Raw genomic sequence first — 288,358 nt, 5'->3', positions numbered from 1 at the left:
TTGAATCCTCCATCTGCTACTCACTGTCCGCAGGACTCTGAATAAGTCACAAAATCTCTCCACACTTCCCTAATGATACACAGTTCTTCAGGCTATTGAGAGGAACAAAAAAGATAGTGCCCATGAGACACTCACTGCAGCACCCGGAGCATATTAAATGCTTCTTAAATATTAGCTATTGTGTCTGTACCCACTAGTTATTTGGTGACTATTATGTGACAGGCGCTGTCTTCATTAATCCTCTCTGTGCTCTGCAAGGCCAGTGTTATTATCCCCATGTTGCAGGTGGGAAAACTAGTGAAAAGAAGTTAAGTCCCTAGTATGTTTCATAACTAGGTTTGGAACCCATGTCTGTCCATCTCCAGTGCCTCAGATCTAATCAATATACCAGTGCATGCAAGAGCCTGAACCCACATTCTGAGAGAGTGTGTCTTCTGTTTGGAAGGCATTGGAATCTGTGCCATAAATATCTTGTCATTTCTTATGTTTGAGTCTGTTGTGGCAACCCGTGGGTGTTCTTGAACCCCTTCTCAGTCAATGAGGGGACGGAGCTGTCTTTCTGGGTTTCCCTTTGCCTGGGGCAGTAGTAGAGGCTCTTCCAAGTGGGAACTGTTCATTAGTGATTAAATTAATGAGAAACCTGGTGCTGGCTTCTAGGAGAAGTACTCTCGGATCTTGGGTGATTTATAATTCTAGAGGCAGGAGAGGAGCAATTAACAGCAGAAGGCCCATACTCTGACATTGATATGAATGATTGCATATAAGAGAAAAGTAGGGCAAAAAAATACCGTCAGGGTCAACTTTAGTCATACAGCTAAATTTTGCTTTTTCATGATTTAAGCTGAGCTTCAGAAAATGTGGTAGGTATTTAAAATGATTTAAACATCCATTTCCTTAAAAGGTTGGCTTTCTGAGTCAAAAAGTTAACCTAGCTTTGATTTCTATCCTTGAATAAATCATTACGGATGAGATCACTTTACAAAATTTGAAATGTGCGCAAATGAACATCAAGTCATTTTGAATAGAGGGGACATCTGGCAGCGTTTGAATTTAGAGCATTCCTCTTGAAATATCTCTGACTTAATGACTCATCATTTGAAAGCAATGCAGTTGGGTCAGATGGATTTTTAGCAGCTTTATGAGCAACTGATTCTCTCTAATTTATAGGAAGTGAAAAGTGAAAGAAAAGGGGAAGAGAAAATGGGAGGAAGAGTTGGGAGAGGCTACTATAATTATCTCTTTTAATTCTCCCTTATTCTGCAAGCATCCCTTTAAGCCACTGCACTGATCCCAGCAATATCATACCCTGTTCTGTCCTTGTTCCTCTACTCAGGCTCGTCTTTGGAGCATGTCTTGCCACATGGATTTGATGTATGTGATTGTCTTCCCAGCTGTACAAATGGCTCTCTCAGATTGTCCAATGCTCCCTTCTCTCATCTCATATCCCATTCCTGATTTCACCTGCCTCCCTCCCCTTCTGTACCCCAGCCAGGTCTACCTCTACTAACCAGGAGCTTTCCTGCAGGTCCCATTGCTACCTGCTCTTTCTCAGCCTTGAAAATGACTGGGATGACACCTGTACAGCTCAGTGAGAAAAGTGAAGCTCAGAGAAGTTAAAAAAAAAAAAAAAAAAAGCCGCTCAAATATAAAAATAGCTAGTTTTGGAGTCATAATCTGAATCTCGAATTCACATGTTCTACTAGTTCACTACTTAACTAATGTATAAACACAAGCCTTTCTGGTTCCAGAATTCATGCTTTTAAAACTGTACTCCACAAAGCACAGAAAACATGTACAGGCTGAATCTTTCCTCTATGCTAATTCTGGCCCAAGATTTCCATTTCATCAACTGGAAAAAGCAGCTCCCGTGAATGTAATCGTAACAATGGTGGTATGAGCCACAGTTTAAGGGAGAAAACACTTCTATTGGCTAACATAGACCAAAATATACCAACAATGAATAGGGAAAAAATCTTTCAATTATCTTTAAATTAAAAATCTACGCAGTTGAATATCTGAAGAGAAACATTCTCTTTGTCCATAATTCTTATTTCCCCACCCCTTAAACCCACATTTCCATTTTCAAGTTAGTAATATAGGCCCTTACATTGAGACAATTCTCTTGATACTTTTATTCAGCCAGCTGTTCCTCCTGAAAAATGGGAGGAATCGTGGTGGTATTTGTGCAGTCAGTGAATGTTGGATAACTGTCTGTGTAGTGTCGGGGGGGGGGTGGGTTGGAGGGGTGAGGATTTTTCAAAGGGCTGGCCCGTGCCATTGCGTGATGTCCTGTCATTTAGGCTTCTCTGTCACCTACTCTTCAGAGCCAGCCTTCCCACCTGGGTACCCCAGAAGGGGAGTATGTGGTCAGGGGGCTACTACTGCTCTTCATGGCTGGCAGCTTCTGTGCTCAGAAATATCCTGAGCTTTGCCATCAAGGAGACACAAGGTCATCTGGCAGGCAATCCCTTTTACTAGCTGTGTGGCCTTGAGTGAATTACTAAACCTCATTCAGTCTTTGTCTCTTCAAGTGTAAAAATGCAGATAATACCTCCCATGGTTCTGGGGAGAATTCAGTAAAAAAAAAAGCTTGTAAAAACTCCCCGCTTTCACAACAGACAAAGAGGACTTATTTGATTTTTAACATGTTCGCTTCTTTCTCTCCTTCTTTTAAATCTAACGTAGCAAAAGAGACAAGTGTTTCCTAATGTCAAAATAAAAACACATGCTCAAAAAATCACAGCCCCATCCCACAGCATCATGCAGATATGAACATAATACCACGTAGTGGCTAGCCCGGTGTCTGTTGATAATGTATTTTAAGCTGAACTCAGCAAGGGAGCTGTGGGGAGTGGGTCGATTTCTCTTTTGACGCTCTTACCAAAGGAGTTCATGGTAAATAGGTCAATAGATTTTCCCTAGTGTAACCAGAATGTGAAAACAAAACTCAACTGGTACGAAGCAGAGAAAGAACTAAAAACAACCAGATTCCTACCTGCTGGATTGAGGATTTTAAACTTTATTAACCAAACCATTTTCTTCATTGCTTACATTTTTAGAGAACTATGAGAGTTATTTATAAAACACCTACAAATTTTTTAATATTGCATGGATAAGCTTGTAACATGCCAGCCCGTGTGCATGTTTTCACGTGATCCATTGGTTCTGCTGTTCAAACACAAATATCTGTGGCTCTCTCCATGTGTTTCCCTCATGGAGAGCCGCTGCTCTCTCTTTGTTTATGCTAATGTCATAAACTGTCCCTAGGGAGTTCTGGCTAAACATAATATTAAATAGTCAGCAACGTAATTAATTATTTTACCAGCAGGAATGGCTTGTGTACTTAATCTCTCTTTTAAAAAACAGTCATTTCTAGAGAGGCATTTAATACCTTACTTATTTTGACAGCATCAGGAAACTCCATTGTTAATCAGAAGCATGTTAAATCAAACAGACATACAAAAAGACAACAGGCAGGATCTGTCAGCTGGATTGACTTTTACAGCGTAAAGCTGTAAAAACATTTTATAGGAAGGAAAACCATACAGCAGCCCTGGAAGCATGCGCTGTGCGAAAAAGCTCGACCCAGATGAATCCAAAGGCAGAAGCACACATTAAACACCCAATTTTATTTTAATATCTTATTTTTATAGGACAAGAGTACTTAGAAATTAAACTCTAATGATGAGAAAGAGTATTAGGAATTAATGAATGTATAGAAAAGATAAAAAGTCACAGATTCTGAGTCACTAAATGTATTGGTTGATTTATTTTGACAGGTGCAATTTACTTTTAATGATTTCAAATAACACTTCATAGTAGAATACTAAAAATCCTGCTGTGTGTAGATCTGTGTATGGTAATAAAATCTTGGCAATATGAATTTCACTATAAGTCTTAGTGGCTACATCTCCATTAACAATAAGTTATTCTTCAGGATTGTATATCAGCAAAGTAAAACTAAACAGGTTTCCTCTACTCGATTATTTGATTTTTTGGTTATCATTACTTATCTCCATTTCAGAATATAATTCCTTTCTGAAGAGAACACTGAGAGTTTTATCTGCTGGATAATAATTCAAGCTCTGGTGTCAATTTTTACCTTTTTTGCCTCAGTTTCCCAAGGAGACGAATTTCCTGGTGAGAGAATTAATTAACATCTGTAAAGAACTTTAAGATCTCTTTATGAAAGAACAGGGAAAATTTTATGCCCTGTGAGATAAAAGAGCAAAGACTGGAGATTTCAAACACTGTGGAAGTTACTGAAGAATAAAAAAAATCAGAGGGATATAATTATCTTTAGAAAGACAGATATCACCAGACAGACGATAATGCAGTGATAGATTAAAAAGGAGTTCAATGAGCCTTAAGGGATTTGGGTCCCCTGTCTTTAGCAACACTATGGAGACTCATATTATAAAAACTCTAAATCAAATATGATCCAGAAGATTGAATGAAATGAGATCAGAGAAGCAGTAACCTGAAATGTGAGACTTCTAGGAATCTCCCCAAACCTTTTCATGGCTCGTGACTTTCTTCCTGCCTCTGTGGCCCCTTCTATATACCATCATTGATGCTTAATTATTGATTCAAACAACTCTTCTCCACCTTTCCTATGGATTGGAACAGTCAGATAATTGATATGTCGAATCTCTCTCTCCATCACTCTTGCCCGCTTTGGTAGTAGAGGAATTATGTCATGTGTGGCCGTCTACATAACTTTGGTTGAAATGAACTGTTTCTTCACTCCGCTTTGGGCTTGGTAACTCTCGCTCACAAAATGGCTTGGCAGTTTTATCAATATACAGCCCACTTTGTGCAGAAAGCATCAAACGTTCACAAAGCATTGGTCAATATCATGTTTCATGCTGTCAAGGAACAAGTAACTAGAGCCAGAGGGTTCTTTCTGAAGAGCGCTCTGAGAGTTGCACTCCTGGGTGATCATGCCGGCGTGGAAGCTAACTTCCTCCATGGCAACGAAACCATCTCCTCTGCGTAAAGACTTGCAGGGTGACTGACCCACAATTGAGGCTTGGGTTCGGGTGGGTCCGTGTGGTCCTGGAAATTCCTCAGGTTTTGCATTTTTTCTGGTAGTGCTGATGATTTTTTTTTAGCCATAGGAAATTAGGAATTCTCAAAGAATAAGTCATTTGAGCAAGAAAAAAAAAAATTCTTTTGAATAAATCCAGGATGACAATCATTGATTTTAGAAACTTGAAACTCATGGCCAATTTAAGAGGTAGACGCTGATTGAACAGGGAATGTGATAATGGAGGTGGAAGCACTAGGTACAGAGCAAGAGCTCAGAAAATACCAGCTGAGTCTTGTGCAGAAAGAAGTATATTGAGAACGAGGGACCCATACATACTGTTAGGCAATACGAGCAAATCCAACAAGATTCTCTTAATCCGGACATGAATTCAGCCTACCAGAGTTGGATATCAACCACAATGGTTTTTTATTCAGCCTTGACACGAACCTTCAGGCCAACTATTGTACATCATTACTATCTCTAAGTGTTCAGGGAACTATTTCCATTTCCAATCTGCTTCTCAATACTAATTAATTAATAAGCCCCCCTAAGACATTAGAATTGAGGCCAACCATATTTAAATAATCTATAATTGCTTTATCTCTCCCATGGATGGAAATATAAATGCTTCTTTTTCCAAAAGGAAAGGAAAAAATAAATTATTCTAATAAATACCTAGCTGATTTGAAACTGCTTGGAAAATCAATTGAGAAATTGAAGTGATGGATAATCATACTGTACAGCAAAGACGTTGCATTTAACACTTATATTTTTAGAAAGGGATTACATTTTTAATATGGCAGTAATTATCACACCATCGAGAAGACAGCCTAAAAAATTTTTTTCTTGCTGTTGCACCTGAGGACCGGGGGGAAAAACTAATGTTAAGAAAATTACCCTCACTAAGGAAATACATTTTATCCAAAAAATAGTAAGAGTTTGTAGGGATAAGGGATAAGGGTAGCTAGGGGTATATTAATTAGAAAGTCCAACAAGTGACCTAGAAACTGAAGTAACTCCATTTCAGCATCATCTGTAACTCCTATTTATAGCCACAAAAATTACTATTATTATTATTTTTAATTTAATTTTTATTTTTTTAAAAATTTTATTTTGTCGATATACAATGTGGTTGATTATTGTGGCCCATCACCGAAACCTCCCTCCCTCGTCCCTCTCCTCCCTCCCACCCAACAATGTCCTTTCTGTTTGCTTGTCGTATCAACTTCAAGGAATTGTAGTTGTTATGTCGTCTTTCCCCCCGCCTGTTTGTGTGTGTGTGTGTGTGTGTGTGTGTGTGTGTGTGTGTGTGTGTGTGTGTGAATTTATTTATTTATAGCTACAAAAATTATTAACACTTAGGGGTCAGCATGCAACCCAATATGTACAACAATTTTATATTAGTTCCTTTATAGTCTCCCATTTGGATTTTTGTTGTTGTTTTTCTCTTTTGGTGGTTGGCCAGTGCCGGGATCTGAACACTTGGCCTTAGTGTTGTAACACCAAGCTCTAACTAACTGAGCTAACCAGCCAGCCCCATTTGGATTTTCAACTTGTCTGTATCAAGAATCAAGCATGTGAGTCTGGCTTCTCAGCACTTAGTTTTTTCACCTGTAAAATAAGGGGATTAAATTAGATTTGTGTTGGGCCGGCCCGTGGCTCACTCGGGAGAGTGCGGTGCTGATAACACCAAGGCCCCGGGTTTGGATCCCATATACGGATGGCCGGTTCGCTCACTGGCTGAGTGTGGTGCTGCCAACACCAAGTCAAGGGTTAAGATCCCCTTACCGGTCATCTTTTAAAAAAAAAAAAATAAATAAAAATAAATAAATAAATAAATAAATAAACAAATTAGATTTGTGTTTCTCTATCTTTAATGTACATCTGAACCATCTGGGGATCTTGTTGAAAGGTGAGCTTGAATTCAGGAGGTCTCTGGGTGGGGCCTGGGAGTGTGAGTTTCTACCCAGCTCCATGTTTTGGGTCATAGTGATCCTTCACACGTTTCCTTTCATCTCTATTGGGCATTTCTTTACATGTCCCTAGGATTCCTGCTTTCATCATCACCACGATGCTTGAATTGTTCATGGGGTTTAGATCAATCACTATGTTGTATCTTGCCTTCTGGCTTCACCCTGAAAAAGTCCCAGCTTAGGTTTTACTTTAAATTGTTTATGGAGTCTCTCTGGAATCTCTATCAAGATGCTGGGCCTAGTCAAATTTTAATAAGAACCACAAGCTCGGCAAAGAATAAATTCAACTCACCCAAGCTGAAGACTACAGACCCGGCATTTATATACAATCACTTCACTCTCTGGTTACATTCCCTGTGACCCCTTTTTATGTTCTTTGAAGACTCAATTAACACCTCATGAAATGACAAATATTCACTGTATTTCCTTTCAATTTCTTGGGCTGTATTTTGTCACCTGCAAATGAGGCAACTCTACAGGTTTTCAGGTGAGGGAGTGTGGTCTAGATGGTCTGGGAAAGAGCTGAGATTCGAGCTCTCAGTGTAGTGATGTTAAGATAATTATCTTAGGCACTACAGTGACAGTAACAGCAGCAGCAACCGTGTTAAGTGCCTTATTAAGGCTCTGGGTTTATTTTACTTTTCAGCTATAAAATACTTTAAGATGCTTGGTTGAAAAGCACTGGCTTACTCATCTGTGGAGCTGGGCTGCCTGGGTGTGGAGCCTCGCTTAGCCCTCGCAAGTTACTCATTCTTTCTGTGTCTTGGTTTCTTTATTTGTAAAACAGGGACAATTTCTCAAAGGACTGTTAAAAAGATTAAGTAAGTTAATTTCTGTCAAGTACTGAGAAGAATACTTGGCACACAGTGAGTAAAATATAAGTATTTGCTAACATTACTGCCAAAGATCCAACTACTGTTAGATCTCATTTGAGACCGTGTTCATTTATTTATCTATGAAGCAAATATATATTTCCTTCTTGCTGTATACGAACAGTTATGATAGTCCCTGGGATGAATACAACCTTACAATATATAAAATCTTCATAAGTTATAAATATTAGAAATTAAAATATTATTTGAATTAATTTATTTTATTACATGTAGGTACCGTGGAAACACAAAATCATGTGGCACCATATTTTGTTTTTTGGTGAGGCACCAAAACCTCAAAAAATGCACTGTCTTATGGGGGAGAAAAAACATGTACTTAAATAAATGTAAGATAATAAAGAATGACTATTATCACAGAGTTGGGTAATTTTTTTGATACCTCCTATCCACAGCTCTACAACAATACAAAGAAGAAAACCCAAGAAGATATATTACTGCTTCAGCAACTTCATTTTATTTAACTCCTAAAGACTTAATTTTAATCCGTCTGAAATTATCTTTTTCAAAGCAGAACTAGTATTATTGTTTTTCGGATTATAAAAGCAATATATGGACAAGCACAGACTATCTCAGGAAGATTAGGGAAGACAAAAGTCACAGTAATTACCTTCTCAATGGGAACATGGGAGGAGGGGGCCTTAATTATTACTGTTTACTCTTTTGTAGCCTTTAAATTTTGTACCATGCACAAGTATTATCTATTAAAATAAATATTTTTCTAAATTAACAGACATGTTTGTCATATACATCACATAGTACAGAAAGCTGTAAAATAGAAAGTGAAATTACTCATGATACTACCATGTGCTTAACATTTTTGTATCTGTGTTTCCAGATTCTATCAAAATCTCTCATTCCAGACCCATGTGAGGGGTCTTTTAAAAGTTCCTGGGAAGATTTGTATTATCTTTTAATTCTATTTTCCACGAAATTTTTGAAATATCCTCATATAAATGTATTTTTTTTACGAAAATGAGATCATAGTATATGCAATGTTTCAAAAATGCTTTTCATATCAAAATATATAAATCTAAAACCTAATTTTTAATGTCTGTATTACATTCAATTGTATGCATATACCTTAGTTGATTTAATCAACCCCCTATAGATGAGTATTTTCAACAGTTCTGTGATGAACACTTCAATACGTGCATCTTTACGTAATTGTCTTATTTCTGTAGACTACTTCTAGAAGTTGGAAGTATACTTTGCCTGTTATACTTTTAGGCAAAAGACATCAAGTGAAGTCGCAATTTAAGATTATAGAATCAATAAAGAAATGAGCCATTTCCCCTAATTCTCCCTCTATGGGAGAGAAGTGCCTTGTGGTTTATATGTAGGAGCAAAAGGGATAAAATCACTCTTGCCTCCCCATGCCTGGAAGGGTAGGTGTTTATCCCAATACCATCTTTAGTGTGCGAGGTAGGCAAATGGTGGAAGGGATGAGATTGGGTCTTGGCCATGAATTATGACTGACATTCCTGATTGGGTTTTATTTTTATTCCTCTGTACTCCAAAAGGAAATTCCTTGCTTCATCTGTGAAGCAGCTCTAGGGTTATTTCTGCTATGGACTCATAAGTAGTGAATGTTAACGTTGTAGCTAATAGTTTCCTTAATGGCAAAGGGTAGAATTTGAAGGGGATCAGAATAGCTGCGTAGATCTCTAAGCCTAGATGACTCCTTGCACCTAAGTAGAGGAGAGAAATGGAAAATACAGTATTAGATTTATAAGGCCTAATGGCCATCTTTTCTCTTTCTCTCTCTCTCTCTTTGAACATGAAAAAACTTAGACTGAAAGATGTTAAATCACTCACATAGCTGGTGAAGTGCTGGACGGGAAGTGGAATGTAAACTGAAATTGTGGTTCAGTGTTACTTGCTTTACACCATGCAAGCCCCATTATGATCGCACAGAATTACTAAATACTAGACATTAGCAGAGGAGTATACATTATTACATTTTACTCATCTATTCAGTAGTTACCTACAAAATAAGGGAAGGAACGTGGCTTGCACTGGCATAATATTGAGATGTGTATTGAGATATTTACATCTGAATTGAATGGGAAGCTGATTTCTTGCTGTCTAAGTTTGAAAGTTTTTCATTTAGGATCTTGCTTTACTGAATGGTACAACAAGATACGTGTCTCCTACTCCTGAGCTGTGGCTTTTTAACAGAGCACAGTCACTGGGAAGACTTGAGCTAACCCCAGCAGCCGCCCTTACTTCTGCCAACCTGCTGCATACGTCAGTCCTAACAGAACCCACTCTCTACAAGTATTTGTGTGTAAATGTGGCATTATAATCAGAGAGGACTATTAAGGTAACTAATGAGATAAGGCTTGGAAAATGCCTGCAATCCACTTGGAAATCTGTAAAAAAAATTTTTTAAGTTTGTGAGGAAAAAGCATTTTAAACTTTTTATTTTATTTTTTTATCTTGGAAGTGTGGAAGCTTCAAGGGAAAAAGGAAGGCAATTTGCAGCTCTGGCCTCCTTTTTGGAACCACGGCAAGGATCAAACAAATGGATGTGTTTTTTCCATAAGGCAAAGTGGTCAATTGCAAGGAATCTCTTAGTTTCTCACACACTCATGAGCAAGAGCCTTCCTAAACTACAAGAAACCTCCTCCTGTTCTCACTCAAGGGTCCAGAAGGTCCAGAGGGTTTATTGCACATGAATACATTCCTGCTATATGTACAAGGGCAGATTACATGAAATCTATCATTTATGTAAAACTACTCATTCAGCCTTACTCAAGGATAGACTTTGCATTTATGGCATTTATTTCATCTTTTATTCAACAAATATTTATTAAGCTCCTACTGTGTGCCAGGCTGTGCTCTAGAAGTCAGGGATACAGCTATAAATAAGACAAAATCCCCACTTTCCCTGCTGTAGTGGGAGAGAGAGACAATAAGCTCATAAGGAAATGATAGTATGATACAGATAGTGAAGAAAAACCCAGCAGGGTAAAGGGCTCTGGGGCATAGAGAGTTCTAAAATATAGTGTGGTCAGAGAAGCAGAAACCTGAAGAAAATAATGGAACATATATACCAATATCTTCAGCAAGAGTGCTCCAGGCAGAGAAGATGGCAGGTGCAAAGGCCCTGAGGCAGGGCGTGTGCTCAGCCTGTCTCAGGAGCAGCAACAGACCAGAGTGGCCCAGCAGAGTGAGAAGGGAGCTCAGCAGACAGAGCAGCCAGAGAGGAAGGCAAGTGGGAACCCCATGGGTTGGGCTGAGGACTTCAGCTGTAACTGAGTCAGATGGACAACGACTGGAGAGTTTTGAGCTGGGAATGGTGTGATCTGATTTACTTTTTAAGAACTCACATTCCCATGTCTGTGTGGTGAACCAACAGTAGGGTATAAGAGTAGAATCAGGGAGCCCAGTTAGGAGGTGATGGTCATGCTCACCTAGAGTCCAAGCGTGTTTGGTGGCTCGGTCCAGGCAGCAGCAATGGTCAAGGGGTTGAACTTTCAGGGCATATTTTGAAAGTAGAGCCAAAAGCACCCTGCAGCTTCTACCAAATAAGACACTGTTATTTACCAAAACAAGAGAAAAGGTATTATGTAAAATAGGAAATTGTCAGAAATTGCTATTAAACTATAGTTGTCATCAATGTGGCAGTTTATAAATATGCTGATCAACTTTTTAAAAGCTATCCCTGTCTTTAGTGATTGATAATGAAATAATATAGTGTGATAATATCACATGAAGAAATATCAGAGCAGAAAACAGGAATCATGTGGACCATAGACCCTACCAGCGGCTCACCCCTTAAGGGGAGATCACCAATCAATCAAGGCCAGCCACGGTTGCTTGAACAAACTAAAACAGAAGCTGGAAGAATTTGGTAAAGCAGCTGGATTCTGCAAAACCACCAAGTAACTGATTATCAGGCGGTTGAATTCACCTAGTTGCTTTTACATAAGTCAGACTGAGTCTGCATTCGGAGGCCAAAGTAATCAGGCTGGAAAAGCCACCACTGCTTAAATATTTTTTATTTTTCTGGTCTGGCCTATTAGGGTGGTCCTATATTCGGTCTGTATTAGGGTGGTTTGACATATTAGGTGCCCCAGAAGAGTCTACATCAATTCTTGGCCAAGGAACAGCCAGTCGTGGTAGTGGTGACGCGAGGCCCATGGCACTGAATCTGGCTTGTTTCAGCTTCTCCTGATTCCCTCTCAGTTCCCAGTGTACCTTCTGTGGTGAAGGAGGAACAAGCTTGAGAGTGTGGGTCTGGAACAGGTGCACAGAAATGGGAGTAGGGGACTGTCCATCGCCACAAAGGAACTCGAAGGCAGTGACATTTTTAAAGTATCTCTCGTAACCACCTTGTTGGTCAGGGTTCTCTGGGAGAAATGGAACGAACAGCGGGTGTTTATGTGTGTTTTAAGAAATTGGCACATGTGATTATGGAGGTTTGGTAAGTCCAAAATCTACAGAGTAGGTTGGCAGGCTGGAGACCCAGGCAGTAGCGCAAGTCCCAAAGCCTATGCTAGCAAAATTCCTTCTTACTGGCGACGGGTCAGTTTCTGGTTCTATTAAAGCCTCCAGCTGATTGGATAAAGCCTATCACTTTAGGGAGAGCAATCTGCTTTACTCCTTTACTCAGAGTCCACCAATTTAAATGTTAATCTTGGGGGCTAGTGGGTTAAATCAGGTGGTTAGAGCATAGTCTTGTAACACCGAAGGTCATAGGTTTGGATCCCTATGCCAGGCACCAAAAAACAAACAAACAAACAAAAAAAAAAAACGTTAATCTTATCCAAAAAACACCTTCACAGAAATATGCAGAATAATGTTTGATTACGTATCTGGGCACTGAGGCCCAGTCAAGCTGACACATGAAATTAACCTCATTGCATTCACATTTTGCAGCAGAGAGAAGAAAGAGAGCAGTTTGGGCACAATGCTGGTGCCGTTTACCTACTCCTTGATGGTACCCCCAAGCTGGTGGTCTAAGGATGTACCATTTTTTAATGAAAAAAATTTTTATTCAAAATGTGCGTACTTCTTCCATGATAAATTATAAAGTCCATCTTTCCTCTTGCTCCCCACCGTGACTGCATATGACCTTTCTGCCATTAAAATCCTTGGCCTGGGGCTATTACATTAAATGTCAGGTGAAAGTTAAAGAATTCCACAAAGGTAAATATGAAAAAAATGAAAGGTAACTCCTCATCACCTGTTCTAGGGAAAATGCAATGACACGTGTTATGTTTTTAATGGAGTGGAAGGCCCACGCCTCTGAACTCTGTGCTCCTGTGAAGTGTGCCAGTCAAAATGGACACCTTACTTTTTAAGGCAGCATAATCAGAATTGCTTTGGGACAAAGCTGCCAGTGCACTAGCAACTTCCCTCACAACAAGATCCTGGGATGGAGGCTCAAGATAGACTGACAACAATATTGAGAATAGTTCAAATTTGAATCGTTCTTTGAAGCCAGCAAAGTGCTGCTGCGGGTTTGGTCATGAGAAAGACTTTGCAGTCTTTATGTTCATAACTGGGTTCTCTAGCTTGAGAGTCACACTGCAGGCCTCAGCAACCCCCAGATTATGCCACTAAAATTCAATTTATAAAAATGGCTTTCTTCTTAAAAGCATCAGCAGCCCATTGTGGTGGTTTCTACCTAGCTGGATGTCTTCTTCCTGTTCCAGAATGACAAAATACAAAGTAAGTAAACCCAAGGAGTGCAGACAATGAGTTTGTGGAGCACATCAGTCACTCAGAAGCTATGTAAACAACATTTGCTTTTAAAAAATAAAATATGTATTCTCCCTTTTCTTCCAAGAAGCTAAAAATGTGATAAAAGTGTAGTGACTTTCCTAAAATCTTTCCAAAAGTGTACACATGATAATATCTCACTCATTCACAGAAGGAGAGAGAGAGGCACTATCACTGCATAGTTTACGTTCAGGTCAATGCCATAGCCAGGACCTAATTCCACAAACATTCAATGATCTCCTACATACAAATTAATGGGATAAGTATCAGATTCAGGTTCTGACTTTCAGACATGTATCTTTTCGGTACTCAAAAATTGGCTAAACATTTTTCCCTTAATTGACAGTGAGAATAAAGAAAAAACTGGCATTTTTTTAAACTTGAAAATATTGGCTCATTCAACATAATTTGTGCTACTTAGAGTTGAGGAAAAAAGATGGAGATATTTCTGTCTCAAAGAATTCCCCAGTTTTACAAATTTTCCCTCCCTCTACTTCTCCTTCTTTGCACTTAAAGGCACATCAACAAGACTTGAAAGAAATGCTAGTCATACTTTAAATTACTGTACTGTGTTCTTTCTAAGAGCCCAAAGCAGTCTGAAACAAGAGTACACATATGAAAGCAGATGGTGCCTGCACAATGGCTAGAATAAAGCAGACAATAATCTACAATGACATGGACTGTAGCATTGCCTTGCAATGTCTGAGGTATGGAGAAACGAAGGCAACCATCTTTATCAGTGTCACTTTGCCCAGGGACTATCTTAGAAGAAAATAGATTAAATTGTTTATCCAAATTCATATGAATCAAGATTAAATTTGGGTCTTGGGATTTTCATTAGACTCTTCATTTCTGAATTCCAGGTTAGCCTGTTTTTATGGTTTTCTTTGATTCTGGTTTGTGCTAGCATCGGAAACTTAGTATTAAACAAAAAAGGGTAAAGAAAGAGTAAAGGAAATGTGTTTAGCGCACAAGTCAAAGCTCTATACTAGTCACTGGGCATATTGTGTCTCCCTCATACCTCTCAATCTTCTAAAGTAAGAAGTTATCATGTTCATTTCACAAATGGTAAATATGAGGCTCCAAGAAATGCATTGACTTGTAAATAACCTATTTAAGGGCACCACTGGGATTTGAGTCCAAGTCTTTCATTCCTTCTTCCTTTTTTCACTCCTCCAGGCTGCAGTGTGATTCTATAACTACCCATTTCCTGTGAATTCAAAACAATTTGTTTAGGAACATGCTATTGGTGCTATTGTCTACTTTTCAAATTGGGCATTAAAATTAGTTATATATGTAGGGATTGACAAAGATTAAGTTTTACAGAAGTAATATAGCATTGGTCTACATGAAGGCTTTGTTTTCAATGAGTAGAATATAATTTAAGTCCTTTTAATATCCTATGAATCAGTTGCTAGCCACATTCTTGTTATGGAATATTTTATTTGCATTTTCAAGAAAATAAAACTATTGAGTAATAAAACAAGGAAAGAGATCATAGGAGAAGATAGTAAGAAAAGAAGAAAGCTGAAATAGGAATCACATAGGGTAGAAGATCTTAGCAATGTAGAAAACAAATCTAGGATACAATCTAATTCAATCATTCAACATATAATTATTAAATATAAATTCAAAAATACTATAAGCTTGTACTAAAACCTCATGAAGGGTGTGTATTATGAACAGGTGGCAGGTGAGTCGATGGGGGGAGATGGAGTAGGTAATATTTCTCAAGCCTCTGTTTTGCACCAGTCTCTCTATCTCTCTGAAAGAGAAATTTAATCTTCATAATAACTTAGAGGGCAGAGGAAGGTCTTTTTAGTCCTATTTTTACCTAGAAGAAACGATGAGGGAGGAAGTGGGGAGGAAGAGAGAGAAGGAGACTAACAGCGGCAGAGCTGGGATTTAAGCAGAAGTCCTTCTGGCTCCCAAGGGCGGGTTCTTTCCATTCTAACACACTGCTTCGTGGGGCAGATGTGTTTTCAACAGAACCAGGGGGTTTGCTGAAGGCCTCCGATGCATTTGGCAAAAAGATTACCACTAGGTTTTAGTAGTAGTGCCTTAGTGTAGCCCAAACTTCAATCGCTGCAAACTATTTCAGCTCTTAACATGAATGTTAGAATATATGTGTGCTGTATAGTGTAATGGCTCTGCCACTTACTAGCTGGCTGTCTTAAGCAATTAAGTTCTCCAGGTCATAGTTTCCTTACTTCATCTGTGAAATGAATATAATGATCATAATTACCTCATAGGACTTTATCAGGACTAATGAAGACAAATGCATATCAAAAACCCAGCACAGAGCCTGGCATGTAATACACAGGCAGGAAACTAGTTTTTCATTGTTGTTGCTATTGCCACATTCCAAATATCCTTATCATGTTTTATTCTCAAATCTACTTTTATTAAGACTACAGTCACAATTCTGTCTCTTTTCAAACCATTTTTAAAAAAATTAACATTGATGTTGCTTATGAACTTGTCCCTGGCCCTCCTTTTCATTTTAGCCTTTTTTTTTCTATTGCTTAATTACCCAGATTCCTTCAATCTTTCATTCCGTACATTACACTCAGTCTCTGGGATGTCTAGTCATAAACAATGGGAGGTCGTTTAGGGATGAAGAGCCAGACCCTGGAACCAGACTGCCTGAGTTTAGCTTCTGGCTCCGACCCTTGCTAGCTATGCATCCATGAGTAGGTTGCTTACTCTCACTTTGGGCCCCTCAGTTTCTTCATCTATAAAGTGGGGATAATAAGAATACCCACCACATAGGCTCACTGTGGGATTAGATGAGTTAATGTATGTAAAACCCTTGGAAGAGGGCTTGGCGTGGAGTACAAGCTCAATAAATGTTAACTGCTGTTATTAATTCTCTACCCTAAGAAAGTTTGCCTTTGCAGTGTACTATTTTGTTTACTCAGACGCCTTTGTAACGGCATTTTCCATATTTTTTCATTTATGCTATCCCTGAGCAATTGATTTCTGACTCAGCATAAGTACAAACTAAGAAGGAAAGTTAAGTAAGAATGCTTAAACACTGAGGTCTTTCAGTTGAGTGAATGACTCCATTTCCATTGGTTTAAAGGCTTTGAGAAACTACAGTTCCGCTGCTTTGAGAACAAGACTCAGAAGCCATGCTGTACTTAAGCAGTTTTTATGCAGATGAGATCTGAGTGATGAATTATGACAGATGGATTCATTCCCAGATACGGCACTCACTGCAAGTCCACTCAAGAGTCAGCTCCAAGGCCACAGGTCCTCGAACATATGAAAAATTCCTGGACTTTTATGTGAGGCTCCTGCTCACAGAGGCCACCTACCAGTGGCACTGCCATGCAAGTCGTCCAAACACTAGAGAACAAAGAAATGGTTTCAGTTCAGTATAAGCACACATTTGCTAGCAGAACAGTCCAGAGATGGAATGAGCTATCTCTGGAGGGAGTGGGGAGTGAAGCATTCAAACACAGATTGGATGACCATTTGGTAGAGATAACACAGGAAGGAGTTGGCCATGGGAGAAATGGTAGACCAGATGACCTTTATGGTTCATTCAAATTAAGCATCTGATTAAATTTAGGAGAGCTGGGTTTGATCCCTTGGGAACACATGGATTTGGTTTAAGTATTTGAACTGATCATTTTATTGTGGTTTCCCATCTGGGAGTATTATTACTACTTGCTTAATTTAGAAATTACAAGTTAACAGTTTATGCCTAAGCTGTTATATATCATCAAACTTTTATATAATTTATTCTCCATTTTAAATGGAGCCAAGACAACCTCAGGGCCTCTGTACTTACTGTTTTCTTTACCTGGAGCACTCTGTTCAAATGTCATTTCCCTGACCCCTTACCATATAAAATGTCACACCCTGTTTCTCATTGTCACTTTCTATACCATCCCCTGCTTTACTCTTTTCCATTGTACTAACCTCCACATGACACATTACATATTCATCTGTTTATTGTCGATCTCTCTTTGATGAAATTTAAGTGCTCTGGAGGGGCTTTGTCTGTTTTGTTTGGTGTATTTCAGATCCCAGAACAGGGCTTGGCACATACGTCTTCAGTAAATATTTGTCGAAATGAGTAAATGTAAGCAGGGGGTTTTTAAAAGTTTTTCATTAGGTAATTTTCTTCTATATCTAATTTTAAAACCTTTACGTCTTCAAGAAATTGATTTGGGAAAACTTGAAAAATCTTTGAGTCCTCCCCACCCTCCACCAAGGTACAAAACTAAAATCTCCAATAATTTGTCAACTGTATCCATTTCAGAGGCACTTACAAGTGTAAAAAAATCAATCTCTAAAGGCATAAGAAAAAAAATCATAGTAATCTATTAAAAGCTAGTTTAAATGACTCATTTCAAAAAATGAAGGTGATTTTACTTTTTAAAGAAACATGTAAGTACTTGGTATGTCTAACATTCACAGGATAAATGAGTTGATATGAATATATTTCTGTTTATTTATAACTAGAGCTTCCAAGTCATCATCTGTCATCAAATATAGTGAGAACTTAATTCTTTCCTTACCACTGACATCTGTATTCCCAGCACTCTTTCCATTAAAAACAAGCAAACAACAAAAAACAATCTAAAAAACCTGAAAGCAAGTCAGTGTTTATATCCAGTAGATGGCACTGCAAATCAAATCTTTATAGATTTATAACTATCACTTCTTTAATCATGATAATAATTATTTATTCTGTAGATCATCTAAAGCAATTTATACAGTGAAAATGAATAGTTTGGAGATTTAGAAGCTACAGTACAGCTGGTCTGAACAGTGCTGCCCCAACACTGATATCTCTTCTCTATATTCGTGTATTGTATTTGGGCCTTTATTAAAGTAGTGGCTACATATAACATAAATTGCTCACTGTGTTTATATGTGAAACCACTTTTTGATGTGGAATTTTGGTTGCTTGTTTTAATTTGTTTAGTCTATTTTATGTTATAAGTCCTATGGATCTCTTTATTCTTTTGCATTGCCAAATTCAACCTCATTCAGGCCAATTAAGGCCCACAGAGGAAATACGTACTGTCCTAGGGCTACAGACCACATCCCTGACCTGTGCTGTTTTTTCTTTTGGGGTGTATGTGTGCGTGTGTGCATGTGTGTGTGCGTTTTTGCCAACAGATATCCTTGGTCAAAGGGGGATGGATTAGAGAACGTAAATGGTTCCAGACAACTCCAGCTCCACAACAAAAAAAACATGACTTCACAGATGTTCTGCTGACAGTGGATCAGAAGTCAGCTTTATGTGTAAAGGAATCTGTGTTTAAAACATATTTTCAAGCCATTTAAAAGAGATATCACACACAGACTAGAAATTATTAAATACTGTCATATATGTAAAAATACCTAGCAGAGTGTCTGGCACAAATTAAGTGCTGAAGAAATCCTCCCTCCCCTTTCTCCTGTCTTTAATAGCGAGGAGGAATGACAGGCAAGTACCCGGAGCCAGCCCCTGCCCTGCTCCATTCAGAGAGACCTCTGCCGTTTCACCTCTCGACTCCAGCTCTCAAGGGCGTTGGAAGGGAGGCTGCAAGATCTAAAATATTATGCCAAATATAAAGTAAGATCTGCAAGTGAAATGTGTGATACCATACACCCAAACGTACAAGCCAGTAGCTGCAGAAGTTGGGGGTGATTTTTGTCAGGAGGTTCTTCCTTAGTGGAGAGAGAAGCCATTAGTCAAAACCAGCACATCCACAAGTGAACCATCTTGGCTCTTTCAATAAATGTTCCGGCAGAGTTGAGACATCATGCATTTTTTTTTTTTTTTTTTTACTGCCCTGTACACTGTTATTTTTTTCTCCTGTCATCAAGGAAGCCTGAAACACCTTCAAATGGTACACGAAGCAATAGCAATGGTGAATTTCTGAAATTTCTAGAAATTTATGAGAAAGTGCCTCTTCAAGGTGGTGATATTTTTTTGTGGATCAATACAAATCACTCATGGGGAACTCTAACTATTCCAGTGAGCCATCTCTATTACCCCAGGCTTTTCTCACAATGGCTTTTATAGGTACTCTCACTGAACCCCAACGTTTTATGCGCAATCCAAAACCCATAGGGTAAATACAAAAAAAACACAACAGTAATCTAAATGAAGCAGAAATATGACCTGAACAATACCTTCGCTGCAGGGCAGTAGGACGAAGAAGGCCCTAACACCCTTCCTTTACAGATCTGTTTACTTGATTTTTCCCTTCTCTGTGACCCCAGAGTTGGCAGTTTTGCTATGTCAAATTGGCAGAGATCATGTTAGGATATTATAGAAAGCCATTTGTGGTTTTGGGGGTGGGGTAGATTGCTAATCACTCTTTAGAGTCTGAAAGGAAGGACTTTACAAAACATTTAGTCCAATCCCCTCATTTTACCCACAAGGAAAGAATGGATCAGAGAGGTCACTGGACTTACAGAGGTCACACAGATAATTAGTGGTGAAGAAGTGACTGAGGTCATGCGACTCCCAGTACATTAGCCAAGTGCTTTAATCAAGGATAGGAATAAGGAAAAAGGAACACGTGAGAGGAAGTGTGTTTAGATTTATTCTTAGTGACCCTAAGAGGTTGATGGAAATATACTATCTTTTGCAACCTAAGAGATGAGTTTTGGTTTAAAGCCTCCAGTAAAGAAGATTGCACAAATTTTTCAAATATTTGATTCTGACCTATTTGATTCCCCCTCCTGCTTTTGTGCTAAACTAGTATGTCTAGTATCTCATTAGAGTCTCTATATGGAGAAAGCATAATGGCTCATCTTTAGGACATTTCCATTTCTCAGTGGGACGTGACAACTTAACCATACAATAAGCATGAGTGATTCGAACATTTTTCTTGGTATGAAGACAAATGCAACAAGACTTAAGTAATCACATGTCTTTCATATATAAAAAATAAATAGCATGCATATGCTGTCATTTTCAACTTGTCTGCCATACTTTTTGAAGTAATACTTAGGAATACACAGAATATGAGAGAAAAACTTTTCAACGGCTATTTTAGATTCCTAATTTGTGCTGTATGATGAAACAAATGGAATACTTCTAAATATTTTACAATTAACAAATACAATTTTAATATTTTGTATAATTTATCCTCACCTACATTAAAGAATTCCGAAGCCCCTTTGAAGGCATAACTTAGATCTGTAACTGCATTTTGACAGTGATGAAATTCATGCTGTAACCATAGTTTAGGAATGAAATCACATCCACAGTCAAGGGGTGTGATTGAAGGCTTATTTTTGCCAAGATTTTTAGTAAGTGTTAACAATACGTAGAGATATCTTGTGTTAATCTCGAGATTTACATGGCCAACTTTCTCTGAGTTGGAGTGCATATGCCTACTTTATTTTGAATAAGCATTCACAGTTTTTACCAGTGCTTTATCCTTGGCGGGCTATGCTGGAGTTTTTTTTTTGTTGTTGTTGTTGTTCCATATTTAATTGATTTAGGGTGGCTCCTCTATCTGGATATCTGTATCCCTAAAGTGTCTGTTTTTGAAATAAAAATGAAAGTTGGAAGGTATTGGAGTGGGATGAAGGGGCCACTTTAATTGCCTCAGGGAATCTCCTAACCAATTTTCATTTGCCTCATTGGTGTCCTTGGATGAAAGGAGAAGGGAGGAAGGTCACACACACACAAAAAAAGCCAAGAAACGATCAAAAAGTCACGTGCAAAAACCAATACAAAAGTAAAAGGGCTCTGAACTTCCAGAAATTTCACAATAGACAACGTTGAGATTTTTTATAACAATGCAACCATTGTATACTGTGGCTTCATGATTTTATTTCTTAATCACGAAAAAAAAAAATCTAACTCCTCCACACCATTTTCTAGACCTGTGGACAAAGTTATACAGGGGTCTGAGTACCAAATATAAAGACTCAGCCACGCTGGAGCAATCAAGTAGGATAATGCATACACGGTGGCCGAGTTAGGGATCAGGTGTTCTTTTGCATTTGTTTTTACTGGATGAAATAACGTTCTGTGCATAATAATGACTTAAAGCTGGTAAACAAGCCTGGAGACGGCACAATGGCTGTCTGCAGCTCACACTGCCACAGCTCGTGGAGAGGGAGGACGCGTTCTTCCTCCAAACGGGAGCGGCCCGGAAGTCCTGCGCTGGGCCGGGAGCGAGCGGCCGTCGGCTCCCCCGCGCCGAGAGTGACCGCGCGGGCCAGGACGCACGTGGGAGGGCTCAGCCGCCGGCGTCCTGCCGGGCCACGGCCACGGCGGTGGGCACATCTCGGCTCGCGAGCGGGAGGCGCCCGGTAGTCGGGGGAGGGGACCCGGGGCCAATCCTGCCGCGGCTCGCCCTGAGCTTTGGCAATGCACAAGGCGGTGACCCCGTCGAGGAGAAGGGCGCGCGGGCTGGGTGTCCCACGCTGTAAGCCCTGAAGGAATGGGGCCATCCCTCGCGTCCTCTCTCCCCCCGGGCCCCACCGTATGTCGAAGTAGCAAGAAAAGGTGACTCGGGTGTTTGAGACCTGCGGCCAGAGCCGAGAAGTGTTTGGAGGCCATACTATGGGTACCTCCAGCTGCAGTCTGTCAATCAGGCTTCATCGGGAGCCTTCCAGGGATTCAAAAGGAGGCGGTTCGGGGGTGCAGGTGGAAGGGTTAATGTACAGGGACGGGGCACCGTTGGTTTGAGGAGTCTCTGCCTTCATCGACCTTCAGGGAAAAGAGCTCTCTCCAAAAGTTGGGGACTGGGGAGCTGGAGGGGTTTGCAGACTCGGCAGGAGTTTAAATTGTGCTACGCGGCGAGTAGCCTTAACCCTGAGTCACTTGTCCATTCTGGCTCCTGTGTCAAATGGAGGAGGGACGGGCCCGGGGGAAGGCACTTTAGATCTCGCAAAGCGTTCTCCAAAGTGTAAAGAAATAGGATTTCCCCGGACTGGCCGTGCGCGGGGTCTCGTGGCTGCCAACGCCCGCCCTAGATCTCCGAGCTCGGCCGACCGTTTCGGGGATCTCGGCGTGGCGAGAGTCGTTTCCGGTCACGTCTCTCCATGGTTCTTCTAGATCAGCTCGCGGCTGCCGTCGGGGAAAGGACCCGCCTGAGGAGGACCCCCGCATACCCCGCGCGCGGTCGGCACCCTCGCTCCAACAGCGGTCCCCAGCCTTTCGGAGCATCTACCTCTCCCCGGAGGGTCCCGCTTGGGGATGGCGCTGGGGTTTAGGGCGAGGGAGGGTGGGAGGAGCTGCAAACCCGCGGGAGCCTCGGGAACCGCGTGGCCCCTGCCTTGGGGTGGATCCTGTTGGGAGGTGTTCAAGGAAAGGGATGCACACGGAATTGGGAGACTGGGGGATTTTACCCCCGGTGTTAACAAAGCAAAAACTCCGAGCAAACGTGTCCGTTCTCTCTTTCCTAGGGAAACACAATCCAGCCCCACGTCAGCATGTCCCGCTCTGTTCCCCAGTAAAGACGACGGAAGCCTTCTTCGGAAGCTCTTGGTCTTGCCTGCCTGGGCGTCGCCAGCTTTCCCGCACTGGGAACATTTCGTTCGGGCTTTGCCCAGGCATTTCGCGTAAGGCCCGGGGAGCTACTACGCGTCCTCCCCCAGGCCTTGGACTAAGTGCCCGAGGGCCCACCATTCGGCCAGCCCGCCGATGCACTCCAACAGATCGCCAAGGGCCACGTTTTCTCGGGCTCGGGCAAGGACTCCTTTCCGGCCCTTTGATGAAACGGGTCCCGGCCAGGTGACCCACGAGACACCGTGGCTAGCATGGTTCCTTGCGCCCGGCCCCGCACGGCAGATCGCAGCTGGCAGCTCGCACGAGCAGCCCCCACTTAATTTCCTCGTGGGGCACGTTCCCCAGGAAAACCTCTCCCCGACTTTTCCCACCCTCCCCAAAGGGCCAGGAAAGGTTCGAATCTCCATAGAAAGGCTCAATTTAAGTGCAGGGTGGGGCGGAACGGGCGGGGGCGGGGTTGCTTTTAGGACTGAAATACTCTCCGCTCCTAACCATCGCGGGCAGATAAGGCGCAAGTTCGTGCACTTGGGCGACAGAGGGATTGCCAACCGAGAAAACCAACATCGGCCAGGGGAACGCGGAGTTTGTCCTGCTGTCCCCGCAGACGGGTGTGCGGAAAAGCCTGCGATGTGAACTTTCTGCAGATCGTGTACGGAGGGGGCTGAGGGAAAGGAGGGAGGGGAGCGGGCCGAGGAGGGGGCTCCGTGGGCGTGGACTGTGCGGGGCTGGGGGGGGTTTGTGTGCCCAGGCGCGGGGGGCGTCGCGGCGTGGGCAGAGGAAGTAGTCGACCACGTACTGCGGGCTAATTGGCTTAAGAATTTTGCAAGCGCTGGAAAAGGTCGTTGATGGAGTTCGCTGCGTACGAGAAAAAAAAAAAAAAAAATCTCAAAAAAAAAAAGAGTGCCGGGCATGCGCACAGGGAGGATGCCATATTGGAATGAGGCTGTAGTGGGAGCCGGAGGACCCGAGCGGCGCGCGAGGGAGGCGGAGGGCAGGGAGCGGGCGAGGGCCGGCGAGCGGGGCGGGCGGGCGAGCGAGGCCGGCGGCCTCCCGGAGCGCCCGGGGCCAGGGTCCAAGCCGAGGGCAGCACAAACTTCACCAGGTAGGACGCCGCGCCGCCCGCTGTCCCCAGCGCCCAGCCCGGCCCGCGAGCAGACCTCCGGCCCGCAGGTTGAGTGCGCCGGTCAGTAGTGTCTTTCCTCCAGCTTAGGAAAAAAACGGAAGTCCGAGCAAGCCGTAGTGGGGGAGGGTTGGGGAGGGTTTGGAGGAGGTGGGGGAGGGAGGGGGAGTGGAGCCGAGGAGAAGAAAGCGACAGCACTTGAGCGAAGCCCCAAACTCCTTTCTGCGCTCCGGGTTGTCATTTTTGCCTCTACTGTTCCCTTCCCCTGCGTCCCTGGCTCTGAAGAGCCCTGCCGTGCGGGAGTCCGTCCGGAGTTGCAAAGTGTCCTCCTCCTCCGGGTGCAGCTTGTCCCCTCGCGCCGCCCACCTTCCTCGTTCATGCACTCATTTGAGGGACGCAGCCGCCCCTGCTCCCTACCCCGCGCTCCCGCGTCTCCTTGGCGCTGGGGTCTCTCTCTTTTGGTGTGCGTGGGGTTGCTGGGGGCAAAAGACGGTGGGGAGGGGGGCTGGAGACCAGCAAGGGGGTCAGAAATCATACAGACATTCGGAATCTTCCTCCTTGGAAACATCTGCCTGTACAGCTGAAATGAAATTGTCAGTAGTAGTTTCGGAGCGTGCTCCAGCAACGTTGATCTTTTTGTTCGTTTTTTCTTTCTCTTAAGTAGTATCCTGTCACTTGGGGCTTTTCTGTTGTCTACTCTCATCCAACCTCCTTTCAAAATTACTAACCTGATCTGGCTCTGGAGTTTATTTTTAATGTGCGTGTGTGTACGTCTTGCTGAAATCCGCCGAAGAGCAACTGTAGGAACTGCTATTTGCTTTTATTGATTTGGACCCGGGGCGGCGGGAGGGGATCAGCCGGGGAAGGGGAGCCTTCGGGGTGAGAAGCGGTTGTTTTCGCGGTGGCCGGACGCAAGTCCTGAGCCCGGTGCGTACTTGTGTTTTCTTGGAAGCCCTACAACTGCGAGGAAGGAGTCTTTAGGAAACCCTGCCAGCTTCAATATGGCGGGCTAAGGTGGCTTTTAAAAACTGAAAATAAAGGTTTTGAGGTGGGAAAAAACCTAACCGGAGTTACCACTCCTTAGTTTCGACTCTCTTTGGCTACCCCAGGAGCCGCTTTAGCGAATTAAGTGGGAAAAAAGAGAGGCAATGAGCTGCCCCAGTTTTTTCCGTGGTTAGAGTGTGTGTCAAGTCCATTGCTAGAGGGGAGTGGGGTGAAGGGGTGTCGCTGGCCCGGACTAGGGCATCCGAGCGCAACTGCTGTGTGGGTCTGTAAGTCAGTGTGCGCGCTTGTGGGTACAGTTGCGGGGGATAAGGGGTGTCAAGGAGATCCGCCCCGAATGTGTGGTGTGCGTTTTAGAACCAGACCCTGCCATGATTTGACGTGACAAACTGCTGACACGTGACACAGAATACATGAGGGCAGAGGAAATGATTTATTTCGGCTTTCTAGGAGGCGAGCTCGCTCTCTCCCTCTGTGTGCTGGATCCTGTGCGAGTGAAGCTCCGAGTAGGTGGAGCGAGGAGGTGCTCATTAAAAGGACTAGCTGTTCGGGGTATTGGGTGCAGTCGGGCTGCAGAAGCCAGTGGGATTTTGTGTGTGCAGGGGGCGCGCTGCACTTAGTGGTGGGCTCCTGCTTACCTTTACGCCGCGCTCGGGTGGGAGGTGAGGGTTCGCGGTCCAGGCGTGGGGAGGACGAAAGTGGAAGGGGCAGAAAAGCGGGGGTATGCGGACTTCGGCTGAAAAGCGTGTGGAGTCGAGGCGAGGAATTGGCCCCGTTACTTTCGGGTTAAGCTCTCTAGGGAAGGTGGAGGATAGGGAAAGCGTTCTGGGAAGGAGGTGTGCGTTGCTCACACTGGGCGCCCGCAATGCTGCGTCGGACAAGGAAGTCCTCGGGCGAGGCTGGCGCTGGGACTGGGCTGTAGCCTTGGGGTGTGAGTGGGCGGCGAGGTGCTCGGGAAAGGCCGGCATCCAGGGCTGGGGAGGGTCTGGAAGTGGAGCTTAGAGACAAAATCGGAGCCAGTAAGGGGAGCCCGAGGGAAAGCAAGCAAACCCCAGCCCGGAGAAGAGCCACCCGGAATGCGGGAACGTAGCTTAGCTGCGAACCAGGGTCCCCGACAGGGGTCGCCCGTGGCCAGGAGGCAGCCACCGAGCGGCGGTCGCGCGGCAGTGCCAGCTGGAGGGGCCCTGGGGGCGGGGGCCGCGCGGCCGCCGCGCGCAGTCCTGGGATCCCGGCGAGGTTAGGTCAGGTTGGGGCCCGCGAACCTGACCGCGCAGCAGCCAAGTGCCCGGAGACGTTTTTTAAATGATTAGGGTTAAAAAGATAATATTGACCATGTGTGTAGTTAAGAAGCAACGTGATCTGTGGGCATTTGCAGGGACCAGAGGGGGGCTCGATAGGGTCACTTAGACGGACGCCGCGCTGTCGAAGGGGTCCGTCCCTTCGTGGTGTCCGGTGGGTGGGGGCTAGGGGCAGGCAGCTGATTGGAGCCCCCGCGGCAGGTTTTCCCTCCCACCTGGGCGGCGAGGCTGAGCGATTGGCGACGTTGGGGCCGGGACGCGTTTCGTCCCCCGGGGCCGAGCGCGTGGCGCGTCCCCGGCCCTGCCAGCCTGCGCTCCGGCGCGTCCTCCCGGGGACAGCTAGCCCGTGGGCTCGGCTGGGTGGAGACCAGCCTAAAATGGCTCTGTACTGGTAAACTGCAGTTTCAGCCGCGAACCCCTCCCCTTGCCCTCCTGACGTTGCTGCTGACAAGGCGCACCGTTCACTCCAGTGCCCGAAACCCGCGATTTTACACCAGGCTGTGCGGTGGAAGCGAATGTATAGTCGATTACAAAGAACATTCCACAGGATTCTCGCTGGGCCCAAGTTTTCCTTTCTTGTGGGGAGGAGAGACGGGGCAGGAGCCCGGCCGACCACCGCCTCGGCACCGAGGCGTCGGGCGCACCAGCGGCTGGGGGCTGGGAACCTTCATGCGTGAAACACCGAGGGAGATCCCCGGGGGTGCGGATGGTGGTCATGTGGAGCGCTGGCCACTGCCCCCGGTGCTCGGCCTTGATGGCGTTTGTGGTGTCCGGGAGTCCTGAGTCGACGCCGGGAAGCCTGAGAGACGGTTCCCGAACTTCTGGAGACCTGCTCGCAGTTTCGCTTTCGGAATTTTCGGCATCTTTGGGTTTCTAGAGTTGGGTGGGATTCCGGGAAGGGCTAGGCGACTCTCGTTCCCCGGTCCTTCGCTGTTTCCACTTCTCTGCCACCCCGGCGTCTCGCTGCCTTGCCTCCCTGGACCTCTCCGCGCGCTGCGGAGTTTGGGGCTTCTGAGCCCCGCGCGCCGCCCCCGCGCCGGGAACTGAGGGCTCCGCGGCGCAGCCGAGGCTGATCCCGAGCAGATTGGTGGTAAGTCGCTTTCGAAGAGCGCCGACCCCGCTGAAATCTGGATCCATCGCCGCTGCGCACCTCTCTCTCTCACCCTTCCACCTTTGCACCATAGCCAGGGGACCTGGGGGACCGATTGGCATGTCTCCACCAAGCGAATGGATCCAAGTTCTACCAGGTTGGAGAAAAAGCGAAAACAGGCTTATATTCGGCCTCATTTCTTGGGAGGCTGTTGGGGGTAAGGAGGGAGATTGAGCGGGTAAAGGGGGTGGGGGAGGGGAAAGCCTTGGCGATCAGAAGGAATTGTTGGCTAGGCTCTCCTGTGAGATAGGAGATCTGCTACTTTCCCCCTACTAAGCATTAAATTTGCACACTGCTTCCACCCTTCCATGGATAAATATCGTTTCAGATCTTTATCTTAGCTTTTGCAGGGATCAAGCCGCTTGCGTGCAAGGGGGCGGGAGATATCCTTGCACACCGGAAAGCCTCCAGGAACCCTCTCCCCGCCCCCAAAGGTTTTAGTGTGCGCAGGACTCATTCCCTGGCTAGTGTAAAACTCTGCCCAGTGGCAGAGGTTCTCGGTAGCCCCACCCTAGAGAAAAGAGTGATCAACCACCCTGTTTTGATGTGTGTTGCTCTAGAAGTGCCAGCTGAGACCTGCTGAGGTGAGAACTGAGTATTTACCATTTCCCATGAGGGTACTGGCACCTTGAACCTCAAACAGGCCATGCCGCTGGGAGATGCTTTTCACTAATGATGTCAGTAATCAGAGAGTTTTTCCTCTTCATGTGTTCTTGTGGAAATTATGTACTAATTTTTTTTAAACTTGCTAGGTATAAATGACTAGCTTCATGGTTCTTGACTTAAAAAAGCCAGAGTAGGTTCTTGGCTCTTCCCTGTTCTCTTTTTATCTTAAGCCTTTCCTGGGAGTCTTAAACATTTGTCAAATCCCATTTCCGCCCACTCAAGCTGAGGTGGCATTTTTCACCAGTGCCCCTAAAGAACTTTCCAGATCCAAGAAGGAATACTGAGTAATGGAAGCCGTGCTGTGAGCATAAGTTAAGTGAGACTCCATTTAACTGATACAGCATGCTTTTAGGATCTAAGAAGTCCATACAATGAGCTGCACAGTCTCCAGGGCCTCCGTTTAAGCTGAAAAGTTTTTGTCAGGCTATCAGAATAAAATAGGTTTTAAAAAAAATTTTTAAATAATTCAAATAAAAATGGTCCACTGTGGAATTTGAATGATCTTCAGTTCTAGAATACTAGATTTGGACAACATTTCTGTTTGTATTTCACTGTTCAGAACTTTTAGAGTTCATGTAACAGTGTAGTGGTTGTAAGGAATTTTTACCCTGCTCTAAAATAAGAATTCATAAAGGTTTTTGTACGAAAATGATATTGGGATCTGTCATTTGAGACACATTTTGCAGCTTTTTTAGACTATTCTTACATTTACATTGTTTCAGTAGCAACCTATTTTCCCCATTCTACAAATTTTTTATTTAAAAAATAAAAAAACATTAAAGGAAGTTATAACTCACAACAAACCAGAAAGTCAACCTGTGCATTCAGTTTGTGATCCAGGATCTATCAACTCTAACTTGTAAGGGTGATTCCTGACAGAGAAGGAGAGTGGGAAGAATCAGAGTTCCTGACCTGTAGTTTCAGACTTTGATCCGTATAGCTCTGGGTCCTGGGAATTTGTCATCTTTCTGAACCTCAGCTTCCTTATCTACAAAGTAAGGGCACTGAACTGGAATCTCACTTAAAGACCTCCCTGCTTCTCTCTGGGGGGGAAAATTTGGGATTCAGTACATCTGTGCAGATAGGTCGAAGTGACTCATCTTGCAGACTCATGTCTCCACAGTGTAGTGAAAATACTACTGGCCTCAGGTGACGATTGTGCGAGATGACGTCTGTGGAAGCAGCTGGTGAGTTGTAGTTTACTGTGCAGAAGTAAAGGGCTGTTGTTAAGTAATGTAAGCTCCACATGGGGTCATGTTTTCATTTGTGCTCTGGAAGAGGTGTAGGGTAGAGAAAATTGAGGCCTTTATGTACATAGGCAGCCTTAGCAAATAACCCCATCACCTATGCTCTGGGTTAGATCAGGGTGTCTTTGAATGCAAGCTATGAAGAAATGCCTGACTTAATTTTGCTCTAGTAATTCTAGGACAAGAAGGGACCATTCCAAATAGCACTCTGTACCTCACCATCCCAGATGGGGGTGTTGGGCCTCATTGGCTAATGTTCCTGATGTGATGTAGGACAGTAGCCTTCTGGGAACCAGTGATTGAAAGAATCCACTCAGAAGCCCAAGGTTTTCCATTCCCAGTCTTTAGGTTTGGCTACAGGGTAGTACTTCCTCTCTTTGTAAGACTGAAAAGTTCCTGGGACAATTCATTAAAAAAAAAAAAAAAAAAAAAGAAGATCTTGTTGGCTACACTAAGTGTTGGTTGTGTTTAAGTGTTTGTAAACAAGATGTTTTATAGGCCGGACTGGGTGTTGTAAACAGAGAAGACACTCTGCTTAGGACTTTAAGTACCTATAACAAAGAATGTTCATATAAGGTTACCAAATAAAATTCTTGAGATTGGTTTTGTGTGATCAGTTCAGCAGTGTTCTGATGAAAAGATACCTCTGTAATACTTCCTATCTGGTTGGCCTATAGTGAATTTTATTGTATTTTATTATTTATTTATTTATTTATTTATGTTGAAGATCATTTCTTTTTTTCTTTTTTCTTCCAAATTTTATTTTATTTTATTTTGTCAATATACAATGTGGTTGATTATTCTGGCCCATTACCGAAACCTCCCTCCTTCCTCCCTCTCCCCCTCCCTCCCAACAATGTCCTTTCTGTTCGCTTGTCGTATCAACTTCAAGGAATTGTAATTGTTGTGTCTTCTTCCCTCCCCCCCATTTTTTTGTGTATTTATTTATTTTTAGCTCCCACAAATGAGAACATGTGATATTTCTCTTTCTGTGCCTGACTTGTTTCACTTAATATAGTTCTCTCTAGGTCCATCCATGTTGTTGCAAATGGCAGTATTTCATTCTTTTTTATAGCTGAATAGTATTCCATTGTGTAGATGTACCACATTTTCCGTATCCACTCATCTGATGATGGACATTTGGGCTGGTTCTAACTCTTAGCTATTTTAAAGAGTGCTGCAATGAACACTGGGGAACAGATATACCTTTGACTTGATGATTTCCATTCCTGTGGGTATATTCCCAGCAGTGGGATAGCTGGATCATATGGTAGATCTATCTGCAATTGTTTGAGGAACCTCCATACCATTTTCCATAGAGTCTGCACCATTTTTGCAGTCCCACCAACAATGTATGAGAGTTCCTTTTATTCTGCAACCTTGCCAGCATTTATCATTCACAGTCTTTTGGATATTAGCCATCCTAACTGGGGTGAGATGGTATCTCAGTGTGGTTTTGATTTGCACTTCCCGAATGCTGAGTGATGTTGAGCATTTTTTCATATGTCTGTTGGCCATTCGTATATCTTCTTTAGAGAAATGCCTATTTAGCTCTTTTGCTCATTTTTTAATTGGGTTGCTTGTTTTTTTCTTGTAAAGTTGTTTGATTTCCTTATATATTCTGGATATTAATCCTTTGTCAGATATATATTTTGCAAATATTTTCTCCCACTCTGTTGGTTGTCTTTTAACTCTGTTAATTGTTTCTTTTGCTGTGCAGAAGCTTTTTAGTTTGATATAACCCCATTTGTTTATTTTTCCTTTGGTTGCCCATGCTTTTGGGGTCGTATTCATGAAGTCTGTGTCCAGTCCTACTTCCTGAAGTGTTTCTCCTATGTTTTCTTTGAGAAGTTTTATTGTTTCAGGGTATATATTTAATTCTTTAATCCATTTTGAGTTGATTTTAGTATATGGTGAAAGGTATGGGTCTAGTTTCATTCTCCTGCATATTCTATAGTGAATTTTAAAAAGTGATAATACTTCACAGTACATCGATGGTTAGGCCTAGTTCTTCGTGTTACCCATGAGACGGCACCAATAGATTTCCATTGGTGGTAAGAGAGATGTCTTTGAATGCTGATTGAAGAAAGAACCTATTGTGCTTTTCTGTTTCTCAACTTTCTGATTTTCTGAAAAACCACAATGACACATTTTGGTAGATAGGGTGTTTGTTGTCAAAGCATTTGGTGAATTCTGCAAAGTAGGGCAGATAATGTTGTGATTAGACAAGAGGCGTGTGGAGCTAATGGGACAGATTCTTATCCTTCGAGTTTTTCCCTGAAGTTTTATTGGCTGAGAAAAATGATATCTTATGAGAAGATATTAAAGTGTATCTTTTCTGCTTTCTGCTAAAGTTGGCAACTTGTTTTCTTTTTTCCCATTTCAGTGAAGACTAATATATGAACTGGATAAGGGTGTAATACAAGAGTCTGGAATCCCAAGGGCAAGTTCCTACAAAGGCTCCTTTTAAATGTACTTTAAATGAGCACCTACAAAGTGCTCATTTTAAAACAGGACATTTGGAAGTGTGGGTCTAAAGATTAATGATGAAAGTACTGTGGATTAATCTGATTGGAAATGATTTGTGTATGACAAATGGTTTTAAAAATAAAAATAATAGCTATTAAGTTAAACATCTGCTATTTGCCAGCCACTCTTCTTTCTTATTGCTTTATATTTATATTTCATTAATTTTATGAGAGTTTCTATCAACCCCATTTTACAGAGGAAGCGACAGGCTATAGAGCTTGAGTAGCACACACAGCCAGCAAGAGAGAGCATTAGGATTTGAATCCGAGTCTTGTATGGCCTTGAGATTGTAATTACCATCTGTTCACTATTTACTGTGTGAGATGCTGTGCTTAGCTCTTTAAATGCATCCATTTATTTAATCTTTATAGATGTCTGATTTATTTTATTGATAAGGAAATTGAGTCTTTGGAGAGGTTATATAGGATCATACAAATATGGTTTGTTTTTAGTATTTAATTTTGAAGTGGAGTAAGACAGAGCATGTTCTTTTTGCATTTAGTTCAGATGATCATGGGCTTTTAAATGAAGCTAAAATGCTCAGTGTCCTTGGGTTAGAGTAGAATGTTGTTTACTGTCATATGGATTGACCATTATAGATTTGAAAAGTGTTGATTTTCTGCAATTTCATCTTGATTAGAAAATAATTGGTTTTAATATAAATCAATTTCCTTCCCCTCTACTGTAGGGGAGAGTAACTTTTAAAAGTCCTCAAGTCTGGGGAAAAGTGGAGAGTAGAAATCAAAAAGACACTATTGAAAGCCAGGGAAAGAAGGCTAGAAGTTTCTCTTCTAAACAGTGTTGGCCACTGATAAGGACAGTCTTAGATTCAACCTCAGTTTTAAGTCTTTGTTGGATTATTTTCTTCTCATGTAGAAAACTGAAGACGAAAAACACAAGCTGCTCATTATGTGAGCCCCTTGTGGACATAGTCTTGTGTCTCCTCTGAGATCTCATCAGCTGGTTGTAGATCTCTTGGTTGGGGCGCTTGGAGAATCAAGTGAGTGAGGGGAAAGTAACTTTACCTCTTTTAAAACACCAGAGAAAAAGAGAAATTTTGCCCAATAGAAGTGGCTGAATTTTCATAGAAATTGGCTTTAGGTGTTATTTTTACAAAGTGCGCTAAATATGGGGTGAATAAACTATAGTCAGATGGTTAGAGTGAACCAAGTCTTGGGAATTCAGAAATGCTATTTGTGGTTCAGAGCTTTTTCTTTGACCTGGCTAAGTCACTTTAATCTTAAACCTCCCCTGTTTTCAATTTCTCCTATGATGAATGGCAGTATAGAATTTTTGCTAGGTACAACTATATTTTTAAAACCTGCTTTAAAATGTAAAAGACATGTTACACTTAATGGCTTTGTGACAAATACAGTGTCTTTCTATTACAGAAAAATCTGTGAGTCTTTAACAAGATACCCACTTAACAATTGCAGAGGAAGCATTTGTGTTTGGAGTCATTTTTCTTTTTTGCCCTCTCCAGGTTGGAAAGGCTGTTGCCCAAAAAAAAAAGGTGGGCTTTTCTTATTTTTATTTTTTTTTAAATGTAGCGTACTCAGTAGTAGTCATCTTGCCTAAATGCAAAATAGAGCCACTCCCTGGTCATGCAACAGAAAAGATCTATCATTAGATATAAATGGTGCCAATTGGTGCATGGCTTAGGTTAGAGTTCTTCAATTAAAAAAGACAGACCTTTGTAGGAGACTGTTCTGAACAGCCTGCCACTGGGTACTCCGTTGGAAAGAGATGCATTGTTTATGTGGAGATATTGGAGAAATATCCCTGTTAATGGAGTGCTGGTGGAGATAGTGACAGGAAAAGTCAGTGGGGATAGAGCAAAAAGCACACTGCCTACCTTTAGGTTGTGTTAGGGTGGTGTTTGCATCCATTTCTGCAGGGAAGAAACTGGGTTTGCCTTTTTAAGGGCAGAGAAGTGGGGAAGAGGAGTTTTAGGAAGGAGGAATTGGGGAGGAAAGCAGGGTCAATGCTGAGATGGCCACCCTGCAGCTGTGGGAAGTGGAGGACGGAGGTCATGAGTATTCATGAGAATAAGAAATCCAAAGGCAACTGTTTACTTTTCCAGGCAGCTTATTATTATTATTTTTTAATTAGTTAATGTCATTGCTGGTATTAACTCCCTGTGTTACACTTCATCTGCTTACAGTCAGGCTTTAATCAGTTTCTCTCTCTCTCCTTTTTTTTTTTAAAAAAAAAAGATGACTGGTAAGGGGATCTTAACCCTTGACTTGGTGTTGTCAGCACCACGCTCTCCCAAGTGAGCTAACCGGCCATCCCTATATGGGATCCGAACCCGTGGCCTTGGTATTATCAGCACCACAATCTCCCAAGTGAGCCATGAGCCGGCCCCTCAGTTTTTTTCTGGTAATGCACATTTGACTGATAAACATGCAGTAGATGTAAAAGCACTCCTCCAGCTCTAGCTGTATGTTGCAAGCTGTAGGTTGGATCAGATAGTGCTCATTTCGCCTGGGTTTATTTGTTCAGGTTCACACTGGCAGTTCAGCGTGAATTTAGTGGTCAGCAGGTGTCCTCTTCATCCTGCATGGCTCATCTTTGCTCATCTTGCTTGCCATCCTCGGCCTAAATTTTCCAGTTGGCGCAATGAAGAAGAGGCTGGTCAAGTTCCAAATGTGTAAGGAGGTGTGCGTTTGAGAAACTTTCCTTTCGGATGTGTGTGATGTTTCAGATACATCCTGTGGTAGGGGAGATTCCTTAGGAATGGGCGTTTTCCTTCAGGTCTTTCTGAGGAGGAGGCTTTTCTAGGGAGCAGAGGAGGCAGCAGGGAAGACTCTGAGCCAGGCTGGCTCTTCTGGGAAACGTCCTTGTCCTGTGCTTGTATTAAAGAAGTTGAGCCTAGTGCAGCTGGCGGTGGTTTCCTATCGAAGCTAACAGCTTCCAAGAGCCTTCCAGGCTGTGTGCCCTGGTGTATGAATCCCTGCCAAGCGTGCTTCCCCGATGACAGGTTGGGGGGGTGCCACCAGGTGGATGCCGTCCTTTGCACGAGAGCTGGTGGCTGGGCAGCAGCTTCGTGTCTTTCTCCTGGTCTCATCCCTGATCTGCTCTTTGTAGCTCTGTTTCTGAGAAACAGCCACTCCGGGATGAAATGGGCCAGTCGTGATGCTCCACGCTGATCCCTGGAGGAGAATGGCTCTGTGTAGAGTGACACGGTGTTTATGGGGAGCCTTGGGATTTGGTCCTTGCCATGTGTTGTCTCTAAAACTAACTTCACTGCTTAACTGTGCTGTATCCTTCCCAGTTAGCTGTGGAATGCGGGACAGCCTTGTCCCCCTTTCATCCGTCCCTCTTCCACTATAAACCCTGGAGGCTTTGTATGGTCTGTCAGGTTTTCTGCATAGCCAGCCAGGCATTTAGGGCTGCGTGTCATTGGGCCACCTCTTATTCATCAGGTGTCTCCTGGCCATTTTCAAATTCAGGCTATAGGACCAGAGAGGCTGACCCCCACCCTTCATCTCCCTGGCCAGCCTGGGCTCTTCACTGAAGGACTCCCCACTGCTCCTGCCCATTCCAGCCTTGCATTTTCTCTAAGCCCAGCTTAGACCCACGCGTCATGACAGCTTTCACAGTCCAGCTCAGACCATGGGAAATACTCCCTTTTTGAGTCTCTCCTGCATTGTAGTGGATGTTGTATTCCTCCCTCCTTCCATGCACACTTAGTTTTAACAAGGGCGGGGAGGTGGAATGAGAACACACAGTCTCTGGCATGTTTGAGTGGGAGGTGAGACGTGAGGAGGCTTCTAGAATAGTTCCTCCGTTCTGCAGCTGAGAACAGTGTTGCCCGAGGTGGTTAAAAGGCCAGCGGTGCATTCTGGTCAGTGATGAGTGCTATTTCCATGTAAACCCAGGTCTTCCGCTGCCCCCTGTGGAGTTCTGTGCAATTCCTAAGTTCCTTACTCACCAGAGCAAATGGGCTGCTTTTCTTTACTTTGCATAATGATTTTCAGTCAGACTCCAGTGAAGAGGAAACTTCCTTCGTGCATTTAAATGATATAATTTATAAAATTCGATGTATGCCTGAGTTTAGGGAGATATCTATGGCTTAAGATAGACACCTGAAATACCCTCCAGCTATGTGCAGATCCGTGCTGGATTGCAGAGCTCTTCAGGCAAGAGTGGGTGCTGGGCCTTGTCATCTTCATTGTTGGTGTTTTGGTTGATTGCACGAGGGGATGATTTTTTAGGCATTCCCTATGTTGTGGCATCTCTTGAGCATTATTGCTGTGTGTCTGTCTGGCTTGAAGTAATCAATTCATAAAATCCACCTGGAAAACTAGGCACTGATTATTAGATATGATCTATGCATAGCCCCTTTCGGAAGGCTTCCTTGTAAGTTTCTTTACTTTTTTCACGTTCTCATGACTTTATATGTGAAAACACATGGTCTGGTTTACCTAAAATGACTTATATGCATATGTGTGTAAAGTGAGAGAAATCTATTTTGGAATATGAAGTTTATTTAGCTTTGTTACAAATTTGGCTTGATGCTGTAATTAATTCCTTTTCATATTTGTAGATGATGGGGAAATCCTATGTTGGGAGTTTGTTCAGGATGTCAGAACTAAATGTGGCTATGTCTTTGCTAATTCTGAAACTCATGCTTATCTTTGATCAGGCTCTTCTCTGTGATCAAACTCAGTCTATTTAAGGATGGTGTTTACCTTTGTGGCTTGGATGTAAATGCAGTTTAAAAATGGTACACAACTGGTTGCCACTTTGAGTTTTTTCTTCTTTTGAGCAAGCCTGGGAGTCTCCCATTTTTCTCATTTTGTACATGCCCGTTTTGAACAACTGATTTAACTCGCCTCACATGCTCATGTAGTATGTGCTGTTTGATTTGGAGGTGACATGGTGACTGTGAAAACCATGAATTAGATACAGAATCTTGTGGGAATAGTAGGCTCCTTCCAGCCCTGGTATTACTCTTTGAGAGCCTATTATCCCCCACATATCTTATTTCCTAGTACTGAGGTATAAATCTGATTGTAAGAAATTAGCATTTCTTATGCGGGGGCAGAAGTTTGTGTCACATTTCAATTTGTTTTCAGAGAAAACCAGTGAAGCCTTGTTGAACATTACCTTGTGCTAATCAAGGTAAGTCAAGCTCGGAGCCTATGGTGGACAGCAAAATCCCATGGACCTTCTGCCCTAAACAATCAAGTTATTTCACTTGATGATGGAAAGAGGCAGAGCCTGTGTCTCTTCCTGGGAAGCTGGGAGTTGGCTGGTGAAAGAGGAGGAGATGTACTTAGGCATTATTAGCAGACTGATCTGGGCTACAGGGTGACTGTAAATAGAAGGCAGCATTATAATAGTGCTTGGCACTTAACACTGATTTTCATCTTCAGAGTCATTTACACTGATGTGGTTTTTCCAGATACTCTTGTGATTCCAGGCTGTTTGCATGTGGGTTCTTGGGAAGCAGAGATTGAGTTTTTATCAGAAATTGGGTTGTGCATCCTTCAGGATCCTTTGAGATTTTCCATTCTGACTGAGACATTTTGAAAGGTCTTAGCTTAGATTAGGTTTCCTTTGCTCATTTGGAAGTTCCTGGAGTGTGAAATGAGGCAGTTTTCTCTGTGATTTAGACACGCTAGATTTCCAAGGGCAGCAAGAGCATGTCTGGAATTTCACAAGCTTTTAGATTAGACCTTCACATTTTATTTTCAATCTGGAGAATATTATCTTTTTGGAGATATGGGAAAAACAAACAAATGCAAACTTTTCCCATGGCAGGGTAGCAAGCCTGAAATTATGGATTTGTTATTAGTTAGTTAAAATGTGAGTTTCTTGGACTCCGTTAAGGACATATCAGTTTGGAAGGTCTCAATAACCGGTGGCTTTAGCTCTAGTAGTAAGCCTTTGGGAGCCTGCCTTGATCAGCGGAGACAAGAAAGATTCCTAATGCTGAGGTAGCTTTGTAATTACAGTATAAAGTTTCACATTTTCACCTGTGTTTGGGTAATTCCAGTTGCATAATGATAGTTTAACATTTATTGTGTACCATAAGACAAAATCAAAATGAAAAAGTGGTATATTAGAACTAGCTTAAAGGAAGAACAGAATTTATTGACTCTTATAACTAGACATCTGAAATTGGAGCTGGACACATCTTTATTGCCTTAGACTTAAGAGGGAGATCTTCTAGCCTACATTTGCCTAATTCAGGGGAAGGAACTGATTGTGTCTGTCTGGGGTGCTCGATTCTAAACCAGTGACAGTAAGCAGAGACCCTGAGCCCTTTTATGTTGGAATATGGTAGAATCCTTTGCTGTGTAATGTGAAGACTTAAAGTCACTAACAGTAGGGTTTCCTTTCTGGATGACTGACTATGTCTCTGTAGAGTGATTCCCATAATCAACAACCTCCACTGTGTGCTCAGAGATAACAATCAGCCTTTTAATTCCCCACTCTGAAAACTGGGCAAAAACCAAAGTATTACTAGACTGCTGAGGCAAGCAGCTAATATGAAAAGTAGAGACCAAAACTCACAAAGAGAGGAAAATAACTTCTATGAAGGAGAGAAGAAAATCTTAAAAAAAAAAAAAAAAAATCATTCGCACCCTCGGGTGTAATAGAAGATTTTGCATTCGTGTAACAACAGGATAGAATGAAGAAAGGAAATATTATGAGAATTAAAAAGAGCTTTCAAAAATTAAAGTGTGAAACTCAATAGAAGAGCTAGAGAGAAAGCTGAGGAAATATCCCAGATGGTAGAATAGAAAGATAAAGTGATAGAAAATAAAAGGGAAACATTAAGGAGTCCAGAATTTGAATGACTGTTGGAATGAAAGAGAAAATAGAGATGAGGGATTAATCAAATAATTCAAGAAAATATCCTAGAACTGAAGAGCATGAATTTCAGTCTTGAAAGAAGTCACTCAGTGTCCCCAAGCCTACAAGTAGACTACCGCGAGACACATCATTTTGAGATTTCAGGACATTAGAAGATCCAGAAATTAGGATGGTGTCAGACTTCTCAGCCATGGAAGCTAGAAGGCCGTGGAAGGCAGTCCTCCGAATTCCGAGGCAGGATGTTTTTCCGACTTAGCAGTCTTTACCGCTGGTTAAAATATGACAGTAGGCTGAAGACATTTTCAGCCATACAAGTTTTCCACATAAATCCTTTCCTTTGGAGCTATGGGACAATGTGCTGCATGAACAGGAGGAAGAAAACCCAGAGGTAAGGAAACAGGAGATGCTGTAAAGGCGGGTGGGGAGGCGAGCTCTCAGGATCACACCTCTGCCTCGGGCTTGGCGGCAGCTAGTCTCAGAGAAATCAGTAAAGTCCCCGTGTAGCTCAGTTTATAGAGAGGAGCTTTAGACAGTGAATGGAAAATTTGGATTTGAGTTAGGGATACAAATGTGGAAATCGAAGGACCTCGTAAAAGCAAGACCATTGTGAACTCCAGGGAAAAGTTGTGTAAGAAAGGAAAAGTAATCATAGTAGATATGCTACCTGGCTCAGCGTAGCAGGTTCATGGGGCTGTGACAGTGCAGTCACATCTGTGAGGAGGGGAAGGGTGTCAGGAAGTTGGTGGGAGGAGGAGGTCCTGTGACCAGCAGGGCATCACCAGATAGTGACAGAAACTGGAGAATTAAGAAGTAGCATGTAATTCAGAGATGTGGAGATGAATGCCAACACAGCCAGAAACTTGAGTTGTTGCCCTAGGGAGTAGGAAGAGTGGGCAGGAGAAAAGGGCAGGAAGTCGCTGGGGTTTTTTTGTGGTGTGTGTGGGGTGTCTGTGTATAAACCTTATAGAATTATTTGGCTTTTAAAATTATATGTAGACATGACTGATGAATGAGGGGCATAATAAGAAGTATTCCTAGAGATCATATAATCCATTCTCCTCTTTCATATTTGAGACAGCTGAGGCCTGGAATAATAATTTGTCCAGATACTTAGATCCATTATGAGAATGGCTAAGCCACGAATAATGGACATGATAAATTCTTAACACTGTCATGTATTGAACTTGTATGGAGAACCAGGGTGCCTGACTTGAGGAAGATGGTCTAGCCATGCTTGACTTTGTCAACAGTTGACTTGAGGTTATTGGCATTCTGTAAGGAATCTTTCCTTTGAAAAACTATTTCTAAAAAAACCAACCCTCCTCTCCCACGTTTAAATGAATCTGTAGAAATATCATGTTTTCTAGTGCACCTACGATAGATACCTTTTGATGAAGAATGACTTTTATGTTTCTAAACCACCCGGACATAATCTCTGTTGCATGAAGCAGTGGTTCTCACAAGGTCCTCCCCGGACCAGCAGCATCAGCATCACCTGGGAGCATGTTAGAAATTACACATGATCCGGCATCACCCTGTTCTGCTGAGCCGGAAACCCTGGGGGAGGGGCCCAGCAATATGGAAAAGTTTGAAAAGTACTGAAATCTGATGAAATATCATCTTTAGAGGTTAGGCTCACACTGTGTCTACCACAATGGGGGGTTCCTGTTTTATTTCCCTACAGGTTTAATCATGTTGGTCAACATTCATGCGAACTGTGACTTTTTAAAAAAGCAAACCAATGACAGCATTTTGCACTATGGACAGTCTTCTTGATGAATACTTGTAGCACATACTCAGTATAGCAGTAACAGTATAAGCACCCTAAGTACAAGATTATTGACCAGGAGCACAATACTTTTAGGGTGTATTTGTTCGGGTCTGGGGTTGGCTCTGTAGCACTGACCCAAAGTACTGTCAAGAGAGAAGCTAATTTTCCTCGGCTGTAGAAGTTTGGAGTGACAGAGCAGTCTCCTAATGTCTTCCTTTGTCTTCTGACAAACTTCCCACTGGCTAGAACTTAGTGACTTGATCACATCCAGCTACAAGGAAAGCCAGGAGATGTTTATTTTGGTTAGCCTGTTACTCTCTGCTGTAGACAAAGGAGAAAACGGATATGGGGGTGGGGAGAGTGAACATTCCCAGATGCACAGTGATTTCTACCTGCGTGAACTCTCTGATATATTCTGTTCGTAGGAGAGTGCATTGTGATGGTAAGTTAGAGGCTGGGTTCCAAGGCCATGTGAAAGTCATTGTTGTCCTTCTAGAAGCCTCCCTTAAATGACCCAAGTTCAATTATTCCTTAACGAAGAGGCATTTGCAAACAGTAGTCAATAGTTCCTGTTTCTCTGACTTTTCTCATAATTAAATGAATTGCGTGCACTGAAACATTGCCCTGGATGTTTAAGAATGTAATATGTGATAAGGACAGGATATGAACATCTAGTGGGACAGGCATGGATTATTAATGGGGGTTGGGGGAGGGGATAGTGAGCTCAGAGGTGCAACTCACAAAATAGTAGAGCATAAATTCCCCAGTTAAAGAGTTAAATGCAAAACCTGAAATCCCAAAGCATTTAGTATGTAAGGGTGGTGAAGGACTTTTTAAGAATACAAGTTTTTGAAGAAATAAAGAGAATTGATAGATTTGACTAAGTTGAAAAAGTTAACATTCTGTGTGTCAAAAGAAACCATTAAAAGGCAAATTGGGGAAAATATTTGCAATGGTTTTGTGAGATAAAATATCTAGAGCTCTTAAAAATCTGTAACAAATTCCACCAGAGTTAAAATGTGGGAAGGGTTGGGAAGGTATTATATAAGGATTGCAAATTATGATGGCAGGATACTGTTCTTTGAATATCAGATTGTAAAAGGTGGAAGGAAGCAGTATTCATGGCTGGGGGTAAAAGTTGTTTTAGACATCTCTCCTACAATGTTAGTCAAAGTGTAAAAGAGGACAGAAGTCTGGATGGCATTTTAACAGGATGTAGCATGAGCCTTAACTATGTCCCCCTATTTTGATCCCATAATCTAACTTTGGGATTCTACGTTAAGGAAATGTCAGAGTTGTAGGATTTATGTCTGCGGATGATGACCACAGCACTGTTTATAATGGTGGAAACAAAACAAAACAAAACAACTTAATGGTCAGCAGTAGAGTCATGATAAATAAATCACCTTTATTTATATTATAATAAAAACTAGGCAACCATTTCAAGTCATGTTTTCAAAGAATTTTAATGACATTGGGAAATGCTGTCTATGTAATGTTAGATGAAAAATGGCTTAGAATTTTAAATTCTGTATTAACTAAAAAATATGCAGAGAAACTATCAGGAAGAGATACTATAAACAAAAAATATTATCCTGGGATGTTAGAATTACAAGTGATTTTAATTTAATCCTTTATGTAATTTTATTTTCCAAGATTTCTACCAAGAGTGCGTCTGTCTTTTATAAGAAAGAAAAAAAGTAAACATTGTTGAAAAAGTCAAAGTGTGAGACATTCCACTTGCCAAAATAAATGCATTTTGCAGCCAATAAAGCCTCCAAGTGGAATTACCACTTCTCCTTACAGAATAAGGTGAGATTTAACTCTGCCACTCATTCAGGTGGTGTTCTTTTTGGTGTTTATATTTATATTGTCACCTTTAAGTTCTATTTAAAATGATTGATTTGGTGCATTTAAATCAATGTCTTATTTTATAGTTCCAGATTACCTTTCTGTGTGTCTGGTTAGAGTCAAATGGATAAAGAGTTGAATCACTGAGTAGTCATAAATATTATAGCAAACTTTTTTCCCCTTTAGTAAGTGTCACATGAGCCACTGATACTTACCTGATTTATTAATAGTTACACTCATGGACATTTTTTTTTTCCTTTACAGAAAAACTTTCTGTCTGATTACATTATTGAGGTGGAATAATTTTCTTGAATTTATAAATGAACGGGAAAAGGAAATAATCTTAGTATGACATACATAACTTAGCTTCTAAGATTGCTTCTCCTGTGAAATTGTATTGATAGAAAAATGCAGTGCATTCAATAAAAACCTGGTACATTGGGAAGTTTGCCATGAATCATTCGTGGAATATTAGGGGGGGAAACAGTTAAGTCTCCTTTGAAGTTTCTTAAGTTTTCAAATTCCCGTCTGTGTTCTCTTTTTATTAGCTTGACATTATTAAATTAAAACTTCTAAGAGAGCCAAGAATTGATGATTGTTTAGGACATGTTCCAAACTCTCAAATATGGTCAATGCAGTGGTAATACGGCAGCCACTAGCCACATATGGCTCTTTAAATTTAAATTCATTAAAATTAAAATTCACATCCTCAATTGTACTAGCTTCATTTCGAGTACTCAGTAGCCACGTGGGACTAGTGGTTACTGCATAGGACCATGCAGGTATATATAGAAAGTTGCATCGGACAGTGCTGGTCTATAGACACTCAAAATAAATAATAAACCCCCAATAATTTCTGATTAGTTTTAGAATAATATCTAATGCATATTCTTTCTCAGTCATTTCCTCTCTAAAAGGCTTTGCTTAGCCCATGCTGAAATTAGTTATATTCTTTGAACATATTACATCCTAAAGGAAAGGAGGAGGCAGGATAAGTTTAAGAGGGGAAGATGCTTATTGTATTAAATTCAGTTCAGATAAATGGGTAATCTGAATGCAGAAAATAACAATTCATACTAAAAACACCTGGTAGATTGATAGAATTTTAGATGTGAGAAGAGCCATCGATTGCACCTAATGAAGCTTTCTCATTCAACTAATGAGAAATTTGAGGAACAGAGAGGTTAAGTAATTTATGTCACACAGCTTGATAGCAGGCTTGTTACTCCGTACTCTCCAAGTTCACTGTGCTTTTCACGGGGCCAAGGCAAATTTCGTAAGAAGTTCCAGTGCTATAATAGTGCTTTAGAGTTGCTTTAGAGATAACAGGAGCCAGTTATAGTGAATTAACTCTACACAATATCACAAAGTCTATTGTACAAAACAGGAAATTTCCCTTCAAAAGCCCAGTCTCTGAACCTTCTTTATAAATGTCTTTAAAAATACTGCTTTAATTAATAGATATTTTTATCTTTGTTCTTGAAATTACATGTCTTTTAAGAATTAAAAGGAAATATGCTTCCTTTTAAAAATAGCCTTTTTTTTTTGGGTTAGGGTGTTGTAGTTAGGAAACGGACTTTCTTTTCAAAATATCTTATTTTTATTTTGTAAAGCTTATGATGGATCTATTGTCACCAGTTAGATTTGCCTCCCTGCCCAAATCCCATTGAAAGTAAATAGAAATTTCTGTGAAATGGTTTGTCATTCTCCTGTTTAATATATTCCTCACTGAATGATCTATTCCCACAGTCACTGCGTAGGTCCCATTAGTTGCTGAGAGGTAGCTGTGGAAAGTGAAGTCATTTGTTCTGGGATCTGTGACTACAGGCTTTAGAAAGACTGCATTTGGTTCAGATCATTTCCACTGTGTTCTACAGATCGCACCTTCCAAATACTTCTTGTTTCCTTCGTTTCTTCTGCACGGTCTCAGTTCAGACCCTTGCCTGCGCTTTCTTGTTTTCCGTCTGGTTCTATCCAGTCTTGCCTCCTTCATCCTTCTTGCATAGGGCGACCTAAGCAATTCTTCTAGATCTGGTCACTTCACTTCCTGGAATGACATCCTGTAGTGTCCACTCCTGCCCGTGGAATGATACTTGGGGTTCTGGGCCTTATCTTGGCAAACTATTCTCTGCTCCTTTGGGCTCAGCTTGCTGTTCTCACCCCCAAGTCCTTGTCCAAATATTATCTCCTAAGCTCTTTCCTGAGGCATCTGGATAATGATCACCCCTGTCCCTTGCTCACCTAATCTTTCCTGCTGTGTGTACTCCATAGCACTCGCCACTTTCTAACACACTATATAATTTCCTTTTTTTTTAATGGCCCTTTCCCATAATTAAGATGTCATCTCTGTTAGGGCAGGATTTTTTGTTTGTTTGTTTCAAATGTCCTCTGGTGCCTAGAATGGTGCCTGACAGTTAATGGAGGAATCAGTGAATACTTGGGAAAGAAAGGGAATGTACCACTTGTCCACACAGTCCTGTCTTCTCCCCTCTGCATTGAGGCACCGTAGAATTTTTCCGTGGGCCCTGTGTGCTCTTGGTCCCTCCTGGAACCTCCCCGGGCACCGCCTTCTCTTAAGCCTGTGCTCTCATTTGACCTCTCGGTTTCCTCTTATCCTCGGCGCCTATGGGCATTCCCCTGAACATCTCCTGGTTTTCTGTCCCGCTTCTGCATGTCCTTGCCACCCATGCTCCTCTCTGTTGCGACTTGGGGTCCGTCCTGGACTTCTGAACTAGACTGTTGTTGCTTTATAGCAGCCACTGTGTTTGTAAGTCCATCTCCAGGGCCGTCTAGTGTCTGGCGTGTCTAAATCAGTGGCTCCATGAATAGTAAGAAACAAAATCTCATGTTATGCACACTTGCCTGTCCAGAGTTAAAGATTACATGTGTTTTAGAATTTGCTAAGAAAAGTCTAACGTAAATCCGTAAGGGAACCTTTTCAGGAGGAATTAATGTGGGGTCCCTGCCCCTCCATATTTTACTATTATTTCTTTTCACTGCCCCTTCCCCATAATAGGTGCTCACTTATTAAAAAGTGATAAGTTAAAAATGTACGAAAGTCATAACTGCATGGTAGAAAATCTGGAAAATGTGGAAAGGGGTATGTAATTGAATGGTTAAAGGCATGGATTCTGGAACTGAGTTAAGCTCATTAAATGATTCACAAGGGCTAGGAGATAACTTTATTTTTTGCCTTATTAAGAAAGATAAGCCTAGTTCCTATTTAGGTTCAAGTCATTTCTGTATATACCATATTTTCTTAAACCATCTCTTAGATATATTAAAAAAAAAAAAAAACAGTGTCTAGAGGGATGAGATGAAGACAGTTTTAACTTTATTATGTTCTGCACAATGCAACATTGAGCATGTGTAAATGGATCTTTGGGCATGGCATTTCCTATGCTTTATGATTTTTAAACTGAAGAAATCATTTTGTACCTAGTACTTGCCTTTCATGTATAGATCTCAGGTTTTCTGACACAGCCAGCCCTGATTTAAATGATTTGTGTCGTTGGTGTTGACTTCTTCTCAGACCAGTGCACTTATTTTTGCTTCAGTAAATACAATAATCCCCTGTGCTTACGGTGTTAAATGAATGAAAGATAATCTGGTAACTTACAGGTGCCTTGTGCATTTGATTGTCATTCTGTTTGCATACTCATGAATTTTGAAGTAGCAAGATGCTGAGATTGCTGTTTAATGAACCAGTCTAGATATTTTGAGTCCCTATTCTAAACTACGTGTTTTCTTTTTGTGTGTTTTGATTGAGAAATAGGTTTGTATCCTCCCCAGCATGTCTGGGGTAATGCTTTATATACAACAGGTGGATAATTAAATGAGTGTTGAATTAAACTCCAGTGCCGTGTGCCTGGTTCATTTCCAGTCTCTTCCAGGCTGTTTCTGGCTGCAGCAGTTTTAAGCTTTTTCCTCGCAATTGCACAATGATTAACACACTCTTTTATGAATCTTCAATTTTGACAAAACCTTAAAATATTTCTCAGGAAAGTAAACCAAATAGCATCAAGGGAGGGTGTGTTTTCAGAAGAGGGTGGTGTTCTTAAAAGACATTCTGCCAGTATGTGAGTCAAAAAATATTCCATCAATAGGTGATAGATGCAGTCACTCCTTTCTTCATCCATCTTTGTCCCTTTGGTGATTTAAAATTTTATCTACACGTGAAATACAAGAGAACAGAATGAAAGATTTAAAAATACCACGTGGCTGTGTCTAGCCATCTGAACCGTGAGTGGCTGCTTGTTAGTGATGACTGTTCCTGGGGTCTTGTGGGCTCTGACATAAACACAGTAGATTGTAGGATTTGGTGAGAACTGTCTGGGATTTTACCTCTTTTCCACCAGTCATATCAGCGTGCGAGTGAGGCCTAGCAGTGCTGTTACAGGGAGAGTCTTGTCTCCATTTCATATTTGTAAAAAAAACCACGTTATTGCAAACGTTGTACTTTAACTGACTTTGGTCACAGATCACTTGTGACACATGAGGACTTCTTACTGTGTCCTGTGTAAACCTGAGTGTGGGGTGCTGAGGTGGAGGTGGGTTTGCATGCAGGGGGACAGTGGAGTGCCCACTGTTACCATGGTGCATTGGGGATTGAAACGTAGTTCTGTTTGTTAGTGAAAAATGTGTTCATCTTCGTGGTGATAATGACCTATAGACAATTGATGGTTTTGCTGTGCTGTGACCTTCATTGTTGACCTTGTGTAGAGATGATGCTTTAGTCTTTATTCCTGGAATTTTCTATTATCAAGATGACATCGCATCCTAAATGTTATAATGAAATAGCAGCAACACTGATAGGATCATGTTATTTTTGGAGAGTTTAAAAATAAGTTAATATAATTCATATAATTAAAGTGCTCTGATTTTTTTTTTTTTTGATTGCCGTTAGGTAATTCTTCCTGAAGGATGAATTGAGAGAGGAAGACACTTACTCATTGGGAATGGAGAACAGTTTGCCAGTTTCCAGTATGCAAGACCCTTCGTCTGCACCCTTGGAAAAGCATCTCAGCTCAGCTAATGGAAATGGAGATCTTGATTCAGGTAGGCTTTTGTTTTCTGTATCCATCTGTTGTTTTGATTTATTGACCAGTATTTTTCAGAAAATGTTTAGGAAACAGTGGGGCAACATTTCTAGATCTCAGGATAGTCTGTCCTATTTCTAAAGATATAGCAGCTTTAAAGTTATACAGAGTTTAGGTTAAAATTAATATTACTGTAAGATAGAGCGGGTGAGGTTGTAGTGGGTGAGCTGATTGGTCACTTCAGAATCTCAGTGGCTTAACCTAGTCCATGTGTGTAAATCATCACACTGTCTGGTCCACTGAGCCATCCCACGGTGCTGCCACCGCGTCATGGTGCCCGTGGTTTGTCATAGCCATAAAAAGAATGGGAGGGTCTTGAACCAGCAATTAAATGCCCTAGTTTAGAAGAGACAAATGCTGTTTTTGCTAAAAACGCCTTGACTAGAGTTAGTCCCATGTTTCCACCACTGCGAGGGAGGCAGAGAAATAGAATTCTCTGTTCTGTGCCGGGGACACAGGAGAACCGGCTCTGCCTAAGCATTAGGTGCTGGGGACCCAAGACATTCCCCAAAATGTTGAGCACGTCTTCACAAGAGTACAGAATGCGAAAGAAACTTAGGTCATGTGAATTTGTGGTAAAGTGATTCTCCCTTCAAGAAATCTAAAAAAAACCCAAAACAAAACAAAACCAAAACAACAATACACAGCCTTTGAATTTTAATATTTAACTAATGAATTTATGAATGCATCTTTTTTTGAGTACTTATAAAATAAAGGGTTTATTTAAAAAGGATTTTTTTTTTTTTAAAAAAGGAGTTATATTATTTATACAACAGCAAATTAAGTAAGGGCAATTTAGCTCTCCGGATCATAGATATTTGCTATGGTGAATTCATGGGAAAAATGTTGCTCATTAACTCTTGGGAGACTTGACCATCGTCTAAAGGAGTTTCGTGGTTTATCTTCATATTTTGATGAGGCCAGTCAGTGAGAGAATTACAGATTGTTTTGTATTGCATTTATTAGATTAAATCTCTCAAATTATACCTTTATCTGGAAGAAATCTGGGAAACTCTAAAATAAATGAGTGCCTATTAACATCTTGAAAAGTATTAGTACCTGTTTCAGAATTAGCTCAGTGTCTCCCTTTCAGTTTTTCTGTAGATAAAGTAGGAGGGAGAAAACTTTTGCAAGTAGAGCTGAATCACTGTCCTCTGGTGGAAATAGGGAAATTCTTTTCTGAGAGGGTGTAGTCCCGTAGGCTCAAGGTTCATCCTAATTATTCTGCTTTTATTGAAGTACAGACATGCTTTTTTTTAAAAAAACAAATCTTACATTTGCTGAGTGACGTATTTTTTCCACTTCTGGGACTCCCGAGCTCCTGTCGTATCTTGCAGGCATATCATCTCTGCACACACTGGAAGTCTGTTAGTGTGTCATTTTCAATAGTATGTTTTCAAAACTTTTAAAAAGCCAACTGTGTATTGGCTTTTCATTTTCATGCAGCTGCAATATATCTCTCTCACTTAAGTAGATTCTGAAACTCATTAATGATAATCTGGTGTCAAGAAGATTATTTGTAGTGACATTTCCTTGAGGATGATTTCATTTGTGGGAAGTCTGAGAGTGAGAATCATTATACATTGGCTGGGGGATTGTAGTGCATTGAATTACATCCCCCCCAAAACTCCTTGAAGCTTGAATTGTGTCCCCCAAATTTTATGTATTAGAAACTTAGCCCCCACTGTGACTCTTAAGAGGGTGGGAAATCCTATTATGGTAACTGAAAGAGAGGATTGGATTGTAGGACTGTTTAGTAGTGAATGAATTAAAAATGGTGGCCAGGGGCGTGGTTCTGAGGGCTTTAAAAGGAGAGAGAGTAGAGTCTGTCTCTGCTCTCTCGCTTCCACCATCTTGCAGTATGAGACCCCTGGTCACTGTTGCCACCACCAGATGGACTTTGGACTTCCCATCCTCAGGAACTGTAAGCAATAAATTTCATTTTTCTTTATAAATCACTCAGTCTCAGGTATTTTGTTATAAGCAACAGAAATGGACTATTACAGGGATTCCATGCCGAAAGCTCGTCATGTTCTCACTTTATTATCAGTTCCTTGCTCTTGTATGGTGGATGGTCCAAATCATACAGGATGTTCAGATCTTTAATAGAAATACTATTTTTAAATAGCTTTACATTATCTTTGTATTTTTCAGATATTGGCCCAGACCTTTTTTTCCACCCCTCTGTGACTATTCTGGCCTTTCCTCTTAGAATTTCCATATGTACTTGTGTGGTGGTGAGACTTCTAGATTGCGCTACGATGAAAGACTCTTTCATAGAGGAAACAAATTTAAAGTAGAGTCTAAAAACTTTGTAGAGTGCAGAGGCTGACTTTATTCTAGAAACTCAAATCTAGTTTTGAATATTTAAACTATTAATAGCAGTCAAGTATGATTCTTCAAGTAGTTTATTTTTTATCAACCTGTTAATAACATAAGACATTTTCAGTTCTGGAACCTTGTAGAGATATTTGGTTCAGGAAACAGCTGGGACGTGCTTAGGGCTGAACACAGTTTTAGTGTGGGGAGGTCTTTTCACGGTAAGAGCTTTCAGAGGAGATTTACGTATCAGATGCACAGAGAAGGCAAATGACCATTCCACAGCTGGTTCTAAATTGATTTGCAAATGATGGGCAATAGGCACATGAGCCTGAGTTCAAACTCTGTGTCAGACACTCAAAATTGTAAGTCACGCATTACCTCACTTAATTCAGCAACTCTGTGAAGTAGCTGCTTTTATCATTGTATAGCTGTGCGACTATGCCACTTGTCGGGTTAGGGCTTATTGCTATGCCAACTGTATGGCTAGGCAATTCATAACTAAAGCCAAATGTTTCATTATTTTGGTTATGCTAAGTTTTTCATTTGTATTGTCCAGGCTAAGGCTCAGACCCTTCAAACCCATTGTACAGACTGGGTCACCAGACCCCTCACATGCCAGGCTGGATCACTAGAACTCTCACACGCAGGTCAACGCTAAGTAATTGGGAAAGATCACGGGAGTCATTAGCAGATGACATGAGCTCAGTCCTCAGCAGCAGCAGTAGCAGCAGAAGCAGCAGCAGTGGTGGCCTCTCTGGGCATCCTGGGGGCACTGGCAGGAAAAGCTTGCAGCAGTCACCTCCAGCAACCATAGCAACCACCCTGTGGCACCCACGGTGGCATCCCACGTGCAGGGAGCCCCATGGATCAGAGCCACTCGTCCTTTATACTTAAGTCATAACCCAGGACACTTGGGTGCACATACACAATTATATTAGTCAATAGCCAAGGAACACCTGGGCGCACGTGCATATTTACATCAAATGCTTGGCAAGATTCTGAACATCTGAGTGGCCCTGACCATTTTCCTATATTTTCCCAACAATCGTCCCCATTTTATAGATGAGGAAACTGGATGACAAGACGAAGTCACTCTGGTGTTGTGTTGGAAGCAGGGTTTAATCTCAGGCATCCTGAGGCTCTGGAGCTGGTGCTCTGAAACATGGGGGGGACCTGCTCCTTCAGTGCAGGGACACGTCACCAGGAAATGCTCACACACGCACACACTTTATGGGAAACAACTCAGATCCTTTCTTATTCTTTCTTCCACTTTTCTCTGGTCCCCTTTCCCCATGTGTTACGTGACACTTTACTTTATCTCCCTAACAAGTGACTACTCATTAAGTGATGACTGCTCTTCTCTGAGAAAACTACGGGGTCAAAGAAGAAAATATAGCCTGGTTGCTCCGGGTATTCTCTTGTGGTGGTTGGTTCTGCTGCTGTGAGTTCTTGTAGTGAGGATCCCTCCGAAAAGAAAACTTCAGCTGAAAACAGTAGACTTTGGGCCGGTCCGTGGCTCACTCGGGAGAGTGCGGTGTTGATAACACCAAGGCCACGGGTTCGGAACCCATATAGGGATGGCCGGTTAGCTCACTGGGTGAGTGTGGTGCTGACAACACCAAGTCAAGGGTTAAGATCCCCTTACCGGTCATAAAAAAAAAATAAAAAAAAGAAAAGAAAGAAAACAGTAGACTTTGAGTCTCATTATGAGTTTTTTTTTTTGGGGGGGGTGGGTCTCATTTTCAAAGGAAAGCTCAAATCATAGTTGGGATCAATAACTGACACTGAAGTCTTCTAAATGAAATAGACACAATGTAAAATTCCTCCTCCTCCCAGGAACACAGACTATGTAACTGACAGGAATAAATAAGCACAGGCAGGTGCAATAGACCAGGAACCGCAGGCTCCCCAGCATATGGAAGGAACAGCGTGGCACGGAGAAGGGAGTGCATCAAAATTCGATGGCTGGAATTTCCAGGCATCTTCAGTTGCTGAGATAAAAGCAAGCAGAACAATATGCGGACACTGTGATAAATAGACTCCTTGACTTTACTTTTATAGGCCTGTTGGATGTAATTTCCTGATGAAGTCTAGCTAAGGTGGTGGTGTACGTTTCGACTGGGCATGCCTCTGTGTAGAAAGAAGTTGAAAATGTAGGCTTGATTCTTATTTTTGGTGTTAGGAATATATTAACTGGAGAACCACAGGCTCTTCTATTTGGGAAGGAAAGGAATCAACATTTTTCTTAGAGAAATTCATATCTTCCTCTTTATGCTGGGAACTAATTCTGTGTGGACTCAACACTATTACTTTTTTCTAACCCTCTTTTGAATAGTTGCTGCTTCCCCTGGCGACGTGATTTTTAAGTATTTTTTCTTTTTTTCTTCCTACAGAATTTTCTGGCTGTCTGGGTAATCAGGATGGGACTTTGTGTTACGATACCTGTCCCTGCCTGTGGCCTGCGGCTAGCTGTGGGCTCCGATCTAGGTTCGGCAGTTGGTCATGGTTCTTTTCTGAGTTGTTTACACTGTTGCCTCTGTTTAATATTGTCACAATTGAACTATTTCCTAAGCCTTATGATAGTATGAAGTGACTGTCAGTATTTAAAATAAGAGTCATTTAAAGTCTTCCTTTCTCTTTCCACATTTTAAAACATATCTAGCACGTAAGAAAGTGTTTGTGCTGACTCTGTTAATTCTTGGTTCCTTTATTGGGTAGTGGTTTTGGGCTTTAATATTCAGCCTTGCGAAGTTAGCCTCCTTTCAGCTTGTAAAATTGTACAAACCCAAGATTTTATTACTTAAAAAATAAAAAAGATGTATGAGCTATTTGTTTATGTTTCACTCTGAAGTCATGTGAAATTAACTTTTAGTAAAGTATTCTTTTTAGGTTTATTATGAAATATTCTGGTCCCACAAATAGGTTTCTGTTTTCTAAAACTGGATGGCTGCTAATGAGCATGCCTGTTTTCTTTTAAACTGTGACATTTTCTTAGCAGCTTTTCATAGTTGGTGTTCATGACATCATGCGGAAATGCCTCCCGCTGGTTCATTTACAGTGGAGGGAGGTTGTCAGAGTTGCCTTGATAAAATGTTTATGGGCTTAAGAGGTTTATGAATCAGCTGTAAATATTTGCTCTGGGTTTATGAGACCTCTCCTCATAAACATTGTGTATGTTTATCTATTGCTCATTGAAATGTCTTTAGAGAATCAACTGCTGGGGGGCACATAGGCCTGTGGAAGGGTGGCATGTGGCAGATTTTAAAAGTCTGTGTTGTGAGGAACCCTAAATTTTGTATGCGACTTTGTTAAAACAGCACGGTGAAAGTCCTCAGTGCTAGGCGTAAAGGTTTTTATTTGTTCAGTCCCATGCTAGGTGTGACTTGGGGTACTTTGTAAAGTGTTTTCTTTAGACTAGCAGAGAGTGGCAAAACTGTTCTTACCAACTCCCACCAGAGCACACAGTGGTCCCCTCTGACCTCATGGTTAACCTGAGTTAGTGAGTGCACCCCAAAGAATGCAGAGCCTATTATATTGCCAGAAGAGACTGAAAGTGTAGTTTGGAATGAATCAAAAATTGGTGGAAACAGAATTTTTGGTGAAACACTAATAGCATAGATTAGAATTGTATGGAGAACAAAGAGCTGCAGCAAATGGTTTCAAGGTCGCAGCTGAGAAACGTGGGCTCTGGTCATCCCTGATTTGAGAGGAAGAATGATGGGACCTTACTGGGTAATGGAGCTGAGGTTCATCAGGGCCGCTCAGCCCAGGTACTGGCTGTTCCTGACGGCTCAGCCTCAATTTGAGTGTTTCTCCTGAGGAGGAACTAATCTTTCAAGGAGAGAACCTGTTCCATCTTCCACAGCTGTCATTGTCAGACGACTTCCACCCAGGAGCCCTACCTGGACCTGTTCCTTCCGTAGGCCGGACTGAGTTTCAGGCTGACGTCTTCTGCCCATTCTCTCTGTCCTCCTCACCAGTTCCGTCCTCTCTGTCCTCTCCAGGGGTGGCTGCTGCTCCCACCTGGCCCCGTCCCCTGTGTCTTCCTTTGCCTGATTTCAGCTGTGGAATGTCCCAGTGTTCACCAGCACAGAGAGGCAGCTGAGTCAGTCCTGTAAGCTCTCTTGGCTCCTGCAGGTGGAGAAGCACGTGGGGGTGGAGATGGGGAATCTGATGCATGACACAGGCAGGGAATCGGGTGGAAGGTGCTTCACATGAGCGCCAGCTGTGGAGTCTGGCAGCTTGCGTTGATTCCTGACTCGGGTCCCGCATGGCTGTAACTCTGGGTGACTCCCTAATCTTTCTGAGCTCCCGTGATCTCGTCTGTGTGTATCCATCTATCCGGGGATGCTGAAGGGCTAGGAGGTGACTCATGTAAAGCACTTTGTGGACAGCTGATCTGCCCACTCTTAGGACGCTGCAGGAGGGTGTGCGGTTGCTTTGCGGAGCTGGAAGTATCCCCACCAGCTCGAGCAGGTAGGGCGTGCTTCCAGCCAAGGCCAGACAGGAGGGTGGATCACTCCAGCAGGTTCGCTATTGTCAGACACTGTCTACACCAGGGCACTTCAGCAGATGACTAGGGCTGGATTGACGCCTCTGGCGAGTGGATGGCAAAGCAAGTTTGGTAACAGATGCCCAGTGCTGTTTGGGGGGAAGTAGCGCGGGCAGGGCATCTGTGCCACCCTGCGGAGTTTTCTGCAGTATGGCTGCTTTCTCTTTGGGGTTGCTTCACTGTCTTTGCAGCTCTAACCCTCCTGACATCGTCCCTCCTTAGCTGGGGCTGCAGGACCTTGACGTTTTTCGGGGAGCACGTTTCTGCTTGAAGGACATAATGCCCTGGGTGGAGCAGAATGTTGGGAGAGATACAAAGGAAAGGCTTTCTTTTCAGATGGCTTTTTCTTTTTTTCTTGGGCATTTAATTGTAAGTCACCTTAGAGTAAAATTTGAGGAGGCAGTTCTGAGCCCCTTTGACTTAGAAGGCATCATTCAAGGCTACCACCTTTCTGTTTGGCGTCTTCTGACTTTACAAAAATTATCCTCTTCTAACTGTTTCTGAGACTGTATGGAGTATTATGAGAATTACTTTTCCTTCCTAAATTAAAAAATATCTACTAGAAGAAAGTTAGTGATAGCACCCAAAATAAGGCTTGCTTTCTTAGGGCCTCGTGGCCCTAATTCCCCAGGCCCTCCTGATACGATATATACCACGTCCACGTTAATCACATGGTTTGAAGCAGTATTTTACTCGTGGCCAGGAAATAGGCTCTTGCTTGTAGAATATGGGTGGGTTGAAGGTCTATTGAGCATTACTGCAAGAGAGGAGAACCTAAACTTTTGAAGCTCATATTTGCATATTTGGACAGCTCTTCCTGGTATGAGTTCTTTCCTTATGATAGCCTTGCAAATAAGTTAAAATAATGTTTGCAGCTTATTAGTTCTTTCCATTTGAAACCATGACATGACATTTATGCTATCTATACTAAAAATGTGTTATTTGGTGCTTTTCAAATACACAAATTATTTCTCATGAATGGCCATGTTTTGGGAATTGCTTGATTTCCTTCAGAGCCTGGGTGTGTGGGTGTGTGCATAAAATAGTCATGCTTTCAAGATCTGTGTCATGCCTTTGGTGGATTTCTCCTTGCTCCTTGTGATTGGAAAAGCACACGTTCTGTTGGATTCTGGGGGTGCATCTTGCCCTGAGTGCTCTATCCTGGCAGGAGTTGGACTGGGTGGGCATTGGGTTATTGTCTGGCAGCTGGTCTCTTCCTGTCACTGACTTGCTGGTAGCCTCAGATATTTGAGCAATCCTTCTGGGCCTCAATTTTTTTTTTTTCTTCCTTAATATGACTTATGGAGTCAGTGCTATCTGAAGACCCTTATGGCACTGTAAGGAAAGTAAAAGTGAATGTAAGGAAAGTGAAAGTAAATGGTGAGGTTCCCTCGGTTGTTAGGAATCTTGCCAAGCATTTGATGTTAACTGTGCATGTGTGCCCAAGTGTTCTTGGTTATTGTCTGATGTAGATGTGTGTGGGCACTCAGGTGTTCCTGGGATGTCTGATTCGCACCCAGGTGTTCCTGGGTTATTGGACTTAAGTATAAGGGATGAACGGCTGTAATCTACAGCCCCCTTTGCCCCTGGGGCGGGGGGCCGCTACTGCTGCTGGAGGTTGCTGCTGCAAGCTGTTGCTGCCGGGGCCCCCAGGATGCCCTGGAAGGACACTGCTGCTGCTGAGAAAGCTGAGGGCTGAACTGGCATCAGAATGAAGCAAGTCAGCTCTGCCACTGGCTGCCAGGATCTTTGTCCAGTTACCTAGCTTGTGACCTGTACGTAAGGGGTCTGTGACCCAGCCAGCACAGGAGGGGCCTGGTGACCCAACCTGGCACATGAGGGGTCTGTGACCCAGTCTGTACAATGGGTTTGAAGGGTCTGAGCTCTAGCCCGATAGGCACTAATAATTTAGGATGCTATTTCATAATCTCTGGCTGCAGTAAGTAGCCAATGTACAGATAGTGCCGGTGCTCTGTGGCTAGCACAGCGCTTAGTGTTCAGTGTTTTCCTCTACCTGGTCCTCCAACCTCCCCAAGGGCTGTGGTGTCTGCTGTGGCTGATTTAAAACTAATGCACTACCATGTAGCAAAATAAGCCTTTGAAACAAGTCTCATTTCACTTGGGGTGGACAAATTAGAACTTCTCCACGGTTTCCTGTCTTTTAGTCAATGTCTCTAAAATGGGCAATCTGAAGCCCTGTAAAGAATTCAGCAGCCTCTTCCTAACCATTGAATTAGGTTGTCTGTTGCATTAGGATTGTTGATCTCAGTGGAGGCCAGCACCTTTCCGTTCTTCACTCTGATACTGATGTTCTTCTGTTCTTTTGTTTTTGACAGATGAAGGCTCGAGCTTGGAGGAGATTGGCTTTAACTGGGGAGAGTATTTGGAAGAAACAGGTGCGAGTGCAGCCCCTCACACATCATTCAAACATGTACGTAAAACATTTTTCTCCTCTGACCTGCATGTAGAGAGTGGGAGGGGAAGGGAATGTACAGGGAGAAGCCAAGGAACCAATTGGAAGAAAAGGACTGGTAAGAAAAGAGGGAGAAGAACCAGGATTTCTTAGGAATAAAGAGGAGACGTGGAAGTTAGTTTGGTTTCCCCCGAGAGCTGCAGGTAAGATGGACCCACAGGTGAGGTCAATTCAGACTAGTAAAAAGCCAGAAAACTAGGCAAGCAGGTGTAATGTGTAATGTCTTCTTAGCAAGTGCAATGGCTATATACTTTTATTTTGAATTGATATTTTGATTTTGAAAGGACTCAAAAGTTCTACAACCCTTTGTAGGTAGATAAGTCAAATTAGAGGAGATAACTATAACTATTTTGACAACATTTGGATCCAACCAAATAACCGTTCTTACCAATAATATTTCTTTGAATAATGCATATAGCATGTCCACCAGAGGGCAAATCCCAGAAAATAAAAAACTGAGTTTTTTATCAGATTTTTGCTTAGGTATGAGATATCAGTAATATATCACTGGCAAAGAAAAAACTAAATTACTGGGACCCTAGTTCTTAGGTATTACTGTTGTTTTAATGGAAATGGAAATTTAACTCTGAGAAACACTTTTTCACTGGGCTACCCAAGGCAAAGATCCAGCCTGAGTATCGTAAGCAAATTGGGACACTTTCTTAACCTGTTCTTCCTTTGGGTTCTTGGTTGAATGAGGAAGCCAGGACCATGATTCTTTATTTTAATATGACATTTTATTGTTGTTAGAGATGAAGTGTTCTTTGGAAAATGAACTTAAGACTTTATTATATATGTGTGACCTTGTAAGGTAGATCACATTCCCACTTCTAATACTCGTCATGTTATAACTACTAGTTTATTATGAATGTGACTGTGGTTATTTAGTAAAACCAAAGGCTAAATATTATAAACACAGCATAATCAAAGCTTTCCTGGCATACTGCATGGATATGGTCCTGCAAAAGCCACTCTAACATTTACATCTAAAGATGCTGGGGAGAGGGCCGGCCCGTGGCTCACTCGGAAGAGTGGGGTGCTTATAACACCAAGGCCACGGATTCCGATTCCTATATAGGGGATGGCTGGTTTGCTCACCTGGGAGAGCGTGGTGCTGACAACACCAAGTCAAGGGTTAAGATTCCCTTACCGGTCATCTTTTAAAAAAAAAAAAAAAAAAAAAAAAAAAAAAAAAAACTGGGGAGATTTGGTAGTTTCCTTAAGCAGTTTAGGAAAGAGATATTGTTGGAAACCTTTTCCCTCCTTTCTGTACCAAGAAGTAATCGATTTCTCTCTGTATGGAGTCTCTCCCACTCTCTCTGATTCAATCAATTCTCCCACCTCCCTTTCAGTCAAAATGGTATCCTGGAGTCTGTCCTTTAGGATGCAGAAGTTCCCCCAGGCCTCTGTCCAGGTTTAAAGGAAAAGTAGTATCAGACCCATGGACTGATAATTTATAATTCCATAAGCAACTGCTCATGGACAGCTTTTGGAGTAGTATGACCCATCAGGCTGGAAAACTTTCTTTGGGCGGAGGGTGGTACTGGTAAATACCAATAGATTGTAACTCTTAAAAAAAAAAGATAAAAAAAAAAAATCCATTCTCTAGGGCTGTGCTGGTTCATGCAGTAGCCGCTAGCCATGTGAAACTCTTGAGCCCTTGAAAGTGTGTGTAGCCCAAATTGAGACATGCTTCACGTGTAGAATACACACAGGTTTCTGAGGCTTCTTTCAAAAGGCACCATGTAGGATATCTCATTCATGTTTTTTATGTTAGTTACATGTTGAAATGATAATTTGGATATATAGGGTGAAATGAAATAAATTGCTAAAACTCATTTTATCTGTTTTATTTTTTTTAAAATGTGGCTTCTAGAAAATTTAACATGACATTTGTGGCTCCCCTTTTTTTCCTCTGGACAGTGCAGTATGGTTCTTGGGCCACAGAAATACTGTTTTTGAGTGCTTTTTTTTTTTTTTTTTTTTTTTTTTTTTTTGAGGAGTTCGTGTCATCTGCTGGAAGTGTGTGTCTAAGATAATAATGGCTTTTCTATGTTTCCGATTCCTTAAGGTTGAAATCAGCATTCAGAGTAACTTCCAGCCGGGAATGAAGTTGGAAGTGGCAAACAAGAACAACCCAGACACGTACTGGGTGGCCACCATCATTACCACTTGCGGCCAGCTGCTGCTTCTGCGCTACTGTGGCTACGGGGAGGACCGCAGGGCCGACTTCTGGTGTGACGTGGTCATAGCGGACCTGCACCCTGTGGGGTGGTGCACACAGAACAACAAGGTGTTGATGCCCCCGGATGGTGAGCCACATTTCGGAAGCTTTGATTTCCAAGCCGTCATCCTTCTTGATGCCCGTAGGCATGCAGGGGCAGAGAGAAGCTTATAGAGAAGCCCTCCTGGCTTTGGGGCAGAGGTCCCTCAGCTCTTTCAAGATTGCTTCTTGGCTTCATTAGCGGGAGGGCGCCGGGGTTGGGGCCGTGGGTGCATTTTCACATGTCAGAGCTGCCTCTGATGGTGGGGCCAGCCGAGGCCTTCAGGAGAGGAAAGCGTCTGAGCCTTATCCTCAGATTGCTTTTGGAGGGTAGGAAGAAGGCAGAGGGGTGCCAGGAATCGTGGTCTTGTTTTCTCTTTGGTGATTGATTATGTTGCTTTTCTTCTGCTTTAGAGAGTTGACATTTTGAGTAGTGCTATAGAGCGTCTTAAACAGGCTTCTCTAATAAGTTCTAATCTGTCTTGTTGTGGGGAAACTGTCAGTGCATGAAGCATTTAGAAAACCAAACGGATGAGAAGTGACACACTCTCAAGGGAAAGGGCAAAGCTCGTATAGAGAAGATCAGTTTTGTTGCTACAAAGCAGTGGTTCTCCACTGGGGCAGTTTCACCCCCAGGCGACATCTGGCAATGTCTGGATGCATTTTTGGTTGGGTGTTAGGGAGAGGGAGTTGCGACTGACATTTAGCGGGTAGAGGCCGGGATGCTGTTAAACCTCCTCCTACAGTGCACAGGACAGCCCCACAACTAAGAATGATCAGGCTCAAGCTGCTAATAGTGCTGAGGTCATGAGGTCCTGCTGTAAAAGAATGGGCTCTGATCACAGAGGCATTAAAGGAACTCATCTGATCCTGTAAGTGAGAAAATGGAGCTCAGCCACATAATGTGAATCAAAACCCCTTTTCTCTGTATATTTCTATATGAACATACGTATGTTTTATGATATGATAATGGCAGCAGCGAACTTGGAAGGCTTTTGGTTGTACTTTTCAAGTGTGTGGAATGTCCTCTTCCTAGCTGCCTATTATTTTGAAATGACATGTAAAGTATTAGAGTTAAAATCCTGAGGTTCATTTTGTCCATGATATTCGCAAGTGCCTTAGCCTTTTACAGTATCTGAAATTTGCCATTCTTTTTAGGTTATATATTGTTCTGATTGGTGGGCGTGGTCTGTGTTTTTTTTAATACCCTTTGTCATGCATAATTGTTAGCCTGTTAAGGAGGAGGTCATACAAATGGCAGTTTGAGTGGCATTTGTCAGGATTGAACCCATTGCCTTGGCTGTGGCTGACATCTTGACCCTTTATTGTCTCAGAAGAAAGAGAAGGGCCTTCTTTCTTTCCTTCTTGCTGCAGGTCTATGCATCTGCGCTCTCCTGTGCTGAGAACCACTTTCTCCCTCCTCCTCCTCCTCCTCTTCCTGTGGCTGTGAGCATATCCATCTCTTCCTCTGGCACCGAGGTTGGCCCTGTCTCTGCTCACACAGCTGCGTGAACCCTCAGTATTGATCACGGTTGCAACTGTGCCTTTTTTTTTTGAGATGTAATTCACATACCAGAAAATTCACCCCGTAACGTTCAGTGACTTTTAGTATATTCGTAAGGTTGTGCATCCGTGATCATCATCTAATTCCAGAACATTTTTGCCACCTTTGTAGTAGTTCGTTTCTGTTGCTTATAAGAGAATACCTGAAACTGGGTAATTTATAAAGAAATGAAATTTATTTTTTTACTGTTTTGGAGGCTGGGAAGTCTAAGATCCAGGGAGCACATGTGGTGAGGGGCTTGTTCTTGGTGGTGAACCCTCCGCAGCAGCTCAGGGAGTCACATGGTGAGAATGGGCTGAGCAAGAGAGAGTTAATCTGCTCACTTGCTCTCTTTTTAAAGCCATCAGAACCACATCCATGACCACCCATTAAACCATCAACTCTTACTCCATGAATGGATCAATCCATTCACTGGGTCCTTATCCTTACGACCCAATCACATTTTAAAGACCCCACCTTTCAATTACTATAATTGTATTTTCTCACCCTCTTAACACTGTTACAGTGGGGTTAGGTTTCTGATATAAGAACTTTTGGGGGGACATATTTGACCTATAGCAACCCCCAAAGTCCCTCCGCATTCTCCCCTTCTCTCTAACCCTTGACAATCACTGGTGTACTTTCTTTTTCTGTGGCCGTGCCTACTCCTTTTGTGTTTGGCTTATTTCACTTAGCATAATGTTCTCAGGGATCATTCACGTTGTAGCACATGTCAGCAATTCCTTCCTTTTTAAGGCCGAGTAATATATCACTGTATGGATCCACCACATTTTGTTTCTCCATTTACCGGTTGGTGGACATTTAGATGTGACTGTACTTCTAATTGTGTGGTGCTTTGACTAGAGTATGCTTTACCTTCCTGGATGGTGAGCCCTGCAGCTGGAGCCCAAATGCTGCCTGTGCTGGCGCAGGTCTCATAAAGATTCATTCAGTAATTGAGTGATCTACTGAAGAAGGTTAGAGTGCTGCTTATGTGGCAGTCCAAAGGAATCAATGCTGCTGTCAGGGGAGGGAGTGCTTAAGCTTTCCCCAAATGCTGTCTTGTATTTTGAATTAGTACTTTCTGTGGCTCTCTATCTAGATGTGTGAGCCTTTATTTCTGACCTCTGTAGGGAGGGGTGCTTTGCAGGTGAGCACTGGAGAATGGTTGTTAAGGGGCCAGGCTTTATTTTTAACTCCCGTTCCAGTTCCGCATAAGCAAATCATAGGGTAAAAAGATACATTTTGGGCTAAAGAGTACACTATAGTACTTCTGATGGTACCTGCGTCACTCAGCCCCAGCCCCAACTGGTCCTAAGTGATGTTTGTAGGTCTGGTTTTAAATTAAAACTGCCACTGAGGTGAGGAGACATGATGTCACATTCGATTATTTAATTTTCTTATGATTTCTGGCCTGTCATAATATAAATGTCCTGATGGATGAATTGTATTGATGGAGTATTCAGACAATATCAGTTCTAGATAGAGAATGAGACTCCTCCACCCCCAGCTCTGCACGTATGTAGATATGACCCCGCGTACTCAGGAGGGGTAGATGTGTGCTCATTACATGAGGTGTATACACACTTGGGGGGACCAAGAGTTAGGCCCTGACTCCTGGCTGTGGCCCTGGCATATTGCTGTCCTTGTTGCTCATGTTTTCATGATCGTATTTATGACTCACTCTTAAAGTTTGTCACTTGAGCAGCTAAATGCCCTTGGAAAGGATGCAAGATGGTCTCACTTTATAATAGCTTGTCTAGAGAATAGTTTTAGAGAGAGAAGTTCCAGGGGACTGCATTTTAACATTCTGAGAGCTAATGGGTTCATTTGGTAGAAATCCATTCTGTTGCTTGAGAAAAGAGGGCATAGTTTATTAATCAATTCTTCTTTCTCACTTGGAAGAAAAATGTGGCAGCAGTTACAGCTTCAGAAACACCATCAAATTTGTATCCTACTGGCTTTGCGCTATTAGGCAAGACACAGACACACTTAAAATGACAAGTTCCAAATGAAAAACGGGAAGACCCTGGAAAAAAGGAAACCATTAATGTGACTGAAAGATCTGAAGTCTGTTCACACAGTAACAAGTTATGCTAATTTGAACGTTTCTTCAGTGCCCTTTTTAAAGAACTTTTAAAAAAATGTAGTAGGTAATCAATATGACTTGGAAATCTTTAGTACAGAGAACAAAGTCAGGAAATAGCAGGTTCACAGGGCAAGAGGTTTTATTGATTGCTGTAGGACAGGATAATTATTGCTTTGTAACCAGAGGTGGCAGTTGTTCCAGAGGGAATAGTGGAATCTATTTTTTAAACAAGGATTCTTGTTTGTGTGGTTTTCTGTCTTAGAGAGCTAATATCATTGTAAATTCTGCAACAGTACATGGTTGATCTTTGTTGTGGTTAGACTTGAAAGACATCGCAGAGTATTAACACGAGTTACGGCAGTCGATGACATGTAGTGTTTCTGTTAGGGAGGCTCTGTTGGTGATAGAGAGATTTTCATACCAATCCCAGGAATCAGGGTGGTATAAAAGGAGGGGCACTGGTTGGAATCCAGGATCTGAGTTCTTATCTTGCCTCTGCTACTAACTTAGCTCCTTGAGTGAGTCTCCTCCCAATATTTTCATCCTTGAAATGAGGGGCTTGTAGTGTATAGTATAGAATGGCTAGAGAGCCTTCTAGTCTGAAATTCCTGGGTTTGTGTTCCTCATGAAGAGAGAAAAGTAGGTTGCTGTGGATGCTGGTTTTCCTGTTTTATGTATGAGGAATGGAGATCGTTTTGGAATTAGGATTTATGAAAATCTAGCCCCGGAATTTGTCCTAAGCACAGAAGTAAAGTTTCTAAATTATTGTTGGGGATAGTGATGAAGTTTTAATGGATTGGGGAACAAATTAACTAGGTTAGGAAATTATTGTGCATGCCTGGATACAGTTTTCCTCACTAAAGAGTTATAGGCTCCAATTCTCTGTTGGAACCCAGAGAACTAAGTTCTTAGTTCTTAGTCCCTGACTGATCTGTGCAAGCTGAGTTGGTCAGTATGTGGTGACAGCCTGGGAGTGATTGGGGATTTTGCCCATTGTGTTTCCTGGGAGAAAGGAGAGGACACCTTGCCTTGTCAGACTGAGCTTGCAGAGCTCAGGATCTTAAAGGACGTTTTGGGATTGTCTGAAGTAGTCTTCTACATGCTGAAGTCATTGCATTGAAAGAGTAACTTTATTTTAGATGATAGTTTTACAACGCACATAGAACTCTTTACAGTACCATATATTCCGGCCTTGCTATTTTAAGTTAATTTCAGCTTTAAATTAATGCAGGTCATCGTCATTATGTTAAATGTTACGAATAAGGAGAAACAGCATGGCAGCAGCTCCTGTATATGTCATTACGATGTGATTCTGGTGGGCAGGCAGAGAAGCCCATTAATAAGGATCTGTTTAGAGAGAACTGGGTTCAGCAGCCAATTGGCCTTTCAGAGAGCAGCGTTTCTGCTTGTGAGCTAATCAGTCCTAATCTTTCATATTAAAAGTACTAAGGAACGTACTCCATTAAAGCATCACTAAGTGCAGCAGAGGATTATGGCTCTTATTAGTGGAGCAAAATGTAAAACGTTTTGGCTTAGTAAATCAATGAGGCTTGATTTATTCATAAGCACATGGAAAGCTTGCAAAGGGCAGCTGCCAAATAATTATTGTTTATGGTGGTAATGTACGGAGATCATTTAATCCAGTGACTGTTTGTTACTTATTGAGAAGTAGTGACCTTACCTCTTAACGTCTGGGGCTAGGGGACTTTGAGGTTCTAACTGGTGCCTACCTTGTCCCTCAGAGGGTGCACCTATACGATTGCAGGTGAATGTGTGTGATGATGAATATCCAAACAGAACCTGTCAGCTTCTAAATTGAGAAGCATTTATGTGTGCTTCCTAGTGGTGCAGTAAAAGTACTGGAATTACAGTGCCTTAGGAATCATGCTGCTGATTTTTATTTTTCCCATTATTAATTTTTTTTGTAATTTGAATTGCAAACCCTGCAGTCTTGCCAGAATGACTCTATCTACCAAAGTTGAATCAAAATTACTGCAGTTAGCTAATCTATAACTTATTTGAATAAAGGAATGTTTATTCATGAGGCGTTAGGAGAAAGTGTGAAGATGGCCTTATGTTATGTGGGTAGATCCTGCCAAGTGCTAAAGCCTTGTCGTAGGATGGTTTTTGGGAATTGCTGCTTTTACTGTAGTTGATTGTAAAGGAAGAGATGCCAGCAGGCGGTGCCTGGGCCTGTGAAGTGATCCGACAACAGGGCTTGTCAGTTCATGACCATTGTTTAACTGTAGACTCTGGGAAGTGGAATTTGATTGTTTTATGAGATTCAATTTAGACAATTTGTTTTATAATTTAAATGACATGTAAATAATACTAATGGAATGTAAACAATCACATTGTTTTCTTTGGTCTTAAATTGTAACTGGAATTTCATCTGTTTATTAATGAGAAAATTCGGCAAATATGCTAAAAACTCAGAGAGCAAAATTAATCTTAACTGGCCACTCAGAGTTGAGGGAAGCAGAGAGACTCATTAAATATTAGATAATTTGATGGACAGGAAAAAACACATTGGTATAAGGAAGGATAGTATAAGGGTTGAATTGTGTCCAAGTTTTATGTATTAGAAGTTTGATCCCCACTGTGACTGTTAAGAGGGTGGGAAATCCTATTATGGAATTGAAAGGTGGGGCCTTGAAGAGGTGATTAGATTCTGAGGACCATGGCCTAGTGAATGGATTAATAATGGTGGTCATGCACACAGTTCTGAGGGCTTTCAAAGGAGAGCATGTGAGAGTCTCTCTCTCTCTCTGCTCTGCCATTTCTGCCATATGAGATCCCTGGGTCACTGTTGTCACCAATAAGGGCTTTGCCAGATGTGTTCCCTGGACTTTGGACATCCCAGTCTCTGAAACTGTAAGGAGTAAATTTTGTTTTCTTTATAAATCACCCAGTTTCAGGTATTTATGTTATAAGGAACAGAAACGGACTAATACAGGTATGATGTATTTGACACGTATGATAGTAAATAAACTAGAAGTCACAGTTATACATTTTAAAAGTGAATTAGTGTCCTATTGTCAAAAGGCCATTTTTGATAATATTGTGTTAAGAAGGACTGTTCAGGTAGGAAATAAGTAATGCTTTTTCTGTAGGCACTGAATGGACCTTTTAAAACAATCCACATGGTTTTAAATCCTATCTGATCAGGTGGAGAGCCTGTGTAGACATTCACCATGGTATAGACCAGGGAAGGCTTGGTTTGTAGATGTGTGAGAGCACGCATACGTGTGTATTTGTATGTTTCGATCTAAACAGTATTTTGAAATAATTGCAGTATGTACCATTTATAGATCTCATTATTTAAAATTTGAATCATAGGCACCTTTTGAAAAATGGAAAGATGCAGGCAGTTTGATCTACATTCCCGTGGCAGCCTGTTCCAGAGCAGCTGCCTCTTTAGGATGGTCATTTCTTTTCGGGTCTCCTTCTATGCTTGGTCTTTTTTTTCTGCTTGGGCTCTGTGCCCCGGTGGCCAGGGACTAGGAGAGTTATAGATGTCCTTGTATAGTTGGGAACGTGAGACCTTAGGGTTCATCAAACCAGATGCCCCGTCATACAACACACCAAGTTGGCCCAGTGATCACCAAGGTCTGTGTTGGCTCAGAGATGTTCTAAATATAAGAATTCAACAAAGAGCAATGAATGAGATCTATGAAAGGGCTCTGAGAGAAATAGGCTCTGAGAACAGGAGGCTAAGACTGGTTTTTTAGCCTGTGAAAGGAAGAACAGAACAAAGACCAAAAACGTGAAGGCAGACTTAAAGGTTTTTGATTTATGAGGACTGTTATATAGGTACTGGTGAATAACTGCTTATGAGTGAAAAAACGCTTTTTGGTGTTTGTAGTTGTCCTTTGACACTTGCTTTATACCACATACTTCCTCTGTCATTATTTTGCACAGTGAATGAATGACAGATTTTATCACACTTGTTTTGTAGATCTCCAATTAAAAACAGTTTCTCTCCCCATATATATATATTTATTTAAAAAAAAATATATGTATATATATATTTGGCGCTGGCTGGTACTGGGAACCAAACCCTTGACCTTAGTGTTGTAAGGCTGCACTCTAACCAACTGAGCTAACCGGCCAGCCCCTCTCCCCCACGTATTTTTATTGTGCACCTACTATATGGTACCAGGTAGCTGTATTTAATCCTATCCTCAGAACAACCTTGTAAAGGGGCCAGGATTATTCTTATTTTTCATTTAAAGAAAATGTGGCTATTCCCAGATCAGGCAGCTAGAAGTAAATTCTAAACTAAAAGGGATTCTTCCCAGTTCTGAAATCACTGCTTAAAAAATAGGGGGTCAGTAAATATTTGTTTATTGATTAAATTATATCAGTAAGGCCTTAGATTAGAATGGTCGGACTTGAAATATTAGAAATGTATCTCAGAGAAAAGTTGTAGAATTAGATTCTTGTGATTTTAAGAATAGGGTAGAAAGCTCCTTGTCCAGAATGTTTTCCATCTTGTCTTTTTTGGCGGCAAATAAATGGAAGAGATGCAGTCTGGAATTTATTTGCTGAATGGTAATCATGAGATTATGTAAAGTTATGTAAATTGTATCAGATGCTATTTGGGTTTTTCTGTGCTTCGTGAAAAACTGTAAGTACAAAGCAGTGACTAGAAGGTTTTCCTTTTTAGTGCTAGTCATAAATGAATTTATTTTTTCTTGCTTTTCAGTCCAGCAACATATGTAATTTAAATCAAGCATGTGTTTGATTTTGGGTAGAATAGGAGGGTGAGTTTGTGCTGTGTGTTTCCTTGGCCTCTTGTCTGCATCTTTTCCTCACTGTTAACTCTTCTATCTCCTGTACTTTCAGAGCCCCAGTCTCCTCTGTCCCTCTACCCTTGGTCCCCCACACCCTCCATCTAGAGATTCTGGCCCTGGCTGGGTGACAGTGGCCCCCTGTGTGGGGAGGGCTCAGCTCCTGGCTGGCCCCAGTTCTGCTCTGGGTGGATGCTTGAATTTTCTGGATGATCCTTGAGAACAGCCTGCATGGGAAGCTTCACGTCACCTTTGAAAAGACAGGTTGCTCTGGTGCAGCCTGCCTTCTGGGGTATCCGACTGTTCCAGCCCTGGCCCTGCCTTGTTGACCTCCTTGGTTATCTCCCACTCTGAGCCTGGCACCCCAGTGCCATCTGTCTACTCTCAGGCTGGTGACCACTCTCTAGTCTGTTGGATGGTGAGCTTCTCCCACTGCCTTTCCTGCTCTGGCCACCTCAGCAAGCCTCTGGCTCTCTTGTTGCCTCTTGTTAAGTCTTCCCATCGTGGCTCAGTGTTCCAGGGCCATGCTGACATTCCAGGGCCGTTCTCTTGTTCCAGGCCAGGCTGACATTCCTTGCCATGCTGACTTTCCAGGGCTGTTCCAATGCTCTAGGCCATGCTGATGGTCCTGGGCTGTGCTGGCCTTCCAGGGCCATGCCAACCTTCCAGGGTATGCTCACATTCCAGGCGATGCCTGCTCTCCAGGGCCATTCACTCCGATTTGAGTCCTTCAGTTCTGCAGGTGCTCAGGGAGAGTCTGCCTTTTTGGCCCTAGCTCTAAGGGAATGATTGGTTCGTGCATGGATTGCCTCCTGAGCCTAGAATCATGTTAAAGCTTGGTAAGTGTAGTGGTTGGAATTATGTCCCCCCCAAAACTCACTGAGGCTTGAATTATTCCCAAGTTTAATGTATTAGAAACTTAGCTCTCACTGTGACTGTTAAGAGAGTGGGAAATCCTATTATGGTAATTGAAAGGTGGAGCCTTGAAGAGGTGGTTGGACCGTAGGACCGTGCAGTAATGAACGGATTAAAAATGGTGGTCAGGGGCATGGGTCTGAGGGCTTCAAAAGAAGAGGAGAGTCTTTCTCTCTGCTACTCTTTCTGCTTCCACCATCTTGCAGTGTGAGACCCCTGGGTCACTGTTGCCACCATCAGATGGACTTTGGGCTTCCCAGCCTCAGAAACTGTAAGAAATAAATTTCATTTTCTTTATAAATTACCCCATTCCAAGTATTGTGTTATAACCAGCATAAACGGACTAATACAGTAAGTATGACTTTGACTTCAAGTCCTGGGAGCTTAGATGGTGTGATTCAGAGGTGAATTCAGTACTGTAATAGTCAGGGTTCTCCAGAGAAACAGAACTGATACATGTGCATATATAGAAAGAGGTTTGTTTTCTGGAATTGGCTTACGTGATTGTGGAGGTGTGGCAAGTCTAAATCTGGGGAAGATCGGTAGCCTGGAGACTCAGGAGAGAGTTGTAGTTTGAGCCTGAAGGCCGTTTGCTGCAGAAGCAGGAAGAACCCATGCTGCAGATGGAGTCTGAAGGCCTTTGCTGGAGAATTCCCTCTTGCTCAGGGGAGGTCAGACTTTGCTCTGTTCAGGCCTTTGACTGCTTGGCCGAGGCCCACCCACATTAGGGAGGGCCATCTGCTTCACTCCTGGTCCACTGATTTAAATGTAACTCTCATCCAAAAACACCCCCACAGAAGCATCCCAAGTAATGTGGATGACCAAATTACCAAATATTTGGGCACTGTGGCCCAGCCAAGTTGATACACAAAATTAACCATCACAAGTGTGGATTCAGAGTTCCAGCTGAGTCAACAGGCTTACTCTCCTCTGGTATCATCTCAAGAGGAGGAAAGTTTTGTGTACACTTGTAATCACTATACTAGTTTAAATACTATGCTAGTTTTATTATCTGCCTTAACAGGTAATATTCAGTTAATATTCCAGAATATAAATGCTTTTAACAGAAAGCTGTAGTAGAAATCTGAGAGATTGTGGAATCAGTGGGTGGGTTATATTTGAATTCTATGAAAGTATAAATGCCAGGGTGATGGTCAGAGGTTCTCTTGAAAACCTATAGGAAATGGGTTGGAAGAAGAGGCAGAGACATTCAGTTTACTTTTTAGGCCCACTGCCTGCTCAGTGGGACCATCATCTGTCTGAGAGGTTGATGGGACCCGCCTGAGTTCCATGTTGATTTCCATAGCTCCCTGCTGCTCTCTGAGAGTGCGTGCCCCCTGGGGTTACTTACAAGGGATTTTTCTGATGGGATGTGCTTCCGCATACAGGGTTGTGTGGCATGCTTTTAAAAAGGTGGTAGCTACTGTTCCTTCATCAGGGGCCTCCTGATGAAGGAGGGCACACAGCCTGTCCTCAGTGCTGAGAAGTGGCAAATGTGTACGTGGTCTTTGACATGAGCATTACACTTACACCAGGACTGGGGCCCCCAGCCTGGGCTCTGCCTTTTAGAGAAGGCGGTGAGTCACGAGTCCAGACAGCTCCGTGTGTTAGGGCCCTGCGCACCTCATCACCAAGCACCCTCTCGGGATTGATGCTGTCCAGGCTCATGGGACATGGTGCTCTGCATCTCTCGTGCCCTCAGGACAAAGGCATGTGTGTGTGAATGCTGTGAATTTGTGGCATTGCTGTTGTCAGAGTAAAAGATAAGGTAGTGGTCAAATCGCTTGCGTCAGAGAGCACAAATATAATAGATTTTTTACTTAACGAAGTATCACTTTGCAGTAGTGCTGAAGTGTCTCTTCTTTTCCTTTTTTTTGGTGTGTTCCAGCTTGTGATTCCGGAGGTACTTAGTAATTAGTGCAGAATTTGCAACCACTGTAAACATTGGTTGTGGAATACTTTACAGTATTAAGCACAAGTTAATTTTGTCTTACAGAATATTTTATAATACAAATGCACACTACTCACACACCTGTATATTTAGCACCAGACGTGACAAAGTTGAAGAGTAATGCTGATATTGTACGTTGGCAACTAGATGGATTTGTGGATAGTTTTATTTTATAAACACATTTAATAAAATTAAACTCTGAAAAAACTAGATATTTAAGTATTTTAGATTAAAAATGTTGATATTTGGTAATTATAATTTGAATTTTACCTATTAATTTTAGTAGGTAATTTAGAATATTAGAATAGAATATTTGGAATAATAGGATATTTAGAAGAAAATAGCTTTCTGAGAGCAGAATGATTTGAAATTTTGATATTTGTGTGTTCTTCAATTCATGATTTTTTGATTAATATTAAAGTGATATAGACTAGATATAATATTTTGTCTTAATTCTTTAGGTGATCTCTGTGACTAGAACATGAATTATGTGAGAATCTTGATTTTTAAACTAGTTAATGGTTTCGTGAAGGCAAGGGAAATAAATTTCATACAGTAAAGATATAATCATCTGTGAATTATGTAAGTCTTCATTACTCACCTAAATCCTGCTGGCCTGTCAACAGAACACCCAGACACATGTCATAGTAATTAAATTTAGTCATCTTTGGCATTTTGCCAACTTTCCATCATATGTGAGCTATAGCTTTTTATGTACTCTCTGATTGGCATTATGAAGATGTATTTATCAATGTAGGAGAACAGAACATACTATACCTGACAGCCTGTGCTCTTGATTAATAACTTTACAATCATTAGACTTGTGCTACGTGACCCTGTACTTGTACTCTGGTCTTAGGCCCTGCATGTGGTGTTGGTGGGCCTGTGTAAGGTTTCCAAAGGGAGCCCCTGTGAACTTGAAGACTTAAGGGTTACTTGGGTATAGGTAGATTTAGGGAGTCAGTTTACACATCCTCAAGTTCTGTCTCTTCCATGAAATTGGTCTGCCTGAGAATGCACCAGTGGTGTCCTTTCCTGCATCCTGAATCCCAGTCTTTTCTCGACCATTTTGAGAAAAATGTCACCAAGATGTATTGCCCGAGGTGGAAACACCTTTGCATCCCTGGACACAAAATAGCAGCGTTTTAAGTGAAGCCTCCTTTACTCAAGACATCATACCTACCGTCCCATCCGTAGCATGAAGATAGAGCAGTTTACCTCTTTATGTCTAATCATCACACTTCGTTATGTCATTTATGTTGTTTTGATCAGGACTAATGATAATTTTAATAATCTAAGCTAAAAGAAAATTTTTATTGTATAGTTAAATAAATTTTTAAAAAAGTTTTAATATATACTTTTTTTTCTTTGCAGAGAAGCAGGATAAAATGAGCAATAAAAGATGATTGAGTATAAAAAGATAATACATTGAGATAAGACTCTGGGGGATGTGGAATGGTTCTGTAATTTCAAGGATAAAAAGGAACTCTATACAGACTGATAAAGTAGCTCTTACTTGTGTATTTTAAAATGCTGATGTAGGGTATCAGATCATTCTATTGAGTATATTTATGGGAGTGACATAGCAGTTTTATTCAAACTTTCATATTTGCATATACGGGAAATTACATCCTTTGTAACTATTGAAACGAATAAAAGATTTTTGAATGCCAAATTGAAAATGCATGGGGTGAGGGCATTAGTTATTCAAAATTCTCGTAAGGAGGTATGTGAGCAAGGAAGTTTCAGGACCAGTTTTCTCAGATGGTGCCAACCACAGCCCTTCTTGTTATCCATTAAGGTTTTTTTTCTTATAGTTACAACGTTTAGAAATTCTCAGGGCTTTGAAAAGGTTTATCATAATTGAGCTTTAGCCAAGTTTCTACATAAGTCTTTGGGTTCCTTTGGTAACAAGTTTGCAAATCCTTCTCTAAGTTCTTTGCTAATAGGAAAACTGGAGCTGGCAGAAAGGAGATCTTGAGCTGATGGGTAAAATTCTCTTGGGGCTACCAGCAGCTGTTTTGGTCCACAACTATATTACTGTTGCCATAGAAATGAAAATGTTTGTATCAATTTATGAAGAATTATTTATTGAGGTTCAACTCTGTGCCTGATGTTTTCTGGGTGGGAATCAACAATATGGTTATTATTAAGCATTCTATATTGAAGCACATTTGTAATATAATCAACTTTTGACTGATGGTGTGTACTCACATGACGCACTTATTTTTGGAAGTGGATGTTTTATGTGGTGGCTCCTAGTACACTGATTTATTTGCTGGTCTTTCCTATTACGGCTCTTGATGGTCTCCCTCTCTGTCTTGCCAGGGGACATCAGAAGTAATTTGAAACTCCGATCTCTGGAAACATGGGGAAGATCTCTCTTCTTGGTGGGAACTTCTCTGAGACAGCACTTCTTTTTGTTTGAGTTTTAAAAGATCACTTTCTTTATGCTGAGACATTTTTAAAGGCCTGCTTGCCTGTCGTGGATATTTACAAGAGCTGGAGGCTGCCCTGACCCTGGAACTCCAAGCCCTAATTTCCGTGGTGACTTGCCAGCAGCTAAATGGAAAGGTCTCTGGACTGTACTCTGCTGGTATTTAAACAAAACATTGTCATCTCTAGGACCGAGTTCTGCACAGTCAGAACTCTTCCGGCCAGTAGGGAGGAGTGGGGGAAGTAATGGTGTGAGCAGGTGGCTTGGAGTAGTGGCATAGCTCTGCAAGTCACTAGAGAACCTCGGGAAGAAGTCACCCACCTCTTTGCATCCCACTCTCCCCATCTTTGCAGTGGCTAGTTGATGTGTGGCTGTGCTCTTTTGGTGGCAGTGTTAGCCTCAACTGCTGGCAGGTGCAGCGCTCTCTGTAACCTGTACAAGCACCGTCAAGCAGGAAGGACCCTCATCATCACTTTCTTCCTTTTCTTTTTCTACCAGCCTTCCCTGAACGGGCCTTGACAGTGGGGGTGAGTGAGCAGGGGCCTGTGCTCTGGAATGGGGCCGAGAAGCACAGCCACTTTGCACAGCTCTGGCTCTGCAGCAGAAGGTCCTCACTCAGCAGTGGCCACTGTCCACAGTACTGACAAAGAATTGCTCCCCTCTTTTTTTTCTTCTTGTGATCTCAGAGAATTTGGTCATACCTCCTTTAAACTAGTTACTTTTGTGTTATAATTGTTTATGGATGCATGATCTCACCCATTTGTTTATGAGAGTAAGGCTTCGTGAGTATTTTGCCATCAGAAATGTACATTTTGGATCTTAATACTACTTAAAGTATGAACTTGGACTGGGAACTTCATTTCTAAGCGCTGTGACCTTCAGTATTCCCATGTCTAAACTGGGGATCTTGAGGGTGGCCAAAGAGGATTGTTCTGTGCATTAGATGGGATTTTTATAAACTCCTTAGAGCAGTGCAGTGAGAAATGCAGTTTTTTCCATCCTTCGTCTTTCTTGTTAAGGATTGTGTTTTACTCACCTTTTTACTTCTCATATGCCTTGAACATAGTTAAAGCTCACTAGCTGTTGAGTGGATAAAGACCAATGTCTCTGAGCTAAAATAGCAACAACCACCACAAAACACGAAACTGTTTAGTACTATTGTGTTATTTATTGATGCATTTTTTAATCTTACCATACTCGTATATAACAATCACATTGTTTGATTTTGAAGCCTTGTGCATTGGAAGCAGCAGATTAGACACTGGGGAAGACAGCTGTTAGTGATACATATGCTTGTATTGCAAATAAATGGTAACTGACAGCCTTATGGCAAGGGAGGATGTATTAATCCCTTTCTGTTGCTGATAACGGAATACCTGAAACTGGGTAACCTATAAAGAAATAGAAGTTATTTCTTTCAGTTTTGGAGCTTGGGAAGTCCAAAGTCCAGAGAACACATGTGATGAGGGCCTTCTTAGAGGTGGCTGTCTGTATGTAGCAAGATGGGGTGTCACAGGGTGAGAATGGCTTAAGCAAGGGAGAGCTCTTCTCACTTGCTGTCCTTATAAAGCCATCAGAAGCACACCCATCATTCCATGAGTGGATTAATCTGTTCATTAGGGCACAGCCCTCAAATCTAATCACCTCTCAAAGGCCACACTTTTCAGTTACTATAATTGGATTTCCCATCCTCTTAACACTATTACAATGGGGGTCAAGTTTCCAGTACATGAACATTTGGGGGACACATTTGACCCATAACAGAGGATCTGGAAACACTGGGAAGATGGCCATCTAGTGCCATTTCCTGCAGGAGCAAACAGCCCCTCAGCAGATCTGGAGTATGAGATTATAATAGTAAAGCAGGATAATTGATTTGCGTGACTCTCAATCCTCAAAAATGCCCTAAATCTGTTTTGAATCTACGAAGTCAGTGATGACAGCAAAGGCTAACCTCTGGGGGGTCTGGTGTGGAGAAAAAAGATTATAAAGAACCACTGCTCTTTGAAAGATAAGTCCTCTGTGAGTTGAAGTGTATGTTGGGATAGTTACAGTAGAACTCTCCATGGTACCCAGGCTTACAGAGTGTGAAGCTGTCTTTATTCTGGCTCTGCAGATGTGGCGAAGCCCTTGGCCAATACAGGGAACCTGGAGGTGTTGATGTGGCCCATGGGTACTTAAAGGTGTTTGTCTTTTGAGATGTAGTGAGCGATGTTGGTCAGCTCACAGCCACTTGGGAAGGCCTTTCGCTGATGAGGAGCCAGGATGGTCCTTAGCATGTGGTGGGGGATGGGTCACGGTTGTAGAATATGGCTGGCCTGGCTGGGTGGGGCCAAAGTTGAGGAAAAACTCCAGGCTGGTTTAGGGATCTATGGGGTTTGATTTTCTAGGATGCAGTGTTATGGTCCCCTCAGGTAGATGGTGCCTCCAGATGGAGAATCCACGTCTGGAGAATCCCCAGGCCTGGGGATCAGGACTGACCAGGGCAGATAAGACCCCGAGCAGCAGAATGGGCCCCATGGAAAAAAAGTTTAGAACCTGGAGAAGGACTGGGCACTAGGCTGGGGAACTTCTTAGAAAGGATCGAGGCATGGCCTGACCTTGGCCACATGGGGTAGAATTAAGTGGGAGGGGAGGGCTTTGTGGTGGGGTTGTGGGGGATACTTCCCAGGGCCCTGAACTAGTCACCTGAGTGATGCAGGCTTGGAGAGGGAGCAGGTGTGTGTGGCCCTGGACTCCCGGGTCCTGGGTCTGAGTGGCTCATTTAATTTCAGGAGGCACCCCTGAGGTGGCCTTGTCTCTGTGAGCAGTGGCTTCCATATGGGGACATCCTAGCACCTGGGAGAGTTTTGCTTTGGCAGCACAGTCCCTAAAATGTAGGCCAGGATATACAGTGTCCTGGACTGGTGGTTGGCAGGAGGTGGACATCAGTGGACTGAGGGTCTCAGGAATGAAGGTAAGGGGGGTCTGATCAGCATCCTCTTGGGCCGGTGTGTTGTTCTGTCTACTTCAAAGGTGAGGCAGTGGTTGTGGAACTAAACCTGGGACCGTTTGGGGATTAAACCCTGGAGCTCATGGAGTTACAGGGTCAGTTGAGGAGATGGTGCTGGGCACTTCATCATGCTGGCCATTCCGTACCACCTGATATTTCCAAATGACATTATTTCCAGCAACAGCTTTTATTGATGTGAGTCGTTCTGTTATAGATCATTTTCATGTTTGTGATCTCTAGGGGTAAGGAGGGGGTCTTTGATTCTCTGTGTTGTGATTTCATGAGAGGGAATTTAAAGTGGATAGGCAGGGCTGGCCAGTTAGCTCAGTTGGTTAGAGCGCGGTGTTGTACCACCAAGGTCAAGGGTTCAGATCCCTGTACTGGCCAGCCGCCAAAAAAAATATATAAAAATAAAAATGTTTGTAATGCAGATTCTTGAGACTTCAGAGTCAGAGGGAAAGCTGAGGTCAGAGAGGTGGAAACGGGGGCTGGTGACTGTCCTCTACGCAGGATTGCAGTGTCCTGGACTCCTTTCATTTCCTGTCGCTGCTTCTTTTGTGGGTGTCTTATCCTCATGGGGGTAAGATGCTGTATTGACCACTTCTAAGCACCTGAAGACCCTGAGGTCTAGAGGCTGCAGAAATGATCATGTCCAGTGTCCTGCCGGTCACGAGAACTTGGATGTACCAGAGAGCTCACATTCAGACAAGGCTGGCTGGCCTTAGTACTGGAGAAGCTGCCTTTTCCTCAAAAAGGATCGATGTTGAGCATTTATTAAAACTCTGCTTGTTTTCCAAAAATTAGCACACATCTAGTTACATCCAACAGCTTTGAAGATGGAATGATTAAACAGAATAAGGCCCAGCTGTTGGTCTTTTAAAATGTTCTTCGGGTATGCGGCAAGAAATTACAGTGGCCAAACAGTGTTTCTAGAGATTTAATCAGAGGAAGCGCTGAAGAACTGAAGAGAAATATGATTTTGTGGGCTTTCATAATTTTCTCATTCTCTTATCAACTGGCAGACCTGTTAAGCATAATCAATTAAACAATGTAAATTCAAAAATAAATCCCATAATGACATAAAAATCAATGGTTACTTAGAGCCCCCCAAGCCTGACATGGATAATAGGAATAACTTATAGCCATTGAAGTAACCTGTAGTTTTTTTTTTTTGTTTGTTTGTTTGTTTGTTTGTTTTTTACAATAGATAATTATGTCAAGCTATTAGGTTCTTTCTGTTCAGCCCATTTCTTAGTATATTATGTGGTGGAAACCGTTTGAGACTGTCAAAGCAAAAAGTCTCCTCAGTCTGTACTGACTCCCCCCCCCCCCCGCCACACACACACACAAGAAAACAAAACTCTTTGAAAATCTCCAAAGAAAATAAGATGTATTTAAAACCTTTCTTTTCATGTTTAAATGTTTGGTGGTCCTGTAGTGATCAGGGGGTGACTTATATGCCTTGTTTAGTGTGATTTGGAGTAATATTTAATCAGATTTGTGTTGTGAAATGAATAAAGCTGCACTCTGTTTTCTTCTTGTGCATGTCTAATGTGTAATTTGTGAGCCCGTCAAAATTAATTTTAGATCCCTAATGTACATGGATCTTTAGTTTTATAAATGCGGTTAATGGTTCTTGTCAGTTAAGTGTATGTATTTATGGGCCCTTTTTGGGTGTATTTCTGTGAAAGATTATGCAGGAAGGATGTTACTATAAGTAACCAACCAGCAAATGTCAATTAAAAATTCTATTAACATAGCTGACAGCTGTATCCTTTAGCATTTAAATATGGTATGTTCAGATCAAATTTAATTTTTTTGAGATGCCTGCCAGCTTGGGTTTCCAGTTTAATCTCCTTTCTACTGCAAGAAGAGACTGTTTTACATTTAGAGGAGTATGGATTTACTCTGCATACGTATGAATACCATTTATGTGTTAGAATATATAGATTTTTAAGAGGTTTTTTAAAACAAAGTGATTTGGTCATTTTTGAATTTCTTTTCATTTTAATTTTTTTTTTATTGAAACAATTGATTATACATATTTGTGGGATACATAGTTGATTATCAATGCTGTGTCCAATATGTGATGTTCAAATCAGGGTAATCAGCATATCCATCATTACAAAACATAATCATTGTTTGTGTCCATTAACCAATTTCTTGCGAACCCCTGATCCCCTTTTTCCACCTCTTGTAACCACAGTCCTGTTTTCTGCTCCTGAAAGTTCAACACGTTATTGTAATTTTTGTTTGTTTGCTTCTTTCTTTCTTTCATTCTCTCTCTTTTTCTATCTTTCATTTATTTTTTAGCTCCCTCTTATGAGTTAGGACATGTGATATTTCTCTTTTTGTGTCTGGCTTATTTCACTTAATATAACTTTCTCCAGGCTCATCCATGTTGCAAATGGCAGAATTTTATTTTTTTTATGGCTGAGTAGTATTCCACTGTGTATATATACCACATTGGCCTTATCCAGTCATCTGTCAATGGGCATTTAGGTTGGTTCCAACTCTTGGCTATTGTAAATACAGCTGTGATAAATGTGAGAGTGCAGGTGTCCCTCCAGTATGATGATTTCCATTCCTTTATGTATATACCCAGAAGTGGGATTGCTGGATCATATGGCAGTTCTATCTGTAGTTGTTTGAGGAACCTCCTTACTCTTTTCCATAGTGGCTGGACTAATTTATAGTTCCATCAACAGTGTAGAAGTGTTCCCCTTTCTCCGCATCTTTGCCAGTGATTGTTATTCTCTGTCTTTTTGATAGTAGCCATTCTAACTGGGGTGAGATGATTTTGCAGTTTGGTTTTGATTTACATTTCCCTTATTAGTGATGTTGAGCATTTTTTCATGTACCTGTTTGGCCATTTGTATGTCTTCTTTTGACAAATGTCTATTCAGCTCCTTTGCCCATTTTTTAATTGGGATATTTGTTTTTCTACTGTGCAGTTGTTTGAGTTCCTTGTATATTCTAGGTATTAATCCCTTGTCAGATGTGTAGTTTGCACATATTTTCTCCCATTTTGTAGGTTGTCTTTCTGCTTTGTTGATTGTTTCCTTTGCTGTGCCGGAAGCTTTTTAGTTTGATATAATTCTATTTTAGTTTTTCTTTTGTTGCCTGTACTTTTCAGGTCTTATTCATAAAGTCTTTGCCCAGTCCTTCATTCTGAAGTATTTTCGTTATGTTTTCTTCTAGGAGTTTTATAGTTTCAGGTCTTACATTTAAGCCTTTAATCCATTTTGAGTTGACTTTTGTATATGGCAAGAGGTATGGGTCTAGTTTCATTCTTCTACACATGGATATCTAATTTTCCCAGAACCATTTGCTGATGGTACCTTTTTCTTTTTCTTCCTGGATCCTCTATTTCTCAAAGTTTCCCTTTTCCTGAGGGTTTTTCACTTACAGCTGTTTTGAGGGCTTTGGTTGCATGGCTTGTGTATTAGGACACAACTATTTCAAAAAGGCCCTAACATACTAGGGCTCCAGTTAATTTAGGAGTTTATTGCTCCTTCCTGCACCTTCCATATATGCAGGGTAGAAGCTTATTTCTCCCTCACATGCTGCAGCAAGAGAGAAGAGAGAACGTGGGGCCAGCTGCTTTCCTTCCATTGACAGAACTCAGTCACCTGCTGTACCTAGTTACAAAGGAGACAGGGAAGTATACTCCCTAGTTCTAGAGCCCTTTGTAGCCAAACTGTAATATAGTTTTTGGAGTTTTCCTTATATTAGTACCAATTTGTTGATATTGGGATTGTTTCACTTGGAGACATTGGGTCCTTTCACATGGTAAATTCTTTCTTTTTCTTTCTTCTTTTTGGAGGCTGGTTGGTACAGGGATCAAACCCTGGACCTTGGTGTTATCAGCACCCTGCTCTAACCACCTGAGCTAATCAGCCAGCCTGGTAAATTCTTTTTAATGAGGCAGTGAGCTGTGGACTAAATAGTAGTTGGAAGAAGAAAAGAACTGATGACAAGTCTTCCGTTTCTCTACTCTACATTGGCACTTTCAACTAAAAACTGGAGCTCTGATAGGTACTTGTTGGGGTTTGCAGCTTTCTTTTTTCTTAATGGAAAACTGCGTGCTCCCATTCTGCTTTGGAAATTTTTTTTATCATGGGAAATTCAGATATAGCCAATAGTAGAACGTAGAGTGAAACTCAGATGCTCATTTCCTAACTTCAACCATTCTCAGTTCAAAGTCAACCTTGTCTCATCAATATTCTAGTTTCCCCATGGGCCGGCCCGTGGCTCACTCGGGAGAGTGTGGTGCTGATAATACCAAGGCCACGGGTTCGGGTTCCATGTAGGGATGGCTGGTTAGGTCACTGGGAGAGTGTGGCGCTGACAACACCAAGTCAAGGGTTAAGATCCCCTTACCGGTCATCAGTTAAAAAAAAAAAAAAAATTCTAGTTTCCCCAACCTGTATTATTTAGAGGCAAATCCTGGATGTCCTATCATTTCATCTATAACTATTCTCATGTGTATCTCTAAAAGATAATTCTCTGCATTCACGTATGGAATAACTGAGAAGCTGGGATATTTAAAGGGAAACTTTTTTTTCCCTTACAACATGGTTTTTAAAAAGTGGAACCAAAAAATTATTTAAAAAATATTATTCTTGTGGAAGTTAAATGCAGTGTATCTCCTTCCACCTTCTCAAAATTTGTTGAATAAATAAAAACTAAAATTAGATCTATACCCTCTCCCCAACAAAACAAAACAAGAAGAAAAGGAAATGCTCTTCTTTTTGTATTTGTAGTGATGATTTAGGAACTGTATTTACATTTTTCTTCCCTTGGTGTAGACCAAGAATGAAGATGAGATTTAAATTAGTAGGTTTGGGTTTAACTGTTGTGGTGAAATGGGCTTTGTATTACCGAGCAGCTGTAGAGGTCCCATGTTTTGCATTTTCAAACACCCAGTAAAGTTAGAAGGAATCCTTAGTGTGTACAACAGCAGTATTCTGGCTCTGATCCTGGAGTGAGCTGGGGTGGCCTTGAGCCCTGAGGAAGTTCATTCATTGCCTTGGGAGAATTGATTAGATGCTGATATTGGGGTTACTATTTTTCATTGCTTTCCTTTAGAGACATTTTTAGGAGTAGAAAGCATGGCACTGCCCTGTTTAGAAGTGAGCTTCACAGAAAAGATGAGCTTATTCTCACAGAGGTTTTGAAAGTGGTGTTTGGTTATGTGGAGTTCTGGTTATCTGCCTGAGCTTTGTTTTTCTGCTAGAGCTATCGTTAAAGCAAGTCATACCCTTCTGCAGCACATGCCTGTAGTTTCCATGTGTCTCAAAGAATCCCTGCAGCTCTGTCCCAGTTACATTAACTTTTTCTCTTTTTGAAAGTAACTGACTGTTGGGACCCTGTGCTGTGTTGGCAGGATGGTCTCATCTGCTGTTCCTGAAGTGGAGGCCACAGTTAGGCCTATAGGGACATGAATGACACTTAATGTTTTGATTACCTGGAAACTATCACTTTGCAATTATCTTTTTTTTTAAGTTATTTTTTTTTTTTGAAAGTGACAGATTTAAGACTTTCCGCCTTTTGACTTTTGCCTTGTTGCTTATGTTGTTGAATGATCCCCACCTGCCATGGCCATGTCAGCACACACTCTGCTTTTGTCTGTACCTTTGAACCATGTCAGGTGCCACGTAAACCACAGGGTGTCCTGCACGTAATCTTTAGTGTCAAGGTCCTAAGCTGTCATCTGAGTAATGAGATGCTCTAACTTAGAAATGAGCTTATCCTGCCACAGGGCCTTTCTGGGTCAGTATGTCATACCTGCACATGATGCCTTTGCTGTTGGTCAAATGTGTCCCCCAAAAGTTCATGTATTGGAAACTTGACCCCAACTATAACAGTGCTAAGAGGGTGGGAAATCCAATTATGGTATTTGAAAGGTGGGGCCTTGAAGAGGTGATTAGATTGTGAGGACTGTGCCCTTGTGAATGGATTGATCCACTCATGGAGTCATGGACATGGTTCTGATAGCTTCATAAGGAGAGTTGAGTGAGCAGGTCAGCTCTCTCTTGCCCAGCCCATTCTTGCCATGTGACATCCTGGTTGCCACAGGACCCTGAATGAAGAGTTCCCACTAAGAAGAAGGTCATCACCAGATGCGTCTCCTGGACTGTGGACTTCCCAGCCTCCAAACTGTAGGAAATACATTTTTTTTCATATAAATTACCCAGTTTGGGGTATTCTGTTGTAAGCAACAGAAATGGACTACTACAGCCCTATTCTTGAGAAATGTGAGCTAAAAACCAAGCCATTATCATGAGCCAGCACAGAGGATGCTCGAAGGCTTACTTCTTGCTGCCAAAAGCTGTGATGTGTGTTACATTGATAGAAGTCAGAGGAGGTTTATTCAGTGCTCATTTTGAATGACAAAGTTTACCTGCCCAAAGGCAACTCGGATGCCATGGTGTGCAGTTCCCTAAGTGACATCAGTTCCCGTGAAATATTTTCTGGTGACTTTTAAGGACTCAGTCTAATTCGCGGAGTGTGAGAGACAAGGGACAAGGGAGGATGAGCATCACAACTCTAAATTAAAGCAGGTTTTAGCGCTGTTACACAGAATATCATCCACTGCATCGATCAAAAAATAAATTTATGGTTGAAAGAAATTTTATTCCAAACTCAAATCATGGTTGCTTTAAAATAGAAGGAAAATAAGAATTTTGAACTTATTTTTTTTCTGAATTTAAGAACATACCCATTTCTTGATTTTTCCCTAGAGAAAATTAACAAAAGATCCAACTCTTCTGTGTGGAGTTGATTTGAGTAAATATGACACAAAAAAATCCCCAATTCAGTCATTACAGAAGATTTAAAATTATGCAAGCATCCCTGTGCTTGAACAGAATCTATGAAAAGTACCCTGAAGAGTCTGTGGGTTGTAGCACCTAGAGACCCAGTAGCCGGTGGAGAACAGGTGTTAGAATGATGGAGCAAGGTTGTGTCGGTTGGGGGAAGGGATTGGAGCTGGCAGAGTGTTGGCAGATGTGAAAAAGTCCTAAAGTAGTTCCAGTGATATTCATGCACATCACGGTTAGTTTTTGAAGTATTGCAAAGATGATTCTCTCGAGGTAGATGTGGTCTTTGTGACATGAATTAATGTTCCCACTTGGCGGATTTCCTCACTGGTTAGCACAGAGCAGGATGAGCCAGTTTACTGTTATTTTCTCCTCTCGCTGTTGTTATCGTGGGAGATAGCGGGGAGAAATTGGGTTGGTGTTGGGTGTGTGTAGGACTGGATTAGCACGGATATGGAAATATGAAAGTATTACAAACTATGGAAAACTCTGAGTCAGGGGATGGGTGGGGCAGTTTGCTGTGGTCTTACATCTTTGTAGTTCCAGGCTGGTGAGGATTTCTATTCCAGAAAGCATTTCAAGGTGTAACTTGAACTGAAAATATGAGTGATTGTGATCTCAGGTGTTAAAGACCAAAACTTGCTGTCTTCTCAAGTGTTCCCAGGACAGGTACAAAGGACTTGATAGAAGGTTGAACTGGGCAGTGGGACTGTGGTGGTCCTGGAGGCCAGACCTCAGAACAGAATAAAATGATGCCCAGCAGAGAAAACCTGTCCTTGGGAAGGGGACAGCTTACTTTTATGCCTTTGAGCCTGAAATAGTAGTTTTGAGCAGATATTCATATAGTTAGGACGTTTGAGTAACATGTCTTTTTGCATATTCACAAGCTTTCATATAAACTGCAATTTTAATTAGGAATAGAGAAGCCAGCTCTATAAATCACTGTACACATATCACATCTATGTACATGTTAAGTCATGGGTCATGTTATCAGTGAAAAGAAATGGACCATTTTATCCTTTTCATTGGGTTAAGTCTGATTGGATACAGAAAGTACTCCAGCAATTAATTTTGTAAATCATTGGATCTAATGGTATATTGTCTGTCTTGGTTCCTTGAGTTTTTCTCCTCAAATACACTCTGTCTGTCCCCCTTTCTTCTTCACTCACTTTTCTCTTAAAGCTCAATTTTCTGTTCATTGTTGTGCTAAAATTACACTCTCGGGTCACTAGCAGCTCTCAGTGCCAAGTTCAAGGGTCTCTTTCTGTTAACCTTCTCATAAATCTGTTGCACCGGTCATTTGTTGGCCCTTGGTTCCCCCAACTGTCTTCCTTCAGTTCTCTGGTCCTGTACCATCTTGATAGCACTTTATATCCGATTTCCAGCTCTCTCTTGCTTTTCTGCCTGATGGCACCACATCTGCTAATGTGACCCAAGATAACATAAAACAGTCTCTAAAAGTAGCTTTGAAGTGTGATGATATGGTTCTTCCGTGAAGACCCCATGAGCATGTATTTTCTTTCTCCTCTACCCAGTGCCAGCCAGGCTAGAAATGTTTGTGCCCAGCCGTGGACTTTTACTGTGGCACAACTCTGTGTCCAGAAAGAACTGCAGCTAATCCTGGTGTAAAGAAATCAGCGAGGAGAAAAGTAAAACATAATTATGCAGGAAAATAGGCTTTTATGACTCAATTAACATATTTTACACTTTTACTATTTCAACACAGTATTGAATTTACAAATAATTTAGGATCTTTGAAACTGTTGGAACTGAGTTAAGATGGGCTAAGTTATTGAGTATTTGTTAAACAGATGTTTGTCCTCCCTGCGAGATATTTTTATTTTTTTCTTTTTAGCGACTGAGTGTCTATTGGAAAGACTGGCTATGCATCATGCTATAAGGCATTAGAAGCAGAAATGTTTTGAGGGTAGAGATTGTAACTAGAACAGTCAGGTTAGAGGGTTGTATATCAGAATCCTTGGCCAGTTGCCTTCAGGTTTAATCCTTCGTTACTTCATAGTACAGAGAATGTACCTGTAGTATCTTTTGCCTGACATGCAAGAAGTACCATTTCTGATTTGGATTGGATTTTAGCTCATTTATAGGACACCACAGGTTCTACATGATAGAGTAGGATGGATTCCTTTTTGAAGTTAATTGAAATGTTCTGCGTGGTTTATTTATATATGTATACTTCATGTGGAAAAATGGAACTAAAAGATAGTACGAATCTTTCCATGAACTTCTTGAAGTCCCCTTGTATACGTTCCTGAATGTGCTTTTGAGGCTGTTACTTTTTTGAGAAAGAGGATACATTTATTTGAAGTTTTAATTGTGGTGGTCTGCAGATTCTCCATAGCAACCAGGGATGCATGCTTATTGCAGAAGCATGTGGCAGTTGGGGGTCACTGAGTAATGCTGTTCTGGAGATTATACCGCTGAGCTGTGTCTATATTTTGTGCCCTCTAAGACAGTATGACATAGTTAGATTGTGAGACATTGGGTCATTCTTTTTTCCTGATTTCTTTATATTGTAAAATATACATAATGTAAAATTACCATTTTGACCGTTTTTCAGTGTGGCTTTGAGTAAGTATATTCATGTTGTTGTACCACCATCCCCACAACTTCTTCATCTTCATCTTCCCAACTGAATCCCTTTACCCATTGAGCACTAACTTCCCCTTCCTCCCCCCACCCACTATTCTGCTTCTGTTTCTATGAACTCGACTACTCTAGGTAAGGATCACTTTCTCCTAAACTTTGCGTAAATTCCTACATAGCTGCAACAAAGTGTGCTTCCACACAAAAACTCAGCAGCCTATTGGTAACGAGAATCAATACAAGTAGCCTCTGTAGGTGACCAGCATCCATAGCTAAGGTAGGTGGCAGGTGACAGGTAGTTCCCTGAAGAGTTGTAAGTATTCTCCTTTCTTTTTACTCAAGAATGCACACAGGATCCCATGTGAATCGGAAGCCATGCTTCGCTGGGTCTCGGTTACTTCATCTGTGAAATGGAAGGATTGCCCTGGACCATAAGTTCCGTGATGGCCACAGAATGGGGGTGTAGGAGTGGATGAATGGTCTTTTAATGAGACACCCTTGAAATTTACATAAAAGCAAAATGGGTGAGGTAGAAGTGGGTGGGTGTTCTGAGAAAGCTCTCCATGTGGGGAATGTGTGGTGTTCTCTCGTCCCCTCCTGGGAGATGCCTGGATTTCATGAACTGAAATGACTTTTCTGCTCTGACATTCTGTATTTATAGGTAAAGACCATTAGATTCAGGAGTGTAATTGGATACATATGTTTAAAGGCTGTTTTTCGAGGTTATTTTACTGATCACAAGTTTCATCTGGTTTTCCTGTCCAAGCAGATAGTGAGCATTATTTCCCTATTGGGAAATAACCCTTTGGCAGACTCATGGTTAGACAGTGCGCTGAGAGTGAATTGTGTGTGCTATAGACGGGCGGCAGAGAGGGTCTGAGCACATGGGAGATTTATCAGATACGGCTCACACTGTGATTTTTGCTTGTGTGTAACAGCACGATTTATAATGAGGGTTTGATGGACTGGAGAACTTGTATCAGAAGTCACTGGAGGAAGTAACTGAGAAGGTTTTAAGAAAGAAGAAAATACTTGCCCTCGAGCTGTGCGGGTGTGGTGACAGGGACTGATGCATGGGGACCCAAGGCCTGCTGACCTGGAAGATGGACTGGAGCTGGCTTTGGAGATGGCCTCGGTCCACTGCCAGTCACTCTCCCTGGAGGACTCTTTGGCAAAACAACTCTGATAGAGGAAAAGGCAAGAGAAAGAAGGCAGAGGTGAGGGACCTTGTCTTTGTTCCTCTTTTTCCTGACAGCAAAAGAGGTTTTGGTCAGAGATTGGCTCTGTGGATGCAGTAAAAGTTAAATGAGCACATCTGAACAGGGAAGGAGTATGTTGTAGTGAAATAGGAGGGTGGGGGCAGAGACAGAGAGAGAGAGACACAGAGACAGAAAGAAGGACAGAGACAGAGGAAGAGAGAGACAGAGATGCATAGAGACATGGAGGAAGAGAGAGATATATAGACAGAGAAAGAGGAGGAAAGAGAGGGAGGAATACACACACACACACACACACACACACACACACACACACACACACACACACACACACACACACACACACACACACACACACACACACACACAGAGAGAGAGAGAGAGAGAGAGACATAGGCATAGGCAGAGGGAGAGAGCGAGCGTGCTCTGGAACTGCTTTAGCTAAAGTGGCTTGATGGGGTTTTCCTTGCTTATGTAGTCATGGTGATTATCAGTTACCATGTTGTCCTTCCAGAGTGATGCAACTACATCCTTCCGGGATCCTGTGTTGAGGTTGCAGGCTGGACCTATAACAAGACAGTGATGTATGTCCCTAAGGCCACCGGGTTCTGGTTTACTCAGCTTACATGATTCTGCCGTGTGGGACCAAAGCCATGAATTAGCAGTCGGTCACAGGAAGTCAGGCAGTGTGGTTTAATTCAGTAACGGGGTCAACTGAAGTAAGGGCGACTTTACTGAGATGGCTTTAATGGGAATCTCAAAATAGCAGCCTTGGAACTCGCTGGACTAGTTAGTTTTAAAAATAATGAAAAATGTTATAAAGTTAGCTGAAAGTATTATTGATTTATCTTTCAGGCTGTTCAAAGGCCCAACCTTGAGGAATAGGCCACGCTACAGATGTGAGGGGGTAATATAAAGAGAGCTCCCCTCACTGAAGACCTGCACAAAGGATTCTTTGGGTAGAATGAGAAGAGACTTCTAGCAGCCACGCTGATCCTTGGGGCCACAGATTGTCATAGGGAGTCTCCATCAGTTCCTGGAAACCCTGAAACAGGTTTCTCCAGGGGCTTCTCAGACCCATAACAGCTGGCAGCTATGGTGGTGGTAGAATATTGGTTTAGAATTCTTTGACATTTCTTCCTCTGAGGGGTGGGGTCTGTGTCCCATCTCTTTGAATCTGGGTGGTTTTAGGACTGTGTTAGGACCAGGAGAATACAGCCTAAGTGACCACGTGTGGATTCAAGGTAGAAGCTGTGTAATAGCAGGCGACACAGCTACCATCACACAAGGGCACCTCGAGCCATCTCTGAGCAAGTGTGGCGCCATGCTGTGAGGATGCCAGGCCCCATGAGAGGCCATGTGCAGGTGCTTTGGTCAGCAGCCCTAAGTCTTCCAGTTGGACCAGGGAGCAAGTGAGCCTTCAGGTGACCCCAGCCCTGGCCAGCCATGAGGTCACCTGGGCCTCAGAGTCCTCCCAGCCAAGGCCGTGGGTGTTGTGGAGCAGACATGCCAGCCTTGCTGCCTGTCAGAACTTCTGATGGAGGAATTGTGAGCATCAGCAGATGCGTTTCAGGCCCCTGACTGTTGGGGCGACTTGTTACACAGCAGAAGTACCTGAGACAGCTCACTGCTGCCTCTCCCTGGGGCTCTCCAGTTGTGCTCCTTAGGGCCTTGTTGAGTACGTTTCTTTAGTGCCCTCACCCCCCTCTTGTTTGTGGGAGGTCCTCAGAATGTGTCCTGTGCTGTAGCCAGTGGTTCCCAGGACCAGGCTGCCAGCACACATGCACAGCTCCTGAGAACTGCCAGGCAGGAAGGACACCTAGTCAGATGGAGCTCCTCCTGCGTGCACACCTGGGTAGACACAGGCCGGGCATCGTCAGCACTGTCCAGAGTTGGTCTTTTACCTGTCCACTGATGTTTAATCTCAACCATTATATTTGTTAGTCTGCAAATACTGCTGGATTGTACTAAAATTTGAGGTAATTTTTTGGACTTTATTAATCCCGTTATATCTGGCACATGCACAACCAGTAAGAATTTTGAATGTGCTGATAAAGAGACCCATATGATCATACAATAGCAGCAAGTTTTCGATGCCAGTCAGCCTAACAAATTCAGGAGCCGACTGGGAGTCTGGGGGAGAAATGAAGGGCTAGAGAGGCGCTCGGGTTTTCCCAGGCTCATTGGTCTATGTGGATTTCACATGGCAAATATGTATTATGGTAGAGCCACTTCAGAGATCCTTGAGGGAGTGCTTGGCCTGCCATTGCTGCTTTAGAAAGCAGTTGCTTGATAGAAAGATTATAAATCGATAAAGAGAAGTTAGGCATGGGTTTACATTATTGGAGAAGACAGCCTTATTCTTGTATGTAGTTGAATGGACAGGAGGCTTGAGGGGTGCAGGCTTAAACTTTTCTTGGTTACCTTGTTCTTACATTTTTTTAATTTTTTGGTACAAATGTTTTTGTACATAGAGAAGCTTTTGAGTTTTAAGCATATAAGAAAGGATAACCTCAGAAAGTGAGTTCCTTCTGGTGATTAGGATTTCATTACTTACTTTATCAAAGGGGAAGCCATTTTATTCAAAATCCTACAATGGAATGGCTGTATACAAAAAATTGAAAGTGGATGTAAACCTCACACATTATGCAAATATTAACTCAAAATGAATCAAAGGTCTAAACATAAAACATAAAACATAAAATATAAAACTTTTATAAGACAATGAGAGAAAAGCTTTGTGAACTAGGGTTAGACAAAGTGTAGACATGGGACCAAAAAACAAATTGAAGAATTGAACTTCACCAGAACTAAAAACTTCTGCTGTGTAAAAGACATTGTTACAAAATGAAAAGACAAGCTACAGACTGAGAGAAAATTTTTGTAAGTCACATGCCTGACAAAGGACTTGTCATATCCAGAATAAAAAGGACACTCAAAACTTAACAGGGAGAAAACAACCCAATTAGACAAGGAGCAAAAGATGTAAAAATCCCCTTCACCAAGAAGACATACAAATGGTAAAGAAGCACTTGCAAAGATGTTGTGTCATTAGCTGTGAGAGCCGCGCAAATTAAAGCCACAGTGAGATATTATGACACACCTATTAGAATTACTAGAATAAAAAGCTACTGATGATGCCAAGTGTTGGCAAAGGATGTGGAGCGACTGGAATGCCCATGCGTTGCTGGTGGGAACACAAAACAGAAAAGCCATTCTGGAAAACAGTTTGGCAGTTTCTTCTAAACTTTAAACATATGCTTTCCATATGACCCAGCAATCGTACTCCTGGAGATTTACCCTGGAGAGATGAAAACGTAGGTTCACATAAAATCTATGTACGGTTATTTATAGTAGCTCTATTCCTAGTTGTCCCAAGTTGGAAGCAACCCAGATGTCTTTCAGCAGGTGAATGGATAAACAAACTGGGTTACATCCATGTAATGCAATGCTCAGCAAAAAAATTAAATGAACTACTGATACGTGCAACAATATGGGAGAATCTTAAAGCCATTGTGCGGGGTAAAAAAAAAAAAACACTCGAAAGGTTGCATACTGTTTGATTCCATTTATGTGGCATTCTTTAAAAAGCAAAATTATAGGTCACTGGTTGTCAGGAATTTGGGCAGAGGGACGGGGGAGGGTATGAGTATGAGAGATATTTGCAGGAGCTTCTTTGGGGGATGATGGAACTGTTGTGTATCCTGATTGTGGTGGTGGTAACAGGAACTATACATGTGTTAAAACTCATAGAACCGTATACACCAAATGTCAATTTTATTGTGTAGTAGGAAAAAAAAGAAATTACAGAAAGAATCCTGGCAGTTTCTTTTGTGGATGCGAGACAGGCATGGGGAGAATGTTTCCTTGCAAGGAAATCCTGGTTTCCCCCTGGCAGCTCATGGCCCAGTGTGAATGAAGTGAAGGAAAGCCCTGGTCAGCAAAAGTCCCTCACGTGAAGGACACAGGGAGGGGATGCTTCCTTTTCATGGTAGTCGCCAGGGCACAGTGACATCCCCAAGCTCGTCCTCTTTTCACAGTTAACCTTCTTAAATTATTAGCAAAGGAATTGCATGGAAAAGTTAGAATGCAACCCCTTTTCCAATGGGGAGAAGTATGTTATGGATGGAATGTTTGTGTCCCCTCACCTCCAAGTTCCTGTGTTGAAGCTCTAACCTCCAGTGTGGCTGTATTTGGAGGTGGGACCTCTGAGGAAGTATTTAAGGTTGAATGAGGACATAGTGAGTCCCAGATCCCATAGGATTACTGTCCTTATAAGAGAAGACACCAGACAGCACGTATGTGCTACTCCCAACCCATAGCTCACAAATAAGAGGTCATGTGGACACAGCCAGATGGTGGCCACCCACAAACCAGGAGAGGAGGCCTCAGAATGGAACCTGCCCTGCTGGCACCTTGACCTTGGGCTTCCCAGCCTCCAGATCTGTGGGCGATAAATTTCTGTTGCTTAAGCCACCCGGTCTGTAATATTTTGTTGTAGGAGTCCAAGCGAACTTATGCACTATAGGTTTCTTTTAGCTGGTGAAAATAACTATCTCCATGGGACATTAGTGAGTATGGCTGTATCTGCCTTTGAGTAAACTCGGCATTGACTATGAGAAGGAACTCAGGAACCAAGACTGGAGCTCAGCTCACAGGATCCTCCATTGAGGCTGGAGCTCAGCCTCTGGGTTTCAGGAGCTCCTCTGGCCTGGTCCCTGTTCTTCATTAATTGTCACTCTTGGCTGTCTTTGCCCTACAGTCACCTCTTCCTGTTTTTATTCCTTTATTTTTCACCAGTGCATTGTTACTGAACCACAGTGTTTAGCAAACTTTTATTTTCTAATTAACTGAATATGCTGTAGAGAGAACTTTTTCCCACAAACACAAAAAGAGATATATATTTCTTTGTGTGGTTATAATAATGATTCATACTTACTATAAAACATTTAATTGATTCAGGAAAGGAAAAAAGAAAAGTAAAATGTTTGTGAAATATCACTATATACAGATAGCCACTATTAGCATTTTGGGATTCTTTCCAGACAGCTATGTATGGATAGACACCCCCCCTCCACACTCTCTCTCTCTCTCTCTCTCTCTCACTCTCTCTCTCACACACACACACACACACACACACACACACACACACACACACACACGCATACAATTTTACATTCATGGAGTCTCCTATGTCTACTGCTCAGGAAAATGCTTTGTAACAGTTTTTCAATAGATGGAAGTATAGCATTTTAAGTAGCTGCGTAAAGTTCCATTGTGTCATAGAACTACATTGTACGTAGGTATGTACGGTGGTGGATGTACCTAGTTTCTACTTGATGAACTTTTGGAACGTGTGTATATCTCTCAAATATGTAATAGAATATATACACATGTTTTGCTAGAAAGAAACTTCATTCTATGCAGTTTTTTATGCATTTTGATTATCTGTAAAATACATTGTTTCAAAGAACTTTTCATCAATTTATACTTTCTCTTCTTAAAAAACTTTTTTTTGGACATACCAAATGTGAAGGAAAAGTACAGAGGTTAAAATAAAAAGGTATTGGTACAGCCCGTGTAGAGCTCTATCAAATTCTAACATCTTGACATACTTCAGATTGAAAAAAGTAATATATTTGAAACCCCCTGTGTATCTGATCACTTTTCAGCATCCTTCTTGTTCATTGGTAACCGCTATCCTGAGTCTGGTATCAAGTTTCCCACACATGTTAAGCACAAAAAGCAAATTTAAAGAATTATTTGTATTGATACAAATAATTTAAAAATTTAAAGAATCTGTTCTTAAACAAAAATTTTTATTTATTTATTTTTTTAAATTTTACTTCTCAAAATATATTGTAGTTGATTTTCATGCCCCTTTACCCATCTCCCCGCCCCACCCATTGTATCTGTTCACTTGATTTAAATAGTTCAAGGAATTTTTGTGGTTATTCTGTCTTCTTTCCCCCACCCACCCTTTATTTGTTGGTGTCTTTATTTATTTTTAGCTCCCACAAATAAGTGAAAACGTGGTATTTCTCTTTCTGTGCCTGACTTGTTTCACTGAATATAATTTTCTCTAAGTCCATCCATGTTGCTGTGAATGGTAGTATTTCATTCTTTTTTATAGCAGAGTAGTATTCCATTGTGCAGATGTACCACAGTTTCCTTATCCACTCATCAGGTGATGGACATTTGGGCTGGTTCCAGCTCTTGGCTATTGTAAATAGTGCTGCAGTAAACATGGGAGTACAGGTATCCCTTTGGCATGATGATTTCCATTCCTCTGGGTATATTCCCAGCAGTGGAATCGCTGGGTCATATGGTAGATCTATCTGTAATTGTTTGAGGAAACTCCATATCATTTTCCATAAAGGCTGCACCATTTTGCAGCCCCACCAACAGTGCATGAGAGTTCCTTTTTCTCCACAACCTCTTGAGCACTTATCATTCTCAGTCTTTTGGATGTTAGCCATCCTAACTGGAGTGAGATGGTATCTCAGTGTGGTTTTGATTTGCATTTCCCAGATGCTGAGTGATGTCGAGCATTTTTCCATGTGTCCGTTGTCCATTCGGATATCTTCCTTTGAGAAATGCCTATTCAGCTCCTTTGCCCAGTTTTTAATTGGCTTATTTGGTTTTTTGCTGTAAAGTTGTTTGAGTTCCTTGTATATTCATTCTGAATATTAATCCTTTGTCAGATGTATATTTTGCAAATATTTTCTCCCACTCTGTTGGTTGTTTTTTTTTTTTACTCTGATTCTTTTGCTGTGCAGAAGCTTTTTACTTTGATATCCTGTTTGTTTATTTTACCTTTAGTTGCTTGTTCTTTTATGTCCTATTCATGAATTCTGTACCCACTCCTACTTCCTGGAGTGTTTCCCCTACGTTTTCTTTAAGGAGTTTTGTTGTTTCAGGATGTATATGTAATTCTTTAATCCATTTTGAATTGATTTTGGTATATGGTGAAAGGTACTGGTCTAGTTTCACTCTCCGACTTATGAGTAATCCAGTTTTCCCAGCACCACTTGTTGAAAAGGCAGTCTCTTCGCTAGTATGTAGATTTGCTGCCTTTCTCAAAGATCAGATGGCTGCAGGCGTATGGATTGATTTCTGGGTTCTCTATTCTATTCCATTGATCCGTGTGTCTATTTTTATGCCAGTATCATGCTGTTTTGGTTATTATAGCTTTGTAATATAAAGTCAGGTAGTGTTATGCCTCCAGTTTTTTTTTTTTTTTTTTGCTCAGGATTGCTTTGGCTATGCGTGGTCTTTTATTGTTCCGTGTAAATATCTGGATAGCTTTTTCCATCTCGGAGAAAAATGTCATTGGAATTTTGATGGGGATTGCATTGAATCAGTAGATCAATGATCATGTGAGTAATATGGTCATTTTCACAATGTTAATTCTTCCAATCCAGGAACATGGGATATCTTTCCATCTTCTTGTGTCCTCTTTAATTTCTCTCAACAGTGGTTTGTAGTTCTCTTCGTAGAGATTTTTCCACATCCTTGGTCAGCTTTATTCCTAAGTATTTTATTTTTTTGGTGGCTATTGTAAATGGGCTAGCTTTCTTGATTTCTTTTTCTGCATGTTCACTGTTGGAGAATAGAAATGCTACTGATTTTTGTGTGTTGACTTTGTATCCTGCAACTTTGCCGAAATCATTTATCAACTCTAAGAGTTTTTTAATAGAAGCTTTAGGCTGTTTGTTATATAGGATCATATCATCTGCAAACAGGGACAGTTTGACTTCATCTTTTCCAACCTGGATGTTCTTTATTTCCTTCTCTTTGCTCTGGCTAGTACTTCCAACACTATGTTGAATAGGAGTGGTGAGAGTGGGCATCCTTGTCTAGTTCCTGTTTTTAAGGGAAAAGCTTTCAGCTTTTCCCCATTCAGGATGATATTGGCAGTGGGCTTATATCATATATGGCTTTAATTATGTTGAGATACTTTCCGTCTATGCCTAACTTGTAGAGAGTCTTTATCATGAAAGGATGTTGAATTTTGTCAAATGCTTTTTCAGCGTCAGTAGAGATGATCATGTGGTTTTTGTCTTTGCTTTTATTAACGTGGTATATCATATTTATTGACTTGCGTATGTTGAACCAACCTTGCATCCCTGGGATGAATCTCACTTGATCATGGTGTATAATTTTGTGTATGTGTTACTGTATTCTGTTAGCTAGTATTTTATTGAGGATTTTTGCATCTATATTCATCAAGGATATTGGCCTGTAGTTTTCTATTTTTGATGCATCTTTGTCTGGTTTTGGTATCAGGGTGATGTTTGCCTCATAGAATGAGTTTGGGAGAATGGCCTCTGTTTCAGTCTTTTGGAACGGTTTGTAGAGAATTGGTATCAGTTCCTCTTTGAATACCTGGTAGAACTCTGCAGTAAACCTGTCCAGTCCTGGGCTTTTCTTTGTTGGTAGCCTTCTGATAACAGCTTCAATCTCTTTTATTGCTATTGGTCTGTTCAGATATTCTGTATCTTCTTGGCTCAGTTTTGGTAATTCGTATGTATCCAGAAATTTATTCTTTTCCTTCAGATTTTCAAGTTTGTTGGTATATAGATGTTTATAGTAGTCTCTAATGATTCCTTTTATTTCTGAGGTTTCATTTGTAACATCACCTTTTCCATTTCTAATTTTTGTTATTTAGGTCTTCTCTCTTCTTTGCTTAGTTAATCTTGCTAAAGGTTTCTCGATTTTATTTATCAAAAAACCAACTTTTTGTTTCATTGATATTTTGTATTGTGTTTTGTGTTTCTATTTCATTTAGTTCTGCTCTGATCTTAATTATTTCTTTCCATCTCCTAACTTTAGGTTTGGATTGTTCTTGCTTTCCTAGATCTTTAAAGTGAAGTGTTAGGTTATTTATTTTCCATCTTTCCATTCTTCAGTAATCATTTAATGTAATAAATTTCCCCCTTAATAGTGCTTTTGCAGTATTCTGCAGGTTTGGGTATGATGTGTCATTATTTTCATTAGTTTCAAGAAATTTTTTGATTCCCTGTTTAATTTCTTCTTGGACCCACATGTCATTAAGTAGAATGTTTAATTTCCATGTGTTCGTATAGTTTTCAGAGCTTCATTTATTATTGATTTCTAATTTTAATACATTGTGATTGGAAAAAATACATGGAATAATTTCAGTTTTTTTGAATTTGTGAAGACTTGCTTTGTGACCTAACGTGTGGTCTATCTTGGAGAATGTTCTATGTGCTGATGAGAAGAATGAATATTCTGAGGCTGTTGGATGGAATGTTCTGTAGATATCTGCCAAATCCAATTGCTCTAAAGTATTGTTTAGATCTTAAGTTTCATTGTTGATTTTTTGCCTAGATGGTCTGTCCAGTGATCAGAGTGGGGTGTTCAGGTCTCCCACTACTATCGTGTTAGTGTCTATCTCTTTCTTGAGATCTAAGAGTGTTTGCTTTGTAAATCTGGCTGCTCCGACATTAGATGCGTATATATTTATGATTGTTATTTTTTCTTGATGGATAGATCCTTTTATCATTATAAAGAGGCCTTTATCTCTTTTTATGGTTTTTGCTTTAAAGTCTATTTTATCTGATATAAGAATAGCTACTTCAGCTCATTTTTCATTTCTGTTTGCATGATATACCTTTCACTCTTAGTCTATGTGTGTCTTTACAGGTCAAGTGAGTCTCTTGAAGACAGCACATTTTGGGTCCATCCTTTTAATCCAGTTAGTCAATCTGTGTCTTTTGAATGGGGAATTTAATCCCTTTACATTTAGAGTTATTATTGAAAGGTGTTGATTTACTCCTAGCATTTTACTGATTTTTGTTTAGATGTCTTAAGTATCTTTTTTTCTGATTTTGTTTGTCTTCTGTATTTGTTGGTTTCTTGGAGTGATAGATAAACTATTTTTTTTCTCTTTTGTTAGCATTTTTGTTTTGCTGGTAGGTATTGTTCTTTCTTGCGTATTCATGGCAGTGATGGTTGTTTTTGTGGTATCAAACTCAGTACTTCCTTGAGAATTTCTTGTAGGGTTGGTCATGTGGTAGTGAACTCCTGCAGTTTTTGTCTGTCTGAGAAATATACTATTTGTCCTTCATTTTGGAAGGATAGCCTTGCTGGGTAAAGTATTCTTGGCTGGCAATTTTTGTCCTTTAGTGTTTTGAATATATCATCCCATTCTTTTCTGGCTTTTAGGGTTTCTGATGAAAATTCTGATGTTATTCTGATTGGGGCTCCCTTATCGGTGGCTTGCTGCTTCTTTCTTGCAGCTTTTAAGATTCTCTGTTTGTCTTTGAGTTTTGTCAGTTTGATTATAACGTCTCGGAGAGGACCTTTTCGGGTTGAATGTGTTTGGTGATCTTCAGACTTCCTGAATCTGGAGATCTGTGACTTTCCCTATATCTGGGAAATTTTCTGCTATTATTTCATTGAATATGTTTTCAGTGCCATTTCCTTTCTCCTCCCCTTCTGGAATACCAGTGACTCAGATATTTGAGCGCTTAAGGTTGTCAGTTGTCTCTCTTAGATTTTCTTTGATTTTTTTGAATCTTTTTTCTTTTTTTCTGGTCTGCTTGTGTTAATTCAAACAGCCTGTCTTCAAGGTCAGAAATTCTCTCTTCTGCTTGTTCAAGTCTGCTGGTTAAACACTTCATTGAATGAATCCTTCAGCTCCACAAGCTCAGCTAGATTCTTTTTCAAGGCATTGATTTCTTTGTACATTTCTTCTTTCAGATCCATTATATTTTTTCTCATTTCATTGTGTTGTCTAACTGAGTCTTCTTGTATCTCATTTAATTTCCTTAGAATAGTTACTCTAAATTCCTTGTCTGTCATTTCAAAGACTTCCTGTTCTGTAGGATCTAGTGCTTGAGAGTTATTAAATTCCTTTGGTGTCAATGTTCTTTCTTGATGTTTCATATTTCTGGTGTCCTTCCTTTGGTGTTTTGTCATTGTGGCCAGGTGTTTCACAGTCTACTTGTCTTACCCTGATGTCTGGCTTGGATCCTGAAGGGATTGCTGCTTCTGGGCAGCAGAAACTAGCCTGGGCTGGAAGTCCCACCCTGCCTGCCTTCTCCAGCATGGCTGGCTTGGGTTGTGGGGTCCCTGCACCTCTTAGGACTCTCCTGGTGGTGGGGACAGCCTGGGCCAGAAGTCCCGCCTCACCTGCCTTCTCTGGCTCAGCTGGTTTGGGATGTGGGAGCCCCAAAGCTGTTAGGTCTCTCCCTGTGGCCAACTGGCCCAGCCAGAATTCCCTTCCCATCTGCTTTCTCCGGCCCGGCAGGCTTGGGGTATGTGGGCCTAGAAGCTGTAAAGTCTCTCTGCAGAATGGGGAACAACCTGAACTGGGGTCCCGTGGCAGGTGGCTCCCGTCTATTCCAGCGCAGATCTCGGGTCCTCCCTTGTTCCTCCTCAGTTGCAAATTGGTCGCTCTGTGGGAGAGAGCAACACTGGGAACTGAATACTCCACCATCTTGACCAGAACTCTTTAAACAAAAAATTTAAAGAATCATTTGTATTGATACAAACACTCCTTTAAGTTTGCTTTTTGTGCTTATACCACAACTTAATCAGTTTTCTTCGTGGTGGACATTTAAATTTTTCCAAATTTTCATTATTATAAACAGTGCTACAAAGAACCCTCTTGGGTAAGCATTCTGGTTTACATGTGAGAGAATTTCTCTTATGATAATGAAAAAATTGCGTTCCTTAGTGGTTATGCTCTGACCAGTATTGTGCAGAAGTTTACATTTTTCCCATGCCCTTGTCAATGCTTAATTTTTGCCCACAGGGTAGATGTGAAGTGCTGTCTTTCTGTGGTTTTTATCTGTTTTCCCTGATTACTGGTATGGTTTCATGTGTCTTCACAGGTTTGTTGACCACTATGGTCTCCTTTCCCCTTCTCTTTGTCACTGTGTCCTCCTTCTCTATTTCACCATTGTCTGTTTTATTAGATATTTCCTTTGCGTTGATGCTTTTTGTGTGTGTGTCTTCTATAGGCGTTCTTTCTGTATTCCTAGTTTATAAAATTTTCTTCTATATTCCTTCTAGAATTTCTAAAATACTACCATGTGAGCACAAATGTAACCATTTTCTCTGTGTGCCATGATGTGAAAAAGTTTGGGAAGTACTGGTCTTAAATATTTATAGTTCTTTGACATTCCACATAAATTTAGATGTCAAATATGACATTCCACATAAATTTAGTGGTCAAAGTTTCCAGCTTTACTGGAATTGTGCTTGCCGTTTCATAGAACTTATTAATTGGGGAATTAAAATTATCATATTGAGTTTAGTTTGTGTTTCTTAAATAATGCATTACAAATGTGAGCAGTCTTTGGAGTGGACAAGATGGAGTGACAGAATATTGGCAAAAGGACATTATGAGCATGCTAAGAATATACAGACATTTGTGTTAAAGAATTTAAAAGAAGAGGAGGACTATATCCTGCATTTCAGTTTACTTCATGATTGGTCAGATATTTCCATTTTGTACCCTAAGACTGGACATTTTATCCCTGACGTTGTTTTACCCTGATTCACTGTCCTGACGCTTGTAAACCCTTCAGTGAAACGTCGGGTTTCCCTCTCCTTTTAAAAGGAGTTTCCGTTCTCTTCCCTCCCAGAAAGCTTTGTTAATTTGTTTTATATATGCGGACTCCTGTAATAAAATTTGTCATATTATTAATTAAAAAGAACACATGTTGGCTTCTGAAAGAACTCAGATATGGAGAACAGTCAGTGAAATTTTGAAAAAGAGTGTTTTTTAGGCAACTTAATTCTCTTTATTGTTCCAACTAGTAGAGGACCTGGGTGTTTGGCAGGTCTGTTATGCTGTCACATGGGAATTGCTGACTCTAATAACAGGGCGGCTTGCAGTTACAGAATCAGTGGTTTTAATCTCCCAATAAAGAATGGTATTTGGAATTGGCATGGGATCATAGAGAATGTGGGCTTGGGGATCAGAAAGACACAAGTGTTTGAATCTCTGTTTCAGTCTCCAAAAACTGAGGTTAGACTTGTTAAGCTTCCCTTTGTCGTCTGGAAAGTGGAGTAATATTATTTAATGTTTCATAATGGTAAGAATGAAAGGAAATTCCATATATTGTAAAGGACCTGGTGACCAGCAAGTATGACTTCTGTTTTTCTCTGCAATTATTTGTCTTACTTCCTACAGTGACATAGTTCCTTTGATCAGGAAATACTTGAGTGATGCTCCAGGAAAAAAAATCAAAGGAAAGAAGGTTTCAAAGTATAAGCTCATTTCTTCCTATCATTGAAAGCAGCATTTCTGCCTGGGTTCTCTCAATTTATTGTCTCAATTGGGGGACAAGTGGCTGTCACTCTCTGACCCACCTGTTTTCTTCATTTATTTTGTGGGGCAGGATATTAGAAAATACTTCATAAAATGATTTCAAGTCCTTTGTGGAAGAGCTAGATAACAGCGAGTCCTTAATTAATTGTTAAGAGTCAACAGCTGCCCACTCAAGCATCGAGTTTGATAGGAAAGGAAAACAAGTTCAATGAATTTAAATCTCCTTGCGTGTATGACAGCACATTAAATAATGAGGGCAATTCATCTTGCCAATGTGGGGTTGTCATGCTTTGATTTCTGAAGCGTACTCTCGCTCATTCTCTCTCTCTCTCTCTCTCTGCTGGCAACACCTAGTTTAATTCCTATTGTTTATATACTGCAAAGAGATAAAACAACAGCAAACAAAACAAAATTTCATGATGTACCATAACCAGATACCTGTGACTCTTGGGATTTCTTATGATAACCAGAAACAAGTTTACCTTCATGGAGAGTGTTTTTCCCCCCAAGGTGTAGGTTAGATAAAGAATAGACCTGCATCCCATACAGTTTGAGATAGGCTGGGTGGTTCTCCAGTTCTGAGGGACCTTGCATTTGCAGCATTGTGACGGTATGCCGTTTTAAACTTCAGCTTTATTCATCCGAAGAGGAAAGAATAAGGCTTTTGCAGACACAGAGGAGATAATTGCTGCTAGAATTTGAAGAAAGGGCAGCTTGCACGGTTTCTAGCTCTGTATTCTTACCCTAGGACTACTAGGAGCTTAACGTTTTTGGTTTAGGAACTTCTGTACAAGCAGTTATATTTTTTGTTTGCATGTTTATTGATTTGCCTCAAAATTCAGAGGTACATAGTTTAAAAATGTCTTTTTGTGCACATGGTTAATGAATCCACCCATATATACTCTGTGTCCACATCTGTGACTTTGTCTCATCTTTGTGACTCTGCATTGATTGATTTGGTCTCCTTCCCATTCTGCAGGCACACCAAATTCATGTACAACTCAGGTCCTTTGCACGGGCTGTACCTTCTGCCTGGAACACGCTTCCTCCACATAATTGCGCAGCTTACTTTCACTTTCTTTAAGTCTCTGCGAAAAGGTCAGTTTTCCAGTAAGGAATTGTCAAATTAGGTACAAGTACATAGGGCAGATTTATTTATCTTTCTAGCATTTATCATGGTCTGACATACAACACATTGCCAACTGACTGTTCCTCTCCCCCAGCCCAGAACACAAAGCCACAGAGACAAGAACTTTCACGGTTTCCCCCACTGCAGTGTCCTCAAATCCAGGCTGTATATTTCCTGAAAGGAAGATTGAGTAGATATTCTTGGATTGATATATCATATCGTAGCTCAAGTCATAGTTAACCGGGTCGACTGAGTTAAACTCCTGCTAATGAAACATAAATTTTAACTCATTCAAGTTGTGAAATTCATGACTGGGCTTGGGTGCCTGCTTAACTATGTGTACTTGGCCATTAGCTGTCCTGGGATTCAGGCCGTGCATTTCTTTTTTTTTTTTTTTTTTTTTTGTCTTTTTGTGACCGGCCATACTGCACTCAGCCAGTGAGTGCACCGGCCATCCCCATATAGGATCCGAACCCGCGGCGGGAGCACCGCTGCGCTCCCAGCGCCGCACTCTCCCGAGTGCGCCATGGGGTCGGCCCCAGGCCGTGCATTTCTAAGTGGAGAGCAATATCACCCCCCAAAGAGATGAAACAATCATTGTTTTTAAATGTGTCAAGCACAGATGTACAATACAGTCCATAAAGAGAGCAGTGGTTTTAAATTTCATGAGGGAGTGATTAGGAAAAAAAATATCTAAAAAGGGGGTGACAATGGGGGGAAAAAGGATGAGAAATCCTGTTCTCTGGGCAGAGATGATCAGTGAGAGCAGGGAGGAACGTTCTGGCGACTGCCTCCTGCATCCCCATGCTCCTAATGGGATTCTTGTCCTGGCGTTAGCTAGAATTTGAAAGACCTACATGCAACTGGACCGATAATACTTACATGTGGAAGTGATTCTTACCTACTCAGTATTCATCATGATTGTCAGGAAAAACCTCTTAAGATGGTGCATGTCTTTGAGATATTGTGCTGCCATTTTGGATTATCTTCCAATTGTGATTAAGATAATACTGCATTGTGATGTTCTTTGACGTACTTGTTGATCCTCAGTAATTTATAACAGAATCAAATATCTTTTTCATCCAGAGATACACGTTTGTTCACAACGTCAATCTCACTGGGAGTCTTCCTGAATTTTCTTGTTAATTTGATAGAATCTGAAACCTCATATTTGATGTCACTTTGATGTACAGATTAGTATTTTTCTTAAGCAGGCTTCCACAGGGCTGTGACTCTAATCTTTTACATTCTGCTCTGTTGAAAAGGTCAGTGTGGCCAAGAAATTTTGATATTGTTGATATGTACATTTTTATGTTAGTGTCTAATGATGGGGGTCTCATGACTGTATAAATAAACTCTTGTTTGTTTAAACAGTCACTTCATATGATTTGTTGCTAGTCTGCTCTAAGACTGTCTGATGCCCTCAGCCAAAACCCCTTATGGTTCTGCTATGTAGGTTCTTAAATTTGTATTTCCAGATCATTGGGTAGTGAATGCTCCTTTCTCCGCTTTCCACTGTGGGGCTGCATTTTGGTGAAAAAGCTTCCATTATGTTATATTTTTTCATATCCAAATTCTCATTTCTTTTGTTTTTCAGATGTTTAACTTTTTGAAGAGTAGCATCTGTGTTCATAAGGGTTGGCAGCACTCTGCTACACGGTCAATATCAATGATAAAGATTTACGTGCTACATATTCTTAGCTGCAGGTTTCAAGGAAAGGATGAGAGAGTGTTGCTATGGGTTGAATATGCCCCACCCCAAAGTTCATGTGTTGGAAACATTATGATAGTGTTAAGAGGTTGGGAAATACAGTGAAGGTATTTGGAAGGTGGGGCCTTTGAGAGGTGATTGGATCATGAGGACTGTGCGCTCATGAATAGATTAATCTATTAATGGTTTAATGGGTGGTCATGGGTGTGGTTCTGATGGCTTTATACGGAGAGCAAGTGAGCAGGCTTAACTCTGTCTTGCTCAGACCATTTGCCGTATGACCCTAGGTTGATCCCACCAAGAAGAAAGGCCCTCACCAGATGTGTTCCCTGGACTTTGGACTTCTCAGTCTCCAAACTGTAATAAATTTCATTTCTTGATGAATTACCCAGTTTCAGGTATTCTGTTATAAGCAACAGAAATGAACTAATACAGACAATTGGTACCAAGATGTGGGGTGTTGCTCATAATGAATACCTGAAAATGTGGAAGCAGCTCTGGAACTGGGTGAGGGCAGAGGCTGGAAGAATTTCGAGAAGCAGACTAAAGAAAGCCTAGATTCTGGTGAGGGCTTAGAAGACAAGAAGATCAGGGAAAGTTTGGAAGGTCTTAGAGACTGGTTAAGTGGTGGTAACCAGAATGTTGATAGAAATATGGACAGTAAAGGCCATTCTGAGGCAGTCTCAGATAGAAATGAGGAAGAGCTTATTGGAAACTAGAGCAAGAGTCACCCTTGTTATAGAGTTGTAAAGAACTTGGCTGCATTGTGTCTATGCTTGAGGGCTTTATGGAATGTGGAACTTAAAAGTGATGAACCAAGGTATTTGGAGAAAGAAATTTCTAAGTAGCAAAGCATTCATGCAGCTGCATTGATACTTCTAACAGCCTATGCTGAGTTATAGCAGCAAAGCTAATATGTAAAGGTCGAATTTATAATTTAAAGGGAAGCAGAGGGTCAGAAACTGAAAAACTCTTAACCTGGCCATGTAGAGAGTGAAAGGTGTCTTTGCAAAAGGAAAGTAAGGGTGTGCCCAGGAACCCTTTGCCAAAGAGATCAGGACAGAAGGGAAGGACCATCAAGAAAATAGAAAAGAGATCCTGAAGGCATTTCAGAGATCTTTGAGGGTACCTATAGTGGATTGAATTATGTCCCCCCAAAACTCAGTGAAGATTGAATTGTATCCCCCAAGTTTTATGTGTTAGAAACTTAGCCCCCACTGTGACTGTTAACAGGGTGGAAACTCCTATTGTGGAAATTGTAAGGTGGGACCTTGAAGAGGTGATTGGGTTATAGGGCTGTGCAGTAGTGAATGGATTAAAAATGGTGGTCGGGGCATGGTTCTGAGGGCTTTAAAAGAAGAGAGTCTGTCATTCTCTCTGCTTCCACCATCTTGCAGTGTGAGACCCCTGAGTCACTGTCGCCACCACCAGATAGATTTTGTATTTCCCAGCCTCAGAAACTGTAAGCAGTAGATTTCATTTTCTTTATAACATACCCCGTTCTGTGTATTTTATTATAAGCAACACAAAACGGACTAATACAGTGCCCTTCTCATAACAGGCCCAGAGGCCTAGGGCGACAGAATGGTTTCAGGGAACAGGCTCAGGGTGCTCTCCACAGCTTGCTGCCCAGGGCCGCCTCAGGTGGCTGCTCTGGGCACCCTGGCTGCTCCAGCCATGGCTAAATTGGTTCTAGGTGCTGCTGGACCTGCAGCTTGGGAAGATACAAGCTGGAAGCCTTGGCGGCGTCCACATGGTGTTAAGTCTGCAGGTCCACAGAACACAAGAGCCGTGGAACCTTGATTTCACAGGATATATGAAAAAGCCCGGGGGTACAGGAAGAGATCTGTCACAAGGGCAGAGTTACCACAGAGAGCCTCCACTAGAGCAATGCTGAGCAGAAATGTGGGGTCAGAGATGCAGCAGAAAACCCCTACCACTGCCATGCCTAGTGGAGCCGTGGGGAGGGGACCACTATGGAGACCCCAGCCCTGCAGAGCTACCTGCGTGCAGTGCCAGCCTGTGAGAGCTGAAGCGTGGGCCGAGCCCAGGAAAGCCGTGGAAGCGGGGCTGCCTGAGTTCGTGGGGGCCCCACCTGCACCAGCGTGCAGAGGATGCAGGTCGTGGAGTCAGGGAGGTTATTCTCCAGCTTTGAGATCTGACGCTTGCCCTGCTGGCTTTTGGACTTGCTTTGGACCTGTTACCCCTTTCTTTTGGCCTCGTTCTCCCTTTCTTGAATGGGAGTATGTAACCTATGCTTGTCCCACTGTTACATCTTTGAAGTAGATAACTTGTTTAATTTCAGCGATGGGACTTTGGACTTTTGAGCTAAAACAAGTTGAGACTTGGGATAGAGTGAATGTATTTACCTGTGGGAGGGACATGAACTTTGGGGGCCAAAGTCAGATTGCTGCCAGTCCTGTGTGTACCCTAGAAGTTCATGTATTGCAAATGCAGCACACACACACTCACATGTGTGAAACAAATATTTTACAAAATGGTACTCCAGCTTCCAGAATTGTGAGAAATAAATGTCTGTTGTTTAAGCCACCTACTGGATGATATTTTGTTATGGCAGCTCTAGCAGACTTATTATATACATTGTAATATTTTCTTCTCCATTCTGTTCCCTTTAAAAATAAAAATGCTAGCCAGAACACAATGGATTTCATGACCACTGTGGATCGGTTATTGAGACATAGTTTTGAAAATATGGATCCAGAGGATTGGTATGGCTTCAGTCAACCCTTGGGGACTCTGATTCTGAGGACACTCTGCCCCTTTTAAGTGTTGCTTTCTCATTTTTGCAGGGGCCGTGTGACCTGGGGTAGGCAGCCTCTGAGGTGACCTGTGGTCTTCACCTCCTGGTGTTCACACCCTGTGTCCTGTCCTCCCCCCGAATTCTGCAGTGTCACTTCAACATTACATTATAAAGACTGTGGCTTCTGTCATGAGTGCCTGTGTTCCCTCTTCCTTAAATCTTGCATTCAGGGGGAAGCCCACTTCCCTGTTGTGACATGAGGTGGGGGTGGGGGGGTGTCCATTGGCTACCTCCGTAGGGAGGCCCAGGAGGCCAGGGACTGGAACCTCCATCCAACAGCACTGAGGCATGCAGACTTGCCAAGGCTGCGTGAGTGGGCGTGAAGTGGGTTCTCCAGCCCTGGAGGTAACGGCAGCCCCAAGTGACAGCTTCCCTGCAGCCTCGTTAGAGACTCTGAGCCAGGACCTCCAGTGAAGCTGCTCATGGATTCCTGACCCTCAGAAACCCTGTGAAGCAATGAACGTTTGTTGTTTGAGCTGCTAAATTTTGGGGTAGTTTGTTACACCATAATAGATGAACCGATCCATGACCGTAAGCTATTAGAAACCAGTACTATTGCTAGAAGGGAAAGTGTTTTGGGAAAGCAAAGAGAATGTTCTAAATTAGCAGTAGAGAGTTAATAAATAATGGAAATTCTTTGGGAGTATCAGCTGTAGCAAGAGCAATTAAAAATGTCTGCAAAACTAAGTATTTAATCTATTTCCAGATTCCTTGTTAATCTTGGCATGAGTACATTTAACTGTCTGCAGAATTACTTTGAGGAAATCTGTTTCGTTCCAGTTTCTGGGTTTGGTCCATACATGATATAACTTCTCTTGGAATTGATTTTCAATGAAAGCATCTTGCTCTCAAGATCTCAAATTTTGTAGGTTTATTTTGGTTAAGTTGCCTCTTTCCTAACAAGAGGAGAAAACCGTTGTGGCTTCCCACAGCCGCCCTGCAGGGCTTGTGTAGATTTAGTGTGGGCAAGCCCTCTGAGCAGGCCAGCAGACTCAGGGGGAGTCCACGAGGAAGAGGACAGAGCCCACCCCTGGAGGAGCAGTGCTGTCCATTGGCAGAGCTCTGTGTAGACCAGAACTGATGGAGATAACAGGACCAGGATTTTAGAAGGAAGTACTTGCTCATTTAATAATCAGTTATTGAGCTCTGTGCCTCAAGCTAGATATTATCAAATTCATCAGTAGAGGAAGAGGAAGGAATAGACCTAGTCTCTGAGTTTAAGGAATTTGTAGGCACATGTGTGTATATTTGTGGCATAGTGTGCGTGCATGGTGTTATTTACACCCAGCTTCCATACCACAATCATACAATACCAAGAGGCTCAAGGGAGTGTCAGATAGTGACTTTTAGAGGAAACGACGGTGGCAAAATCCTTGAAGTAAGCATGTGACCTTGGCAGGTGACTGGGACCCAATCATTCTTTGCAGGCAGGAAAGGGCAAACTCATCATTTACGTTGTTAGGCACTGTGCTAGTGACTTCTGTGATTTTCTTGTTTAACCTACACAGTAACCCTGTTCATATTTTACATGAAAAAATGGAACTGTACAAGAGGTTCTTGCTCAGTATGTGGTGGTATGTGTAGATCCAGGATTCAAACTCAGTTGCGGAACCACAAGAGAATGATGTACAGCCATGCACTGTATTATGGTGTTTGTCAGTGATGGACCATATGTACGATGGTGGTTGGAGCAGTGGGCTATACCATACAGCCTAGGTGTGCAATAGGCTGTACCATCTAGGTTTGTGTAAGTGCCCTCTGTGCTGTTCACACAGAGACGAACTGGCCTAATGACTGTCATAAAGTGAGGCATGACCATACTATTTGGGTCATAGGCTTCCTTGGGAATCATCCTGGCCCTTCTGAACTCCTCTGCTTTGTTGATGCCAACCCTGCTGTCGGCTGAGTATTCTCTGTGGCTACTCTTCAGCCTGTCTGAGGCCATTGTTGCCCTGTTTGAGTTTTCCTTTTTTGGGTTGCTCTGCCCAGCCCCCTGACCTGGTTAATTGGCCTCAAGGTGTGGTCACCTGCCTATCCCTAGCCCAGTTGCTGGTTGGATCCCTCGGTTGTAGAATCTTTCCTGCTGGATTCAGGCTGGTCCTAGCCCTCTCTCTAGTCTGTATTTCAGTGTTGTCCTGGGTCCCTCTGACCTCCCCACTCTAGGTATAAACATTGCTGTCTTTCCTGGCACTGTGACACTCTGATAAAACTCCAAGACCCATCCGCTAGTTAGAACATTGCATAAACATGGGTTTTATTGAGGTGGGTCATGCATTTTGGTTTCCTTGAAGGTTTACCATCTGTACCCAGTGTGTACTTGCATGTGTCTATTCCCTCTGTGTTTAAGCTTCCTATTTTCCCAAGAATTCAGAAGTTCTTGGGTTTGTGATACTTCTGGTTTTCCCTGTATATACATTGTTTGTATGTGTGAACTCCATACCTGAATGTCTTATTAGTAACAGCAAATATTTATATAGGGCTTACTATGTGCCAGGTACTATTCTACGTGTTTTAAATTATAAGTCTCATAGCAAGCCTATGAGGTATAGGGACTATTATTATCCCCATTTTACAGATGAAGAAACTCAGGTTCAGAGAGGTGAAGTAACTCACTGGGGGTTACACAGCTAGCTAGTAAGTTGTGTATCCTGGGCTTGAACAGTTTGTGTTTGTAACAGATTGAAATTATTGGGCCTGTGTATTAATCAGGGTTGTCCAGAGAAACAGATCCAGTAGGATGGCGATATGAAGAGATTTGTCATAAGGAATTGGCTCATGTGAGTTTGGAGGCTGACAAGTCCCAGAATCTGCAGTCTGCAGACTGCAGACCCAGGAGAGCTGATGGTGTAATTTCCAGCCCAAATCCAAAGGCCTGAGAACCAGGAACCGAGAAGGTCTTTCTCGTCTGGCAGGCTTGAGACACAGGAGAGCCCATAAGAGTATTTCAGTTCGAAGACAGGAAAAGCCATTATCTCAGGTCCAAGGCAGGCAGGCAGGAGGGATTCTCCCTTACTCAGGGGAGGGTCAGCTTTTACGTTCTGTTCAGGCCTGCGGCTGACTGGATGAGGCCTACCCACATTAGGGATGGCCGTCTGTGTTCCTCAGTCTACAACTGAAATGATAATGTCATCCACAAACACCCTTAAGAAACACCCAGAATAATGTGTGACCCATGGTCCAACCAAGTTGACACATAAACATATATTTAATTATCACAGTGAATCATGTCATTTTCCTTTTTGTGCTGGCAGATCGGGTCTGGTTCTTTATTTAGGTATGGCGCCCTTGCCTTTTCCAAGAATGCTAGTCACCAAAAGGCTGGGATAATAAATTTACATCTTGCACCGAGTGTGCTTGAGATAGAAATCCCAGAGACCATAACATCATTAGGAATTGTTACAGGTAGTACTTTTTCATTCTTCATGAGCTTCTCTTATTTTGTTTGTATAGTTGCCTAGAGGTTCAAGGTTATGCGTTTGCCATTACGTAGCAGTAATAGCAATAATTCAACAGTAGACTTGTTGCTGTTCACGTTTTGTGGATTTTTCTGTAACTGATAGCAGATGAAGTCATTTTGCTACTGAGCAAGTGGAAACAACCAGAACTGTTCAGTGTTGTGTTTTGGTTAGCCCTATGTTATCTGCCTCTTATTTAAGGGTTTATCCCTCTTTTTTTCTGTTGAAGACAATTGTTAGTTTGTAAATAAGAATAACACCTAATGAACAGTGATTCTACATTAGACTCTTACTAAATGTTCTGATATATATACTTGAATCTGTAACAACTTCAGTGGGGCTTAGCTCTAGTGTTTCAGTTGTGATTTGTGGTGATGGGCATGCTGACAGCATTGATCTGATCATCATATCTTGCACACAGGTGCCGACGGTCAGTTCTGTACCCCATGAATATGTATAATCAATAAAAAGAATATATTATGCAGTACTTAAAATGTTTTTAAGCTGCAGTGGCCTTTTTTTTCCAAGCAAAATTTCAAAAAAATGACAAAAAGTGAAAATGGTAGATAAATATATGCAGTAAAAGGTGACAGTCCTCCTTTTAAATTCACTTCTTAGAAATAACTGCTGAAAAGATGTGTTTTCTAGATATTATCCTATTTCTATGAAAATATTCTCATAAGGAGATTTGACATTAGAGATTTCAATGAGAAACTTGGGCTGTTAGCATGCACATGGTTCTTGGACTTGTTAGTTTCACTCAACCAGATGGTGGCCATCTTACCTCCTCAGGAAACTCGATCCTGTTTGTCCTCTTCATTGTCACTGTGCAGTATGGATGTGTCATGTAACTTATCTAGTCAGCTTCGAATAGTTGCTCCTTCTGAGTTTTCATCTTGCATAGTGCTGCAGCGACGACAGTTGTGTTACACTCACCACATTTTAAATTCGTTTTCTTCGTGACTTATGTGCAGGTTTTGCTGGGGTTGGCACCTCGTCTGGAGTTGGTAAGTGGTCACTGTCAAGGTGATGTCTTCAGGTACACTGGCTGCAGGTCATAATTGGGAGCAGAATTCGGCGTTTTATTTAGTTTAGTTCTCCAAAGGTTGGTGGAGTGCTTCACATCCTTACATTTCAGCCAGGTGGCACAGCCAAATGTGGGATGCCACCACATGCCAGTAGATCTGTCCAGTTTTCACTTCTATCTAAATGCCATCTCTCTCCTTCTGAAATTAGGTTATATAGTGCGTTTACCGGGTAAGTAATTAAAATCTCGGTTTATAATGAACCATAGCGGAAAAAATAACTCCGGCATAACTTTCTATTCTCAGTAAAGCCCATTTTGATTCATGAACACCACTAACAGCTGTGAATGAAACAGACCGTTCAGCTGAGAACAGAAGCCTCCACGCAGTTCCAGTATACTAGTTTGCTGATTATTGATGGGTGTTTATGTAACAGGTTTGTGCAGTGAAAGCCCATAGTTGGTTAAATCTGAGGCTGTTTGTTTCTGGCAATATATGTGATCTAGGGCAAAATTTCTGGGTTCTCACGTTCTTCTCTCCTCTGTTGATCTATTTTACTTCTGGCTTTGACACTCCTGTTGCTCCTAATCTGTGCTGCTTCATTGTTGTCCCTTATTTATATCCTGTGGAAATGTGGATACTGGTCCCGATTCATCAAGTGTGCATTCTGTTTTCCAGGAATACTTTGACTGCCTTGGGAATAGCCATAGCTCCCTGAGCCCTCCAGAACCCAATTTATATTGTTATATTCTCAGTGTCCTGAAGGAAATAGTGTACTGCGCCAATGATTTCTGCCTTAAGGATAACCCACTTTTTGTAAGTGGTTTAAAAAAAAAAATCCTGAGCCAGGGAAATGAGAAGATTTTAGCTAGTGATTTCTACAGTGAAAATAAATAATTTGAATGTTACAAATGGTCTTTTCAGGAGTTACTGTACTAGCCTTTCTTCAACTGTCTGCTGACTCCAGCATGTAAATAAATCCTTTCTTCAGAGGCATTAGGAAGTGTTGTGACAAGTGTAGTTATAGCAGATAAATTTAGCTCACATATTTTATCTACATAATTTGATTGTAATTTATATATCTCAGCCTAGATAAGGCAAAGCCATTTCTTATGACCAGATTTTTCTTTTTTTCAACATGACGTGAGTGGGATATTGACATTAATGGACAGGTGGTGATTAATCATAAGGTCTTGCAGGGAGATCATTTATTGCTCTGTGTTGCTAGCCGAGTGGCTGTTGGCGGAGTCAATCAAGATAAACCCGAGTGGGTTAGTCACTCTTGGATGACAATGGATGATGTGATGGGTTTATTAGCCAAATTCTCTTTTAAGAATCACTCTACATTCTTAGCAGGTGGATTTGCAAATAGAAAAATAAGGAGTCGTCATTAATGGGTCAATCTGTTTGCAAGACAGAGGGGGAGCCAACGGACTGTCACAGTAAAAGATAAACTACCAAGAAATAGCCACTGGAAATGTTTAACTCTAGATTAATCTTGTTCCGTTCAATAGGGCAGTTATGTTCTTAGTAATTCAGGTGTTTGATAGACTGGGAAGAAAAGATTTGTCCTGTTTAACAATTACACAAATTGTGTAATGGGATTTTTTTTTTTTTAATTTAGAGTTAAATACTGTTTTGTTTTGTTTTTTTTCCCCAGGGAAACTTTGTAATTCAGGCTGACTTCCTTCTCACACCAAACCTTGTTCTGACCTACCTTTTACCTCTTTAGAGCCATTATGTAGCCAGGAAATGCACAGCAACTTAGTAGTAACCTTGGTAAAGAGAATTCTAAAGAGGATTGATTCATTTGGGAAGAAAATAAAGTCAGACAGACCTTGCCCAAAGGTAAATGTCAGTGATTCCTGAGTTACCTGCTCCTTTCATCGATTCTATCACTATTTTTCTTCATTAGAACAGATTGAGAGCAGACTGCCTTATTAAGATGTTTAGCATATCAGATAGTGTGTTAGTAAATGACCCTCCGTGGCTGCCTGATTCTTTTGCACTTGGGGAGCCAGGACAGCAATCGGGTTGTCCTTTCAGCTCAGGACAGTAAGCATGTTGTGGATGGAGTACATGGGGTGTGGGCGTGGGATAGGGCCGTGGTGGGATTAGTCACTCGTGGTATTGGGTCCTCAGCTCTTGGTACCCGGACCACTTCCGTTGCCTCTTGTCCCAGTGTGGGCATTTCCTCTCTGGGCTGGAACAGTGTGGTATGTGCTTGTGGGAGAAGACTTTCTGTGGATCGAATAAACTTGTGGTGTTTGGCCAGATAGCAGTTGCATCATTAAGTGAATATACGTGTTTGAAACTGCTAACCAGGTGTTCTATCTAAACCAGTTGTTCCCACCTGGGGAAGGTTTTGCCCCCTGGGTTACATTTGGCAATATCTGGAGACAGTTTTCATTGCTGCACTAGCTGGAATATTATTGGTGGGCAGGGGCCAGGGATACTGCTGAACAACTGCAGCATACAGAACAGTCCCTCACAGCAAGGAATTATGTGGCCCAAAATGTCTATAGTGCTGAGGCTGAGAAACCCAGGTCTAAACTGTGACCATCTCTGGGCTTACCAAGGGCATATTTAGGTCTTTACTGATTTTCCTGGCTGAATGGTCTTCGGTTTTTTATTGTTACAGACACCCCACCCCCTTTTGCTGGAGTGATAATTATGGATGTAAGAGGCTGTAGGATGTTTAGTGAATTATTATTCTAATATTATAATAAGACAAGGATTTATATTCCTTTATGAAAGTGTAGTAGGGTGAGTGACTTGGGTAAGGCTGCAGGGTGCCCAGCTCCCTGAAACAGATGACCCTGCAGTCTCAGTGGCTTGATGCTGTCCCACTGGATTCATAAGAGCTATGAGGACCAATGTCCCAGCTCAAGCAGTCAGGTAAGAGGAGTTCCCTCTTAGTTGTGGAAAGGTCAGCCCTCTGTTCTATTCAGGTCTTTAGCTGATGGGTCAAGGCCCACCCGCTGTGAGGGAGGGCAGTGTGCTTTACCCTGTCTATGAATTCAAGTGTTTAATCTTATTCAGAAACACTCACAGACATACCCAGAATATGTTTGACCAAATATCTGGACACCCTGTGGCCAAGTCAAGTTGACACCTAAAATTAACCGTAACAACTCTTGAGCTTGAGAATCTTTTCACACGTTGTTTAGCCATTTGGATATCCTTTTTTAAGAAGTGCTTGTTTAAGTATCTTGCCCATGTTATTTTTCTCTTTCCTACTGATTTGTAGGAGTTCTTTATTAATCCTGCATTAGTTATGTGTTGCAAACAGGTTTGTTAGTTCGCAGTGTAGGCTTCAGGAATGGGAGGGAGTTCACAGGTAACTGATAAGTAGGGCATTTATGTCAGTGTAATGTAAAAGTGGGCTTGGTTTTCTTTCAGTTTTCCCAGCATGTTAATGCTTTACATTGAGTAATCCACAAATTTCATTAGCACAGCTGAAAAGCGTGGGCTGCAGGGGAGCCGGGGCTGTTCCACTGCCCACACACTTCATGTTCTTGCTGTTGGGTCACGGGCTTTGTCCTGGAAGTTTGTCACCGTCCCCTCCATCGTTGGATATGTGTCCTTGTCCCATTAATGCAGCAATCTCAACCCTTTCTCATTTTCCTCTCCATCAAGTTACCTTCACCTTTTAATTTTTTGGAGGAAAAGTTGTACATTTATCGTAGTACAGTTGGCTTGAACAACATGGGTTTGAGCTGTACGGTACATGTATAAGTGGATGTTTTTCAATATACGCACAGTCCTGCAAGTGTATTTTCTCTTTCTGTGATCTTCTTTTTTTTTAATTATTTTATTTTTTTAAATTTTTTTTTAAATTTTATTTTGTCGATATACATTGTGGCTGATTATTGCTCCCCATCACCAAAACCTTCCTCCCTTCTCCCTCCCCCCCCCCCCCCAACAATGTCCTTTCTGTTTGCTTGTCGTATCAAATTCAAATAATTGTAGTTGTTATATCTTCTCCCCCCCCCCCGGTTTGTGTGTGTGTGTGTGTGTGTGTGTGTGTGTGTGTGTGTGTGTGTGAATTCTGTGATCTTCTTAATACCATTTTCTTCTCTCTAGCTTACTTTATTGTGAGAATACAGTATATAATATGTATAACATACAAAATATATGTTAATTGACTGTTTATATTATTGGTAAGGTCAACAGTAGGCTATTAAGATTTTGGGGAGTCAAGAGTTATGAGGATTTCCACTGTGTGTGTGTTTGTGGGGGGGGGTTGGCACCCCTAACCCTCATGTTGTTCAGGAGTCAACTGTATCTATTAAGTATGTAACATGTCTTTTAATATGTGCTAATGTTATAGTTAGGATTATTGTTATTTTTGTTAGTTACACGGCTTTGAGACTTCTTTCCCAGACCTTCATTTTTATAAGCCCTGGTATTTTTAGTACATGATTTTACAAAATGGGAAGCTTTTGGGAGCGCACATGTGATATTATAGCAGAAATTCCTGTTTCTTCTTACATTTTGCGACTTGTAGTTTTGCTCTCTTTTAAATGGCTCTTTGAACAAAAATCTTTAATTTTACTAAGCTAAATTTATCAATTTCCGTGTCTGGTAAGAAATCTTCTTTCTCCACATGGGTGGTGTAAATGTATTCCCCATTATGTTATCCAACAGCTTTTGTGGTTCTGCCTTTTACATGCAGGTCCTTCATTTGACAGGGATTGGTTCATGTGTAGAGTGTGTGCTGGAAGACTGATTTCTTTTTTCTCCTTTGGGTCAGCAGTTGTCTCAGAGCCATTTATGGATGTCTGTTCCCTGCCCCCTGGTTCATGGAGCCACCCTGACCATTCATCAGGTTTCTCTCTGTTGCTGGCTTCTCTGCTCTATTTGGTTCGTTTGTTGATTCCCTTTTCTATACCTTTAAAATGATGATGGTATTACTGCTGCTATGGTATTTTCCGTTTGGCAGTTTCTCTAATTTGAGTGTTTTGGCTACTTGTGGCACACTATACTTGCATGTAAATTTTAGAATCAGCTTATCTAGTTCTACAGAACAAATGAGTTGAGATTTGGATTGAAGTGGTGTTGACTAGATCATCTTGAGGAAAATTTACATCTTTATCATGTTCTTTAATCTATGAACATGGTATATATATTTCCTTTATTTACGTCCTCTTTAATATTTTTCTATAAAGTGTTATAGTTTCCTCTGTTGGGATCTCCTTTTACCTTTTGTAAGATTTATTCTTATATTTTATGTGTCTCAAAGCTAATGTAAATGGTATCTTTTAAAATTTACATTTTTCTCGAAATGTTGTTTGCATGAATGTTTTTATTTAAATTGTGAGACTTCAAGGAAATTTTGCCCTAGGCTATGCTATATTCACTACCCATTGTTACTAGGGATGCTTTAGCATGAGTAGGTAGGACTGGTAATTTTAGTTATTGTCTCCCTCCCCACATCCAGCAAAAATTACACATGCACTTTTAATTTCAACAACACGCTTAGAATGTTGATAGCATTGCACAAAATGCCATGGAGTGGTAACAGTGTTTTTTTCTTTTCTTCATAGTCATTTGTCATTATTTTCCTTCTCTTCCTTTATTTATTATTTTCTTCTTTTTGGCTTCACTTAGTGCATCTTTTTCGTTCTTGTCTTTTCCCCTCCTGTTTCAGTCTGTTTTGTGTTGCTATAATAGAAATACCTGAGACTGGGTAATTTATAAAGGAAAGAGGTTTATTTGGTTTACGATTCTGGGACAGCTGCATCTGGCACAGGCCTCAGGCTGCTTCTACTCATGGCGGAAAGCGGCAGGCAGCCAGTGGGTACAAGCAGATCACATGGTGAGAGGAAGCAAGAGAGAGGGAGAAGGTGCCAGGGTCTTTATAAACAACTACCTCTCGCGAGAACTAATAGAGCGAGAGCTCACTCATTACTCCCCCTCCCCCATGACTCAGTCAGTTTCCAACACTGCCACATTGGAGATCAAATTTCCACATGAGTTTTGGTGGGGACAACACATCCAAACTCCATCACCTCCCTCCCTCCCTTCCTTCCCCTGTTAGTTGCTATTTGTGGCATGTATAGAGGGCCTTCAAAAAGTTCATGGAAAAACTAATATTACCTTTAATTCTATTTTTCCATGAGCTTTTTGAAGTTACCTTTGTATTAGTGAGGATTATTATTAATTATTTTAGAGCATTCCATAATTCGATGAATCATAGCATTATATAACCCTTCAATTCCCACCCTTGTAATATCTACTTTTGGGAACTCTACAGCAGGGATTGGCAAACTTTTTCTGTAAAAGGTCAGATAGTAAATGTTTTAGGCTCCATGGCCATCTGATCTCTGTTGCAGCTACTGAGTTCTCTGCGGTACCACGAGAGCAGCCATAAGCAATACATAAATGAATGAGCGTGGCTGTGTTCCAGTAAACTTTATTTATGGGCCCTAAAATTTGAATTTCATATAATTTTCATATGTCATGAAATATTGATCTTTCCAACCATTTAAAAATGTAAAAAACACTCTTGGCTTCTGAGCTGTGCAAACATAGGCCCACAAGTCATAGTTGACTCAAGCCTGGTCTATAGTGCTCTGTGTATCCTTCAGTCCTAAGACTTATTCCACAAACTTGTTGTTGCCTGATGTATTTTTAATGGCTTCTTTCTGACCCCCATGACCATAATTTGTATGTTTGGTTTTTTTTAATTTGCTGGTCGGTAAGGAGATCTGAACCTGTGACCTTGGTTTCATAAGGCTGCGCTTCAACCAACTGAGCAAACTGGCCAGCCCCACCATGACCATGATTTGGATCTTTGTAACATTAAAATATAGGTATGTTTCGATAATAGACTATCTTTCTAAGTCAGTTGGAAAATGAAGAATCAATTTTTAGTTGATCTGAAATACTTAGAGTTTAGTAAGTAAATGAAATATTTCAGATTTATTGAAGGCTAATTTTTTTTCCCCAAACTCTACTTAGAATCATGTTTCAGTATGTGGGGCAGTTCTTAAAGATGGTTTCATTTAGCTTCCCCATACCACTCCTGCTTTGTTCTAAGTGAGGAAGCTGAGATTTGGAAAGGTTAAGTGACTTAACCGGAATTACTAAGCTAGAGAGGCGCAGAACTTGGGGTAGAACCAGTTCAATCCAGTGCCGTTACCACTTGATCCCATTGCCTCTCGCATTCTTTATTAGATAGACTGAGTTTCCCTAAAGGGCTGAGCTTTGCTAAAATGGTGCCATATTCCTATGGCTGCCCCAGACTGTCAGTTAAGTATTTGCTTTTTCTCATGCTAATTTCACCTGTGTCTGGATTGGTTCCTTCCCAGCTAGGTGGGGGCCAGTGTTATTGTTTTTCTACATAGTACCTAAAACAGTGGAGCACCTTGGAGGGAATATTTCTTTATTAAGCACTTAAACACTATGCAAGTCAGAGACTGTTTGCTAGGTGCTGGAGGTGTGGGTACCGGTAAAATATTATCCCTGCTTCTCATAGGAGTTTACAGTGTAGTGGAGGAAGCCTGCAGGTACTTAAATAATAAAAGAGAAGGAAGGGACCTGGGGGGAGGACACTACTGAGTTGTCTGAGTGTGACAGTAGCTGACATAAAAGTACCCAAATGTCATGTATAGACCTCAGTACATGGGCTTCAATGCTGATAAACTGTCATTTAATAATCATGCCAAGCACTTTACTGGTTGAAAGGCAACGATTACAGGTGATGTGGCCTTCCTAATTTTGGGTTCATTCTTGAAACTGTATTTTTGACATTCAGTAATTACCCAAGTTAGTAACATGAGTAGAGTTTTTGGCAATTCATTTTTTCACAATTTTCTTTGTTCAAAGAACTTCCAATTTACCACCTTGCTAAGGGACACAGGCACTTCCTTTGTAGAAAGAGTGGGACTCTGAGCTAGGAGTTAAAGCTCCTGTTTTCATTCCCAAAAAGAAAAAGCAAGGGAGATAGCTCTGCCCATCCTTCTTCCCTGCTATTTCTGAATTCCCTCCTTCCGAGGGTGCAGCTGACCCATTTCTTCTCCTCACGAAACCAGGAGATGACTGCTCAGAGATGCCGTCCTTTAGGGACCAGGTGTGAACTGCCTTGTTCCTGAATGTAGATCAGTAATGCTCTGGTCCCTGTAGCGTCTGTCCTCTTTCTCTATTCCAGATGAGAGATTTCCTTCTCCTTTCCTGAATTTATTTTTGGTGTGAATATTTAGAATTAGAAGTGTTCTTTATGGGGAATGGCATTCGTAGGATATTTAGGCATAGTTCAAATAGCATACAGTATATTGTGTATCTGTGGACTCAGCAAGCGGTTTCTTACAGCTATATTGCTCTTACTGAAAGTGTGTTAGGAATTCTGCAACTGATTTATTGAAGGTCCTTTGGAACAAAACCAGATTGTAAGTTGGGGTCTCCATGTAAGTGCCATGAGAAAACCAGGTGTATTCATGAGCAATTTGTCTGGGATCCTTTTGTTTCATGCCCTGAAACTCTTAAGTATTTCAGATCAACTAAAAATTGATTCTTCGTTTTCCAACTGATTTAGAAAGATAGTCTATTATTGAAACATACCTATATCTTAATGTTACAAAGATCCAAATCATGGTCCGAGGGGTCAGAAAGAAGCCATTAAAAATACATCAGGCAATGACAAGTTTGTGGAATAAGCCTTAGGTTAGAAGTATATACACAGAGCGCTATAGACCAGACTTGAGCCAACTATGACTTGTGGGCCAAATACTTCCCTCTTGCCTATGTTTGCACAGCTCAGAAGCCAAGAGTATTTTTTACATTTTTAAGTGGTTGGAAAGATCAATATTTCATGACATATGAAAATTATATGAAATTCAAATTTTAGGGCCCATAAATAAAGGTTACTGGAACACAGCCACGCTTTCGTGGTGCTGCAGAGAAGTCAGTAGCTGCAACAGAAAGCCTAAAACACGGCCATGGAGCCTAAAACACGTTTCTGGGAAGAGCATGTCACTGATCACAGCATCTCTGTCATTCTGTCAGTGTCTTTGTGTAGGCCACTTGGGCTCTTTGGTCACGTGTGGGAGAAGAGTGTCATAATGCTGTTGTGTACACTCCCATGTACTCTGACTTCAGATGTGGGCAAACAAGACCAGTCCCTGTCTGGCCCTTATGTGCAACTATGTTTCTATCACTGCTTATAAAATCACCCTAAGACGGCAGTAAAAACATTTCTGTTCCCTTTTTTATGCGTGAAGAAAATACTCTGGAAAAAATAAGAATGTTGACGATGAATGGTTACTGAAAGAAGCATGTTTCCATATAATTGCCATTTGAGGCTGGTTTTAAATCTCTGTAGTTTACCGTGTTGGAGTTATTAAAACACTGGATAAGCTGACAGAAATCTCCAAGAGCTTCTGATTATTGTGCAAGGGAATTCTAGGTTGTGGCTCAATTAAATGTCTAAATAAGGTCCTGTTTTATTACACCACTCACTCCTTTATTTTTAATTTTTTTTTAAATTTCAAATTATCCTATCTTCCCCTGTGGAAGGGAATAACGTTTGCAAAATGAACCAGGTGATTTTATTCCTCAATACTCATCTGACATGAATTGTTTCCTCCATGTGAATGGATGAATCATGGCTTCCAAGGCTAACATAATAGTTTTTATTTTGTTAAACAACAATAAATTTCATCTAATATGGTTTTAATGTTAACAGGAAGAAAACCATAAGTTATTATCTGTTACATTTCATTGCTTAAAAATAATTGTTAGTAGTAAAGCTTGATTTTTACAAACGTAATTTGATCTCATGTAATAGATAGAAGAACATTCATAGACTTTGTCCAGGCTCTGTTTTCAGCTGATTGTTTTTCAGGAACTGCCACATGCAATAGTCCAAATGAATTCTGTTTATGTAATAAAGCAGGCAGAATGTATAGTCAACACTCAAAATGAATTACTGACGGCTACAGGAGTGGCTTATTCTTTTACATAGTCTAAGACCCTTTTGCAAAATTTTTATTGAAATGTTTTATGGTATAGTATGGTAGCATTTTTGATTTGTTTTAAGCATCACAGAGGACAAAACCTGAGGGACTTCACTTACTTGAAATTTCCTGCTCAGTTACTGAGAAGACAGAGTCAGATATACACTCCGTACCTTTACTTACTGCTCCTGCTTACAAACCAGATGCTGCCATTGTTTTAGGCAATGTGACTGCTCGGCTTTTCCTAAACTGGGGAGGGAAAGGCATGCCATAATTTTGGTTCTTTCTCAGCAGTTTTCCTTGAATAACAACTTGACTTATAGTTTTGTCTTTTAAAAGATGACCAGTAAGGGGATCTTAACCCTTGACTTGGTGTTGTCAGCACCATGCTCACCCAGTGAGCTAACCAGCCATACCTATATGGGATCCAAACCCATGGCCTTGGTGTCATCAGCACCACACTCTCCCGACTGAGCCACGGGCCAGCCCCTGACTTATGGTTTTGCATCATGATTCCGGCACTTTGGAATGTTACTTATAATCCATCACTTTTACTAAACCATCTTTCTTATGAAGACAAAAATCAAGCCAGTTAATTGCCCAGGCATCTCTGCTTATGGATACCCAGTGCCAGTGTCACAGCCAACTTTTGAGCTGGGAGCTCCTGCTCAGCTACTCAGCCTAGGGAGTAACATTTGTTCTCTCCAGGGATAACTAATTAATGCTGATAAATTCCCACAACGTTCCTCTTGCAGCAACTGCTGTGACTGGGGTAATGTTAAGATTTGGAAGACGAATTCAGACTAAGAACTGAGTTTATTAGTGAAATATTTCAGCTACATGAATGGAAGAGGGAGGATGCCTAGAGTCTTGTTAGCGGACAGGTAAGTGGGAACCTCCCTCCCCTGGTTCCCTCCTCTCTGGGTCAGGCTGTCTTCATTTCTCATTGACCAGTCAGCCTTCCTCCACCATCTCTCCTTCCAGAGTGATCTTCACAGAACTCTAGTAAATATCTTATGTTGATTTGCACATAATGTTCTTTATGCTGACTGTGTGCCCTTTCAGTATTTCACTTAATGAACTTCTGTTTCTTTAGGGCACAGTTCTCAAACTACCTCCAGTAGGAAGCCTTCCCTGTGCTGGGCTCAGGGCTTCTACGATATTTAGAATTCACTCTTTCCCTCTCTGAATTACTTGTTTACATGACCGTCTTCCCAGTTGAATTCCTTGAACATAGGGTTGTGTCTTCTTCTCCAAACATCTGGACTTGTGTGTTGGATAAAGGAAGCACTCAACATGCATGTTTTCAACAGTTCTATGATTAATGAGTTTATTGCCCCTCTAATATTAAATTCCGAAGAACATCAGTAACCTTCCTGGAATTTGCAACTAATGGCAGAAGTAGGTCTAGAAAGTCTTACAACCCCCCATCCAATGATCTGCTACAGTAAATCTAAAACATTCTTAAAAATACATTTGTTCATTCACCAAGTGTTTACTGGATGTTTGCTCTGCACCAGAGACTGTGGTAGGTCTTAAGGAGAAAGTTCCATCAAGAGTGACACCGTCCCACTCTCTCCCATGGAGCAAAGAGTGCTGTTTGAGGGAGGACGTAGGTGAACCGTGGGCAGGTATGTCATGTGTAGTGTGTGCTGCATGGGTGGGTGGGGTGAGGGTGGTCTTTTAAAGTGTGTGTGAAAGGGGCGGTGTTGGCAGCTGGAGTTCAGGACTGAGGCCCAGTGGGTCTGTCTGTTGCAAGCACACCTTGGGATATCTGCTACTCACTGTGAGTTACAGGCCAGCTTAGTCTCTTTGAGTCTTATTTGCAAAATGACAATAACTAGTCCATTGGGTTTCTGGAAGTGCTAAGCGGTTACTGCGTGTAAAGCACTTGGCACAGTGTTTGGTATGTGGCGGACACTCTGTAGACGTTTTTGTAATCCAAATTGCAGTGTTGAGTGTTTTGGAAAAAGATCATAAATTGCTTCACTTTCATAAGCTGTATGGGAACACTGATTTGCCACTATGTGCTATGTGCTAGGATAAACAACGACGGATAATGTAGAACATGTGGTCTGCAAGGAAAGTCAAGTCTAGTCCCTCATATCATAAACACATTTTAATATAATAATATTTTTTATGCAGTGCTTCTTAATCTTTTTGGGGCCAAGGAATCCTTTGAGAATCTGATGAAGCCAGTGACGGTTCTTGGAAGAGGCCTCAGACACACACACATTTACGTACTCATAGTGTTGTGTTCAATTTTGTGGGTGCATGAACTCCATGAAGCCCATCGAGGACAAATTAAGAACATTTGCTTTAGAGGATGTAATAACCGTAATAACCGATCTAACCAAGGCTTTCGTGATGGGCCTGCCTGGGACTAGGGAATTGGCCTGGCTGTTGGGCTTTTGGTTCAATGAAATTCTTAGTGGTTCAAGTATGGTAGCCCATGAAATGGAGAATCCGAGCATGAGTTTGACCAGTCACATGTAAAGGGGGGGGCCCTCAGTTTTTGCCTCTCTTTGGGGGTGCTCAGGATAGTGAGCAGTGGCATCTGGTCGGGATTTGCAGCAGAACTTGTTGATGGTCTGGTCCTTGGAAAGCATGCTGAGGGGCGGGCTGTTAGGTGTCCGTGAGAGACCAGATCTCCCCAGGTTGCCTGGGGCTCTAGTTATTTTCTGAAGCAAAAATCTAGCCCTTATTGAGTGAGGGCATCTGGAAGGTGGTGTATAGCTGACAGAAGTATGATCACCTCCAGACCTCACCTGCCTCGTCATGTAGGATGGATTCAGCCATCAGGCCCAAGTGAGAGCCCTCTGCATTGGGAGCATCAGTCAGCACACAGAGCGCAGAGTCTAGAGATGAATGAGTGTGTGTATGTGTTGAGTTGGGTTGGGGGGCAGAAATGTATTGCAAATATTGTCCCCAAATGCACAGGTGCAGAGGTGATCTCTTAACCAAGGTCATGCTCTTAATGTGTGGAGTATGTTTGCAGTCATTAAGCTACACCGCCAAATGGTTAACTAAATGTTGAATTTGGTTTCTCTTCCAGTGTGAAGCAGTTATGGGACTTTGGTTTTAGTTTTGAAATAAAAAAATATAACTTCTCAATTAAAATCTCTTGGACTAGTTTTTAAGGTTGGCTTGTTTACTTGCAGCAGCCCATCAGACTGGGTGAGGTCATTTTACCACGACTCCTGATGCTACCTGTGACCGCCCCTCCCTGCCATCTTCACCCCGCCCCCCAGCACTACACGTGGGTTATCTTGCTTAATTCATAAGGCCCTACCAGGTGCATACAGGTGAATACTGTTATTAAGCTTATTTCACTGGTAAGGAAACACACCTAGAGAGGTTAGGTGGCTTTTCTAATGTCGCACAGTCAGTGCAGGATGGAGCTAGGATTCCAAATCTGGCAGGACTGCCTGGAGCCTGTCATTTCCTGTGTCCTGTGTCTTTCTCAGTGGGCACAGGTTATCTCTGGCTTCTGTAAGTGCACCCTGGAAGGTCCGCTCTGCAGGAGTTTTCTGATGATTGATTCATTATTACTTGCCCCTTTTCTATGAGTGTTTTTGTTGCTCTTTTCTTTTTGCCCACTGAACCTTTAGAATCGGAATAGCAAGACAGTGTATTAATCAAGATTCTCCAAAGAAACAGAACCAATAGAATGTGTGTGTGTGTGTGTGTGTGTATTATATATATAAGAATACTCTTGTGATTATGGAGACTTGGCCAGCCCTAAGTCTGATGGGGGAGTCCAGTAGGCTGGAGACTACTCAGGGAAGAGTTTGCAATTCGAGACTGAAGACCCTCTGCTGTAGAACCAGGAAGAGCTGGTGTTGCCAGTGAGGTCCGAAGACCATCTTCTGGAGAATTCTCTCAATAGTCTTTTGTTCTATTCAGGCCTTAACTGATCGGGTGAAGCCCCCTCACATTAGGGAGGGTGATCTCCTTTTCTCGAAGTCCATTGATTTCAGTGTTTCTCATCCAAAAACGCCCTCATAGAAACATCCAGAATAACATTTGACCACATGTCTGGACACCGTGAACCAGCCAAGTTGACCCATAAAATGCACCATCACAGACAGTCATCTGAAAACTTTTGAACAATCGGCTGACTCTTTAATTATGTACATACAAAGGGTGTGCTAATGCAAATCTTTTGTAAGCCTGCCTATTTCTTTCTTTTTAAAACATATACCTCAGGAAACATTTGCAAACATTTGAATGGAAGTTCTTTTGCTCCAGCAAAGAAAGTAACTTATAGAAGTAAGTTAAGTATGAGAAAGAGAGAAAGATCTAGGAGAATAAAATCTTTAGTAAGCAAGTGTCTTTTTCCATTGAATTTAGAGCCCTGGACTTGTGTGATATGTCAATTCAGTCTTGACAGTTTCTCTGCAGAGTGAGCTAATAAAAGACCTGTAGGAAATTTTTCCTAGTGGAGAGGAAAAAAATATAGTGGCTGACTCTTTGGAAGAAAATTCTTTGAAAGCAGGAAAATGTTTAAAGCAGTACCAGAAATGTCTATAAAAGTGAGATATTGGCAGCTAGAGAAGAATTGGAGAAAATGGGCAGGAATGAGAGAAATTTCATATTTTATTTGATAACAATCTCTAACTGGTACACAGTGATAAGGTTTTAAGTTTCTTCTAATAGTTTTAGAGGTTATTTGTCTTCTATGCTCTTAAAGATAAGCAAAGTAACATGGGTTACTTGAGAATGTTGTAAATAGTTTCTATCTTTATGGCTTCTCTTTTGCAAATCTTGCTTGTTTCTAGTGCTAAGAGCTTCTTGAGAACTTCAGGGAAAGTACCTAGTCCATTGTGGGTTAAGGTACTGTTGTGTAGTATCTTGTGTTTCTTTAATCTCTGAGTGCTTCTCTTGTCTGAAATGAACAGCCTTGGTGTTACCTAAGGGGCTAATAGTGTTAATTACACAGAAGGAGAACTTGGGGAAAATATTATGTCTTTCTCTACCTCACAAGGTAAGTGCCAAATCAGTTCAATGGACTGGTCCCTGGCTTTCTAGGTTTATATATATATATATATGCTGAAACTAAAATCATAAATGATAATTTTGTTTATAGGTAAGCAGTTACAAACTAGGCAAACACAAAAAAGAAAAAAGAAATGCCAGTACTTTTGTGACAGTTTGTGGTGTTAAATCATTTTAATGAGAAGTCTATACAGTGGATATTTAGGCTCTTAACCTACATTCAGCAAATTCTGTTTCATCAAAAGATTAGTAAAACAGATAAAATTTATGAAGCCATCTAATCTGTCAGTCCTTTCTTCCTGTGACAAAAATTCATTACATAACCATGTGCCAGTTGTGCGTATTTCGTGTATAGTTGGGAGCATGGTGGATGTGGACGGTCCCTGGCATCCTGAAGTTGATGGTCAGGTGGAGACTGTAGACAAAGGAACACAAACGTGTAATTATACGTTGTGTTAAGTGTATGAAGGGAGAGAGTTTGGGACTGTGGGGGAGGATAGCTGTGTGTCACGGCTGAGGGAAGACCAGAGAGGACGCAATGGTTGAGCAGACGAGGTGCGGGCTGGGGGGCCTGGGGAGTGTTTCTAGCAAAAAGGAAGAGGATGTGCAGAGGCTGTAAAGGGGTCCATCAGAGCAGAAGATCTCAGAGGAATTCAGTGTAGAGAGTGAAGAGGAGAACAGCAGAAAGGCAGGGACCAAATCACGAAGGGCATTGAAACAGGTTCAGGAATTTTAAATTTATTCTAGGGATCTTATTTCTGTGTCTAAAAGGCTCATACTGAATACTGTAAACCAAGTTAGAGCTATGCTTTTTCTAAAAGAATTACTATGTAAAATATATAAAGAGCACCCACAAATCAATATTTTTTTTAAAAAAGATGAGTCCATACAAAAACTAGATGAGGGATGTGAATGAGAAATTCCCAGGATGGAAATCTGAATTATCATAATGTGATGATACTATACTGCACTGACAATACAATGAAAACCAAAGTAAACAAACAAACAAACAAAAAAACCCAGCCCAGCTTCATATGTGTGAGATTGGTGAAAATTTAAGAAGTCTAGTCATAAAAAGCAGTGGCAAGGATGCAGAGAAATGGGAACTTTTATGTACTGGTGATGAGAGTTTAAATCGTAAGAATGACTTTGGAGAGCAGTTTGCCAATGTCTAGTAAATCCTGTGCTGTTCTGCTCCTAGGAAGTAATCCTAGAGAAATACTGTTATAAAAATTAATGGTCTGGTTTCAGACTTTGCTTGACTTGTCCTGTCAGCAGCATTTTACACAGTTGGCCATTCCCTCCTTCTTGAAATATTTTTGTTACTTGGTAGTAATAGACTTAACTGGACACATGGGTGTCCAGCCAGGGTCTAGATGTTTCTACTGTGCTGGTGGGTTCCATTGGGTCTCTGCTAGGGTCAGAGATAAATTCTACGACATCGTATGTTGCAAGTTTAGGAAGAGTTTTCCTTGGAGGAAAGGGGAAATGTACGTAGATGAAACATTTACAAAAGGAAAGCCCCGGCAAGCTGTGGGCTTGAGGGTCCTGCTACCTCTTTGCTCAGAAGCATGTGGGGATGTATTTTAGTGGCTGGGGTCCTTCCACCATGTGGGTTTCCCTTCTTGTAATTTTGAAATATACAATGCTTTATTATTACCTATGGTTACCATGCGGTGCAATAGGTAGCTAAAATTTATTCCTCCTTTCTAACTTAAACCTTTGTACCCTTTGACCGCCCCACCTCACTCCGCAAACCACATTCACACTTTCTGTGTCTAGGAGATTGACTTTAAATACAGAATCCAGCCACTTCTCACCTCCTCTGTTGCCATGCTGATCTCTTGGCTGAGTAATTGCAGTAGACTCCCAACTGGGCTCCCTGCCTCTGCTCTGCTTGGGGTACAGATAATAATGGTGTGGCCAGAGCGATCCTTTCAAAATATGCCTCTTGACTTCATTCTGCTCACACTTTCCAGTGGCTCATACTCCCACTCAGAGTGACTGTGGCAGTGCTTATATTTGTCTGTTAAAGCCTGGCAGACATCTGTGAGGATGTCCAGAATGAAGAGTACTGACAATACCAGTGCCATGAGGAAGTGCCACCTCACCTCTTGGTGTCCCAGGTGCGGAGTCAGCAAAAACATGTTAGGCAATTCCTAAAAACACCCTCAAATGCATTGTTGCAAATAAATAGGTACTGAGGTACTTGTCTCATTTAAACAGGGAAAGTAGTTAGAATGAACTCATCTTCAGTGAGATGTGACTTGTGAATTGCAGCAATAGCGAGCGGTGGAAAAGTGGAGCTGCAGAGCAGCTGCTTAAGCCAGCTGGAATGGGTGTGTGTAAACCCGGTCCAAGGTCCGAGTTCTGTGACTGCCTCAAGAGTGGTGTTTTTCCTTATCCTCTGTGCTGTTGTGCATAATACAAAGAAGAAAAGTTTGGTTTGAGTGTGGAAGGAATCTAGACCACAGGAACTCCAGAATGATCTGTGGTGTAGATTAAAAAATAAGTAGATAAAGACTGTGTGTGTAAACATTCATGTTGATGTGAGCTTCGTCTGTCATCTATTGGCTGTTGATCTTGTTCCATTCTCATATGAAACGTTGGCCAGTGACTGGAGTAAGGATCTTTGCACACAGTGTATTCTACTGTGTTGAGAGTGTTATCGCCAAGTTAATCAGAGAGAATGCATTTTGCTGCCATGTAACAAGTGATCAATTTTATAAGAATGTGAGGAAATGCAATTGAAACTAAAAGTGAATTGGATTCCAGTGACAGTTTACAGCAGGAATTATTTTCCATGAGGTGTACTCTGTTTTGGTACCAGGTTGCAAATGTTTAAAGATGTGATGATGACAAAATTGGTGTCCAAACTAGGGAGGGGCAAATAAGAGATTAGAAGGCTTTAAAGTGTTGTCATACTCTGGAAGGAATTTTTAGTCTAATTATAATTTGTCAAATCAATGAAATATTGCTTTATGGTTTTTATGCTCATAACTATAATTTTGTATCCATGACCCGATGTACAGGTTTAGTAAAAGTTAATTCTGGATTGCAAGAAATTGTTAGCCTATAATGAAAACATCAGTTTAAAACATTCTGTATATGCTTTTCTAAAAGAAAACTTGATATGTTCTATAAACATTTGAATGCATTAAAGAGGGAATGATTCATTGTATTACCAAAGAATATTTTGCTTTTTTCAAGGGTTGATACTGTATTACCAGAGTAAAAAGTGTTAGGAAGTTTATATTTTCTCTTTCAATCCCTACAACTGCCCAATGAAGTAGTTGCCATTAAAAGTGATATATGATCCCACAGTAAGCTAATTTCAGCAAAAAGTAACTCTCCTGTTCTCATTCTGCTGTGGATTGAATGGCCCCCCAGAACACACTGAAGCTTGACCCCCATTGTAACAGTGCTAAGAAATCTGATCATGGTGTTCAAAAGGTGGGGTCTTTAAAAGGTGATTAAATTGTGAGGACTGTGCCCTTGAGAATGGATTGACCCATTCTTGGAGTAATGGGTATGGTTCTGGTGGCTTTATGAGGAGAGTGGGTGAGGAGGTCAGCTCTTGCTCAGCCCATTCTCGCCATGTGACATTCTGTGTCTCTGTAGAGTCACCACTCAGAGGAAGGTCCTCACCAGATGTGTTCCTTGGCCTTTGGACTTCCCAGCCTCCAAACTATAAGAAATATATTTCATTTCTTTATAAATTACCTGGTTACAGGTCTTCTGTTATAAGCAACAGAGATGGAATAATACATGGTCCCAATACTAAACAACATGTAGAATGTTAGGTAGCAAAGACCTTTCTTTTTAAGGGTCTGCATAAATACAGACAATGGTTTTAATGATTATGGTATAAATATTAAATAAATGACATAGATTATTCTGAGTTTCATACCCTGTATTGTTCTTTCAACCTAGTGTCATCATCGTGAGTGGTTTCTGTCGTGTGCTTCCAGCAATTCTTAGATAATGTATTTGTTAAATCCTATTCTTTAGAATGAAATGCTGTTCTTTTTCATTATCATATGAGTATATTTATACAACTAAAAGAATCTTGAAAGGTTGAATTGAAGCTTTTCCTGTAACAATCTGTATATGGCAAGTACTTAGAAGGGTGTGTGTATGTAATTGTTATGACATTCTTCACAAGTTGTATCTTCACCTGGGTTATATTTATTATTAAAAACAGGAATGTTTTTATCTGTATGCTTGCACCCTAACAGGACATAATATGGTCTGTTGCACATAGTAGGAGTTTAGCAATCCTGTTGAATCATTTTATGATCCATCCTTCTGTTTGTAGGAACAATTTAATTGAAACCCTATATGAAAAATCAATGTAGATTCTCCTTTAAAAATCAAAAGAACTCTGTAGTCTCTTCTTAATAGTACGAGTGTGTCCATATATAATTCAAGACCTACTGTTGCCTTCTTTTTCTTTAGCCAAGTTAGTGTTTAAAAAAAAAAAATCCTTTCCTGATAAGTCAAAGGCTGCTGCCTAACATCTTGTTGTAAAGGCCCACTTCTCTTGTGAGGTCAGAGGAGTTTCAATGGATTGAACACTCTTACTTATCTCTTTCTCCTGCAGAGACCCCGTTAGCATGATTTTAGTAAAGCAATGAAAAATACATAGACCAACAACCCAAAGTATTGAAGGGGGACCAGTATAGAAAAGAAATTTCAAAATGTTTTGGCAGCCTGAAAGCTGATCATGGCTTGGTGACTGCAAAACTCTTGTGGGAGCTGTAGCTGGGGACTTTGAATGCCAGGTGGGGAGGGAGTCCTGTGTGGGGCTGAACATCACAGGGTTTAATGGGATGCTCATAGTCAGAATACTTCATGGGCTCTCTTCCCCCTCCTAGACCCCACCCTATTGTACAACCGAGGACTAGGAATGAGATATTTATCCCTCAGGCTGATCTTTGAAGAAATTGGCAGTGTTACCTGGGGAGAACCACAATGCTAGTTTGGAAGTTAGCTTCATAGAAGGGGAGTTATACCCTGATACCTGCTCTGTGAGTCACAAACCTCTGCTCCAGGACCCAGGTCTCCCTTCCAGGTTTTCTGTTGTCTCAAATTTAAGGTTGATGCGTGACCAGGATCCACCAGACACTCCAGGACAGCCTCTGGTGTAAGAGAGAAGGATGGAGATGAAGAAACAACAGAACAACCCGTAATTAGAGAGGACCCAGGGAGTAAAAGGAGAACCTTTAACTGCCATAACGACTGGTTTTGAAAATGGCATCTGTTGAGGGCCGAGCCCGTGGCGCACTTGGGAGAGTGCGGTGCTGGGAGCGCAGCGACGCTCCCTCCACGTGTTCGGATCCTATATAGAAATGGCTGGTGCACTCACTGGCTGAGTACCGGTCACGAAAAAGACAAAAAAAAAAAAAGAAAGAAAATGGCATCTGTTGAGAAGAAAGTTCTAGAAGGAGGGACCCACCAAAGAGCAAGAAAAAACTGTTGCACACTAAGACTGTGACCCACAAAACAAATTCAAATAAGGGTTGACTGTTGCCCAGAAAGAACAACAAAAACCCTCTGCTTGTTTTAAAACTCTAGAATGTAGGGATATGACTGAAACTCCTTTTCTGTTCTCTAGAGTGTGAGAAAGATGTCCTTTCTCTTCATTTTAACAGTTCTCCCTGTGTTAGTCTGTTTCCGTTGCTTATAAAAGAATACCTGAAACTGGGTTAATTATGAAGATATGATGTTTATTTCTTACAATTTTGGAGAGTGGGAAGTCCAAGGTCTGCGGGCACATCGGGTGAAGGCTTTGTTCTTGGTGTTGACTCTACAGCAACACAGGGTGTCACATGGTGAAAATGGGCAGACCAAGAGAGAGCTGACCTGCTCACTCTCCTTATGAATCCATCAAAACCACGCCCATGACAACCCCAGAAACCTTCAGTGGATCAATCCACTCGCGAGGGCCCAGTCCTCACAGTCGAATCCCCTCTTAAAGACTCCACCTTTCAGTTGCCATGATAGGATTTCCCACCCTCTTAACACTGTTACAGTGGAGATTAAGTTTCAAACACATGAACTTTTGGGGAACACATTTGACCCATAGCAGTTCCCATCTCGCAAATGAACAGGAAGGCGTGATGTGGCTTGCCATTTCAGAGGACCTGTCTGTGTGACTGGTAACATGAAAGAATTGAGGAGTGTGGGGTGACATCACTGGACTCTCTACGTTGACATGAGCTTGGTGGGGCTCAAAATCCAACATTTGTGGTGTTTCCCCAAATTCTGAATAAGCAATGATGACCTTCTGCCTTTTATATGGGACTCTTTGTAGCTTTCTCATCCTAGGAAAGCTGTCGCGGGATTTGGCCATCTCTAAGTGTCCTCACAAAAAATGTGCATGTGTTTTCTTCTGAAACTCGAGTCACGATTGCTTCCTTCAGTGCGGTGTGGGCGGTTCCTCCTCAAAGTGGGGCATCAGTGGGATGTACCTGGATTTTACAAAAGGTGGAGTTGAATGTTTGTGTAATATTGTAAGTGCATAGAAACTTGAAAAAATGTTCACGAGATGGTGGTAAAAAGAGCCTGACTTTATGCTTCTCATGGATTTCTATGAGTTTCTCTTTATAAGTTGGGAACATGGGACAGTGATTGTCAAGTTGTGGGTAAACTTTTCTCTACCTGAAATGGCAGATTTTTTTTTTCCTATAATTATATACGTTTACCGCGTACAGATGATGTTATGGTTTATGAATATAATGTGTAATAATTAAGCCAAGCTAGGGAGCATATCTATCAGAATGTAACTGATTGAATATTGTTTAAAGTAAGTCCATGGACTGGGAATTGTAGATTTGTTACACTTTAGTTGTTAATTTATGGCAACATTTATTTTATGATACAGGTTAGCGTATGTTTGAGAATTTAGTGCTTTGAGAACTGAATGTTGACTGAAACAGTTTTTCTTTTAAAATTAGCAAAATTCCTGAGAACTGTTTCCTTTCTAGTTTTTAACCTAAGATGATGTGTGTACTTTTACAGCTTTAGAGATATATTTTCTGTGGAGAGCCATTTATCTAGATATTCTGTGGCACTTAAAGGTCACTTCAAAGTCTTGTGCAGAAACGTAAGAGGGGACTGTTACAGAGTGCTGGAACTTAGGACTCACTCAGAAAGAACCTGTAAGTAGAAAATCGAACTTTCTTCTCATAGTGGATAAAGACATGAATTCTGTTAAGTGCAGGGACAGTTATTGCTTGATTATGATAATTGTTCTTTTGTAATGAGACATGAAGTGCATGCTTACTGGATATTTTAGTTGTATGTGATTTGTCCTAGTCTTGAAACCTTTATTTAGACAATCATTTTCATGTTATCACTGTCGTGACAACAATTTAAATTATGGATTTATCTGTTTGAAAATGCTTTGGAGAATTAGAGATTTTAGTGGAAAGACTCCATGTAAGATTGGTTCCTGAACACTTAGGGGTTTGAGGCTGGCTCAGTCCCTAGTCTTATCTATGAACTTGGGCAAGAGTTACTTAGGAACAACCACCCCATAGGATTGTCAGGAGAATCAAAACAGATAAACGAAAGATCTTTGTAAAGCATAAGGTGAATAAAAATTTTAATCAACTGATCTTTGCTTTTGGTCTCAGTGACCATGTATAAGGGCTAATTTTTAAAAAGGGTGTAGCCTTGAAGATGACTGCTACATTTGCTAATGATGGAAGAGAGCACAGGAACACAGTTTTTGTCTCAAATATGTGTTTTTTCCAAGTGCGTATGTGTGTGTAAAATAAGAAAGGTGGTATTTGATTTGGAAAAAAAAATCTAGTGATAAAAGAGACTGAATGGATGAGTTGTTCTTCTTAGAAGTGGGGCAGGAGTGAGGACATTGCTACTCTAGGTAAAACTCGACTTTCCAACCTTGTTTGCCTGACTGCCTTCTGTGTCGGGTTTTCCCTCTGTGTTCTGATCATCCTTGGGCAGTTGGTGGATATTGACTAGGACACACTGATCGAAGTAGCAGGTTCTGCCAAAACTTGTTGGAAGTTTTAATCTGGAACTTGTGGGACCATGTAATAAATAACTTGTGGGAATGTATAATAAGTTAATACATACTTATAATAGAACAGGAGCTGATATTTATTATGTGCTTAGTGTGTGCTAGGTATGGTTATGTTTATTTATACATACTGCTTCTTTAAGACTTACAGCACCCCTCCTAACAAAATGTTATTAGCACCCTTTTACTGATGAGGAAAGAACCTAAGAGAAATTGAGAAAGTCATTCAAAGTCATGTATTCAGCAGTAGCAGAACCTACCTTGGAGCCTAGATCTGTCCCACACCCTCATGGCCAACTTCGCTTTTGTAGTAACTCCCGTTCCTTTAGGTTTGAGCTTGAAAGGGTTGCATTGAGCCTTTGAAGAACCTAAACAATGCACAAGCCACTTGAGTCTCGGACCTTTTCCAGAGGCTGAGCTGAGTGCTGGATGAATCCCAGGCCACTCACATGCTGCCAGCTGTCCATGTACATGAAGGTCAGAGTCACGGTATAAGTTGCTGGGATTCCAGGACAAATGTTTTGCTCCCATTTTTGCTGACTTTGCAAATCTCTTGCTGTCCTGGGAAGGCTCAGGCCACTCAGGGATGTGGGTGTAAGCCTAGGGGAGCCTTTGCATTTATGTGGCATAGGAGACTTGCCAAGAAGGTACGTTTTTCTTGGGTCTTGGGTTCTAAGCATGTGTAGAATGTTGGCCTCCAGGGTCTGAGTTCTTTTGCAAAAGAAGTCTCAAATGCATTCCTTCATTGTTCACAGTACTCTCCCCCTATTTTGGGACCTGCCACTTTTTCTACTTAGATAACTGCAGCAGCCTCAGTTTCCCTGTTTTTAAACTCTTTTGCTTCCATTCAAACCTTTATACAGTCGCCTGATTCATTTTATGCAGAGATTTCCTGTTTGTCAGACATCTGCGTTGACCTTCTGGGGTGTCTAGAGTTTTATTCCTGTGTGCTCGGACTGTGCCTTAGTCTGGCTGATTATGGTACTTTCTTTCTCCCTTTCTCCCTTTCTCCTTCATTCCATTTCTCTTTGCTTGCAAATCCTTCTTTGTCTGCTTGCTTAAACCTTTTATATCATTCAAGGCCTGGTTTTATTTTAAAACTTCTCTGATTCTGCTAGCCTTCATTGATCTCTGTCTTTTTGGAACCTCCTGAATTGTATGCTTTGTAATATGTTCTATGTTGTTTCTAAGAAGTTTCTAAATAGGTTGTAAGACTTTGGGACCTTAAATTCTGCAATCTCCTTGATGCCAGGTGCGTGGTAGGTATGCAGTCAACTACTTGTTATCTCAGTTTTAGTATTTACTGAAGCCTGGTGCTTAAAATAAAGCAAAAATATTGAAATAACTACATATAGAAAACTGCTGTGATTTTAAGTTTGATACTTTTTTCCTTTGGTGGCTGGCCAGTGTGGGGATCTGAACCCATGACCTTGGTGTTATAAGGCTGTGCTCTAACCATCTGAGCTAGCCAGTCAGCTCTATTTGATACTTCACTTCTGTGTTGATGTGTTTTTTGTCTCCTTTGTCTTTCCAGCAATCAAAGAGAAGTACACAGACTGGACAGAATTTCTCATACGTGATTTGACTGGTTCGCGGACAGCACCTGCCAACCTACTGGAAGGTGTATGTATTGTTGTTATACATCTCTTATGTCTCTGAAGCATCCCAGTTACGTGAGCCCAGACCTAACGAACGGCACCTTTGCATATATCCTTCTGCAGATACACATGTGCACGCAGATATCTCCATCCAAATAGCTTAATTTCCTGTTTTGTCCTGAATTACTTAGGTGACTGACTGGAATGACTTTATATCAGTCTTCCCCTGTGACATAATCGATAAGTGGAAAATTTATATGAATGCATTTTTAAATAATAATCATAGGAAATTTTACTGTTCTATAAGTTTAAGCATCTCTCTCATGTTAGTGAACATAAATAAAATCCTGTGAATAACTGTTTTAGACAGGTAAAAACTAAGTGTATATGTGCACTAATATCTCTTGGAGCACGTTGATAAATGGCTCTGTTAAATATTCTGTTTCAGATACAAATGTAGTAAAGGCAATTTTCAGGTACTGAAGAAAAAATAAGTTTAACCTGAAATCTTGATCACTTATTAGAAAACCATTTTATGATGAAACATTTTAATATTTACATATAAAATAGAACCAGAAGAGAAAGGTTCTGTGTCATAAATAATTATTGAATTACCAAATCGATTTTTTAAGAGTGCCCCTCAAACAGGGAAAACTTAATGAATAATGAGGAATAAGGTGTGGATTTTGACAGTATCATTATTCTGTTAACCTTACTTTCCCTCTTCCCATAAATGATATTGTAACTTCAGAGCACCACTGTCTAATATACAGTTAATGGGTTTTGTTTTGTGAAGATTTTGCTGGATGTATTTGTTATGTATCTTAATAGCAACTATTTTAATTGTTGGGTTAACAAATCAAAATCACGGTGTTCTCTCTTTCAAAGGGACAAATTGTCTTACCATGTTAATTTTTTAAAACATACTTGTCTACAAGGCTGGCTGAACAAACACCCTTTTCATATGCCAACATTTGCTAAGAGGGTTTCTTAGAAGGGGTGGAAACTATATATTGTCTGAATCAATTATTGGGTAGTGTGGAAATCATTTTACATAATAGTCTAATTTAGCTGATCATTAATGTGTGTTAGACATGTCATCTACACATATTCATGCTATGCTCACATAATCAAAGTATGCGAGCATTTAATAGAGTAGTGGCCACGGTAAGGTGAATGTCCATTGAAGAGTCATGGTATGAATTTATAGCCCCTTTTTAGATATATGTGTCTACTGGAAAAGTAGATATTTTGTGACCACGTGTTCTAGCTCCAGGCAAATTTGGGTATAACTCTTCTTAAAAGCATATTAATTTCCAACAAATGCAATTTTATCTGGGAAGGGTGATTTGTTTGGTGAGAACTTAGCACAAACCATTGTTTTCTATTTACTTGTGATTTTTGTTGTTGATACAGAATTGGGTATATGGATGTGTGTGAAGGAGGAAAGGGCAGGGGGTGGTCGCTGGCGGTGCAGAGGATGGGGGGTGGAGGGAGACGCCAGACTATTTGCCAGTAGCTTGGATGATGGTGTGAAAAAATATTATCTTCTACTGTCATCTGTTTCCATGAGAACCTTAAAGTTTAAAATAAGGAGTTTTGCTTCTGTTTAAACAGCCTCTGCGAGGGAAAGGCCCTATAGACCTCATTACAGTTGATTCCTTAATAGAACTTCAGGATTCTCAGAACCCTTTTCAGTACTGGATAGTTAGTGTGATTGAAAATGTTGGAGGAAGATTACGACTTCGCTATGTGGGATTGGAGGACACTGAATCCTATGACCAGTGGTTGTTTTACTTGGATTACAGACTTCGACCAGTTGGTTGGTGTCAAGAGAATAAATACAGAATGGACCCACCTTCAGGTAAGGGTCAAAGCTTTTGCTGCTGTCGAGTATTTTAGATAAAGATGTGATATTTTCCTGGATGTGTCATTGGAAAATTTATTAGCTCGATGGTATCTTTTACATCTGCGTATGTGAATGTTAAGCATCTTAACTTCAATACATTCTATACATGATACATTCTATAGAGAAAAAAACCTCAGTCAGTAGTGTTCTCAAAGGAGAAAGTGATGTTGAAGGCCTTAGGGAGGTTGACCTAGTTCCTTTGGAGTCACTGGTTCAGAAACGAAAGGCACACTAGATAGAGACTTGGGCATATTCTCTACTTTTTTCTTTAGGGATTTCGATACTTTTGCAAGTAGGCTGCAAATTTCTATTCATCTCTCTATCGTCTATCTGTCCATCCATCCATTCATCATATCCCTGTCCATTTTCATATTCATATCCATGTTCATCTGTCCATCTACCCATCCATTTATCCATCTGTCTGTCCATCCGTCTTTTCATCCATAGCCATCCACTTCCATCCATGTTTATTCATCTGTTCATCTATACACCCACTCACCCAACTACCTGTCCACCCATTTACCCCCTCACCCAACCAACCATCCATCCATCCATGTCCATTCACATCCACCCACTCACCTATCCACCCATCCACCCACTCACCCATCCACCCACTCAACCAACCACCCATCCATCCATCCATCTGTGTCCATTCACATCCATCCACCCGTCCACCCACCCACCCATATCCACCCATCCACACTCCCACCCATCCCTCCTTCCTTGCCTCCCTCCCTCCATCCCTCCATCCATATTCACCTATCTGAATACCCAAACCACATGCTTTTCATTATATAATCCATTCTGACCGGGAATAGCACTGAGAAAATCATTATGCTTTACTTCCTGACACATCATTGATTTTAGTTGGCTTCAAATGTGCTATCAAATGACTTTGCACAGGCTTAATTAGAACAGTGCATTATGCTGTCTGACATACTTAACTAGTCAAAAATCTCAGTATTTACAAAATAATCATTCCTGAATGTTTACTATGTGCCAGGTGATTTTACATCTGTTGTGTTTGTTTGATTCCAAAAAAGTGCTACGTGTTTGGTGTGAATTTCATTTCACAGTAGAGAAAATTGAGACTGGGGTTTAGCTATGTGTCCAAGGTCACCCAGCAATAGTTCCATATTCCCAGGCCCCGTCTGTCCCCCCCATCCTCCTGCTTCCCTTGGATTCTTGGGGAATTAAAGATGTCAAGGAAGAAAATACCCATCTTCTTTCAGACATTGCTCATCCTCATTCTGGTCAGTTTTACAGGTATATGAAGTACTTCAAAAAAAGCTCATGGAAGAATAGAATTAAGATAATATGAATCCTTCCACAAACTTTTTGAAGATCCCTTATATTTGGAACTTGGCTGTTTGCTTTATTAAAATCATCAGAGAATTTTCCTCCCATATTACTTGCCAGTGTTAGTTGAGTTCATGAAGGCGAAGAGTTATTTACCTTTTCTGTTCCTGGGGGCTTTAATTGAAAAAACTTCCAGGTTCTTTATCCCATGTGTTTGCATTTGTGTTAAATTTGACAGGCATATAGACTTGTAACATAGTATTTTATTAGTATTATTGTTGTCAAAACTTTGAGAAGCAGCCAAGAAATCCATTTATACCCTGAGTAATTTTGGACTGTGATGACAAATGTGGGGCCTGTCAGCATTGTGAGAAAAGATTTAAGCTTGGGTCTGCCTTGGGATTCATAACCTAGCAGGAAAAATTTACTTTGTGAAGAAAGTTGGGTGTATAAATCTCAGCTTAGTAATCTAATTGCTTTATAAATTCTAGGAGAGACATATACTTGCCAGGGTAAAAATTTATAGCAAAGCAAAGGATTATTAGTAGCTTCTTATGTTCTTTGTAATGGTTCTTTCCTTTGAAACTGGGACTCATACTCACAAGCAAAAAGAATGGGATATGTCCCTGTAGAAACGTAGGAAATGTGTGCTTATGAGCTCTCTCCTTCTTTAGATAATTTGATGTCTTTAGAATACAAAAATATATTGTATTCAGTTGACTTAGAATTTTCTGGACATGAGTTGTCCATTTTACTGAAGAATTTGTGGGGGTCTCTAAAGAATTTGGAAAAGACATTCATCTAGAACGTACTTCCCAATATTTAAATTGTTGGCAAGAAAGGTTATGTACAGGAAGAAGAAAATAGAAGGCGAAAAGACACTTAAAATGTGACTTTTAGTTCCTTGAATACTGTAGTTACAAGATTGTGTTGCCATTTGGTGGAACACCACCCCTGGGAAGACAGGCAATTATTACCCGTGCTTTATACATGGCAGTAGAACTAGACACTTTGGATTTGTGTAAATTAATTTCAAGTTCCAGTGTGACTTATACCATGTACATGGCAGCACCCTTTCCTTAACTGAATTATAGTTGGGAATAGAAGCTCAGACTCGCGTAGAAAGTATTAGGCTAATGTTCCTGTTCCCAAACACTGTTAAATCAATGAAAAGTGTTCATCATTAGCTGATGGTGAGGACTAGAGCTGGAGGGTGGTGTAGATGCCGTGGGTGTATGTCATGACCTCATCCCTCCTCTTAGGACATTCCCCACTGTGCATCCTCCAACATCACCACTATCGTAAAAAATAATCATAACTCTTCCTTTAGTTGTACTTAGTCTTTTTACTTTTTAAAGGGCACAGTATCTTTCAACTGTTCAAGTAGAGATAATAGAAAGTAGCTAGGAAGTTAATCTTCAAAAACTCCAGGAAAAGGGACTGGGTTTTATACTGTCCACCTGTGAGAAACATAGACCTATGGAGCCTTTTCATTTCTGGCCAAATCAGAGAAAATAACATTCTGGTGCTTGGGGTGAGGAGGTGAGGAAATAGTAAAAGAAGCCTCCTCACCCTGTAAAATGGGGATAATTATACATTTACCAGGCTGCTGATGCTGTAATATCATGTGATGGCATTGTCTAGGGATTCAGGGTGTGATCAGAGTAAGACGGTTATACTTTGGTTTTCGAAGAAGTTTAAGTAGGTCATTAAGGTAAGGGGTCATTTAGGAGGCCCCATCTGCTTTTTTGTTTCTGAATGTTTGGAAAGCAAGACTTTTAGATATTCTTGCAGAAACAAGCTTAAACTTTTTGAGGTTTTTTTTTTCTTCTGTATTTCTAGAGTTTTTTTCCCTTCAAAATCCTTCTTTCAGCCTTTTTTCTTGTTTTAGATAGTTCCTGGAGTCAGGAAGTTTCTGAATCTCATTTAAGTGCTTCCTGCCGCCTGAACTGTTTCTTAGTCTAAGAGGGTCGTTGCTTTCTGTATCAGGATGCTGTGTTGTCAGAACAAAGGCTGGGGCTTCAACAACAGGCACTGATTTTCTCACAGTTCTGGAAGATGGAAGTCCAAGATCAGGGTTCCAGGATGGCCAAGGTCTGGTGAGGGCCCTCTTCCTGGTTTACAGACTGCTGCCTTCTCACGGTGTCCTCATGTGGTGGATCGAGAGAGAGCTCTGATGTCTCTTCTTATAAGGACACTAATCTCATCTTGAGGGCTCCACCCACATGGCCTCATCTAACCCTAATCACCTTCCAGAGGCCCCTTCTCTAAAATGCCATCACATTAGGGGTTAGGGCTTCAACATGGGAATTTGGGGGGGATACAAACATTCAGTCCATAACACTTTTCAATGTTTGCTGTCTCTTAACAACCACAGATTAGTCTTTCCTCACTATTGAGGACGTGGTCGAGAAGGGAGGAATGGAGGTTTGGGGGGAGGCATCACAGAAGAAAGGATTACCCCTCAAGGCCTTCGTTTATTTGTGATTATTTTATATGTTCAATTTATGTGTTCCTGCTTCCTGCAGCACTTGTTATGAAGCAGCCCGCCAAACACTTGCACGAAGGGAGGGAAACCCATTTTCTTGTGGGCTTCTGGTTTCTGATGAATCAGGACATGTTTTAATTGACTTCCCCACAAACAAATTGACGTGATGCATTCCATTAAATCACGTGATCATAGTCATTTTAAGGAAATGTTTTATGTTCTTTTAATGGCGCTATTTACTGTCCATAAACTTGCCAGTGTAACCAGAGTGCCTCCGTCCCATGGGATGTGCATGGGGACACTGTGGGTGAGCAGAACTCACAGCCCTCAGCGGAGTCTTGCCTCTTCGGAAGACAAGGCTGCCTTGCAACAGGGTTAGATTCTGTTTTAGGATTTAATATCCTCAGAAAGAAGACATAGAATCTTCAGTGGTAGGACACAGGCAGAAATCACCTGGGACCAGCTTCCTGTTCCATTTGTCTCTAGTGTGGATGGGGTCAGCTTTGTGGGGATGATGTGGTCAGTGAGCCTGTGCCAGTATGTTTGAGGCATGTCAGAGGGCCCTGACACCCCTGCTGAGGTCTGCACGTCACCTTGCTGAGTTCTCTGTAGTTTTGATCCAACCCTGGCCATACTGGAATTTCATTCTTACTGGCCTTAAGTAAATTTTTTTAACGGCTCTTTTACGCTCTTCTCTGTCCCGGGGGCTCCCACCCTCCCACTCAGAGGTTACAGTCAAGGGAAGAACTAGTCTGATTACAGAGCTAGAGAGCCAAGGGCAGGCTGTTTGTCTGTTTGCTTTTTTTTTTTTTTTTTTGCCCTTTGCGTCTTCAGACCCTTTCTTTGGGCTTGGCTTTGGAAATACCAATCGTTTTTCTTGGGTTGGTCCTTTTCTTGCCACACCAGGGTGGAACTCCTTGTCTGCCTCCTTCCAGATGGCTGGAAAAGTCCATTTGTTTACATCTCTCTCCTGACCCCTCTAGGCTGCTGCATTAGTGTCCTCTGGGCTTTGCTCCTAGAATCCTGAACTGTCCCCATTCTTACCTGTGGAGTTCAAAGGAACCATTAGTTTAGTCTCTGCAGAAGTGTTTATTGAGGCCTCACTATGTGTCCCCAAATATGTTAGATACTGCTAAGAAGAATCACATTCTATTTTTGTTCTGACATAGAAATGCCATATTGGAATAAAACAAAAAATACCCCCAGGGATAGAAGAGCATACGTGAAATGCTAGAAAGGATTATAAATACACACAAGTGGCAGATATTTCGTCAGAAATGAGCTGTTGTGTGCCTAACAATATAGCGGGCTGTATGTTGATCACAGGGCTAGTTCTGGTGGCATCTTACACTTCCCATAATGATGTCCCACGAAGATTAAACAAACTGCCAAAACAGAGGGGCTTAAAGCCCAAGGACAGTTCAGAAGCTATACGGATTAAAATATATGGCTCCATGTTAAAAAGCAGACATGCAAGAAATTAAAAGTATAGCCCCAAAGGTTTAATGTTGCCTTTTAACTGTGTTTAAATTCGTATTCATATCTTGGTGTCTGTCTGAAGTAGCCTGGGTTGATATAGTGCAGGTATAAACATATCTACTTTTGGCGAGTGCTTCTGCAAATCCTATTTTGAATAAGGTCTTAAATCTGTAGAGATCAGGCCATAAAATTCCCCTGCAGTATCAGCAATAGGTAAAAACAGTGCTCAACACTTTCTTTTAATTTTGCATTTAGGCTATGTAACCTCTCTCTGTAAATCTCTCTCCCGCCACCACCTGGGGAAAAATACAGGCAACATGTGTGTTAGCAACATTTCAAGTGTAAATATTAAACTTGGTAAATTTTAATTTACTTTTTAATAATTTTCTGACTTACATGGACTATTTTTAGCTTATGAGAGCTTAGAGATTTAGTGAAAAATATGTTGTAATAACTACAAATGCCAGACAAGAGTCATTTGTAGTTTAGAAATGTATCAGATAGTAAGTTCCTCATCAGTGGGTGTTGCTTCCTAGGTGATACATGGAATTTGGGGCATTCGATGACTGAAGGTTTTGCTAATGTGATTATACCATTAAATTACTCACAGAAAGCCAACCAAATGCATGCAAATGTTCCCTGAAGAAGAGCCCTATGACGTTTAGTCTTCATTTCTGGTAGCAGAATCCCAGGTTGCTATTAAATTTCAGAAAATCCCTTTAGCAGGTTAGCTGTTTACGGCAGGCAGGGTGTGAACTCTTAGGGTTACTGAGCGTGGTGAGGTATTAAGAAAGCCTGGGAAGATAAAATTCAAGAAAGAACCACCCAGCAGAACACTGTAGTCCTTAAACCCTTGTGTGGTTTGCTGTTGATACAGAAATCTATCCTTTGAAGATGGCCTCTGAATGGAAATGTGCTCTGGAAAAATCCCTTATTGATGCCACAAAGTTTCCTCTTCCAATGGAAGTATTTAAGGTAAGATGTTGAATCTTAGCAATTCATCTACTCTTTCAAGCATGAACTGTTTAAAAAGTTTTCTGTATCAAATCCTTTTGCACTGTTTGAAAAACTACCTTCTCAGCTAGTTTCCTTTTTAAATGTTTAAAATTTTGTCTGTTCTATTTTGCCATGTTTTTATAATCTTCATAAATACTCATATTATGAGATACTGATTAAAATTTTTTAGGTTTACTGTTTTTCTCCGTAATGTATTACAGAAATCTCATCTTCACCCCCTCACCTCTCACGAAAGAAACAAAAGAAAATATAGCAAATCAAATTTTGCCATTGGTTTAGTAAAAATGATAGAAAATGATGCTTCTCTTGGTGGTTCAGTTTTCTTGATGGTTCAAGAAAGTCGTCCTGACTACCTGCTAGGCACTAGAACTTCCCAGGTGCTCATACCGAGATGAAGGGCTTGTGACACATACCTCAATTGCAAGGGATGGCTGAGTTCTTAACACTTGTAAAACTGTGCTTTAAACTTGTGTGAAATGCAGTATTACATTCTGGGTAAGAATAGTCCAGGTAGGCCAGAGGAGATCATAAACAGATCTTTCTTATTTGCAACTGGAATATGTAGGAAGACTGCTCCACACTGATAGTCTCCTAGGACAGCCCTCGGTGTGGACGTCAGATTTGAACCCATGTCAACTTACTTGTTGGATACGAGGAGTGGATACCTGCAGTGGAGTGGAAGTGTCCTGGGGAGGATGAAATTGAAATGGCATTTGCTACAACGCACGTAGCAAGTGGCTTTGGCTGGGGTGTGGGCTTCTCGGATTTTATTCACACCCCGGGTCCCCACTTAGAATTTTAAGTAATAAAAGCAAATCATCAGCCTTTTTATTCAGCACTTCCCTGTTTGTAAAATTGGACATGTTAAGACTTCTTCTGAAACTTAGCTATATAATTATGTTCTGTCATTTAGCCGAGTGATGATTTTTGCTGTACTTGGGGCCTGCTGTCCTAGATGAACAGTAGTCCTCTGCAGGGAAGACTGGGAGAAGGCAGAATATCTTATCCACACTTATTTTATGAGCTCCTGTTCACCCCCTGTTCCAGCCACATCTGGTGTTCCTAGTTTCCGAGCCTTCCAAAGATTCTGCAGTATTAATTGAGCTGGTTCTCAGCTTTTCTGCTGAAGGCTTGGGATTTGGCTTTGCTGAATGTGTTAAATTAGCTGAATATGGTAAATTAGCTTTCTTAGCTTCCATACCTTTGTTGCTGCTGAGATTGTCTTTTCTTAAAAAAAAAAAAAAAAAAAAAAAAAAAATCTCTTTACCACATTTAAAGTAATGTGGGTTTTTAGTCTGCCAACTCAACCTAGCACTGTTGTTTTTAAAAATCATGTAGTTAGGACTCCAGGGTAAGATAAAGCTGCCACATCCTCCCCAGACGTGCCAAGCCTGGAGGGATCTCACCAAGCTTCCCCTTGCAGTCTCTCGTAGAGCCGTTTCCTCCTCAGCGTTCCAGTTGCTTCCACACTGGCTATTTTTATGTTCTTCAGATGTCCTTTGTGCCTGCTTCAATCTCTCTGTTAAATTCCTACAAATTGTTCAAACTCATATATAAATTCTCTAGAGGAAACCTTCCCTGCACCCCGGCCTCACTCCTGCCCAGATGAGTGTGGGCCTCTGTCAGCATCCTGTTGCATCAGACTTACACTTAACCATTGTGCATTCCTTATGTGATATCCATCTCTTTTACCTAACTTTGAAGCTCCAGTAAGGCAAGGACCATGTCTTTCTTGTTCATTGTTGGAAACATAATTTCTTGACCTTAAAAACTCAATAAATACTCAATAAGTATTTGTCAGATAAATGAACTAACTCTTGAATGGACATAGGTCTTTAACTCATTGAATTTAAAAATTTGGAGCTAATGTAGTTACAGATTAATTGGATATGCAGACTTACTATTTAGAACTATGAATACTACAACTTGAAAGGTATGAACATTAATAATCCTAATGTGTTTCTAAATAAAAGTTAACTAATTAACTAAACATTTATTGAGCAGTTCTTCTTTGCAAAAGGCTATTCTGTGCTGTTGACCTGATTCAAGGGTTTAATAGTTTTATATTTTCAAAAACATAATTACCTTCTCCCCTGACTTTAATTTCTTCCTGTGAGAGTTCAGACTGTTTATTTGATAGAGTACCTCAGAATGGTCATCTCATTCAGTATTTTGTTCCTAACAAAGAACTGCTCTAAGAGTAGATACGAATAACACTTTGCATCCTAGCACAAGGCAAGGCACGTGGGGTGGGCACTTCATAAATAAAAGAGGTTGCATTAAATATTATGTGTTCTTAAAGTTTGTGAGATACTTTCATACATATTTTATTTCAGTTTGGAAGAGAAACAGGCAGTTTTTTAACCATGTTTTGTATGGAGTGAATATTTATACTTTTAATTTTGAGAGTGTGAGAACAACCTCTGTGTTAGTTTCCTAAGGATCTTGTAACAGATTACTGTGGGTTGGGGGACGTAAAACAACAGAGGTTTATTCTCTCATACCTCTGGAGGCTAAGCGTGAAACTCCCGGTGTGAGCAGGACTGCACTCCCTCTGGAGGCTCGGACGGAGGAACAGTCTCATGCGTCTGCTGTAGCTTCTGGAGGTGTCTGGTCTTCATATTCCTTGGCTTGTGGCAGCCTCTCTTCCCTAGATGTCTGTCCAAATTTCCTTCCACTTAGGAGAACACTGGTCACTTAATTAGAACCTGTGCTAATCCAGTGTGACCTCATTTTAATTGAATCTTCAAAGACCCTATTTCCAAATAAGTGGATATGAATTTTTAGGGGAGGCTTTTCACCCCATACAACCACATTCTGTGCGTGTTCAGTAATTTAAGAAATAACCCACTAGTATTCTCTATGGAGTTCCTCTACCTGCGTGGAGGTAATTAAGTTCAGAGAAATTGCACGAGTGTATGATGGGATGAGGATCCAACTATCTTAGTCATGTCATGTATAAAAAAAATGAGGGAGATGTTCTCAAGTTTTTAAACATTTCAGTAAGAATATTACAGGGTCCAAAAATAGAACTTACACACACACACATATATATTTCTTTATTGCTGTTTGATCTTCACTGTTTCTCAGCACAGACTTATTTCTAGTTTCTTTCATTATGGTAAAAGGAATATATGTTTGAATTCAGTAGTAAATTATCTGCGATGCACGTTGTTATGGAAAAGTGCCATAGAGTTTGGCTGTTACGAGACAGAAGTCAAAGCTAAGCACATTTAATAGCCAGAGACGAGCAGTATTTCCAAGCAGTCCTTTTCATTATTTTTACACTTTAGATAAAATGGGTATTTTGATGGAATGAATCTCATTATGCGATGGAGTTTCTCACTCTGGGGGATGTGTTCGCGGATCTGTGTTGTTGTCTGTGTCTGTATATGGGATCTGCTCGAGCTCCTTCACAGTCGTCCTCTTCTGTCTTGAGTACAAACAGAAACGGTGTTTTAATAAAAACCTTTTAATTAGTATTTCTCCTGTTAATTACTCTAGATTGGAGAGAACATTCTGAGTACTTTTGGGATACCATATTGTATTGGGAATTCTAACTTATTTGGAAAATGCAGGTAATCTTCAAAATGTTGGAAGATAAGTAGTTGATGAAATGGGAAAAAAAAAAAAAAAACTAAAGGAGATTTAAAAACCCATCTTACAGAGTGTCTGCGGAAGACCTACCGTGAGTGTGTGCAGGATGGCTGCCGTGTGGTGGGGAGCCCTCGCATCAGGCCCAGGAGGTCCCACCACATGGGGTGATCCACACAAAAATAAAATAAAAACACATTTTATCAAAAAGTAAAGATTTTTTTTTTTTCTTGAAAGCCAGCTCCATTATTTAGAGGCCTTAATGATTCGCCAACACTATCCGTACACGAATTCTAATTTACTCTTGGAAAGTACTAAGTGTATAGAAGGACTGCCCGGCACACCAGCACGACTCATGGATTTTAATTTGGGGCAGGTCTTCCTGCATCACACAGCCGGGTAATGATCAGCTTTCAGAGAAAAAAAATCTGCTTTTTGAGAAACAACTTAAGATCTTAAAAAAAAAAAAAGATGAAACATTTACTCGACACAGTCACTTTTATCTTTTGTGCAGCCTTCGTGAGTCATCGTTTTATCAACTTATGGCACGTCCCATTGTCAACTAACATAAAGACATTATAGGATGAGTTTCTCTCAGAGTTTGTGTCATCAAACAGTGAAGTTATTGCAGGACTAAGTCAGTGTTTTGGTCAATAATGTCTGTTTCAGTTTTTCAGTTCAATAAGTGTCTACTAAGATACCACTAAAGGATTTTGGGGAACTTAGGAAGTTTTGAAAATAGGGCCATTGGAAAATAAGAGTCTGTCTGTAATTAACGTAATTCTTTGTGTGTCTGGCACTCATGAGCCTTCTGTAATATTGTTACTTTCCACTCTCTGCAGGTTTTGTGAATTGTAGTCTCATCTATGACTCCACTTGTGTGCAAATGTTAAGTGATAGAGTTCCACTGACAACTTGTGTATCCATCAAAAACATTTACAAATAAGAAAAAGCAGTTCCCAGTTTTCCAGTTAATGGAAATAAAGTATTTTTTCTTCAGAGGAATACAAAACTAATGCTGTCCAGCTAACTTACTCATGACCACACTTTAGCAAGGGAAGAACCCACTTGAAATGTCACTAAAATCTGTGATCCATTTTTAACCCTTAAAGAAGGGAGATTGAACTTTTTTGTTTTCATTCTTTTAAAAAAAATGTTGAAAATCTTAGTATGTTTGAAATTCCAAATACACTGTATTTAGAGATTTGTAATAGAAGGGAATTGTAAATAAGGACAACTGGGACTAGAGGCCAAAAACCCCAAAGCCTCTCTTTTCCTCTCTCCTCTGTGTTGGAACTCCCACGTCTGCCCCCCAGGCTTGGTAATTCACCAGAAGGACCTACTGGACTCAACAGTTGTTATACTTGTGGTTACAGTTTATTATAGTGAAAAGATAAGCAAAGTTAGCAAATGGGAAAGGAGCATGGGGTAAAGTCCGGAAAACCAGAAGCTTCCAAGGATTTTCTCCTGGAGATAGAGACGTTGCAAGGGACACTCCTAATTTCTTTAGCAGGATGTCATGACAGCCTGTGTGAAATGGTGTTTACCAGGGAGATCCTTGTTAGGGACTCAGTGCTCAGCCTTTTTACTGGGGCTGGTCACGTAGGCACACCTCTCTGGCACATACCAAAATCCCAGGCTCCCAGAAGGAAGGCAGGTGTTTAGTATAAACCCTATTGTTTGTAAAAACAAAACAAAACAAAAAAACAACACTTCAGGCATAGGGAACTGCTCTTACACCTAGGAAAAGTTTGGTATCTGCCTAAGGTCCTGATTATCAGCCACATTCCTTGCAGGTAGGCCCTCCGGGGGGACAGCAGTCTTCTCTGCATGTCTCCATTGCATCCATCAGCAAACCCTGTTGGCTGTCCCCTCAAACTTGGTCTCAAATTCACTCCTCTGTGTCCATGGCCACCGCCCTTGTCCGAGGTCAGGCTGTGCCTCTCTCTTGCTTGTCCCTCACCAGTGTCAGGTCATCCTCACAGAGTGTGCATGCCGTCCCATGGCTGTGGCCCTGCTGCCATTCAAGTGCACCTGCCCCTGCTGCCCTCCCGAGCTCACCTTGCCGGCCAACCTCCCTTTGTCCCTCCCAGGCTGTCACTCCTGCCTCAGGCCTTTGCACTGATGTCTGTGCTCCTAGAAGGTCACCCCAGGTTTCTGCACAGCTCTTTCCCTCCCTTTGTTTAGGTCTCTGCTAGAAATCATGGATGACCCCCTCCACTGTCTCCACATTAGCATGCTCTCCCTGCCTCCTGCTCTGGTTTTCTTCACAGCACCTGTGCCCCCACTATTACATATTAATTTGCTTGTTTCTTTTGCCTTGCATATGATGTGCTTCCCCTAGCTAGAATGTGAGCTCTGTGGGAGCAGGGTGTTTATTTTTATGACTGCTTTATCTTCAGTGCCTTGAGCAGTCCCTGGGATATAGGTAAGGGCTTAGTAAATATTCTTGAATGGATTAGGGAAGAAAGTCCAAAAATTAACTTAGAAGAATAAGAGCTCAGGAGAGGTCATCAGAAGAACGTAAGTCCACCTGCTGGGAGTGGCTCTGCATAATAGGGTTGACCACATAAGAGGGCTCAGTTGTTTTGGTAGGGTTACTTCACGGCTAAGGCTGGCATTATGATCGACTGGAAAAACCCAGCTCAGTTGCTAAGAATAGGAAAGAGCTGAGAGGATCGAGAAGAATATTAGGAGAGAACTAAAATTAAGAAAATGGCTCAGCATTAAAAAAAACAACCCTCCCCCCCCCAAAAAAAAACCATGTTCTGTAAAATCCCATTGCTCACAAACTTTAAATGTCCAGGTTTGCATCTTGCTGGAAGTGATCAAAGACTAGACCTAACATCGATGCACGTGTGTTGAGCACATGTTTCTTCTTTTCAAAAGGTCTGTCCCTAGTTATCTATTTTGATCCTGACACTAACCTGCTGTTGTGGTGTTATATGTTGTTTCCTTATTAAACGAATAAGTGGAGATACAGTGAGCTTGAGGACTGTGCTCAAGAGAACACTGGGGTCATTGTAGAGCTGTCGCTAAATGGCTGGTTCCTGTTTTGGGAAGTGACTACCTGCTGTTTCTGAGTTATTTACGTTTTATTTGAAGGTGTTTTTTGATGTGACAGGTACACCCAGCTCACTGCTACGATCTGTTCCATTGCCTCCCCGACTAATTCCTAGTAAGTATCTGTGGCTGGAATGGAGGTTAAAGGGCGCTGAGCTCATGATAACTGAGGCTTTTGCTTTATCAGGACTCACAGTAAATCAAAAGTGCACCTGGCCTCAGTCCTTCGACAAAATACCCACTCCCTTGGTGTCTTTCCGATGGCTCAGCTTCTGTCATCTTTGACATAGGTAGCTGTTAAAGGGATATAAAATTACGTGTACACAACTGATACAAATTAAAAGGCACCTGGAAATCTGTAAATAATGGGCTTACAGGAATGGCAGTATGATAAGGTGAGCCTAGTTTGGTCCGGTCTGAAGCTGTCATACTTTCTTCTTTGTAGGTCCCTCTCCCCCTAACGAACAAGGGCAAGGGGCAGCTGAGAAGGCTGACTGATGGAAGAAAATGCTGTACGAGGCTATTCTTTTTTTTTTATTCTTTTACGTAGATAAACACAGGCATCCCACACACATATTTCCTGTCTACTAAGAGTGTCTAGGCTGATTTCTTTTGTGTTTTCTTGGCTTAGAATTATAAACCTGTCAGTGTGGTGGTAGATTTAACTCTTAGGAGGGAATCTCTTCTATATTTTAGTGTCTGAGACCTAGGCCAGAGGCTAGAGAGAAAAGATTAAGTGTGGCAAAGAGAGAAATGCTTTTCTTTCTCCTTCCACTTGGTGCAGCCAAGGGGGTGAGAAGGATGTGAGCTGGTCTCACGATAGATGGTGAGGATGCAGTTTCTATGGTGACTGATCTCTTCTTCTCTTGTTCAGCAGCTAAATGCACAACAGTGAAACACTCCCGGCTGTTTGGCCTTCAGGTGGGATACTTAGATTCTCCCAGAATTTGCTTTGAGCTCCCTGTGTAGAGACACATCTTAATTTCTTTGGCCAAGTCATTTAGCAATAAAATGGTTAATATCTTATTACCATTATATCCAAATGATTCTTTTTAAAAAAAGGATGTGTGGACAGTAGGTCATTTTGTTATGGGACTGATGTCCACTGCCCCTCTGTGATCTCCTCAGTGTTGTGGATTTAACTTGTGAGTTTTCTGCCTGATCGGTACCGGGCTCTGTTCCCTGGGGAACCCCACATCTGGGCCTGAAAGCACAGTTTCTGCAGGGTTTGCGTGACATTGCCTCTTCCTGCCGTCCTTTTTCTTCATAGACTTGAAGAATCTTGTTAGATGAATCTCTTTGGGACGGCAAGTCACAGAGAAGACAGCTTACTTGTACCTGTCCTTCACTACTTACAGGAATGCGAGGTGGGGCTTAGTTTTTGCTTTGTGTGTTTTGGGTTTTTGACTTTGAATTCCATAGCTGCAAAGGACCAGATTGGCCATCTAGGTTTTGTGAATATTGGAGAAAACCTTTTTAAGAGATGTGATAAAGAGAGTAGCTTTGGCCAAACAATCCATGCCACTATAAAAGTCACAAAATCCAGATATATAAAGAGTATGCTATAACAATTGCAGTATCACACACTTTGAGCGTTGCTGTCTGCAGTCTGTTAGATAGCAGCCTGCTTTTTAATTCTAGACATTAAGAATTTAAGAATATAGTCAACTTTCGGTTATCTACTCTGGGAGTTATCAGTCCCAAATGGCTTCTGTTTACCACCAATAATTTAGACTCTTGTCAGTTACTGTGGTTGCAGGGAAGGCGAGATAATATTAGCATGAACTTAATGTAACTGGTGTATGGCATGTGGGGAAATAAATCTCTTGTTTATAAAACTGGACACATTTCAAAATGACGGTTGTGCCATATTTTAACTTTTTCAGGTTTCCTATTCTCCACTAATGAGAATAATTAAGACTAGATTATAACTCTTTCATGGAGGATTTTATTTTGGACGTAAGCCATGATAAAATTATAAGGTGGCAGTTTTTTCTGCTGATTATACACACAGATCCTTTGTAGGCAGGTCATGCTTTTAATGTCCATAGTGCCTTTTGCGAACAGGCATTTGCAAATAGCAGTATCTCAGATGGGGAAAGCAACGTACAGAGAAGTTTAAGCTTTAAGCTTCTTTTTTTGTGTGTGACCGGTAAGGGGATCGCAACCCTTGGCTTGGTGTCGTCCGCACCGCGCTCAGCCAGTGAGCGCACCGGCCATTCCTATATAGGATCCGAACCTGCGGCCGGAGCTCCGCTGCACTCCTAAGCACCGCACTCTCCCGAATACGCCACGGGGCTGGCCCTAAGCTTCTTTTTAAAAATTTTTATTTTGGCATCTAGCCAGTACAGGGAACTGAACCCTTGACCTTGATGTTACAAGGCTGAGCTGTAACCAGCTGAGCTAACTGGCCCTGCTTCTCTTTTTTAACTTCAGGTCTTCAGAGGTTTAAGATCTGATGGAAAATGAGAACTACGTGTAAGAGAGGCCCCCCCATGTGGCCATGTGGTTATGCCCTTGACCTTCAGTGTACTCCCTCCTGCCCTGAGAAAGGGCACCCTGAGGAGGTTGGTGTGTTTTGCTGGATGTAAATAAAAGGTGTGGAAATGGTTGAGTCCTGTGTTTTCTTTCTTGACTCCCTCAGCCACTCTACCCTGAGTCTCTTTGTCCTGATAAGGTTGAGTTTAAGATAAAATCTGCCTCTGATCTTGTCTCCTGCCCCATTTAAAACTGGAAGGGCCAGCATAAACAAGTCAGATAAACTTTCACATATATAATTTTCTGCATTTAGCAATTAAAAAAAAAATGAATAAATGTAGAATAGTAGAAACCTGACTTAAATTTCCTTAATATTTAACAAAATTTCACACTTGTCACCTGCAAGATTTCTAGATTGCGACAGCATTAACCCACTCCACCCCACTCCCTGGCATCATGATTCTTCTAAAGAAAATCCACTTATCCATGCATACACGTGTAGCTTCAATCTGCAAAGGAATTCAGAAAATCGAGTCATTTCGCTTGTGATTTTGAACAAATTTGGGCACTCTCTGGAACTCAGTTGTTTCCAAGCTTGTGACAATTCTGACGACTGGGGTCTATAAATGAGGGACAAGGAACAAGTTGTGGCTGGGGTGTTATCGATCCTGGCTTCCTCTCTGTTAAGTTACCCACCTTTGGAACATCTCTGGAATGCGTCTGAACCCCTCAGGCCCTGTTGGGTAGCTTGAAAGGAGGGAAGGAGAAACATAAATGAAGCCGTGGATAATTCACTGCGACTCCAGCACATTCTTCAGTGAGTGCTGCTGTAGGATTGATGCCAGTTTCCAATGACTGAGCACCAGTAGGATGGCAGACCCTGTGCTGGGCACTCTCCATAGATTATCTCACTGTCCTCCAAATGAGCTGTCATGGTGGGTGGTGTTTGCTTACGGAAACTCAAGCTGTGGAAACTCAAGGCTCAGAGATGTTAGTTTCTTGTTCTTCATGCGGAGAGCCCATAGCAGAGCCAGAATTCAAACACAGGTCATCTGGGCTGAGCTCTGTCTTACTTTTGCTTTTGTCTCGTTTTCAGAAGTAAACTAGGAGATTTAAAGGCTGAGCAAAGTGAGTATTTTTATAACAAAGAACCAGAAGATGATTTCTGAGAGTACAAAGTGTTGCCTGTGCAGTATCATCTTTGAAATGGAATATGTTGATCAACTCCTGATTATTTGGTTGCTTTCAACAAAGGGTCTCTTGGCATTTTGGCCGGGATGCTTCTTCATTGTACTAATTAACAAACGCCCCCGCCCCTTGCCAGATGCCCACACCCCAGGGCAGTAGTGTTCCTGTGTAGAATTAGAACCTCTTATGTATGCAAATGGAGTGGCCCCATTTTTCTTATCAGTGATTGGTTTAGGAAGAGGCTTGTGACCAGTTTGGGTCAACAGTATATGAGGAAATCCTCTGCTTTTAAGAAGTGACATAGGGACAAGGTGGCTCGCTCTCCTTCCTCTGCACATTATCACATCTGGCAGAGAATCCTGGAGCTGTCTTGAGACCATGTGGGAACTGGACTGGGGAAAGCTGTCACTGGGGAAAGCTGTCACTGGGGAAAGCTGATAGTGGCTCTGTTTACTAGTCTTGAGCTGTGCTTCCTCTGAAGTTCTTTGTTATGAGAGAGAATGGATTTCATTATGGGCTATGCCAGGTTGAGTGGGGTTTTCTGGTCTTTGTGTGTGAAGACGTCCTGCTGGATAAAGCTTTGCCCAGGGGCCAGTACCAGCCAGGGGACTGGTCTGCTTGTCTGTGGGTTTGAAATGGTAACTTCCTCTTCACGGATAGTGAGCCTGTTGCTGCTGTGGCGGTAGGCAGGCGGGTTGACACCTACTTGAGTTGTCATCATCATCATACGTACACAAATAACTCTTCCACCGCACTGTGTCATGGTCACCATTGTTTTTGCTTATTCCCTTGATAACAGTGTCTACTGATTTATACAAACGATACACAGGGTGCTGGCAGTGGGGAGATGACAGTCGCTTTGGATGTGCAGTGCAGATGGGCACAGAAGCCAAGTCAGGATTTCCAGGTCTTGTTGGAATAGCATCAAAGTGAGTCACAGCTCGAGGGGATGATCTGCATGGCTAATGAAACCAAGGACTGAGGGCTTCCAGAGTGCATTGATGCCAAAGTCAGAGAATCAAGGGATTTTGAGGAAGCTTGTCATTCTGACGTCTCTTCTCACTCTCCCTGACTTCTCTCTTAACAGTGTCTACATCAGCTGTTCTCAGCTGAGGGACAAGGGGAATTTGCCCCTCAGGGGACAGGTGGCAGTGTCTGGAGACATTTTGATTGTCACAGCTGGGGGATGCTGTTGGCATCTAGCGGGTAGAGGCCAGAGATGTGTCTAAACATCCTACAGTGCACAGGACAGCCTCCCACCACAATCAATAATCTGGCCCCAAAGTGTTGGTCACACCCGGTTGAGAACCCTTGTCTCAGGAGTGAATACTTCTGTCACTGGAAGCAGGGTGGCCCTTGAAGCTCAGGGCAGCTGAGATTAATGCCGGGCTGGCCGGCCATCGGGCACGTTCCCGTGTGGATCTTCTCCACCTGTGTCACGGCATTGTTGAGAGGTCGTCAGCAGCTCCTTGTGTTTCTGGGTCTAGAAAGGGCACAACAGAAAGTCACACTGCTTTGTGGGGAAGTCGTGCTGCTTACCAGCTCTTTGTTCTTTCTCTCAAGGGGGCTGTCTGCAGAGTGGAGGCAGTTCAGGGCTGGGCGCAGTGTTTTCACACAGCAGTTGAGTCCCTGCATTTAGGGCTGTTGGCAGGAGGGCCCCCTCTGTCATTGTGTCCAGCACATTCTGCCCGTGGCGAGTGGGGCTGGGAGGGGAGCTGACCTGGCAGCTGCCGCCCTGCTGTCATCCAGCACATGCGCTCAGGTTGCCTGAGCCTTGCTGGGGGAGCACAGGCAGCTCCCCTAGTTTGCTGGAAGAGAGTTCACGAACTGGAGAAAGAGGAGCTGGTGCAGTCAGCTTATGGCACACGCAGGGCCAGCGCTGGTTTCTCATAGAGGCCCTGGAGGGAGGTGGAATTTCTTCGCATTTACAAATGCTTTTTGGGTGCTAAGTGTTGATCAATGAAAGACATTTTCATTGCCCCTGTTTTTTTTTTTTTTTTTTTTTTTTGGTTGTTTTTCAAAACAACCTAGTACGAGTGTTTGAACTTGCTGTGAAACAGGCCTGGTATAATCGCCTGTTACAAATTGTGTGGCTCACATCGATGTAAATAATAGTACAGTCCTACATTTTCTCATTACTATTTTTTGTAACTTGATTTAATGCACAACTAGTAGATAAAATTGCCATTTACAGCTGTAAGTAAAAAATGGAAATGCTTATGACTGTTCAGCTTATAAATTTTTTTATTACATTTTTATTATAAATATTTCACTGGCTAAAATTAAATCAGTGTGGTGGAATTGAAATGTAAGCATACTGTTGATTTAATAAATGTCGACATCTGAACGTCTGTTTTTTGATGAAACTAGTATTACAAGAGTAATTTTCTAATGGACGTGTGAGCACTAGGTCATTGGTAAAATGAAAAGACGAGCATTATGTACAAGGCACTGGATCTGTTATTAGCATGACATACCATGGTGATTTGAATAAAGGAATTAAAGCATAGTTCATTACATATCAATTTGAATATAATACTAATTAAAACCTTCCTTTGACTTCAGTGAAGCCTATTCTTAGAAATTATGCAAATTAATCTAGGCCTTAAAAAGAAGCATGTGCACTGAGTTCCCTGTAGACCAAAAAACTGACATGTTGGAACTGAAAACATTATTCTGTGCAGTATTGTGTAAGCACAATAAACTGAAAGCTTTTGTTACTTAAAAAAAAAAATTAGGGGTGGTGAATTGCATGTCTCTTTTTTGTCTGTTTTATATCAACATTAAGCAAAAATGAAGAACCAGAGAATTAAAGAGTGATGCTCAGATCTCTGCCATGGGAAGAAAATGTCCTGTAGCCTTTGATTGTGGAAGTCAGGTTAAGAATTTGGTTTTTGTCCAGGGACTGATTGTTCTGCTTTTCTTACATTAAAATCCTCACCAAGTACATTTTAATTTTGTTGTGTTAATTAGTTTGAACTCGTTCTCCCTTGTGCCACATCACTCATCATTTTAAATCATGTGAGATGTGTTTATCTAATGAAGCAGGGATGGGAAGACGCATTAGCTAATTTTCAGAGTCTGTGATAGCCACATACTACATTTTAAGAGCTTAACCTGTGGTTCTGCAAGCCCGTAGAGTAAATGTGGAGTTAAGGTCCAGCAAGCGTGGGGGCATGAGTATTCTTTCTTTTCCTCTGTCCTCTCTTTCTCCTGTCTCTCCATTCTCTTCATCGCCTTCTGTAGATTGCTGCTCAGAGTGATTTGGATATTTTATAAAGAACTGTAATATTCATTCTTGAAGCTTCATTGTCCTGCCAGAAGTTTGGGTAGCAATTTGCTCAGGATGGCCAGTGTCAGGCAGCTCTGTAGCAGGCGAGTTGCTCACCCAAGCTGTGTTTGATTCTCCCAGAATCCAGGCAGGGCAGCCACTCCCAAGGCAAAGACTTCATCGCGGCTGGTGTTCATGGCAGGGGGTGACCAGGTGTGGTTAGCACACCCAGGGCGTGCTCTGGGATTTTCAGATCCTCCAAAATTCTGTTTCTCAGGTGGGAAAATTGAGACTTAGCCAGAACTTGTAAAGCCACAACACCAAATACGTGCAGGTGCATCCAAACTTCTTTTACTGTGTAACGCTTCCTATTTCTCACTCTTTGGTTACTTTCTAAACTAAATTTCAAGCTTTTCAGTGTCAGGAACCACATCATGTTCTTTTCTATTCATTCATTGTAGGTTTGTCCTTATATCACAGTGTTTAAAATACCACCAGTTGAGGTCAGTGTGGATTTTGTAGCTAGCTACATTTGCTAGATTAATCACCTTGATCAGATTAACCTGTGTTGGTTAACACTGATACTATAAATAAAGTTATCGATGAGGGATGATTTATGGAGCATTGTGGGCATTTTGCTGGATACACTTCTTACATCTTCATTGCTTAATGTACAAACACATAGTAAAGATCTTCATTAATTGCTATTGAAGACTGTGACTGGCTGTATAGAAACATTTCAGGGGTAATTTTTAGAGCCAGAATTCTGACATCCTTTTCCCCTAAGCTTTTGAACAGTGTTATGAATTAATGGCAAAATTGGAGATGTTAAGTGGATGATCAGATTAATAGCTATCATTTTTAAACTCAGTAATAAAATTAATAAAACTATTTTTTTTAAAAATTAATTTTAGGAGCCAAAATAAATTTAAATAAAACTTAAATAATTAATTTAAATTAAATTAAGTTAAATTTAAATAAATTTGAAATAAAATTTTAGGAGCCTACAAGTTGTAAAGGCTTTCTTTCTTTGTTTTTACTAATTATTGATAAAAAAAAATTACAAGATCCTTTTTGGTCTCTTCTTCCCAGTCTATTATACAAGCAGATGGTTAGGTCCTGGACCCACAGTCAGAGTGCTTGGATTTGAAGCCTGACTCTGTGTCTTTGCATAAGTAACTTAACATCTCTGTGTCTTTATTTCCTCACTGTAAGGTAGATAGACTGTGTGGGGAGAAAATGATAATTTGGAGAAAGTGCTTATAAGTATTCAGAACATGTTAGTTGTTATTATTTCTACCCACTTAGTACTATATTTCAAACCAAGTTAGTTTCAGGACAGTCACTATATCTTAGTGGGTGACAGTGAGAACTGTTGAGGTTCCAGAGAGAATAAAGCTGATGAAACCTGAACAGAGGAAAGAAGTAGATGTATACAGAATCTCTTTTAGGATGTCATTCGACTGAAAATAAGGTTCCCTGAAGAGAGATTGTTACAGTAGCCTCTTACAATAGTCCTCCCATTAAATGAATGGCATTTTACTTTTGATCAATATAAAACTACTTCAGGGCAGAAATAAAAATGGGTAGCAATGAATGCAGATGGGAATGACGTTGCTGGCATTTATTAAAACAGTAGTTTTTCTGTAAGCAATTTAACCAGACTCCAGTACACTTAAGTAAACAGTATTTCTTGAATGTGACAGGTGTATTTGTAAATGTACTGAGGATTTAGTAATATGGCCTGATATCAGAAATAACATCATTCTTATCCAATAATTGTGAAGTGTGAATGATTCCCTAGAGTGTTGCAAAGGCCAGAATGTCTCTTTCAAACCACAGCGAATTTTCTATCATCTCTCGTAGATAATCAGTTTTGTGAATCATCTACAGGAGCCAGGAACTGTCTCTCTTTCCTTAACATCGAGAATCATTAGCTGGGTGTTTGTATCAACTAATGCATGCACTCTGACTGCATTAACAGCCCAGAGTAAATGGTCAGGAGGTGATTAAATCTATTTTTCAATGAGGATCTGCGTCTTTGCTCATATGCTAATATGATGTACATATACATGCACAGAACTCAGCACATCTGTCTATTGGCTTATTTGGAAATTCACTGGTGTTGAATTCTTCGATTATGATAAAAACTTGATATTACTTAGGGTGATGACTCCTTTTGCCTTTTAGATCGTACTCAGATGCCTCCATCCGGTATTTGAGGCTCAGACTCCCTGGCTAAATTTATTCTGTTGCCTTCCCAGAATCTTTTCTTTATTATCCTGAGTCACGTGCTTTTCATATTCCAAATTACAATTCTCTCCTATACATTTGACTGCTGTGATCATAGTGATGCTCAGTTTTTATATGCTGGAAGTGAAGGAGTTCATTATGAAATTTCTTCTAAGCCTGTGTCTTCTATTCTGTTTTTTGTCTTTTCCTTCTCTCTGACAAATGTAGGGTTTTTTTTGCTGTGTAGTTCATGCAACATCTGGTAGCCTACTGTGGGGTACCTCAGTGGTTTCTGATGAATACTTATTAAATGAATGATAGAACCTAGAATTGGAATGGATGTCAGAAATCATCTAGTTTTTGTCATTCCTTCAGTTTAATTTAATAAATATTTATTGAGGTTTTTTTTAGGGTGAGCCACCTAGCATAAGAGAGAGAGCTTGACATTCACTAGAAAGCATCACACATATAACACAGCTTTCTTTCATGTTTTTTAAAGTTCTTCAGTGGCCAGAGGTTTCAGTGGCAAGCCCCTTTACGAAATATCATCCTGCTCTCGCAAGTTGCTGACATGATCATTCATGAATAACCTAAACGTTAGAATAAACAGATTTAGCGAAACTCTTAATCAGTATGTGTCTTTACTCTTGAATCTTTTAAATTTTGAAACTGGTAGGATTTCTACATGGTCAGAGAAGGATTTTTTTTTTTTGATGCTGATTAAGAAGTGATCTTAAGGGGGCCAGCCTGTGGCTTACTGGGGAGAGTGCGTAGCTGATAACACCAAGGCCACAGGTTCAGATCCCATATAGGGATGGCTGGTTAGCTCGTTTGTGAGAGCGTGGTGCTTCAACACCAAGTCAAGGGTTAAGATCCCCTTACCGGTCATCTTTATTTAAAGAAAAAAAAAAAAAGTGATCTTAAGTGGAAATTAGTGCTGGGCGATATAGGAATATATTTTATAGTTTCCATATTCATTTCCAAAACGCGGAGTTGAACTTTAGTGGGATAGTGTAGATACATGTGGATATTTGAGACCAGGCTATAAATACCTGTGTTTAGATGCTGATACCTTTCAAAATGTCTGGCTTCTCTTTTTTAGTATATTAAATAAAAGGAGGGTTTTTGCATAGTTTGGAAGAAAAACGTAAGAAGGAAGTTTTGTGTTTGTAACTTATGAACTGTTTTTACCCACAACAGTGCTGATACTACGTGTGGGTTTTTTCCACCCCGACCAGTTCTCTAGTTCCCTGGATACCAAGAACCTACAATTTAATTCATTTCTGACACTAACTACCTGGAGATAATACCCCACAGGTTAAGGGCTCAGTCCCACAAGACTGCTCCTACTTCAGATGCCAGTTGCAAGTCCGGGCCTCCTGTACTTTTGACTGAAGGTTATAAATTGAGGTGTTGCAACCCCCTGTTCGTATTCCATAATTTGCTAGAGCAGCTCACAGAACTTGGGGAATACGGTTTACTTACTATTGCCAGTTTATTGTAAAGAATACAGATGAATAGCCAGGTGGAAGAGGTGTATAGGGCAGCATCTGGAAGGGTCCCAGGCGCTTCTGTCCCCATGGAGTTGGGGTGTGCCACCCTCCTGAAACGTGGATGCATTTTTACCAACTGGGAAGCTGACCAAACCCCGTCCTTTAGGGTTTTTAGGTCTTGTTACTTAGGCATGATCGATGAAATCACTGGCTATTGGTGACTAACTCAGTCTCCACACTTTTCTCTTCCCTGGAGGTTGGGGGCATGGGGCTGAACATCCCAACCCTCTAATCCTGCCTTGGTCTTGCTGGTGACCAGCCCCCACCCCGAAGCTGTCTAGGAGCCTACCGAGAGTGTTCTCATTAGAACAAAAGATGCTCTTATCATTCAGGAAATTCCAAGAGATTTAGGAGCTGTGTGCCAGGAACCAGGGACAAAGACCAAATATATATTTACCATACAACTGAAACCAAGAAGAAATAATGTAAGATATAGGAGATCAGAGTCATGACTGACAAAGGAAAAACCAGTTCCTAAATCTTTGGACTCACTAAGCATTATTTAGAAATTGTTTAAAAATGTTTTTATGTGGTGCTGTTTTTATTTTCACCCCACATATGGCCTTGTGTGGTTTTGATTTTTACATTCATTTTTATAGATGAGCAGAGAAAGAGAGTTCAGTGATTGGCACACGAACACACGTACACTGTAGGAGAGAGGCAAGAGACTGTGTGTTGTCAGCACAAAGCCATCTCCTCTTAACCTAGCAATGTAGTTTGATGCAAAAATCCACTGAAGTTATTAATGATAAACGTTTATAATACGGTCTGTAGCCCTGAGTGGAGAGAGTCATCTGAGGCACAGATTGCCATGTGCTTTCTTTCCAAGGAGAGGCAGCCATTGCCTGATCTCAGACATCCATGTGTACAGTAAGGCAGCAGATAAGGAGAACTGTGACTGCAAGGTTCCTGGGGCCACACAGTTTTCAGCTAAGCATTGGGAGCTACATTTGAGAGACTTTTCTGTAGTGCTTGGAGCAGGGAATGCAGGATGGGTGTGGACTTGACTAAAGACTTCAAGTCAGTGTTTAGGGGCAGATGGAGAGCCAGGTTGCACCCTATTTGGAAAGCTGGCTCCACTGAGAGAGTGAAAGTCTGTGGAGCAGAGAGTGGCCACATGAGCTGGAACAGAGATTAAGACTAAGATGGCAGGTAGACCACATGCCCCGACTGCTACCAGGCCACCCCTCCTGCGGAGACTTAAAGGAGAAGCAGATGGGAGAGACAGAAAATCCGGGGGGAACCCTGGTGGTGGAGGCAGCCAGGGAGAAGTGACCCATGTCCTATTATTAGTGAGCTGGATCTCTAGAATGTTTAACCTTGTAGCTGTGGGTGGCAAGAGGGAATGGCACAGCAAGGAAGGACGTCCCACCGCAGAGGAAAAACCAGAAGGACTTCTGAGAAACTTACATTCATCTGGTCCGTTTATTACAGTCACAGACATGTCATTAGAGGTCACTTCTGTGTTGCTGAGCAGTGTAATAATGACTGCTCAAACTTGTTGAATACATTCAGGCCAAGTTTTATTATATTGTAATTTCAGAATAATCCCTCTTTTCAGAAGATTAAAGGGGAAAAGTATTTACCTACAACATCCTCAAAGGTGACTCAGTTCCCACTGATAGGTCCTGGGGGCATTGGTGTTCTGACATTAACTTTTGTCTATTTATTTGTTTATTTTTGTTTTTAACATTTACTTACATATATTTGTGGGGTACAGCATGTTTCAATACAGGCATAGACTGCACAATGATTCACTTAGGGCAGATAGCACAGTTTTGTGCCTATTAGTCCACCAGTTCCCCCCACCCGGCCTCTGGTAACCACTATTCTACTCTATACTTCCATAAGAACCACTTTTTCTTCTAAGTTTCACATATGAGTGAGACTATGCAGTATTTGTCTTTCTGTGCCTGGCTTACTTAATTTAACATGATGGTTTCCAGTTCCATCCGTGTTGCTGCAAATGATAGGGTGTCATTTCTCCTTACAGCTGAGTAGTATTCCATTTGTATATATACCACAGTTTTTTAAAATTCAGATGCTAGTGAGTCTTTTTTGGCTTAGTTCTTCTTTCTCCACACCTGAGGTTTATGGCCCTGCCTCGGCATTGTGGCTGGTGTGTTAACACACCTTAACTCTCTAGACTGTTGGTTTTGATTCCTTTATTTTTTTGACTCACATTTAAAAATAAATGCTTTATTTTCAGCATAAACAATGAAGTTATCACCTACACCCAAGAGTATTATCTTGTGGTTTTCCTTATGCATATAATTTTTATAGTGTTGGTTGTAAGTTCTTAAGGAATTTATAGAGGTTAGAATGGGCCAGTTCCTTGGATTTGTTTTTGTCTTACCTGACCATGTCCCTTCTTGCTTTGATTAACCCCTTCCTAGAACGTGACCCTACTTGCTTCACTCAAATACAGCATTTGTTTTGCATCTGTGTGTACAGAGACCTTTGTGGACTGCTGTGGGGACATGAAACTGCAAGGGTACTTGCAATTCTGTAGGCATTTCTATTCTGTATTCTTTGGTAAAACAGTGGAGCGGTGGACAGTTTTATCAGCAGCTCCTCTTCCGTGGTCTCCTGTTGGATGCTGACAGTATTGACCAGCTTTTGGGGTGGGGGTCGGGAGTTGGCCCACCCTGACCCAGCTCTGTGTGATCCTCGGGGTTGGATATAGAATGGCACTGTTGAATTAATTAAAAATCCACTTCAGATTTGTAGACAAAAGAAAGTAATAGGTCCCCTGATATTTTTGTGCTTCAACCCAATTGATGTATTTAGAAATAGCAGGATTTATTTGCAGCTATTATTTCCTTGGGGACAGACTACAAATATATTTATTTATCCACTCCTGTTTATACAGACTGTGAGTTATAAGGTGACCTCTATCTCAACAAGATAAATTCCAGCCTCATCTAGTGCTGTATAGCTAGAGTGGATATTGAGATTTGTTTTCTTTAGGACACAGGGGAGCCCCATCTCTCACTTGTAAGATTGTGGTGAGTGGGTTATAAAACTGCCAGACACCTGTTCAAAAGGGGGTGTTGCTCATCTTTATTGAGTAGGAATCAGGTTCTGATCACCTGTAGGGCAGTTTTGATTTTGCACACAATTCCAAGATCATCAGCTCACTACCAATAACCAGTAAGCTGTGTGCTCTTGGACACGGGAGGTGGGTGCCATCGACCCACAGGGTACTCACTGGAGCCCTGTGCTCTTGGACATGGGAGGTGGGAGCCAGCTGTAACCCATAGGGTACTCTCGGTGGCCCCGTGATGTGACTCCAGAAGCGAGAGGCCACATTTCCTGCAGATAGCCCTGCTGTGTTTAGGATGACTGATTGCCTCTATTGCTCTCCAGTGCTTCAATTCATAGTGCTTAGAAGATCAAAGCAATGGAATGGGAAATTTTTTTTGCTTAGTGTACATTTAAGCAGAACCACAGAGGCTTGTTGCCTCTCCCTTGGAAAAGCAATTTAGCTTGCAGAAAATAATTAAATCAGCAGTATCTTACAGTAATTAGAAATTTTGAATGGGGGAGGGTTAACTATTTCCATCAGATTTCAGTTGGCCAATAAAATTCTCAAGGATAGCATGCAAACAGTTGCCGAGTTAATTCACAATCCTCAGCTTTCAACATTGTTAACTTTCTCCCTGCAGGATCATGCGGATTTGCGAAGCCATTTCTTCACAGTTGGGATGAAGCTAGAAATGGTGGATATGAGTGAACCCTTTCATATCTGTCCTGCATCAGTGACCAAGGTGGGTTCTCCTCCCTTGCTCTCTGCTTCAGTACCCAGAGCAGATCAAAGAGGTCTTTCGGCTCAAAGCCAACGAGATGAAATATGTTGCGCAAGGCTACACAGCAATGCCAGATAAACCGAAGGAAGATTGCTGTCTCATTCCTGTTCTGCTTTAAGCTCTCTGTTTGTCACAGCATAGAGTGAGTTTGATCAGATGCCTTCTCTTATAATGGATAGTGAATTTTCCTTGTCTTCTGATAAGTTGCCTATGACAAGATACGTTCTGAAATAATCATGAGTCACTCCTCCTCCACAGGTAATAGTGAATGTGATCTATTTATATTTTGAAAACACCTGAAAACAGTGAAAAGCAAATTCTCACCTCCTGCGTGTCAACATTTCTTTGTCTTTTTTCTCATCTCCTTTTATTGACTAAAGAAAACTCATGCTTCTAAGATTTGCAGATTCAAAATGAAATTAGGTTTTCATGTAAAGGCATTTTTATGATGATCTGATAGTCTTCAAGATTATAGTATCCTTCCCCATAAAAGAAATCTCAATGATATCACCTATGGTAAAATTTAAATTAAGTGTTTCCACCTTAAATATCTTATAGGTGGTGGGAGTAACTGACTAACTTAGCAGTTTCAGCCAATGTGTGTTTTGGTTAATGGCCTTTTGTGCATTTCAGTGGGAGAATTAAAGATTCAGAAGTCGAATCCATTTTAATTTCTTTTTCTGAAGGAAACTGGATTTGTTCATGCAGTGATTAGTGTTATAATGTTGTCATTTTTTTTTTCTATTCATAATTTGGTAAAATTTGAGATGTTTTAGTGGTGAGAATGTATTACAGAATATGGAAAAATGGTTATAATAATGAAATGTTATTTTCTTTTCTTTCTAAATGTTTCTTCTTTAGTGAGTACAAGTTGTTTTTATGACTGTTAGAGTAATTTAGATAACATTAAATATTTAAAGTAATTTATCTAAAAAAAAAAAATACTGACAATGCTCTGTATGATAATTTTAAGATTGAAACTCATGCCCTCCTGCTCATCTGCTGTCCATTAAAATCCTTTTTATTTGAAATGGCTTTTGGGGTTCTTTACTTTGTATTGTGGTAGTTGTTGCATATTTTTCCAAAAATGAAGAGTTGTATCTTGTTGGAAACCTGGCCGAAATTCCCTTTTGTTCCAGTAGCGGTTGATATTGATGATGCCAGCTGCCCATTTATATGGATATATAGCACATTGTCCACATTCTGAAAGCCTGCAGTGTCATCTTCATCCAGTATTTATGAAATAAACAGCTGATTTGCTTGGGCTGTCAGTAGTAGCCTCTCTCGCACTTTTATAACTTTTAAATAATTGTAATATGTAATATTAAAATGTGACATACTAATTATGATTAATTTCAGACATCTTTAGTTGCGTAGACTTCCAGTGACAGTGTTTGGTTTTCACAATAAAAAGTTTTCTTTCTCAGTAGATCTCATTGGGAGGAGGGAGAAGTTACTTTCACTGATTTTTTAACCTATATTTTCCTTTTCGTTTTGTTTTTTCTTGCCCCTGTACCAAAGATGAAATACTGAAGTCATTCCATTTCACGTATCCCCCTCCATCTCTGTTGTTGTGTAATGTGTGGACTGGAATGTGCGTTTCTGTCTCTTAGAGCCTGGGCAGCCACCTTCCCAGGTTCAAGTCTCATCTTCATGTAATGAGGTCTCAGAATACTGTTAATATTGAGGATATTTATAATTAAATGTATTTCTATTAACACTGAAAAATGGTTTAGAATATTATGATTGCGAATATAACACACTGTGCTGCCATTACTCATCCTAATGAAAATTTCACTTTTTTTGTGCCCTTGGGGGTTTTCTTCATAGGACAACTGTTGAAGAAATCAGTAAATAATATTGAAGCAAAAGGACGACAATGTGGCAGATCCAGTGACCAGTTCAGTGACCAGCCTTTAGCAGTATAGGGGGATTGTTTTTGAGGTTCCAAAACAGAGCAAGATATTGACCTCATGATGATGACTATATCTTCCGTGTATGTCAGATAAATATTATATTGATTACAGGACAGGATACTGGATTTAGAGGTCATGGGTTCTATTTCTATTTATGCCAACTCTGAGCTGTGTGGTCTTGGGCAGGTTGATTGACTGCTCTGGGCTTTAGTTCTGAGATCTTTGCGATCTGGACCAGATGGAGCACAGAGCAGTGGTTCTGACCTTTTGGGAACATGACCCCTGATGGATTAGATGAAACTTACTAAGCTGTCCTTCTGAAGTGTGCCCATATCAACATGCATTTTAACGGGTTTGACTGAGTCCCTTAGTGCCCATCTTTGCAGGATTCCATGGTGCTAAGAGGTCCTGCTGCCAGAATTACGTGCTTTTTATCTACATGTGTGTGTGAGTATGTGTGTGAAATGGTAATCTAACTGAATATTTACTGAGCATTTATAGGCACTATTCTGGACAATGGGAGCTTATATTTTAATGGGGGGACACATATACAGTAAACACAATGGGTAAATAAATACAGTATATGACATGTTAAATGCTACAGAGAAAAATTGTACATTATTGAAGGAGGTAATGAAGAGTTGGGGGAGGGAGAATGTGATTTTAAATAGGGCTGTCAGGGATCGCCTCACTGGGAAGGCTGGATTGGATCCTTTGCTCCCTAAAATCTACTTTCAAAAGCAAACCTCAGGCAATAGAGTTATGACTGTTTACTACAATTAACATATGGAAGAACAGAAGTGAGTTTCCTCTCCTGCTTAGCTTTGAACTAGCTTACTTCCAAAAAATACTTTGTAAATGAAGGAGCCAGGAATCACAGCTCAGTAAAGCAGTTAAAGTTTCCTAGGAAAGGCTTTTTTTTTTTGTCTGGTGAGTTGGGAAAGGGATCTTTTTTCTGGCCTGTTTCACATACAAGATTCTTTAAATCCATCATCCTTTTTAGGGTCATGGTCCATCTGATTTTTGCCCTCTGCTATCAACATGCCTTGTTCCTATTTCTTCATTGATGTTTTTTCTTATATTTACTGGATATTTATCCAGTTCCTATGTACAAAGCATTTTTTGTGCATCTGAGAATACCTTGATGAATAAAAAAGAAGCCACTGTCTTCAAAGAACTTATGATCTATTGGGGGAAATGAGTATGTTATCAGTCCACAGGAAGGAATGGGAATTTTCAGTGCAGAGGTTCAAGTCTGATGCTTTGGGAGCACAGAGTGGGGGTACGTTATTCTAACCAGACCAGTGGCATTGAAATTTGAGATGGTCCTTGAAAAATGCACCATGCTTTGATAGCTTAGTGTTGGAGATGGAGTGCTGTAGTCTGGGAGAACGCCAGGAAAGGATAGGTACGGTGTGAAGAATTTTTCTTGGACTGGAGGGCAGGGTGTTTGGAGTGACGTGATGCTGGTTGAAAACTACAAGCCAGATCCTGGAGGTTCTTGAGGAGTTTGGTACCTGCTGTGGACACTGGAAAACCAGTTTGGACTTTCATTGCCTAGCCTGGCTTTTGTCTAAGCTGGGCTTTGTCTGTCTGTCTTGATCGGCTGTTTTTCAGGCTGTTGGTTTACTTCTCTGAGTCTTTGATTTTGTAAATTCTCTTCTTTATATTCTACTTATTCATTTTTCTTTTCATTAATATGAACATAACTCTTTTTAGCAATTGGCTTAATTTAGTAATATACATAAAAATGTGAGTTTGTTTTCAAATCATTTTGATGAAATATATTAATTGCCTTTGGAAGCTGTGCTGATATTTCATACTAGTGTTATATGTAATACCAAGGAATTAACCTTTGGCTCTATTTTTTTTCTTTCAGGTTTTTAACAATCACTTTTTTCAAGTGACTATTGATGACCTAAGACCAGAACCTAGTAAACTGTCAATGCTGTGCCATGCAGATTCTTTGGGGATTTTGCCAGTTCAATGGTGCCTTAAAAATGGAGTCAATCTCACTCCTCCCAAAGGTTAGTATTCTGTGAAAATTTGCAGGGTTTGGGTGATTCAGGAGGGTGTCTTATTGTCATTGAAATGATGCCTTTGTTAATCTTGAAGTTTACATTGTAAAGAATTTAGATGTAGTGGAAATAGAGTATCTTTCTCAGTTCGCTTGACATAGGCGTTGATCACAGGTCCATTGCTGGTGAGGGGTGTGGTGTGGGCTCTGTCACCCGTGGGTTCCCGTCAGTTATTGTGTTATTGACAGCTATGGTGCTACCGTGTAGTGACAGAGGGTGCAATATTGCCAAGTGATTGAGGTTAAAGACTTGAAAGTATCTGAGAAGTGGCTTTAAATGTGCAACAGAATGCTAATGAAGCGTGTTTTTAGATTTTTATTTCTGAGAAGCCAAATTTCCCCTCTGGGGTCCTTTTGCTCTCAGATATCCAACACTTTTGATGCTATAATACATTAAAATAATTAAATTAGGAGGCAGGACACATTAAATCATTTAAAATTGGGATCCACGAAGCATGTTATTGGTAAGTACTATACTCTTTTTGTTCGGTCATGTGGTTAGTTGTCCCCTGTGGGTCTAAGGTTTGTTCAGGAAGGAGAGCAGTAAATGAAGGTGAAGTTGGGAATATGAGTAGGAAAATAAAGGGAATAGAAGAAAAAATTGGGACGAGATCAGAAAAATAAACTTATTGGGGGGATTTTAACAGAGAGCCTCAAATAATAAGGGGTTTTGTAGTAACCTTTGGAGATTGCTAGGGATTGGACTGCTTGTCGTGGTGACCACGTTGGAAGAATGACTCAGTACTCGCAGGTCAAGTTCCAGTTTGCCTGTTGCCACCCTGTGCTGTCTGCCCAGCTCGTCTTCATCCTCATTTTTCCTTGACACCTGTCCCCACGGAGCAGATGCTTTTGGGTGTCTCCTTTTCAGCTGTTGACTCTTCAGCTGAAACTTGCAGGGTCATGGCGTGGTGTCAGTGATGACAGTGAGCAGTCCCACAACACCGTGTACCAGCCACTGCTTTAGGTGTCTAACTCACGTGGTCCTCAAAATAAGGCTTGGAGGAAACTTAGTCACAGAGTTTCTGTGACGTGCCCTAGGTCACCTGGATTGTAAGGAGCAGGCAGAGGGCCTGTCTCCTGCATCTGTGCTGGGTGACCACAGTGGGGACTCCAGTTTGCAGGCCTAGGTGTTTGTTTCTGTTTTGATGCTCGCAAGCTGAGTGGCCTGAGCCGGGTCACTGCGCTTCAGTTTTCAAGACTGTCAAATGAGGACATTTATGGTATTCCCCAGGTACCAGGGGAATAGAAACTAAGGAATGATGAAAGCCTAAGTTTTTTATAATCATTTAATATTACCGTGTAGTTTTATATTGTCAGCAATGTGTTGGTGGTAGATGAGGCATCCTCCCTGTTGTGGAATTTCGGCATCAGGTCCCCCGCAGAGTTTGAAATCCACTGGGGCCTTCTTTGTTTATTCCTAACTTCTCTATTGAAATGTGTGGGGAGGGGTCCCGTGTCACTGAAGAGAGACCTTTTCTAGATATTTAAAGTGCTGCTTGGTTAGACTTTGCACATTCCTAGTTAGTAATAGGATCTATCTTAGAACCTTTTTAAAAGAATGGTTGGGTATTTCCTCACATGATGGGGAAACAAAAGGAAAAATGTTTTTATCTGCATTTTGGCTGCTTGATTATGTTCCATTTTGGCAGAGGGTTTACATTTACTAATGTCTTTAGAATTTCTAAATACATTTCCTATGAACTGTAATTGTTGAAAATACTAGAGCACTTCCAAAAGTTCATGGAAAAATTGAATTAAAAGATAATATGAATCCTTCCATTAACTTTTTGAAGACCCCTCATATTTTTCATAGAAACGATTGTTGATGCATTTTGGACACTTGCTAGGAAAATGGGTGTGCCTATTTGGATATTGGCATTTTATGATATGAAAATAATTGTTTTATGTTAATGTAATTGAACTCTTAAACATTCAATGAAAGGACTGTACACATATATAAAATTAAGTACTTTTGCATTTTAAGCTTTTTTATGTCTAATATTTAGCCATGATTATCTCATCAACCCCAATTATTTTCTACCTTGGGGAAATGGAGGCTGAGTTGTGTTAAGTGATTTTTCTGAGCAGAGGTTGGCTTAGAACCCTAGTCTTAAGATCCCAAATCTAATGCTTTTTCTTCATAACCATCCTTTACTGCTGTTTTCTCTCTCTAGTATCTCCATAAAAAAATCTATCCTTCTCAGTAATTTTGGGGAATCTTGGTGGCCTTAAGAAGGACTAGGTGATGTCAGTGGACCATGACTTTTACATGATTGATATGGTCCATATGTCAAAGCAGTCTCAGAATTACAATTTTCTGGAATAATTTTCCAGGAGTCTGTGGTTATAACAAAGTCACAGCTTTATTTATTGAGCTCCCTTATCTTGTGAGAGTGGAATATATTTATTTTTGTAATTAAAATGAATTAGAATTTAGAGGTGGTGGTGGTGGTGGTTTCATGGTTTACTTTTGAGGTGACTTGTTATGTGTCATATCTCAACACTAGGACTGGGAATCATGCTATTGAGTTTTTTCACACACTACTGTGCTTTATTAATGTATGAAAGTAGAAGCTTTTTAAAAAAGTTTGTCTTTAACTTAAATTCTGGTGTTTATATGTAGACTACATAGGATTTATGATACCTATTGCCAAGTGATTTCAGATGTTTTCATGTGTGTATGTTTTTGGTGAATGTACTGTGTTGTTTAGATTTCTGTTAAAACCATGAGATACTGTTTACAGTTACAGTGTGTTGCCTGATCTCAAAAAGATATTAGGTGGGAAGCACCTGATGAACAAAAGACATCTGGTGGCATAGATCCTTCAGTTCATTGTTTTAATGCTATTCCTGTTTAAAAAAAAAAAAAAAATCTGTCTCCAGACATTGGGGACAAGTAGTCTAAGCTGTGATGGATAGGAATTTTTCAGTGTGGCTTTCTGCATAAATGCTTTCCTGGTAAGCAAAGGATAGAACCTTGGAGATTGTACCCCATTAGTTTAAAACCAGTGAACAAGTGTTATAGTCACCGTGAAAAATGATCAAAAGTAAATAAAAAAAAACTAAGCAAAAATATGTATATGTTATCAACCATGATTTGCTATTTTAAAATCATTCCATTAACCTTTCTGGCATGTAACATCAAAGATTAGTTATGGAATCAGAGGAGGAAAAGTTTCTCCCAGGGTGATCTTTTGTTGAAAATGTTAAGCCTTTAAATTTCTGTTGTAAAATGTGTAAGCGAGGGCTGAGCTAAGTGGCTTATTTTAGCACTTTGGTTTGTCTCGTAGGTTGACTATTTAGTAGACACACAAGCTGTTAACACAGTGTACGACTTAAAGGTGTATGAGGGTACTACAAAAAGTTCATGGAAAAATAGAATTAAAAGATAATGCAAATTCTTCAATGAACTTTTTGAAAATTGTTATTGAGACACATAGCTGTGAACCCCAGATGTTATTCTCTTTTCCTGAGGAAGAACCTCAGACACTGACTGGTAAACTTAGTCCATTTTGTCATCTGTTATATTTCAGCCCTGCCAAAGGGGGTGGAGAATAATATGTAGACACCCGTGGCCCCACTGTCTTTATTCAACAGATGGTAACATTTTGCCACATTTGATTCAGATTTTTAAAAAATGAAGTACAATGTTAAAGATATCATTGAAGACCGAGCCATCCTTGAATCATCTATTTCCCACACCCCATATCTGATCCATCAGTGAGTTCTGTCAACATTTTCAGAATCTGAGGGCCTCTCATCACAACCACGTGGCCTGGGCTGCCATTGAGTCTCACCTGGTCTCTGCAGCTCCCTTCTCTTTTCTGTAGTCAGCTCAACACAGCAGGCAGACTGATCTTGTCAGACCATAAATCACACACGTCCCTCTTCTGAGTGTCTTCCACCTCACTTGGTGTCCCAAAACACTGTGACAACAGTTGCCCAGTGGTCTGACTCCCATTGTCCCTCCTGGCCTCATCTCCTGAGACCTCCCCACCAGTCCCATACCATGACCACGTGTCCCCTTCTTAGGAAATGGCTCTTACTGTTCCCTCTGCTTGGACGCCCTTCCCTAGCTGCAGGTTTGCTCATCCACCTTCTGCAGCAGGTGTTGCCGTCTTGGGGCCGTCTTTCTGGTCTACCCTATTCAATATCAATAGCAAATCACCACCCCAACATTTTAATTTCCTTCCCTGCATTGTTTTTCTCCAAAGAATTTCTCATCATGTAATATATGAATAAGTAATATATATTTTACTTTTTTGACTTTTTTATCTGTCTCCCACTAAAAATGAAAGATCCACAAGAGCAGGGATTTTATTTTAGTCTTGCTGGTCACCACTCATCTCCAGTAGCTAGAATAGTAGGTGGCACTTGGTAGATATGTGTAGAATTTTGCATGAATCGAAGCTCTGCCCCCATTCTGTTCTGCCCCCCACTCCGTACCCTTCCCTCCCCATCCTCCACAAGGTAACCACCCTCCTAAAGACTGTGTGCTTTTACTGCACGGGCTTCTTTGTCTATTCTTGTCCCAATCTCATTGTTTTTATGACAGTCACCTTGGAATACATCTCATTTTAACATATACGTAAATAATATCATGCTATGTATGGTTTTATGTAACGTTTAGATTTATTAGCATTTTCCAGGTTTTTTCCATGTTGGGGCATGTAGATTGTTTATTCATTTTTCTTGCTTTATGACTATACCATAATTTTAAAAATCCATTTCCTATTGCTAGACATGGTAAGTACTTCCAGTTTTCCCTGTTGCAAGTGATATTCAAATGTATATCCTTATATGTGTTCCCAAGAGAGAGATTCTTTGGGGAGAGTATACCTAACTGTGGAATTGCTGGAATTCCCTAGCTATTGCCAAATATTCTCCACGCTGTGCCAGTCCACATTTCCACCCATAGTATTGGAGAGGTCCCATTTTGATGGGAGGGAAATAGACCTCTCTGTTCCTCTTGGGCATGTCCCTGATTACTAGTGCGGTTAAGCAGTTCATCATACACTTGTTGGTGATGTGTTTCTTCTCTTTTGGATTGTTAATTACATTTTTTGCCCTTTTTCTTTTTGATTATAGAGGTATTTATATATTCTAATATGAATTCTTTCTCAGCAATGCACTTCACAAATATAATAGTGCAGTCTGTGGCTTTTTTTTTTCTTCTTCACTTTTTAATAGTGTTTAATGTCATACTGAAGTATTAAATTATAATGTAGTCAAATATTCGTCTTTCCTTCATGATTTGTTGATATGTCCTAGAAATCCTTTCTCCTGATGTTCTTCTGTTAAGAATTTTGCAGTTTGGATTTCCATATTTAGCATATTTAGCTCTTTAATGTATTTGGAATTAATATTTGTATGGTCTGAGAAAAGAAAACAATTTTATTTTTCACTTGAGTTGAATTTTCAGTTTCCCTAATTGTCTGTGCATCACTTATTGAGGAGTATATCATTTTCTTTCTGATGTTCAGTGCCGCCACTGTCACATTAAGTCTCTGTCGGTATACACCTTACCCTGTTCTTTGTTATTCTGCTCTGTTTGCAAAGACTACACAAAAAACTATCACTTTATAATAAGTCTTCATATCTGTTAGATGAGCCCATCAATTTTTTTTTTTCTTTTTCGAAGTTTTCTTGATTATTTTTGGCAGTATATTCTTCTACATGAATCTTAGGATCAGTTTGTAAGACTATAAAGAACTCCATAGACCCTGTAGGATTTTGATTGGAATCACATTGGATTCAGAGATAAATTAAGAAATTTTGATATTTTATTTTATATATTTTTTATATACCTTGCAACCTTTTGTTAGAATTTTTCATAGGGGGTTTATTCTTTTGCTTGATGTTGTGAATGGGATTTTTGTTGTTATTTTAATTTCTTATTGGCTATGGCTGATAGAATGCAATACTACTTTTTTGTATGTTTGTTTCATATCTAGCAACCTTTCTAAGCTGTCACAAGCACAGTTTGTGTAAGATAAGGATTATCTGATTCTTGAAGTTTTGGTAAAACTAGCTTATACAACCTCCTGGAGCTGATGCTATTGTAGTTGGTGTTTTTTAGAGTATGAATTTATTTCCTTTAATGGCTATAAGTTTTGTTAGGTCTACCATTTCTGTTTGAGGCATTTTTAGTAGCGTATATCTATTTATAGTGTTATCTGTTTTAGCTATGTTTCAAATTTATTGTTAGATTATTTGGTCAGGCCAAGTTCATTAATTGGGTAGCTCAAATATTCTGTATCTTCACTATATTTTTGTCTGTTCTATAAATTTTCAAAAGGTGTATTAAAATATTTAGAGATTGAGGAATAGATAGCTTCTCTTTGGGGGTGGGGTAGGCAGGGATGGGATGTGTTGGGTGTGAATGTTTGGTGGGTGTGTGATGTGGGTGTATGTGGTCTGTGTGCTGTGCATGTGTGTTTGAAGCAAGCTGTGTTAGGACATTCACATTCAGGACCATTAGACTTTCTTCTTTTCCCTTAGGAAAGTGTTTAAAGTCCTTTTGTGTGGCTCTCTTGTGTTGGTTGGTTTCCTTATGTGACTTCTCATTTTTCATTGTGAACTAGTTTTCAGTCGTGGGTTGTTATTTCTGTGGCAGTTCCATATGCCTGGGTTGACGTGATTCCTTCATTGTAGTTTTGCATTAGGGTCTGCCCAGTGTTCTAGGGTTTTCACTGTCTTTGAGTGTTTATATGGTACTGTCTCCATCTGCCCACTGGAAGGTAAGCTCCACAGAGTCAAGGAGTTTTTATCTCTTTTGTTCATTGTGTATCCCCATCACCAAAAAAAATGTGTAGTGCTGGAAGGTATCCCTGGTTATTCAGGGAATGAATGTCTGAATCTTCTATTAATTTCTCAGTCTGTACCATTCACAATTGTGGATTTGGACTGCACACGTACACATGCGACTGCCTTGGAGGAGCAAATGATTCCTTTTTTTTTTTCACTCCCTTAATCAGAGACCCAGACATGCAGACAGCATCCATCCCTGCTGCTTCTCTGCTCCAGGGCCTAAGTTTGTCTGGTCCTGTTTTCACAGCCCTGGCAGCCACCTGGCGCCAGGCATTATGCAGCAGTCCCGGGTTCTTTTGCTCTTCTCTTTTGAGCCAGCCTGTCTTCTGCCCCTTGCGAGCTCCTGAGTGGCTTAGCCCTGGCCTGCAGGGCCCTCTTGGTTTTTTGGTATCTGGAGATTTTCTTCTCTTTTGAGTTTGGCTATGCAATTAATTTTTTAAAAAATTATATTTCATCTGACATCTGAGGGAAAACTATCAGATCCGCCCACCTGGTTACTGGACTTGCAAGTATGGTCTCTTTTCTAGTTTTCTGATTCATGCTTGAGCAAAAGGTCACTTTTGATTGCAAAGAGTTGGAGAGGTAAAACTCTTTGGGTCATTTCTAATATCTGAAAATATTTCTGATTGTTGAAAACTAAGAATCCCTCTTGTTAACTTGGTCCTAAATTCACTTTAAACTTTAGGATTTTGAAGATAGTTTTGCTGGTATTTATATGATATTACATCTCGGGAATATATCTGTGTCCTCTAGCATTACATTTATAATTCAGAACAAGAGGTTGAGCATGCCTCCAGACAGAGAAGTACACATAGTGTTACACTGTACCCTACACTAAATATTTCTCAGCATAATTCTTATTCTAAAAGATTAGGAAGGTGGCATGGCTAGTGTTTATACTAAATTGACATTTCCCCTCCTTTTTTCTTATTTAACATTTTTTTCCTGTACTCTTCCATGAACATAAAAACAGAATAAATCAGTTGGAAATGAATGAATGCGTAAATTTTAAAGATATGCATTAGGGAGGGCTGAAAATTGAACATCAGCCAAGACTATGGAGGTAGCCAGATTTCGAGAGGTGGGTTATAGCTTTGTAGCAAACAGCATGGATGAGAAGAAATGCTATAGTCAGTTACTGGTGTTTTCTCATCTTGCCTGGGAGCCTGTGGTGTACAGAAACTCCTTCATGGAGCTACGTAGGAATGCTGAGAAAGACGTGCTCCAAAGTAGACAGCCCGGCTCCCCGGGCCAGTTCTGCCAGATGAGCTCTGTGCCTTCTGCTTCCTCACCCATTCCATGGGAACATTTGTCCCAGGAAGCGATGCCCTTGAGCATGTGGCCTTAGTGAGTATTCAGGGAGGATTGGTTGTTTCAAAAACAGTAAAAGCTTGGGCTTGAAAGAAGAAAGATCACCTTGCAATCAGAAGAATAGTGAGTTGAACAGGTGCCAGCAGAGCTGCTCAGGGAGTCAGGAGCCTTTTTAAAAAAGGATTAAGAGCCTGTTCTTTCTCACTAATTTTACTTTATTTTATTTTATTATTATTTTCTTTTTTTGGCAGTGGCTAAGAGCCTGTTCTCAGAACGTGGTTTCTGTTCTGCCATCCTTCGTTCATGTATCTGGGTCTTGGTACTTGCTGATCTTCAAAGATTACTCTGTCACTTTTCCTTTCCAAGGAGGTTGAACTGAAAGCTCAGAGCACTTGCTGTTTACATATGCTGTGCTAACACTTACTAAAGTAAACATTCTTGGGGATGAAGATCTCTCTGTGGGTCTGTTTTCTCTTCAGTGGTACGTGGCGAGCTTGTTCAGAGTCTTCTTTCCTAATTCCCCGGCCACTGTCCACCCTTGCCTGTATCTCACTGCGTTACAGGCATCGGGATGTGCACCTGCTCCTCTCAGTGGCTGCCAGAACTCCGGAAAGCCTGACTGATGCTTTTTCCATCCTTGCTCCGCTAACCAGCTTCCAGCAAGCTGGAGGCTTCCAGGGAATAGTTCCTGAGCAAATGTATTTCCTCATTTTAGAAAGTGTTATTGCCTTATAGGACTTCTTTTTAAGAATGTTTTTTAAAGAAGTTTCTAACTTGCACATTTAATACACATTCATTCTTCAAAAATTTGAAAAAAGTAGAAAGGTCTAAAAAACATGTTCCTTTTAGTATTTCTGTCCTGATAAAATAACCTTTGGGATGTATTCCTTCAGATTTCTGTTTCCTTGGATACACAATAGGTTTATCTGTTTAATTATTTTATACACACTATTTCATAACTTGTTTTTGCCGCTTATTTATGATATATTATGCCAAAATACCTACCACTTTAAATGACTGGGGGAGCCCCATGATGCATAGGTAAATACTGGTTTTCAGTTCACTTTTATACATAAAATGTTTCACAGTTGTCCTCTTTCAGAATAGACTCTCCACTCTGTTCTCATCTGCCCAGTCCCACAGTCTGGAACACTCTACACACACTGCCAGGCCCTGGTGCTGGCTGCCCCTCCTCTCCAGCAGCTGCGTGCCCAGGCCCCTCTGCTCCAGGGGCCTTTGCCATGGCCACTTTCCATTGAGGTCTCCCCGACCACTCTGCTGCGGGTGCAGCCACCCCTGTGTGCCTTCCCCGCGTTCTCTGTGGCGTGGTGATCACCTGACCTTTGATATTTACCGTTGTTGGTCTCCTCTCACTGAGATGTGAGTTCTGGGAAGATAAGGAATTTTGTGTTTTGTTCACTTTTGTATCCCAGGATTAGAACCACACCTTGCACACAGCATGCAGTTGATCAGTATTTCTGAAGAAATGAGTGTATCAATGAACGAATGGCTAGGTTGGAGGGTAGGCATGTTTTTGAACATGTTGGCACACATTTACCAAATGGACACCTGCAGTCGTTTATCAAGTTACACTCCAACCAGAAATGCATAAGGTACCTGTTTCCTGTCAGCCTTTGGAACAGGGGATTCTCACAATTGCTTTTCATTTTGACGGGTAGATGGCAAACATGATATTCTTTTGCCGCTTTTATTTTTTATTCTGATTGTACTTTTTTTTTTTTTTTTCATACCACCCAACAAAGAAAAGGAGCTTTTATACCTGTGGTCTCTTTTACTAGAGAGAGGAATCATTTTTTTTTTTAAACCTTTCCCCTCCTTCCACCCTAAGTCACAGGTGGCCTCCCTGATTGTCTTAGGATAGTCACATGTTCGCTTCCTGGGGCTGGGTAACTGGATAAAATCAAGATTCTGTTAGCAAACCTGAAGTGGGAGGGGCTGGAGGAGGCAGTCCTGGTTTATTCCACAGACCCTTGATTGACTGGCCAGTGTTTTGATTTTAAACAGAGCAAAGATGCCAGGTTTTCAAATAGTCTTTACTACTGAAATGATTTCGTGACCATTCTTGAAAGCTTGGAAAATACAAAGAGGTCAGAGAAAAAAGTAGCCATGAGTCTTCCTAGCCAATTACTGTGATATTTATTATGAAGTTTTTCTTACATTTCCTCTGGTCTTTTTTCTTTGCATATTTTTATAAAAATCTAGTAATTCTATATATGTTTGTAGCAGTGTTTTCATCAAAAGCTATTGCAGTAATTTTTTTCATGAATATATATGTTTTTAACAAATTTTTATGCACTTTCACGCCTGGGTGGAAAGTTGTTGTCATTTTTTTCTCCCTTTATTATCAGTCATAATGCCACAGGTGTCTTAGTGTGTGACACTTTTACAGTTTTTAGGGTTGTTTTAATGGGATAAGTTTCCACAAGTGAAATTGTTGTGTCAGAGGGCATGAACATTTTTTTTGCCAAATAGTTTTTCAAAAGATTTGTCCATTTGCACTGCCAATAGTAGTGTTTGCGTGTGGAGTTGTTTTATGTCAATTAATTTGTGTCATAAGGAAATCGGTCAGCAACCTCTTCCCTTTTGGATCTTAGTTGGAACTTCGTTCAGAATAAACACTAATAAAAGCATAAATAACTCTAATGGTTGTGGTTCGACAGTCTCCATGGCAGCTTGTTGCATATTTCAATCGCCTAAGAGGTTTTATTTCTTTTTATTTTCTTCTCCCCTCTGCTATCTTCCTCCCTCCCTCCACTTTTAAAACTGTTTCCCTGGCTACAGTTAAGCCTTAGTACTTCTTGTTCTGTCTTTGTTGATTAGTGAGTATAATTGACCGCTGTTGTCTGTATCATACAAGCCACAGCAGTTTGTCTTTATGTCGCAGTGATTTTCTGAGCTGTCACAAAACTGCCTTACAAAGCCCGTCATCAGCCTGGAGGAAAAGAATTTTAAGTGACGAAGTGAATAAAGGTCACAAGAGAGGAGGAGGAGGAAGTTCGAGTGTTTAAGGAGACGAGCATGCTCTAGGGGCGGAATAATTGTTGCTTAGAAGATACCTAGCAAGACTTGATTATATCGAGATGAGATTAAAAATGGCTCCCCATAGTCAGAGTATTGAGGACTGGATATACAGAGGGGTGGAATGTAGGTCCAAGAAACATGGAGCGTGACATTTCATGGAGTGTGTGAAGCCTATTTGAGGTTGGTTATAGAACACCCAGCTAAATGCTGTATGTAGGGAACAGGGGTGACTTCTGTGTTGGAAAATTTTGTCTAAATGGATATTGACCATAAAGAACACCCAAATCCATGCTATATCAGAAAGTGCTTTGCTGTTCATCTGTGTAGGTCTTTCCAATCTGCTCACCCATCCCCCAGGATTTCATGAAGTTTTCTTCATCTCACAAAATTAACTACAAAAGTATATCAGAGGTCCAGGGAAGAGATATTGGAATAGAGGGGATCGTGATTTAAAACCCAGAGAAATGGGACCCCATATTGCAAAGATTTATCTTGTCCTCACGGGCAGAGGTACAAGGTCTTCAGGAGAAGCACCATGTTACATAAGCCTCTTTCTCCAGCCCCATCTCCCTTTCTCCTGGGAAAAGAGAAGGGAATTAACCACAGACAGAAGGGAGAAAATCCTCAGTAACAACAGTAGAATAATGACTAATGGTGGCTCTGAATCACAGAATGTCTCATCCAGACAGGACTTTAAAGCTTTCAAAGCTCTGTATTTTGTGAATTTGTAGATGAGGAGAGTCAGGCATAGAAGATTTAATTTACTTTTAATCTTGTTCCATCCAGTTACTGGTAGAGCTGAGTGTAAAATCCAGATGTCCTCTTTTCTGGTTCAGTGCCCTGTGTCCTGTTAGGAAACTTATCACTAGTTTGAAGTGTCCTGTGGCGAGTTCTTCTGTTTTCATACAGTAATGAGAGGATTTGATCCAAACACTTCCAAAGAAACTACTCTCAAAGGGGAGGGTCAGGCTAATTGTAAAGAAATTCATCTCATGTTAAGTCGTTGAAAACATGTTTTGTTTCGTTTCAAAATGTTTAGAGGAAAGTAGGTCTTGTGCCTTGCAGAAACCTCCAAGGCAAGAGCCATTTGGCTGGAATGACAGCTCTGGAGAGAAGGGTTTGGAGGAAGGGCAGGTGGGTACTTGAAGAATCTCTTCAAAACTAGCTGGAAAGAGTATGCAGTACCTCAGAACTCTGAGACTTCTCATTGCCTTGTGGGAAAGACATGAGTTGTCAGTCTTTATGGAATGAAGCAAATGTCTTAAGAAAGAAGGGAGCCCCCCTGCCACTGATGGGCAGCAGGGAGTGGGGGTCAAAGGACAGTCTCTGGGACCAGAGGAGCACAGCTGCTTTCTTGGTTAACTGCCTTCCCTTCTTATCCTAAAAATAAAAATTAGTTAATTGTGCTTACTTAATGAAAATAAAACCTATCTCGTGCTTGGGAATACAGATGGAGGTAAGAAGCAACCAGTATCTTGAGTTTCTTTAATGAAGAATTTCTGCAGTCACTCTGCAACTAACAGTCCTCATGTTAAGTGAATTTGCAGTTGTAGAATTGATGACAATATGGGGAAAAGAAATTGGGGGGCTTGGATCACAAATGTACTTAAGAAACTCCTTACAGATTTATTTTACATACACTTGAACCAATGAACATAGCATGCTAAGTGAAGATGATGGTGACATTTTACACATTTTCAGTTGGTTATAACTGGTCTCTATTTTCACAGCCATCCCTGGTTCCCAGCACACTTGTAAACATCGGCCTTTTCTGTGGCCTGCCCGTTCACTGGTTTCCCTTTGAGTAGGTGATGCTCATGTCAAGGGGCACTCTCCTACCTCGGTCCTGCCTTTCTTGTCGATGATTCTGAACTGTCATCGCTCACCGCCGCCGTGTCTTGCTGTGGTTGTCAGGGTGGATATATACTGCAGGAGCTTCCTTCCAAAAGTTCGTGGAAAGATGGAATTAAAAGATAATACAAACCTTTCCGTGAATGTTTTGGAGCACCTAGCCCCATATAATTGTGCCACCCCTCCCCACAGAAAAGACCAAGTAAGAAAGACAGAAAATCCACTCTGGTGTGATCTGTACTTAATTAGATTCAGTGCATGTGAATAGTTGTTTCTCAGATACTTCCCTCCGTGTATCCAAACTGCCCCCAGAGCATCCCACCAGGAGGCCCATCCTTGCGCCGCTCAGTGTTCTTCATCCTCAGCAGGTCAGTCCAGCAAAGGTCTCCATTCTCCTCCAAACCCTCTGCTCCTCGTTTGCCCTTGGCCCTGTCTTCCGTTAACTCTTTAAAAATCACTCCCCCTCCCATACTGTTTTTTCCCCAACAATGTCTCACGGATTCCACGATGACACCAAGAATTAAGTCCCTGAGTTTCCACCAGGGGGGAGTGATCATCGTCTAGTTGTACAGAATGGGTTGTGAGAACGTGTTTTGGGTCACATCCTGTCCCAGCCATCTCCCCGGTAGCAGATCTCGCCACCTCGGGCACTGCTGTAGGCAGGTCCTGCCCTTCTTCACCTGGTGTCAGGTAACACGCCTGTGCTAAAGGTGGGATTCCTTACAAGATTTAGTGCTTTACGTTTTCCTGAATGGTTCATTTGACCCTAGTGAAAACTGAAGCGCTGTTAGTTTTTGTGGGGGCTTCATCCTACGGGGGCCTAGACTCACACCGCTTATTTTTTCAATCACTAGTTCACCCTTGATGGATCTGGCTTAATCAGTGCAGTTTTGTCTGTGTTGTGTCATTCACAGGTTACACTGGCCAGGACTTCGACTGGGCGGATTATCACAAGCAGTATGGGGCAGAAGAAGCCCCGCCCTTCTGCTTCAGAAATGTAAGAAGCTTCCCTCTTTTTTTTTTTTTTTTTTTTATCCTAGGTGTTGTTCATTATAAGTTTTATAAGTTGTTTGCCATTTATTGAGCAAGGCTGGAGTACTGCCATGCACCTTAGGATCACAAACTTCTGCAGTTTTTGAAAGTCTGCCTTTCAGGTGATATATTTGTTAGGGCAATGCTGGGCTGTGGTAACAGACTGACTGATAAACATGCAGTGGCTGGAACATGCTAAGTGTCTTCCTTGCTATGGAAGATTCCAGGGTGTTCTCAGTGAGTGGGTGATTCTCATTGTGGTGAGTCCTGGGCTGGGTTCATCATCTGAATGTAGCCTGCCCCTGTAGGCGGGGATGAAGGAGAAGATACCTCTTGTTCTGAATATGAATACTGTAGCTTGATAGTGACACTAGTGATTCCGTTCACCTTGCACTTGTGACAGCTGGTCTCTCGGCCACCATAAGTGAAGACAGGGGATGGGTCTGGTCTGGGCTTGTGTTTCCCAGCAGTGGTTCTATGCTACGGAAGGAAGAGGACACATTTGGGTGGACGGCTGGCCACCTGTGCCACCATTCGATATGCAGTTGCTATGCAGTGTAGTATTGACAAGCCCATTGAGGAGACTCTGCTCCTGAGGTGTATTCTTAACATACATTCTTATTTTTTTCTTTGATTATGTTAGTAATTACTCAGATTACTAGAAAGATGCTAGTCAGTTTTGTGCTTTGCTTATTTATGCTACTGCCCTCTTCACACAGAGCTTATTGGCACAGTAATGAGATTTTTGTGACACATTAAATAGCAATGAGTGTGTGTGTGTATACATGTGTATATACGAGGTTACAGGAGGTGGGTTTTATGAAGTAGTTTATAAAATTATTTCATTTAAATTTTATCAACCCTAGGAACTGTGAAAATGGATATGAATTATCACTGTTATTATCTCTAAGATAATTATTAGATAATAATAATTATTATCTCTAAGAATGAGGCATAAATATATAGCCTAGTATGTTCCACATACTTGAAGTTAAGAAAGTTAATTCTTCTTGTAAGGAAAAAAGATATAGTCGTCTTGATTGGGACCTGCAGATGCAGCATTGCAAAGCGCTCCCAAATCAAAGTCTTGTTTTCTGAACACGTGCTCCTAGAGCTGCTGGTTCATTGCCGCCCCTCCCATGATGTGCACCGCAGGGATAACAGAACACGAAACGTGGGAGGGGAAAGGGTTGGCTTAATAGAGAGAAGCTCAAAACTGAGCACAAATCACAAGCAGATTTTGGAGCATTAAGTAGGTTGACTGCTGGGTTGCCTTGTATTTGTAAATATAGAAGCACATAGTGGCAGAGCCAGAAATTAGGGCTCCTTGAATGATGGAAGGACCTTTCTGCTAGGTGACCTTGCCGCTGCTAGGTGACCTTGCCTCTGCACAAAAGCCGTTTCTCTGTAGCATTGAGGAACCTTGTGGTGTGTGTTTAGGGGATGCAGGGGGGCAGTTGTGTAACCATGCCCCCGCTAGGCTAGGAGCTGGTTAGCTGTCAAGGCTTATTAAGTCCAGTGCCATCTTACTTGACTTTTCACCATGTGGATGTCACTGTCACAGAATCTACTGGCCTGCCTTTCATTTAGGACTGTGGAAACACTTTGTGAGCTGAGGCGAAAATAGGTATGTGGTTGTAGCTTTCCTTCGTTAAGTAGGCTAAAATGTATTTTAAGTGACTTAGAGGTTTTTTGATCAGCCTACAGAGTTGTGTTATCAGGAAGAAGCTTAACAGGTAACACACATGGATGAGGCAGAATGGCTCTCAGGAAAGAATTTGAGTGTGTGCTTTCCATCTGACAGGAGAAATGTTGCTTCCCTGACTCGTTATTCTTGGGGAGAAAATCCTCACATCTCCCCTCAGTTCTATATTTAGGGAGTTATTTCTGCTATGACAACATAGTTGCACTAAGGCTTCTTTTTATCTGTCCTCTGCTTCCATTCAGCCAGGAGTTGTCCAAATGGGGCTTTTAATTGTGGAGCAAGTAGCCACATCCGCAGATGGCTTCTGGGCTTTCAGGTTTAGCTACCAAGATTAAATCTGTTTTAGTGAATTTGCTGGCATATCCATTAGGAATGCCTTTGTTTCTGGCTCTCTGTTTATTTAATAGGCAGGATTGTTGACTGCCCGTTGGCATATGCACTGCGTTATTGGTGCTTTGCTGAATTTATTCGCTTCATGCAAGTGCTCTTTAATGGAATGATTATTATGAATTCATTTTTTAATCACACATCTTGTGTACGCTAGAGGAGAGTTAGTGTGGAATTGGATGCATGGAAGACATTTCCCCAGGGATGTTTAACAATCAGAGGCAGTTATGGAATGGATTGACACAGCCAGATGCTTAGTAAAATAAACTAACAGGAAACAGTTTTGCTATTGATCCTTTATAAATTACCCTCAAGCAGTAAGTCGAGATGAAAATAGGTTATGTGGTTGTAGCCATCCCTTATTAAGTAGGATAAAATGTATTTTAACTTACTTAGAGGTTTTTCAGTCAGACCGTTGAATTGTATTATCAGAAAGAAGCTCAATTTATAATACTCGTGGATGAGGCAGAATGAGTTGCAGGAAAAGTAGCCCACCTAGAATATCTTCAGTTTGTATTTCCAAAGAAACATAAAGGAAGGAGCAAATCAATTTCTTAGCATGCATTGGATAATTTTCTTCTGGTTACATAAAATATAATTGCATTTTTCAGCTTAAGTTTTATAAAAAGACACATAAATGTGAGTTACCTTGATTTATTTCCATCAGTCACATAAAGGTATAGTCTCTGTTACTTATAGGAATCTGTGTATATTGGTTTATATATTTCAAAATAGGTGTATTTATATAGCATTGTAACATGTCTAATTATAATTTATCCTAGTTGGTGCTTTTGGGAAATTTTATATTTATTTAAAAATGTTAGGAGAGAGTTTTGCTTCCAGTATTGGCTGAGTAAGCTTGTGATGAATTGACCCTTCCACAGATAGCAACTGTAAACTCTGGACACAGTACCAAAAACAATGGCATGAGGGTAATGGAGAATGAACAAGAGTTGGTGTATTCTGGAGGGAGAGGTGATTGGAAAGAAGGAACAGCATAGGGCAATTGTCCTCTTTTTTTCAGACATCTAGCCTATAGGCAGCCACAGTTTACAATATGTGGGATGATTAAAAGAGTGATACAAAATTCCTTTCTAGCCTGATGAGCCAGAGTACAGAACTTGGGCAACCACAGATACTGGAAAGTGAGGGGAGACTCAGACAGGGGAGAGCCAGGAAGGGGAACCACAAATTTTATGTATAAATCCTGCCTAGATCTGGCTGCTTTCTAAATCACGTATATGTCAGGCAGACTCTAAGCAGCTTAGATAAGGATAAAAGAACTGAACTGAGATGGAGATAGGAGCTGCTTCTCAAGAGACAGAATTTGGAGTTTAAGTCTAACCAAGTTAATTGCTTTGATAAAACAGAAACATCGACACTCTTGGTAGGAATATAACCCAATTCAAAGTGTCCACAACATAGCACTTGTAACATCCATGTTTCAATTCAAAGTTGCTCAAGACATGAAGAAATTGGAAAATCAGACTTACTCTCAGTAGAGAACATAATCAACAGAGACCAAACCCAGCATGACCCCGATGTTGGAATCAGCAGACAAGTATTTTAAAGCTCCTGTTGTAACCAAACTCAGTCATGTAAAGCAGCAGTTCTCAAAGTGTGGTCCTTAGACCACCAGCTTCAGCATCACCCGGGAACATACAGGAAATACAAATTCTCTGGCTCTACCTGTAGTCAACTGAATCAAAAACCTTGGGGTGAGGCCCAGTTGTCTATGTTTTTGGAAGGTTCTCAAGGTGATGTTGGTTCACTGTGAAGTTTGAGAATCATAGATCTAAAGGAAAATATTCTCACAATGAATGAAAAGATAGGAAGTCCCAGAGAAAAAGTAGTAGAAACCATAAGAAAGAAAATTTCTAGAACTAAAAAATACAATATCTGAAATAAACAAATTAGTTGTAGTGGCTTAATAGCAGAGTGGAAGTGACAGAGGAAAGAGAACATGACCTTGAAGATAGAAATTATCCTGTCTGAAGAACAGAGAGAAAAAGATTGGCAGGAGAAAGCCAGACAAATGGAACCTCTGAGATTGGAGAGACAATATCATGTATAATTGGAGACCCAGAAGAAGTGGCTTAACAAAGATAAAAACAGACACTTCACCAAGGAAGATACACAGGTAACAAACACAGGAAAAAATGCTCAGCATCTTTAGTCAGTAGGGGAAAATGCAGGATAAACCACAGTGAGATACTACTAGATACCTTTTGGAATGGCTGAATTTTGGAAAACTGGCAGCACCACATACTGATGAGGATGTATAGTAATGGGAACACTCACGTACTGCTGGTGGGAATGCAAAATGGTATGGCCACTTTTGGAAACAATGTGGCAGTTTCTTAGAAAGTTAAGGTTAAACATTCATTTACGTTATGGTCCAGTAATCCCATTTCTAGAGAAATGAAAACTTAGTGTTATGGGTTGAATTGTGATTCCTCCTAATTCATATGTTCAAGTCCTAACCCCCAGTACCCCAGAGTGTGACTGTATTTGGAGACTGGATCTTTAAAGATGTAATTAAGGTATAATAAGGTCATATCGGTGGTTCCTAATCCAAAATGATTGATATCCTTATAAGAAGAAGAGACTAGGACATGAACACAAACAGAAGGAAGACGGCCATCTCCAAGTCAAGGAGAGAGGCCTCAGAAGGAACCACCCTGCGACACCTTCATCTCTGACTTCTAGTCTCCAGGACCATGAGAAAGTATATCTCTGTTGTTTGAGCTGGCTGGCCTGTGGTATTTTGTTATGGCAGCCTGAGCAGATTATTATACTTATGTTTACACAAAAACTTGTACCTGAATGTTTATAGCAGCTTTTTTCATAATCAAACACTGGAAACAACTCGAATGTCCTTTACTGGTAAATGGACAAACTGGGAACATCTGTATGAACTTCTCAGCAGTAACATAGAACAAGTAATAGCATGGCTGAGTCTCAGATGCGTTATACTAAGTGAAAGAAGCCACACAGAGTATGGTCCTATGTATGCGGCATTATAGAGTAAAAAGGCAAGATTATAGGAACAGGAAACGGACTGTGGTTGCTGGGAATCGGGTGTCAGGGAGGGACTGATTACCTGAGGGCAAGTGCAAGGGTATTTTGGGGGCGAGGGAAGTGTTCTGTATGTCAATTGTGGTTATGGCTGAGGAATCGTACACATTGGTCCAACAGCCCTGCTTTTCTAGAACAGGTCCCCCAAAGAGTAAATTTTACTCTGTGTGAACTTTCAAAAAGTGAATTTGAAAAGGAAACAAAAAGAACAAAGGGAAAATAAAGATAATTTCAGATAAAAGAAAACCAGGGGAATTTATCGTCAGCGGACCTACAATGTAACAAATTCTAAAGGATGATCTTCAAATGTCCCTTGAAGGAAAATGGTGTCAGGTGGATACTCGATCTACCTCCTCTAGCCCCCTCAACCGTGCCCAGGTATGACGTGAGCAGGGAGTATAGGAAAGTAGAAGACTTGATGTCTGCTTCAGTGATCCCATGGAAGGAAGGGTGCTTATGGAACTGGAAAGAGAATATATTCATACTCTCATTGAACACACATTATTAGGCACCTACTGTGTGCCAAGCATCGTTCTAATTTCTGAGATACAAAAATGAAGAATAGCTGGTTCTCTCCTCACAGATGGTGGGAAGACCAGACGTGTGATCATGCCGCTCTGTCTCAAAGACCAGCTGTGTGTGTGTGCGCGCGTGTGTGTGTGTGCGCGCGTGTGCACTGCTGGCTCAGTGTCAGTTCTGTTTCTCTTTCAGACATCATTCAGTCGGGGTTTCACGAAGAACATGAAACTCGAAGCCGTGAACCCCAGGAATCCAGGGGAACTGTGTGTGGCCTCTGTCGTCAGTGTGAAGGGGCGGTTGATGTGGCTTCACCTGGAAGGTATGCTCAGTTAGTGTCATTCGTTTGGAAGAACTCGGATGTGGCTGGGAACAGCAGGGTGCAGAAGAACTTAGCATTTCTCAGAAGTGCCCCTCTTGCTTCTCTTTTATTTAAACAGATCTTAAATTATTCCGTGTTCCTACGTGAAACTAATCAAATATAAATTCATTCAGAGGCTCTCATCTTAACTGGTAATTTCATGAAATGAGATGCTGGTGAGATAATTATGTTTGGAACACAGTGGTCTTTTTACATCTATGATTATAAAAGCTATTGTCACAATTAAATTAATATGACTCACTAAAACTGGTATTTGAGGTCTTGGTTATTATAAGGGCAAAATTATATATTTGCATTTTAATGTGATTATTGCTCTCTACTTTGGTTTCTTCTGTAGATGTTTAATTTTTCCTGAAAACAGTAACTGAAGAATGACTTTCTTCCCAAATGTATTATAAACAGGGTTAGGGTTTTTTGTTTACTGATGTTCAAACTGTTCTTTATAGCTACAGTTCATGTATGGAAAAGTCACAGAACAATGAATTTTGTGAACAGAACCTTGATCAGATTTTGGATTTAGGTAGAACACCAGATTTTCCAGATGTTATATTCTCAATGAGAAATAATTAAAATGGATTTGATCTCTAAGGTTTTTCTATCTTTCCATGATTTATAATGCTTTTTTTTTTTTTTGTCTTTTGGGGTTTTTAAAAAGATTTCTTAGTACTCAGTAGTTATTTCAAGTGTATATGCCAAAAAAAAAAAAAAAAAAAAGAATAGTTTGGATAGTAAAATAACACTAGCTCTCTTGCTTCATAGTTGAAAATTTATAACATGCTAATATCAAAATTGGAATAGAAAGTTTGGAAGGAAGTTCATAGAATTGGTGCTAATATCTTCTCCAACCTAATTTCCTCAGTGAACAAATCTAAAAAGCACAGAACGTTCTTAGATAGGCCTACAATCTTATAAACATTGTACTCCAAGAGATTGAGAAAGGTTAGAGAACGGTCACTTTAGCTGATGTCATTATGTTGTTATTTTCCAGAAAATAGTTTAAAACATTACTGTGGTTTAGAGTTTTGAAATCAATTTGAAATAAATGGAAATTCTCAAAGACTTGATTACTTGGTGGATTTTCAAGCAGAATGGCCTCTATTTGGAATAAACCAAAAGGTAGATATATGCGAAGTGGTGATATTTCTACAGCTACATGAACAGAACATGACTTTATTTTCATTGCTACATGTAGAGTTGAGTCAGCTGCTCCTAGAGAAACAAAATCCCTTCTGTGATTTCTAATCACTAAATTTAACTTACTATCTAGCACTATGCTAAGCCTAAGCTGTATTAATGAGATGGGAGTCTCGTTTGCATTAAAAATTTGAAAACAAAACCCGTGAAGTTAGAAGACCATGTTTCATCATTATTATTTAGCACATCATGGTTAAGATTCCTGGGCAGTCATTTCCTTAGCAGTTTCTACTCCCAGCGTACTTTACAGCTGTGAATTACCAAACACAAACAGCAGTAAGATGTTTGCTGATGGAGAAACTAGCTCAGCCATCAGGGGTCCATTTTCGTTGCTTGTGACATTTTCCTGTTACTTAATTCACCAAATCCTAGAGCTTCCCATTTCTTAAAAAAAGTGATGAGCAACATTTAGTGTACGTTTAACTTTTTTTTGACAATACTTTCTCCTTTGGCTGGTCTCCTTTGAATATGAATTTTTGGTTTTATAACAAAGAAATGGAAGTCAGCTCACCTGAGCTCTTTTTCTTATTCTCTGGAGTGCTTTCACCCTGAAGTAATGAGCATTAGGAAACAGATCAGAAAATAGATTCTGTTTTTTCAGACCTTACACATTTTTTTAAAAAGTGTAAAGTCTATTGAATATTATCTATTGAATAGTGTATTATCTGTTGAACATTATCTAGAATTACAGGTCAAAATCACTCATCTGTCTCATTACTTAAAAAATATATTACACACAAAGTATTGCGGTCAGTTTCCTTGGTCTTGCTTGAATTTTGTTTTTTGTTTTTGTTTTTGTTTTGTTTTTGGCCCTTACTGGGTATTTACCTTTTAAAGTGACAGCTTAATGACACTTATTTCTCATGATTTCAGTTTTTTTGTATATGGTGTTTTCTTTCCTCTGTCCTGGGGATAAAATGATAGGGATTTATTATTGTCACTTTGTAGCTGTTAAATTATTTTGTCTGATGATGATTCTGATTGCAGACCATTTATTTGACTCTTTAAACTTAGGAAGTACTTTATAACAATTTTATTAGTTATTTTTATGCATTAAATTGACTTGAAGTCTTTGTAATACATGTCTGCTTGACCACTTTTAGGTAATTAAAATGATCACTTCTAGTTAATGTTTGACTTCTCTCGAAGTTGAATCGTTCTTTAAGTGTCCGTAAGGGGCTGTTGTTGAAGAGGACGCAGTGAATAAAATATGAGATTAATGTGATAGTATTTTAGGTGTGCACTTGAGAAGAATTTTAAGCTTTCACACACTGCTGATTGTTGGCAAGGGCTAGTTATATGATGAAGGGGTGTAGTGTTTGGAAACAATGGTGTGGCATTCTCTCTTATGTTAATATTCTGCCATAGGTCACCATATCTACAGTTATGACCATTATCCATACAACATGAGTTACTTTCAGTTTTAACACCTCTGGCATTGTGGCCACACACATGGCTCACACATTTGTCATCTGCCTTCTCACACACCAAATAACTTTATGTTCATTTCAGGTCATTTTCTTATGGGACTAGTATAGCTTGGGTGTTCTGCTTACTCTCAGGGTGCTGTAACCCATGGAGGTTTATAGTATTCACTGCCTGCCTTACCATCTCTTGTGAGGTCCACTTTCTCAGAATCATTTTCCAGGATATTTTACTAACATATATATACACACACACACATGTATATATACATTTATGTGTGTGTATATATATTTAGTAAAATATATCTTCAGAAGTTATCTCCAGAACTTTCTCATCTTGCAAAACTGAAACTCTGTGCCTATTATTAAACTAAACTCCTCATTTCCCCCCGACCCCCAGCCCCTGGCAACCACTGTTCAATGTTCTGTCTCTGAATTTGACTACTCCAGGGACCTCATCTGAGTGGAACCTTACAGTATTTGTCTAAAAAGATTTTTTGTAACATTTATTAATAATAATGCTTTTATGTTTACATACTTGTTTATTTATGTAATAATTTGTCCTATTGTCTTTTTGATCCTGACAAACCTGGCCACCTTATCAGCAAGATTATTAAGATATGGAAAGCTCATGGTTTATGTAGATTAAAGATTAAGTTGAAAGAGTGACCACTCCTGATTCCTAGTTATATGACCCTTTGCCTCTGACTTTGTCCTTCAAACTTATTTTCTTTTATGAAACCATTAGGCCACCAGTGTTAGGCAATATGAGAAATATGCATATAGTTGATGGTTATCTTAACTGCAAGTAGTAAACTCAAGGAAAGATCCGTGGTCCTCCCAAGATTTATGTGTGTGAGTATTTTATTCAGAGAGCAACAAAATAATGAATAGTGACTTAAAACCATTGCTTCTCAAACTTGATGGGTGCTTGAGTAACCTGGGAATCCTGTCAAAATTGGATTATGATTCAGTCTGGAGTGGAGCCTGCGAGTCTGTTTCTAGCAAATTCTCAGAAGATGCCAATGCTGGAGGTGTGTGGGTCTGATGTTGAGTGGCAAGGGATTAAACAAGTATTTGTCTCCACAGCAAACATCCGGGAGTAGCCAGAGTAGGGCTGATTTGTCAGTTTGAGGATTTTATTCAGCAGCCAGGCTGGTTCTGTCTTTCTGCTCTGCCATCCTTTTAGCAGGTGGCATCTGTCCTCATGATTACAGGGTGGATGCTTTACCTCCAGGCATTGTCCCAGTGTTCAGAAAGGAAAACAATAGGAGAGATAAAGATATATAAAGTCTGTTCTGTTTAAAAGACTTCCTGGGAAGTTTCCCCAGTGACACATGCTTAAAACTCTTTGGCTAAAACTGGGTCACGTGGCCACCACTACCTCCAAAGAAATTGGGTAGTTTTGTGTTCCAGCCTCTGCAGGAAAAGGAGCAGTGACTGACATTCGGGTGGCCAGTCTGCAGTATCTGCCACATTTATCAGCAGGGCAGAGCTGACCAGGAGGCTCAACAAAAAGGGTTCTGTCAAATAAACACCTGTATAGATAGAAAAGGGTTTGAGTATAAAGATGTTGGTAAAAGCACAGAGGAATGGAGGTAAAGTATTTATATGCCATCTGGCTCACAGCTCTGTCCTTCAGAGGCATCTCCTGTCCCTGAAAGCTTCTTGTCTTTGATCTTGATTGTAATGCTTGTTTATGATCTTGATTATAATGGTATAATTTCTTGATTGCCATGCAGCTTTGTGGCGCTAAAGGAGCAGAAAGTACTCCAATGGGTTGGTTCTTGGCATTTGTTCTGGCAGTGTGGGAAGCCCAGTTGAAGACACTTGGCACCATGCAGTGTGCTCAGTGAGATCCAGTTAAGCATCAGAAGTGTTACAGGATGAAGTTGTTCCTGGGGTCCCTTCGAAACCTAGCATTTCTGATTCTATAAAGAGTGGGCCACCTTGAATTGAGGGTCAGGAGGATTGGGGAGACCATAACCCATTGAAAAAGACAAATTAGGCAGATCCTTGGTGGATGATAAAACAGTAAAACAACCAGCTAACAATAGGGCATGTGCAGGAGCTGGTGAACTTGACCAGGTCTGCTGCACCTGATTGCCAGTCCTGGAGGGCAGCCTCCAGTCTTGATAAGAGACCCTTGGCATCCCCAGGGTGAGGTGGTCTTTTGGCACGAGACATATTTTCCAAACTTGACACAGTGGGGATGTTTTTCTTGGTTTCTGAAGATTATATATGCTGGGTATGTTTTGGTGCATGAGGATGAGGACATTGCTTGGAAGGTAACCTTGAAGTGGTCAGGAAGTCTTTAAATGTATCTTTCACTTATCAAGGTTCTGGAAAATGAGTAAGATGAACTCTTGTTGGTGATGTTTATTTCAGACCGAGAGCATCCTTTTCTGTGTGTCTGTCATTATGTTCTAGCTTTGTCTACAGTGTTCACGTACGGTTAACTGAAGCCATGGCGCTCTGTGCATGGGGCAGAGCCCACAGTTTTCTTCTCTAGGGAAATAGTCCCTGTGTTGTGAGCACGGACTCAGGGTTATGATGAACTCCACAGGACCACAATTGTGTCTTTGCACAGTGTCAGGCTTTATCGAATAACAGGAACTCAATTCAGCTGTAAGCTACACAGAGTTCACCAGGAACTATTTCCCAAGTACTGTCCGTTTCACTCATCCATGTGGCACAGCACACAGAGAACCCAACAAACAGGAACCGGTACACGTCCAACAAGGGGAAGTCAAGTGATAATAAGAAAGGAAATGCGAAGGAGTGAACTCAGTCAGTTCAAGGCTAGGCAGCAGTCAAGGGTAAGGGGTTAACTAACCAGTTCCAGCCTTTGGTGTCATTTGGCTGGAGTTCTGGACGGTCTGCATCTTGCAAGGCAGGGTCTGCCAAGGAGTCCTTCAAGGGCTCGGGCTGAGGGACAGTGACATTGGGTAGTTAGCCTGCTGATGGCACGCTCTGTCTTGAGGGTAGATTTGATGGATCGGTGCGGCAGAGGGGAGGTCTTTGATCCAAGCAAGAGCTGTCCGTGCATGGTGGCACAAGCAGTTCCTCTTTCTAAATGCAGATTGTACTTTATCTTCCCTGCCAGAAGTTATTTCATTGATCTGTATAAGCGAGTGGGCGTGTTTGGTGATGCCCCAATTGCAGGTTCATGTAAACATTTTTAAGCCTGTAACAACAAAATGGATTTACTTCCACTAGTTACTTGCTCTACACACCCTGGACCCTGACTCAGAGAACAGGGCAAACTGCATCTCGCCTAAGCGTTCTTGCCAATGTGGAGAGCTCCGTTTCCTTCCCCAATGGAGAACAAGTGTGAGCGCACGGTGAGCACTAGCAGCGCATCCTAACACCTATGTTCATCCACCTGCAAAGGCATCTCCACGCAGACTCAGCATTTCCAAAACAGATGTTACTAATGGAACCGACATCTGCTCTTCTCCTTGGCTACCCTACGTGACTTAATAGCACCATTATTTCACCCAAGTTAGGAACCACAAGGTCATCCAGGTTAGACACTCTGAAATGATTCTGGTCCATTTGCTCTCCTACCAGCCCCCGCAGCTGCTTGGTCACTGTGCACCTGTCTCCGTCTCTGTCCTCACCCCTTACTCTTACGATGTCAGTAATCCCCTAACTCCTTTCTCTACCATCCTCATGAGGCTCTTAACAGTTAGTATCTTTGTGAAATATAGTCATTGCCAACCTCCTAATAGTCAATGAGTCTGCCTGTTCTGGAGGAAAGACTAAATTCCAAAACATGGCATTCAGCAGCTCCTGTTCTGTGTACACATCCGCTTCCTGGATGTGTGATCTTGAGTACTTTATGAGTTTTAAATCTCTCTTCTTATTTGTACAGCTCTATAAAATGCATCTAATAACAGAGTCTGCCTTATAGGATGGCAGTGGGGATTGGCTGGGTGAATTAGCATCCCTGAAGTGCTCAGAGTCATGGTTGGCACACAGCAGTCGGTGCTTGGTATAATGGGGGTTACTGATGATGACGGTATCAGGAAGCACCTTTCCTTTCAGATTTGCCACCCTGCAGGGGCCTGTGCTCCATCAGAAAGGACCACTGTAAACATCCTGGTGCTGTTATTGGGGCTATAAGCCCTTTCTTAGGGCTCTGCTCCTGTCTGTGCATCTCACAGATGTTTGCTGAGTAGATAATGGGGATTGAATGAAATGCGTGCTCCTGAACAAAAGAGCGATTTGAAACAGTTGTTTTGCCAACCAAATTTTGAGGTATTGAGATATTTCACACTTGTAAGCTAAAATTCAAACTCCTAGATCAGTTTCTTTGCATGCTTGATTCCATTCCAGTAAACCACCCTCCACATAACAATCAACTGGAGTCCTATTGAAATACACATTCCTGGGGCCCACTGCAGACCTAGTGTGTCCTCCGAGGCCTGAGAGCAGAGTTTCGGATTCTGCATTTTTAAAGTTCCTCTCTCCAGATGATTTTTATGTACACTAGAGTTTGTAACCCACTGTAGAGTTCATAACCCACACACCCACTGGGCAAGGTGTGTGTGGTTCCAAGAAACCTGTTTAAGCCAACCTTGTATGATTAGGAGAACAGGTGCAGAGTATTGCCCCTTAAACCTTTCCATAATTTGTGAAAAGTTCAGGTGGTTAGTAAGTACTTTGCAGACTCTTACAAAATTGAAACAAGGCAAAATGCAAATGTGAAAATAATTATATTCAAGCCATCACGGGTGGTTTTAAAATCTTTAGAAAGAGGTATGGCCTGCTGGAAACATTGGTGGGAGGAGTACCTCAGCAGATTAGGATACTAGAGCATCATTTCCTGGATGGTGAAAGACGGTGGCTCCTGAGCAGGAGCTATCTGTGGAAGAGGCTTTTAATTCTACCAGATTTGTTGTGGGTGGCCACATTCTCACTCAAGAGACTGAACCCCTGCAGAGCCAGGGCTGAGGACTCCTTCTGTGGTGGGAGGCACCAGCTACTGCATCATGTGAATTTGCAAGGGTACGGGGCCTTAACAGGGAGGGGAGAGATGCTAGACAGCCCCCCACCAAAAAAAAAAAAAAAAGAAAAGAACACTACCCCCCTCAAATGCTTCCTAAGGCTCTGGAGCTAGATTGCCCAGGTTCAAATTCTGCATCTGCCACTTACTAGCTGGTTGATCTTTCCCTGTGCCTCAGTTTACTCATCTCTAAAATGGGAATGAAAATAGTCCCTATCTCTTAGCATTATGAGGATTGAATACTTGGGAAAGTCTCTGGCCTGTACTAAGTGCTGTAAGGGTTTGCTATCATGTGAGTCCCCATCCTTTACACACACACACCGCCCCCCTCCCCCTTTAATCGCATTTCCGGTGTTTCCTTCAGACTGTTTCCTGTGATCCCTTGGTCTTGCCAGCCACAGTTCTCCCCACCTCTCTGTTGTGGATCAGCCTCTGCGGAGGGACCGAGCATGGCAGGCAGCACGCGGGGTCTCCAGCATCGGCTCTTGCCTGCTCATGGACAGTCATACCAGCTCTCCATTCTTCAGTGTCCTACCATTTCATCTCACACTTGGGCCTGTCTGCAGATTTGGTGTGCCCTTTAGCTGTTGGTGGGGATGTTAAACAAGATTAGCGTGTTCTTTACAATACTGTTCTTTACATACCTCTCACCTTTCTTCCCATCCCACCTCTTAATGGAGGTGAAGAGGCTGTCCTGATGCTTTTACTGAAGAAGTGAAGGTCATGTTCCTTCCCCGTGGCTGGCTTCTGGCCTGCCGCCCCCCAGAAACTCTCGCCTCCGTAGCCTGCAGCATCTCCCACTCTCGAGCTCGCCCACCCTTACTCTCCCTTATGTGATTTGCTGGGAGTGAAGTCGTTACATACTTTTAAGAGTCTGATAGGATCGTGTGCCTAGGAAGACACTGATTATCCTCCCAAGCCATCTCCTTTTTCATCCTGATGTTCTGGATGGAACAGGTCACCCACTCTCTGGCCGTGCCCTCTGTCATCAGTTGGACAGAGCCCTGATAAGGAATCTGCAATGAGAAGGGCGTGTAGAATTTGTGATCTGCTGGTCTAAGGACACAATCCCCAGGAGATAGCAAACTGCAGAACTATTTAAAAGTTCCAAAGGGAACCTCACAAATTTATAGGCTTGTATAAAGTGACAATGTGAGTATGGAACTTCTTTCTTCTCTTAGCAGCGAAATTTTTCAATGCAGTTTAGTTTTCTTTTATGGTTGCTTGCCCTTCACTAATCTGACCTCTATGGCAATACCACATTAACATGCGAGAGTCTTCCATTCTTCTCTGGATATCTTTTGTTGTGCTGTTATTGTTGTGATCATGGAGGTTGTGGTTGTAAAAACAGGTCACTCATTCACAAAGACTGAAAAGCCATAAAAGTATCTTTGGTCAGATTTTCCCTCCCTCTGTCCCCCAGCCCACAGTGGACACCCACTGTGTTAGTATTTTGCACATCCTACCAAGTTTATTTTCTGCACATATGAATATGTTATTTCCCCCTTTTAAGCAGATGGTGACATACTTTGTATGTGAAGTGTTCTGTGCCTTGCCTTTTTATTCAACAATACATCTTGGAACTCTTTACATATAAATGTATAAAGAGGTGTCTCATTCTTTTTTGGAGGTGCAGAATATTCTGTCGTATGGATGCTCCCTAATTTATTTAAGCACTTTCCCATAGATGGACATTTAGGCTTCCTGGTAGTTTCTGAAATGAAGAATCTAGATGAAAATGAACAAGTAGAATTCCCATTGACTGAATGTAGCTTAGACAACGTCAGAGTTTGAGCATGGTCTTGTGTTGTCCATAAGGTATTTTTCTATAAAATGATAAAGACTTTTATTGTTGTCTTTAGTGGAAGTTCTATTTGCACATGTACTTTTGGGTAGTCCTAGAAAAATCAAGGGGGAGCATTGTGCACATTTTTAGTGGATTATTTTGTAAGCTATTGGGTCGTCGATCTTGGAAAATAATGGGGTTGTTTTAAAAGATTGTTCTCTGAATCCAGCCAGTGGTATATAAATTCATAACGTTGATAAAGGGAAATAAAGAGTTAGTAGCGATCATTCAGAATGGAATTTGAAAGACTTCGGGGTCAGGAAAAGTTTCCCGAGTGATAAATAAGCCACTTTTCCATCAGTTTTATTTACTAGGTGCCTTAATGGGCTAGATTTTGGGCGGGAGGAAGGCAGGACTGTAACTTTCACGAGGAAAATGTAGCTGACACATCTTAGCTCATAAATGTTTGCTTAATTGAATGCAAAGCATGATCAAAGAATTTTTAAGTATGGGAAAGGCAGCCTTAGCAATATATTAGTGTACATTATACAGAGCGTATATATTAAAGCATTAACGTGATCTGATGTTTGAACTAGCAGAACGTTGGAAGATGAAAGTCGTAATTTAGGAAGGAATAAGCTGTAAAGTTCACTTTATGCTTCCTTTTGAAGTATTGCTTTTAATGACCTTGAAAATCTTATTTGTAGCTAAACATAAATCTGGAATTATATATGTATCTAGTAGATGAATTTAACCTGTTAGCAAAATGGTTCGGTAGTTAAGAAACAAACTCTATTTTTCTGAGTCTGAAGAGGAGAAAATGACCTTGTGTGACAGGAAACAGCTGGATGGGCCTTGTGGAACCCTCTGAAGTATCAGGAGCCTGTCAGGATGGGAGAGTCCCTTCCATATTTGAAGCTACTGGGCGAGTTTCTTACCTTTTGTCTGTTTTGAACATAGTTTGTTTGATGATTCCTTTGGCAATTAGGTTACATATTGGTTGAGTCCTATAACATTAGACAGAAGTGATTTCTAATTCATTCAGTGCTATAGAAAAATAATCCCTATGAACCTCCTTGCATTCCTGTAATTTATATGTCCATCAAATTATAGAAGTGTAAAGAAAGTTAGGATTGATGATTATGATTTCTTTGAGAGTAAATCAGAATGTCAGAGTGACTAATGGTGACGATAATACGTGTGTATAAGCGTCTCCTGTCAGATTTTAAGTTCAGAGCACTTTATTTGCACCAGTATATTGGTTTAAGCCTGAATTAAGAGCCTACATGTATCAAAGAACACACTCAGTTTTACTTTATGATGAGAAGCAAGAGATAGGCAGCCTGTGGAGCCAGCATCAGAGTCAGCACCATTCTGGGTTTGGGTGTTGGCGTTCAGCTTCGTGAAGTTATGAGTTTTGGGGGGAGTGGGAGGATATGATTAAAAATTCATGATATGTCCTATGATGACGCAGATGTGGGGTGGGTTTGCCATTTATTTCAGCTTGGTTCTCAGTGAGGAAACCAAAGCAAAACTAGATGAATTGGTCAGAGACTGTGAGCCTCTGTCTGTGAGCAGAGCTCCTCTCTTGATTCTCAGTTCAAGAGCATCTTCCCTCAAGGTGTTTTTGTCTTAAGTGTTGATTTGTTGTAGGTAATTTTTTTTCTTTTAACTAGTTTGCTAAGTTCCAAATCATTCTCTCTGTAGCCAGAGCCCCTTGAAGCTTTTGCTGCTGTTACACCCAGGTTTTCCATCACTTTCAGAGTTTCTCGGCTGCCAGGCCAGGGTGTCACAAGGCGTTATTGTGGTTTTGAAAGAGGGTGTGATAGTGGGGCAGATCCCACTAGAAAGACATTCCTACAGAAACGACTTTGTGTGACATGGCCAAAGTCTGTAGACCCCAAGCCAAGTTCAACTTAAGTGACTCCAGTCAAACTCAGTGAACAAATTCCCTAGAGAGACGGCCCTGTTCAGTGCGCTGCTCATCACTGGGGCGGTCGAGTTTTATTATTCCTTCTTGGCTGTAATGTCTGATTTCTGTAGTCGAAGGTTGCTCTGTGTTGGCTGAGGCACACTGCGGCAGCTTTGGCATGGGTCCTGTGCCCCACCCCAAGCTGTCCCTTTATTGCATAGCTGTTCTTAGCAAAGGGGGATTCTTGTCCCTGCTTCCAAAATATCTGACTCAGATGCTAGTCTTTCCTAGGTTCCTTCCTCCTCCCCTATTTCCGTGGGGAGTATCTCTCCTTGTCCAAACATATCTTTATTTAAACCCCATCTCTTCTTGCTGTTTTATATCTCAAGCATTTGTATCTGTCATAAGATTATAGACTCCCTTAAAGTCCTATCTTCCATACCACTGTTGCGTATTTTGTTTTTTAACATGCAGAGCAATGTTTTTCTCAATCATAGGGATGCTCTATTATTTATTTCCTTCTGTTCCTTTGTGGGTAAACCCTGTTTGTACCTCTGGTCTTGGCTTCCTCCAATGCAGGTCTGCAGACTCCTGTTCCAGAGGTGGTTGTCGATGTCGAGTCCATGGATATCTTCCCAGTGGGCTGGTGTGAAGCAAATTCCTACCCTTTGACTACACCACACAAAACAGTCTGTAAGTGTTGCCCTGTTGAGTGGGATGGTGGGTAACATATATGCAATCTCAGTGAATCAATAGCAGTTTTGTAAAGAAAGGCTAGCCATGTTCCAAAAAACTAGAAAGGTTTGGATGTCCATAGCACACCAATAATTTTATCTCATTGATTCTTTAAGTGTTTGCATGAGTTTAGCACTGGAAACATTTCACAGATTGACATACTAAGTCCCAGTAAGGGGGCAGTTGAAGGTCACAGGGAGGCAGAGAAAAAATATCTGAAATCTTCACTCTCAGGCTTTCATACAGTCCATTATTTTGATGGGGATAAAATTTAAGCTAGATACTATGTTTTTATATTATCATTTCTTAGAGAGAACTGAATTTTCTCATGAGGTTCCACCAAAAGAAATCATAATTGGTCCCAGCGGTTTACTGACTTTCTTATAAACACTTAAGCTACTCAGCACTAATAGGTGAGCTTTCAGCTGTACTTTTAAAAAGTGTATTATCTCACATCCTTTCAGTCATAGAAATACCAAATAAAACCAATATTAGTAGATAAATAATCCAGCAATACACACACATATTAAACACATTTAAATACATACAACAGTGTGTTTTAGCATTTGTTATTGTAGATCATTATCATGAAATGGTACCATTTAAAAATCTTAAAACCTAATAAATCTTTGCATTTATTATTCTACCCTAATGTGTACCAAAAGTATTATTTAAAACCACGAGTCCTTAAAGATAGTAGGTTTTAACTTCCTGTTAAAGAGATTCTACTTCTAATATTTTCTTTGTTTGCCAGCTTTACTTCAAACAACCTGCTGTATATAGTACACTTCTATAGATTCTCAGAACATTGCTGTAAATGAAGTTCTTTCACATTGTTGGCTTCACACTTCCTGATGTTAACAGGTTTTTGCAGATTCCTCCTACTCAATATTCATTAAGAGCAGTAGAGGACATTATATGAAACAGAGTAGATAGTTCAGATTACAGACAGAAGAGGCTTTCTCTTAGATAACCCTGCTCAATGAATCTGACCCAGTTAGAGTGATATCTTCTCACTTTAAAATAGTTCTAAAACTTTGAGCATGGAATAATTATTTTAATCTCAGGGACAGTCTTTTATCCACGCTCACTTCGAGTGAGGCAGAGTGTTAATTCGCACTGCCAGCAGGGCCAGTGGTCAGGTCCTCCCTGTCTCTGCCACAGGGATGGGGTTCAGTCCCCTCTGTAGGTAGGACCTGCTGTTCTGTATCCTCTTCTTCCCTCCTTCCTACAGATCTGGGAGGCTGCAAGTGCTTTGAGTTTTTCTGGAGCAAAATCACACATGGGTTAAGGGTGACATAATAATGTTTCCTCCTCATTTTGCATTTTGCCCCTGGGGCTGCTGAGCCTGGCTCCTTCCCAGGATGTCATACATAAGTCAGGCCTTCCCACCCTTGACAAGTTCTTCTGTACTCATTTTTCGCCTTAGAGATCATAAAGTTTATACTTTTTTGTAGTACTAACTAGAATTGAATACCATGTGATTTTATTGAGTAAAATTATTTTTATCCTTGCTTATTTCTCTTCTTTTATTCTTGCTTTCATTTCTTGTATGTACATTTTGCATTAAAGAGGCAAACCCTAACCCGCTGGACTCTAACAGCTTTAGAAGTTTTGTGCTTACGTTGGAAGTGGCAGAATTATCTGTGCCAAAATTTAATGGTTGCTAAAAGCTTTGGTCTGTTTTTGTTAAGGTGATCGATCCTAATCAATTATAAATATAAGCTGGAAATATTCTTATCCAAAAAATCATTATTTGCTCGTTTATGTCAATATTTGACCAGAAATATTTGCTAGCCTCCAGTTCTCCTTTTGGTAATAAAAGGTTCTACTTTGGGAGTGGGATTTTAGGGTCAAATTATTATCTTTATCACAATTTCTATGGGAAAAAAATCATTCTGGATAAGTGTGCTTACAACAATTTATCTTAATAGGTATGTTTATGTGAAGTACAGTATATGTACTCTTTCTCATTAAAAGCACATTTTATATTAAAGTAATGAGTATAGTGATAAAATTAAATGCTAAGTTCTATTAAGATCTTATGTCTGAGTAACGTCTATTTTATGCTAGAAGAAACTAATATAAAATTGTGGCTTGAATGAAATAACTTTTCAGTATTTAAATTGTTACTTTAAAATGGGAGCATTTTACACTAAGCCCCTTTTTAAAAATGCATTTTCCCATTAACTAACAAAGCTGATTTTCTTTTTCTCCCCCTTTTGCCTGTTTTACAGCACAGAAGAAGAGGAAGATTGCAGTTGTACAACCAGAAAAGCAGTACGTTTTTCTTTCTCCCTAAAACTGCATGATAGACTGCAGAGTGTCTTTATGAAGGATAGGAAGCCTAGCTGTTTTTTAAGAGTTAGCTAACAAAGAGCACACTGGTAAAGGTGACAGTGAAATATATATATGGCTACTTATTATGCCCCTATTATGTGCAAGATACAGTACCTGCTGCCAGTCTACAGTCTAGATTGTCGTTGTCACATTTTAGTTCACTTCAGCATACCTGAAAAATACTCCAAACTTACACGCCAGTAGTGATGGCTCTGTGCTAGCAATTCTTAATGCCCAAGTTTACACGTACTGTCCTGTCCCCCACCCCAGATTCTGTCCTTCACCCACCTCTCTAGTCACGACCCTGCCTGGGAGGTGGAAGACTTCAGTCTGACTCTGACCCTGCCGCGTCCTGGCGGGTGAGCTTGAGCAGGTGGCTTTTCTCTGTCTTGGTGCCCTCGTTTGCAAAATAACTGTTTCTCAGGGGCTTTAGGAAGATTAAACTAGATTCCACATGAAAAAAACCGTGGTCCCTACATCACTAATGAATGCAGGTTACCCCCTGTTTCGATTGTAATCTCCTGGGGAAAAGGTGTTAGGGCAAAGTGTGTAGGTGCAGGCGGGATGTTTTTGAAAACTTGTAACTGTCGATAACACTTTGTGTATATTGAAACGTATTTAAAATACACTGAAATCTACATTCCATGCCGAGTGATTCCGTTTTCTTAAGTAAATAAAAATACACGGATGAGAAGGCAAATGAAAACAGCATTTTTCATGTATTCGAGTTTAAATGAGATTGAATAACTGCATTGTTATTTAAGTGAGATGAACAGTTTTGTGGGTGTCTTTTATGCTTTGATTTCTAAGTGTAGTTTGTTGGGTTAGTAACCTGACTCTATGTTAGTTGCATAACATTGAGATAGAGAGATTAATCATAGACTCCTGATTGAATCCAAATTTGAATTCATCACTCCTAAATTTGGGGTCCAGGGATGAGCAGTTTTTACAGTTTACGTAAATCAGTCACCTAGAGATCTTATGAAACACAGGTTGCTGGGCCCCATCCCCAAATTTCTGGTTCAGGATGTCTGGAGTGGGGCCTGGTCTTTTTACATGGTCTTAATTCGTGTTGCTCCTCTATACACATCCTATCTTTTCGTGCCCTTAGAGTAGATGTCTGGAATAGTTACTTTAAATTATCGAAAGACCTTGGAATGTAATAGTTTCTTCTAAAGTCTGTGACCCGTGACAGTTTCATTTTCTTTATCAACAGATTGCCATCCGCAGTGCCTGTCAAGAAAATACCTCATGACCTTTGTTTATTTCCTCACCTGGACACTGCTGGTAAGTGAGCCCCACGTAGGGCACTCTGTCCTTCCCAACTTGTTGCTGTGACTGGAGACGTGTATATCTTTTTAGGTCAATATGAACATATCTCAGCTTAGAGCTTACTCTCTTTTTCTCTGTTGCTGCTCATTAACACATATCTACTTTTGTTTTTTTTTCTCTAAGCCATATTCTCCATGCCTCCTCTTTTCTGCTTTTTGTCCAGTAGCTCCAGACAGTTTTCCTAGTCTGTAGGAAAAAGGCCCATGTGCTCTTTGGAAATTATGAGCCGTATTAAGGGCTCCATATCCTGGTCTACCATGTGGAGAAGGAAAGAGTTGAAAATATCATCATTAGGCATTTTTTTGACATTTTATGCCATTACGCCAGTTCCACTTGCATTTTGATACTAGTAGTTCATACGTAAGTCCCTGCTGGCTTTTGAATTGCTCCTTAAAGCCCCTGTGTTTGAATAGCTGGTTGTGAACAATATGTGTTTTTTGACGTGTGAATCTTACATCTTACAATAACCTTTGAAAATGCAACTGTGAGGTATTCTTTGACCACCCAGTCTGATAATAGACTTGTACACTAAGAAATGCATGATTAAGAATTCTGTTTTCTAAGCCCAGATGAAACCTGCCCTGAATCCCAATATTAAAACCTGTATGCCGTGGAAGAATCCTATTAGTCACTAAAGTCATCTTTGTAGTAGAGAGAGCAATTTTATGAGTAGACTGAACTCAAATTGTTTTTTTCTAAGGGTCTGGGCTGGGTAATTTTACCAGAAAATTTCCATGTAAATGCAGCTGTGGACTGACTGAATTATTTTGCCTGTTGCATGTAATTCAAACTTCAGAATGGTTCTAAAAGAAGCATGTCGGCTACCCTTTCACAGTCTGTAATTGTTATTTTATTCCGCTTTTCTAGAAGAATAACGTTTCTGTCTTGTACCTGTTGGTTCTGAGCTGAAGTCCTTATGAGAACAAGCCTTCCTAGGCTGTTAAATTACTATCCCAAGTAATAACAATATTTATGCAAAAATACCACTGTTAGAATGTCTTCACTTGGAGCAGGGGTAGGGCGGGCTAGGAGGGTGAGTCCCTTAGCCAAAAGTGAAACTTCACTCTGTGTTTACAGACACCCAGAAACTTTAGAGTGAGATCTTATCATTTAATTATTCTACTTTTGCACACAGCAACCTGAGGTACAGCGAGACCAACAGCTTACCCTGTTCACTTCCTAAGTTGAAAGAATGCTAAGGATAATGCAAATTTAAGTCCCAGGGAGGTACCTTTCACTTCTATCAGATTTGCAAAGTGGAGAAGTCAAACAGTGTCTAGTGTTGTCCTGTACATGGCATAACAGGAGCTCTTACACAGTGGGATAGTCACTGTGGGAAATAATTTGGCTATGTTTAGAAAAACAAAGCTATGTAGATCTATGGCCGAGCAGTTCTACTCCTATTATATACTTGCAGGAATTTATTGGTAAAAGTAGAATTCTGCAGTCATCTTCATTCAAACACTGTTAGCAATACCAAAAAGGAAAAACAACTAAATACCCATCACTAAGAGAATAATTGACAAAATTATGGTATATTAATACAAGGGAGTAATATACAGAAGTGAAAAATGAATAAACATCCTGGATATACATTTGCCAACTTAGGTATTTCAGAAACTTCATACTGAGCAAACAAAATGTGGAAAACCACTTATGGAATATTTTTTTGAAGTCCAAAATACCATCTATTGCTTTTAGGTACACATGTACATGTGTGTGGCAAAGTTTACAGACATGCCTGGGAATGACAAATGCCAGATTCAGGGTGTGGTTACCTCTGGGAGGGGAGGTGGGAAAGCTGGAGGAAGAGACTCAAGGGAACAGTGTGTGTTTAGTGCTTTTGTTCCTGACCTGCACAGTGACACCTGGATTGTCACTCTCTTAGTCTTTGTATCTTTTTACATGTCTTGAATACTGCATAATAAAGAGAAAAGTTTGTTTACATGGTGGGAAAAAGCAATCAGAATTTCTAAGATACTGTTACAGCTACAAAGTGTCCTGATATTAGGGCACAGTGTACCCTTCTCAGGAGGACGAGACCATTGGTTTTTCTCTAGTGCTGTGTCCCAGTTGGCCTTCATGATTCTTGTGACCATTTTGAGTCCCATTTTTTTTTTTTTAGGTATATATCATTTATTTAAATAGTTTATAAGAAACTAACTTAATAGCAGATAAGATACTGCACATTAATTTGAAATGGTCTTTTAGGAAAAATAAGCCCCTTTCTTTAGCCCATCCCCCTTTTTTGGACAGTTTTTTTATTGAAACATAACTGATTATACATATTTGTGGGGTACAGATGTGCATACCAATACCTGTGTACAATATGAGGTGATCAAAGGTTTTGTAACTTCGGATTCCACATCTGTCAAGATGCTGGACAGCTCCTTGAGCTGGCTTTGACCAAGTGGATTAAGCAAGTGTCTTGTTGGTCCCCTGAGGTCTGGAGGAGTGACCCTAAGCCACAGCTGTGTCCCTCTTCCCCTGCAGGAGCCGGCAATGGGAAGTACTGCTGCCCACAGCTTTTCATCAACCACAGGTGCTTCTCGGGCCCGTACCTGAACAAGGGGAGGATCGCGGAGCTTCCCCAGTCGGTGGGACCAGGCAAATGCGTGCTGGTTCTGAAAGAGGTAAAGTGCGTGTGTCACTGCAGCTGTCTGGTCATCATAGCGTCCTCACACTGCAGGCACGGTTCCCGAAAGACACACTAATTATTTGAATCCATTCAGTTAACATTTACCAAGCAGCTCCTTGCAATCCTGGGGGTTAGAAGCTGGAGATAGAAAGATGGACAAATGATGTTTCTGCCCATGAAAGACTAGCAGTCTAGTGGGAGAGACACATGTCCCACTCTGTGAGTTAGGGGGAAATGTGTGCTCGTTTGAATGAAGTGCTTTGGCAAGACAGAGGAATGATTCGCTGTGTGGAGCGAGTTTAGGGCTGAATAGTCAAGGTTTCTCAAAGCAGTAAGCCAGCCAGGAAGGACAGGAAGGACTTCTCGAGGTGGGACAGTGATGCTGAGGATAGGTGCACCTCTGCTGGGTCGGGGTGGTGTCTGTTTTCCTTTTATCCCTTCTCAGCACCTGGTCCTGCACGTAATCGGTAATGCTAAATGTCTCAGTGCTCTCCAGGTATGTCTGTGAGGTTTGTGTCACGGCTGCATCCAGGCAAAGGCCTGGCCCCTGTCACTTGGGTACTGTTTCCCTTTCTCTCCCTACCTTTCATGCTGCTGATGCCGGCAGGGATCCTTCTCTGTGTCTCGTTTTTATAGCTTACCCTCAGACAGTACTTGCAGACAGATTGGAATTTGGAAACAATTTTGGAACTGTGCTTGGAACTCTGTGTCTGCTGTCTTTTCACACACATTAGTGCTTTCCCTTAAGGAGAATACCAAGTAGACTTTTTTTATTGCTACTTGTACCATAATGAATTTTTTTTTTTTTTTAATTCCTTGGATGCAGCAATCCATTTATCTGTCAGGCAACTTTGAGGAGCCGGGCAGTGTCTGAACCATTGGGTCCCAAAACAAACACACTCTGGCCTCTCCCTATTTGGGGAGACAACATTGTCTGAAACTAGATGCACAGTAGGGGACGTCCCTGAGACAGGTAGGAACACCATGCTCTGGGAGCAGAGGGGAGGAAGTGGCAGATGTGTGGCAAGTGACATTTGATTGGCTTAGGCAGAGTGAGTACAGTCTTGACTGCAAACCATGGGCAAAGCCACACAGGTGGGCGTTCAAGGTATATTCTGGCAAAGGGAGGTGGTTATAGATCATTGTAGCCTAGGAACTTAGTCTGGGGATAATTAATAGGTACAAAAGAGCATATTATAATTTGAAAAGAAAAGCAGGAATCTGGCTTGCCTGATGCTCAGGGTGAGGTAGGACTGGGCAGACTGGATTGGGGTCTGCTTGAGAAAGGCCTTCTTCGGCATCCTAAGCAATTTGGACTTGAAGCTCTGGATGATGGGACATCCTCAGTGACACTAGGCTACAGCTCATCCTTCAATGCGGGAGCTCTGCATGGCTTCAAGTGTCATTTTACGTAAAGAGAAAGAGGTCATTGAAGCAAAAGTAGAGGATGTTTGCTTTTCTAGGCCATCCGTGGGACTCGTAATTAAAACTTTTTATATATTTAGAGAAAAAATATGTTTTAGAGGGAAAGAGGGAGTTACAGTTTAGAAGAAACCGGTAAGAAATTGATCAGGCTCTCATGCTCATTTATTTGGGAGAACGTAACATATGAGAATACTTCAAAAAGTTCGTGGGAAAATAGAATTAAAAGATAATATGAATTTTTTCATGAACTTTTTGGAGTACCATTGTATGGACCTTCATGAGCTTCCAGTTGAGTGGGAAGGACGAGAAAGCAGATAGAGTATGACCAAGTGCATCCCAGATGCTGCGGCAGGGCTGGCACAGGTGCTGAGGTCATAGGAGCCACACACACACACACACTCTGTGGGGACAGTGAGCCAGGCAGCCTGCTCCAGCAAGAGGGAAAAGAAGTTAAAAGGCTGGAGTGTCGAGGCTGCTGCAGGATGAAGGGAAGGAAAAGCGGGAAGGACTCTTACAGCTCCTTAACTATAAGGACTGCACAGGACAGGCCCAGAAAGGGCCCAGGTCTGCATTGAGAGTCTTGTCCAGCCCTGGTGGTTGTCCTAGGCCCTTTGCATACGTAATCTCTTAGCAGGAGATTGGAGCTACTTTCTTTTCTTTTTTTTTTTTTTTTAAAGATGACTGGTAAGGGGATCTTAACCCTTGACTTGGTTTTGTCAGCACCACGCTCTCCTAAGTGAGCCAACCAGCCATCCCTATATAGGAATCTAAACCTGTGGCCTTGGTGCTATTAGCACCACCCTCTCCCAAGTGAGCCACGGGCCAGCCCGCTACTTTCATTTTTAATAGCTCACCTTAACACAGTTTGGCATTGCTATGGGTCAAATGTGTCTCCCGAAAGCTTATGTATTAGAAACTTGACCCCCTTGTTACAAAGTTAAAAGGGTGGAGCATCCAATTATGGTATTTGAAAGGTGGGGCCTTTGAGAGGTGATGGGATCATGAGGACTGTGCCCTTGTGAATGGATTAATCCATTCATGGCAGTAACAAGGTATCATGGGTGTGATTCTGATGGCTACTATAAGAACCGTGCCCTCTTGAATGAACTGATCCATTCATGGAGTAATAGGTTGATGGCTTAATGGGTGGTCATGTATGTGGTTCTGATGGCTTTAAAAGGAGAGAGAGTGAGAAGGTTAGCTCTCTCTTGCTCAGCCCATTCTCACCATATGACACCCTGGTCATCATGGGAGCCTGTAGAAAGTCACCCAACTGGGAAAAGACCCTGACCAGATATGTTCCCTGGACTTAGGACTTCCCAGCCTCCAAAACTGAGAGAAATAGATTTCATTCCTTTCCAAATTACCCAATTTTAGGTATTCAGTTTTAGGTTTCTGCAATAGAAACAGACTAATACAGGCGTTATGTTTTCAGATCAAACAGTTATGGGTCTTGCTCAGCCTAAGTAGTGAGTATATTCCATAGATGAGGAATTTACAGCTACAAGAGAATGGTGATTGAGGGGGAGGCAACACCTCACGATTGGCTCTGTGAAGTGGTTCAGCAATAGGACCTCTGGTTAACTGTGTACATTGGCCCAGACCATAGATCCTTGCAGACATTCATCTTGATCCAAACAGAAATCAGGCCAGGATTACAGGTAAGAATTTGTCACAATATGAAGTAAGACTTTAGAATGAGCACTGGCTCCTGCTGTCTGCCTGGCTCTCTGCTGTGAATACATTTTTTTTTTTTTTCTTGTCTTTTTCGTGACCGGCACTCAGCCAGTGAGTGCACTGGCCATTCCCATATAGGATCTGAACCCGCGGCGGGAGAGTCGCCGCGCTCCCAGCGCCGCACTCTCCCGAGTGCGCCACGGGCTCGGCCCGTGAATACATTTTTGATGTGTGATGTTGTCTCCCTGTGTTTGTGCCTGTTTTCGTTGGGAGTGATAGGATGAGGCACAACAGCTACAAAAATACATCAAACCAAAGGGTTTCTTCAAAGCTTTTGCAGACCTGTTTTCCGTGCATGTTCCACCTATTTAAATGAGATGCTCCGTCATCTGCCAGTGTGTTAACAAACATGGTGACCTTGGCTTGAGCCTCTCTTGATGGGTTGGCTATTTTACTTTACTAAATGATTTTTTGAAGTCAAAATTGTTATCCCTGATGAATTCACCAACAGGTGCCAACAGCCAAATCTAAAAGCCAGTCCAGAGGAGTTTTCTGATGAGACAGAACTAGTTTTTTGCTGGTGTTCAGAAAACGCATGCAGCAGGGAGAAAGGAAAAAGAAAAAAAAGCAAGCACTTCAGCTCCATGAGTGCAAGAAAAACGTAAGCTCCACCAGCCAATATTTACACTAATGCTTCAGCATCAGACTCTGAACACTTTTATTTCTTTAGAAAAGGTAAAATGAGAGTTGTTTTCCCTCTGTCCTACTGTAGTTAATGCCTGTGTTTCAAGAGAGGAGGGCCATGTTTCAAGAGAGGAGGAATTTCTGGCAAAAAAGATTGTTAATGCATGTTTCTACTCACTTCCTGGGTGTTGGACTTGAGTGGAGTCAGAGAGACCAAGAGCCAAGTCTGGCCTCAATTCCAGAGAGGGTGCAGTGAGGCGGATAGATGACCTGCAAGAAGCTGGGACCAGAGTCAGCAGACGGACTGTTCAGGCCTGGACATCCCCCATACATGAACTCAGAACAGAGCAGGCTTTGGCATGGAGGCACAGGTGCAGTGGGAAGATGGCCCCTCACATGCTGGGCATTTTACGGGATGCCTGGCCCAATCGTGTGGAGGGACGGGACCTGTCAGGTGCAGACCATAGTGATGGCATTTATCACAAACCAACCTGTGTGCCCAGTAGGATCATTGCCAAGTGAGACCATCCTTTTCTATCCCAAATCCTCCCCCCCCAGTCTCCCCAGTGTTCCAGATACCCCCAAAAGACAGATATTCTACAGATCTGGGTAGTATTGTGTGATTGTTAGCATTATGTGACAAAGAGTCTTGTTGCCCCCGTGTTCCTAGAGTATTGCACAGAGAAGTTCAGGGAAGTTTTGCTTCATAACTTAGATGCTGTCTCATGAGCCACCGGGCCAGCTGTGCTTGCTTGATGTAGGTGTGTCAGGCTGGTGTGCGTGTGCTCGTGTCTGCATGTGGAAGAGAGTGAGTGAGTGAGCTGCCTAGGCACAGGAGACAAAGGGGAGTGCAGCGTCTGGTGTGTTTACTGCTACTGGTGTATTCCGAGACGAACATTTCAGCTTCTGATAAAGACATGACGAAAACAGGAGAAGACTGGCTGAGTGCTGCTGGCAAAAATGACTCTGGAAACACCCTGTTGGGAAGAAATGTCTCTTCAGTCCATGGGGATGGTATCCCTGGGGGGCTTACAGAGATTTGGGGGAACAACCGAGGTTTTTCGTACAATTTATTTGGTTTAAAAAACTGCCAATGTGTTACCTCTGTTTTTAGCAAAAAAGAGAAACAAGTGATTTCAAGTAGGGAATCTTGGGGAGTCCCTTTGCACATTCTCGCAGCACTTTCAGTGGTAGTGTCTGGTGGCTGCTCTGCCATTGATTCTCTCTGCCGCGGGCAGGAGCTGCACCTCATGTGCTGTGTTTTGGCAGCACAGGTCCAAGAATTGAAGAGGGGCTGTTGATTGGTAAGAGGAGACATTGGCAAGTTGTACTTTCTATTGAAAGGTAGGAGTATAACACCTCATTTTCTGCTCCCCTTTTTCCTCTTCCTGATGCTTAAAAGCAGGCTGTGGAGAAAGCCACATGAAGCCTGGACTTGCAGGAAGCTTCTGGAGTGGTCAGCGTGCGGGGCTTACCCTTTCCCTCCAGCGCAGCTCTCCACCCCAGCTGAGGTGCTGATGAGACCTGGGGACTCGCCTGATGCCTGACATGAAAAGATAGAGTAAGGAAGAGCAGACCAGAGATGAGATGAGGGAGACCAGAGAGAGCTTCTGCTCTGCCAAGGCAGGAACTGCATTCCTGGTGGGGAAGATACAGAAATGCACCCGCCCACCTTACCTGCCCACTTGTCTATCTGTCTGTGTATCTATCTGTGTATCTGTGTATGTATGTATCTACTGTCTATTTCTATGTCTCTTTATCATCATCATGCATCACCTGTCTGTCCATATCTATCCATCTCTCCACTATCTAGCTATGTTATCTATTTATATTTATCATCTGTTTATATCTATGTCTCCATCATCTATCTATTGATAGTCTGTCTTTCATCTTTCTCTCCATCTCTTATCTATCTTTATCATTATCAGTCTATCCATTCGATCTATCCTCTCTCTATCCCTCTGTCCATCATCTATCCGTCCAAGGTCACTAAAGAGTCACTTTGCTCTCATGAATAGCCTGGTCAAGGGATGCCACAGTTTAGACATGACCAGTTAAGCCTTCCTGAGTATTTAAGAGAACAAGTTGGAATTAGTTTAACTTTGCAAAAGGTGATCACAGAAATGACTGAGAGCTGTGAAGGCTGGTCTGAGATGATGGAGTCTGGGGTGGTTAATTGGGTTGCCACCAGCCTGCAGAGAGGAGACTGGGAGGCTCACTTTTTTTTATCTCCTTCTGTCTGCTTCTGTGGTCTTCCTAGCTCTGTGGCCTCAGGAAGTGCAGGAGTAAATGATGTTGGGACTGCAGGTGTCCCGACCAGTCCATCTGTATTTCTTCTCTACTGTCTACAACCTCTTTTGGGTCTTTCAGCATTCAGTAGATAATTACTGAGCATCTGCCATGTCCCACATATCCTTCTGGCTCTGGGAACACAGCAGTAAAAGAAACACAACCCATTCATTCATTCATTCTGGACCTAAGCAATTAATGTACCAGGCGCTGTTCTGGGGCCAGGAGTCCCATGGTAAGCAAGAGTTGGGGTCCCCACCTCAGTGAGCTGACAGTCCCCCGACAGAGTGAGCTTATCCACCCTCCCCAGGCCCGCTTTATGCTAACAAGCCCATGCAGGTGCAAGTGCACAGGCAGAGGTCCAGGCCTGGCCGTGTCAGGATAATGCCCCAGCTCTGTGTGATTGAGGGTCGGCAAGAGGAGTTGCTGTGGACTGTTTTTAAATCTGGAGCCCAGTGCCATTTGTTGCTTTGACAGGAAACAAGGGGATAGAAAGCATTATCTTCTTGGGGAGGAACCCTCTTTCTGTACCCCTCATCTCGTTTCTGGTCTCATTTTCACATTGTGCTTTGTGTGCATTACCCAGCCCAAAGCCCTGCTATCATGACACCTGCCTACCTGAGCACCTGGTGATTAGTCTCTGCCATTGAGATTCTCCCCTGAAGTATGACAGATGTGAGCCAGTTGGGGAAGGGGGCATATGATTTCAAACATCTCACAGCAGACGGTTGAAATACCGAACATTGGATCTTTCTGAAGCAGAAAGAGGGTGTGCAGAAGACACCCCATCATGAAGTGCCATGTGTCAGATGTGTCCCCAGAAGTTTAAGTGTTAGAGACTTCATCTCCATTGAAATAGTGTTCAGAGTGGGAGATCCAATTATGGTATTTGAAAGGTGGGACCTTTAAGAGGAGATTAGATTGTAAGGACTGTGCCCTCGTGAATAGATCAATTCATTCATGGCATAATGGGTTGATGGTTTAATAGGTTGTCATGGGCGTGGTTCTGGTGGCTTTATAAGGAGAGCGAGGGAGGAGCAGGTTAGCTCTCTCTTGCTCAGCCCATTCTTGCCGTATGACACCCTGCATTGCTGTAGAGTCACCACCCAGAAGGCAGCCCTCACTAGATGTGTTTTCTGCACCTTGGACTTCCCAGCCTCTGAAACTGTACTAAATAAATTCATTCCTTTATAAGTTACCCAGTTTGGGATATTCTGTAATGAACAACAGAAATTGACTAATACACTAGGGGTCTGGACCTCCCGCTGCCCCTGCTGTGCCTCACTGACACGTAAAGTAGGTCTGAGCAGGAGGTCCCAGGGAAACCTTGTGAGTGCCACAGGGCTGGAGCTGTGTTTGTGCTCTGAGCCTCAGAGTCCCCCTGGACTGGAATGTAGACCCCTGTCCCCAGCCCTGAGTCAGAGATGCCCCCCCCCACCCCCAGGGCACGCGGGGGGGAGTAAAGTGACCGCAGCTCCTGATAACCTCCAGTTTTGGAACTTCCAGGTGAGACCTGGCAGTTTGGAATTTGGCTTCAGTCATGGTTTGTAGTTTATATTTCTGCAACATGGTTAATCCATTCAGCAGGTTCCCTCCATCTCACTGTTTTGATGATAGCATTTGTTTTTAACATTTGGGGAGTTCTGTGATACCTTGTTTGAATTTCTTCTTTATTAAAGGAGAGTACTTAAAAAGTTGTGGAAAAGAGAATTAAGAGAGTACAAATCTTTTCACGAACTTTTTGAAGACACTTTGTATATCCCTGAGCATTTGTTCTTGGTGATCTGTCACAACAACTTTTACTTAAAATCTAGGAAGCCTTCGTGTAGCAACCCAGAAAGCCAGCAGTCTGAAGGAGCCTTGCCTGCGGAACACGGGCTAACCCACTAAGGATAAGGTGCCAGCGCACACGGCTATGACGCAGGAATTAGCAGGATGCTAGATACTGTCTGGGAAGGCTGGCAAAGGGAAAGTGCAAAATTTTTTTTGTTAAGGCTTTATTATTTTCCCGTGAAGAAGACAAGATACATTTGTTGAACTTCCTCATCATACCGTAGGATTTTGTGGCAATGAAAGTCAGTAGCAAATGGTATCTCCTGGGCCTCCATTCACATAGATTAGGTGGTACCAAATCCTTGGAGTGAATTTCTCATTAATTTTTAGATGAACAGAATAATTTTATGAAATTTCAGGGGCCATATTGAAATTCATTGAACAGATTTTTAAAAATATCTATTGAGCACCTGCTATTGTAGTTCTAGCTACTGTGAATACAGCAGCAGAGAAAATGAAGATCCTGATTTCCTGGTGTGTGTGTTCTAGAGGGGTGAACAGTAAACAAATACACCAGTAAAAAATCCTATTATGCTAATGATGAACGGTCAGTGAGAGGCTGCAGAGTGAAGGAGAAAGGTGCTGTTGTGGAGAAGGTGTCCAGGGAGGTCTCTCTCATAAGGAACTTTGGGGTAAAGACCCAATGAGGGAGGGGTGGGCTGCCAGGACATCCCGAGAAAGAGCATTCTGACCAAGGGGATGAGAGCAGAGGCCCCTGGAGGCCAGGCTGTGTGGGACACAGGCAGGAGCCCCAAGCTGGTGTGGCTGGAGCAAATGAGCAGGGGACGAAGGGGTCTGCCACTCATGGAGAGCACAGAGGCCGAGACAAGGACTTCTGTTTTGCTGGAGACCAGTTTCAGGGAAGGTTTGGATGCAGAAAGCCCATGGGATTGAGTTCCAGAGAGAATTGAAGGTGGGGAAAAGGAGCCGGTAGTGTAGACATTTCTTAAGGATTTTACCATAAAGGAGAGCAGAGGCATGAGATGGCTGAAGGGAGATGTGAAAAGTCACCGCATGTTTCTCTGCTAAGGAGAAGGATGCCATAGAAGGAGAAGCAGAGGTTTCTTAGTCTGCTTGGGCTGCTGTGACAAAATATCACAGACAGTAGGCTTAGACAGCAGACATTTATTTCTCACAGTTCTGGAGGTTGGGAGTCCAAAACTGCTGGCATGGGCGGTTCTGGTGAGGTGGCCTCAAGACGGCTGTCGCTGTGTCCTCAGCAGGTGGAAGGGGACAGCAAGCAGCCTCACCTCTCTTCTTGTAAGGGCGCTAGTCCCCTGCTGGGGGCCCCGTCCTCAAGACCTTTTCTAACCCTCATTACCTCCCAATGTCCCCACTTCCTAAGACTGTCATCTTGGGGGTTAGGGTTTTAACTAATGAATTTGAGGAGGACATAATTCAGTCCAGAGCAGAAGGGAAAACTACAAGATGAAAAAGAAGGTTCCAAAAAGAGGTTCAGGATAAAGGGTATTTTGCTGCTGATGGGCCTGAGCTCAGAGGACATCATGGAGGGGATCAGGGAGAGGGGAGGGGCTGAGGATTGGGTCGGACCAGGGGAAAATACAGGGCCGTGTGGGAATCGGATTCTGGGTGGAGGTTTGTCCTAGGAGTGCTGGGCTCCTGATGACTGAGGTGGACGAGGACTCAGGTTATGGTGAATTTCTCCCTTTGGTCATTGAGGGGAAGGTGAAAAATTCCTGAAATTAGAATCTGCATTGGGGAGTGATCTCTGAATGAGACTGAGGGGTGCAGTGGGGAGCTCAGCGGGCCCCACACCTTGTTGCGGGCTGGGGGTGCTGCTGTCACTTTCTCCGCAGGGGAGGTGAGCTCATGGAAAGAAGCTAAAGGAAGGGAGAGGTCAGAGCTGGCCCAAGTGATAGAGTTCTAGGCTTGGCAAAGTATGTCACATTGTTATTGTTAAAATTTTTGTAACTGATAATGAAAGGAGAGAGGAACACTACGGTGGTAGTTAGGTAGTATTTCTGGAGTGTGTTCAATGCAGAAATTACCCCGATCTTGGAGCATGCAAGGGCAGTCGGTGTTTGAGGAGACAAAATGAAAACACCTGCTTGTAAGGGGTGAGTGACTTTGACAAGTTATTTGCCTTGTTTTCTTTTCAAAGCTAGCTTCATTAGAAGGTTATGTCTTTTTTCTTACAAGCACATCTTCCTTTATTTCCGTTGTTTGACGGCATTTCTGTGTCTGAGCGTTTAAGAAGTCATGCCGCCACAACACACCATGACCCTTCCGTGTGTAGGGTGAGCATGACGTGATGCAGGGAAAGAGGCCCCGCTGTTCAGTCCTTCTGAAATCCAAACTCTCCTCTTGCAGAGGAGCCATTTTTAATTGACATTCGTTTGAGTCTGGTTATTAAAATAAAAACCCTGTTCTGCACCTCCTTAGGGCTCTGTTTGCAATGACAGCCCCAGGGGTTCAAGTCTGTGTGATCCTCATGTTATTCCTCTTGCAACTTTCCGTGTGAGACACCTCGCACCAGAGAAGCCCCACTGATGGAGAAACTACTGATTATGCAAGAAAAATTCTTTACCATTTTACTTAAAAAAAAAAAAAAAAAAACGAAACTTTTCATAAAATTAGTTCCATTTCCTCTGATTTTTAAGTTGAAAAGAAGAAATCTTTTGGGCCTTTGATGTGTGCTCATTTCTGTAAAAAGTTCATTATTGTAACTGTGGCCCTTGGATAATCTGAAAAGCAGAAAGTTCTGTTGGAACCATGAGCATACGAGGAGCTCCTTTTGTCCTCCTTTTTCTGACCCCTCAAGAGAAGGAATATCCCCCTCATTTTCCCATGGTCTAGTCCCCTTCTAAAAGTCTACCCCAAAGAGCCCTCTCCCCAGGGACACTAGAATCCCACAGATCACAAACCTTCAAGACTGGGACCCATCTCCTTCCCATCCAGTCAACCTTGCTTGCACTGTGGGAGCCACATCTATGTTCTGAAGTGTTTCTCTTCCTTGGATGCTGAGGAATCTGCCTGCCTGGTCTGTGGCTCCTGCACTTTCCACGTTGTGGTGACCTTCAACATGTGATGTAGTTGCGGTGGGAAATACCTCCATGTTGGTGTTTGGTGAGAAGTTTTCATGAGAAGAGGAAAGGATAGGAAATCACGGACTAACATAAGTGCATGAGGTGACAGAGGAAATAATCCTGTTGGCTTTGCGCAGTCTTGTGAGTGCTGCAATTGTGCGGGACAGCGAGGGAATGGGGAAGGGGCCCACATTTCTCAGGTGGTGTGGTGTGCCGAGCACTGTTGAGGTGTTTGCTCCTTTTGCTGAGAAATTACCCACAACAGGACCTGAGTGCTCTTCTCCTTTCTTGCTTTCTTTTCCCTCATGCCTGCCCGTCTTCCCCCACATCCTGATCCCTGCCACTCAGAACATGATGTGCCTGACACTGGGGCAGGAGGAGTGCTTGGGCCAGGCGACAGGTCCCGGGAGCAGAGAGTGCTCATTGGAGGTGGTAATTAGTCATGGGGCCCTTCCCAAGGCACTTTGTGTAGAGGCTGGAGAGGAAATAGGATTTGGTAGACTGACAATCAGAGTGAGGGTGGAGAATTATAAAGTGTAGAGACTGCTTTTTGTTGAGAAGTTTGGCTCCGTAAAGGAGGCAGTAGCTAGAGAGTCAAGGAGGTCCCAAGGCAAGTTATTTTCCAAACCTGCAGACTGAAACATTACACGCAGGCCAGTGGGGATGAAGAGTTTGAAGGGCAGCAGAGTTTATTTTTCAGGTTGATGAGGACTGCGTTGGTAGCAAGAAGAGGGCTACCCTTAAGTGTTTTTTGCATGCCGAGACGTTACCTTGTTTATTTCCTGTAATATCTCCGTGAACCAGATATATGGCAGTCCCCTGTGTGCAGATGAGGTGAGTCAGTCAGGCGTCTTGCCTAAGGACTTACTGCTTCTAAGGCCTGGAACTTAGATTTGGTCCCAGATCTGTCCACCTACAAAAGTAACTGCTTTTCGGCTGTAATGCACTGTGGGGAACATGTGTGTAGTAGTATGTTCTCAACAAACATTTTGGGAACTCCAGGAAATCCAATGAGTCACTCTGCTCCAGCCTGAGTTCCTTCTAGAGGCACCCCAAACCCCTCCCACCAGTTTACTGTTAATACATTCATTGACTTCACCCCTAAGATCCTATAGTTAATTGGGAGCAGGGTCTGCACTCCCCCTCAGATCAAGAACATAATGAATTGAATTCCAATGTTTTGCATGGTACAGTAATTCGTCTAACTCTGGCTAGTGATAGCAGCTGTCTACTTATTTTCCTGGGGTAACTATAATATGCTGAGATGTTGTGTGTACAGAAATTATTCAGCTCACAGTTCCAGAGTTTTATAGAGAGCTTGTTGAATTTAGAAACAAATGATGTGGCCTCAGGAAGAGCCATGGGAAAAATATCCAATATTGGATGATTTTTACAATGTCATTGCGGCCTGTTTCCAGGCTGAATTGAACTCTGGAAGGCCTTTTCTTTCACAGTTACAAAATGCACCTCAATATACAGCAGATAACATGTAGTTCTGGGGTTTTCTCAGCTAAACACAATGAAAAAAATCCATTGAAATTTTATTGTCTGTTGATAAACACTGTGCATTATTGTAGCCAGTTCTAATTAGATTTATTTTTAAACTCAGTTTTGTAAATCGTACTGACAGTAAACAGTAAAATCAGATGATCATTCTGATGCAGAGACACAAACGCAGGCATTGCGTGGCCTGGCCCTGGCTTTTCAGTGCCCTGCCCACCCCTGTCCTCGGGGCACCAAGCTGCGGGGTCCTCGGGACAGCAAATGCTACCCAGGCAAAGAAAAGACAGTTGCCAGCTGACAGCATAGTGTAAAATATTTAGAAATAGAATCTTTAGTTACAATATGAGAAAGCTATTTTGTTTTCAGGAGTAAAAAGCAGGGTACAAAGCAGGCCGGTTTCATTCCAAAATACACCGGACCCATGAAAACTGCGACATGCAAGTTCCAGTACCACATGTCCACCTCCTTTGCGTCCATGTCGTGCTGATCTCCACCGGACATAGTAGAGGCTTCTGCAGAGATGCCAGCCTCCCATCTCAGGTGCTGTCTTACTTTCTCAGGGGCATTGTGCTCTGAAACATGGATGTGAGCCCCATGCGTGGATTGGGGGAAACTTCAGGAGGGCAGGCACTGTGTGCTCCTCTTGTCCGTGTTCCTGGTGCACAGTGAAGCCTCAGCAGATGGTCATTTTGTGGAGCTCAGCACCAAGGTCTCTGCTTGCACTTTCACGTCCTTTAAGCTCTCCATCTGAATAGCAGTAGCCCCAGCGCATGCCAGAACTCATGAATGTTCATAGTTAATGCTGATTTGCTTACGGAGAGGCGAGTGACCTGGAAGGTCTAAGGTCCTTGTTCTTTTTATTAAAGACACACATTGAGGTTAACAGAAGCATCGTATCTCACCAGAGCCTGCAGTTGGGCCTCTCAGAACGGAAGTGCCAGGTCTTTCTGGGAGCCCCACAACAGGCCACGAGCACATGCTTGTGCTCTTGGACTTTGGACTTGGGCATGAGGAGGTAGTTTGATGAAATACAGTATTGGATGGTGTTAGATGTTCCAGATTCTCTTTTAAAATGCTCACATCTCTGACAGAGTTGTCCTCAAGTTAAATGTCCATAAATGAGGTGAGTGTCCCATAATTTGTTACTGCCTTACCGGTATCCAAATGTCTCTCCAGATGTGTTGGCACTAGTATATTGTCCCAGTTTCTTGGTTCCTTATGAAATTTTTTTAAATAGAGTGAAATTCTCAGTAACTTCTATCTGTGTTCTTCTAATCAGCTTCTCCTAGTTGTGTTGAATAATGAGGAAATGGTTCAGATTTTCTGCAGCAAGAAGAGTTCTGGGAGCTTGCTGCCTCCTCTACTGAGTGGTCCATACTTTTTATTCCTAGATGGTGAGTCGGCTCAGTATTAGCCTGCAGATTATTCTAACAAACTCAGTTACAGTCCTGCACTCGATGTGGGTGCATCATGAACACATCTTAGACATTGGCAGTGTAATTTCCAAAGCATTCTTGCTTTAGCAGGAATAAATGCAGTCGAGGTTCATTGCAATTATTTTTTTCCAACAGGTTCTTAGCATGATAATTAATGCAGCCTACAAGCCTGGGAGAGTATTAAGAGAGTTACAACTGGTGGAAGATCCACATTGGAATTTTCAGGAGGAGACACTCAAGGCGAAGTAAGTGATTTCAATTCTGGAAAATGAGGGGTTTTGTCATGCTTTGCTTGCTACTTTGAAACTTGGCATTCCTCTTTTTGACACAGCCCAGAGAAATGGAAACCAACTGAAGGACAGTCGTTCTGCAGTTTAGTGTACTCCATAGAGATTTATTGGCGTTTGGGCTATCCAGAATTGCCTTAAGCCTTAGGATTCCTAAAGTGGAGATTTGCTTAACTAATGTTTTATTATTTTAAACGTTCAGAATAAAAACTTACTGTGTTACAGGGCCAATAGATTATTCGATTGAAAGGAGAAAAAATTATAGAGAAAGGCTATCCATTACCATTTTATGTATGTTTGTAGTTCTTAATATTTAATACAGAGAGTTTGTGCCAAACACAATGTTTTCTTTGCTCTGGGAGTGGACAGTTTTAAAAAGTAAAAGGAACCAGTATATCTGTTTGGTTTGAGTTAAGTAAAATGGCATTGGGTCCTGGGTCGACAAGTAGTCAGGTAACTTTGTTCTTTTATTTGAAAATTTGCCAACTGTAAAGGTGACATTTTTGCTTTGCTTTAAGTTTCTTGACCTCTGAAATTGAGAGCAGGAACTATATTGATGTGCTTGAACTTGGTTGTTTAGAAGGTACATAGAAAAAGATCCATTTCTCAAGATAACTTTATGCTTAATAATTGCTTGGTGTTCTGAGAGGGCTTTTAATATTCATTTATGGTTTTAAATAGAGAACATCTTACTGGTTGACTTCTTTTATAATGGTGTCCTAAAATATCATTTAGAAAAAATATCTGGGAAAGGATGCTTTTTTTTTAGAGTGAGCCACTTTGCAATGGCTAGGCTACATCTACGTTCTTCTTTAAAGAAGGTACCTATCCTCTTCATAGTGAAAATTGAGGAATATTAAATAATCTGTATGACCAGTAATATCTTGCTCTATGATTCACTCATGCTCATACCAAGTGGAGATGTTAAGATTTTGTGCTGTTACCCACCAGTTGTTGTCAGTGGCCCACTCGGCATTCCCAGGGTGTCTTTTGAACAGCTCTGTAATTTTATATTCTGCAAAAGTCATTTATGGTCTAATGATACTCTGGCACATCACAAAGTTCAAGAGAATATATGTAAATAAGGAGAGACTTGATTTGTATAAAGTGGAATGCTGGAGAAAGGTGGACTACATTTCATCATCCCTTTCCTGCCCAAGAAATATTTAAGCGAGCTTCACCCATAGCTCAGAAAAAAATGAAACACGTTTTTTTCTGTCAAGTATTCTATATTTTCTGCTTTATGTAAGGGGGAGATCATCAGCAATAGTAGAACATTTCCTTATGAGGTCATATTAGTAGTGGTGGCAGAAAACTTGAGCAAGTGTTTATACCGAGAAATTCTTCTTGTAAATCTTTTCTGCAAAATCTATTTACAGCCCAAATACACCTAGTGGATATGGAAATAGTCAAAGTACAAACATCTTAAATTCCATTAAAAGTCTCTCCTGTTCCTAAATAAGCCAGAAACCAGATACCAAAATGACAGGGAGAGTTCATTGTCAAGTGTTTGCGTTCATTTTTAGATTACCTAGTCGATCAGAGCTTTTATTAACTCCAGCCCGATACAATCAAAACAGACACGGTGAAATGGAGCTCTGCTGAATTGTAAAGGCAATGTATTACCTATTATATCAAATATGACAGTAAGTTCCATTGCAGAATCTTACACAGCAACTTATAATGAGAAAATGTCTGTCTGAACTGGGTTTCAGCTGTGTTAGATCATAGTAGCATCTCAGAGCAGCTGCTAATGATGACAGGTTTACAGTCAGCAAGAGCTTCCCTGTTATAATACTGTGTTGAGTCACCTCTTGCCTTCTGATATAAAAGACAACTTTTAAAATCTTGACAACTCTGCTATTTTCTTTGGTGTAAGTGGGAGGAGAGAGAGCTGGCTTCTTCCCGTTTAGCTGAAAGGCAGAAATATTTTCTGACATGAATAAATTAACTTAGCAGAGGGAGACCTGCATTTAAGGCATTCAGGTGTCTTGAGTGGTTGTGAGAGCTGAATTATAACATTACGGAGTGTTTTCAGGAAGAGAGGACGTGAGGTTGTCTGTAGGGAGGTGTGATTGCTGTCACTTAGCATCTAGGGTTTCTGATTGTTTTTTCCTACAAGTAAAGAGGATGAAGTTACCTTCAAAAAGGTTTTGACCTGTGGATATAAACTAACACTATCATCTACAGTTGTCCCTCGGTGATCTTTGTCCTGTTTACCCAATAACCATTCCTTTTATACTTCTAAAGAAATGATTGCAATATTTGAATAGTGTGTAAGGAGTTTATCATATTATGAGTGTTAGTCCTCAATGGGTATTGAAAACCAAGAACATGGTAGCTGTTCCAAATGAAACATAGAAAAGGAAAAATAGATTCTAACGTAGTTCATTTCAGCTGTCTGGAAGAGAAGATTTTTATCTTTCTGATGAATGTAAGAGTACTACATGGACGGACATTATTTTGAATTTCAGGAGGAGGAATTTAGGCTGTACCTTAGAAGGATAAAAAGCATGTAGAGACATTTAAATATGTTTTTCAACATGTTGTAGAAACTTCTTGGGAAGAAAAAAAGACTGTGTTAACTCTTCTCTGAATGGTTTTCGTGATAATCTTTATAAAGCCAGGTGGAGGCTTAATAGTTTTTCCAGTCGAATATTTAAAGAGGAAATATCCTGCTATAATTTTAAGTGAATTAGACTTTGCTGTCTCTTGGCAGAGGCAAGGCACATCTTTACCGTTAGGTGGGTCGTGCTCAGCTCTGGGGAAATATTTTAGTTTCTTTTTGATAAGTAATGGCTAATTTTGTATGTGCTTTAATTTACTTGACTGTTCTTTTGGCCTTTTACTCAAGCCCACAGTTGATGAATAGTAAGATGTAATATTTGGCTATGACGTGATTTATGTGAAAAAGGATTCCCAACGAGAGACTTTTCACTGGAAAGTATTTTGTTTGTGCACTCATCCGTTTTTGTTTACCTTGCTCAGACACGTGCAGTTTGCTTTTCTGAACATGTGTGTGGTGAAATTTTCATTCAGAAAGCAGATGAACCAGTCTGATCAAAGAGAAGGCTGCATTTCTGCGTGTGTGCTCTTAAGTTCAGGTTATGGCGTGGTGTTACTGCTTCAGACACGGACCAGTTTGGGGCATTCTGAATTAGAAATTCTTTCCTCAAATAAGCACATACCCCCCACTTACTACACAGAGTTTCCATTATTTGAAATGCAGAAAGCAAGAAGGAAGGGATTTCTGAGGAGGGACTTGAGACTGAAAACCGGTGAACTCTTATACTGAGCCCAGTGTCTGAAGCGTAAGCTGAGAGCAGTGAAGTAAACGGCTCGTTTTGAACCGTGCGTTACCACTGCTGATGAGAAGAGTAATGTTCTTACCACGTGCAGAGCCTCCCTATTTCCACAGGGTTAGCAGTTACCATCTTTTCCTTTTTCCTTTTAGTCCTTCCTTCTGTATTTGAGGGTGTGGATTCAGCTAGAAGAACTGGAACCATGTCCTCCGCTCCCACCACCTGACAAGATTTTGTTCAAATGTCCTGATCAGGGTCATTTTGAGATGAATGACAGAACTTAGGCCACACTGAAGTTACTGCACTTGGCCTGTGCTGATAGTCATGAATGGGTCTTTATGCGAGTGTTTTTTTCAGCCTGTATTTCTTTTTGACTCAAGATCCGTTTTGATTTCTCTCAACTTATAACTAATGAAGGAGAGACCCTTTTTCCAGCATTCTTGCTGCTCTGTGTTCCTCTGTCCTGTCGTGCCGTAGGCTCTCGCACGTGGAAATAAAGCCCTGTTTTGGTTAGGAGGAAGAAATTAGAAGGCCACGTGCACTTCCTTACTGTTGTTGGGGAGGAAAAACCTTTTCTCTCCACTCTTAGGTTCTGTGACAGGGTGCCTGCAAATTAAGCTGACAAATGACAGGTCAGTGAGAGAGAAAACAGAGTGTATTTATGCATGCAACATGCATGCACGTGGAAGTGTCCCGTGATGAGTAACTCAAAGGAGTGGTTAGAATTTGAGACTCATAGACCTAACTTAGTAGAGGAAAGACAAGGGGAGAAAAGGCTTCTATGGGAAGAACAAATAGATTTATTTGGGAAAGATAAACTGGTTTTTAGGAGAACAAATGGGAGATAAGAAAGTTTGTGATAATGTTTGTTTATGGAGGCGTCAGTGGTCTTTCCATCTTCTTCATGGCCGTGAACCTGCCCCACAGGGGGGATTTATGGCAGTCCTCATTTCTCAAAAGTTTTTTCCTTCCGTCAGATAATGGAAGCTCTGTGAAGGCTTCTTTTGGTATCTGTTGAATCTCAAATGTCTTCAGCTTAAAATAATCTTTCTTTCAACTCCGGGGTTCCTAGTGGGCCCTCACATTGACAACCGTGAGGAGTAGCGCCCCCCCCATCTCCCTCTATGACCTCCTTTTCCATTGCAAAGTGTGCTGCTGAGACCAGAGTCAGCCCCAGCATCTCCTTCTGTGCTCAACTCGTAAAGACGAGGTTTCCTACTTCCAGGTTTCTCTGGAACCTCAGTAACGTGAAAGTGCTAAGGGAAAAAAGGGAAAGAAATCTTAAAAGAAAATGCAGCCAAAGCCCCAGTCCGAGGACTGTCTGAAGCGAAGGCTCTGTTCCTTGCTAGATGTCTTCCTTCCAGCCCCCTCCCCCATCTTTCTGTTATCTTTGCTGTTCATCACATCCAGCCCTGTGATCTTTTACTTCTTTTATTTCCCTCCCTTGGGAAGGATGATTTATCACGCCAGGGAGTTTCTATTGTGGACCAGCTCGACTGTCTCTTTTAATATGTTCCTCTTACTTTTTCTTTTCACTACTTGTAAAACATGCTTCAGAATTTTATCTCAGTGCTTACAATGGCCTTGCTGGGCCAAGCAATAAATGATAGTGGTTTTCCTTTAGAGCTCACGGTGTGGGTATAAAGTGAAAGGTATTATTATCCTATGCTTTTTGGCTGTTGTCTTTACATATCCTCCCTGCAACACTATGTCACCATGTATTGTGAGCCTTCTATGACAGGTGAAACTGCAAAGCAGATTCTTTGTTTCACTTTTGGTAAAATAGAGCAGAGGAGGCCCTAATTGTGGCTTTGGATCTTCCCCCAGATGTCCTGTGTGATAATGAACAGGCCTTCTGTCCCCTCCCCCACCCACTGTTTGTCTGTCATGCAGAGCTCAAAGCTCTGCCCATTCCCCCTTAGGTAACTGGATAAGGATCAAAGGATCAAGAGTCCTTGAGAAAATATGAATTACAGTATTACATAAATGCAGTTGCACCATCACACCTCAGCCATTTGGTACACTCTTAGAGTGGCCTTTTGCCTCTATGTTTCTGTAGGCCAGTATCCTTACCTGTTTAGTATGTCTTCGAAAAAAAGAGTTGTTTGAACAGTTTTCCTAATTTGTTGACCAACTCCAAAACAAGCCAGTTGATTGGTTCAGGCTGGAGTTGGATATTTCAAGCAGTTTACTCTGAACATTTTGATAATAGTTGAAAGTGGATGCGTGTCTTAAACCAATAGCACTCAAAAAATACTCATTTGATGGAAATTATATAGTAAGCTTAATATACTTTGAGTCATTGTGTAACTACATGTATTTATATTATTTCTTTTAAATTGTTTGTTTTGAAACAATCTCAAACTTACAGGAAAATTGCAAGTATAGAATAAGGGTACTGTTCTTTCTCCTGATCGATCTGAGAATAAGCTGTGGGCATGGTGCCCATCACCCCCAAATACTTAATTGTGTATTTCCTACAAGCAAAGACGTTCTCCTACATGATCACAAATGGAAAATTAATATTGATACATTACCACCATTGAATCCTCGAATCTTCAGATTCCACTCAAATTTACCTGTTATCCCAATATTGTCCTTTATGGCAAAAGCATCCAGCCCAGAATCAGGCATTACAGGGGTTATGCTATGGGTTAAATGTGTCCCCCAGAAGTTCATGTATTGGAAACTCGACCTCCATGTAACAGTGTTAAGAGGGTGAGAAATCATGTTATGTAAATTGAGAGGTTGGGTCCTTAAGAGGTGATCAGATTGTGAGGATCTTGCCCTAGTGAATGTATTGATCCATTTGTGGAGTAATGGATTGATGGTTTAATGGGTTGTCATGGGTGTGGTTCTGATGGTTTATAAGGAGAGCGAGTGAGCAGGTTAGTTCTCTCTTGCTCAGCCTGTTCTTACCGTGTTATACCCTGAGTTGCTGTAGAGTCACCCCACCAGGAAGAAGCCCCTCACCAGATGTGTCCCCTGGACTTTGGACTTGCCAGTCTCTGAAACTGTAAGAAATAAATTCTATTTCTATATAAATTACCCAGTTTCAGGTATTTCATTAGCAGCAGACACGGACTAACACATGTTGCCTGTCTCTTTAGTATCCTTCCTTCTTGGACAGGGGCTCACACTTTCCTTGACTTTCCTGACCTTGACGCCTTTGAAGACTATGGGGCACTTCTTGTATAGAATGCCACTTAGTTTTGTGTTTTTAATTCCTGTGCTGGATTCAGCACGTGCCTCTTCAGCAAGACTATCACAGGAGAAAGGTTGCGGTCTTCTTGCTGCTGACTCTGCCTTTCCAGACCCAGGCCTGGCATTAGCTATTTCTCCAGGGAACCGTCATTTGTTTCTTGTCATTTTGTGGTGGGAATTTTTTTTTAAGTAGAAAATGGTATTTAGAGATTAGACCTGCCATGAGGTGTGCTCACTGCTGTTGGGAGGTCACTCCTGCCACTCGGTGGGCACAGCTCGGTGTTTGTGTGTGGGGGTCTCCCTGTATGTATACACATGCATGTGTGTCTATGTAGGCATATATGCAAACACATTTGTATTTATATTTATTTCTATAACTGTTGGGTGGGGGGTTTCCAGGATCACCCGTTTAGAGATGTGCTACAAGGACTCATGGTACTCTGCATATAGCCGTACTCATGGCTAAGATTATTGCAGCAATGCAGTGAGATCATAAGGAAAATAAACACAGGCTGAGTCTGGAAGAGGCGCAGTGTGCAGCTTCCTTACATGCTGTCTCTTCTGTGAGGGGTCACATGGAACATACTTTTCCCCCAGCAACAAAAATGCAGCAGCACATGTGTGATGTTTCTGCCCAGGATTGTTATTGGGGGCTGGCTGCTCTGCCTAGCAGGTACCAAATTCCAGAGTCCCAGAGGGAAAGCAGGTGTCCGGCAAAGACCACATGGTTTGCACAAGCAGTGTAGTCACAGTAAATCTCTCTCAGCACTTCCAAAATCCACATTCCCAGATGCCAGCCAAAGCCAGCCTTGCTGTCAGGCTTTTCGAAGGCCTGTGTGTTAACCCTCTAATGTGCACACTTGGTCACATCCAGGCTGAGTTCCAGTCCTGCACCCCGGGGTCCACCCTACCTTTTTCCTTTCTGCCATTTGCAATGCCCCCCTCTGACAGCAGAAGTTTGGCTCATGCCATCTCTCTTTGGCTTATTGGTTTATTTGATCTGGCCCCATGGCCCCCTCCACCATGCTGTTGTGCTTCCCACCTGCCCCTGTTGTGTTTCCTCCCTGACGGACTTCGGTAAGGGGGGCCCATGGGACCAACACCTTTGGGAGGGAGGGACGGCAGCAGGATTGAGCAGACGGAGATCACCCATGATGAAGCCTGACGCCCAGGTGGCCAGGTCTTTTCACCTCGTCCACTGTCAGTCCCAGGGCCATCCTGGGAAAAGCAGGGGGCAAGGCAGCTTTTTGCAAACCCTCAAGGGACTGCTACGGAAGGCTGTCTGCCAGCAGCCCTCCCAGCAGCCGGGGTGGCAGGTCTCTCTGTGAAGGGGTCCCAGCAGAATGTGGTGGATCCCCCCAGCAGTGCTCAGTCCCCCCACTCCCCACCCCACCATGGCTTCTAGAGGGAAACGTTGAGGAAAGGCAGGGAGGAGGAAAGGAGAGACCCTCTGTAAGCTCTGCTGCAGTCCCTATTTGCATGCATGTGCACAGGCTGTTCCTCATTGTCTCACTAGGACACTTGCTTCCACTGAATCCTCCCAAACTAGCAAGAAAAGATAAAGCTGTCCTTTTCCCATTTCCCACGAGCTACTTCTTCCTTCTCCTCACCTCCCTCTGAAGTGTCACTATACGTGTGGGCTTTGTAATGTGGGGATGTGGGACACATAAGTATCTTGTCTTTGAGCTCTCCTTCCACAGTTGGATGTCTGACCTGGTTTTCACATTTCTCCTGCTTTTTTGTGTCTTATTTTATTTTTATAAGAGACTTTAAGAATCTCCGTATCGAACCCTTTTGAACAGAGCCCTAGGACCACCAAACACATGGTAGATAAAACTGCAGGAGAAAATGTACCTGTCAAGTATCTTTATTCTACATTTCCCCCAGCATGAGGGATAGTCCATGTCCACAGAGTTGCGTTGTTTTTGTTGCACAACAAAAACAGTAAGCAAGAAACACCCAAAAGCGAGTCCTGGAGAGGAAAGTTTCTCCACGTAGGGTCGGTGGAGGTCCTACAGAAATCAACAGGCTGTAGAATTTAAAGCATGATGTTATCTACAAAAGATTGCTTTTTAGGTTTTACTACACAGAAAGTTGAGCTTGGCACATCAGAGAAGCTGAAGAGAAAGGAGTCCAGAGGGACTGGGATATGAAAGACCAGTGAATAAATGTAACGTACATTCTTTTTCAAGTTAGAATTCTTTTTTTTTTTTTTTTTTTTGCTGTTGATAACTATAAAAATGATTTATTAGGAGAAACATTTTTCCAGTCTCCAGAAAGACATTTAAAAAAAAAAGTTAAAATATACTCAGTGGCAGTTTTTTCTGTTTATTTCTATCATTGCATTATTCTTTGTGAACCAGATGATCAAGGTTTTGAAGTCAGTGTTTTATGTGCAAATTCCAAAAGTGGTGGTCTCCTTAGTTCATTCTCATATTTGCATGGATTCATTGCCTGACATTCCTGTTGTGTTCTGGAGTGGACTGTTGGAGACCTGGACACAGGAGTGCGCAAAAGAGCAGGTTAGGCCAAGGTTTCAGGTCCTCCCTCGCTGGTCGGCAATGTCTGTTTACCTTTGAAGTTCATTTCTCTTACTTTGGTTGGTTTCCCAAAAACAAACACAAGTGTTATCTGCCAAAGCTACCACTGCATGCTGCTTTTCTGCAAAATCGTCAGTCAAGATTTCAACTTGAAAAAAAGGGTGCCCATCGAGGCACAGCTATTTTGATGGGTTCACGTTTGAGTGGCCTCGAAGTTTAGTGAGACGTGAACTAAAGAAAGACCTGTGATCTGTTGCCAACTGAAAGTTTATCATTACTGTGTCTCAAAATGTATTGAAAGGTGGTTGAAACTTATTTCCAAGTGCTCATGTTTCCAGCCAGGCATTACTTATATCACATTACCATAAATATTTAGATAAGGGCTTCAGTACCTATTTTTACGAGAACCCACACAATTGGCTTTCCAGTATATCTGCTTGCTAGTTTTATGTTGGTGCCTTCATTACATGTAGTTTTTCTTGGGGAGGAGAGAGTTTTTTCCCCAAAAGTAAGAACAACAAATGACTGTATGCAGATTCTGGATGCATCCTCCCTCTAAATTCCTTGTCCTCTTAATGGATGGGGAGGGAGGAATGGGGTTTAATTTTCACTTTTTGCTAAATAGTTATGCTTATGGGAAGCAATATTTCACTTTCTTCTGTTGTTACCAGGCCAAGGGGAAGACATAAGGGATAATTAATATTTAAGTACCATGGCAGTAAAGTGGCCATCTCTGTGCAAATGTTAGTTGTATTTTTAGGATTCCCATACTATAAAATCAGTTCATTATGGATACATACAAAAGGTGTTTGAATTTCCAGGTCTCATTTTTCAGGTGCATTCAAAAAGTTTTGGGGAAAGCTTCAATGCCCTTAGTCTAGACTAGTCTTCCCCTAAGTGCAGAGAAAAACTCTTAAGGATGACCTCAGAGAATTGTTAGAAAACAAACCACAAGAGGGGAAATGCACAGCAGGCAACAGCGTGGTCAGGAGAAGTGCCTTTGGGGGTTGGGGGTGAGGTGTCAACAGATGGTCTTGGGGTCCCCGTCTTTGTCCCTCCCTTTCCCCCTTGAGATTCGTCAGCTCTGGCTGCCATAACAAAATTGCACAGGCTGGGGGACTTAAGCAACAGACGTCAGTGTTCTCACAGCTCTGGAGGCTGGAACTCCCAGATCAATGTACCGGGATTGGTTTCTCCTGGCCTCCCTCTGTGGCCTGCAGATGGTCGCCCTCTTGCTGTGTCCTCACATGGTCTTTCCTCTGTGTGCACATTCCTGGTGTCCCTTCCTCCTCTTATAAGGCCACCAGTCCTACTGGATTAGGGCCTACCCTTATGACATCATTTACCCTTAATTACCTATTGAAAGGCCCCATCTCCAATTACAGTCACATGGGGGGTTAGGGCTTCAGTAGGTTAATGGGGGTGGTGGGGGACACAGGTCAGTCCATAATAAGAGTGAAAGTCTCCTATGTTGTCCCTTGGTTAGATTTACTGCTTTGATTTTTTTGTTTTTAACTAGAAAAATGCGTTTTATTATTCCTAATATACAAATCAAGACTAACTTTCTAAAGACCTCAGTCTAGTAAGTTATTAGAAGAAAGTTGCATATGAAAGACTTGATTCCAGTGCCTGTTCTCTGAACTGTACGGGGGGCAGCATGACCTCATCTGCTCTCGGTCACTCAATCAAGGGTTGAGTCCCTGAGAAATTGCTGAAAGTGTGCACGTTCAGAAAGGATTAGATTTGCTACTTTGTAGAGGGGAAACCAAAATCGTGGCAGGAAGTACTGCAAAGCAGATGGCTTCTCTGGGAGCAAGTGTAGTTCACAGAGCCATCTGCCACTGTCCCAACCTAGAGGAGAGGAGTGGTTATCCTGCTGGGCAAAGAGAAGTTAGATAAAGGCTTTACCATTTCATTTCATGGCCGATGACTGTGATGCAGGAGCCCTTACTATTTCTGCTGGGCTCATATAAGTGCTCTGCACTTTTCTAGTTTTGGATTTTCTAGTTTGGGGTGTTTTTTTTTTATTATAGAATCCATTGTGTTTCTCTCCTTTTAATGTGACCTTGCTTACCTGTGACCATTCAGCACTGATGCTGTTCATGAGTAATGGAAATTGTCCTCATTTCAACAATATGACATGCACTCTTGACAAAGATTTGTATGGTTTTCAGAATCAGAATCCCATATATGCTCATGTTTTTCAAAAATGAAATATAGCCACAGGAAAATATCCATTATATTTCACCAACTTCATTTTGGGAACCATGCCCCTTAGATATGTACCACATGCTACTCATCTTTGGTATGATACTCTGTATAGCACAGTGAGAACATGCCGATGGGGGCCTGCATTGCAGTGGATTCTGATGTAGCCCTGTTATCCCAGGGCTGAAGTGGCTGCTTTTGGAATATGCTCTTCAGAATCGTCTGAATAATCACCTGGCCTTAACAATGCTCCCCTTTCCTTGTTTGCTAGGTACAGAGGCAAAACATACAGGGCTGTGGTCAAGATCGTGCGGACATCCGACCAGGTAGCCAATTTCTGCCGACGGGTCTGCGCCAAGCTGGAATGCTGTCCAAACTTGTTCAGTCCTGTGCTGGTTTCTGAAAACTGCCCAGAGAACTGCTCCGTTCATACCAAAACCAAGTACAGTGAGTACTCGTGATAAGAAAAACATTAGTCCGTGGGCCTGCAGGGTGGTGTGTTGTGCTGTGGTGCATATTTGAACCTTTTGAGGAGTTTTCCATAGGAATCGCTGTGGAAGAGTTCTTCAGGATGTACTCTGGCAGATGCATGTGCTTTTGGCCTGGTGTAAGGAAGGGACGGGGGTGATTAAAACAGGATGCTCTGTCACTGCAGGCCTTGGAAAAGAAGACGTGGGAATGTGTCTGCTATCATGAATTTCAGTGGATCGATTGATTCAAAAGCTAATTAAGGAATGCTTAGTAACCTGAATCACTTGCTGGGTCCGTGCGCTGGGACATCATAAGGCTTCTCTCATGGCCTGTCTTTACATGGGGGCCCCTCCTTGTTTGTCATGACGTGCTTCTCCCCACTTACACGCGTTCCTCAAAACTCTGTCAAGGGGAGTGACTGGCAAATTTGGAAGCAGCCATTGCTTTCCATCGCTTTTTGTGCTCCCACTGCCTTTGTCTCTCTACCACTTGCCCCACCCAGAGCACGTGCCCCTGCTGTCCCATCCCTGTGGTGACTCTGCCTTTGTGGACGGCCTCTCTCATCCCTGCCCTCCCTCTGCTCTGACCACCTTGTCCCATGCTAGCCACTTGCAGACACCCCCACCTCGGATATCTCAAGCCCTGAAAACTTTCTCTCCAGTCCTAGGCTTCTGAGCTTTCCACATCTCCCCTCGGTTATCTCTAATCTGAGGGGCAGGTTGGCTCTGCCAGCTTGTGTTCCAACCAGCTGCCAGGGCATGACGTGACCCACATGATGGGGCCCGTGCCCTGAGCCACGGCCATTCGTGATTTGTCAGCTTGTGTGTCAGAGCCAGGAATCTCGACCTACTTGAAGCAGTATTCAGGGTGTGACTGGCCTTCTGTTTTATCTCCTCTCTCTGTGTACACACATGTGCACGCACTCACACACCTGTCGACTTTCCGTTCCCGTTAAGGGTCACCTGGGCTGTCTGTCACATGGAGCCCCTCCAGTCTGCACACACAGTCTCATGGGGAGGAACCGCAGGTGTGTTCGTACAGCACGCCCCCTGCTCTCTGAAGAACTTGTTCCCGCATCACCTTACCTTCGGCCAGGGAGGGCTTCCCCGAGGCAGCAGCTACTCCTGAATAGAAAAGGATTTGACTGCGGGCTGAACTTGGCCTTGATTGTTTACTTGTACAAATGGGCTTCTCTATACTTCTAGGACATGGGAGATGGGAGGGAAAGAGCAGGTTTTTACGATTCAACTCAAGCACAACTGAAATGAACTTAAAGATTTTTCTGGATCTGGTGTTATAAAACTTCAAAATCCTGAGATCCCTTGGGTTAACCAACAATGAATATTGCTAAAAATAGGGTTGAAGCTCTAGTGAGAAGATGACAAAAAAAATATTTTGGTGGAATCAAGAGTGATCAGTAAGGGCAGGGATCACCCAGTCTAATTCCAGCACTCTAAAAACGTACTGACCTTGGGTTGCATTCAGTAGAACCAGTTCTGGTCTCCAGCAGCCTGCTTCTGAAAAACCAGACGACACCAGCTCTGCTGTGCCCACTCGGGTTTTGGGGTGTAGACAAATGCTTGTTCATTTGTACCTGGACCTGGAAATAACCGTGAAACCACGTTCATTCCATAGCAGTCTATTTGTGCTCATCAAGGAATGTGGTCCCGGTAGAACTGGACATGGGATGTTCCAAGTTGCCCTGTGGTCAGGCCCCCTCCAGAGGCTGATGAAATGCACAGGGGCTGTCCAGGGCAGGTGTCCTTTCTGTGAGTTACAGGTCTGCTATTGTGTGGTTTCTTGGCAGTTTTTATAGGTCATCTTTAGGGACCAGATGTGAGTGAGAGGTTGTAGGAAATAGAGAGTTTTAGTCGTGAAGGAAACCTACATTAGTTAGTCCTGGTGTCTCATTTTGCAAGTAAAGAACTTGAGGTCCAGGAAGGTTGGGTGACTTCTCTGTATAACGAAGCTTAGTCCTCCACCCGTGTGGGCCTGTGCTGAAATCATGCTTCCCTGCAAGTGGGGGCGGCCACTGTAAACCAGGAGCTGTGCAATTATGACATTTTTTTTCAGCTCACTCTGTGGATAGAGGTTCCTTGGCTGCATTCGGTTCTTTTATGGAATCGTGGAGTTACATAGTGGGACAGTTGAGCCTTTGGTTAGTGAGTATGTCATCTTGATCACAGTCGTCATTGAGTACTGGATTCTTAGTAGTGGTTTGAATTAGTTGATTATACATTTAGTGTATAATTAATTATTAATTATTATTGAAAATGGGTAAATTTTGAACTAATGCCCTGTATTAGTCCATTTCTGTTGCTTACAGGAGAAAACCTGAAACTGGGTAACTTCTAAAGAAGCAAAACTTATTTCTTATAGTTTAGGAGGCTGGGAAGTCCAAAGTCCGGGGAGTGCCTCTGGTGAAGGTCTTCTTAGTGGGAATGCTCTCCAGGGTCGTGTGGAGACCAGAGTATCATCTGGCGAGAATGGACTGAGCAAGAGAGAGCTGACTTCCTCACTCGTTCTCCTTATAAAGCTGTCAGAACCATGGCCATGACCACCTATTTAAGCCATCAGCCTGTTACTCCATGAATGGATCAGTCTATTCACAAGGGCACTGTCCTCACAGTCTAATCACCTCTTAAAGGCCCCACCTTTCAAATAATGTAATTGGGTCTTCTGCCCTCTTAACACTGTTACAGTGGGGATCAAGTTTCCAACACAAGGACTTTGGGGGCACATTCGATCCATAGTATGCCCTTAAGTGTTGATACAGACATTTATCTCTGCTATAGAATTCAGAGGTAATGAAAGTCTCTACTGAATAAGAAGAGAGTAAAGTATATAATGGTGTAACAGAGAGGAACACTACTTGAAAAGAAAAATGGTGCTTCATTAATTTGGCCTGTGTGCTCAGGATCACTGGTTTGTCTTGGTCAAATCAAGAGATGGGGGAAATCCATTGTGACAGGGACGTGACAGATGTTCACAGAGTGTTTGTTTACTGACTGAGTGTTCAAGATTCAGACTTAGGAGGAGGTGTCAGAGTACTTCAGTGGAAGTAATTGCCACCACTGTATGCAGTGTTTGGGGCCAGGAAAGGGGGCAGATAAACCCCTAAAAGAACTACAGACACCTTCTGTATATGTCTGCTGGGGCTGCCACAACAAGATACCACAGATTGGAGTACTTAAACAACAGACATTTGTTTCTCACAGTTCTGGAGGCTGACGTCCAAGAGCACGGTGTTGGCAGGGCTGGTTTCTGGTGAGGGCTCTCTTCCTGACTTGTAGATGGCCACCTTCTCACTGTGTGCTCACATGGCCTTTTCTCCATGGGCTTCCATCCCTGGTGTCTCTTTCTTCCTGTATTAGTCCTACTGGATTAGGGCCCACTGTTGGATTAGGGCTTATGACCTCATTTAACCTTCATTACCTTCTTAAAGGAGATGCCATCCCCAAATTCAGTCACATCGGGGGTTAGGGCTTCCACATACAGAATTGGAGGGGGGCATCATTCAGCCCATAACTAAACGTGACGTATTAGAGAAATGTTTTCTCTCTGTGGAGCTCTTTTCTCAGGATTACTCAAAAAAGTTTTTAATCATCTTTCTCCCTGTAGCCTATTATTATGGAAAGAGAAAGAAGATCATTAAGCCCCCAATTGGGGAAAGCAATATTGAAAGCAGACACCCTAAACCAGCCAGACGAAGGAAACGACGAAAATCCATTTTTGTGCAGAAGAAACGGAGATCTTCCACCATGGACTGTACAGCAGGCTCTGGGGAGGTATGTTCTGCTCAGAAGCACCTTCTGACATTTGGATTTGATGTATGGCCCTTGCTAACAAACATGACTGCTTTACTGCGAAGGCTGCAGCTGCAGTTTGCTGCAGAACGGTTAGAAACTCGAAATAAGCAGCAGCCTCCTCCTTACTTGTTGAAAACAGAGTTAACATGTTCAGCTGCTTTGGCTGGAAAAGGGCCACATTGGGTCCACCCTTGGGACTATCGAATTAGTCTTCAGGGAACCCGTGGACACACCTTGCTGAGTGGTTTGCACTGGGCAGCTGTTTTAGTCTGTTTCTGTTGTTTATAACAGAATTCCTGAAACCGAATAATTTATAAAGAAATAAAATTTATTTCTTACATTTTGGAGGCTGGGAAGTCCAGGGTCCAGGGAACACATCTGGTGAGGGACTTCTTCTGGGTGGGAACTCTCAACAGGGCCCCATGGTGACCAGGGTGTCACATGGAGGTAATGGGACAAGAATGAGCTAACCTTCCCACTTGCCTTCCTTATAAAGCTGTCAGAACCACGCCCAGGCCCACTCATTAAACCAAGAGTGGATCAGTCCATTCAGGAGGGGACAACCCTCACCTCTAATCACCTCTCAAAGGCCCCACCTTTCAAATACCGTAGTTGGATTTCCCACCCTCTTAGCACTTCTACAATAGAGACCAAGTTTCCAATACATGAACTTTTGGGGATACATTTGACTCATAGCAGTGGCCTGGGGGTGAGCTGGGATCAGAGCCTGGCCTGTCATTGCTGGCCACCCTGTCCCATTTGCACAGATCCCCTTCTGCCTGCCCACCTTCAGTGCATGTCTTCCTCCCAGGAAAGTGAGGAGGATGCAGATGCCATGGAGGATGACAGTGGGAGCGAGGACACTAGCTCTGAGCTCCGGGACGACCAGACAGACACCTCGTCCGCAGAGGTGCCATCGGCCAGGCCCCGCAGGGCCGTCACCCTGAGGAGCAGCTCGGAGCCTGCACGCCAGCCGCCTGTGGAGAGGGTGCGGAGGGGCCGCAGGACCACGGCCACCTCCTCGGCAGAGGAGGGAGAGAAGGGCCCACCCGCCAGGCCCAAGGGGACAGAGGTGACACGCCTGCTCGCAGAACACGCCTCACAGTTCAGGGCTGCTATTTGAGGAAACCCCTTTAAAATGTCAAAAACAGCAGCAGCTGCTCTAGCATAGTTCTGGAGTCTGGGGCAAAGGGAGGTGTCACCTGTTGCAGAGTGGTAAACATCAGGATGGAGTTCCAGTGCAGTGACAGCGTCTTTTCTTTGGACGGCATTAACACTGCCAGGGATTCTGTCAAGATGAGGGATGGGGTCAGGTCCTCCAGGTCCCTTTGAACGCTGGGTTTCCAAAATTCCATCTCTGTGTCTCCATCACTGCACTCACATTTTGTTTGCCCCAGACCCCCCCGTGTAGGACCCCTTGGCGGTGCTATAAAATAGTCAGTGTACCACATCTCCCCTAAACTGTAGGTGGTATGCAGCCAGCCGGAAAGGTAGTTGGCACCATCCTCACAAAAGTCCCTGGGGAACAGACGGCACTCTCTTGTGTCATCCAGATGTGCCCCTTAGCGTTCCCCCTTCTCTCTGATCAGTGATGCCACATCAGGAAGGAGGCCCAGCATTGCCTGAGCTGTGGATGCCGAATGGCTGTCTCTGTGCCTTGTGTGTGTATGTGTTTGTTTCTTATCTCTAAAGGCACACAGTCATTGTAGGTGAAGTAGTCACCAAGACAAGTTGCTAAGAAATTCCCTAGAGACTGAGACTATTCTGGGTCCAGCTGACTGCACAGGGCTGCGGTCACTGACCTCCTGCCTGCCTTCTTCTGCAGGACACGAAGCAGGAGGAAGAGGAGAGACTGGTCCTGGAGAGCAACCCGCTGGAGTGGACAGTCACCGACGTGGTCAGGTTCATTAAGCTGACCGACTGCGCCCCCTTGGCCAAGATCTTTCAGGAGCAGGTATGGGGGTTCATGGCAATTTATTGCTTTGTGCTTTGAGACTTCAGTGGTTGTCTTAGCTGACTGCCTCGTGACTGCCAGGGGGAGGTTGAGGTCCAGGTGCCCACTGGCCGCAGTTGATACCTGCATGGGGGCTCCTCTGTGCTGCTGGGCAGGTCCGGGAGACCCATTCTTATGAGGCTCCCATTGAGTGCCTCCTAGCAGGGAGGGTGAGAAAACCTGCCTCCTGTCCCCACTGGCCCCTACACACCACGATGGGGAGTGAGGGTGAGGGGTGGTCTCCACTAGGCTCTTCTGACACCACCCAGTGGGGAGTGGAGGTGTCTGTTACTGTCAAGTTAGGGGGGAGTCCAGGCTCCCCTTGGCTTCTCAGACACCACCTTGTGAGGCCCGAGGGGCCCCGGTGGCAGCCTGGCTAGGCTGGAGGTCTGTGGCTGGCATGGGTGGGGCCAGGCTGTCTTCCCAACGGTATTTGGCTGCAGTAGCACTGTTAGTGTTCACAAGTTTTCTGTCGCCTTTGCAGGTCCTTTGGCCAGAGGGAGCAGGCTTCTGTTGAGCCTCTTTTCTCCAGGCCTGTTGGCAGTTCCAGGGTGCAAGCTGCTTTGGCTCTAGATCTTGTTTACTTGAAGCACACAAGCAAACAACAGCAGCAAAAACACCAAAGAACTAGCACCATGTCACTAACTCAGGTCCCGAGGCCTCTGGCTGGTCTGCTCTCTTCTCTCCACCTCTCAGAGTCTTCTCCTGTTTTGCTTTTTGTATAACGTGCAGGGTTTTTTGTTAAGCTGAGTGGGAGAAATAGGGAAAAGTGTGTCTACTCGACCTGCCCAGGGAAGGTCTCTGTCCCTTGTGTTTTATTTAATGCACTTTTCTTATCTTCTTCACTTCTTTCTGCCTAAAATATTTTGAAACCTGTGATATTGTGATGGACAGTTGCAGAAACGATTGATATAATCCATACCCTGAAGGAGCCTAAAATCCAGCAAATGGAAAGACTGTGATTAGCTGAAACATAAGACACAGGTGATGTGCCATAAGAAAGTGAGAGGGTTTTTATTTATGTTATCCTGTAAATTAGTCCTGCCTTGTGTGCAAAGCTCAAGCCTATGGCTCTTGGCTCTCCTTTGCGCTCAATTTGCTGAAATGTCTTGCAGTGTCCCACAGTGTAAATATGTCTTTGACAACCTCATGTTAAAAAATACTGTTTTCTATATAGTAAAGATGTGTTTATTGAGTCTCTTTTTAGATTACAAACCAACACTGTGGAAAGAGTATATTTTAAGCATTAAGGCACTGGGGGGAATAAAGGGCCTCTGATTTCCCATGTACCTAGGGAATTTCTCAGCTCTAAGTCAATGCAATAATAACAAATCATAAAAAGCAAATTAATATGGTTCCAGCTCCTCCCAACCCCACCCCACCCCAGAAAGTCATTGTTGACATTCAAAGGTCTCTTACCCTGTGTCCAGAGAGGTCCAGGAGGTCATGCTGGAAGCAGCGAAGCAGGTCATCTGATCAACCACAGAACCTTCTGTAGACACCCAATAAGTTCATGTGAAGGAATGAAGGGAGCTCAGAGGGGAGGGCCACCTCCTGACTTTCTGATGTTAGTGGTACTTCCTCTCCAGTGACACCAAGAAGCAGACACACGAGGAGAAGCTCCGTGAGACCTATAGAACCTGGGCAGTGAGCTTGTCCCTTTCTTACAACACACTAACAGGAAAGAAAGAGAATTATAAGCTTAGGTCGAGGGCTTAGGTGGTTTGGGGCTCATTTATAAGCCACGTCCTCATCTTGAAAACAAAAATGAAGCAATAGGTCGAAATCTTAATGTAAAGCATTGCCCAGCACAGCATTTTTCCAGTCTGGTATTTGATAGTGGCGCTGTGGAAGAAAAGCGTTAGACATGTACTGATTGAGCTCCTGTCACGTGTCTTAGAATATCCGAAAGGCAGATGTGGAATGTGGCTTTCTATGTTGGTCTACAGTATTGTTGTTATTTTATTTTGTTTTTAGGCTCAAATGCCTAGTTTTAACAAAAAAACATTTTTTAATTGAGCCAGAACAAAGGACAGATTTTCTTGCTTCTAGATTCCAGGTTAGGTTGCAGGAGATCAGGACCATTTGCACCATGAAAGGTGAGCAGGCTTGTGTGTCCATACCTTGTACGATTTCTCAGTAATAAGCAAGAAAGTAAAACAAAGCTGATTCAGGAAAAAGGCTAAAATACTACTTATGCCAAGTCTTCCTTTAGTGTACTCATAAGCCCGGTTTATACCAATATCAACATTTCTTGTCTTCCCAAGTTAAGACATGGAACGTTCCTGGGACATTCCCACCTGTAGGATTAAGCACCCAGCGAGCCAGGGCTTCCCTCCGAGTTTCTCTTCCAACATCAGTTAAAAGCTTGGTCCTTCACACCTACTTACTTCTCTTCTGAGAGAGAAAGACAGGCTCCTTGTTATAATTTATAACAGTCTTATTCCTATGTAATTTTACATTTCACATTAGGCAATTTTACCTGTTGTAATAAAAAGCTTTTGCCTGCTGGGCTTTCTCAAGAGCGTGGGCACTTGAGTCTTTTTTCTGTTCCATCAGACCTTTAATTACTAATTTCTACTAATTTGTTCTATCATCTTTTAGCCCAAATGTCACGACTCTAATTTGGTGAGGCCTCCAATGGGTCACTGTGGGCATTATCTGAGATTTTACATGAACTAGAAGCAACCTGGAGCTTTCTTCACCAGTGTGTGAATGAGAGATCACAGGGCAGGAGAGGACGATAGCTGTGTGCATTCACACCTCTGGATCTTACAAACTCAGACACTTTTATAATCACCAGGAGCATTTGCAAAAGTTATAAACTTCCCGTTACTGGCATGTGTGCTTTTTATTTCTGAAGTATTATGGCAACTGCTTAAAAAATCTACACTCTATAATTTCATGCTGCAAACACGTACATTATGCAGTAAAAATCCATACATCTGTAACTAAGAAAACACACAACTCTAAATTTTGCCTATTCATTCATATTTTATGAATCAGAAACATACGATAAGCAAATTGCCCAACTGAGTGATTTACTTGAATTAAAAAAATTTCAGATTTAGTCCAGATTGAGACTCTTCCCTCCTCTTTCTACTTTTTTACATGTGAATACCTCCATTTAGGAACGACCAAATCCTAAGCTGAACTCTATCAAAATGAACTTAATTTTGCCATCTGCTAAACATAACTTTCAGGTTGTGTGTTTTAGCATATTTCATTTCTTTAAAATTAGTGGTCCATCTATGGTAATTCTGTTTAACATAACAAGTGATCTGCTAGCAATTCTGAATTATATAGAGGCATATTTATAAAAATTAAGTTAGCTGTGTGATCTGGTATGTTATATACGTAGTTCTCAAAAAGAAATAATAACTTCTCCTAAACCAAAGCAAAGGCTCCATGTGAGCAGGATGGTGAAGTGGAATTGCTCCCTCCTTCCTTGACTATTTACAGCATCATGTCTGTATTCTCCTCTTCTGCCTATGTTTGCTGCCATTCACACACCGCTCCCTCCCACCCCATGGTGAGATCGTGGAGGGGGCTGGTTACGTACAGTCCCACGAGTGAGCAGTAGGGGGTAGATGTGTTGGTCAGCCACGGTTTTGATACCATGGAGGGTCCCTCCGTGTTCCCACACAGTGAAAACAATGGTGTCATTAGCAAAGGTGAAGTTGCAGTTTTAAGTGGAAAAATCGGGGAAGTGGTGGTCTTGACCTAGGCCCTGGCAGTTGGTGCTGATTGGGCAGACATGGGCAGCTGATAGTGAATGATGACACAGGTCAGAACAGCACAGCTTTCCAGAAGACATCAGGGGATGACATGTCCTAGCATAGAGACCAAATTCTGTGAAATAATTTGCCAGTTATAGCACTTGATCTCAAGCCTAACTTCATTTCCGACATACTTTACCACATCTGTCCATTGAGGAAGTGTCTGTCGTGTGCTGAGCACTGTGCCAGGGACCAGCAAATGTGTGCCAGGGGCCTCACAGTCATTGTTTACCCTTTAAATGAGTGTGGAATTTGACGGTAGCAGTCACTGTGGTCATGCCTTCACAATTATAGGATCGCAGTTATCCAGCACATGTATCCCAACAGGTGTGAAGTTGATGTTTGAGGAATAGTTTGAAGTGAATCAAACTCTCCAGGTATGGAAACCAGCATGCCTCTCTGTGGGTGACTTCAGGCACCATAGCATCCCCAGGATCAGCACTCTGGCTATCTGGGACGGAGTCCATGGTCTTTAAAGCTCTGTAAACACTGCATCGACTCTCAGCGTCTGTACCACTAAGTCTGCCCAGCAGGGGACAAAAGCCTTGGTACGGTTTAGAAGAGACAGAATGAGCTGGCCTTGAAGTTTCTGTCTGGGGATTTGGCGAGCTTGAAGGAGCCCTCACCACTAGATGTGGGGCTTGGTTCTGAGTATATGCAGCTTAGTAGAGTTAGCCTTCATCTTCCTCCTTTCTTCCCATGCGAGGATTCCCAGAGAGGGGTGCGGAAATCCACCGCCTGCAGTACCTAAGGGCTTCTTCCCTCCCACACTCCCCTTTGTTTCAGAGTGAAATTCTTTTCTGAATTTTGTGTTTATTGTGTGCTGGTTGGATTATCTCTTGTATTTTACTAGGTGATGCCAAATGTTTTCCAAAATAGTAAACCGGCTACATTTCTTCCGCTGTGTTAGGGGAGCTCCCTTCACCATATACTTCTGTGACCACATGTGCTATTTCCGTGGGTATACGATTATATTTTATTGTGTGCTGGATCTGCGTTTTCCTGATTGCTGGTGAGGTGGAGCATCTTTCCCTAATTTTTTCACCATTTTTGTTTTCTTTGTGAAAGGGCTGCTAATGCCATTTGCTTACTTTTTTTTTGTAGTTTATAGCTCTGTTCAGTCTGGTTCTGTTGATTTCACTGCACGCAATGGTCGAGCCACCTGCCCCACAGTTTCATAGCATCAGCCCATTGCCTACCTAGAATGTATTTTTAGGGTTCCCATGATACTTAGAAGACTCTGTGTCCCTAGGCTACACCATCTCTGTCCATTTCGATGCCATCTGTGTGGACGCAGCCCGGAATGTGGCCTCGACTGACAGGTCCCAGGTCAGGGTGCCCTTGCTGGCTTCATGTCCTGAGCCAAACCCTATTTCTCACTTCTTTCCATCCCCCCTTATTACAGCCAGCCTTGTCAGTAGCATCTGAAAAGAAGGTAAAATAGCATGTAAAAGCAGTATAAAAAAAGGAAAACTAAATGATACAAATATAGCATGAAAAATATATGAAGTGCTTGAAAAAAGTTCATGGAAAGATCTGCATGACCTTTCAATTCTATTTTCCCCACAAACTTTTTAAAGTATCCTTGTATTGACAGTTTTATTAGTTTATCTCCTGTTTTCAGTACGTATATAAGACTGATCTGTTTACTTCGGTTTAATAAGGTCACATTGTGTCTTGGTTTGGACTTGGCTTATAGTTGTATATATCATCTATAATTTAAAAATAATAAATTTTATTTACATTGATACTTTTAAAATTAATGCCTAATTTTGATTGCTGCTGTACTTAACTAGGGAATATTGTGGCTTTAGAATCTGATTGTGCAATAAATTATTCTCGCTCTTAACATTAGTCTTTTGAATCTGACCTGATGATAAATTATGTTTGCTCTTCACTTTAGTCTTCTCAAGGCTACCATTAATACTCAGTTCGGTTTTTTGCTTTAGATATTTTCAAGACAGCCAAATAAGCCATTAGTTTAAGAAAATAAGCTGCCTATGTGAAATTTGTTGATAGGTGATGTCTGAGACACGTGCATGACTGTGGAGTCGCTGTGGCTTATGACAGCCCTGGGTATCATATGTCTCCAGGTGACAGAAGTTCTGGTGTGCCATGTTCCATTTGTTTTCTCATTCCACTACTGATCTTTATCATTAGCTTGGGCCTGCAATCTCTCCAAGCCTCAGTTATTCCCTCTGGAATATGAAGACTATCTTTGCACATGGGAAGAGAGGGTTGTAGTTAAACTCAGTAGTCCAATCAAATGACGTCTATATGAATAAACCCAGTTACTGTAGGAAGCACGCTGGTGAAGAGACAGAGATGCCCAGTGGAATGATCTTAGAGCTTTGGAGTGAGTCTGTGCCCTTCTTGCCACAAATGCGATTTAACAATCACATAATGAATGTCTTCATGGTGTGGAACCCTGTGTGTCGATGGAGATGGGCTAAATGGGACAGAACCAGGCAGCAGACCTGTGTGCATGTCACACTTCACTGTGGGCAGTGTGTGGATGTGTAATGTAGATGTAGGGTGTGTGTGTGTGTGTTTCCTCTGTGGAAAATGGTGTGGTGTAGTTGATGTATATATCTGTCGTTAGTATCTGCTCACCCGTCCTGATAGTGAAATGTCAAACCGCGGTGGGGAAGAGAGGTTTTACCTTTAGTTGAGAGCTCTTTTGTAGTGCTCATATTAAGTTGCAGCATCTCGTAGGAAGGACCTGGCCTTGGGGGTGGGGGCATTGCTCTCCCAGCAAGAGGTGACAGGCTTCGGAAACATTTCCCACAACTGCCACCTCTGCCAGTTCTCTGTACCCGCCGGGTTAGGCAGGTGGATTTCAGAGTAGCCAAAATGTTCTCAGCAAAAAGATGTTATTAACAAAGAGATTAGACAGTCATCAGGCCCAGTCAGTGTCCCTGCCAGCTCTCTCCCAAATTAGAGGAGACGAGAGCAGTCTCGTCCCAGCGCTGGCCCCAGGATGAAGCCTGGTGTGGTGCATGCCGTCCCCTGGTGTGCACTGTGCCTTCACTAACCTGCCTTTGTCTCCCGCAGGACATCGACGGCCAGGCGCTCCTGCTGCTGACTCTTCCAACAGTGCAGGAGTGCATGGAGCTGAAGCTGGGACCTGCCATCAAGTTATGCCATCAGATCGAGCGAGTGAAAGTGGCTTTCTACACCCAGTATGCCAACTGACTCCACCCTCTGGGGAGTGGCCCGTCGTCTTTGTGATGCCATGTTGGTGAAGGTTTTCAGGACTGAAACTTCAATTTTTCTGGGATATGTGAAATGGTACATACACTAAATGTCACCAAAAAGCCACATGCCCAGAACCCTCCATCCACCAGCCTGTTTGCTGTTTCCATGTTGTAAAGCACAACTGAGGTACCACAGCAGTCGCTTCCGGGGAATGTAATTACAGTTCTGCCTCGGACCCTGCCAGGGTGTGAAAGAGCTGCTCTGTGTATCCACATTTTCCCCTTTCTCTCACCCCAAACCAGGCAGCTTCCTTTGAACAAGATCTCCTAAACCGAGGCCTGCATTCTTGGAAAACTAAGGAGGTCACAGCTGATGTCTCTTTGAATGTTACCAAGGAAGGTCCTAATCCCTTGCTGGTAGTTTTTGCTATAATCGTTCTCAGGCACATTTAAGACACTTCTTTCCTGTCAGTCCACATGTGACTGTGGTTTGATCTTGGTGGCAATTCCTCTCTCAAATACATGTGATGTTTCAGGAAGTTCTAGGAAGACGGGCTGAACCTGCATCCTCCATCAGAGGTGTCTTTCAGGAAGTATGGGGAGGGAAGCAAGACCGGCGTCTTGTCGCTTCGAGGTGGTTTTCCTTGAGTGGTTGAAGCCTAGAACATCTGTAGAGACCAGCTCTATCCACAATCTTTTATAGAACCTCAGCCGTCTCCACTGTTCTAATTTAATTGTGACCAGATCAGGGAGTGACTCCTTTGGAGAAATGCTGCATAATACAATGAAGGAAAAGCTTAATTTCAGAGAGCAGGGGTGGGAAGAGATCTGGGGGAAGCACTTCAGGAACCAGCTGCGTGCCCACAGGATGGTCACGGCAGGTCCCAGCAGGAGACTCCCAGTGGGCGTCCCCTCTCTTCAGATCCACCGTGGTCATCATGTACACAGTAGGCATGAGCAGGCATGGGTCCCTGGCATGATGCGTCCCAGCGAGAACTGGACCTGGAGTCCACCCCTGGCTTTGCTGATGACTGACTCCCTGATCCCGGGTGACCTTCACTGCTGTGGACCTCAGTTCCTGTAAAACAACAGGTTTGGATACTTAGCTGCACTGTCTTTTCTTTCCTCCATCCCTCTCATGCTGGAAGGGAAGAGTCCAAATTGGCCAAAACGAGAAAAAGAAGAGGTTTGCGGCACCGGCTTCTGACTCTGTCATTGCCGTAGCTCACTCCGGTTTTGCGTTTGCTCCTGACATGTCCTGGGCAGTTTCACTGAATCAGTGAAGTCATGTGCAGACACATCTGTGCCTCTGGAAATTGGCTGGCCTTCTGTGCCAAGCTCTTCATCTACGTGTACTCCATGGTGATTCAGTATGTCCATTCAAACCCAAGTGGTCTGCCGTGTTCTCCTGTGGTGGTTACCTAAATGCCTTTTTAACCTCATGCCAGGATGTCAGACCTGCATGCTGTTGGGAAGTGGACGCACAGAGCAGAGGCTTCACGTCCTTCTGTTGCTTCTTCACGGTGATTACTTTGGGCTTTTCTCTTTGACTAGCATCTCAGCAGTTCCAGTGATACCGTGTGGTGGACTTACTAGCCACTCATGTTTCTGCGACATTTCAAGGTGTGCTTATCTGTCGCATTTTGAAAACTTTGATTGCTAATGCTAACCTTTCCTACCATCTCTAACACTTACAGATAAAAATGGAAAACACCCTATTTTGTGGTTGAGACTTCTAGTCTCCCCTGCGAGCTGATTTCTGCTGTGTCGTTTTAAGTGTTTGGTGAATGGATTTGCCTGGGGACCTCTGATGGAAGGAGTGTGTACTGCATGTTATGGGGATGGAAGGGTCACTGGGGCTCATGGTTGGCTTGCGGTGGACGTCTCTCTTCCTTGCTAAAGTTTGAACCTCATCTCGGTTTCCTACCCTTGCCTTCTCAGCCACATGCTTTTGGCCTTAAATGCTCCGTCTTGTGAAGTTAAACTCTGCCAAATGCTTGGAAAGGGTGTCTGTTTTGAGATCTTCGGCATTTTCCCTGCACTGACTCTTTTATGATCCTTCACTGTGGCCTTTTCAAGCTGAGCTATTTCGGTTTCATTTGAGATGAGGAAGAGAGAATTTGGTGGCTACAACATAACGTTGTGCGATCAGAACGAATGTCACCTCCTCATGCCCTTTCCAGGAGTGGCATGGAGGAGAAGGTGCTACAGCAGAGGAAGGAGATCTTCTGGGTTCTCTGGAGCCCACCCAGAGAGCTGGGACACCTCCCCGCTGGGAAGCCCAGGAGGGCTGCAACCACCATTGCCAGGGAAAACTTATTTCCTTCCATGGGGCCAAGTGTCTAAGACTTTCCTTATCGTTCCACCTTACAGTTTAACTTCAGTGTCTCTGCTTGGCGTCGGACACTGTCCATGTCAGCTTATTGTGTGCACATGGTAAGGATGAGGTGACTGTAACCAGAGTCAGAGGAGGGCCCGGCCTGGGGCTGTCGCAGGGAGGTTGTGCAATCTCCTCAGCCCTCCAGGGAGCCGAGAAACATTTGCACACCGAGGAGGAGCTTTTCCTCTGAGTGTCTCCAGGGTCCTCCTGAATTGGATTCTGTGGGCATTTCCGTAGTGGTCGGTGTGACTTCACATCAGCAGTAGTTCTGTTACAGAAGCGCAGGGGGCTTTTCATTTCTCTATGGGATTCACCTCTCACCAGCTTCTCTCTTAAAGACAGTGCTGATTTCCAAGGAACGTTTTGCTGTGTTGTGTGCTTATTGCTCATGACAGGGAAAAAAAAAAAAAAAAAAAGAATTAAACATGCTTTCCCCAAAACTGCCACAGCCCCCAAACCAAAAATTTCGTGGGCTAAACACCAACAGGTGATGTCCGCACTTCTTGCCCCAGGTGGCACCATTTGTCCTCTCTCTCTGATCATCCTTTATGCACCTGCTACTCCTTACCTCTGGGAACTGGCAGAGCAGGTGCTTTGGGGTCTGTGCTGTGTGTATAACCTGAGAAACAGAAATGCCACCTCAGTTTTAGTAATGAGAGGCCATCACTCAGCCCTGCCCTGAAACTAATGGAGATCGTTTCAGCCCCTGACTTTTTTTTGACCAGTAGGGGGATCGCAACTCTCGGCACGGTGTGGTCTGCACCACGCTCAGCCAGTGAGCGCATCGGCCAGCCCTATATAGGATCCGAATGCACAGCCTGAGCGCTACCAGCGCTGCACTCTCCTGAGTGAGCCACAGGGCCAGCCCATCAGCCCCTGACTTCTTGACTGCATTTGTGCTGTGTGTTGTAAAAATATCCTGTCCCTCCAAATCCAAACATAACCTAAAAAGAACAGGGTACTACTGGCATTACAGAATTTCTTTGCTTTTCAAAACAACAGCAACAAGTTTCCTTCACTACAGAGCTTCATAGCATGGAGAACTCATCTGTCACTTTTAAAATGAGGTTCATTTGCTCCAAGTTTGAGTCCCACAAAGTATTTGAGCTGTACAGCTGTTAGATTTCTCTGTTATTTGATCATATTTGAAAGACTATTTCCTGTGTTTGATTTGTTCCTCAGTAAATTAAAATGATCCAGACCTTTAACACTGCCACCTCTGATCCTTTCTACAGTCTCTAGAAGGTTGATTTTAATTGGCCTTTTGGAGATTGGTCTCAGTTTCCTAATTTATCTCAAAGAATGAGTTTCATATTAGGCAAGTTCTGGGATTTGCCATCTCTCTCATACCAAACACCCCTTTCTAAGAGCTGTTCTCCCTTACTTTTGGAAGCACTAGGGGTTTTCATACTTATTTTGTAGAACACCCATTTCTATTTATTTCTGTATATAGAACTGAAACAAAACAGTAGTGTTAAAATCTCTGTTGTGGTTTGAGCATCATTGCTGCTTTGGGGTTAAGATGGTGAATCTAGGCTTCAGTTATTCTCTAACCTGTCTTTAGAAAGCTGTGATCAAGTGTGTAATTATGTGAAAGGAAAAAATGGTAAATTAAGATATTGTAGTTTTTAGGAAGAAACCGTTGGAGAGAGACCCATTCTACCCATGTCTCTTTGGTGCAGTAACTAAATAGCAAGAGAAGGCCATGCTGGCAGCTATTATAATTTAATGATTCTCTTATTTGTTCACTGTTCTGTTCAAAAGTTTTCTGAAAATTACTTCCATTTTTAATTTTTAAGTTGGTTCATTCTCATAGTTTTTATCACTAGAATGGTTTACAGATATCTAAGACATGATATGATAAAATCAAATTGGGCTATTTTTGACCCATGTAATTTGTCTAAAAATTGTAATTGCTGACATATGGTGCCATCTTAGGTTTTGGTTAAAAGCCTCTCTAGTTTAAATGATAGAGAGCAACTCTTTCCTGAGCTGTGGTCTTTCCATATTACTGGTTTTGTCTTAAATGGCTAGGATTTGGTATGAGGAATATGGCGGCGGTCACACATAACCAAAGCAGAGCAGTGCTTCACGTGGCCAAAGAGATACACAAAAGAAAAGGGAAAGTTCCAGGACAGTTGTTTACTGAAAATCACCTTGTGATAGAAAATTTGAGGCGAATTTTTTAAATGACAAAAGTAATCATCTCACTTGTTCATGATGGAAGCTAGCATGATATCTAGAAACATGAACTCTCCCTAGTCGTGAGTGTCAAAAGCCCTTCACTGTTTTGCATTCCAGTTTGAATAGTTTGTGTTGAAATCGGATTCAGATCTCATGTGTTTCAGTGCATAAAAGGGAAAAATTAGTGTCTTTGGAAAACTGCAGGACAAAGGGCATGATGTTAGTTTGCTGTAAGATTGTATTCTGTATATATGTTATCATGTAAATAAATGAAAATCTATATCAGAGTTATATTTTAATTTTTATTCTAAATAAAAAAAAACCCCTTTTTACTTGAAAAAAATTGTAAGCCACATTGTCAATAAAGTTAAAATAAACTCTGTGGTGGTGTTTGTATCCTTATGTTGAACGTAATTAAATATTATTTTTAGGGTTTGCATTATGATTATTTCAGTTTGAATTTTTTGTTCGGTTTGTTTTTGCCATGTGCTAAAGCTTGTATATATATATATATATATATATGTATGTATGTATTTTTTGTCTTTTTGTGACTGGTAAGGGGATCGCAACCCTTGGCTTGGTGTCACTTGCACCGCGCTCAGCCAGTGAGCGCACCGGCCATTCCTATATAGGATCCGAACCCGCGGCGGGAGCGCTGCTGCGCTCCCAAGCGCTGCACTCTCCCGAGTGCGCCACGGGGCCGGCCCAAAAGCTTGTCTTTCTAGGTTGTTAATAACCATGGCTCTCAAAGACCTGTGCAGCCTTTCGAAGTTACCTCCTAGCTCTGGAACCTTCTGCTCAAGGAACTTGTGTTTATTCTTTTTTTGTTGTTAAAACATTACTGTCCTCATGTGACCATCTCTAGCCATCTCATTTTTATTCATTTTAGTTAGTCTAAGGTTACCTGATGCTTTAGTAGAAAGATTGCTTTATTTCTGTGAAAGCAGGAATTAAATGACTGTATTTACAGTTATCTCCCTGTAAGTGTCACAAATAGGCCTTAGGATCTAAGTTGGAAGAGGAAAAGGGACCTTTGCCATCCTGTCCCATTGCTGGGATCTCTCACTGGAGGCACCTGTTTCTCTTCCTTCCACCCCCACAGATTCAGGTAAGGTCACCTGGGGACAGAAAAGTGAAAAGTGGGTAAAAAGCATTAGGTGCTGGAGGTGGGGGAATGCTGAATAACTTCTTCCTTCCTTCCATCCTTCCATCCTTCCATCCCAGACAGTCTCAGGTATCTGACCTCACCTTAGATATATTCTTTTGCCCTGCTGATAATCAAGTTCTGTATAGAGTTGGTTTTGTTTTGCTTTAATTATGGAAGCTTTTTCTAATAGCCAAGCTTTAATAGCAAAAACAAAGCCTAAGAGGGCAAAGTGGGAAATATTTTGATCATTTTCTCAAAATACACCAGAAGCAGATAGATAAAGGGTTATATGGCTGAGTACACATGATTATTGTATTTCTCTCTGCACTTGAAGATCTTTGAGAATAGAGATTTAAAGACTGGATATATAATAAAATAGTGAAAAGTGAACATTTTTCTAGAACCCTACATTGAACGAATCAAGGCAAAAAAAAAAATCTTTATTTCCTTCCATAGGTTGACACCAAAAACTATTTTTAATTCTTCTGCTGTCTAGCCAAGCTGTTTACAACTTTCAGTTCACTAGAAGTTACTTCCTCTTTGTACTGGGGTTTGTGCTGCGACTATTTCAAGCCTGAGAGAGAGCACGATGCTTACCGGAGGTTCAAAGACTACACCTAAAAAATGCTATTTATGTGGACATGACCTTGAAGTGATTCCACATGAAGACTGGACACTTTATTGGTGAGGTGAAAATACTACATCAAGGTAATAGATGGCCCGCAAAGGTTTACTAGGGAATAATTTCATCACAAGGTTTTTAGGACGGCAGCCCAAGCCTGGGTCTCAACACATCCCATTTAATGTACTCCATTTGTTTTGTCCAAGTATGTTATTTAGTGTCCTCCTGTAGCTGATGTGTCCAAATGATGTTTCATCGTAGTAAGTGAAAATAAAACTCCTCCTTTGTTATTCTGAAGTCAGATCAACACACAAGGACCACCACCCCCATGCCTTCCTACCCAACCCCAACTTATTTTATGATAGTTAGTACCATCTTCCGCTTGGAATGTTTGGAAAGGGGGATATAGTACAGTTAGGTGTATATTGTGTATATATATAGAGAGAGAGAGAGAGACCAGGATAAAAACAGACAACCTTGACTGGGAGAAGAAGTGCAAATACTCATTCCACTGCCCGCGGGGCATGTAACACAAAACCTCAGTTTTCATTTCTGTAAAAGGTCGGTAGTAATAACATTCACACACGGTTGATAAGAGGATTAGGTAGTAGATCATGTTGTGTGGTTCTAGGCAGTGTTTACACATGGCAGGTGAATCAGATCCCCAGCTCCACCAGCACCATCGATTCTGGGCTCTTGACCACTTGTCATTGGAATGTCCTGCCCACCTGCCATTGCCTCTTCCACGCCCACCTCAGCAGGAGCCTCAGCCACCAGACCCAACCCAATCAAACCCTTAAGAATTTGGGCCTTACGAAGCATTGATTCAGATGAAGTAGACACCACAGGGTGCAGGGTCTGGCTTCCCCAACAGCTCACCGGAAGCACTGGGTGGCACTGCCTTTGGTTGAGGGGAGTTCATGTCCTGGAGTGACAACTTGCATTGGTGAAGGAGGTGCAAGAGCGTGAGCAGTGAAGTTCCCATCTGTTCTCCCTTGAGGACCTGCTCTGAGGAACAACACTTCTGATGGCTGGTCCGGAGATTCTCACTTGATGGAGGAGCCATCTGTGTGAGAATCCTCTTAAGCTGAGGCCAACTATACCACACAACCTGTATTTGCTTTTCCTCCTTCCCTGCCTCAGTTTCAATTTTTCCTCATTCCTACTGCCTGGGTATTTTATCCCATAATAAAATATTCGCATGTAAGCTTTGCCTCAGGCTTTGTTTTCTTTGGAACCCCATATAAGACAATTAGTGCCAGAAGTTTAAAAATAGCCCCCCAGGATGGGTGTTTGGAATCAAATTGCCACCTGCTTGAAAGTAATAGGGACCCTTTTGCTCTTAGTGAGGAGGGGATAACACATCCTGACACTCAATGGCATTATAACTACTAGAGCTTTTGCCTCTGGTTCGTTTGGACGCACAGCAGGTGGAGGCTGAGTGGCCGCTGCTCATGGAAGGCGTGATGATACTAATAAAGATGGACGTGGGGTAACTGCGTTCGGCATCACTGGCCTTGAGAAAGGAAAATGATAAGCTTAGGGAAGTGATTTACCAGCTCAAGGACTTTCTAAGGCCTCTTCCTAAGATGCATTTATCTCCTGCAGCCCCAGGAAGACGGGCTGAAAATCAGGCCCAGGATCTGAATGTGAGGATGGCAGAGCTGCAAAGGATAGAAAATGTGCAGCCTTGACAGGTGTCCTTTTTCAAAGTCAGGGCCTTGATAGGGGAAGAGTGAAAATCTGAAACCTGAGATGGGTCTCTGAATATACTCAAGTAAGCCAGGAATCTTGTACCTTAAGTTTCCCTAAACCCTCCTAGTTGGCAGAAGCAGCCCCTTGTCTAAACACTGTAGAACGGCTTAGCCTCACACAGGTGCTTTTCAAAATGACATCACTCTCAACATGTGTCTCCCTTTGACTCATCATCACTTCCACGGCAATAACCAGAGTTAGGTATCAGCACAGCCTGGGCAGGGAAATAGAAACCCTGATCTAGGAAGAGTAGCCACTCTCCAAAAGAATTGCAGGGTGTGGCTAATGAATACTGGCAGAGAAAAAACATATGTGAGAGTAGATGAAGGTATTTGAGCAAGGAGGACCAGGGATAAGATCGGGTATGGGAAAAGTCATGGCATCTGGGCACTCACCTGACACCTGGGATTCAGTATTCTTGTAAGAATGACTTGGAACGAGTCTAACGATTTCCAGAGATGGCTCCCAGATATTTACCTGCAGTAAACAAGATGGAAATGCATAGTGTCCTTTTCATAGTATTGAAGACATAAAAAGGCTGGAGATAGGATGGATATACTGTGTAAGTCAGAGCTAGGCTAACTCTTCTGCTCTTTTTAGTAATACAGCTCGCAGGGGATCTTGGTCATCTTTCACATTTGGCTAGTCCACAGTATTGGCGGCATCATGCCAGTTAGACCTGTTGAGCAGGAATCTTGGCAAAACACGTGCATACCAGAAGGTGGAAGATAAACCCCACCAACATCCAGGGACCTGCCCCACGGGTGAAGTTTTTAGAGGTCCTGTTGCTAGGGGTACCCCAAGAACCCCCCTTGAAGATAAAGGACATGTATTTTCTATCTCTTCTGAGAAAGAGTCATAGTTCTTGGTGAGCCACGTTAGATTTGGAGACAGCATATACTACACTTGGGTATAACGCCTTGTCTTATGTATTGGGTGACTTGGAAAGCTGCCAGTCAAGTGGGGCCCAAAGGAGAAGAGGGTTTGGCAGCAAGTTCAGGCTGCCCTGCCAAACCTACAATCCAGCAGATCCAAAGGAGCTGGAGGTGTCCAAGGTGGAAAAGGATACTAGGTGGCATCCCTGGTACATCTTGATAGAAGGTTCAGGAGGCAGACTCCTGGGGTTCTGGAATAAGACCAAGCCCTCTACAGCAGAAAGCTCTTTTCCGTTTGAAAAGATCCACTTCTGGCATGCTCTGGGGCCCTACGGGGTACTGAGTGCCTATCCATGGGACATTAGGTGACTTTTAAATCCAAAATGTTCATCTTGAACTATGTGCGCTAGGATCTACAAAGTCAAAAGACAAGGCAGATGTGAAAGTAATCCATTGTGTGAGGGAAGCTCTCCTTTAGGCACCAGCCTTGAGCAGGTCCATCAGGTACAAGTGAACTCTATGAACCCATGCCACCTATTTCCAAGATACCGATATCTGTCCCTCAACTCACACCTATGGCTTCATGAGGGAGTCTCTTCAACCGATTGAGGAAGAAAGGACTCAGATCTGGTCCATATACAGGTCCATACGATTGATGTGTTGGTGGTAGCCAGAAATGGAGCTACAACTCTATCACAGCCTACTCAAGAGTGACCCTGGAGGATAAGGGTGGGCAGAGCTATAAGAAATACCCTTGGTCCTTCACTTCACAAGAGAGGAGAGATGGCCTGAAATATGGAAATACACTGATTTTGGAGCCATGACAGATGGCTTGATGGTTAATTGGGGATCTGGAAGTAAAGACCAAAAAATTGGGGATAAGAAGTTCTGGGAAATAGGTGTTGTTGGAGTGGGTAAAATCTTGGTGAATATTTGTGATGTTGATGGTTACCATGGAGAATCTGCTGCAGAGGGGCTGTCCACAACTTGATGGTGATGGTGACCTGTTGTATGGACATCAGCCAGTGTTCCTTCCTTGATCACCAGTGCATAAGCTCCTGAAGAGAGGGCCCATTGTGGTGGGGATGAAGACTACATGGGCTCAACAGCATGAACTCCTTCTCTACAAGGCTGATTTAGTCACTGCTGCAGCTCAACATCCAATCTTCCAACAGCTATGACCCTATTATGGTATCATTCTTGTGAGAAACCAGCCAGCCACCTCTTAGTTGGTTGCAATGGACTTCTTTCTTCTTATAGACAACAGTCCTTATCAAAGCCGATACACCCTCTACTGTGGTTTGCATTCCCTTCCTTCAGCACCTGTGTCCTCAAAGCTTTCAGAATGCCTGATCCACCAACAAGGTACTCACTCAGCATTGCCTCACGCTAAGGGATCCATTTTATGGCAAAAATATTATGATTCGTTGATCACATTCATGATAAATTCACGTGACTATGGGATTCATTGGTCTTATCACGTTTTCCGTAACCTGAAAGCAGCCAGCGTGATACACCCATGGAACAGCCGTGGCCTCAGTGTGGGAACTGCACCCTGGAGTTGTAGGATAAGATACTGTCCTCCCAGCTGCTATGTTTGCATCGACCAGTAGGATTGGCCCCTCCCACCACTTATTCCTAGTGACTCAATTGTTGAATATTTCCCCTGTGGACACAGGATGCCATTGAACTGAAAGCTGCGGTACTCCCATGGGCCACTTTGACCTTCTCATGCACGTGGGCCAGCAAGCAAAGACCAGTTCATACACTTGCGATTGCATGAGGAGTTGGGGTTGGTACTGCACAAGGGGGGCAGGGAGAGGATGTTGAAGTCCCGGGGATTCCATGAGGAATCTCTTAGTGTTCATGTGATCAGTGCTAACTGTGGATACGCAGTTGAGACTGCAGGGACCATCAAGGATAAGACTACTAAGGGCTTAGGCTCCTTGGGAATATAAAGTTCTGGATCATTCCACCAGACTAGAATCCAAGGCTGGCCAAGGGTGAATTCATAATTCGTGGTGGAGGAAAGAGTTCGTGAATATTCATCACTGTCCTGAGACTCGCCAGGGCAGAGGTGGGCTTGGCTTCCTCACCTTTGTTAAGTTCTTCTGGAGAGGGTAAGCAGCTTCTGCTTTGAAGACTCAGACTTGCACTCCTGTCTTGGGAAAAAAGAGGGCATCGTGTCCTCGGAGAATGAGAGTAGGATATTGTAGGAGAGAGTGAGTGCATCTGAGTGCCCCCAGGCTTGATGGTTTTGGGTGGATTCATGTCCTTCCCCAGATCTGCTTTGCATCAGCTGCTGCTCTGTGCAGAGTCCCCCACAGCCACTGTTACCCCCCAATCCTTGCAATGCAGCTGTGAGGGCCTCCCCCAGGGTCAGGGCCGCTCTGCTCAGCCTCTCCCGCCAGCCGTGGAGGCAGCCACGCTCCCTGGCTCCCTGGCTCCCTGGCGCTCACCCGACCCATCAAAGCTCAAGTTCCCCCGTCATTTCTGCACCCAGATGAAGCGCTGGGTGTGAAATTTGGCTGCTTCAGGTAACAGATCCTGGAAGTGCTAAGGAACTCATGTCCCAAGGGGCAAACCAGTGAGAGACAAGACATAGCTAGCAAATAAGTTCTCCCATCTTCTCCCAGATGGGCTTTCCCCTATATGGGAGCTCTGTAAGGTCTGTCCAGAGACATCCCGCATGTCTGAGCACCTCCTTGTGCTTTTCACAGAATCATGGCCAACCCTAGAATGCACCATTAGCATTAAGTCTCCCTCCTCCCACACCTCACATTTCTCAGCCTGGGATTACTTCCTCCCCTGCAATGTAATGTCAGGTTATACGCCTTTTCTCAGGATCTGTTTTCAAGGGGACTCAGGTGAAATAGCAGACATTTAAAAGTAGCTATTATTACACTCACATATGCAATGTGCAAATAACAATGACAAAATATTCTGGTATAATTTAGCAGTCACTGGAGCCAGGGAAACTTACCAATCTTCTGTAATTGGGATGCTCTTAACATGAATCCTTTTTGAAACTAGGGTATGTATTAGAGGTTAAAAATAAAAAATGTTCTGATTATTAAAGTAATATGTGTATATTATAGGATATTTGGAAAGTAAAGGAGTTATTAAATTGCCTCATTATTTCATTATGTCTAATTACTACTTTATCGTATTTCCATGTATATTTATGACACAATATTGGAATCAAGTTGTTTACACAATTTGAAAATTTTTCACTGGTTCTCGTAATTATGTTCTGTGGGTGGAAATGATATTTTTATATATCTAATATTTTTATTTTAAATGTTTAAATAATTTTAAAGTAATTCAACATAACATAGCAAATGTGTATGTACTACTCAGCTTCTAAAAATATTATCATTTTTCCATATTTGCATGAGATTTATGTATTTTATATCTTAGAGATGAGTTGAAACCCCTGTATCTTCTCCCCGATTCTCTTTCCCTCCCTCATATCCAGAAGTAACACCACTATCCTGATTTCAGTGTTTCAAATTCCTAAGCATGACTTTTATACTATCACTACATTTGCATACAACCATGTACACCATTTTTTGTGAGTTTTCAAAATTTTAGGGAGCATTGTGCCCCTTGCATCATATTACAATTTGCTCTTTTTGTTGGATATTATGTCTATGAGATTTACACATGTTAATATATGTTTAATCCATTGATTTTCACTGCTGCATAAATTCCATTGAGTGTGTCACGGTTTACTTATCCATTTTCCTGTTGGTAGACCTTTAAGTTGTTCTCACTTTTCCACTATTTCAGGAATGCTGCCATGAACATTTCCATCCTTGTCAGTTTACACACACATGATGCACTGTCTCTAGAGGATGTCTCTACAGGTGGAATTGCTGGGCCCTGGACCAGGCACCTTGTGGCTTTCGTGGATGTGGCCAATGTTAGTCACATCCAGGTGGTTCCTGTTTATACTCTTGCCAGCAGTGTGAATACCTCTCCCACACTCAGCAGAGCTTTTCCTTGTTGCTGATCTGACAAGTATGGAAACAGTAACTCAGTACAGATTTGATGATCTGCATTTTCCTAGTTGTCTAGTTGTGTTTAACATCTTTTCATCTGCTTATTGGCCGTTCCTGTTTTTTTTCCTTTAGTAAATTACCTGTCCATAACCTTTACAGATGCTCATCACGTCTCTGTCTCTTCCATGCCCTCTCTTTCTCTGATTTAAAAGGGATATCTTAAAAATAACTTCTTGACATTAATCCCTTTTCAATTGTTAGTGTTGCATATGTGTTTCTCCACTTTTTTGTCCTTTTACTTATTTTGTGCTTTGTAATCAGAAGGGTTTTTTTTTATTTTAATGTACTTCAATCTGTCAATCTCTTTACAGTTTTTGCTTTTATTTTCTCATTTAAGAAAACGTCGCTATTTTTAGGACATAGTCTCCCTTACTGTCTTTTAAAAGTTATAGGTTTTGTTTTTTCCAAGCTCTCTGGAATTTTCTTGTTGGTACTACCAGTGCTATCCACAGTGAAGGTGCCAGTTTACACTCCTGCCATCCGAGATTTATCCCTGCTCTGCATCTGTGCAACAGTTAGCAGTGTTTTAAATTATTGCTAGTCTGGTGAGTGCAGAAACTCTATGGGAATGGGTAGCAGGTGGCCCTGAGTTGCCTTGTTCTGTTCTAATTGCCCAGTCCTGTCCTCTCCCCCTGATTTTCCATTCCACCTGTGTCACATTGCAGGTTTACATATGGGTCTGAGTTGGGCTGCATTTCAGTTCCATCTCTTGGCTGTTACCACGCCGTCTAAGTACTGTGGCTTTATAATAACCCTTGACACTGGTAAAGGATATCTTCTCACTGTATTCTTCTTGTTCAAGGTTGTCTTGGCTATTCTTGATCTTTTGTTTTGCATTATGAATAATGAAAATAATGCAAATAAACCCATTCAATTCCATAGAAAACTCTGTTAGGGTATTACTAGGAATTGCATTAAGTTTATTGAAAAGTTGGGGGAGAATTGACTTCTATCCTGTTGAGTCTTTCTATCCAGATGCGGTATAATTCTTTATGTATTATGTATTTTACACGTGTCCTGGATAAGGGTGTGCTGTTTTTCTCCGTAAAAGTCTTGCACGTACGTATGCTTCCCCACGAAAGGGATGTTTGACAGAGTCAAAGGGGATAATATGCAAAGCAGTTTTTTCAAACCATTCATAAAAAAACAGGTTTTATTAAGAGGTTTTAGGGAATGTTAAAATACTCCCTAAATATTTTATAATTTCTAAGTATCTTTTTTCTATTTATGTTTTATTTGCTATTATTGGGACTCTTGATTTTTGCATGCTAGTATTCTATCCAGCAACTTTAGTGAACTCTAAGGAATTTCCATCCTGAACTTTTTGAGATATATACATATATATATATATATATATGTTTGTTTTTTTTTTAGCATGAGATTTTTTTATGTTTTTGGAATTTGGGTTTGAAGATCACTTTGAGTGGGAAATTTTGCTTTGTTTTTTATTTGTCTCTCCTTTCCTTTCCTGTTTACTGAATTGGTGGGTTTGCATTTGCGTCTGTTCATCCCGTAGGCCAAGTGAGCAGAACCAGGTCTCGCACTGTCGGGAAGGGGGCATTCCCACCCCTGCTGACATTGGGGCTGCTGCTGATGCAGTCACTAAGCCATCCGTCAGCTGGGTGCACTTTCCAGTGGTTAAGCTTTGCCTTAGTCCTCCTGCTTTCTGAGCCCATTGCACTTGAGTCCCCAGCTGTGACGGCGCTCTGTTCGGCCTTGTTTTGCAATTGGAGAAGGCCACCCTGGCCCTTAGCTTCAAGCTCTGAGCCTGGATCCTGCCCCACCTCTCATGGAGCACTCTGTCCCTCAAGAACTAAGCTTCTCATTACAACTGTCTGGCTTCTGCTCTCGAGCTGGGCAAGTCCTTGGTTTCAGCCCCACTCACCACTTTATGTTTCTGCACCCTTTCTGGTCCTTGGAGATGTTTACCTTGTTTGTGAGTTCAGCCATGTCTCACTGATTTTCTTATTTTATCTGTCACTGCTCTGTGTTTAGAACAGAGGAGATGTGTCCAAATCTCAACTTACAGAACCATCTTGACTAAAAGTCTCTCCATGTTACCTCTTAGAAAAATTCTTCCAAGCAGCGGGTGGAATTAGAGCAGGTTCTGAGAATGAAACTAGATGTTGCATTATTCAGGCTGTTTAGACATGAGATGTTTAGCTCATGTGAAAATTCATATTGGCATGGGGTTCGTTTAAGTTACAATTCCCCAAATGCTCAGCCAGTTGACATTTCTAAATGTCTCTTCTGCATAGCTTAACTCTTAGTAAAACCTCAGTTTTTTACAAATGGTTTGAAAAAACTGCTCTGCATGGTATCCCCTACGACTCCTTGTCATACTTCTCTTTTGCAGGGAGGCATGGAGTTGGAGTGGAGTGAAAGTGAGGATGGGTCTGTTTCATTCTATGCCATGTGCTGACAATGCTCATCACTACCACAATTTGAGCAAATTTGAGCAAATTGTTCCATTCTCTCCACTCTGTTGGCATGAACGATTAAGTAACCACTCTGTAAATGCAGACATTTGTACTATATGCCCCCATCAACTGGACCCACTGGAGACAGGCATTCTTAATACACGATGGGCTGACTATGTTTAGATCAGTCCATTTAGTGGCAATGGTCCCATATAGTCCATTCAAATAAACTGAAATTAAACCCTTCTATAAAACATTTCAACATATGTGAAGCTATCTTGTCTAATGATAAACCTAAGGAAACATTAGTTCATATAACAAAAGTGTTTCATAGCTACTAAGCAGAATGCACTCTGCTAAGTATATTAGCAAAAAGAATATCACCGAGTTAGTGGCTCTTAAAAGGGTAGAAGCCATTGAGAAAGGAGGCAGGCCGTGCACCGCAGGAGCTGTCAGGGACAGCAGGAACTGATGTGGGTACATTGAGTGTTCAGGCTGACGGAGAAAAGCGAAGCGTAGGATCCTGTGCAGATCCCAGTACAAGGTCTTCACCCTCATTTTTGGCCTTAAAGCTGGGATTGAAAACTCAAAGACCTGCAGGGGCCATCCAGGAAACATAACGGAGTGGAGTGGGCTGGTGGGAACCATGCAGAGCCGGGAGGACACACCTGCCTGAGAAGGAGAGGGGGGTTTCTTCCAGCTGGCTCCCAGTAGGAATGTGGGCCAGGTGTCACCTTATCTTCTGATTTTCCAAGGGGAACCAGAACTCCAGATTTTTCTGTGGCATCTCCAAATTGTTAAATGCCATCAAGAAGTTCAAACTTTTAAAAAATGATGATGGCTGAAGAACATGCCTGCAGCTGGATTCAGGCCACCAGGTCAGGACCTCTTTGCCTTTCTCAAACCCATGAAGTCCTTAATGTGGAGGCAGCCACCTGGAGCCACCATCCATAATAAATGTGAGGCCTTCACCTAGGAGATTTTTGATCTCTTTTTCCAAGACAGTCAAACTTTGACCTATTTTGACAGTAGATGAAATACATCAGAATTAATTTGTACTCAATTGAAGGCTTCCTCATAGTCAAAGTGAAAACCCTTATGATATTGTAACACACACACACACACACATACACACGGGTGTGGCTGTTTTTCCTGGCTCAGGTGCAGTGGCTCTCCTCATTTTAGTCCAATAGAAAGAAGAGCTGCAAATCCGGAGCTCTAACATTTAGGCTTGTTCTGCTCCTAATTATGTGACCTGGGGCAGGTATATTTACCTCTCTACTTTTCCATTTTGTCACCTGTAGGATGAGAATTCGAATGCTTAATGATTTAACACCTCGGGTTTACTAGGCTCTATGCTAAGAACTTTACACAAATGACCCGAGTTAAGCCTTACAATTCCTCTATGAATCAGGCATTATTATCTACCATTTTATAGATGAGAAGACTAAGGCTCATTGAAACTAAATAACTCACTTTTGGAGGATAGAGCTGGGGTTTGAAACCTCCACAAAATGAATACAAATACACTTGGGACGATATCTCAGGTGCTATTCAAACATAAGTTGATATTGTGTGCCAGCTTCTGCAAAGGGACCAACACAGATCCCACTAGAGCTGGAATTCACTTAAATTTGGTAAGCATTAATTGAGCATCTGCTATGTATTAGGTACAATTCAAAAAATATAATAAGAATAATACTTGGTTCTACATTCAAGGAATTTACAATCAATTAGAAAAGAAGAGAGTACATGATGGGCCTTACAGACCCTCTCTGTGGGTCAGAACCTTGGGGAATTCAGGTGTAAATTTTAAGGCTCTTGCATTCCTTAGCTAGTTGTTAAATAAGTTGTTTGTTCTATCTAAGTGTTCTTCTTGTATTTTAAAATTTTATATTTTTTCTAATAATAAGGTAGGCCGGACTATAGCATCTGGTAATAAGTCATAAAAACATGACATTTTGGTCGTTGTATGTTTAAAAATAGCAAATAATTTTGTTCTGAATTGTATCTATTCCTGAAAAAATGTGCATTTCCTTCAAAACAAAAGGAGTGAAATAGCGGGGTATTGTTTTTTCAATTTTATTTACATTTATTTTTGTGGGATACAGTGTGTTTTTGCAATATATGCATATCTTGCACAATGATTCTCTTAGGGTAGATAGCGTAGTTTTGTCCCCATTAGTCACCCCTAATCTTCCCCCCAACTCCACCCCTCCCAGCCTCTGGTAACCATTATTCTATTCTCTAGGAAAAAAAAAAAAGCCACTCAAAAATTAATATTTTTATTGCAAAAATAGCTCTTAAAAATGAATTAGAAAAATCTAAGGTGAAATTTGGTGAAGGACATGAGCGGATAACTCACATACCCAAAGAAATACACGTGGTTAATAAGTATCTTCTAGGATCTGGTTGGGGCAGGGGTGGGGCTGTCCCAGCTCCTGTTTCTCAGGATCCTGGGCATCCAGCTGGCTTCATTGCTGGCCTGGTTGGCTGTGGCAGCAATGGGGGCAGGACTAAGGCCCACAGACCTCATCTCCCAGGACCCCGCGCAGGTGTTGGGCTGGCTTCTGTGGCTGGCCTGGATGTAAGGTGGTGGCAGCCAGAGGAGGAGGGAATGGGGGGTGGTGGTGGCCAGAACTAGGGCCGGGCAGCCCACGAAGGAAATAATGTTTTATACATTTTCTTATAATGTATCGGGAGCACCACTCATTTGAATAACATGTTAACCATCACACTTTGTGCAGGACACTGCGCTAGTGCCATAAGTAAAAAAGCTTCCTACAAAAGAATCGCACTCTTCCAAGGCTACGTCCAGTGGGGGCTGGCATGGGACGTAGGGGCCACTATAGAGCCATGGCTGAGAGTAGGCTCTGGAGTCAGGCTGGCTGGATTTGAGTCCCCGTTCTGTAACTTGGGCAAATAACTTGACATCTACACCCCTGTTTCATTGTCTATAGTTCGTGACAATAATAGCATCTAGTTTTCGTCAGGATTAAATAAGACAATCCACTTTTGGAAATACACCCTCAGAAATGCATGGTTGTAGGCAGTGGTACATGTGTACATGAATGTTCACAGAAGCCTTGTTTGTAATAGCCCCAGATAACTAAAACGCCCATCATCCCGTAGAACAGATCAATTGATTGTGGCACGTTCCTATAATAAAACACCATGGGACAGTGAAAATGAATGATCCACAGCCACATGCAAAAGCCTGCCTGAGTATCTGAAAAAAAAATACTTGAGTGAAAGAAGCCACACACAGTAAAATAGATGTTTTATGGTCCTAAAGTGCAAAAACAGGCAAACTCATGCAATTAAACCGTATATTTTTTGAATGCTTAATTAAGGACAAACGTATAAAGCTGAGCAGAGGAATCAATACCATGAAAGTACTATGTTATGACTGGGCAGGAGTTGAAATTACTGACAAGGAAGAACAAAACTGCCAGGAGCTCTTGGGGAAGTGTCTTGGCTTTTGGATGTCATCAGAACCAACCGAGGAGTTCGCATTCCTCAGAGAGAACAAGGAACTCCCAGGACAAGACAATAGAGCCTTGCCAAGGTGCAGGGAAGTTGAAGGACTTGGGAAAATGAAAGTGGAATGGCTGGTGATGCAGACAGGCTCAATAACTGCCACAGCTGCAGGGTAGAACTTCAGGAGGTGAAGACCATTTCTGGAATGTCAAGCATTCATATTCTCAGATTGCATTGCTTTCTTCAGGAAGTAGGGCTTTATCCTTTTGAGGCTTATTTTTAAGCTCTTTTAGGGTGAGTTAGGAATCTTGGACTACTTCAGCCACACTTATAAGGCATGGCCTTTCTGTGGTCTCTACTGAATGCTGCATGTTTGCAAAGTCACCTTGCTCACTCTGGATGGTAGAAACTTGGACGAATCCATACACATTTGCAAGCTGGAATCAAAGACACAAAGAGATCCTCTGCTGATTTCTGGAACTCTCTCTGAGCATAGCTTCCATCTTTTGGTTACTCTGCTCCACAAATTCTAGCCTTCTGGGTCTCCCTTGAACTCTGACCTCTGAATTCTCAACTTAGTGAGGTCATTAGACTCTGTTTAAGTTCCTTTTTTGAAGGAAACAACCCTCCAGCTTGCCTGCGACTTAGGGGTAACCCTGAGCATAGGACTTTCAAGTCCTAAAACCAGTGTGGTCACTGGAAGTCAATCTGGAAATGCCACCAGAGAAGAAGTCCAGGTGATCATAAGAATCATTTCCTTTGTTACTATGATCCCTACTTTGAAAAATAATTATTTGCATTGTATATGTTTGTGGGGTACAGTTTGTTGTTTCAATACATGCATATATTGTATTAGAACGCTCTAATTAGAACAGTTACCATATCTGTCACCTAAACATTTATCATTTCTCTGTGGTTATAACATTCTAAATCCTCTTTTCTGGCTATTGTGAAATATACAATACAATATTATTAGCTATTGTCATCCTAGAGCAGCAGAGTTTATTCTTACCTAACTGTAACTTTGTAACTTTGTACCAGTCTACCAACCTTCTCCCAGTCTCCCTCCTTTAAAAAAAAAAAAAAGAAAAAAAGAAAAATAATTGTTTGTTTCTTATATTTTGTTCCATTTTCTAATCATTTACAGTGGAAAGTCGATTCATACCCTTTTACTCCCTCATAGATGGAGGCAGAAGTAAATATTTTTTATCATTTTGAGTCTAAGTCTATTCATCTACAAATAAGGATAAATTCCCAACTGCTGAGAGGATGAAGAGATAATATGTATAGATGTTTTAAAATAATGAAATTTTATATAAATGCTTACATTTTTACTTACCTAAGATAGTAAATTCATTTTCTTACTTATCCTTGTACCTATAGATATTAAGCCAAAATAAATTCAAGGAGAATTAAAGACGTGAATGTTAAGGTAATTAAAGTGCACCAAAATAGAATATTTTTTATAAAAGGTAGTCTTTATTTATATAACACAAAAGAAGAACAAAATAGCAAGTGTGACTCTGAAAAACACAATAAGCAAAGTTTAAAAAGTTAGAAAAGTTTTCGTACTATTATGACAAAAGATTAATATTATTAATAAATTGTTCTTAGATAAAAAATATGGGCTCCTGAAAGAAAAAAAAACGATAAAGAACATGGGCAGACAATTCAAAGAAGAAATATAAATAGCTGGTTGACATGAAAACTAAAGTGTTTTTAATATTCAAAAAATGCAAATTAGAGATTAGCGAGCCAGGATTTCTTTTCTCCTGTTCAATTGACAAAGACGGAAGGTCACGGCAACTGTTGCTAGAGTGAGTACATAAAAGAATCACCTCCAAGTGCACTACTGTTTTTTTTTGTTTTTTTTTAAATTTTATTTTTTAAATTTTATTTTGTCGATATACATTGTAGCTGATTAATGCTCCCCATCACCAAAACCTCCCTCCCTTCTCCCTCCCCCCCCTCCCCCCCAACAATGTCCTTTCTGTTTGTTTGTTGTATCAACTTCAAATAATTGTGGTTGTTATATCTTCTTCCTCCCCGCCCCCCGGTTTGTGTGTGTATGTGTGTATGTGTGTGTGTGAATTTATATATTAATTTTTAGCTCCCTCCAATAAGTGAGAACATGTGGTATTTCTCTTTCTGTGCCTGACTTGTTTCACTTAATATAATTCTCTCAAGGTCCATCCATGTTGTTGCAAATGGCAGTATTTCATTCGTTTTTATAGCTGAGTAGATGAGTGGATACGGAAAATGTGGTACATCTACACAAGTGCACTATTGTTGAGACTACTAATTGGAACAAACTGTTGGAAGGTGTTCGAATGATAAATATGCATTTTTTTATTTAAAAATTTTACCTGGAAATTTATCCTAAGGAAATAAAAGAACAAAATATTACATCCATTTTTATGCTTATAAGAGCTTTACTGTACCTGTAGACAGTAAGACAAAATAAATTCAAGAGGAATTGGAGGTTGGAATGTTGAAGTAATAAAAATGTATGTGTAGAAAAGTATGTGTAAGGATGTTCACTGAAGCACTATTGACATTAGAGAAATTAGAAACAACACAAATGTCTACTGTAGGGGGCTAATTAAATAAACAGTGATCTAGCCGTACATTGAAGCACTGTGCAATTGTTAAGCAGGAAAAGGAAGATTTTTTTATTTGTTGTGGGTAAGTTATACTTGTGAGATATTATATATAAAGAGTAACCTATCAAATGATATTACAGTATGATCCTTTTTGTGTAAGAAATAAATATATAGGCACACATGTAATTTATATTCATGTTTGCATTTTTAAAAAACCCTCAAAAAACATAAAGTAAGTTGCCACAGTGTAGCTTACTCTTGGGGTCACAAAATTATAACGGTTATTTAGGTTATGTATTGTCTGAATAGGTGATGATTATATTTGTAATTTTAAAAGATACAAAAGGAGCTTGTCGGTCCTTACACACACACATCCTCATGTACTTAATTTCATGTACTAATGCTATGCCAGGGAGCAACTGCTGAACCATCAGGAGTGAGTCATCCATTCTGGAATCATCGATCTCATTACACCTGAGCAATGATGACCTGGTCTTTTTTCCTTCATCCATGTGTTAGTGTCATCTCTCCAGCTAGGCAAGAAGCCCCTGACAGCTGCTTCTCGGTGTCATTGAATCTGTGCTCAGCTCACAGTCCTCACTCACAGAATCCCGTGTCCCATCAGGTTGTCCCATCAGGTTAGGAGTTCACATTCCCATTTCACAGAAGCAGCAACTGAGGTCTGAACAAGTTGAGTGACTTGCCCACGACCACATGGCTTGGTCCCACCTTCAGCAACTGGATGTTTAATAACCAGTTATTGATGACAGCTGCAAGGGACATGGTGAAAAGTTTGAGAAGCATGTAAAACAGAAGAAGATGATGCAGAAGGAAAGATCAGATCACATTATTTCTTCTTAGGAATTCAGGGATTTTGTTTGGCTGGAAGAGATGGGAGTGAATCCTTCTTCTACCGCTGTGAGTGACAGTCTCAACTGTGCGCCCAGCCCCTCTGATGGTGGCGAAGTGTTAACTCAGTAACCAAGTATGTTGACACTGGATATTTCCATCTGAAATCTGTTGTCATTTAGAATGTCAACTTCTGTGCTGGGCTAAAGGGCTCATCTTCCAAGCAAGCCGTGCAAATCCCATTAGCAGCACTGACCACATTTGAGCAAGTGGCTCCCACCTCTGCACTTGGAACGTGACACCCTTTTATGTAATTTAGCATCCGATGAGAAACAATTACAGGAAACAAAGTAATCCTTTTATGGGGATAGGTCTTTATGAAAGGTGCAAAAGCAAGTGCTTTAGTCAGCCCTCTGATGGCCCTAGGGGGCATGATGTGTGCTTGTTTTTAGAAAAGAATCTTCTGATGTGATCAGACTTGCATAAGGAAAGGGGGGGGGATGCCAGCAACTAGTAACACAGGTGAGAAATATGAAGATGATGACATCTCATCATAAGAGCAAAGTATGGCAACTCCAGGTCATCATCCCAAATCAGTATTCGCCAAGATGCGTTGGCCACAGTGTGCTCACCTGCAGAGAAGTGGAACAGAAATGTGTGGCTAATACAATAGCTGAAACTCGCCAAGTATTCACCTGGGCCAGCCACTACCCTTTCAGGTCTTTATTCAGGTGATCTGCCCTATCTGAATTTCGACTCCCTGACTTATATCCATATTCTGCTTCCCCACTTTCTTTTTCCTTCCTAGCTCTGATCGCTCTCCAAAATGCTGCAAATTGTATTTATCTTATTTATTTTTGTGTCCCTTACTAGAATGTAAGCTCCATGAGGGCAGGTCATTTTGTCCATTTTTTTCTCTTCTGCTATATCTTTAGCATTCAGTAGGCATATAGTGAAGTTAATACACTACAGCCTATTTCTAGCCTAAAAATACCACATCAGTCACATCTACACGTGCTCTTAAAAACAGCAGCTCTTAAGAAAACAGCCTAATTTATCTTCTAGCAACAGAGTCCTCTGTTGGAAGCCTTGGTGAAAGAAGAGTGAGTGTTTTGTGAACCAACATTTATGGAGCAGGCACCGTGCGCCAGATCCGTTATATTTACTGTGTCATCCAGTCCCAATGACAACCCTACAAACGTGCGATCTGAGGTATGTCTCCCTCCTCCACGTTCACGCAGACCCTGGGCTTGTCTTTATCTGCAGTATTTCAAGTCCTGGCTTCTGCCTCACCTTCCTCACGACTGTGTGTGTTTTGAAGGTGGGCACTGTATCCTGTTCTTTGTTGAATTTCCAGAATCTAGCATGTTACTCGGCCCCTAGCACTTAATAAATGCATTATAAAGCTAAATGAGTTACTTATTGTGTACTGTCCAATTTGGAAAATGGAGTTTAGCTAACCTTGAGGGTTTTAAAATTTAGAGAAATGAGATCACATGCATGAAAGAATTGGAGAACAATGCAAAGTGTGTTGTAGTCCAAGGTGTGATGTAGTCCAAGGTGTGATGTAGTCTAAGGTGTGATGTAGTCCAAGGTGTGTTGTAGTCCAAGGTGTGACGTAGTCCAAAGTATGATGTAGTCCAAGGTGTGATGTAGTCCAAGGTGCGATGTAGTCCAAGGTGAGATGTAGTCCAAGGTGCGATGTAGCCCAAGGTGTGATACAGTCCAAGGTGTGATACAGTCCAAGGTGTGATGTAGTCCAAGGTGTGATGTACTCCAAGGTGTGATGTACTCCAAGGTGTGATACAGCCCAAGGTGTGATGTAGTCCAAGGTGTGATGTAGTCCAAGGTGTGATGTAGTCCAAGGTGTGATGTAGTTCAAGGTGTGATACAGTCCAAGGTGTAATGTAGTCCAAGGTGTGTTGTAGTCTAAGGTGTGATATAGTCCAAGGTGTGATGTAGTCCAAGGTGTGATGTAGTCCAAGGTGTGTTGTAGTCCAAGGTGTGAGGTAATCCAAGGTGTGATGTAATCCAAGGTGTGATATAGGTGCTGTGTTATGTGGTATAGCAGTTATAAGAAGCAAAGACTAAAGAGTTCAAAGAAAGAAAAGATCACTGTGAACTGAGGTGAGTCACGGAAAGATTCACTTCTTTATTCATTTATTCAATACATTCCAAATGCTTACAGTATATTATGAACTTCCTTGTGTGTGGACATTAAGAGGCATAATCCTTGATCTCAAAGCATGTACCTTCTAGTGGAAAATCAGACTTGTTTAGGGTATAAGCTTTGAGAGCCTTCCTCCCCAACACACTTCTCTGAAAACCATTTTACTGACAGCCCCTTGTTTGTGCCACATGACCAGAGCAGATTGGACCAGTGGTTGGTAGCTGGCCGATCTGATTACCAAAAATTTGAACCAGAAGACCCGGAGACTTAGTTGATTTTAAAAATCAGTCTGTAATTGGTGCCATGATAAACCAAATCCATAGCCAAAAACATGTCAAACCAAAACCATTTGGGTGCCAAAATCTGTGGGTAAGTAGAGGAAGTTGGTTAGCAGAGAGAGAAGAAAGTGGGCATGTCTTAGGTCAGTTTCCCTAGAAGCAGATCCTGAGATGGGAATTATCTCAGGCAAATCTCTTAGGAGAAACCCATAGAGCAGTGAGGCAACTGGGACAGAGTGGAGATGTCACCCGAGCAAAGAGGGGATTTCTGCTGAATCTTCAGCAATACAAATGACACCACAGAGAACCTCTAAACAAGATTAATTACACTAAGTGTATTTTTAAAATAATCTCACCAATTAAAAGACAGAGTAGAATAAAGAAATCAGGAATGAATGAATAGCTTTGTCTTTCCCACCCAGACGTGGCCTGAGTTTATAAGATTGAATAGCAAAGTCAGACTAAAGTATGCTTTGTCCACTAACCATCCAAAGAATGGAAGACCAAAACAGATTTTAGATTTTCAAGAAAAAGTTACTTATCAACACAACTTCTATTTAATCTGAAGAAAAGAAAATGTTCTGTTCCCTGATGGATCCTAAGTACGTCTACTGGGATGTAGTAGGCACTCAGTACATATGAGCGAGTGAGAGTACGTCCTTCTCAATAAACGGTCTGTCATTCCCCAATGTTTCCCTAAATCTTTTCTCAGTTCTAAAGAGGATGAATAACTGAAGTTGAAATAACATATTTTCCCCATTGTGCTGTAGGCAGGAGCACAGATTACCGTTGGCTTCAGTGTGCTCTGTCCACCAGATGATTAAGCATAGCAAAAGTTAGTTTTTATAATGTGATATAATTTACAGTGCATACTTTCCCTTAGTTTGTTCACTGGATATGGTCCAGCTATCATATGTAGTTAAGTTGTACTGAAGAAGTTCCTTATTTACATCTGTCACAGATTAGTAACTTGCAACAGAATCTTCAGTGCATACATATGATGCCAGAAGAATCTTTAAGGCAAAGCGTGTGCTAAGGACCACTATCCTGGGAGAGCAGAAAGAAAAAAGGAGCCTGTCTTCAAATAAGTTTGGAAAATATTCCATATCCTATTTCAGATATTAGTAGTCACAGTAAAGAAATCTGCTCTATTGAGTTAACCCAGCAGATGTAATTATTCATGGAATGCCTTTTCATGGACAAGGCATGCAAAGAATATTCTACAGAAAACATGTTGGGAAAATCTGAACTGGGCCAGCCCCCTTCATTTGGTCAATAAGGAAACTCAATAACTAAACTCATCAGTTTAGTATGTGAACAATATTTATAGTACCCGATGACTGGAAGTGTTCTAGGATCTGGGGATGAAAGATCCCAACATTAAAGGAATTCCCTGGGGTCTAGAAGGGAGATCCGCTCACAGACAGTGAGGGGGCAGGTGTGAAATGCTGTGATGGGTTATGTTCAAGTGAGAGCATTTGAGGCAGGAAGGAGAGAACGCTCTGCTCTGTGAGAGGGGCTGTGCCCAGGGCTCAGCAGTCTCCAGAGTAGGCTCTCCAGGGAGGGAAGGCTTGCTGTGGGCCTTGCGGGATGAAGACGAGCTGACCCGCTGCTGCCCTGTGCTCTGCCGGCCAAGTCCACTGACACCCCCCTCTGTGAAGGCTGCCTTCTTCACACCATCGTGCCTTGGCGATACCTTCTTGGTAGCCTTTCAAATGTGTCTCGAGGTTACCTGCGTTATTATTAGTCTCCCCGCTGTCCTGTGAAGTGTGAAATCTTCAGGAGCTCTTCAAGGTGGGCGTCTTGTCTCAATCATCTCTGTTCCCTGTTGCCTATAGTGCCTGGCACCTGGTTGGCACTCTGGACGTGCTCATCAGATTGACAGGCATTGAGTAGTACTGAGGACGGAGGTGTTTTCTCACAGTCCTTCCATCAAGAAGTTCATCTCCACACGTTTCAGTCTGAGTGTCTGCACGTGGCATAACCGAGTGCCTCACGTTTAAACATTGCATAAGTTAGTCTGCATCTTCTGTAGTGAAGAACAGGGAGTGAAGCAGTAAACCAGGGGGACAGAATTGGAAATCCAGATTCGAATCTGAGAAATTAATGCTACTTCTCATTTTATAGATTAGAAATCTGAAACATGGAGAGAGAAAATGACTTATAGGTTAGGAATCTGAGACCTGGACAGAGAAAAGGCAAACAGATATAATAATATCTGAAACTAGAACACAGTTTCCTAGGTCCTAGTCTGGTATAATTTTCATAAAACCATAGGGCCTCATTTTCACTTTACAAAGACCAAACTGATCACTTGTTTTTTAAAAGAAGTTTTAATTTTGTTCACATCAACATCCAGCATAATTTAATATGCTTAAGTTTTACAAGTATATTTGAATTTCTCACATCTCGTAGTTGGCAGCTCAATCCTCGAGCTCAGAACTAAGATGTTAGTACCGAGAGCTCAAACAACAACATTGTCATCAGCATTACTAACACCATCATCAGAAGCATCTATCGAGCATTGAATATGTCCCAGGCTTTGTGCTGACTTCTTGTTGGGCCAGAGGGTGATGGGCCCACACCACTAGCACACTGTGGTGCAAATATAAATAGAGTTTATGAGAAGGAAGCAACTTACAAGCAAAGAGGAATTGGAGCTCACACCACCTCTGACTTCTCTTTACCCTACAGTTTAGACCAGATGAAAGTGGGGTGTGTACTCTGGCCAGTGTTTAAGGAGAGAGGCAATCCTGCCTGGAATACAGTCTGCATACCTGTGGTTCTGGGGGCCATAACATCTATGTGACTATGTAACAATGGGAGCTTCCTGGCTGGGGGATGGTCTTTTTAGAAAGGGAAGCCTCTGGAATTCAGCTCAGTCAGACCCCCAGAGCCAACTTTCTGTCTAATGACCCAAATAAGCCTCTAAAACATCTAGTTTTGTCATCGTACCTCAATGTTTTATAGGAATGATCTCATGCAGTCCTCCAACAGTCTTATGAGGCATTCGCTATTATTATTCCTGCTTTACAGATGAGGTAATGGAGACAGAGAGAAGTTAAGTAGCTAGCTTCTGGTCATCAATAGTAACTGACCTACCAGGGACTTGAGTCTAGCTCCGAAGTTTATGTACTTGACCTCTATGATATATTGCCTCTTAAAACACAGTCTTAATTAGCCATACAATTAGTATAAAGATTACATCTAAATTTTTACAGATTATTTTATAATAATTATTATCTGCTAAACATGTTCGTTGCCTAGGCATCATGTTGAACACATGAAAATTGCTCAAAAGCAACTCTAATGGGTAAGAAAAATAAAGTTGAAAAAAGCCTCATCGGCTCCCCTATTCATCTGTGCTCTCCAGTTTGAAGAACTAGGACTTTGAAGAAGGAGACTGAAAAAAATCTTTCAGGGACCCAACAAGCCAGCAGCTCAGAATATTGCAGAAAAGAGTATTTTCAGCACCCAGATCTGAGTAGGCATTCAATAAATACTTGCTGACTGGGTGGATTAAGCAAACAGATTTTCATGATTGACAGGACATGGGAACTGATTGCAAAACCCATTTGAAGAACTACTTAATGAAGCAAAACAAAATTAAATGGGTGTATGTGAAAGCAGTAAAATGGTATCAGAGTCTTCAGTTGCAGAGGGTGGAGGGGAGCAGACAAGAATGTTGTTAAGTGTGGACAATGCACAGGCAAGAGCCAGATAGAATTTCTTTGACTTAATAATTTTTGAACACTGTTTATGCAGAGGGTACATTAAATGCTGTGGAAATTGTTTTGAGTCTTTGCAAGAGAATTACTGTGTGTAATCCCCACATAAATCTATGTGCATTTGTAATGCAATTGCAGTGTGTAGCAAACTTAAAATAACTGCATCTACTGTATTTCCTATTTCAGCATTAAAACAATATTTAAGATCATATTCTTGAAATTTGTATTGTAACAAGATGAAATCAAATAGTTAAGCTTCAGGGGAGGGAAGGCAAACAGAATGGAAAGGTGGTTTAACAAATGGTAATGCTGAGCTTGTATTCTTGAGAAATAACTGTGGTCTTTTCAATTTTCCATTGAAATGCAGCCCTCTGAGATTCTTCTGGTGTTTGGGAAGTCAAATTGTCTTATTAAATTGTGCAGAAATTGACAGATTCAAGACAAATAGAGAGAGTAATCATTGGAGAGTGCACAATAATCTGGCAATATGGAAATTACAAATTATAATATTTTCCCCTGGGTAAATGAAATATGCAAAAGAACAACTGCATAATACAATAGAGTCTGTGTAGTCCCTGGGTAGCTGCTGTTAGCAATCTATTTTATCACAGTTGCATACTTCCTCAGTGAATAATGAATGCACAAAATTAAGTTTAAAATGAATTATAAAATTCTCTTAAAGTTGTTTTTATATAAAATGCCATAGGGAAGTATCAAAATGCTCTGGCAACCAGTGACATAAATCTTTTTGAATGTTTCTGTACCTTACTGAACATTCTGCTTTTTTGCTGTAGCAGTAAGTCTTATTTGTCAGAGAATTTTTCTAATCTGTTTTCATCCTATTATGGTGTGTAATAATCTTGGTCCTAAAGAAAGAGAAAAACTTAGCTCTGTCAGAAATATTTTTACAAACTTGACATTATCTCAGTAAGATTGTGTCTCATTGTGTTTATCTGTAGAATATGATATGGAAATCCAACACTGGTGGTGACAATAATATTAATTCATTCTTTACTCAACAATACTTTGGTGAGTGTTCTGTACATGCAAGACCCTGAGCTCAGTGTTATGAGAGATGTAGAAAGCAGAGCACACAGATCTGCCTTTTAGCAGTTTATAACCATTTAAGGAGCAGCTGGAATAAGAGTTTCAAATATTGGTGGCATTCTCATTGTCAAAACAACATTCACTGCACAATTAATGTCCTTAGTCAACTCCTGGTTATTTAAAAACCTTACTCATCCTCTCTCTTCTAAGACCCTGATTTGTAAATTTCATTACTCATAAATTTCTCCCATAGTGAAAAGAAACAAAGAAGGGAAAACTCACATCAATATGGATGTGAGAAGTCTGATCAAAGCTCTGTAAAGAGATGTCTAACTCTTGTGGGTGTTGAAGATTTCTTTCCTTACTCCCCATGAGTGACCTAGAATTGCCTTATTCAATGGAACTATTCATGTCCCAAGTATAGGAACTTGGCAAAACCAGAGAAGATTCTGTCAGGATATCCCAGAGATGTCTACTCTATACTCAATCTTTGCAATGCTTAAACTGCATGAGAGCAAGAAACTGCCTTTAATGGTTGCAAAGTATATGAAAATGAATGCAGATATACTAAGCACCCTGACATGATCATTGCACAGTAGGAATGTACCCAAATATCACATTGTCCTCCACAAATGTGTACAATTATCATGGGTCAATTAATAAAGATAAAAAGAAAAAAGAGAGAAATAGAAAGTAGAATAGTGGTTACTGGGGGCAGGGAAGGGTTGGTAGACTGGTACAAAGTAACAAAGTTACAGTTAGATAGGAAGAATAAGTTCTGATGCCCTAGGATGACAAGAGCTACAAATACTGTATATTCCAAGATGGCCAGAAAAGAGGATCTTGAATGTTATAACCACAAAGAAATGATAAATGTTTAGATGATCAAAATGCTAACTATTCTGATGAGATCATTATACAATATATGCATGTATTGAAACAATAAACTACGCCATAAACATGTACAAAGAAAAAATTTATAAAAAAGATCATGAATGCACAATTAATTGGAAGGCGAGTCTTTTGCAAATTTTTGGTAGACTGTTCAGAATTAAACTTGGGCAAATGGATAAAAAGAGTACACTGAAACAGAGTAAAGCATGCACTTCTGAAACATGCTAAAGAGTGTAATTCAGAAGCCATTGATCCTGGACTAATTCTTTCAACTTAACTCTGTAAACACCTGCTGTCACATGACACTTTCGCATTGTACAGCATGTGAAAAATGAAAGATACTGATTCTCGAGGATCAGCACATTTAAGTGGCAACGTCAATGAATAAGCAGAACAATTGACCCAGATTAAGAGAGTGGACCATGCTCCCTTCTAGGGTACATAGGAGGCTGCTGGTCCAAAAGGTGATTTGGAGAAGGAAGAGTCCAGGCTGCAGGTTCAAGGGATGGGTGGGCATGCTAATCACAGTGGCAGAAGAATGAGCACAGGGGAAGATGAACAAGGGCCATGCGCCTCTGCTGGGCCTCAGCAACCAGGTTAATGAGGGTGATGAATGCACCACACACACAACGCAACCAGGCAAGGTCACTGATGAAATCTCCACACAGGGTCTGTAGAGATGCACGGTGATAGAAGTGGGGCTGGAGATGGAGACCGACTGATTACAAAAAAATTAGTTTCCATGTAATATGAGGATGATTTGCTACTACCAGCTGCATTAACCTCTCCTGGCAACCTTGGAGAGAGTACATGTGATAGAGTTTGGATGTGCTGTCCTCACCAAAACTCATGTGGAAATCTGATACCCAATGTGGCAGTGTTGGAAGCTATTTGAGTCATGGGGGCAGATCCCTCAAGAATGGATTAAAGCTCTCCCTGGGGGAGGGAGGATTAATGACTGAGTTCTTGCTCTATTAGTTCCTGCGAGAGCTGGCTTTTTAAAAGACCCTGGCACCTCCCCCCCCTCTTTCTTCCTCTCACCATGTGATCTGCTTGTACCTGCCAGCTGCCTGCTGCTTTCCGCCATGAGTAGAAGCATCCTGAGGCCCATGCCAGATGCAGCTGTCCCAGAATCCTGAACCAAATAATCCTCTGTTCTTTATAAATTACCCAGTCTCAGGTATTTCTGTTATAGCAACACAAATGGACTAACACAACATGTTAGGAAACTCCTAGCAAAAACCACCAAGACAAGCCTAAGACCTCTGAACTAGACAGTTTCTATGGTCTCTCTTGGCTATCAAAATTTCACAATTTTAAATTCATACCACTTACAGCTGTGCATCCAGCATCCTTCCTATCCATACCATTTGTTCCGTGTGCCCTTGTTTGTTGACTGTTTCCCTGTTCATCTGCAGCCCCCCACCCTGCTCCCCCCAGAGACCACAGACCACGTTCCCTCACTCCTCTCTGCATCTGCAACCAGGTTTCAGAACTGTATGTTGTTCCACTGGTGCTCCAGCAGCTTTTGTTCACTTTTTGGCCTTTAAATGCCCATGTAGGTTTTGAGTATGCACAGAAGAGACGCTCACGTCCCCAGTCTTCCACGACATAATTAGCAATCTAGTACCTACAAAACCCCAGAATTGCTCAGCAAGAAAACAGCTCCAACAGCTTCACTCCCCCCATTCAAAGTCTTTGGTGCAATTTAAATGGAGGGACGCAGTACGGCTCACTTAATTACCCTGCCATTTTAACTGAATGCTCTTTGACTTAATTTTATCTCGATGAGTATAAAGCGTCGAGAGACTCACCCATAAACATGGAGTTGCCTCTGACAGCTTCTGGGAAGGAGCCCCAAGGGGGAGAGGATGTGATTTACAGTACACTAGCAGTGCTGCAGAACAGCTTCAGCACCAGGAGTTTCTCAGTCTTAATTACTGCCTTTAAAATTTAAGCCAGAGTTAGGCAATAAGCGGTACCCACCAGATGAAAAGGGGGGGGGGGGTAAGGCGTGATTGTACAGCAAATAAAAGACTTGTAAGAGGAAGTTGGTGTTACTTTGTGTCATATGTCCCATGAAGACGCTAACCTAAGCAATTCATCATTCTTTCTATGGCCAATTTTGTCCATTCTTTCTATAGTCTACATCTTCCATATGAAGAGATCTGATCCCTTTGAATGCAACTGAAGTATTCCATCCAGAAACTGTTGCAAGAGACCTACCTCTCCTAAGAAGATATCACCATTTTATTCCTGTTCTTTTCATACAGTCCCTGGCCAAGGTTATAAAAATTCCAGTACTCTCAGAAAAATGTGGGGACTCACATAAACTCACAAATAATGCTGACTTGCTAGCTGTTTTAAGAAATAGCAATTTTTAAAAAATAAAGCTTTTCTCCCTTTCCCCTTTCTTTCAAATGGGAAATCGCTTTTCATTAAGAGGAGTTAGATAATACCCTCAAAGTTCTTCATTTAATGGGGAAAAGATGCCTCACATTCCCTTCTGTGTTCAGTTGGTTGTGCTTTAAGAATTTAGCAGCTTTGAGCCTGAGGGCAATATTCAGAAAACCAGCTACTATTTGCCCACAGTCCTTAAGAGAGACATAAACTGTAAGCAACTGGGAGTTGACTTTAAAAGATGTCTAAAAATCCTGAAATCTACTTTTAGCAACCAAACTACAGATAGTGGGTGACCCCTGGCATTCGGGAGCTGACAGCTGAGTGGGAAGAGACACGGCTGAGGCGGTGATGGTTTTGACCTGGTCCGCTTCACTGCCCGGGTCCCTCCCTGACCTCAGCCTCCAGCAGTGTTGGGCTCCGTGCTCCAGGAAGCCTGGGCTCAGAGCGTCCCTTTGTGTCTTTGCACAAGTTGTTGCTGCTGTCTTCTCTCTAGCTGACTGTTGAATAATAGCACAAACATCCCCTCCCCATGGGGAAAGGTTCCCTGACTTCCCTGGTCCTGTAGACACCCTCTTCTCACTTCCTTTGATTCCTCATGATGGCCCTTGTCACCCCTGAATCTTATTCAGCTTTCTTGCCAATGGAGAGTGAGTTCTAGAGATCATGGAAGATGTCTTTGGATTTCTGTAGCCACACAACCTAGCACACAGTAGGTGCTCACAAGAAATGTTGACTGACTGTCTATCTGTTCAGGATTCTACAACAACAATACAAGAGACTGGGTGTCTTATAAACAACCAGCATTTAGTTCTCACAGTTCTGGAGGCTGGAAGTCCAAGATCATGGCCCCTGTAGATTCAGTGTCTGGTGGGGGCCCGCTTCCTGGTTCACAGATGGCGTCCTCTTGCTGTGTCCTCATGTGGTGGAAGGGGTGAGGGAGCTCTCTGGGGTGTCTTTTAGGAGGACACTGATCCCATTCATGAGGGCTCCACCTTCATGACCTAATCGCCTCCCAAAGGCCCCACCTTCTAATACCATCACTTTAAAGTTAGGTTTCAACGTATGAGTTTGGGGGGGGACACACATTCAGACACTGACAAGTAGGATTCCAAGTCAGAGGAGCTCTTTTGTTCTTGACCCTAATTTCATGTGCCACCATTGTGCATGTGTAATATCAGTGTTCTGGTATCACAGAGAAATATCTGTCAAAAAGCTTGCAGATCATTTTAAAGTATATTACTAGTGGGCGGATGGATGCTGACCTGAAATTTTCTATCTTCGCAGAAGACAAAATAAGGAGAAATTGGGTGTGACTAAGAACAGCACCATCCCTACCCCTCAGTTAGGTTAATACGACACGAAGAGGATAATAGGGGAATAATAATGTAGTTGAAAAGCCTCTGCCAAGGAAGGACCACCACTGAGCAGGGCTTTGCAAGAGGAGAAGAGCATGTAACAGAAGGGGACTGCACTGTGCTACAAGCACAGCGTATGAGTCACATCGCCCTTCGTGGGCTCCTTGTCCATTATCCCGTCAAGTTCTGTGATCCCTGTAGCGCACTGTGTCAGTTACATGCTCCAGGATTTATGTCAAACTTGCCAGGAGCCAGAAATAGTTCTGTGAGATTATGCACTAGAAGAGTGAACTCCCGAGTATAAGCAGCAGAGGATGATATTTGCTTTCCGTGATGTGTGTGTGTGTGTGTGTGTGTGTGTGTGTGTGTGTGTGTGTGTGTGCTGTAGTAGTTGGACAAAGTCGATTTTCTTGGTATCATTTTTTAAATAATGAATTCACTTTGTGATAGCAAGACTCAAGGGAAGTCATTTAGACCGCTTAAGTATACGTTGATAGCCTGTCAGAAAGCACCGTGGTAAAGGTCGCAGGATCAGCTGAGCTGCGTCGTCGTCTTGGTAGCACCACGACTGGTTGACCTTGAGAATGTCTTACCACCTCTCTGGGCTTTAGTTCTCTTGTCCATAGAAAGAGAAGTTTAAACTAAATGATCTCTTTTCAGCTCCAAATTTTTGCAATAAATATCTCTTTGTAATAGTGTTTTTAACACTACGAGTATAATGGAGCATTTCAGTTTTATTTTATAAAAAGAATTACTTTATTTATTTTTACAGGGTCCAGAGTTATATTACAATACATGTATACAGTGTGTGATGATCAAACCAGGATAAATAGCATATTCATCATGGCAAAACATAATTATTTCTTTGTGATATGAACATTTGATCTTTTTTCTAGCCATTTGATAACATGCAGTAAATTATTATTGATTATAGATGCCTGGTTTGACTGTACACCAATGGAATTTATTTTTCCTATCTAGCTGTAATTTTGTGCCCATTAACCAGCCTCTCTGTATCTCTCCTCTCCTTCCCCTTTCTTGCCTCTGGTAACCACAGTTCTACTTTATTGTATGTTATAAACATGTAGGTGGTTAATAAATAGTAAATTATAGGGAGTGAGATTTCTAACCTAAATGTATGTACATATAACTTATTGGATAAAGACATACAGGAAGGAGAATGGACATTCGATGATATGATGAATGTTTGTTCTACATTCTTTGTGACTTGAGAGACAGGGACAATTTAGCTCCCTGAATAAATGTTTATTTACCCTGAACAACATCTCTGGTAGTCAATTTTCAGGAAGCGCAGCCTTTTAGGCACCAGAATCACTTCTTATTTTTTATTTTTTCATAAATACTTCTTAAACCACCCTAAGCAAAATACTATTGATGTGAGAGGGTACTTCACAAAGTTTGTAGAAACATAGAATTAAGAATGCAAATCTGTCCACAAACTTCTTGAAGTACCCGCATACCAGTGGTTCCTATTTTGACAAGGCTCTGTGTTTTTGGCAAGTTAAAAAGCAGATAGTGTAAAGAACACTGCATTTTGCTAGGTCTTTTATGAGTTTGAACATATTTGTGATCATAGATTGGAAATCATTGAAAGAGTGGGCACGGGCAGCAAGAAGCAGAGAGGTTTATTGGTCAATATCAAAAGAAATGAGCAGTGAAAGGTAGGAGCAGCATACGTCTAGATGAGCAAATGGATAAAACAGGACCTGTGCTCCATTATGCTGGGGTGGGGGAAGGGTTGGGATTTCTGATAATCTAATGTGATTTTAAGCTCTAAAACATTAAACCACTGTGTCAGACCTGGGCTTATAACTTGGTGAGTTTAAGTCTGGGCTGAAAATCTCTCCATACTGCCGATCCTGGGCTGTGCTGGATAGAATTTTAGTTTAGTGGGAAGAGTGAATGATTGGAAATGGGTTTTTACAAACTGTTATTGTTCTGTGAGTAGACAGAGATCATTGGTTGTCAAAGCTCTTTTTGCAACCCTGAGTTCAATTATGGTGTTGCTATAATTCCAGAACTCTCTGAACTGCACCTATGTATTATTCTCTGCACAGATCTTTAACAGCTATTCATTAGTTCAAGAGACCTTTGCTTTTATATGAATCACAGCTTAGTGGGTATAGAAAAAGGTATTAATTCTCCACAGCTGTTGTCGTTAAATTACCCTCTGACCTTTTGAAAATGGAACAGAAGTTGCAAAAGTTTTATTGGATATTCTCTAAAAAGCTATTACCTTGTTTTTTTTCTTGATTTGTAAAGCGACTCTTACTATACTGCGTAGATCCTTGCTCTTTAAAAGGGAAATTAGCTATAACTGAACACTGCTCAAATGATACCTTCATGGGAAGTCACAGCAAAACCCACTGCGATGTTTTCATGCTGGGAAGGGAAGCCCTTTTATTCCACAGGAGAGTGGACTAGGAGAGGTGGCAGCCAGACTGACACCCCCCCACACAGAGTGTCCTTTGGCTATAATTTTAAGCACAGGAGTAATGGTCCTCGGATTCTAGAGAGGTCTCAGGGTGTAATGGAAAGAATATGATCATTAAATGCCAACAGGTAGGGTACAGGCATGGAGAAAGAGCTGAGACCAGTGATGACGTTTCAGGCTGGGTAAGAAGGAATAGGAGATAAAGAGAGTCACTCTGGGAACACTGTCTTAGTCCATCTCCTGCTGCTATAACAGAGTGCCAGAGACTAGGTGACTTATAAAGAACAGAAGTCTGGGGGCTTGGAAGTCCAAGGTTGAGGGGCTGCATTTGGTGAGAGCCTTCTTCCTGCATCATCTCATGGTGGAAGGTGGATGGGCAGGAGTATGTGTGTGCGAGCTGGGGGCAGGGGGACAACTCACCCTTTCATCAGGAACCTGCTCCTGTGATACTGACCCACTCCCATAATGATGCTGTTAATCCCTTAATCACTTTCAAAGGTCCCACTCTCAACACTGTTGCGTTGGGGGGATTAAATTTCTAACATGTGAACTTTGCGGGACACACTCAAACCACAGCAGGCACTATTGTCCTTTCCATGGGCACAGTGGGCTAACTAGAGACAAATAGTACACGGAGAATTCCCATCCTAAAGAAATCTTTATGTGTCATTTCATTAGGCTCTTTAACTCAGACTTAGCACCTGTGAGTTCACCGACAAGTCACCCCGTGACCACGGGGCTCAGGCAATGGGCTTTCGAAAGGCTGCTGAGGAGCAAAGATATTCCTGTACTAGTCTGTTTCTGTTGCTTTTCACAAATACCTGAAACTGGGTGATTTATAAAGAAAAAAAAATTATTGCTTACAGTCTCAGAGGCTGGAAAGTCCAAAGTCCAGGAAACGCAGCTGATGAAGGTCTTGGTGGTGGTGAGAGTGAGTAAGGGGTCTCACATGGTAAAAAATGGTGGAGCAGAGAAAGAGTTAGTTCCACATTCACTCTCCTTTTAAAGCCCTCAGAACCACACACCTGACCACCATTATTAATCCATTCACTACTGCACGGTCCTACAATCTAATCACCTCTTCAAGGCCCCTCCTTTCAATGACAATAATAGGGTTTCTCACCCTCAACAGTTACAGTGGGGATTAGTGAGGTTGGCAGGGTGGGGGACATCCAGTCTACAGTGCTCCCAAAGCAGTGACAGGTACAGAGGGCGTGCCTAAGAAAGCCTTTAGCACACAGGAAGAAAATATTTTTAATTTCTTTTAGATCCAAAAGATATGAAATGAATTAATCTTTGGAGAATACTGAATGTGCAGATTTACATCTGATCTGCAAGTCCATGGTCACGCAGCGTGGTGGGCTCTGAGTGTGCATGGTTCCTGTGGGGAGAGAGTGGGGCTTCTGCTCGGCCCATTTCTCCTTTGCTTGCTTTCCCAATACTGGGGTATACTTCAGCTTATTTGTGCCTGAATAAGTGGTTTTAATGGATTTCATCCTCTTAAATAGTAGAATAGTTAGCATACTTTGTGAAAAGAGAAAGAATGGCCATGAAAATCTTTTCTACCACGCAGGGTCTTGCTGCTTATTTTGTGGCAAAGCCTTCCCAGAGTTGTGAACGGAAAGATGAGTTGCACATTTTTTTTTCTTTTGCAAAAGTCAAGAGCTTCAAATTGTTGGCCTTTCCTGTGACTAACAGTATGCTACCTAGCAGTAATAAATGCACTTAATCTATCCTTTTTGGTAAATGTAACTTATCAGTGGGGAAAAATAACAGCTTTTGGAAAGAATCTCATGTTACGGAGAAAGAGCATTTTGAAAATGGATCTTGGGAAATGTTTCTATCATTATGTGAATTTTTTTTGAGGAAAATCATTTAAGTGAATCACTTATAGAGGCTTTCAAATTTTTATACTTAAAAACTTGGAAATAAATTTCTAACCAGTTCAAATATTTTAAACAAAAGAATTTCAGAGCTTTTGAATCCATTTGTTAAAAATATAAAAATGCAGCACCTTCTCATTAGTAAATAAAAACAATTGGTCAACATCTGGGAAGAGAGGAATTTATTAGCTGATTTTCAACAAACATTTGTGTGCTTGATGAAAGGGACCGAAAACCAAAGACTTCCTCCACCGGAGTTACAGTAGTCACTAAATCTGCATTGGGAAAAAAGCTGAATTTAGATGCAGACCTATAAATTGCTAAATCACAAAGTATTTAACCACAGTTTTCAAAAATAATGATATATATTCAATCATTATACTCCCTAAAATACTAGTAATAATTGCTTTTAGTAAGAGCACAACTTTATACTTTCAACAAATAACCCATTATCAGAATTTTAGATCATCACATTCAAATTTCTATCTGCATGTGTTTGTGACATACATGGGATATTTGCATGTTAATACATGTATTTACATGGAATAATATACATATATATGGGAATAGTACTGCATGTATATACATGTACGTTACGAGTAACTTGTATCTGTGTGTGTATGTATAATTTACATGTAAAATGTATATGAGGGTACTTCCAAAAGTTCATGGAAGAATAGAATTCAAAGATAATACACATCTTTCTATGAACTTTTTGGGATACTCTTGTATATAATAAAAGTACATGTCAAAAATCACTTTTTGTTCCTAAATTTAGAGATCACTGGTATGGAGGAAAGAATATTTATGCTGGAACCAGGAGACCCAAGTCCTAGTTCAAATTCTGCCATTAAGACATGGTACCTTGCAAAAGTCAGATAATAGAATTTCAGAGCTAAGGAGCAGAATAACCCTGCCTTGTAGAGTTTCTGGGAGCGTTAGGGGAGATGTGATTCTGAATGTTGCTTTTCTGGCACCTAGCAAAGTAGACTCTCAGTAATTACGGTGGCTTTAGGAAGGGACGTGAGAGACCATCTGGTCATTACTTAATTTTCTAGGTAAGGAAACAGACCCTAGAGAGGAGAGTCGAGTTGCTGCATATATTTGCATGAGTTACAAGTTGCAGAAGAGCCACCACTGGACTCCACTTGAGAGCTCTTTTGAGATCTCATATTACTTTTGATTCTAATTTCTGATGATTAATTCCTTATAATAACAAGATTTTCTCAGGATTCCTCCAGGAGTCACCTTCTAGTGAATTACGGAGGAGGGCCGTGTAAACTGTATGCATACTTATGATCTGTGTCAGTCACTCTCGTCTCCATGTTTTGCATACTAAAAACAAACAGTTTGACATTTTCTCCCACTGCTTTTGATTCTGCATGTCAGAAGCATTCTCTAAAGACCTGAAGAATGAAGGATGGGACCTCCAAAGTTCTGTCAGGCTCCAGATCATATCAGAAGCTAGAAAGAGAGGGATGTGTGTGCTTACTGACTGGAAACAGCCAGGGCTAAAGATTAAGATTGCTCTAAATTAGTGATTCTGAACTTTTGGGGGGTCTTTTGCCCTCTGAGAATCTGATGAAGTATATGGATCATGTCCCTAAAAAATACATGTATAAACGTGCATATGATATTTTACATGGGATTCCAGGGACCACAGAGCCCCCGGAGCCTACCCATTGACCTAATGCTCCTTAAGGTCTAGCTCTAACACTCTATGCACTTAAAAATATATAATTCTGTGCATGATGTTTGACTATTCACCCTCATCCTTGCATTGCTCATCTACATCTGTTTCTCCTTTTAATTTGGCTTGGAGGCATTGGTGATAAGTCAAATGCGTTTTAAGTATGTTCATATTTTCTCCTTTGATCAGTAAATTTCACCAACGCCTGGGCAAAGGTTTCTGAAAGTATATGGTGCTCACATAAACATCTTTATGACTTTATTTCTCCTTTCTCCAGTCTTAATCATTACTCCTTAAAATATTTCTTTCGTAAAATCTGGCTATTTGACTTTTTTCCAAATTTGGTATAACTGAAACATGCAATGTCACTTCAGAGTGCACCTGCTCTGGAACAGGTAAGGTACTGAGTATTTTTTAAAACTAATGGAAGGGATTTAATAAGTATTGATTGCTTTACAATGTAACACACCACTGTGCTGGGGCTTTTATTGAAACATATCATTACTTTTATAAAGTTACCACTAGGTTCAATGTCACTGCTTTTATTTTAGACATGAAGAAATTAAAACTCAGATAATATAAGTAATTAAGGAATGAATTAGGTGCCTAAGCTCCTAGATTACGATCCTAGCATTCCACCTGTCAACGTGGGACTTTAAACACATTACAAACTTTTTCCTTGAGTTTCTCCATCTGTAAATTGTGCAAAGCTTCCTGCCACCAACTCTTGTGTATTTACACAGACAAGTGCTTAGAGAGGGGACGTTTTGACTGTGGTGATACCATCTGTTATCCTGACACAGATTTAAGTTTTGCTTATCAGTCAGCAAAATTTTTCATCAGTCCTTTACCCTCTGACTGAGGTTTTAGGCATGATAAACTTCACAGTAGTGAACATTCATAGCCCTGAGGAAATATAATTTGAATCAGCTCTCAAAGCACGTCATGGAAAAGTCATTCTAGTTCCAAATCCAAAGAAAGAAAGAAATGTGAAAAACCTATTCAGAGAAGGGTCTGCCAGTTTATTTTGAAACTTCAGATGGCTATGTCGTCTGTCTGGGGTGCTGTCAGCTAACAGCATAAGACCCTCAAAATTGCTCTATCATTGGCCGACAAAGCCGTGTGAAAACATGAGGGTTTGAGCAGGAAACAAGTCTTAATTCCAACTGTATGCTTGTGAGTATTAATATTTTTCATTACTAATTAAAAAAAAAAAGACATGTGTTTGCATTTGTTTCTGTGATTATGGCAAGACTGGACCTTTGGAGTAGAAACCATGAGTTAATGTAAATTCTTGAGACTCATCTACATGATGAGAACAATGTGTTGATTGAGATGGTGTTGGTTAGTGATGACAAAGAGCACAGATTCTCTTTAAGGGAACTTTTGATAGCACTCACGTATTACAAACCCAGGAAAGTCGTATATAAAGCCTGCTGCAAGGTAGTGTCAAGGGGAATAAAATCTGACACAGCAAATAAATTTGAATGAGCTGCTGTCCAGTGGTCCCACATAGAGGCATATAAATTACAGAGCATTTAATGTCCTGGAATAGCTGCTTTGAGAGATTAGGGGAAGTGATTACCTTACCCAACAATTAGATAAATTCATGGAAGTGTCCAGTCGTTGACATCTGGAAGAAAGAACAAGATTATCTTTCCAAATAACTCTCCAATCTTTGTTAGATGGAGTCATGGGTCATAGCAGGGGTGCATTTGGAGTGGGGGAGAATTTGAACCCTAATTTTAGACTGATCAGAATTTCCAGTATCAAACTGGTAGTGAAGATTTTTTTTTTCTCTTTATTCTTTTTTAAAAATTTTTTTATTTTTATTTTTTTTATTTTATTTTTGTTTTTAATTTTATTTTGTCGATATACATTGTAGCTGATTATTGCTCCCCATCACCAAAACCTCCCTCCCTTCTCCCTCCCCCTCCCCCCCAACAATGTCCTTTCTGTTTGCTTGTTGTATCAACTTCAAATAATTGTGGTTGTTATATCTTCTTCCCCCCCCCCCCGGTTTGTGTGTGTGTGTGTGTGTATGTGTGTGTGTGAATTTATATATTAATTTTTAGCTCCCTCCAATAAGTGAGAACATGTGGTATTTCTCTTTCTGTGCCTGACTTGTTTCACTTAATATAATTCTCTCAAGGTCCATCCATGTTGTTGCAAGTGGCAGTATTTCATTCGTTTTTATAGCTGAGTAGTATTCCATTGTGTAGATGTACCACATTTTCCGTATCCACTCATCTGATGATGGGCATTTGGGCTGGTTCCAACTCTTGGCTATTGTAAAGAGTGCTGCGATGAACATTGGGGAACAGGTATACCTTCGACTTGATGATTTCCATTTTTTCTCTTTATTCTTATGGAGCCGAATGGATGCCTAGAAAGGACAGCAGGTGTGTGACTCAATTACAAAATTATCTCTTCATGGGGGCACTGTTTTATACACAGTGTGATCCAGCTGTGGAAAGAAAGGCCCAGAGTTCCATCAGGTAATTGATGAAATTGTCTAAACATCAGCCTCATTCAAAAGATCTTTTGAATCCTTTCTAATTTATAAAGATACATGAAGAAGACAGACTTGCCTCAACAGTGTATTACCTCACACTGGTCCAGCGACTCTGCTGAGGAAGTATTAACATTGCCCAATCAAATGTCTCTCTCAGACATCATCATTATAGCCCGTGTTCAATAATTAATTCCTCATTATTTACAAGGCTGGCTGACCTAGACCAAGCTCTCCCTTCCGCAGTGTCATTGCATGCTCTTCTCTCTGTCCTCTCAGTCTCCTTTGTCATAGTTAATACCTACGCATCCTTTG

At 41.7% G+C, this 288,358-nt stretch overlaps 1 protein-coding gene across 1 annotated transcript; it reads left to right on the top strand.

Annotated features, from left to right (window-relative positions):
- Window positions 1–47,535: 47,535 nt before the first annotated feature.
- Window positions 47,536–245,247, top strand: SFMBT2 (Scm like with four mbt domains 2). Its single transcript, XM_063100723.1, has 20 exons — window positions 47,536–47,635; window positions 56,887–56,981; window positions 59,095–59,335; window positions 134,643–134,731; window positions 136,324–136,570; window positions 142,759–142,856; window positions 163,946–164,047; window positions 167,882–168,029; window positions 182,008–182,090; window positions 188,007–188,133; window positions 200,100–200,213; window positions 202,493–202,535; window positions 203,812–203,882; window positions 206,421–206,560; window positions 220,595–220,704; window positions 232,272–232,447; window positions 236,093–236,259; window positions 237,092–237,352; window positions 238,106–238,234; window positions 245,107–245,247. The coding sequence occupies exons 1-20, from the start codon at window positions 47,536–47,538 to the stop codon at window positions 245,245–245,247; spliced, it is 2,682 nt and encodes an 893-aa protein (XP_062956793.1).
- The last annotated feature ends 43,111 nt before the right edge of the window (window positions 245,248–288,358 follow it).

Source organism: Cynocephalus volans, chromosome 6 (assembly GCF_027409185.1).
Source record: "Cynocephalus volans isolate mCynVol1 chromosome 6, mCynVol1.pri, whole genome shotgun sequence".
Taxonomy (NCBI): domain Eukaryota; kingdom Metazoa; phylum Chordata; class Mammalia; order Dermoptera; family Cynocephalidae; genus Cynocephalus; species Cynocephalus volans.
The sequence above is the reverse complement of the archived record's forward strand: the minus strand, read 5'-3'. Positions and strand labels throughout refer to the sequence as shown.

Excerpts from the sequence above, each read along its gene's own strand:
- SFMBT2 (XM_063100723.1), top strand. The coding sequence starts at position 47,536 with ATGGAGAACAGTTTGCCAGTTTCCAGTATGCAAGACCCTTCGTCTGCA. Across the intron at positions 47,636-56,886 it reads AAATGGAGATCTTGATTCAG|ATGAAGGCTCGAGCTTGGAG; the intron begins GTAGGCTTTTGT and ends TGTTTTTGACAG. Across the intron at positions 168,030-182,007 it reads CAATCTCACTCCTCCCAAAG|GTTACACTGGCCAGGACTTC; the intron begins GTTAGTATTCTG and ends TGTCATTCACAG.